Source organism: Magnolia sinica, chromosome 2 (assembly GCF_029962835.1).
Source record: "Magnolia sinica isolate HGM2019 chromosome 2, MsV1, whole genome shotgun sequence".
Lineage (NCBI taxonomy): Eukaryota > Viridiplantae > Streptophyta > Magnoliopsida > Magnoliales > Magnoliaceae > Magnolia > Magnolia sinica.
The window spans coordinates 137,574,178-137,842,282 of NC_080574.1; the positions used below are offsets into that span (position 1 = coordinate 137,574,178).

Here is a 268,105-nt window from a genome sequence, read left to right on the forward strand (position 1 = left end):
CAATGATTTACAGGTTGTGTTTGAATGCTAATTTAAGCTTGTAAACGTCTTTTGATTTTATACTGTAAATGAAGGTGAGCCAGTGGCTTAAGAACAGGAATACGTGGTCAAGCTGGAAATGACTTAAGGGACACATGACCCTGCTTAACAGAGGAAGAAGTTGCTGCCTTAAAGTAGCATGATTTTTTTAAAAAAAAACTTTAATTATATTTAATTTTCTTAAATTGTTAATTAATTCTTTAGTTATTAGACATGTTTATTTCATTTCATAAGACCCCAAATGGGAGGGTCCTTAGCTATGTTTAAGATTGATTATTGGAATAAATGGTCGTTTCTTATTTTTGAGATGCTGTTGAGTATGAATGGAATGTAGATATACGGTAGAGCTACTAGGTAGATGAATAATTGTATAATTGAATAAAATTAGTACACTTAGAGTACGTGTCAAGGCCGAAACTCGGGTCTGAGAGTGCACACTCTGTACTCGAATTTCGAGGCGTGACACAGTTAATATTCGGTTGCTTGATTTTTATCCTCGCCATTCATCTCGTCTCGCAACGCTACTAGCTTTTACATTTTTTTTGACATTTTGGGATATGTTTTAGACAATGATTTACATAGGTTTTGTAGTGTTATGGACTATGAAAACATATGTTATTACATGTTTTGGACAAGGATTTGCTGCTATATCTACAAAAGACTTCCAGTAGCAGTATGAACCCTTCTTCAGATATATTACATAGCAGTAATCTGTTTTGGATCTGTTAAAGAGGATAGATTTCTATAAACAGGTCATTCTTGCACTCATAAAAGACCTCACTAAACAGTTGGTTGCTTTGAATTGATTCAAAGCCTATAACCTTCATCGTCTCCGAGCCCACTGGAAATCATGGAAATGACAATAGCCATGGGCTGAAGCTACTCAAACCCCACTTCGGGTTCTGTTTTGATGGGCGCCGGAGCTTTGAACGGACCTCCTTCCCCTCCTAGGTCATACTCTGAAACGATGGAGGTCTGAACAGATCTCCTTTCCCTCAAAGTTCTTCGAATTCACTTGGTTAATATTAAGAACAACAACTTGTATCCAACAGGTACAACAAATATAAAATTTTGGTTGATTAATAAAATACCACCCACATTTAAACCACCGACCGATTAGAAGAGAGTGCGATCTTTCGGCATCTTCTTGTGTCGAGTATTAGAACACAGGGAAAAACCCTGAATGATGATCCTTGAGAGTGATCACAGAGCTGTAACTTTACGAGTTATTAGTTATTCAAACCCAGTAGCACGCATGATTAAAGTTGGATGAACAACGTGGATGAAAGATGTACAAAAATTGGGGTTGAGAACACATTGACCGTGACCGTTGGTCATTGTGAGCAATGGTCAACAATCTCACTGTTTTTGGAATTGCAATGCAAATCAAACAGCATTTGTAATTGTATTAGAGGTGAGGTGGTGGACACCGTAATATCCTTATCGATTTGACATGTCTATTACACCAGTGAACCAAACACACTACTAGCAACTTTATTTCTAGTATACCGTATTTTTGTATTAAACAAACATGTGGCAACAGTCAATTGTAGTAGTACCAATCATTACAATTACATGTAATAAGCTATTATTACTTCTTTACATCCAAATAAAATGTAATTTGGAAAACCAAATAGGCCCTAAAGTAGCTTCTCCTACCCCAAAATCATATATGGTATTTCAAGTAACTAATTTTGGTCTGGAAGATATTCTTGTTAAATGAATAAAAAAAGAAATGAAAAAAAAAAGAGTTTTTTTAATATGCTTATGTGTACACATTTATATAAATATGTATTAGAGAAAAATGTAGGTAGGGTAAGGTTCTCCATGAAAAAAAAAAAAAAGTGCAGTCTGTTATGACATTACGGCTATAAAGGCTACGGTTATAATCCGTAGTAACTTACCCCCCGAACGGATCACAACCAATTCTACCTCGCTGGCTGTTTTTTTTTTTTTCCCGGTTGTAATCCCCACCGCTTTTTGTAGGCCCCATTATGAAGTATGTGTTATATCCAAACCGTCCATCTATTTTTTGAACTCATATTGAGGATTGAGACAAAAAATAAGTTAGATCTAGCACTCAAGTGGACCACACTATAAAAGGCAGTGGAGGATTGAATGTCTACCATTGAAACCCTTTTAGGGGTCACAGAAGTTTTGGATCATTATGAAATTTGTTTTTCCTCTTCATTCGGGTCTTTGTGACCTTATGAATAGATTGGATGGTGAATAAATGTTATGGTGGGCCTAGAAAATTTTTAACAATGAAAATCGATTTTCTCTCGCGCTCTGTGGTGTGGTACAGTTGATCTTTGGATATGATTTTTATTTTTTTAATAATGCTCCGAAATGATCTCGAAATATGGATGAACATTGTGGATATAATAGATATATAACTGTGGGGCCACGTAACTTTGATCTCTTTTGAGCCGTTCGTACAACTCGGAGTTGGAGGAGCGTCAGCGCTCGTCTTCCAGGCGATCCGCTTCTGGAAGGAAAAGCAGGGGCCGAGAAATGCTATCCGTACAGCTGTGGCTTATTCTTGGGAGTTAAAAGCAAGTAGATTTAAAAAGGTTGGTGAGCCATATATGGGTCGTACAGTAGGAAATTTCTCTTGATATTTAGGCAGGGTGTGATGGTGATGGACGATAGGCGAGCACTTAGAAGTTGAACTCCTGGCATAGAAATAATTAATTTGAACTGTCCAAATTATTATTTTCAGTCTAGATGGATGACTGAACAAAATTTAAACTTAATTCGACATCAAATTGTACGATTAGTGGACACTTATTGGACGGTTAAAATTGAAAGATTCAATACTTCTATTTCAACGAAGAAGTGTCCACGAATAAGAGGTTCAATCAATTCTGAGTTTCGTATTGAAATTAAAGAAAGTGGGTTCCACTATTTATTCCGTTTAATTTGAGTTAACAAATGAGAAGTGTACAATTTCTGAGTGCATGCGTATCAAGCGTCATACTCTTTCTGAGTATCATATAATTCAGACAAAATGGGGTGCGCATCTTTGCACCGTGCGCACAATAGACTTTCCGCCTCGCCCTTCAACTCCCATCAGTCGTTGAGCTCCACATATCAGCCATGGTGGTAGAAAAATGGCGTATTTGGGGAGATTTCTGCTGCCGATTAGGGTTTCTTTCTCCTCCCTGTCTCCTCGAAATTCAACTCTCTCTCCTTGCAGAAATCCTCGTAAGATCTCTCTCTCTCTCTCTCTCTCTCTCTCTCTCTCTCTCTCTCTCTCTCTCTCCCGCACTAGTTTGTTCTCGCTTTCCGCCATTTCTCGCATTGGAATCGTTGGTTCATTTTATCGCGATTGATTGAAGATAGGTAAACGGATTAGTGTTCTATGCCAGTAATTGATTCGTTTGCTTCATTTCCTGTAATTTCTGATCTTTATTTTTTATTCTTGAAATTCAGGGCTTTGTTAACGAGACTAGGGTTTTGATTTTTTTTTATTTATTTATTATTTTTTTTTAAATCTGAGATTAAGGGTTTTGAGTATATAATTTCTTGGTCATGTCAGCCAAGCGTGAAAAACTGAGAATTTGCATCAAGGAATGCTAATTGCGCTCGACTTGCACTTGGAGACAAGGCACATGTGTGCAAGTTGGGAGCTGCTTGTCAGGCCATCCCGACAATGTGGATGCCATGTCTGAGAAGCTAGGCAAATATGATCATCAGGTGGGCCACACCTGTACAAAGTAAACGAATGGTTAAGAGAAATTGGCCAATGGTTCCAATTCTATGGGCATGCGTGGCCCACTTGACAATCATATTTCCCCGATTTTGGACTCATGTATCCTACACTACGATGATCATCAGAAGAATGGATGCCATCTTGCACATGCATCACTCGTTTCCACTTTTCAGGCCAGTGCATTTGAGCGAGTGCAATTGGCATTTCTCATCTGTATCATATATTGAGAAGGGGAATAATAATTAGGTTTCTAAATTGTTGGTGACATGGACTTAAGTAGTGGTTCCAGAGTGCGACTCACCCCAGGACCAAAACCAGTACGACACACCCCCATTTGGTCTGGCACAGTCTGGCTTGGTCCCCGGTCCAGTATCAGTGTGGCAACTCATTTCGTTTCCAACCAAAACGGATAAGACTCAAACAATACCAAGTCATACTGGATGATCTTTCAAACCATACATGGTCAGCTTCCCGAACCTGCTTCCCAGTAGAATTCAAGCCACATGTATCAGGTCAGTGGTCGGGTTAGGACCCCACCGTGGATGGTTGATGCTGTGGACAAAACCCCAATCAAGATATCTCATGCCCATCCAACTGCTGGCCTGCAAATGAATGGTCTGAAAATGAAATATAGCCAATGTCCATTTGCATTGAGAAAGAGTCCATTGATCTAGATGGCTGGGTGATGTAGGGGGAATCTTGGTGTGTCTCCAAGGATGCATTGTATTTTCACACAAGGGCTGGGTGGCCCATGAGGTAGGGTCTGTGAGATGTAGAATGGCCATGAGCTGGAGCCCACCGTGGGACCATGTGATGGAGGTAAATTTCCATTCACTGGCCCATGGTGGTCCTTGCCAGATGAATGATTTGTGGGTGTGCACCACCAATACACAATGCTGCACAGAACGACAATGCTGCCAGTAATTGTTGAATACCTGATAATTAGTGTAGAGATCAGAATAGTTTCAAGGGTATTAGGATTTGCATGTAGGTTTCCCCTGTAAGTAATATATTGCACAAAAATATATTCATATCCTTGGTTGGTTTTCTTATATGCATGTTAGCATGTTTATGTTTTATAATCCAACTGTTCATAGCGGTACCTTTATTTTTTTCATTGGTGTGTACATCATCATCATCATCATCATCTAAGCCTTATCCCAACCAATTGGGGTCATCTACACAAATCCTATTATGGCACTCTATCACAAACCATATCCTTGGTTGAACCATGTCCTCAGGTCTTTTCTTACTACCTCTACCCACGTTCTTTTGGGCTTCCCCCTTGCCCTTTTAGAGCCTTCAACTTCATCCAACTCACTACTCCTAACTGGTGCAGTTCTTAGTCTCCATTGCAAATGGCCCAACCGTGTAAGTCCACTTTCGTTCATCTTATTACCCATTGTTGCTACTCCTAAGTTCCTTCGAATGCATTCATCTCTAATCATATCCTTCCTTGTCTTGCCACTCATCAATTTCAACATCCTTATTTTAGCTATGCCCGTCCTATTAAGAGATAGAGAATTTTATATATATATATATATATATATATATATATATATATATATATATATATATATATATAACGTAGGAAAACCTACAGAAACCCTAAGCTAAAAATACAACAATAAACCAGCCCCGGCTGAGACCCCAAAACTGACAACTCCTTCACAATGCCTAATCCCGAAACAGCAGATCAACTCTATTGAAAACCCTTGCGCCCGCAATGCTTTTATTGCGGAAACATCGATCGTTTCTTTCTCCCATGAAGATGCTATTCCTTAACTGCCCAACATTCTGTCCCATAAAGCATGAGTGGTCTTATAGCAATCCTATAACATTTCCCACTCAATTTGATACACACCTCATCCATTATCAATAAAGAAATGTACATTTCTGCTGATTTTTTATGGCACATGGATGCCTTTCTTTCTTTTATACTTTTGTATGTTCGATCCTTTACGAGACTCGGTACATGCAATGTGGTTTTTCGCATAACATGATTAGGATTGTCCATAAACATTTTGCGGTCACTAAAATATCTTTGTTTGAACCAAGGATGTGACATTAATACATCAGTCTTACACTTAAATTTCAAGTTCAAACTGGGTGGATTGTGGATATTTTCCCTACCTATTTCAAGTACATGAGCAGTGCAGCTACCAGTCATACTTGACATCTCAACATTGGCACATGCAGCTTTTTCTAATTTATATATTATTTAATAATTAATATGTTCCATGTGCCCCTTAATCTGCAGTTACAGGGAAATATGCCCAGTTAAAGACATGGATGAGGGCCCTTGAACCTGCAGTACAAACCCATGTATCAAAATGCCAGTTGAATCTAAATATGCAAAGAAAGTGGATAAATAATCTGAGCTCCTCAGGCAAGTCTTTGGATCTTTTCTCCTTGTTAGTTGTTGAAGTTGTATGGAAGGCACTTTCTATATCATGCTTTATGAACTTTAGATTTGCAATATCAGTCCAACAAACTGCTTAACTGTTGTGTATTATTCAGCCCTGCCTGTATTTTCCAATTAATTCATTAGGAAGCGCATCTACAATTCTTTATTTCAATCTGTTCCCAAGTACTACCTATATCGTCAGCTAGGCTTACTGTTTTTCTCTCCATAAGAGGAGATGAGATGATATACAATTAATATGGTCATAAGTTCCCAAGTATGTTGTCATCCAGCAGGCCTTACCTTGAACGGGCCATACCCCGACACACTGATCTTACGGTCCTTTTTTATCTCTGACAATCCTGACCAATTCTTTTGGAGGACTGTCAGGGAAAGGAAATAGAGCTTTATGAAAGAAGCCAACCAAAGTTCCTTTGACATCCTCTATTTTCTAAAAGATCCTCCAATCCTAGCGTTAGGATTATTCAATCGGTTAGAATTTTGGATATGCTCCACAAAGGAAGGGCCTACTTGATGATTAGTTTGAATCTCCTAACATTTGCACTTGTATGAAAAGTAATTCACTAATATTTTGAGCGAAAGAAAGTAATGAACCTTCTCGGTTTCATTATATTTCTGTGGAAATGTTTTGATTTTCATATGAAGCAGGAAATAGATGTAAGTAAATTGCTTAGGTAGTTACTCTGGACGATCACTATCTCCACTGCCATGAGATAACTACAAAGAGCTCAGCTTTCCCATTAATCTCATAGATCATATTCATTTTCATTATTCTTGCATTTTCTTGTTTCTACTTTGGCTGTTGTCAATGCTACTCAGCCTACCAATTTCCATTTATGCGACTTCTATAAAGATCCTTGCTTTGCCTAACACCTGCATGTATGAATTAAAATGCCAAAAGTTTCCTATATCTAGTAATTAATTAAGGTAAACCTTTATTGAGAATTTACTCTAACTGACAGTTGCAATGTAAGTGTCCCTCCAGGAAGAAAGATGGGTGCAGGAAGTATAGTTGGATTATCAGTTTTGATTGGATCGACAGAACTTTACCCAACTATTGCTTACGCCATGGATGGTGAGAGGGATAAACCTACCAATAAAACTACGTTCTAACTCTCATTAACCAAATTTCCGATCTAGATGTCTTTGAAGAGGAATTATGGGGTCCTCGACCCAAGATATGCACACTATACTTAGGTTTTCAGTTTGTGAGTGTGGCCCATGTTTCAGCAATCTGGACTGTTGGTCTTTTTAGCCCCAACATGGGCGGACCATGCCCTGAAACTCTCCTTGATCTAACATTTCTAACCTTTCAATTTCTGGTTTGCAAATAGATAAGTAAGAAGAGAAAACACAAAATTAGTCCACATTCAACTGCAAAATGCCCAAGACATCCGATTTGAGAGATTTTTTGGGGAATGAAGGCTGAACAGACCAACTATCTGGATCCTTGAACCATGTGTCTCGTACAAACTGAAAGCTTGACTATACTCTGCATATCCTTGGGTCAAGGATCCTATACTTTGTCATCTTTGGAACCCGCATACTTCGAGAATTCTTTAATTTTTTGAATTTCAATGATGTAGAAAATGAGATTTTAGCAGAAGAGCATCGCGCAGATTTTTGGGATGCTTCAGGCTGCTTGGAAGACGAGGATCCACACACCTTCTGGCCATGGGCGAGGAAATGCTGGTTGCCTGCTTTACTGGTTCTGACAGTGGTGATGGGTTGGGAACATCCTCTTACTCTGGCCATTAAAGTAGCCCTTTTTCTCTTCAGCACAAAACCCAGCCCCCTCTCAGTTTATCTTTTTATTGAGCAGGTCAGTTGGAAAGCTTCCCAAGTCATTTTCCAAACAAATACTGATTTAGAGGTTTGTTAGCCCCTAACTCACACCCTCCACCTGCACCTTTTCATGTGGCACGAGCACACATACAATATCTAAGCCATGCATATGGTGGGAGCTGGCATGGAGATGACCTGGCGTAAAAATTAGGGAGCTGAGCACAGAACAAAAACAGGGGACGGTTTAAAAGAACTTGCTGTTGGTCTCAGTGTACATGTATGGCACTCCTGATATGTGGACCTGGCTGATTTTGGTTGCCAGGTCATGTGCAGACTGCAGCCCACCTTGTGGATGCATCATGTCCCACACGTGCCATGTGGAAAGGTATGTGGGGGGCTAGCAAACCTCAGCTGATTTAACTGCTGTAAGCGATACATGGAACTTCACTAAGCCTATTGTAGTGTGGGTTTCGGCCCAGTGTGAAATACAATAGCTTTACCTATTATGATGCATGTTTTCCTTTTCATTTGATCAGCTCTTGTAACTTGTAGTTATTGATGGTTCTGAATCTAAAATGCATATAAATCTTAATGCGGGGGCATTTTCACACCAGGCTCGAGTGGGGTGGCATGTGGGGGGCACACTCGGGGTGGGTGACCCGCATTACCCATGGATTTGGGGCCCGTGTGAGGCGAGTGGCTCGTGTTGGGTGGAACCTATGGATTTGGGGCCCACGAGGAGGGTTCGGCCGAGGGCCTGGGCTATTATGAGATAAAGGGATTAATTCGCCATGTTCTATCAGTTCGAGCTTTTAGAGCAAGTGGTTAATTGTCCTGCATCAAATCTGCTGGGCAAGAGAGAATTAACATCATCAGTAACATCGAGGGACAAACATGACGTCTGTTCCTTGCCCTACTTCATTACCTACATGTATGATTCCAAGGAGGAGTTATGGGATTGTTGGGCTGAAGATATGCACGGTTGAGTTTGTACTGTATCTGTCACCACCAATACAGGGTTGTATTGCCTCATATCACCCCTGTATTGGGCTATTTTGGACTGATACAGCTGTATCGTTCATGGGCAATACTGGTACGTATTGGGCAATAGGTACTGGTTGCAGACGATACGTCAAACCATGGATCCTTGGATCAAGGATCGGACGAAGAAATTGCTATTTATCTGCTGAATTTTTTGTCACTTCCGATGAGCATACGTGTGTGTTCCATAGTAACTATTCTTTTCCTTCCATCTGCTGTTCTCGATATAGAAATTTGTTTTCAGTTCTTTGTTTGCCTATCCCTATCCACATGCTTCCCTGAGCAAGTATAATGGGTAAGTGAACAATATCATCGCCTGAGTTGAGACCTTTTTCTTTGGCTGAATTGGTCTTCAAAGTCGAAATCCTACATTTGTTTCTCACCAGGGCAGTTTACTGAAGATTTGTGTGACATTTATCTTTACCATGCTCTTAATGTCCTCTAATTTCAAAATCTTCACAGCTGCGCCATCGATCGATGCGTCAGGACCCAGGACTGTACAAATTAAAGGTCAGTATTGCCCTCAATTAGTGTTAGAATGTGTTTGCCAAATCCATTCTGCAGTAAGGAGTATAGCAAAAGTTTTCAAAGATCTCAATCATTTTTTCTATTCATTTTTCACTGCATTGCTTTTAATTGACTTATGTAATAGACATAGCGCATTTGGGAGTTTTGTGCTCTTATTAACTTTCATTATAAATCCTGACAATGTGACATTCAAAACTCATGCTAGGGCATTACTTGATGACCTTTGATCTAACTGAAGAGGCCCCTTGATAGAGCGGAATGATGGAACACAAGATTCGTGTTGCTGACCTCAGTTGGGATAAGGCTTAGATGATGATGAATTTTTTGTCGCTGTATTTTTTGTTATCCCCCCCCCCCCTCTCTCTCTTCCAAACTAGTCGGTGTCTGAGCCGTTACCTCTCTCTCTATCTCTTCCAAACTAGCCAGTGTCTAAGCCATTGCTTGAAATTTCAAGGCATTTCAATATTGAGAAATGCTATTTTGCAGCTCGTGTAATGGAAGTTCTGTGCAGCTCCTTCCTCACAGGTACACATCGCAAACGGGCACAGTGATTGAGATCGTTGATCTTGTGGGCTTCGGTTGATGTGCTATTAGCCCGAAAATTGTAGTGATTGGATAGCTTGGACCATCCACTTGTGAGTTTTTTTCTGGTAGAATGTGGATGGTCGCTCCAACTATTCCTTGTGCAGGCCGGTGATTGGAAGGCGACTGCAGTCCTGTCCCCTTGCTTTTGTGACATGGGCACCCCCCGGTGGCCCATCAGCTCAACAGTCCCTACCATCACTAACCTTTGCCATGCGTTCCATGAGGGAGCTTCAAAATAGCATTTCTCCTCAACTTGCCGTATGTTTTTCCGCCCCCACTGGTTATTAGGGCCATAGTTCGAGAACCCATAAACCCAACTCGATGTTCCACCAGGTCAGGTGGACTCAAAGACTCAACCCGACTCAATTTTTAATAAATTATAATTAAAAGTATCAGGTGTGCCCATAGATAAAGTAGGTTGATTTAGTACCAGTAATATAAAATCGAAGTATTTGTATCAAACCATTGTTGCTGCACTGGTTATGTCTTCCCTAGGTGTCTGGTTGTGGGTTTGGTTCCTGCCCGCAACCTTTTTATTTTTTATTAATAGCGCTGACTAAGTGAGTGACTGGAAGTTGTGTTGAATCGACCGAATGTTCAAGTCGGCTTGGCAAGTCTTCCCAGGTCAGGTTCAATTCACACCCAGAACTAAGTTTCCAATCTACTTGGCTCGAACTCACCAACTCAACTTGGCAATCTACTTGGCTCGAACTCACTGACTCGAGTTGATTCTGCTGAGTTTTGAGTTGAGTCAGCGGGTTTTAGAACTATGATCAGGGTTAGTATTGGGAACATCAGTTGTATTTTCACACCTTAGAGGGTTTTTTTTTTTTTTACACACTCACACCCACACACACCACAATGGATACTCGAACTCATGACCTCTGTGTTGAAACCCTTGTGAGTCTACTACTGATAGAGCTGTACACGAGCAGAGTAAAAGCTCGGTTACTCGCTTGACTCGACTCGACTCGACTCGGCATGAGTTTGAGCCGAGCACGAGCATGAGTTTGATACTCGTTTTGATTACGAGTAGAGTACAAGCTAGGCAATACTCGACTCGGTACTTGACTCGATATTCGACTCGTGTGCTCGACTCGGTACTCGACTTGTACTGTGTGGTGTTGATTTATTATTATTAGTTTTTTGTATAATTGTTAATATATGTTAAAATTGTTAATATATGTTAATACAACTAATATATGTTAAATTTGTTGCTCGAAAACCCTACTCGAATTGGGCTCAAATTCGGACTCGGACTCAGACTCGACTCGGCTTGATTTCTGCTCATACTTGGCTCGTACTTGGACGAGTAGAGCACGAGCAGGGAATCCATGCTCGATGCCCGAGCAGAGCCGAGTACGAGTAGGACTCAGGCAGTGTGAGCCGAGCATGAGCTGGGCAATACTCGGCTCGGCTCGACTCGTGTACAGCTCTAACTACTGAGCCATGCATAGGGACCCATTCATACTTTGGAGTTTAGTGATAATTGGAGACTGCTTCTTACTTGAATTGTTGCATCTATTTCTGAAGGCATTCTATGCAAAGAAAGTCGAAGTTGAAGACTACAAGCTTCTATGCTTAGCCAGAGTGGAATTAAGAGACAAGAAGATCACTTTGATGGGGATTCTGGGGAGCTGGTGGGTTCTTCAGTCATCACCGAGTCCCAGTCCTGGAGTCATCTCTTTCTTTGGGCAGTGAGATCTTAAGAACAGACGAGAAATCAAGGCAACTGATCTGTAATGTTCTTCTTCTTATTCTTTTGGAAAATTAGCAACCAACCCAACAGGGTAATTTTCATGTTCGGTCACAGAATTGTAAATGCAGAGGAAGCTCCCATAGGTTTATACCCTGAGACTGAAAACCCCAGCATACCATAGAATCTATTGACCTGAGCTTTTGTCTCAGTTGCACAAACCTTACCCAGGAGATGGTCCTGCTTTGAATCGCCCTTCACAGTTCATACTGGCGATACCGCTCCGGGGCCACGTGTACTTTTAATATGGATCATCAGTCCTCTATAAACCAGTCCTTTTCTCATGCGCATGTGCCCCACCTGATGAGTAGAGTGGGCCAGTTTTCTGGTCAGGTAATGTTCAAGACGATCCACCTGATGAATGGCCCGGCCCAGATCTTGTACACGTGCCACATGTGATATTGTGAGACTTGGGTTCCGATGGCCTACTCTCACAGACTTCATAGCCTGGAAGTCGGCCTGGCCAGTGTTCAGTATGCTTTGGGCTGCGGCTCAAGGTGTGTGGATGGGCTTGGGCATGACCTGAGAACTAATCAGGCCCAGCCTGTCTTTGGATAGATGTAAACGTCTAACATGGCAGCCCCGCCCATTTAACACTGTTGTAATGAGTCCTTTCTAGTGCTGGAACTTGGGTTTGGGTTGACTCAAACCCAACTGATTCAACCTGAGTTGAGATTCGGTTATCAGGGTCCTCTGGTTGGGATAGGGTTGGAATAGCTCCAGCCCAATTTGAAATCAGCTTGGCTTTGGGTTGGGTCGGTTTAGGGTTGAGCATAGAAGAATCCAGGTTGGCTTCAGGTTGGGCACCTTGGGTTGGAATTCGGGTCGGGTCAAGTTGTGCATTGGGTCATCATTAGGTCAGCTTGGGTTGGCCCTCAACCTGACCAACCTGCCCCATTGCACCCCTAGCTCTTTGCTTGCAACCTTGGCTGCACTTGGTCCTGATTTTATGTAGTGGACTGGTATGCGCTAGGCTTGGGCATTCCCAGGCCCTCCTGGCCTCTCCCACCCATGGGGCTCATCCTTGCTGATTGGAGCCGTTCATATGTTGGGCCACAATATGCAAGACCAATGGTGCAAAATTCACTACGGTCCAGCAACCCTAACTGGCTTGTAGTTGTTCTTTGGTTCATTGAACATGAACTGGTGGCCTGTTTGTTTTAACTGTGTTTTGCGGGCCACTTGCTGGCCTTTCTAGCGAACCATGTTGATCTCCAAGAATGGAGTCCAGGTGGGGGTGGGCCTCACCATTTTGCCCTTCTATTTCCACGTGTTTGGGGCTCTTCTGTTTTTTTTAGGTCCATCAAAACATGTGATCGAAAAATATCCTGAGGACCTGCCACAAACGCAGACATTTTTAGGGCGTAATTAATGGACTGGCTTGATTTCTGGGTCAGGTCATCTACATGGCTGTGGGCGCCTGATGAATGGCTCAGATTGAGTTCAGCCTGCTCCGGCCACCCATTTTCAGCACTAATTGGGACCGGAAGAAGTCCTTACAGTCTAGCTCCGGTAAGACCACATGCACGTTACCCCAAACACTAATCATAACTTGGACCCTGTCAACACATGATGCTTGTGAAATGACCCCATCCGGAACTCAGCCAAGTGGATTCTACTCAGCAAGATTTCTGACTGACTCACCAGGAAACTTGCTCACATGATGTCAATGATCACATTCTGACTAATCAAGTGACTCAGTTCAAATCATCAAGTCTCTCCGAATGGGGATGGAATCAGACCCACAGCCTTGTTTTAGAAGTATGGTTAGAGACTTTTAGAGCCGACGAGGTCAGATCAAGTAACCGAGTCTTCCCGAGAGGGAATCAAGTCAGAACCATGACAAATTTCCTACAGACTCAGCTTGAAATCTCACTGAGTCGAGTTAGCGAGTCAAGTCATTGGGTTTTAAGAGTATGGTAAGTACAGTATTGTACCCATGAAGAAAATGAGGATTTATATTATATAGAGACAGATGAGAAGGAACTCAGTGAAGTGAAGGGGACAGACCCTGGATGATGGAAACAGGCCTTCTGTTTTTTTGTTTTTTTTTTTTTCTCCCATATCAATTCCATGCATAAATTCAGCAAGAGTCTTCTTATTTCTTAACACATTCCTTCCCTTAAAAAACCTAACGCATGGGGCTGCTGGCCAGTGCCAGGTTGTTGCTTGCAAACTGGCTCAAGAGAGAATTCCAACTTCTCAGTGGTGATTTAGCTCCTGGTGTCTGCGAGAACCCGTCTTCACACACCATATAGTCTGTCAAGGCGGCCGAGAGGTTGATCTTCAGGTCTGCTATGGACCGGCCCTTGAGGTTCCTGGTTGACTTCGAGAGGTTGCTGAGGGCGTCTTTGTAGACCTCGCCACACACTTTGAGGTTCGCCTGCTGCATTGGGTCGCGGGCTGAGGCTGCCATGAGTTTATCAGCCAGGGCCCGAGCCTGCTTGGTCTTGACAATCGTGACCATGATGGCCTGCTTGGCCACCCCTGCAACGGTGACTGGACGGTTCCTCGTCGTGGACCTGGCTAAGGACATGCAGAGGGCCGGGTAGTCAGTTCGTGTGCACACTGCAGCAAGCATCAGGTTGGTGCCCTTATGGGGCCTGGATAGGTGGCTGTAGGCTGCCCCGGCCCTGCTAGCGATGAGTGCCATGGAGGCCGTCAATAAGACCAATGTGACAGAAAGTGAGAATGTGATTGATTGACGGTGGGCCATGGCTGGTTTTGGGTCGGATGAACCTACCGTCTGTCTCTCTCTTGCTATCTGTTCCTTGGCCTATCTGATTACAAATGAATAAGAGACTTTTAAGAGGAGGGAGTTTTGGGGTTTTAAATAAATTTCGGAAATTATGTGGACTGACCATTTCTGAATGTAGGGTTAGATTGATGTCAGCCACTCACCAGCAACGTCCTGTAATCGTTACGACGGTTGGTTTGTGAGGCTGGCCTTGAGTATAGAGAGAGGTTCGGTTAAGCTCCTAAAACTACTCTCTCAATGGTATTCCTAGTCTGTGGTCTGAGGCCCACCATGTTGTATGTATGAAATCCACTCCGCCTATCCGGTTATATCCTCAATGTTAGGGTTTAAGTCCAAAAATCAGGTAGACCCACAGCTCAGATGGGCCACACCACATGGAACAATGGGTATGGGACGCCAACCATAGGATTGTGGTGTGGGACAACCATTCTGTGTATCTTTCATCAAAACCGTTAATCAGGTGTCACTCATCAGGATGAAGATGATATGCAAAATCAGCCTGATAAAAAACTCAGTCTGGACATGCCTTGTGAACTTGGCGGTTTTGGGGGGGCAATTTTACATTGTTACTGTTGGAATGGCCTATGTTTTTGTTGTATCCCCTCTGTCCATCCACGTCGCCACCTAATTTTAGTACATGAGCCCAAACATGGGGGGGATACAAAACTCAAGTGGGCCACACCACAGGAAACAGTCTGGATTAAATGGTAGCCGTTGAAACCCTCTTGGGGTCACAGAAGTTCTAGATCGGACTGGTATATATGTTTTCCCTTTTCTCCCTCCTAAAACTTCTCTCTGCCTTTCTCTGCTAAAACCATTCTCTTAAGTGCCAATGGAACACATGGGGGAGATCTAGACCGTTCACCAAGTGGGCCCTGCTGTTAATATATGTAGGACCAAAAATCAGGCCTGTCGATTCATACGGAGGACAGCTCGTGTACGTTTAATGTGGACCGAGTTGGCCCACCCGTCAAGAGAATGGGTGGCCCACATCCATCCATGTTAGTCATTGCATGTCTATTCTCTCAAGGGCTAGATTCCCATGTCAGTTTAGCATCATTTTAATATACGGTATCTCACCCTTACATTGAGACTGACACACAGCTATCCAGGCCATCCAATTTGCGGGACACATCGTGGATGGACCAAATCTCTAAAATCACACTAATCAAGCAATAATAACCGTCCAATTAATGGCTGCCATATGGATGGTTAAAACCAAAATAGTGACTGCTCGAGATTATATTGTGTTATTTTAAGATCCAGTCCATTCATCAGGTGGGTCTCAATGTTAACCTACATTGGCCCAAAATCAGGTCTGCCCATTAATAAGATGGGCCCCACGCGAATGTGGCCCTGGCCAAGCACATTCAAAATTTTGAACAGGGCAAGCCTGGTCTATTGACAGACCGATGAATTCGTGTTTGGCCCACCTAATGCTGGTAGGCCTCACTTCGGGACATGATACACAGTTTAGCCACCCAATCAATGGACTGGATACGTCCCTCACATTAGCCATCCAATTTTATTCCCTCAATCAAATTATTCAGTTCTAGATTTCAATTTTGTTTGGTAGGGCCCATCTCAAGCCATTCACATGGGGTTGGGATTGGCTCGGGCCTGGCCCGTTTATTCGATCGCAAATCTGACCCAACGATCCATTACATTCTGATTGAACCACGCTACTTAAAATTCATTTACTTAAACGGTCCACATTTTATGATATGTAGGATGTGCGGACCTGATCCATTGCCACAGATCAGCTGGTCAACCAGGACCTGCAAGTGGACGGCTGACTAAAAAAAGAAAAGAAAAGAAAACCAACCAACCAAACATTCCATTAATTGGATGGTTTGGATTGTCGGAATCAGTTGGATATTTGCATTGCCTACCATCCACACTGAGGCCCACCGTATGAATAGTTCTCATTACTGTTATAAAATAGACGGCTGTGATGAAATATAAAGCCTAAGAACATGGATTTTTGTGGGGGAAGAGATCCAATAAAACGACAGTCTCATGCCGCACATGTACTTTAGATATGTACCATTCAACAGCTGGGACTTAAGAAGAGACCATCAGTCCGAGAAACTGAGGCTGAGGGGTTTTTTGGTCTTTAATCCCTTGAGTAAATTCATTTTTACCCATATTTTAGAATTTTAGAATTATTTATTAATTTATAATAATATTTATTTAATACATTATTTTCCACTAGATTTTTTCTAATAATAATAAGAAAAACATCAAAATCTGAAAATCTTTGGAGAAATTCCTATGCTAATAAATTTCCCAGATTGAGATTTGATTTTACAGACAGAGATATAATTCTTAGGACATCCCATCATTATAATGGAAAAAAATAAAATAAAATAAAAAAGATAAACACAATAAGTGGGCCCCACACGGACAAGTGAATTTTATCTCTACTTTTTACATGCAGGTGAATGACTTTTTATACTTAGGCGAATAAATTGTAGAACAATTTCATTTTACAGGTACTTACATAGGAAATGAACTTATTCTTTTATTTAGACAATGACATTGTCACAAGTGGCTGGTTTTCCTTTAAAATTTGTATAACAAGCTTATTGTACAACCATATTCTAAAAGTGTAGTGTCTAACTTTAGAGAAGGGCTGCCTCTTCATGAAAGTGGGACTCCCCAATAATAAAGGCAATCTAAACCGATCATCACATGGGTTATCATGTGAATATGAAGTTTTTAGGGTTGTTCATTGTTTTATATGATGTGGTGCGCCTGTTGGTTGGATAGGCTTGATTTTTTGGGCATCCCATTATTATAGTGAGACTCAACGATGTATTGGTTGGATGACATACACACTGAAGGTGGGCTCAACACAAGCTACACTTGAATGATTTAATAACTTTTTCATGTAATTGAATATCAACTCTAAATAAAGCTTATTCGACAATGTTTTTATAGAGGAACCTCTTGTCACAATCGTAAAATATGACATTGTATTAAAGGTTCTTAGATTCGCGATTAATGACATACCATATGTGCACATGAACGAAAGTGCTCTTGCATAAACCCCTTGAAAACCATTGGGATTCTTGTAAAGATGTGGTCCTTGATAGGATAGAATGATAGAATGAGATTCGTATAGCTGACCCCAATCAATTTTGACAAAACTCAGATGATAATAATGACTGGCCTTAACTAAGGGAGAGGCATTATAGTGACTATCAAAGCAATTCACATAAAACATGTTTATTTAGCTTGATCGAAACATAAACCAAGATAAAACAATCAAACATTATTTTAGTGGATTTGGATCTAATTTTGGCAAGAAACGCTTGTATTCCACTTATTTTGGTACGGGACACAGTGGCCCACCAACTACAACTCTGCAATGAATTTTTCAATGTCTATTGTGCCGCCTTCGCAAAATCCGAAAGAAACTGAAATGAGGGAGTTTGTCATGTGTCGTTGGACAACAAATAAATTAATGATTGGTTCGTGCAGGCGACTAGACGCATTTATCACCTCAAATGGCCCATTAAGCTGATTGATTAGGTTCCTTTATTATTTTAATTATGTGATGCTTTCTTAGCACAGTATCATAAATCATTATGTGGGTTCTATTTTTTCAAATGAGTATGATTTTACTAATTAAAAAGCAAATGCCCACATTCAAACAAAGTATAAGAATATATTCCTAGTGAAAGAAAATAAAAGAGAGGAATGAAAGACACCCACACCCCGAGTCAGGCAAACTCAAGAACCCAGTAGGGATGTGTCGACTATCGAGAAGCTTCGAAGGAGCTACGCAAGGAAGCCAACGTGGCGTAGCCTTGTTTGAGCAAGATCTGATCCTCAGTCCATAAGGAGCCTTGAATGTGGACCGTTGTTTCATTTCTCTCCACGGCTGTCTACTTGTATGACACGAACTGAAAGGTTAGGATTTTGCTATGGGCCCAGATTGTTTATGTGCGGTTCATCATCGTGGATCAAAAAGATTAATGGTTTGGATTCATGAACCATTAGGTCCACTTATACAGAATGAAAAATCTAAGTATAGCATGAATGACCACTTTCAAGGGTAATGGAAGCTTATAAAAGAAAATACAAGAGAGGAGAGTTTACAGCCAAAAGTCATCAAATGGGACAACTAGAACATGGAAGAATAAGTAGGGCCCACTCATGATGTGCATGGAGAATCCAAACTCTTCTCATGGGCACCATACATCTCAAGAATCATGCCTCCAACCTATGTATTCACTTTTTATGGCCACCTAATGTCTTTTGAGTTGGGGTGGATCCCTTAACCTTAGTGGACACACCTAATGATTTTGTGACATATACCCAACATGGTAGACCTTATATTCCATTTAGGAGTTCCCATGGTGGGCGTCTGCTCCCCATTTTCCTTTAAATTTTTGCAAGTTGATCATGTATGATGGAATCATTGAATATTTGACTTTTTCCAACTACGTGTGGTGTCCGGCAATTGGGAGAAAATAAATAATTGATAGAGAAATTCTTTAGCAGTTGGTAATTTTAAATGTATCTATATCAATGAAGTAGGTGACTCATAGTTTTGATAAATTATTTCTTCATGCAAAAGAAACTTAGAATTATTTTGGGAGTGTGTATTTGATATGCATCAACAATTGTAAGAGAATTCATGTGAATTGAAATTATCGGTGGCATTGTGCAGTAAATAATTAAAATTCATTAAAATTTATACAAATGTGTTTAACAACTTATATTTAGAATGTATTGGTAGAGAGAAAGTGAGAGAGAACTATAATTTATAAATTAGTGGTAATTAGAATACATTTGAAGAGAAATTATATAATCTTCTTGTGATTTCAAAAAATGAGCTTTTGGAATTACCAATTCATATCGAATATGTGGAAGCGGGTCATGTGTTACCTAAGTAACATCTTAGTGGGTGTTACCCTTATGGTGTGGGACCCACCATGATGAATTTGTTGTATATCCACTTCAACAATAGGTATGACATGACATTGTATTATAAATTCTTAAATTCATGACCCATGATATGACATGTGCACATGAACAACCATGCTCCGGCATAAACACCTTAAAATTCATTGGGATTCAAGTAAGGATGTCGTCCTTGATAAAATGGAATGGTAGGACAGGCTTCGTGTAGCTAACCCAATAAGTTATTCATGTAGAGCGGGTTGCGGACAGTTACATGGCCAAGATGGATCAGAAAAGGCCCGGTCGACGACAGAAGTGATCCAGACCATCGAACCTTAAATAGGGCGTATCTTGCAATCCGGAATGAGTTATCTGACGTAAAATATATGATTTTGGAGTAGAACGAGCTACTGAAGGTAACCAACCCCGCTATGCCGGGTTGCGCAGCCCAGAATTGCGAAAAACCCCTGGATCGACGGTCGTTTTCCTGTTTTAATTTCGTTTTTACTATAAATAGTAAGTTTTATTTTGATTATAACTCTTCATCCGTCGGGCTTTAGGAGTTGTGCCCAACGTGAAAAGAGCTTAGAATAATTAGGAGAACGGTTTGGTGAAGCCAAATAGGACACTTACTATTTTTGGCCAAAAACCTTGCGCACTAGTAGACATCATGACCGTCTATAAATAGTAAGTTTACTATTTATAGTAAGTCGCGAATTCTAGGAGTTTGAGTTGTAGTTTGATTTTAATTTCTTTCCCATTGCTTGGTACCCCTATTTAAAGGGAACTCGTTTTTAGTAATCAATTAATCAATTTCGAATTTATTAGAATTTATGTTTATTTTCTGCTTTCTTTCCTCGTGGATTCGAGAAGTCTCTGTGAGGAGTCCAGAGAAGCTCCGTGGATTCGAAGTAGTTAACCTCATCACGTTCATCTCTGCGTCAATTATGATAAGGCTCAGATGAAGATGAAATAATCAAACATTATTTTAGTGGATTCAAATCTATTCCGGGCAAGAAACGCTTGTATTCCTCTTCTTTTGGGATGGGAGACAAGTGGCCCACCAATGACAAATCCACAACGGATTTTTCAATGTCTATTGTACTGCCTTCGCAAAATCCAAAAGAAATAAAAATGAGAGTTTGTCATGTTTTGTTGCATGACAAATTAATTGATGATCTATCGTCGGTGGACCACCGGCATGTTAAGATGAGTACGATTTGACTACATACAAAAAGGTAAATGCCCATTATCAAATAATCAAAGTAAAAGAATACATTGGTAGTGAATGATAGTGAAAGAAGGAGATGAAAACCAACCCACAAATCGGACCAAGAAAACTCAAGAAGCTAGTTGGGCTGCACCAAGAAATTTTGAAAGAGCTAGGCAAGGAAACCAACATGCCATAGCCAAAGTCTACAAGGAGCCTTGAATGTGGACCTTGTTTAATTTCTCTCCACAAACGTCCACTTGCATGACAATAACTGAAAGGTTAGGATTTTGTTATGGACACAGATTTTTAGTGTGCGGTTCATCGTGGTTGATTCAAAAGACTAATGGTTTGGATTCATGAACCATTAGGTCCACTTATACAAACTGAAAAAGCTAACTATAGGATGCATATAAAAGAAAATACAAGAGGAGAGTTTGCAGCCAAAAGACCTCTAATGGGACAATTAGATAGTGGGAGAATGAATAGGGCCCACCCATTATGTGTATGTAGAATCCAAACCATTCATTTGGTGATACTCCTCATGATGAGCACCATCCATCTCGAGAATCAATCCACCACCACCAACGTACAATCTTGCCATAATCCCAATGGACACCTGATTATTATGTGACATATACCCAACATGGTGGACCCTACACTCCATTTAGGAGTTTCAATGGTGGGTGTTTCCTCCCCATTGTCATTTGAATTTTTGCAACTTAATCATGTATGATGGAATCATCAAATATTTGACCTTTTCTAACTCCATCTACAACTCAATGGACGTATGGTAAATTTACCAAAAAAAAATTTGTGCGCAAATGCGATGGCCAACAATAAATAGAAAGAAAAGGATTGATGGAGAAATTCTTAAGCATTCTATATTCTCATTTGTGTCGTATCAATGAAATAGGTGACTTATAGTTTATTTGGGTTCCAATCCTTGCCCGAGTGGTAGACTCTGAGGAGTTTCAACAGAGGTCTTGGGTTTGAAACCCATAGGTGGTGAAATCCTACTATAGCATGCGTGGGTGTGTAGCAGGTGCGTGTGTTAAAAAAAAAAAAAAAAAAACAAGAAGAAGAAGAAGGTGACTTATAATTTCGTTGAATCATTTCTTTAAAGTAAATTAGAGATGGTTTGAAAGTCTGTATTAATTTGATATGCACTAGCAATTACCATATAATTCATATGAACTAGATTTAGTAGTTATATTTGGCAAACATATAATTAAAATATATTTAAATCCATATAAATATATTTGGCAACCTATAATCAAAATCTATTAAAATTCATATAAATGTGTTTAGTATCCCATATTTGAGTGGAAAGAAAGAATGAAGGAACTATGATTCACATATTGTTAGTAATCAGAATACATGCAAAATAAAATCATATGTTTATGTTGTGATTTAAAAAATGGATGCTTTTTATACACCAATTCATATTAAATACACTCTTCGAAATGCACCAATTAATCTTTTAAACAAACACCCTGTTCAAAATCTCACTTATAAGATTTCACTAAAAAGATCGCGCACTTAGTCATTATATATTGGATCAACACATGATATCATAAAAATAAATAATAATAATAATAATAATACAAATTTGTGACTCCTACTTAGGATTAGGAATGGATTAGAAAAAGTATCTAAATGGCTTAAATTTAGGAGTGGCCCACCGGAGTACCCTATCTTATACCAAATACACTTGGACTTAAGTGTGATGATTGGATGTGTGACTTTCCATTGATCGTTCACTAAACCAAACTTGATTTGATTGGATTATCCTGACCGCATGATAAATGAACCTTTCTTCGTTGAATACAGGCCGTTGATTGGTTTATCTTTTAGTGTACGTCTGTAGTCCACTGGTTAAAGGGAAGAATGTAAATTTTCAATTGTTTTTTTTCATATGGGCTAATTCTATATATGAACCGATCGGATAAGATCCGTTCCCTGTCCACCAGGTATACAGAATGACATCGAGATATATGGATGCAGATTCGGTGGATCCATGACTGTGAAGCCCACCATGATGTATGCGTTTTATATCCACACCGTCCATCCGTTTTTACAGCTCATTTTATGGCATGATCCAGAAAACGAAGCAAATTCAAATCTCAGGTGGACCGCACCACAGGAAAGGTGATTGAACGCTCACCATTTGAGATGGAAAAACGGATGGACATGGTAAATAAAAAACAAATACATCAAGGTGAGCCCCAGTCATGGATCTACCGAGTTCAGTGGTCCTCGGATCCACCGAATCCATGTCCGAGCTTCAAGCCCGGTAAGAAGCATTGGGTTGGGTGAGAACCGAAATTGTTATTCCTGTCAAATTTCTAGATTTTGAATTTTGGCCTTGACATCTCTCGTTGAATTCCCAGACATGTTTAAACCTGATGCTTTGATATTACTTTATTGGAGTTAACCAGCTCTTATCTTACACCACTATAATGTAATTCTAAGAAACTTTTAAACGAACTTGTCTTTCATCCTCGGACAATATACCGCTAAGGGCCCGTTTGGCCGGGTGGATTGGGAGGGATTGAATGGTATTAGGGTGGATGGCATGGATTTCTAGGCAATGATGGTGTTGTCAGTGAATTATCTGGAGATCCATGGGATTGCTATATCCCTGGATTGCTATATCCAATCTGTTTGGCGCACCCGGCCAATCCTGAGATTAAACCTTCTCATCCCTTCCAATCCCTCGAACCAAACACGTCCTTGGCAAATTTGAAAGGATTAGGTTGGATTGGATGGGATTTAAAGGTAATGATGGTGTTGTCAGTGGATTGTCTTAAGATCCATGGGATTGGGATCCGATCACCGACTCTGTTTGGCACGCCAGGCCAATCCCAGGATTTTACTTTCAATCCCTTCCAATACCATCCAAGCCCTTCCAATCCGACCGGCCAAACGGGCCCTAAGTTTTTACGTGACTAGTACAAAGAGAAAGGGAGAAAGGGGGCCTCCCCCCCGAACACAACGGGAAGCCCTGAAATGGGGGAACCTTTAGTTAAGATTGAGAATTTAACCGAGAAAAAACATAATTTTATCCAAGACCTCCACCTAAATCCAAACCTCATTCAAGTGAAAATATAGTCGAAATCCCCCGCCTACGTGATCATAACTTCTCACGACTGAAAACGAAAGGCAAAAAAATGAGATCGTCGAACGTATATCCTCGACAATGCCCATGCATAAAACAACTAAGTATGTGGGGCCCACCATGTTGTCTATGTAAAATCCGCTCCGTCTATCATGTTTATCCTTTATATTAGTACTTAATGCCAAACAATGAGCTAGATCCACAACCCAGATGAGACACACCACATGAAACAATGGGAATGGAATGCCAACCATAGGTTCGAATGTGGGGACACCATGACATTAATCTTTCATCGAAACCGTTGATCAGATACACCAAAAAAGGATGTCCTGTTACAAGAATCATGTAGGCCACGCCATGTGCACGGTTGTGGTAGCAAATTTACTTTTTCCCTCTGTTGTAGCCCATATGAGTTTTAATACGGATAATATTCTGTATTTGCGGGTAAAATAATGTTTCTCACCTGATTGACGGAGAGGATTCAATATATAAAACATGGTGGACCCCACAGAGGTCGGGTGTCCGGTAGCCCTTGCTTTTGACTTTGCTACCTTGAATATAAAGCGTGGTCTGACACTTCATCCTGTGGATCGTCCATGCTTCACACGACTGTGACAGGCCCTGCGAGTGTACTTGTGTGATCGTTGGGCCATGGAATTCTTCACGTGGGTCCTACCTGATGAATTGGTATATGAGTACGATTTGCATGCATCTGTCGCGATCTTCTCGCCACCCGCTGGGCCCACATGCTGAGATTGTCCAATGATCTGAACCGTCCAAATTCTAGTTACTACGACAGATAAGCTATTAGCTCATAATCTCGCTTCACTAATGATTCTAGCCTTTGAATTTTTGGATCCATTGAAAATTTTATTTTCATCATTTTAAATTCGTCTGCAGACGATGACGGTCACAATCATCCATTCAAGGTAGCCCTTACACCATGGGTCCACAACAGGAACGGCTCCGATCACTAGAACATTCAGCATGTGGGCGGTGGGCCCCATTAGGCGGTGATACGTGCTGCATCTGAGGCCGGGTGGCGACAGAGGCAAAACGAGCACGCGCGCGCGGTGTCCGCAGCCGTGCATCAAAAGTCGCCGTTGAGCTCACACGCGCGAGTAGATATCATATGGCTTTCTCATTTTTCAAGGGCCGTAATTCAATGTGGGCCCCTCCCTCGTGTGAGGGGTCGAACACTATCTAGGGGCGGACGGTACACGTGTCAGAGATCTGGGCCCATTCATGGATTGGTATTCTCATTTATTCAAGGGTTGTGAATCAATGAAGAGCCCTTCAGAACGCTATCGGAGATGTGAGCCAAGGTAAACGTTTCAGAGATCCTGGCCGTTCATAGCATCCCATGGACCAAAAATAATGTTGGTTCCTCAGGCCAGCAAACTGGCTTGAGAACAATAGTCAGTTGGATTTTAAAAAATAATCCAACGGTCCAAGTTCAACGTACGTGGGTACCCCACTAGATGGCTGTACTGCCCTGATTTTTGGTAGGTTTGGACGTGTGTATCCACCCTGATATATCACACGTGTTGTCCCCTCGTTGGGGATCGCATCACGACCCTTCATTTCGCACGGGTGCATCTCGTGCTAAAACACATGCGCTCAAGTGGAACACGTGTGAAAATCCATGGAGTTCCTCAGCCCTTAATCTTTCCAGTCAGTTTATCCGGTGGACCCCACTAAATATGCGTGTATGAGTATGGACACGTGCAAGGAGATGTGAACGGCCGCTTCAGAGGCCCGCCGAGATTTCTACACCGAACGACGTAATAACTACGAAGACCCGATCGCATGGGTTCGATCATTTTGATCCCAACACATGGATCCATGTGACATATTTATCAAGATCGTTATCATTCATCAGGTGGACCACACATTTATACAGTCCTTAGAAAAAATATTACATCGTTATGATTATTAGATATAAACGGCTGATCCTGTTTATCTAAAATTACTTTTTATATATTGATTATTTGATGTGTAAAACATTATTAATTTATTATAAAAGAAAATTTAATGCATTTTCCACTTAATGAACGGATCTGATATTTTATGAATGTATCTACCCGGCACGTGCATGGAGAGGAAAACCTGTAATCTCACGCGCGAATGCAGTTAAAATGCATGAATGCAACGTAGAAGAGAAACAAAGCAACACGCTTCACGAGGAAAGATTCTCGGATCTTGAAATAAATATTTGGTTTGAATATTCCTTCGACGATTACTAAAATGCCCTCCGGGCTTTAAAACGCCACCTAACCACCTCTTTTAAATGGTGGTGGCTCATCTGTTACACAGGTGGCATGCATTTTTATTCAATCTAGACCGTTCAAATAGTGGAAGAAAATATAGAGTACATGGATGTGTAAAAAAAATGATACCAGACAAGGAATCACAATCATTGGTTTGGATATCAAATGGATTTATGAATTCCACTTTCATTGGGTGAAATAAGATGGTTGAAATCATCTGATCAGTGTGATGTTTGCTCTATGCTCAATCTTTACTGGCCACCCGCAATTTGGACGGTTCAGATTGAATGAGATTTGGTCAGTGGAGTAGCCATCACCGTTTAAAAAAATAGTTGTGAACAATCACCACAGTCCTTCATAGTTTCACGCTAGATACGTGGCGTGATACCATGAGATGCAGATGCGTGACAGGTCAAACAAGATGCAGATGCATGACCTTCCAAGATACCTAGATGTCATCAGCATCATCTAAACCGTTCATCAGGTGGTACTCACTGTGGGTCCAATGCAACATGGAAATCTCTATGATCCAAATCATCCATCTGATTACCTACAAACAAAAGATTAGATTCAATGGTCAAAATCACCTGTCTCCACTGTTAGAATTGCTGGATCAATGTTATTTTGGGGTTATAACATCTCCTTAGTGGACCCACTAGATGAATGGTTTAGATCAAGCTGATTTAATCTTGATAAGCCACATCGCAACCCTTTGTAACTCCACACGTCTGCTAGCCTCCATAGTCCATACATGCCACGGTGGCACAACGATGCGAGATCCAGGCCATCCATCAGGTAGGTCCGTACTTGAACTGGCTAAAAAAATCAGGTGGGCACAATGTTAAAACAGGTGCTTGTCTCGGAAAAACTGGATCAAGTTGTTTACAGCCGTCCATTTGTTTGGTATACTTTAGCTGACCAGAAGAGTGGGCCCAGCTTGATCTTGTGCCAGGGCATCTATTTTGCAGATGGACGAGTTCGGCAGCACCGTTTAAAAGAAACAAAATTCCAATTAAATTGAAATAAATGAAATGACAGACAATTACTACGATACAAAGTCAATGCGTGTGGGCGGAGATACCAAAACTAAGGGATGCAAAAATCAACCATATTCATTTATGGAGGGGACTGCAGTTAATTTGCTATTTATCAATGGCTACAAATTTTTTAATGGTGTGGCCCACCTGATGAGTAGATGGGGCTGATGTTTGTAATAGGTGATCCTGATTGTATAGCCAACCTAATTGGAAGGGTTGGATTTCAGATGCACTTAAAAAGGTTGAAGTTATATGCTTGGTGGACCCTACATTTTAGTCCAGCTGGTTGGATTTTAGACCTCTCCATATGTAGAGATGCTCATGTGCATCAAATTAGACTGATTGATAGAGAAATATCACAAACATATCATGTGAAAAGGTTCTATAAGGTCGACCTCATGGGAACTTCCCATGAGGTCGAGCTGTGTAGGACCCACCATGATGTTTGTTGAAAATCAACAATGTGCATTTGATGGGTCTCCTTTAGGTCATGGGATATGCCAAAATTCATCTATACACGGAACTCAGGTGGGCCATGCCTAAAACATATAAAAGCACCTGTTGGGGCCTACCTGAGTTTTGGATGCAGCTGAAACTTGTTCTGACCCCTCATCCAGGTGGGACACACACAATGGATGGACTGGATTTGTGAAACACATCTCAATGCGCCTAATAAATGATTATGAATGCTTTAATGTGAGGGTAACCCCTCTCAACTGTGGTATGTGGTGCGCCCACCCAAGTCATGGATTGACTTGATTTTTAATCCCATGGCCCACCATGGAGTGGTGCATGCTGATGGGATAAATGTTCAATACACATCAAGGTGGGGCCCACACAACTCGACCTCATGAGAAGTTCCCAGGAGGTCGACCTCGTAGTACCATTTCCCAAATTTCATGATATTTATTGCATCCAAATGCACTCTTAAAATATCAGAGTTTTCTTTCTCAATTTTCAAAATTTTGGAAGAAGAAAAATCCAATTTTCTAATTTTCCAACTCAAGTCCTGCAAGTCGATAATAGAAGCTGCTAATTATCGTAGACAACCTATCATGCGTGGTAGATCTGACCCATTAAAAAGGAGGCCCTGCCATGAAGATCATTTATCTCAAAGATCAGACGGATTGCTCTTATGCAGGGCCAAATCACTAGCCGTTCATTTATTTCAATAATCGCATGACCTGATTTTTTTCGCCAGGTGATCTTCATGGTGGGGCCCATCATTTGCATGGCTCTGATGTCATGCAAGAGTGCCACATTAATTGGAAAGAGGGTTGCGTACTAAATTAGCATACAGCTGGGTGCAGGTGGTTAGCTCTCACAGGGAAAGAAAAAACAGAAAAAGAAAACCTTTGATACTCTGGCACAATGTGATGGATGATACACAGGCACTAAGAAATTGCACAGAGAGTACCATGAAGAAAGAGTAAATTGATATCTATACCCACAATATCGATCCATTCTCCCTTCTTTTGGGCTTTTGGTAATACAATAGAACAACTTAGTACTATGATATTGCCAAAAGTAGAAAGAGTGGGGCACGGTTATCAATCCGACGTGGACGGTAATGGTCAACCTCAAAAAATAAGAGATTAGAATTATGGGTGTTTGGCGCCATCTTTCGGTTAAAAAATTAATAATAAAGAAAAGGGGAAATAAATTCAAGAAAGGGATGTTTTGGACATTTACAGGTTAGCAAGCAATTAAGAAAAGGGAGTTGTTTGATACTCTGGTAGAAAATGACACTTGATACACACAGGAACGCGTTAACTCGAATTAAACTGACTCAAAGTCACAGACCCAAAATCTGATCAGTTGGACAATCCTGACCTTTGGTTCGTGGACACTTGTTTGTCGAAGTAGGAGGATTGGATATCTTTTTTCATTTTCAACCGTCCAATAAATGTCCACCAATCCCATAGTCAGAAAATCAAATAAGCTTAATTTTTTAGTTCATGATACATCTAAACTTGGACCCATGATTTGGAAGTTTTAGTTCGAATTACTTATATGAAGCTGATGGAATTTCAAAGTGCCTGTGTATCATCTATCACAGTTAGACAGAGTATCAAAGCCTTCCTCTTTGAAAAGTCTTAAAGCATTTCCTTTTGTCTCGGAACTGATGAGAGTTCCCAAAGTCAATACCCTCAACACCCACTTGGTCTTGATATTTCCCATCGTACCAGCCCATCATCTTTGAATTCTATAAAATCATTTTCCCATTCCAAATACATTCCCTCAAAGAGAATTTGCAAAGCATGCATTAAAAGAACAAAGGGGTGGAGTTGCTCTCTCTCTCTCTCTCTCTCTCTCTCTCACACACACACACACACACACACACTCCAAAGAGCTATAGACATCCAGATACAAGAAAAACCACCAAAGAGCTATAGACACCCAAATACAAGAAAAACCACATCAAATCTGTCTATTGTGCTTTTTATTTCAGTTATCCCTCCCTCCCTCCCTCCCTCTAAATTCCAAAAACACATCCAGACACCAGGCAAAACAGACCAAAATCAGCCCATGGAATTTTCCTATTTCAGTTACTTCTCTCATACATGTATATAGACATGGAATTGAGCTTTGAAGATACTCACTTCCATAGACAGATTACATAGAAAACCCAAAACAGCTATAATCTATCAGTAGTTATGGAGGATCTTCAAGTTCTCATGGATAGCTTACAGAAATAAAAGAGCAAACCCACCAACCCAAATGAGCTAGAATTCTATCACCAGCTATAGGAGAACTTCAAATTCATAGACAGCTTAAACAAACAGCTCATAAAAGAGAAGACCCACAAAGCGAAACATGGAAATCTCTGGTCGGGAAGAATCAGTGCCTTCGAATTTTGCACTTCCAGTGGACTCCGAGCACAAGGCCACGGAATTCAGATTGTTTTCGGTGGCAGCCCCGCACATGAGGGCCTTTCACCTCTCATGGCTCTCCTTCTTCGCCTGCTTCGTATCTACCTTCGCAGCACCGCCCCTCCTCCCCATAATCCGCGACAATCTCAATCTCTCCACCACTGACATCGGCAATGCTGGGATCGCGTCGGTCTCCGGTGCAGTCTTCGCGCGGGTCGCCATGGGCACCGCCTGCGACCTCATGGGCCCACGCCTCGCATCAGCATTGCTGTCCATCCTCACTGCCCCCGCCGTGTATGCCACTGCTACCGCCAACTCCGCCGCTGCATTCCTCCTCGTCCGCTTCTTCACTGGCTTCTCGCTTGCCTTGTTTGTCTCGACCCAGTTCTGGATGAGCTCCATGTTCTCCGCCCCTGTCGTTGGCATTGCCAATGGCTTCTCCGGTGGGTGGGGCAACCTCGGTGGTGGGGCCACCCAGCTCATCATGCCCCTCGTCTACTCCCTCATCTGCCACCTCGGCGCGACCTCTTTCACCGCCTGGCGAATTGCATTCTTCATCCCCGCAACGTTCCAAGTCCTGACTGCATTCGCCGTATTGGCTTTCGGCCAAGACCTCCCAGATGGAAATTTCAGCCGATTGCACGAGTCGGGCAATAAGCCGAAAGACCAATTCTCAAAGGTTTTCTACCGTGGAATCACAAACTACAGAGGGTGGATCCTGGCCTTGACATATGGGTTTTGTTTTGGGGTGGAACTGACAATCGATAACATAATTGCAGAGTATTTTTATGATAGATTCAATCTGAAACTCCACACAGCTGGGATTATAGCAGCTAGCTTCGGATTAGCGAACATAATTTCTAGGCCGGGAGGTGGGATTTTATCAGATGTGATGGGGAAGAGGTTTGGGATGAGGGGGAGGCTGTGGAGTTTGTGGGTGGTGCAGTCCTTGGGTGGGTTGTTCTGCATTTTGCTCGGGCAGGTCGGATCATTAGGTGCTTCCATTGGTGTCATGATCGCCTTCTCTCTGTTTGTTCAAGCTGCATGCGGGCTGACGTTTGGTATTGTTCCTTTCGTCTCCAGAAGGTGCTCTCTCTCTCTCTCTCTCTCTCTCTCTCTCTCTCAATTCACATTGAAATTTCACAAAAGCTGCGGCACAATTGAGCTAAAATTCGGGCTGATCAAATATCCTAACCACTCCTTCAGCGGACCAAAAGTTTGGGCATCAGTCATTTGTTTCCTGAAACCTAGTGATTAGGATCATCTTTTTTTTTTCTTTTTTTTTTTTTGAGAATTAATTGAAGCATATGAAAGGGAAAACAAGAAGGGGAAAAGCCCACTGAGATGGCAGGCCAAACGTCCTCTAAAAAAGGGAAAAATTACAACTCGACAGATTAACCACACTACAAGCCCATTCGATGATAAATTGATGCACTCCCTTAACTATGAAATCCACCGAATTGGAAACATCTCTAAGACACCTACTATTTCTTTCTTCCTAAACTGCCCACCAAACTGCTAAAAGAGACATTCTCCAAACCAGAGAAATCTGTTTACCCAGGGAGACTCCATGCCAGGCAGAGAGAAGACAATCCGTAGAATGAGAAAAAGTCCAGGAGACCGCAAAAGAAGAAAGCAGGACTGACCATACCTGATGGAAGAAAGGACAATGAATGAATAGATGGTCTATCATTTCTTCATTTGCCATACAACAGAGATAAATATTGAAGATTATCATTCCCCTTTTTCTTAGATTGTCAACTGTAAGGACTTTCCTCTTCCCCACTAACCACCCGAAAACTGCAATCTTGGGAGGCACTTTATATTTCCACACTTTAGTTGTCATCACCTCGTCAGTTATAACTGCTTTCCTGCCAATACAGAGATATAGGGATTTCACTGAAAATAACCCCCTTTTGTCGGGTCTCCAAACGAGCCTATCATTATGAAGAATATCTGGTTTACACTTACCAATACAATCAAGTAAGGCAACAAATTCTCCAATTTCCCAGTCATGAAAGTTCCTTCTGCATGGGGGATACCAGACAACGTCATTACCATGGATTGAGAAGCAATCAGCAACCGCAATGGATGGGTTGGGAGCCAGGCGATATAATGAGGGGAAATCATCTTTCAAAACCGAAGAACCTGCCCAGATATCCTTACAAAATCGGGTTTTATCTCCTTTGCCTATAGAATGACCGATACTCCTACGAACTTCCTTATTAGAACATAACACACCTCTCCATAGAGCAGAGGCTCTATAGGAAGAAGAATCCTTAAATCACCAACCTTCAGACGTGTGCCCGTATTTGCATTTGATCAGAATATTCCATAGAGACCCATTTTCTGTCCCAAGTCTCCACCACCAATTGCCTAGCAGGGCCCGATTCATAACTTTGAGGTTTCTAACTCCAGCTCCTCCTTATTGATATTGCTGACAAACCTCTTTCCAATCGATCAAATGAAATTTCTTCTTTTCCTCCATCCCTTGCCAAAGAAAGCCGCGTCTTAGTCCTTCCAAGATACCGAGAATCTTAGCCGGACATTTGAATAGAGACATAAAATATAGGGGAAGATTAGAGAGTGGCGCTTTAATCAAAGTAAGACGACCTCCTAAAGATAAATATCTGCATTTCCACCTGGCTAAATATGATTCAAACCTATCGATTACTTTATCTCATAAAACCAATGGAGGTTTACCTACGCATAAAGGGAGCCCAACAAAGGTGGTCGGAAGAGATCCCAACGCACAGTCGAAAAAATCAGCAAAAACTCTGGATTCAGCTTCATCCAGATTGACGCCAAACATACGTGACTTTCTCAGATTCACTTTAAGGCCCGAAACTGCTTCGAAACAACGGATAGTAGTACGGAGATTGCTGACTTTGTTCAGATTTGCCTCACAAAAAAAGAAGAGTATCGTCTGCGAACTGAATTTGAGATATAGTGGAGTCCATGCCTTTCACCTTGAAGCCACTGATAATGACTTCTGCCTGGCCTTTGCTCAACATACTTGAAAGGGCCTCTCCCACTATAAGGAATAAGAAGGGGGATAACGGATCTCCCTGCTGCAAACCCCTAGAACTCTGAAAGAAACCTTTGGGGGACCCGTTTATACGAATCAAGAAGAACACTAACCCGATACATTCCTTCATCCAAGATACCCATTTGATCTCAAAACTCATCCTTTGAAGCATATATTGAAGAAAATTCCAATCGACGTGATCGTAAACCTTCTCTAGATCAAGTTTGCATAAGAAGCCCTTGGATCCAGATTTATGACTTGGGTCTAGACATTCGAAAGCAATGAGGGCATTGTCAATGATTTGCCTAACCAGGATAAACGCACTTTGATTATAAGATATAATCTTGCTTAAGACCCCCTTCAACTGATAAGCTAGAACTTTGGCCAGAATTTTGTAAGGCCCATCGAGGAGACTGCTTGGTCTGAAGTCATGCAAGGAGTCTGCTCCATGAATTTTAGGGATAAGCACAATAAAGGATGCCCCCATCGATCTAGACAACCTACCTTTATCATGAAATTCCTTGACAAAGGCCATTAAGTGTCCCTGAATAATTTCGCAAAAATGCTGAAAAAACAGAATCGGAAAACCATCAGGACCGAGGGCTTTGTCTCCTCCCAACACCTGCACCGCATCCTTAACCTCTTCTATTGTAAACTCAGATTTAAGGAATGAAGCTTCCAAGTCAGAGATATGATTGAAGGAGAGGACGTCTAGATTTGGTCTGCACCAGTCTTCTGCCTGAAGGAGATTTCTAAAAAAAGAAATAGCCTCCTCTGATATAAGATGTTTGTCTTCGGTACGCACTCCATTCACCAACAGACTGTTGATCTTGTTCTTTCTGGCTCGAGCGCTGGCTAGACTATGAAAATATTTGGTATTTTTGTCCCCTTCCTTTATCCGTTTACTTCTAGATTTCTGCCTCCACGATATCTCGTCTTCGATCACCCTGGTTGAGTAATCCTGGACTAGCTTAGATCTTCTGGACCAAATTGCACTATCAATCAGACTGTCTTCTATCGCAGAATCTATGGCCATGACCATGACCATTCATGGTGGGACCCGCCAGACAAACAGTTCAGTTCTTGTACACATAAAAGTGTAAAACATCGCTTTGGACAAGATAGAAAAACAAGTTATAACCCAGTTCCCCATTAGGACCTAGTATGGGACACCCCAATCAAAAAATAACTTCGCAGACAAGGATATACATTGCTAACTTCTCCATATACAGGAATGTCTACAGTAAAATAAGGAGGAATTTAAGAGTTTATTGATGTGTGAGGGACATGGTTCAGTCATCCAGACCATTGATCTTATGGGCCCCGGTGCTAGTATGGGACACCCCAATCAAAAGATCCTGACCTTTCAATCAGCAACCTACAAATAAACAGTTTTTTTTTTTTTTTTGAAAGATGAGAATTTCATTAGAAAAGACAGAGATAATACAAGGAGGGGAAGACCCCCAAAGAAGAAAAACCAAAAGAAAAGAGAGACGGAAAGAAAAAGAAAAAAGACCTAAACTGAACCTGGAAAGAAAGACCAAGAACAAAACTAAAGGGCCCAATCCCTAAGAAAAACCAAAACTCAGGAGAAAACTCCCGCCATGGATACACTTCTGCAAATAAACAGTTGCAACAAAAGTATGGCAAGTCAGTCCACATTCAGCATAAGATGGGCCAAAGATGCAAGGCTGGAGATCTTAAACAGTAGGACCCACCAGATCATCAATCTGGATCGCAAACCATCGGTCTACCATGTGCAGATCCTGGCATCAGCAAGCTATGCATTTGCCGAGGGAGAAGACCCTATAATTCTTCTAAAACAAAACAGAGCGAGATGATCTCTGAACCAATACATTCCATGTGATCTTGTTTCTCTGACAGTAATTTCTAAAACTTTTGCAGGTCATTAGGAGTGGTTTCTGGAATGACAGGAGGCGGAGGGAACGTGGGTGCGGTTTTGACACAGCTGATATTCTTCAAGGGCTCCAGATACTCGAAGCAAACTGGGATCACTCTCATGGGTGTCATGATCATATCCTGCACCCTCCCTTTATGGTTGATCTACTTCCCGCAGTGGGGTGGGATGCTCTGCGGCCCATCGACTAAGGACAATGCCACAGAAGAAGAGTACTACATATCGGAATGGAACGCAAAGGAGAAGGAGAAAGGCTGCCATCTCGCAAGCTTGAAATTCGCAGATAACTGTAAGAGCGAAAGAGGTCGACGGGTGACTTCCATGCCCTCACCTCCTACAAACGGAACACCAGGAGGCGTATGAATCCTAACAAGGATTTGGGATTCCTGAAAAGGGAAAAAATATAAAAAAATGTAGCGTGTTTAATATGCAAGTGTTTTGTCAATAGGTGTATGAGGTTGCACTAGGACTGTTCTAAGTTACTACTTGGTATTAGGTTGTATGGAGAAGGCTAAGGCAATGAAATAAGCTTTTGAGCACTGGTTTTTATGATGTTGTGTATCCTCAGCTCCTGTGTGTTCTTGTCTATTGAGAAAAGAGGAATTATATGATTCTTGACTTGAGGATATGTATGGTTTAGAGGGGTTTCAGTTTGTGCAATTGGTACCCATGGTTCAGTGATCTAGACCATTTGACGTGTTAGGTCATAGTTACTGGAACTCATTTCCCTTCACTAATACCAACATTTTGCCCCCCTAGTTTCATGCTTCTAGCTAAATGCTATAACAATTGTTGTAAAATGAATGTTTTAGGCATCCATTTCTCACATCTATTCCTGCATCAGTTTCTCATTCTGGCAACTATGGTTGGGCATACCATGGATAGACCATGCCCCAGAAATCTCCTCCATGGCATAATCCTGACCCTTCAATTTTGTGGCTTGCAAAAGACAGTCAAGAAGGGATGCATCAATGGTCTTCATTAAACTGGAAAAAAAAAAGCCCATGATTTGTGGCTAGGATCTCCCAATCTAGGAAAATTGGGACGTGGTCCATCTGCCAATGATCTGGATCACTAAGCCATGGGCCCAACTTCTACAAACTGAAAGCAATAAGTATAACATGCATATCATCAATCGAGGATAATGCATTCCCTATTTGAGAAGAAAGTGTATCATCCCCACCCCAAGAATGCTAGTGTCTGTTTCAACTTTCAACAACTGAGGCCCATGGTTCTATGATTCACACTGTTGATTTAATGAGGGCCATGGGGATGGACCACACCCAAAAAAGTTACCAATGAGGCCTTCATTCAGTGACCTACAAATAGATGGCTAAGAAACAGAAAGATCCAAATGAACAAAATAAAGGCCAAAGGTGGGCCCTAGAAATCACCTGTCTAGATAACAAAATCATGCCCACTTTTGTGCATATTGAAAACCCAAGGATACTATACATATTTTCAAGTTGAGGATCATATAATTCCTCTTTCGGAATGTAATTCTATATGAATTCAAATCTACAGTAATGACTACAAAGTTCAAATGTAATCGAAGTTCTAGCATTCACTGTAAATTGTCTACAGATTTCAGCACCTTTCCTGTGTATTTTGCAGGAGATATGGAAACCTCCTTCCACTGAAAAATTAGAAAAAGAGAAGAAGAAACTGCCTGCAGTTTAAAGTTTTGTTGGAAAGAAACCTTCCTTGCCTCATAAAGTGATATGCAAGGATCTTGCCTTAAAAAGAAAGGAAGAAACCTCTGCCTTTTCTTTGGATAAAGCCACATGCTAGTAGGTGGCAAATGGGTTGAGTTGGCCCAGCCTTAGTCCAGTCTTCTTCGAGCTAGGTTTGGGCTCAGCCTCGAGACCTGTGGGATGGACAGGGGCCTGAGTCTTAAGCCCAATAAATTGGGCTGGACCTGACCTAAAATCTTTTCTAAAGGCCCAGCAAAATCCTAGGCCTGAATTATTTGGTGGGCTGAGAGTATTTGGATGGTTGACCCAGACCAATTACAGGCTGGGGTGGGTCCTTAGTTCATGGACTGGACTTACCACTTGGACATGTTCTGGCCTGGCTCCACCAGCCCATATGCCACCCTATATACAAGGAAAGGCTTCTGCCATAACAAAAGAGAAAAGAAAGAATTTGCTTCTTCTTTTTTTATGGAAGGGAAACATTAGTCTTTTTCCTCAAGAAACTCATATATCATCAACCAAAAAGGATAAATAAACATAAAAGAAATAAAATGAAAATGTAATTAACAATGTGGTTTCTTTTTTAAATTAAAAAAACCACTAACTTGGACATACGCATGCATGTCAGTTTCAGAGATGGACAAGAGGTGTCAGGCACTAGAATCCTCAAAAACCCAACACACCAGCATGTCTGTATTAATCATATTGGAAATTTGTCGCTACAAAAATTTATAAGAAATATAGAGCCATGATCAAGTGCAAATTCTTCACACCTTATTAGAGTGTAAACATCTATTCAAGGCCCAAGTGAGCCCACCCATGATCAACAACAACTGTTAGACAGTAGTTGTCCATTGTAGATAGCACGTGGTTGATTGAGTGACCACGGCCATTCAAATAAGGTCCTGCAAAATGGATGGTAAGATCTCTTTCAACATTGATGTTTCATGCCCTTAATTCTACAATGTGAATCCAATCATGCTTATTTTGGGGTCATGTGCAATCTAGAGTGGTTCCTCCTAATCCAACAGTCTTTTCTGATCATAGGAGGGACTTGGACTTCATCTAGAAATTCATGCCTTATTAAGGCAGATCATAGCTCAAGATAGAGCTGCATAATTAGAATTATATAAGTAGGCTAGAAATACTTCTGAAGTACAAGAATAGAATATGAATAGGATTTTTCATGCCAAGAGTCGATGCATGTCCAACATGATAATTTTTTAGAAACAGGAATTATCATGATTGATTGGAAGAAGTTACGCCACAGGCCAACTAATCAAGCAGAGCACATTAGAGGTACCCAATCAGTGACTTATGAAAACCCTAATTAACTCTAATAAAGCTCGTCTCCCTGAAAAGAAAGACATTGTAACCTCGCCTTCTCTAATTACACCGACTATACCAATGGGTATTGGATTCCCATGCAAGCTACTATTGCCACATAGTTGCACTGTCCCATCTGGAAGCTTCTTCCATCTCTTGATATAGGCATCTTGATCCATAATTGGTAACTAAAAACCAAAGATATCTAGAAAACAACACAAAACAAGAGAAGGCTAAATGAGAACTAAAGAAGGGTGCCGATCCAGTGCCTTTGGAGGCATAAGAACGAGAGGTACTGTGCCTCCACATCGTTGGAACTTGGAACCATTCATTTACTCCAATTATGGATGGGATATCAAATATACACTGTTTTGACACGCCTAACCTCTTAATCAGAGACGAACAAATGGGCACTAAAAAAAAGTTCAGCAACGGCTTAATTCCAGTGAAGAAATGTTCATTTAATAGATGGATAGGATAGTCCAATCAAAGCAATCTTTGCATGGCGAATCAGTGGTTGGGTCCATGGGATGCAAGGTTCGGATCATCATACATGTGCCATTTCTACAGTACAGAAGAATCATGAAAAATCCAATCCAATAATTGTGTGAAAAAGATTGATAACATTCTATGCCTAAGACCATTTACCTAGTGGTGATAATGGGTGCAGCATGTTGTAAGATACCACTTTAATTGGTAGCAAACAGCTATATTGACTTTCAATCTGTTCACAAATTGGCCTGGATGCCAAAAGATATAAATACAATCGAAAGAATAAAGAAACATAAAGAAGAATAACAAGCATTAGAAATACACAGCAAAATATGGGAGTTGTCAAATAGTTTTCGGCAAAAGACTTACATCTGTGAACGTTTTCAAGGATGAAATTCTTCTATTGCCACTCTATAGTCTTACCTCTTCCTACTCTTGTTTGCTGTTCCATTAGTTTCTCCGTCTAGGCGAGAATGAGCAGAGGTCTTCTTTCCTCAAACTGTATCAGAGAAAATCCCATCCTTCAAAATTTTATCAGATTTTTCTTGGGTCTGACTGCCGCTAGAGCTCCTCTCCTCAACAATCGGAGTCATCCATGTCTCCCCTCACATGATGCTTTCTAGAGTTTTAGTGGACACAATAATCAACCGAAGAACCTCATGATCATTGGGCCCATGTGGGCCAAAATAACTCAAAAGAAAATACCCGTTTTATCATCTTAAGGGGAATGCTGACAATGATGAAAATGCATCTCTGACCAGTATTAACTCATCCCAATCCAAGTTTTATATCAACCAAAATACGTCACTTAGGTTTGTGAAGCAATGTTTTGTAATCATTTCAATTGTCTTTTTGGATAAATATAAGATGGCAATGATATCACACCCGCAGGACCTCTTTTGCTCAATGTCAGATTCGGCAATGCTGTTGCACTCGACTTTCTGTTCCAACAATAAACAATGAATGCAAGACACAAAAACAGTGCAAACAGAAAAGTGGGTGAAAAGACAACCTCCATACTGATCATGCTAAAACTGCTAGCTAACATTTCTGTTCTGCCCAACCAAAAATCTCCACCTTCAACTAGCGCAGCTCCTAACGTCCAAGAAACATCCCCAGGACCGAAAATTATCTCTGCATCATTCAGACACAAACCATCCTCAATGAGTGAAGCCAAATACAGAACGCGGAAACATGATTGCTCCATGTAAAATCGTGTCCCATAGGTTCTTTCCATGTCATTCCATGATCTTGAACACAATTGCTGGCCTCTTTCCATAAGTTCTGTAATATTGGCTTTAGGATTCAAATTCAGCATGTTGTAGACAGCAAAAAATCCTGATAAAGCGTGAAAGCGAGCAGTTGGACGGGACGAGTTTGTCGAGCTGAGTGAATTGGCACCTGCAAGAGAGTAAGCTGGGAGTTAAAAATATAATGGAACTTTTGGAAGCATATCAAATGATGCCATCATGAAAGAAATGCAGAGAAAACTGTAATTTCTTAGAGGCAGAAGAAAGTCAAATTCTGGCCCAGAGCTGCATTCACTCTCAATCTCAAGCCCGGCCAACCCCTGACTTTAGAAGACACCACTGTGACACAGGACAACTATCCATTTGCTCTAAAAGCTCAAACTGATAGAGAGTGGTGAATCAATCCATTTATCTCATAGCTCGGGCCCCACATCCTGCCTCACACGGGCCGCCCATCCCGAGTATGCCCCTCCTGTATTAAACATCCCCAGTGCAGTGAGGAATCCCGAAGACGAGACCTCCTGCTCTGATACCACTTTGACGCGGGACAACTAACCACTTGTTCCAAAAGCTCGAACTGATAGAGCGTGGCGAATCAATCCATTCATCTCATAGCCCAGGCCCCACATTTCTTGGGTTAGGTCCTCAACCGAACCCCCTCGTGAGCCCCATATCACGTGGGTTCCGCCTCACACAGGCCACCTACCCCGAGTATGCCCTTGAATCCTACAGGACACTCCACTTGAGCCCAGTGTGAAAATGCCCTTGCATTACACTGCCCATTTGATAATTGGCCCTCTAACCTTCTCTTTTAGAGCTTCCAAGGACACATTAATAATTTTGGTGTTTTCTAACTAAACAAGTACTAACTTCCTTTCTTTAAGACTATTACAAAATATTCAGTTGCTAGACAATAAGGAAGAGGTAGGAGAATCATCGGATGATGAAAAAGTGTGGCGAGAGGTATATAAAGCAAAGTATAATGCAAGACTACGAGAGGAAGAAATTAAGTGGAGACAATGTTCACGGGCCCTATGGTTGAAAGAAGGAGACAAAAATACGAATTTTTTTCATGCTATGGCGAGTGCTCAAGCTAGAGTTAATAAGATTAAATCCTTAGTAGTGGAGGGAATTATAATAGAAGGGAGAGCAAAGGTTTGTGATTCTATAGGTAATTTCTATAAACGTCTTTTGACAAAGGAAGACTGGAAGCCCCCTTCACTTTATAATATTTTCTTCAACTCCATGTCTTTGCAAGTGGTGGAATCATTGGAAAGAGACTGATGAAGAAATAGAAAAAGTAGTTCCAGAATTGGGAGGCGACAAAGTGCCTAGGCTTGACGACTTTCCAATGGCGTTTTACCAAAAATTTTGGCAATTTGTAAAGCATGACGTTTTCGCTTTCATCAAGGAAATTTATCATTCAAGTCGCATAGCTTCAGAATTGGGGGCTACGTTTATAGTTCTAATTCCAAAGAAAAAGGGAGTCGAAAGTTTAAGAGATTTCAAACCTATCAGTTTGTTGGGGGGTCTGTATAAAATTTTGGCAAAACTATTAGCCTCAAGATTTCAAGCAATCATTGGACAAGTCATTTCCTTGTCTCAAGGAGCCTTTGTGGAAGGAAGACAAACAGCGGACATGGCATTGGTGGCTCATGAATGTATCGATTCATATAATATGAGAAGATTGAAAGTTTGTAAGTTAGATATAGAAAAAGCTTATGATTATGTTGATTGGGATTTTATGGACTACCTATTGGGAAGGATAGGTTGTGGCTAGAGATGAAGATCTTGGATAAAGGAATGTGTTAGTTCAGCTAAGTTTTTAGTATTGATCAATGGTTCCTCAAAAGGCGTTTTTTTCAGCGTCCAGAGGTTTGAGACAAGGAGATCCCCTATCTCCATATTTGTTTCTAGTAGTAATGGAGGCACTCAGTCAAATGATAGACGGAGGGGGGCAGAGGTGAACTAGTGAAGAGATTTGGGGTGGACAATTCAAAATTTCAAATCACACATTTTCAGTTTGTTGACGATTAGCTTTTATTATGCGAGGTAGATGATCTAAAGGTGTCAAATCTTCGATCGATTATAATCAGTTTTGAGGTGGTATCGGGGCTCGAAGTCAATCTCAGTAAAAGCGAAATATTGGGGCCAGGCATTTCAAAGGAAGAGTTAAGGCAGTTTGTGAGAATATTTGGATGCAGGGCGAGATCTTTTCCAACCACATACCTTGGTCTTCCGTTATGTATAGGAAAACTGGCAAAACAACTTTGGGACACAATGGAGGAGATGATGCAGGACGTGAAAATTAAATATGATATGCGAGATTTCAGGCTTAAGATCACATTAGTTCAGAAACAATTACACAAATTCCATATCCCACATGAAAGTCTAAACATTCAATTAAGGGGAATCTATGCAGGTCCAGGCCTACACATGAGAGGGCTGGATCAATAAAAATTATGAACCAAACGATACTCAAAGATAAGAAATAATCATCCACACATGCATAGTAATCAGTCTCTAATCCAAGGGATTCAGAAATTCCAATTCGGGGAACTCTAGGGTAAGAAAAGGGGCATAAAATTGGAGATTTGAGTAATTTAGGGTTAGGTTTAGGGATTTTGGGTGGAAGCGGAGTGAAAGAGATGAGAGAGACGAACCAAAGAAGTACCGCACGCGTGGACAACAATAATGGCTCAGATGCATGTGCGTGTGATCCCGGCCGCACGTGTGTGGGGCCTACTATTCAGAAAAAGGCCACCTTGGCCCTGGTCGGCCAGGGATGGACTCTAAAATCTCCAAATCTCAGCTCGATCCGATGTACAGTTTGTGCGTGGTGCTCTGCCGAAGTTTCAGCCCTCCTGTAGGGCCAGACTCTGAAATTCTGATGTGGGGAGGAGAATTGCTGCAATAGATAATTGATTCGAAGTGTAGATGATGGGGTGAGATGAGAAGAAGAGATGGTAGAAGATGGGTAGTAGAGATGGCGATGAATGGAGGCGAATCGGGATAGATGTGGCTTCGCACCACGGTAGTTAACCCTTCGATGAAGGGAGGGCTTCGCACCCAATTAAGCTTCATAACTCAGAGAGTAGGAAAACGCAAAATTTTTATTAATCTTCAATCGAATCAAAAGAACTACAAAGGGTGCCTATTTATAAGAAAACCCCATACCCCAAAACTCGCGTCATGTGCGCAACCTATTACTTGGCGATGAAGTAAACTAAAATAAAAATCAAACAAAGAAATTTAAAGCGTTCATGATGTTCTAAATAATAACAATAAGCAAAACCTAAAATATGAAATCAATCCGACTAATGGGCCCCGATCATGAGATCCCATGATGAGCTTTACTTAATTATCGGGCCCACTCCAAGGAACCAAAACTCCGTCTTCTAGCTAGGGGGCCCTCTCTGGACGTCATCATCGATCCAGATCGACGGTGGGGCCCTCCTTCTTTGTGCGTACGTGCGTAGGGGCGGCGCGCATGCGCATGTACACGTGATGTCCCCATCAGGAAAGGTTTTAAAGAAAATTATCACAATGGAAGAGTAGATATCTTTCAATGGGGGGAAGGCTGACCTTGATTTAGGCGACGATGTCAAATCTTCTTATCTATTTCATGTCATGTTGATGCAGAAGATAAGAGGAAATTTCATCTCATCAAATGGGAGGAAGTATGTAAACCTTGGGATTTTTTTTTGGGGGGGGGGGGGGGGGGCGGATATTACGAAATCTAGAGCTTGTGAATTTAGCATTGGTTGGTAAATGGGTTTGGAGCGGAGGAAGTTTCCATACGGGGAGAGGTAATAGCTAGGAAATATGGGTTGGATGAAAGGGGCATGTGGATAAGGTCATCATCTTTGTACAAGGCATCATATTTATGAAGAGCGATGGCATCGATAAAATGCAGGGTGTGGGTAGTGTAGGCTTTCACTTGGGGGATGGGAATACCATTATGTTTTGGGATGATATTTGGGTGGGGGAGCAAAAATTGAGCGAAATGTTTCCCCATTTAGCAAGGGTTACTCTAAAGTCAGATTTGAGGGCAGATAGGTCATAGATGTTATTCAATACATGGAGAAATTATCTCTACAGCACCGCCATGTCGCGGGAATCTGGTTGATTCGAAATAGAAGAATTTATTCGGTTGATCGATTTATTCACTTAAATATCCCCAATGCCGGCTGAAGCGAACCAAATGATATGACTTAAGGACAAGTCAGGTAAGTTCTTGGTTAAATCTTTTTACAAGCATATAAGCGATGCCAACATCAATGAGGTCTTTTGCCTAACATCTTTTGTTTGGCGGTACAGTGCCCCTCCAAAGATGGCGGTGCACGCCTGGGTGGTGGGAAGAAAGAGGGTGTTAACAGTGGACAATCTTCATAAAAGAGGGATGATCGTTCCGAATGTTTGTTTAATGTGTTATCAAGATAAGGAATCGGTAGATCATCTCTTCATACATTGTCCATTTGCACTAAGATTTTGGGATTGTTTCCTTGGTTTGTTTGGGGTTACTTGGTTGTCGCCAAGCTCTATCGACCAATTCTTGTTGGCGTGGCATGGTGGAGGCAATGGGAACAGAAGGAAAAAAGTGTGGCATTTATGTTTAGTTGTGGGGGGAGGTGTTAGAGATTTTCAAAAGGGCTAAATCGTTTGTAATGGATTGGGCGATTATATCCAAAATTATTTCCCAATTCCCAATTGGTTGGGTTGAGTTGTAATTTTACTTTTCTAGTTCTTAGTTCTTGTATATTCGGCTTCGGCCTTCTTTGAATAAATTTATCATCTTTCAAAAAAAAAAAACCTACTTTAACTGTTTTGACTCATAGATATCAGTAACAAATAACAAAAAAGAAAAACATATCTTAGCCCTCTCATTTTTGTTTCTTTATCATGAAATGATAATCAAATGAGGTGCATACCAGGCATGAAATGCTGCATATGCTTCCTACAGGCACCCAAATCATGAAAATAAGAAGCCAATTCAATGATCACATTGACTAAGCCCAGCCACTTTAAAGAAAAAATCCAATACATGCAACGCACATGAGCAGTTCCTCTACTCTTGTAAACTTAGATAACCACCACTCAAAATGCAACTTCAAATGTCTCCAGCTGGATGGTGCAGCTGATTATGATGCCTACTCTCGCTGTGTACAAACCCAAGTTCGAGACTCCGTGGCTTCTGATGAGGTGAGACCTCGAAGGCTATAAAGAAATGGCACTTCAAAGGCTGATTAATTTACTATTCTTGTGAGTATGTGTTTCTTTAAATACTGGCTATTTTAAGAAATGAGGTTGTATAGGGGATGTATATGAACTAACACAAATAGGCACTAGGAAACAAGCAAACAATTAATGCCAGTTGGACAGAAGATGAAAATGGGAAGAAGTACAAACTTCAGAATCCATGTCGGGTTGAACAAATCAAAGCTGGATCTTGAAATAGCCAATACCTATTGATATGCCCATCTTTCTTGAGCAACTAACAAGTAAAGGTTTCTGGCCAAAGTGCTGGTGTCAAGTCTATCAGGCCATGCCTATTAGAAATCTGCTTTTGCTCAGGATGGGACCAGCTGCCAGCCCTACTAATATCCCCAATCTAGCAGGGCATCAGAGGTTGTTTACAATTCCAAATGCAAAATAAAATTTTTTTTAAAAAAAAGAAAAAAAGAAAAAAAAAAAGGGTACATTTCTGTACAATTCCAAAGCCCAAAACAAATCTCAGAGTTCTCGGCAGCCTCATAAGAATTTCAGTGGATTTTGAATATGACAAGATCTCTGGAGAGCATTTAAACATAACGAGATCAGAAAATGCAGAAGAATGAGGTAACTCACTTCTAGAAGAAGAGTGTGCTTCACAGTCCATATCTGCAGACAGCTGCCACCAATCAGAACGGCTTGAGTTGATTGCAGTAGCCCTTGCAATATCCTGGCATCGTTCCCAATCAGGATCACCAACTAGATAAAATGTTGAAGGCTGATGATTCTGTATTGTACCGCTCACATTGAGTGGATTGGTGGCACTCAACCAAATATGGCAGCCGTAGCAAGTATAGTTTTGTATAAATCCCGAATAGAGACAAGGATGTCTGAGTTCATAGGCAGCATCAGAACTATCGCCACCCATGTGCTCTTCACTAAGAATGACAATTGACCGATCAAACGCAGCATTCAGACCAAATGCTGGCAACGAGTATGCTAAGAGCTGGTGCCCAAGTGAACCAATTTCCGATTCAAAGAAATGCTGATTTTTTCTTGATTCGCCTACGTCCATAACCACTTGAAAAGAAGAACCCCCCAAATCAAGAACTCCTAAAGTGGGCCCCACTGAAGAATTTCCCAACCTCCCCATCTTATAGTTAAGAGCAACCCATCCGTGGTAAGCCTCTTCTTTGCCAGTTAGTACCCTGATCCAATTTCTTCTGTATACAAACCGGTGTTTCTTCAAAACAGCTTCTGCATTCCTCAATACCCAATCAGCATCTTCGCTCGCCAACCTCCGTAATCCAGCAGTGGCTAAAAGAAAGATGGGAGTTTCTTCATGCCTTTGAGAAGGTACCTGATGCTCTGCCCAAAGGAGCAATGGCTCCAATGCGGCGCTTAGACCCGAAGAATTGTGAAGAAATTTATCGAGACCAGGCTCCGTTTGTATGCAGTGGTACCGGCAAGCATCAAGTCCAAGAGGGCTCTTGGTTGAATTGTCAGGAAAAGAGTGCAGCATAATTGGCAGGTCCCCATCATTCGTGCTGTTTTGTAACCATTCATACACATTCACTCGTGTACCAGTGCTTCCGCAATCCAAAACCACCGTGTAGTATGATGATTTGGATATAAAAGTTCTTGTTGATCTAAATGAATGATGGATACGAATCACAATCAGCACAGAAACTATTAGGAAGATGATAATCTTCAGGCAGTGCTGATTTTGGTGGGTGCCCATGGATAGCAATCTAATATTAGCGAGAGTTCTCAATTGCACTAACAGATAACAAACATGAACAATTTCAGAAACCAACAGACTTCTACGTCATCTCGAACCTGTGACTCCTCTCAAGTAGATTCAGTATTTCTTCCGAGATTATTACTCTGCCAAAATGGAGATACCTTGGGAAAGAAGCAAGACTACAAAATCTCAGGGTTGATATCATGAATGTGGTCTTCCCATGTTTTGGAGAAATATTAGAGCTGTATTCTTTCAACACCAAACAAACTACCTGACATATTAGCATCCTGATCCGAGAAACGCAGGTCCTTTCCCATCATGGGTCTGCATTAGCCAATCATGGAATGTGCATCAACAACTAAAGGAACTCGAAACATTTTACATAAAAAATAATAATCAGTAATGGTTAACCAATGATTGCTTTGCATTCAAACTCAAGAACCTGTGACATTGATAAGATTGAAGTTTAACATAGAACAGAGTCGATAGGATGATGAAACAGCCAGATATTTCATAAATAAGAACATGTTCTGAATGGGGAAGCTGAAAAACTTTACACAACAAACAATGCTCGAGTTATATTGCCTGGATGCAGGTACGTATCAGACTCACAAACTAAGGGTACATTCACAATCAGATTTTTCAGCAGAACAGATGATCATCTGTCCGCCAAGCATTTGGTGAACCTTGGGTGAGTGTGGGTGTGGGTGGGTATGTGTGTAATTCATTACTGTTGAGAATACAAATTCAACCTTTTTTGTGTGGTGTCTTATGCTTATTGTCAGGTGAGTTTAGTCCCACATCAGATACTCGTGTGAAAGTGGGTTGTAACTTCAATATATATAAAGGGGCTGAAGTCATCTAGTCTAGATTGGTAGACTGTGTAGGCAAGGTAGCACCTGGTGCCTTGGGGGCTTTAATCTAGTAAGAGTGCCCCAACTATTCTCTTCATATAAATCTCTTTTTTTTTTTCTTTTTAAAATTAATCTTGTTAGTTTGTTTAACATGGTACTACAGCCAGTTAGATCTTGTTGATTATTTATTTGGTTTGTTATTTCTTTTCATTTTCATCCATCGAATCAATCTGCAGGGCCACCGGAGATGTCTTCATACTCGTTCACATCTTCGGCGTCCTCAATTTTGCCTCTACCACACCCTCCATTCTCATCTTGCTATGTCATTCAATCAGCCCTCAACCTGCTACCACCAGTGAGAAGCCCACCGTCGTATAAACATGGTCATTGTGGTGTTAGAGAAGCCCATTTTCGTGATGTACCATTGTCCAAGTGGGAGCCAGTGCCCACCACCATTTTGACACCATTTTTGCTGCAGTTCATCCTGCCTCACTTTTTCATTGCCGCCATTCACTGGCAGTGTGGCGCTAGTGGAGCTTCATGAGGTTCTTTTGGGAATTGTGAGGTTTGATTGCTAGATGCACAAGAATATTCATGGCAATGCTCAATCCAGACTGAAATGGAGGATTTCAACCAGAACTGAACCTTTCCTTTTCCATTTATAATTTATTCCTTCATTAGGCCCTTGTTATCTATTTCACTGACCTTTGTGCATTATTACACTTGTATCTTCACATGTAGTCCCCCCACCAACCGTTGTCAATGCAGTCCACTCACCCGTTGCACAGTATTGCACTTGTGTCTTTGAGAGGATTTTGCATATGAATGACGGTTTGGTGGCTTGATGGTTGTTGTTCGGCTATGACCTACTATTTCAAGAGAAGATTTAATAGACATCAAAAGCTCCATCTAAAAACATGCTGCAATTGGAGATTTTAAACCCAGCATGTTGACCCAAAGGGGAGTGTTAAGAATACAAACTCAACCTTCTGTTGTGTGGTGCTGATGTTTATTGCCAGTGTAAATTTAGTCACACATCAGATACTTGTTGTGTGAGACTGGGTTGTAATTTCTATATACATAAAAGGGGCTCAAGTCATCTAGTCTATAGTGGGGTGTGTGTGTGTGTGTAGGAGCTCAAAGTCATCAAGTCTCGAGTGGCAGACTGTGTAAATAATATAGCACCTTCTGCACCTGGAGGCTCTAATCTATTAAGAGTGCCCGAACCCATCTCTTAATATAAATCTCATGTTTTCTCTTTATTTAGTTTATTCAACAATTACATTCGGGAAACATTCCAGATATTTATCTGGGAGAAAATGCTTCTGCTCACTTGATTATTTCAGGATATCTACACGCAGCTTAGGGCAAAAGTGGAATAGCAGCTCTTGAAACTGAATCTTCACATCTTACATGAATGCTTAAAACATTAAAATCATGACATGGCAAAATGCAGAAGCCATTGAATTCACATGAACCGGAAATATATATAATGGAATGAGGTAAGCATTGAATAAACCAGCATATTATTACAAGAAACACCTTAAAAATTCATATGCATTGCTTAATTAAATACATGAGAAAAATATCCCAAATTGCCATCAAAACCGCTAATTGCTAACTGAAGACCACCAGAAAAAACTCAGATAAACAGAACTTTATGTTACTTTGAGAATTCCCAAACCTAAAACAAGGCTCTACTGTAGAAAATGAAGATGAAATTACAAAACATTGAATTCAAAACTTCCAATGCATTGAATGCAAAACTTAACTTTCATGTAGCGTTTGGATGTACAATTTACTTGGATTGTGATAGCTAAGTTGCACCAAGAGAGATGTACAAAGTTAGATTCATTACGCTTGCTTTGAAGATGATTAACTACTTCCAATTTAAGTTAGATTGCTGAAACCACTATAAGACAATGAAGCTTATGGGTTAGACAGTGGTGTGTGCTTTCCTCAACTTGCTATATTGTGTCAATTGATCCAACATATAGGGGGCATGCATGTCCATCAATCCAAATCATTCAAAGCATGCAGCCCATTATTGATGGAGCAAAGCTTGAAAATCACATTGACTGGATGAACACGACTATCTAATAGGTGGTCCTCAGGCATCTAAGTGGACAGGTCGAAAAGGGGTCAAAATCCAATGGCTGAAATCAGATTGACGTGACTTTTGGGCGATGCTAGGTCCACAATCGAGATTGTACAAAGCATGTGGCCCATTGTTGATGGAGCAAAGCCCAAAAATCACAATGACAGGATGAACGGAATTGTCCAATTGGTGGCCATCGGAATCCATTGGCCGGAATCAGATCAGTGTTTCAATGGAGCAAAGCCCAAAAATTACCATGATTGGATCAACAAAACTGACCCATTGATTGCCATCAAGTGGACAAAATCCAATGGCTGAAATCTGATCAGTATGGCTTTTTAGGCAACACTGTCTGCAGTGGGCATGCATGTCAATCCAGATCGTCCAAAGCTTGTGGCCCGTGGTTGATAGAGCAAAACCCAGAAAACCAATTAGAGTTCGAAATTCAATGGCTGAAATCAGCTCAGTGTGACTTCAGGCCACCCTATCCGCAGTCGGGCATATGCATCAATCCAGACCATCCAAATCATGCCCACTGCAATCGAGTAAACCATGAAAATTCACGATGGATGGATGAAAACAACTATCTGGATTCTGGCGGCTGTCGAGTGGACTGATGAATAAAAAATGGTCAGCGGTTGAAATCCAATGGCCGAATCAGATCGTGTGATTTTCGGGCGGCATTCTCTCAGCAGTGGGGCCCACATTTCGGACGACCCAGATCGGTGGGTGCATTCCTCGGGTGTGTGGTGGCGAGCTGCCACCACTCCCTCAACGGCGACAAACGCACGCAGTAGTCTGGCCCATTAGATAAACATCGTGACTACGCATTAACTACAACTTTTGCTGCAGCACAATTATCGCAATCTAATTCAATTGTAATTTGTACATCCAAACATGGCCACATTCTAATCTGAAAACAGTAGAATTAAAGAAAACGCAGTCTTCTAAAAGCTTCATATAACCAGAAAATCGAAGATTTGCAATTTATATTAATCGCAATTCAAAAGAATTGCAGATCGAGTCGATTTTTTTCAAAATGAAGAAAAAATACAAAGAAAATGACGGAAATAGACATACCTCTGCCGATCTTCTACGGAGTAGAAATGGCGAGCTCGTTTTCTAGTGAGAAGGAAGTTATATGATACACGACCCACGTTTTCGTTATACGCGGGTCTTCAATTCTGACAAGCGGGGCCTACCATTCAATAATCTTGTCCATTGACCTGATGCGTCCCACCGTGGATGTGCCGTGCCGGAAAAATGTCTTAGTTTGGTCGATCAGGGCCACTAATCTGGGGAAGTTTTTCAATTGAACGGGGACCATTTCTGCATTTTGCATCCATAACCGTCCATTTGTCGGCCATGAATTGTACGGTTACAGCTGTACTATCGAGGATATTTTTGGCGTGGGGTCCATCCAGGTGGGGATAAATAGATTTCCCGTCTAGATTTCGCGATGATGGGTCCCAGTTGTCAGTATTGTCGGATTGGCTACTCCCCCTGCCACCTGCCAATGACTGGTGGTCGGTGCTCTGTGGGACCCACCATGATGTATGTGTTTAATCCATACCGTTCATATATTTTTATTGATCATTTTATGTTATTAGACTAAAAATGAGGTATATCCAAATCTCCATTGGATCACATTACAGGAAACAGTGTCAAATGAACGTCGACAGTTAAAAACATTTTGGGGGCATGAAAGTTTTGGATCAAGATGGTATTTTGTTTTTTCCCTTCATCTGGGTCTGTATTATCTAATCAACAGATTGGATGTTAAATAAACAGTATGGTGGGCCTTAGGAGGATTTCAATGGTGGATATCCAATTATTATTGTTTTCATGTGGTGTGGTCTACATGAGATTTATATCCTTATCATTTTTGGTATCAAACCTAAAATGATCTGTAAAAATGTATGAACGGCATGGATGAAACATATACATCATGGTGGGGCTCACAGAGCACCGACCACCAGCCACCGGGCTGGTGGCAGTGGACTAGCCAGTCTGTTTACGAAAACCGCCTACATTCCGGGACGCCGATTGGATCCGGACTCGTGAGTGAGTAGCCAGACTGTCTACTGAAGTGACGTCGAGAAGTTCTGTGGGCCCCACAATGATGTATGTATTGTATATCCACGCCGTCCATACATTTGGAGAGATCATTCTAGGGCATGGTCCAGAGAATGAGGCAGATCCAAGGCTGGGGTGGACCCCACCACAGAAAACAGTGGGGAGAGTGACTCCCACCATTGAAACATTCCCAAGGTCCACCATGATGTTTATTTGAGATCCAACCTGTTCATGTGTTGACGCAGACATGAAATAAGGGAAAAAAAAAATTTAGCCTGATCGAAAACTTCTGTGGCTCTTAAAACTTTTTAATGGTGGGCGTCACTCGCCTCACTCTTTTCTGTGGTGTGGTCCTCTAAAGCTTTGGATCTACTCATTCTTTGTATCTCCTCATAACATGATCTATAAAAATGGATGGACGGTGTGGATACAAAACATACATCATGGTGGGGCCCACAGAACTTGGTGACGTCACCTCAGTAGCTAGTCTGGCTACTAACTTAACCTGCAAGCTAATCCGCGTCCTATATTCCGCGGCGAGGGGACGCGGATTGGCTACCACCCCGCCCGTACGGACGCTGATTTCCTCCTAAAGCCTTTCGCAGGAAGTTGCTGCCTAGGATGCCAGGTGGGTCGCATTGATGTTTTTGAGAAATCCAGTCCGTCTATACGTTTTTTCGGATCATTTTAATAAATGAGACCAAAATTCGGTGTGGTCCAAAACTCAGGGGCCATACGAGAGGGAAAACGGAGGAAAGAGCTGCCTACCGTTGAAACGTTTCTGGGATACGCCTTGATTTTTATATGCCATCCAAACCGTTTATAAGGTCATTCCCACTGGGATGAAGTGAAAACACAAAACATTAGCCTGATACGGAAATTTCGTGGCCGTACAAATGTTTAAACGGTGGTCACTGAATCCTCACTTTTTCCACTCGTATGGCCACCTTTAGTTTTGGATCCAGCTGATTTTTCTTATTTTGTCTAAAATGATCCGGAAAAACGGACGGACGGAGTTGATTTCTCACAAACATCACGGGCCCACGGTCAGTGACTCGCCCACTGAGCTGTTACTCCGGACTCACTACAGGGTAGCTCAATCTGATGGCTCACCACGCGATGATCCAGACCGATCATCTAGAAAGGCCCCTTGTGGAAGACTACTGAGCTCATCATCCATATGAAGGGACTTAAAATAGTCCCAGCAAGCAGTTTCTAACTCACATTCGGATGAACGGCGATGATTTTCGATCAATGAGATTTTTCCTATGTTTACCGTAAGATTTAGGAACTTCCGGATGAACGGTCTGGATTATCTCGTGGTGGGACAGAAGGGACGACAGGACACTGATAGGCGTGGAGATCGCAGTCCTTTTCTCCCAGAAATCAACGAACGGAACCGTGCCATGTAGCAAGACAGTTCCTCAAATTTCTGAAATTATCGTGACATTTGATCGCGATGTGATAAGATGGTTGGCCTCGTGTGTGTGACCCACGGGATTGACGGCCAGGATCTCCATCGTGTAAGGAGAGAACAAATTTCCTGTCCATGCTCGATGGATGGAAGGCCCTCTCTCTAGCCAGATGTCCTCGGCTTGGCCCCTGAGCTTGCCTTGGTGGACCCAAGTTTCATCTGTCCGGGCAGTTTATCTGATGGGCCCACCATGTATTGACCATGTACGTGAAAGCTCACCGACGGATGATCAATGGCTAAGAATGAGTTGTTACAACTATCCTCTATCCAGGTTCAACCCCTGGATGGCTGGGATCATCCGATCCCAGAGATTTTGGGTCATGTTCCGCTCCTAGGGGCCCATCCGGACTGATCATTTGGATGGCCCACTTATACCCGTCTTGATGAGTGCGTGTCGTAGGCAAGGATCACACCACCCATTCTTTCTTAAGTTTTACATCTCAACCGCAAATAGGGCTCTTGCATATCCAATGGTTCAGCAATTGGACAATCTTGACCATTGGATCAATGTCTTGCAAGCAGAAAAGTGAACAGGAACACGTAGGCATACACAGTTTGCTCGTATTGGTCAGGTGGCGAGGACCATTTCATTGGTTTGATCTTAGGCCACGTGGATGGGTCCATTGGATGGATGGCCTGGGTCAGAGCACACTTTGCCACGTGTGTGGGGCGTATGACTCACGACAGGCGGAAAAGTGGCTTGCTTCTTTGGAGGAATCATGTGATATTCGTTACGGTGTCATCTGGCCATGATTCCGTACAGATGGGATGCACTGATGTTGATCTAGTCCGTTGAATTAATGGATCCCTCCACGAGCTGGCTATGTTCCAATTTTCCCAATTTATACGATCGCATCCATCCATTCTGGGCGTTTTACGTGATGGGGACATTTTTTATTAATGATTTGGTTGCAAGACACTGATTCAAGATACATGCTTGTCAGGCCCACCAGATGAACGGTAAAGATAGTCAAACCATGAGGCCCACCTGCACAACCACGCTCGCTTTCTGACGAAGAACAGTAGAAAAAGTGAAATGCTTGATGCCTGGCAACTTGAAAATTGCTTGTTACTCCATCGACAACAGGTGGGGCGACCTTTATGTGATCCTGACCATTCATCAAGTGGGTCCCGTCCTGGATGCATCACTGGGCACTTTAATCACCAAAGCATGTCAGTGCCGCTCATTACACTCCATGCGTAGGTTAGAACCGACTGTCCTCTTCTCCATCACCCACCCAAAATGAAGAGGACTTCACGTACGGGAAGAACCCTCTTCAACGCCTGTTGTACGCAGCGGGTACAACAACCGAGCTTATTGGGCCAACAGTGTTGTATTTGTAACATCTAATCTGTCCATCAGATGAGCCCCTTGACAATAGTTTCCGGGACCAGAAATTAACCTGATCAAACTCTCAAGTGGGCCACACCACAGGGAACAATGGGAAGGAAGGCCAGCCATAAGTTGTGGGTCCACCCCCCACGGAGTAGTTGTCATAGTGTAGACACCCCAACGTGGGTGAAGCAGACGTCAACTGTTCATCAGCCAACGAATACCCAGCGTCGCAAATCTCCGCCTCCAGATTTTGATAGATTTCTAGCATATTCTGCGTTTGAAAATCCCACCAAGTGTCTGCAGCCGTTCATTGGCCAACAGTCTCCAAACATATATAAACGGCATCCCCTCCCCGTCCTGCACATTGCCTTCTCAGCAAATCATTTTTTTAATTTCTTTTTAATGCATTTGCTTATTTATTTCGTATTACGTTCGGTTGCCCAATACCCACGCTCTGCAAAGTAAGACTGTAATTTTGTCATGCCTCCTTCGTATTTATTTTATTATATTTGTCTATCCATTGTTTTTCAACTTTATGATGCCAGGATAGGAACACACATATCCATACCATAGCTCAACTGGCAAACTGAGTGGAGATACCTCGTTTCAACGCTTGAGGTCTTGGCATCGATCCCTAGCGGGGGTCGCTAACATGGAGTGTACGTACACACATAACAAGCTAAACCGAAAAAATAAAAAACAAAAGAACAAGCAAGGGCAGGATCTGTTAACCTTTTTGCAAGTACATCTCTTATGGAGTCAAGCGAAGCATGGCCGTACAACTAACTATTCTTGTAAATATATGACGTATGTGAATATTGCACATCCCCTAAAAGTACTTGTGAATATATGACATATGTGAAAACGGCACGTCCCTTTAAAGTAGGGACCGAACGTAAGTCATTCAGGTCACAGTAAATCATTAGGCCAGGGATTTTCACGATTCCTCGACCCAAGGCAAGTCCATGGATTCTAGCCAACCATGGGCACACTATAACCTAATCAGCTAATGGCAACTGTAGTCTTTTAAATACAACATTTCCAAGGCTCCCTTGGAAAACTGATCATATATAACATGACGTCGCCACCCTAAAAAGGATCAACTACATACAATGAAAACACTCTGCTAGTGAAAGGCAATCTTCAACCGCGTTGTAATTAGTAGCGCACTCACATCGGGAGAGAGCATTTACAGATACTCAAAAGGCTATGGGCCCATGTAGCCCAGGTGTTACACCCGTATAATAGGTGTTGTAGAGGATTCTGTCCAAGCTATGAAAGCGTAGACTACCATGTGCCTCTTTTGCCGTTTACTAAATGGTGGTGAAAAAATTAATAACTATCCAAGCCCTAAAAAATATTAGGACCCACTATGGATGAATCATGTATAACAATCCATTAGTCATGCAAATTTGTCATCAATTTATGAATGGAAATTTCCTACACTTTTTTTAAGTGATCAATTTATTAATGAAAACAACAAATGCCTTTCCGACTACTAATCAAGATACAACAAGACTAATCTCCTAATTAATTAGGATCCCCACTCTTTACTGGCACAAATGCCTTTCTGACTACTAATCACATGGGCTTTCCTTTATTCCTAAAATATTCCTTGTTCCTCTCCAACTAGATAGGCTATAGAGAAGCCAATAAAGCCAAGCACCGACCTCTCTTATCTTTGGAAAAAAGCCCCCGACATGCCAAGACAATCAGAAAGCTTCTAACATATTTGGGACAACACAACAAACATCAAACGCCTTCAAGATGCAACCCTACACCCCTACAACAAAAGGGCTTTGAAGGAATAAGTGGATAACATATTCCTCTGCTAATATACAAAGCAGGCAGATGTTTAACAACATCATCCATTTCTTTCAGATCTTATTTATGATGAATATCATGTTTCTACCCATCAACCATGTGAAAAAAACCATCTTCAGATGGGATGTATTAAGACCATATAAAGATTGTAAAGTGCATGAGATAGTGTTTTCCAACTTTCGAATCGCCTCAAATAATGATTGAACTATAAATCCATTTGACTTATCTCGACGCCAAAACTATCCATCATTCGCATTCAGGTCTAAGCAAATACCTTCTAACATCGACAACGGTCCAACTAAATCTTCAAATTCAACATTAGAGCGCTTGCACCTAAGAGAAGAGATCCACACTCCACCCACCCCTTGTCTGGTATAGCAATATGGAACACTAATATTTTGGTTAGGACATAGTGATGTAGAGCGGGTCGTGGGCAGTTTCATGGCCAAGATGGATCAGAAAAGGCCCGGTCGACGACAGAAGTGATCCGGACCATCGGACCTTAGATTGGGTGTATCTTGCAATTCGGAATGAGTTACCCGACGTAAAATATATGATTTTGGGGTAGAACGAGCTACTTTAGCCAACCAACGCACTACACGGGGTTGCGCAGCCCATAATTGCGAAAAACCCTTTGATTGATGGTCGTTTCCCTGTTTTAATTTCGTTTTTACTATAAATAGTAAGTTTTAGTGTGATTATAACTCTTCATCCGTTGGGCTTTAGGAGTTGCGTCCAACATGAAAAGAGCTTATAATAATTAGGAGAACGGTTTGGTGAAGCCAAATAGGACACTTACTAATTTTGGCCAAAAACCTTGCACACTAGTAGACATCACGACCGTCTATAAATAGTAAGTTTACTATTTATAGTAAGTCGCGAATTCTAGGAGTTTTAGTTGTAGTTTGATTCTAATTTCTTTCCCATTGCTTGGTACCCCTATTTAAAGGGTTGTGAACTCATTTTTATGCATTCATTAATCAATTTTGAATTTATTAGAAGTTATTTCTATTTTCTGCTTTCTTTCCTCATGGATTCGAGAAGTCTCTGTGAGGAGTCCAGAGAAGTTTCGTGGATTCAGAATAGTTATCCTCTTGAGGAAGACGGTGCTCGACCTCACGTCCTCCCCTACGTCACATAGCCTCGCGAGGTGAGGGAAAATGTATCTAATAGATAAGTCCCCTAACCAAATATTATCCCAAAACAACACATTGATCGCACTGTACAAAGAAAAACCAATCACGGAAGGACTTTATTAGCCATACAAGTAATATTTTTCCAGCTGAAGGAAGCACATGTATACTGATAATGCCTTAATCCATTTACCCGAGTCAACAACTCCATACTTTCCCCCGATAACCTTTCTCCACAAACTCTCTTACTAGACCACATCTTACAACAACTGTTACAAAGAGTCCTACAATAAAAATGTTCAATAGAGCCAGTGTGTATGTCTTTGTAGCATCTGTTTCGTCTATCCGTTGCACCCCCTCATTTTAGGATGCTGGCCTAAAAACTATAAAAGATTCAAAGCTCAACTAAGCTAAACCATAAGAAATATGATAGATTGGAAACCCATCATTAAAACCCTTTTGAAGTCATAGAAGTTTGGATCATTTTGGTTTTTTTTTTGTGTTTTTTCTTCATTATTATGAGAAGTCACCTTATGCGCAAGTTGAATCACATGTAAATATCAAGATACGTACTCCTGTAAGGTATTAATTGTGGGAGTTTTCATCCCTATTGTTTCTATTACCTGTTTGTGCCAGACTTTAAGTCTTTGTGAATATTTTCCGCACATAGCGCCACCATAGTGTGCCTCACTCTAGTTTAAAAATTTGTTATACGTGGTTCTTGATGGTGGAAAATATTAATTTGTTCGGAATCACTTGATTTTTTTTAGCTATATAATACATTTCATAAGGTTGATGGAATGATACATTTGAATGTTCCGAACATCTAAGAGTCGCCGCTAGTTAAAATAATGCTCACATTAAAAAGAAATAACATCATACTTAGGCATCGATGAAAAACTTTATCACGTTAATCTTGTATTTATTCCACAGAACAATTAATGATATCATTCATGATGAAGGCCTAAGGATTGAGCATTAGTGTGAAACCTGGTATATCATTACAACTTTATTTGGCTAGGATTGTAATATGCTAGTGGTTCTCACAACATGATGTTTGTTAAATGCTAGCAATGTTATGATACTCGATTCTATGAACAAGTATTATTAATCACAGCTACTTTGATAGAACACACAAATAATTCTTTTAACTACGCAACTAATTCTTCAAACTAATCCGTACAAACGAGGATCATACCCAATCCATTATCTCAAATGAAAATTCTTGATGCACGTAGACAGAGATGAGTAACCCAAGCTAGCTTGGTCATTTCATCTTAATTGTCTAATCGATTATGTGTCAATTAAACACGAGGTCAAGTGTGTGATTGAGGGCTTGTATTTAGATTTCGTGTACAATTTATGATGCTCGAGTGTGCCAAGGTTATACTAAACTCAATGATTGATTGAATGTCGATGTCTCCCGCGTTAAGTCAAATTGATAAGAGATTGGATGCATGATCCAATTATCCTCTCAACAATTAATTATGATAACCGACCAAGCAATTTGTGAAATGACAGGGGTTATTGTTTTTTTTTTATTATTATAAATTCTTCTTGCGTTGTTTAAGAACTTGTTCTCTCACCAATAAATGCAAAAAAATTCTCAAAACAATAAAGATGAACAAATAAATAAAATAACTTCTAAAAAAATCATTATTTAAATATGTGGCATATTACAGTTGACAAAATACCGAAAATAACCTAAATAAATAAACAAATGAGCGATAAATATCTGATCCGTCTATAGGAATAGATGATCAAGATCAATAGGATGTGACCAGATAGGTGTGATCATCTAAGTATGTTGATCGGAATCCAACAGCTTAGGGTTGTTGGCATTTAATCTAATCTTACAGTATTGCAGCGGCGGACACTGGACTATATCGATTTATGTTAAAGCTAGGTCATATTATGTCAAAAATAAAAGTAAAGATAGACAAAACATAAACTGTAAAAGTAGATATATGTGTTTGGCGTGGGACTTTGAGCTTTTATGTTCGTTATCCTTTTATAAGCTTGTTAGAGGTGGCCGCCTTACGCAGTTTTTAACATCTCGAAGGATTTGGATGATTGACTGTGGAAATCTCTTTGATTATTCTACGTTAGCGTGGCCTATTCCGTATGGCCACGTGTACAAGGGAGATACCCTCGCCTCTTCTAATTATGCATTGGCTAAAGTCTTCCGTTACTAAAGTCTCACATAATAAGGTTGTTGGAGTCCTTACATCACTTAGCTTTTACATTTATAAAAAGTGCTTTTAATATAACTATAACATTTAATGTTAGATAAAGATATGTTTTGATAGGATCTTGACATTTAATACCGTTAAAGAAATATTTGCTTTAATAGAACTCTAATTTTTTTTTTATAGAGTACTTTTGATAAAACCATAGCATTTAATGCTCTCATGTGCACGTTTCTAACTCGTCGTCTTGAACTTGATTTATGCCACATATGGCCTGCCTACCACATGACACTTTATGAACCTTTTCGATCTGGTCACATAAGGCTCGTGTGAACAATATTCTTGGTATGCGAGTAGGATTTCGCCCGTCATGTAGCGTGTTGTGTTGACACGTGGCATCATTTCATTGGTCCACGCAAGTATGCAGAAAATAGGTGTAAACACCATAGACTTTTAATATCCCAACGAGCTCAATGCCTATAAATTTATCCATAACCTTCAGTTACAACAGGAGTTTCAGGCCTAAGTGACTTATGTAATAGATCAATACATACTTCATCATTATTTAAATAGTATATAAATCATGATTCAATTTTCACTTTACTTAGTAATAATACATATATGCATGAACACAAGTGAATGATATTATCAATATTTGTACATTAAACCTAATATAATAGATTGATACATAGTCGTTGTGACATAATTAAGATTGTGTATACAAAAATAAGAGAAAAAAATGGACCACTTTTAACAATACACTATGAGCTATCAAATGAAATGTGTTAATATGCAAACAAGCTGATAACAACGTTCGTATGGATATTGGGATTTTGTGTTGTGGTTTTTTTTATTATATGTATTCCAAAAAATTAAGGTATAAACTGCCCACACTTAACTTTTCATGCACTTTAACTATGATATAATAACTAATAACCTACTTATGTTTATGGTGAGATTTGCATATATCAAGTCAGCTCCATCATATTTAATCATAGCCCTAGTGAATTATGAATATAACATTCTAATTAGATTGGACTGAAATATGACCCATGTGATAATTGAATTGAGTTGGATGACCCAACTAAGCTTTTTGATTCAACATATCAACTGCTTCTATCTCTTTCTATTGTTTTACTAGTCTACATGCAACTTACAGTCATATAAAACTAACTGTAATTTTATCAACTATATGTCCCGCGTGTAGAGATGGACAAGCAAAATCGTTAATATGCTTAATGAAGATGTTGTTGGGTGAGAATCCAAAGGTCGTGATGAACAAAAGATCTAACATTCAAAATTGAAAGTTTCATTTTTTAATAATCATAATCATGTGATTAGAATCATTTGTTAATATGATATTCAGACATGGACAATAGCTCCCAACATATGACACTTTCAACCATCTAAACATCTTTGCATGTAAGATCCATGGGGCTCAGTGTAAGGTGGAAGACCGTGAGTCACGCTATTCGTGGTTCCATGCATGCTGGAAGAGGGATTGGTCTAATTCATTGTGGAATACGGATAGAGATTCCAACCCGACGTGAATGGATGAACAATATTTCATTAGTACCAAAGTCTTTATAGAATAAGCTTATCTACCGATGATCGTGTGGGCCTACTACAAGGTGTTTATGACATCCAAACTATTTAAAAGAGACAATTCGATGACAAGCCTTGGATCATTCACTTGTGTAATCTCGATAGATATACTGCAATGTCACAAAACCAATACAATCCCAAGGGTAACAAGGCACCCACAGAAAAATGGGCGAATGCGAGAGCTTGAAACCCCTTCTTCTTTGTTAGGGTTCCAAGCAATGGGCTTTACAAGGGGTCACTCGAATGCCTGTAAAGTCCTTGAGTTGTAAAAGAATGATATGTGATTTGATTATAAGGGCTGTTTAGATGCATATATTTGCATGTAAAGGTTTTATAGGCTGCAAACAGATTACAACTTTTAGCTATAATTTGAAACATAACTTTTTTCGGGTAAAGTCTTTATAACTAAAAAGACATTATACATGTTAGAATATAATAGTTAATATACACTCATGATATATGGGCCCTCCATAATGTGTATGGTACATCCAATCTATCAATTGTGTACTTCCTTTTATGCTCTCACGTGGCCCTAAAAAAAAAGAAGCTCGTCCATTATCAAAAGGACTACCACATGAGGGAAAGATGGGACGTCTACTATTAAAAACTTCTAGATTGCATTTGTAGCCCATTATGATGGTTGGAAGACATCCCATTCATTTAATGTGTGCATGCTTTAATGCTCTCTTAAGGCCCTAAAAATAATCAAGTATTTCTCACGTGATTTGCAAATTGTGAATGGTTCACCACCCAAACTCTATGATATGAATACCTACTTTATTCATTGAAAATACTTTATAGGCTAGGTAGGCACACAATTTGTTTACTTGTAAATATATTACTACTTAAAAGCCGAACGTAATAACACGTAGATTGTTTACACCTGAAACTTTTTAAGGTGTAATGTGTTCGCAACTAAAAAAATTACAAGAACTTCTTGGGAAAGTCTTTTGGAGGAAGTTCCAACGTAAGGATGTGAGATGTTTATGAGAAATCTACAACATTCATCCATGTTTTGAGCTTATTTTAGGACATGCTACCAAAATTGAAATGGATCAACTCAAGTGTCACTCTAAGGGGACAAATGTACAAAGAAATTCCTACTAAAACATGTATAGGCTCCACCTTGATGTTTATATGCCATCCAAACAAACTGTGTATAAGGCCAATCCCACCGGGATGTAAAAAAAGAAGAAGAAAAAGTCCTCAAACAAAACTTTTATGACCATAAGATTGTTTCAACGGTGCTCACTAAATCCCAACTATTTACTTTTGTGTGGTCCACTTGAGCTTTGAATCCACCTCATATTTGGACTCATGTCTAAATAATTTCTAAAAACGGATTGACGGGTGGATTTCTCACAAACATCTCAGTGGGCTCCACCCCGCATCCGAGCCCATGAGATTTTGTAGCCATTGGATGACGGATGATCAATTATCCGCCATGGATGGGATATCGACGAGGAATCACAATCACATCACACGACGAGGCATAAGCCTCAAAATCTGACTGCATTTCTACAATTCTAGGACCCACATGCACATATCCAGGCCTAGAAGCTTAGCCCGCACTATTCATCTTCTCCAACTTCTGTCTTTGTTTCACCCCTAAGTAACGGTGGCTGTCTAGCTCCGCACAGCTCGTGGAGCTGCCATTGCAATAGTAGAGAAAAGCAGGGCAAGAGCTTTCCAACCCCACTCGAGGCTAGCCCCTTCCCACCCACAGGATCGAGCGAGATTGCTTCTTCCGCGCTTAAGACGGATGGCTTAAGCAAATTACCCTTGGTCCGATAAGATTCTTCTTTTTGATGATTGACCTAATAGAGAAGAGAGATGAGGGTGGATTCTCCCATGATCGATAGTCCTTTTGAAGCTTTGATGCCAAATGTTATTAATTTTTCTTCCGATCGAAATCCCGTTCATCAAGCATGAGGGATAGGAACATACCTCAATCGACCATACATCCTCGTGCCCTTTTTGCAGCATTGGCCATTTCCTTTCAAGAAAACATGTCATACAAAAACCTACATCTCTTATAGTAAGATATCCCTTCAATACTTTGAGTATGCCATATTTAAATAAATTTGAGCCATGCTCCATTATTACTATCATTTGTGATCTTGTTAGATTTTGTTTATATCATTCATTGATTTCGTTGTTTATCTCTTTCAACGAATTGTCTTCCTGTTCTTATCTTTCCAACTACCCATGTTTTTATGCCAAATTGAGCTTGTCATTTTGATGATCGATTGTTCTTATTTTTGGGTTTTTATTTTCTCAAATTAAGTCATTACACATGAATATGTTAAGATGGTACATTATCTCTTAGTCGCTGCTATCTATATTTTTAGCTTTGATTTTGGACATTTGCAAATCATATGGACTACCTCTCTCATTCATCTCATCCATTTTTCAAAAGTTTTTTACTTCATTGGCTATTTAGAGATAATCTGGTTATATTATTTTTTATTTTTAGAGAGGTAATGTTGGCACTGCTATTTTACTTAGGTCAGATGATCTAGAGCTCCATTGATATATATTTTTCTGGCACTTCGTTATGTTCCCAGTGTTGGATTTTACTACTATTTGCCGAAGCTTGACATAGGCATTTATTTTTCTCTGTCTATCAATAAATGCATACCTTTCCTTCAAACTCAAACAATCCTCATGTATCACATTGAGTTTGAGAGGGTTGTTAGGATGGAGATATGGTAAAATATCATTTCAGATAATTAGAATTGGTCTCTCTTTAATTTCATACTTATTCATATACATATAATCTACATGGATGTACCCTGTATATGTTTTTTTTTTTTTTTTTTAAATTTTAAATTTATTTTTTTGGAATGAATATAACAAATTTTCATATGGTTTACTCTCTCCTATTAACAATATGCATCTTGTGCATGTGGAATTCACACTGCACATTAGTCGTGCTATCAAGTGATCATCTTTTCTTTAATCTGTGATGCCGAATCGGCGGAACCTCTGATTGCATTTTTTTTCTTCTCGAGCCATGTGTTTGTCGTGCCTTATCCCACAACATGGACAACATTACTCATTTATTGCCATTCTATCGCGGTTAACAGCTTTAATGACAATTGGTGCTTGATAGAGACAATATATGTTAGTATAAGCCTGCATGCCAGTCGCTCTTTGTTGTTAAAACAATATAAATTATCCTATCATATATTAATTACCCTATGCACCCTAACATTGTAGGCCTACTTGAGATATAGACATTGTACTAAGTATCCTACATTGAGTAAACCATTTGGATAGTCATGATTGTCGTGCAACTATGCCATAAACCAGATGGACCCACCGTCGATAGTTGAATCATCGATTTAGATGGTCTAGCTTGCAAATGTAAAAGTCACGGGCATGTGTCTGAAAGCGAGTGGTTGACATCATTGATTTGGATGGTATGGGCCATCATACAATTGTGCCATGTGTACAATTGAAACTAAGTGGCCCACCATAACAATTGTTAAATTGTCCCTCTCATCCTTCTACTTAGCGGCACTCTTTCCATTAAAGCCCGTAAGTTTAGCAATATCTTGGATAGCATGGCCGTTATGGGCTATTTATGTTTTTTAGATGATGATCTTTGCATGCAGCTTATCATTTATGACTGAGGGATCTTGATTTGTAATCGATACATCCATCCAATCCCAACTATTTAAGCCCTGATTATGCATGTCACTATCGAGCCACTTGATTGCATCGGTATGTGTTTGTTGGGTGCTCTCCAAGTTCTCTCAACCTTCTATCTTTTTTGATAAGAGTAAGCTCCAACATGCAAATGCAATGTTTGATTGAAATTAAAGCCCATCACCACCCTTGATAAATTGGGCCATCCCATTTGTCCTAGATCAATTACACCTCTTTTAAATATGCTCGATGGCTGTCACCTCCAAAGCCAACACAATGCCCATAAAACTGAGCATATTTTGGTATTGATTGTCATCCACCTTATTAAGGGCTTGTTTGGTTTGTGTGATTAAATGGTATGTAGTTGTATTGGATGAGATTAATACCATCATTGCACAATGATTGTATGTCTGGAAATACCATGGTATTTGGGTAGTCCCTGTGTTGGATAAAATTCTTGCTATTGGAAAAACCAAAATTCCGTTTGGTGGACCATGGAATCGTAATCAACGGACCAAATTCACAACGGATGTTGGTCACTTGTACACGTATAGGAGTTTAGGCGTGATTTTACATTCTTTCTAGTGGTGTGACCTACTCAGGCTTTTGATTGTAATGATTTTTTAAGTTTAGGCTTCACTTGACCCACATAGTGGGTGCCACACTGCGGTGGGCCCCACTAAGCTCAGGTGTGGTATCACATCAGTGTGGGGTATTCTTATCAACATTTTAAAATGACCAAACGTACAAATAAAATACATTAAAATTACCTAAATATCCTTATCTTTGTTTCTGGCTATTTTTCACATAATTTGAAAACTGATTAGGCCGTACTTGACAAGTGTAGCCCATCGACAGGCCCAATTAAGAGGGCTAAACCCAGCCCAATAGCCCATTGACACCCTACCTGTTCGGTCGAACATCATACAACACATCGTCCTATAAAGGCGACCCAAGCCCGAACTCGTACCCTCGTATTTCCTCAGCCCAACCTGTGCACCATTTATCTCTCTCTTTGCAAATCCCCTTTCCCTTCTTGGGTATATAAGAGAGAGATTCTCATTCTCGATTTCTTCCATCACCTTCAATTGCTGTTCGGATCTCTCTCTTTCTCGCTTTCGTCTCTTTTTCTCTTCCCAGGGTTTCAAGAAACCAAGGAAAAGTCATCAGCTTCCCAGGCAAGTCCTTATTCAAGTTTAGGGTTTGTTTTGATGATTCTAGGATTTTGAGCGATCGATTATGATGCTGGATTTTTATATCATTATTCTTCTTTTTTCCATTTTTTAATGTTGATCCCTGTTGTCGATATTTCTGCTTGAGCACGTATGATTTTCTTTGAAATCTTGGGTTTGATTTATTTATGGTTTGCGATCCTTTCTTACTATCTGTTTCGAGATTCACCCTTGTCTGAATCAGATTTTGTGCTTTTTTTTTTTTTCTTTCTTTCTTTTTTTCGTCGGAATTCTTTCTCTATAGTACAATGGATCATGGAGTTTTATGCTGTTTAGTTATTGGAAAAGAGAAAATGACAAGCTTTGATGTATGGGCAGAGAACGTGGTATTGAAACGAGGATTGGATTAGGGATCTTGCTAAGTCTGTGGAAAGGACTAGAATTGAAGTATAGGATTTTCATGCGCTGGTTGTGGAGTCAGCTGATGGGAAATTTCATGTTAGATTTACCACACGTCTGTTGTAACCATCGTTATTTAAATTTTATGCAATTCTGTACTTAAATTAACCACGCCAGAAGTATTCGATGCATGTTGTTGTATCTATTTCTAATTGATCTTAAAATGCATGTACGTCTTATTTCATGTGCTTGCACATGTTTCATTCAATTAGAAGTGACATTTATTTTTTATTTTATAAACCAACCAACATATTATTGTAGAAACAGAGGAAACCAAAGGCAGATTGCATATTTCCATGGGCCAGGAGTCTTGAGGCCCACTTAATGGCATTACTTGAATCCCTTTGATGATCAAATGATCGGAATGTGAGGGCGAGACTAAGCTCAAGCCTTCCCAAAAAGCTGAGGTTTCCACATTATTTGTTCTCACAACATCACATACTGAAGAATACCTGTAGTTGCTGTCTGTAATTACCCCCAAAGATGGTGGGGCACGGATTTCCCATCAAACAACCATCGAAATTAAGTTTTAACTCAGGGGATGAGGCTCATATGAGCTTTTAACTTTAATGGCACCATCATCATCTATCAAATCTTTTCCAATTATGTGAGAAATCCATCTATTGGGGTCTAAATGACACCCACAAACAGTTGGATAATTTTTAGGAAAATTTACGGAAAACTACCTACTTAACATGGAATTGACATTATGGCACCTTTTGTCAAAATGTTTTTCAATATGCTACCTCATTAATCTAAGCAATTATCATTAGAGTGCCTTCTGTTAGATTTCTTAACCATGGCTCGGGTTGGCTGTGTGAGCAAAGGGGTCGGCTGCTCTAGTGGGCCCCACTGTGATGTTTATGTGAGATCCACCCCAACCACTAGATGCGTCACCCCCCGTTAGGCTGAGGGCCCAAAACTCAGCTCCATCCGTGATTCAGGTAGACCACATGATTGGAAATAGTGTGTCACTCATCCTCTAAATTGTTTCCCTTGGCGTGGCCCACTTGAATCATGGATGGGCCTATTTTTTGGGCCCCAAGCCTAAATTTTGGTGTGGCATCTAATGGTTGAGTAGATTTCATATGATTATCATGGCAGGCCTTGTAAAAATCAAGAGTGGATGTCTCTCTCCCAACTATTACCTTTGGTTTAGCTCACCTGAATCACAAGTCAGCTTATTTTTTGGCCTTGGGCCTAATGGTCGGATTGGATCTCACATACACATCACAATGGGCCTTATAAAAAAAATAAAAAATCAAGGCTTGGTGTCCCATGAAATTCCCTTTTGTTTTTTAATATATCATCAGAAATATTTGTCTTTATTTTTTTGGGATTGGGAGAGGAACTCCGCCCTTCATTTTTTATGGGGTCCATTGAGATGTGTATGTGAAATCCACTCCGACCATTAGATATGTAATCCCTTGTTAGGAGGTCCGAGGCAAAAAGATTAGGCTAGCCTATGATTCAAGTGTGGCACACCAAAGGAAACAATTGGGAGAGAGATGTCCACCCTTAATTTTTATAGGGTCCACCGGGATGATTATATGAAATCCATTCCAACTATTAGATGCCACCCCAAAATTTAGTCTTGGGGCCCAAAAATCAGGCCCATTCGTTATTCATGTGAGCCACACCAAGGGAAGCCATTTAGAGGGTGAACGTTGCCCTGTACACTGTTTCCAATCGCGTCCACCTAAATCACCGATGGAGCTGAGATTTGAGCCTTGGGCTAATAAGGGGTGATGCACTTGGTGGTTGGGGTGGATTTCACATAAACTTCATAGTGGGGTCCTCTTGAGCTGCCGACCCCTTTGTTTGCATCGGCCGACCCGAACCGCCGCTAATAAATCTAATGTATTGATGAATCATGTATGTATGCATGGATGGATGGATGAATCAGGTATGCCGTATGCATGCATGGATGGTTGGTTGGACGGATGAGTGGATGGAGGGTTGTATATTATTTTAGCATCTCTTGAAGTTGAAGTATCATTGAAAAATTCCACCATTTTCCCCACATTTCTCTAACGTTTCCCCAAGTCAGCGTTACATGCTTTGAGACCCCCATTAAAGAGAAACTTATTATGTATGCGTCTTTTTTGCAACTATTTGATTCCTAAATATTCAAAAATTTGTATTTTAGCATCTTCAGAAGTTTCATTGAGAAATTTCATCATTTCCTTGTGTTTTCCCAAATGTTTCCCTCAGTCAGTGATATGTTTCCAGGTATCGATACACATTTCCATATCCCCAGCCAGTGATACATGTAATGATACTGATACTATGAACAGTGATCCCGGTATATGGAAGTACCTGGGACCTCCACGCATGTTGGGGTTTTGTGTGAGGTGCTCATGATTGATGACTTGAGCAGTAGGAAGATGATAATTCTGAATTATTGCATTTTATGCTCAAAGGATGCTGAAATGCTGGATCATATATTCATGCACTGCCTGCTTGTGTTGGACAATTGGTGGAAATTCTTCAGGCTGTTTGGAGTGGAGTGAGTCATGCCATTTAAATTGGAGACCATCAAGCTTGGCACATTGGTGGGAAGGAATGCAAGAGGTCTTCTTTATGGCCTCTTATTCTCTTGGTATAGGTTTCTTCATAGCTGAGCCCAATTAGCTGGGATAAGGCGTAGATTATGATGATTATATCAGGTGGTTTGGCTTGAACGTTATAGTAGGAGATTTCGGGATAAGTTGTTCTTGTCAGCGTGCAGTTGGTCGTTGAGTGGGCTTGAAGCCTAGAATGCACTAGGATTCTGCAGATAGTCCCTTCAAGTTATTCGAGGGCTCTTTGGGAGTTTCTTCTTTGTTTTAATGGGATGATGTCTTGTCATCTGCTTTGTATTGAACTCATTCCCTCTCTATAAAATTGTTGGTTGCCTCTCTAAAAAATGTTGAACCTGGGCATTTTATGCAGTTTCAGTTTTGATGTGAAATTGTCATTGTCTGCTGCAGAAGTTGCCTTTCCCCATTTCTCGATTGACATTTGACAGTGATTCAGGGAGATATTATCGAATTGCTAGTGAGAACATTGTTCATGCATTTATATTATTGAGATTTTTTTTTTTTTTTTTGGTTTTGTTTTGTTTTCCCTTTAGTTATTTTAAAATAAATTATTGTTGACTCTTAAGTGTTTTTATTAGCTGGATGCTATTTGCAATGGAGTCTGAACTCCAATTTGTTGTTGAGAATGATCGACTTACTTGATTGGCCTATCCATGTTATTGAACTAAATGTTTGGTTTTAATGCCTTTGTTTGCTGGCTGCCATCTGTCACCGGATACTTTTACAATTTATTTGGTCTTAAAACAGGACCTATCGAACTGATTGAATGACCCTGTGGCCACTCCAATTGAACCATGGCTTCAAGCATGTTGACAGGAGAGCGGAGGTATCATGTCATCTTTCTGTACCTTTTACCATTGCCATTATTGTGTCAGCTACTTATTTTCTTTTCTGTGAGAAATAATGCCCCAGTGGAGAGCACGATCCATCTTACCATCTCCATGGTTTCATCAGTTTTGATTTTTAGATTAAATGTTTCCCAGCAATCGTGCTTGATACTGAACTCTGCTCATTGGCATACCTCATGCCCTTGTGATGGATGCTAATGCTGCATCAATGTTTATGTTTTCCCAATATGACGAGTATATAAGCATACTGTATTGGTTCATGATAATTGGGAAGCATTACTTTGTTTTTCATGTTCATTTTCTGCAAATGTTTAATGCATGTTGAATCATTTATATGATGTAGTTGGAAAGCTATAGCAGGTGTCCATGTCTCATATTTAGACCACCCAGTAGCTTGCTGCGTCATTGTTGCAAAAGCATGTTGTTTTTCTTGTAAACTATATTCAATCCATATCCATAAAAATCTATATTCAATCCATCTTTATTAGAGAGGCATACAAATTGTTCTAAACGTCATATCAAATTAATATTTTCTGGAATTATATGAAAATGCATTCCTTTTTAAATGCTATGGTGAAATCTCTCTCTCTCTCTCTCTCATACATTCATATCATTTATTTAATTGTATTCATAAAAATCACATAATCGTGGCTCTTTGCCTTGTCTTATTTTGTTGATGTTGTTGCAGGTGGGTTTCTGCACGAAGAGGAGGCATGACTGTTTTGGGAAAAGTTGCTGTTCCAAAACCTGTTAATTTACCCAGTCAAAGGTATTCTCTTTTCTGCCAAATTATTTCTAGTGTCATGTTCTGAACAGCTTGTTTGTTTGTGTTGTCAATCAACTGAAACCTTTTGCTGTGCTATTTCTAGGTTGGAGAACCATGGTTTGGACCCTAATGTGGAAATTGTACCAAAGTGAGTTTATTCTTCATCACCCCGAGTTCTATGTTTTTCAATCTTTTTTGTCCTTTTCATAAACAGAAAATTTGTTCATAATTATATATGGGGAATGCTGACATGCCTGCCTTCACTGACATGTTAGCATTGTGCTCAAAAGATTTTAAATGACATGTGGTACAATCCAATCCTAGCTCTAGGGTGTCCATTCATTTCACATCACTATTGGTAGGCCATGAGGCACGATGCAAAAATCAAAATAAAAAAAAGTGGGGAGGTCAAGATAAGTACAAAAAAATTAGCTTGGACATTATCTTGAAACATCTATTTGCTAGTCCCCGCCATGGTTGCTAATGATTTCAGGCAAGCACTTTGGACATATGATGCTAACCATCCTGTCTACGGCTCATAAAAATGGATGGTTGTAATAAAATATTCACATTCAAAGGGTTAGAATCACTGAATCGGTGTGTTTTTCGCATTATGACCTGCCACTAGTGGTATGGAATTGATTGGACATTCCAGGTCAATGATTGGACTGCCCCATGTGTCATTTGAAGTCTTTGGGCTCAATGCTAACCTGCCCATGAGTGGGCATGTTATATGCATACACACAGACACATAAACATGCACATGCAGAAGGAAAGCTGGGACAAGGCTATGATGAGTGGTGTGAAATGGAAGAATGCATGCATGCATGGGTAAACAGCTGGGACAACACACTTTGATAAGGATGTTGATGATGATGGGGGCATTGACTGCTGAATAATCTAATGATTTCTACTTTTGATTGTATAAGACTTTGTACTACTGTGTAACAAAGAATAGATAGGATGGCTGTATTTAGCAGACTGTTTGGGTGTATATAGTTGTCTCCTTCCACACATCCTTGTCAATTTGGAAATTGTTATCGTGTATTCTGGTCCAGTAACCTCTTTTTGCGCTCAAAATTCTAATAGATGCAGTGACGTGGCTTCTGGTGTGTATGTAGGGGTACATTAAGCTGGGGCAGCCGTCCATCTTCAACACTGAATGCTTGGAGTTCCTCAGCACTGTCACCTCATACCAATGGAACTGCAGGTTCGCTTAATGGTCGTCCTTCATCTGGCGGAAGTGGAACTCGGCCATCAACAGCCGGTAGTGATAGATCTCACGAACCTGCAGCTAATGCATGGGGTCCAAATTCAAGGCCATCATCAGCATCTGGGATGTCTGCAACAAATCAGACATCGGTTGCTTCACTGCGCCCTCGAAGTGCTGAAACAAGACCAGGTAGCTCTCAGCTATCCCGATTCGCTGAATCCGTGGCTGAAAATTCAGGTGCATGGGGAGGACCAGGAACTGCTGAGAGATTGGTATATTGCTCTTATTCTGCTAACCTCACTTTGTATTTTTAACTACAAAATGAACAACTTAATAATGTTGTATCCAAAGTTCTCCTATTTGTTTACTTTTGTCCAGTTCCTCAAATAATTATCGTTTTGCTTTCGTTTTTCTCTATTCATACTGGTTTCACTTGCTTCTTTTGTTTTATCTTTTCGTTTTACTGGCTTCTTTTAGCTTCCGCTATTATACTTTGCAGGGAACTGCATCCTCCAGGATCAGTGACTTCACTCTGAGTTCTGGAGATTTTCCGACACTTGGCTCTGAAAAGAGTTCAGAGTTGCCTTCACGACAAGGTGCTTATGTTCACACTTAACTTCAATTGTCTACTGTTTAATTTAGCCTTGCATTGTTCGGCGAACTTAGAGTTTCTCATATTCTTATTTAGCTTTTGGTCCTACTTTTGCATTCACAAAACATGTATTAGTTCTTGCCCTGTTAACTTTGCAGCAGGCTTTGATCCCCTGATATTCATAAGTTTAACACTTGAAACCTGTAAAGATCATGGATTCTCTCTGAGAGGGCTAGAAAAAGGTTATTCAAAGACTTTAACATATGAAATCTGCAGAAGATTGTGGAGTCTCTCTCTCTCTCTCTCTCTCTCTCTCTCTCTCTGTGTGTGTGTGTGTGTGTGTTTGAAAGATAAGGATTTATTCAAGCCAAAAAGGCGAAAAGGAAAAACAAAGCAACAAGAAAAGAAAAAAAGGGAAAAGGCAAATACAACCCAACATGCAATTAAGATTCCTAGTCTTTAATACAACGAAAAACCCTTTCGATAACCCTTAGAGAAGAACATCTGTTGTTTCGGAAGCAACGGTTGTTCCTCTTGCCCCAGATGGACTAGATAACCATGGGGAGCACAACTTGCCAACTGGAATTTCTTGTGCCTCTCGGACCTCCCAAATGCCAAGAATGAAAGAGGTCTGCAATTGAGATAGGCATCACCCGGGAGACGCCAAAGAAGAGGATAATGTTTTTCTGGACTTCTCTTGTGAAGGGTCAATGAATGAGGAGATGGTCTACTGATTCCGCATCCGAATAGCAAAGGAGGCAGATGTTGGCGAGAATCATAGCTCTCTTGTGAAGATTATCCACTGTCATAGTCTTGTTTCTTCCAGCGAGCCACGTGAAAGCCGCTACAGCGCCATAAGTCCAGACTGCTCTAGTGTGGTTATAGAGATGCTGGACCGTGGGATGAGAGATTAGGTAGAAGAATCATTTTACTGAAAAAAACTCTAGATTTAGCATGATGCCTCATCGGTGTATCTGTCATGGTTGTGTTTGGTTAGAGCCCCTACAGTTGTGAAAGGAGACACATCGGGTCTTCAACCTTGGCATCCGAGAGATTTCTTTGGAAAGGAGTTCAAGACTCCCTCGTCCCTTGAGGGCGAAAAGCAGCAAGCGATTGAGATATTAGTAGAGGGGGATAGCCTAGTCAGATTGGGGAATTCAGATTTTTTTTTTTTTTTGAAAGATAAGAAATATTATTAAAAAACAAGGCTGAGAGGGAGGTCCTCTCAAAGACGGAGAAAGACAACAAGGAGGAGGAGAAAAACAAAAGCAGGGAAAGAGAAGGCAGTGTTCAAAATATCGGTATCGCGCAATGTATCGCAACCTTGGGATATAGATATGTATCGGTTATCGCATGGGATATATCGTTTGTATCGCGTAATTTATCACACTTTTTGGGAAACATGGGGAAACATTGGGAAATTGGTTGAATTTTTCAATGAAATTTCAAGGATTATTAAAAAAGACCTTAATACACTTTTAAATCCTAAAATCTCAAAAAAGAAGTGCACATGATGGGTTTCCTTTGTATAGGATTCTAAGCTATGCATTGTTCGATTGAACCAAGGCAACTATATTCAAATATGGTGCATAACATTTATAAATGTATCAAGACATGTATGAAAACACATCCAATGCATTTAAAAGCAAAAGATATAGTAGAATTTAAAAAACATACCTATCAATGATGTGATTGGTTATTGCCTAGACCTACATAGAGTTACGCGGTGGCTTGTAATCATCGTCTCCATCTCGATGGGGCTGTGAAGAATATTGCTCCACAAATCGATAGTATTGTTTTCGGGTAATAGTTGAATGATACCAATTAAGATACTCTCTGACATAATGTTGGTACTCATCCTCTCCGAACTGAGCTAATGCGGCCTTTCATGGGTATTGTGTAATAGTCACAGTCTGTGGCTGATATTAATTTGGGATGGGCATAGATGGAGCTACTGGGTATCCATACTGCCCTTCATATCCATACTGTTGCTCATATACCTGCCCGTATGCGGAAGTGTAGTCCCGACCGTTGTAAAAAAATGATGATCCATAGCTGATGGAGTCACTCCCCGCATATCTACTAGCTTCATATCCATACCCATACTGTGGCATAGAACTCAAGCTACTCTCCTGTGTCTTTGATCCATATCCATGCTGTGGTTTGTAACTCGAGCTCCTCTCCCTCGTCTGTGAACTGGAACTAGAGCCACCTCGCTTCCCACGAACGCTTGTGTCCCTCGTGCATTTGCCAGTAACTCCTCAAAATCAGAAAACTTTTGTGTCTGTTTTTTCTTTTGTAACCTCTGGCGATCGTATTTCTTATTGTATATAAGATGAGGCCATGGTCTTCCTAGACGAGAACCATGGTCAGGGTCCTGTGTGGCATGATCGAAATCCCTCCCCAGTGAAAATGGCTAAGAGTCCTTTGAGACTGACTCACACCCTCGCCGCTGCTATCATCACCATCATCACTACTGTCGCTAGAGTCACCATCACCTACATCACTGTTATCAGACTTATCGCCATCACTGGATCCACCCGTCGATTCATTCTCTATGTCGGTGTCGGACAGTGTCTCCCCACCACGTGTCCCGCGTAATAGTGATTGCCGTAGATTGCCCACCAGACTCCTCGTCAATGGGTCGAATGCCTCATAAGGAGATCTTTGTTGTTCCACATGTGCATCAACATTGATCCCTTGTCTTGCTGCCTCCTCCACAACATCCGGCTTCGATCGCCTATTGAAGTATTCAAGTCATCTGACCTAACCCACTGGTAAATTGGGTCCTCGTCTTCATCCTAAATAAATGTATTGTCCAACCACCATCAAGTCGAGTGGGTCCTCCTATGCTTTTCTTTTTCATTCGGATTAGAGCAGCTTCTCTCGTAGCTTCATATTGTAGTGGCAAACAATAGGGTTTGAAGCCGTTCGTACCTCAGTCTATTGAGCTTATTTGCATGAATAATGGAAAATGTGCTCCAAGTTTCTTTCACAGGGTGAGGATGAAACCGTCTGCGCGAGCACATATACAACCAACTATTATAAAACCTCGCAGGCAGTCCCGTACACGGCCTGCTAATCGTATGTGAATTTTAAATATATTTCATTACTTTCAAATTTTGTAAAATAATATAAAAACTAACTCTAAATGTAGCAACTCACATGGCATAATGGTGGTCCTCGACTTCTTCGCAGCCTGGTGCCCGAACATTCTAGTTGCATCACGGAATTTAACAATCTGTTGATGACATATAACAACCAATGGTAAATATGGAATCATTAAGATGCAGATATGGAAAATGTAAGTGTAGAATATATTTACCTCAGAATTGAATGTGCCTTTCCCCTCACAGTTGAGGAATAAGTGCCTGTACACTTCATGTACATCCCTCTTCAGTTCATTGTTAGCGTAGAGTTTCTTACTGTAGTGCCCTTTGTGCCAACAGATGGAATCAACTAGGACCCGATCTAAGGACTAGAGTTAGTTTCTTTGAGAAAAATAAGGCAGGCTTTGAACTGCTTGCTAACATCTTTAATCGGGGTATTTTTAAGGGGACACGCAAGCCCAACATTTCAACTAAAAATCTTCATTCGATAACTAATCTAACACCACACTCTTTTGTTACGCATCTAGGGATGGCTTCAACCATACATGTTTGATCAACCCCCAGGTTTATTAGTTCCCAGCAACCCTTTGACGACGGGGATCTTTTGAGAATCCAACTCCATATGTAGACCTCTTGCTTCCATCAGCTGAAGTAAAGCAATGTGATCCTCATCTCCCTTCCTAAAGACTACCCCAAGAACATGACCCACATGAGATATGGCATCACAGATCCATTTCTTACCTTCGACAATTGCGACCAAACCATCCAGAACCTTCAGGGAGAGACTCCGAGAATGATTCAGATAGGGGGATGTCTTAAGGAGAGGAATATCCAAGGTCTTATCCATATGTGCAAAATCATCGAAAGTAGGAGGTTGGGGAAGGAAGTCATCGAAAGGAATAATGTTGCATGTGGGTTCAATAAGGAAAACCCCTCGATGAGCGAGAGGATTATCAAAGTTCGTGTGATGGAGGGATGAAACATGAGGGGCCTTTCCCTCTAGATCATCTGAAAGATGGGCCATACCTTCAACACCAACATCGAAGCGTCGATAAATTAGATGGACACATGTAAGGATTCGAATCGTCTCCTTTGGCTACGTAAGAACATTCGAGACGCACATCAACAGTGACATAAAGGCCTCTGATGTCAGGAGGAAACATGATAGGATTGGAGTCGTCTCCTTTAGCGGTGTCTGCAAAATCGAAATGCTCTCCAGTTGCGTCTTTAATGCCCCTAATGTTGATTCGCTAGCAGGGAAGGGAGGGTAGGAGAGGCGTTGAGCAAGCATCAGATTTCAGAGCCAATGTTGGAAAGTTGTCCAGATGGCAAACATGTGTTTGGAGCAGAGGGCTCGAGCGTGGAAGTGCTTTCTCAATAATCTATGCGTGGAAGTGCATTGGCGGAGTTTGGTTTGAGTCAAGCTTTTAGATCCAAACAGGGTGAGCCTCCTCGGTTGATGGTGTGGGAAGGGGAATGCTCGATGACTTATCTCCCAATGAGGAGTTCAGGGTGGTTCCCTCCACCTCATCCTCGAAGGATTTTGTGGCACTTCTTGCTTTGGCGAGGAGAGGAGGAAGAGGGGGTGAAGCTCCGGGAGATGGGCCGGCGTTGACAAACGGAACCCCTCGAGGTCCTTTCCTTGACTTGGATGCCTCCTTGTTAATCTCTGAAGACCCATAGTGGCCTCTTTGAACTCAATTTCCTTTGCCATTGAACTTTGCTCTGTTCATGCCTTCAACGAGGTTAGCGATTTCCTCTTCGTTGTTCATCCTGGCAAAGGCAAATCCCCGAATTACCATAAACCTATTCTTCGTGGGGATAATTACTTCTCTTACTATTTTTAAGTCTCTGAAAACCTTGTGGAAATTGATGTCCATTCATTCCTTTGGAAATCTGTCCACAAAGATGGTTGGCAAGTTCCCTAAGAGGGTCGAACTATTTAGGAAACCCTTTTCCTATCTTTGATCATTCTCCCTTTGCCTGCCGGAATCCAAACTTTGCCTTCCCTATGATGGGGGCATCATGCACACACGCACACGCACGCCACCCCCCCTACGCACGTACGCACGAAGGAGGGCCCCACCGTCGATCTGGATTGATGACGACATTCAGGGAGGGCCCCCTAGCTAGAAGACTGAGTTTTGGTTCCTTGGAGTGGGCCCGATAATCAAGTAATGCCCATCTTGGGATCTCATGATTGGGGCCCACTAGTTGGATTAAGTTCATAATTTAGGTTTTGATTATTTATGTTATTTAGAATATCATGAACGCTTTAGATTTTTTTGGTTAGTTTTTGTTTTAGTTTACTTCATCGTCAAGTAATAGGTTGTGCACATGGCGCGAGTTTTGGGGTATAGGGTTTTCCCTATAAATAGGCACCCCTTGTAGTTCTTTTGATTCATTGTAGTTTAATAAAAATTCCTGCAAGTTTTTTTCTACTCTTTGAGCTTTTGAGTTGTGGAAAAATTCAAGTGGGTGCGAAGCCCTCCCTTTTCGAAGGGCTAACTACCGTGGTGCGAAGCCACATTTATCCCATCTGCCCCTACCCTCTTCCATCAATATATCTCACCTTCTACAGCCATCCTCGCCTCGAATCCATCAGTTTTGCAGCGGATCTTCTCCCTACAGCCAGTCTCCAGAATCTGGCCTTGTAGGAGGGTTGAAACTTTGGCGGAGCACCGCGCACAGCCCGTAGCTCGGATCGCCTTAAAACTTTGGAGTTTGGAGCCCACCCCTGCGTGACCAGGGCTAAGGAAACGGTTTCCAGGTGTGGGAGCCGCTCGCACGTGCGCCAGGCCCTGGCCTGCTGTCCGCTCGCGGGAATTGTCTCCCTGTTCAGGTTTTCTCTTATTTTCCCATTTTCATAAACCCTAACCCTAGATTGCATTACCCTTACTTTATTTGACTTTTTTTTCACCCTAGGGTTCCTTGAGTTAAAATTAGTGAATCCCTTGGATTAGGGATTGATTACTGTGCATGTGTGGATGATTATTTCTTATCTTTGAGTATCGTTTGGTTCATAATTTTTATTGATCCAGCACTAACATGTGTAGGCCTGGACCCGCATAGATTCCCCTTAATTAAATGTTTGGACTTTCATGTGAGATATGAAATTTGTCTAATTGTTCTGAACTAGCGTGATCTTAAGCCTGAAATCTCGCACGTCATATTTGAATTTCACGTTCTGCATCACCCTATCTCCGTCATTGTTGGTATTTAGGTGCTCGCGAGAGTTGATGACGCTTTTGCCTCTTTTTTTTTCGGTGATTGAACCCCTGCGTGTTTCTTTTGTTGTGTGCTCTGTTTCGATGGTCTCCTTGGTTGGACTAGGTCTTCCATTGCGACCTTTGCTTCCCTCCAGCTGCAGAAGTGGTTTTGGGAAAGGGAATGGGCAGAGCGTCAAGAGCTCTCACGGGTTAGAGAGATGGTAGTGTTGCGATTGAGAGGGCTTCCTGGGGATCTTATTGAGACGCGACCCCTTGAGCAGCAATTACTTCCCTTGGATCGCCTTCTCTCTTGATCGGAGTCTCTAGAGTGAGGCGATTCATTCCCTTCGTTCCTGTGTGGAGTTTGTCTTTTGAAGGCTATAAAAATAAATGACAAGTTATTAAGCCAAGCAACTCTTGACATAGAGAATTTATTTCTTTGGAATGCGAGAACTTGTATTTATCACTGAACGAGGGGGTGTTTCAATTCCAAGTACATGCTCATTCTCACAGTTTATCACATTTTCTGGCTGGAGGATTGGATCTCTCCCATTGATGAAGATGCCCTCATTATATTTACCATTCAAAAAAAAGTTACCCATTTAACCAAATCACAATGTTTAGCTAACTGCAAACCTTATTGTTCACACACATTCTGTTACGGTGTTACCTGAATGGAACACAGAGACTTTGTTCACACACCCAAGTTTGTTGCCACTTCGCGTCATGCTTTGTGCAACTATAGGAGTAGCATATTGTTGATTTGTTGTGGCTCTTGATAGAGTGGAATGGGTGGAACAGGATTCATGTAGCCAACCTCAATTAATTTGGATAGGGCTTAGATGATGATATCATTGATTTCTTGTAAGTTGTAACTACTTTTACTGAGCTATCCAATATCTGCTTTAAGTTCAAATTACTGTTTGAGCGGACAGTTTGCTAACATCTTAACACTCAGTTATCTGTTTATTTAATCTTCAAAAATAAAATAAAATTTTATTTGTTGATTTTGTTGCATGACATGACTTTGTGGTATGCCTATGGAGATAATTCCTCTATATTGATATTTTTCTTACTGTTTGAGCAAGACTTTCTGCCAGATCATAGTTCTCATGGACGTCCTGGTTCAGCTTCTAGTGGAGTAACTGCTCAAAAGGAGAGGCCAGCAACTTCTCCAACTGGTGAGTACATCATTGCTCAACTCTCATTTTGCTCAAAAGATTGGCATATTTTCATCTCAACTCAAAGGTCCAGTTTGTAGGATTTTAGCCATTTTTGTTTGTTTCTTTTGTTAATAGAAGTCACATTCTTCTGCTTTATATGTTAGAAGGTGGATCTGTAGATGCAAGTGAAGAGAAGGGAAATGTAAATACTTGGAAAAGGGATACCTCACCATACCACGGAGGTGGGACCCCACCAAGCATGGAGAAGTGGCAAAGGGATCCTCAACAGGCACAACCATACCACAATCAGAACATGTCACCCCACCATTTTGACCCTTGGCATGGTACTCCAATCCGAAATCCTGCCGAGGGTGTATGGTATAGAGGGGGACCTCCAGGTGGCCCATATGGACCAACGGGCCCTCCGGGTAGCTATCCTCTTGAACCATTTGGTTATTATCACTCTCAGCTTCCAGCTAGATCGATGCCCAACTCACAGGCAGGTCCATTTACCTATTGTTAAGTCATTTAATTGGCACATTTTTATCTTTTATCTGTTGATTTCTTAGAACTGCATGTGCTAATTTAGACTTGCTTTTAGATTCTAGTTATTTGCATTCTTGACTGACAATTTAATTATTCATATGCATGACTGATTATTAAGACCTGAATGTATTAGATCCCTGACTGTCCAATTTTGATTATTCTCATTCTCAGATTCCAGCCAGACCGGTACCTAACTCGCAGGTAGGTCCAAGGCCAGGAGGTGGTCCAAGTGGGTACCACCCAAAACCCGGAGACACATATCGCCCTTGCATGCCTGACTCGTACAATGTTCCTAGTTACCCTGTGATTCCAGTTAGACCTGGAATGTACCCTGGTTCAGTGCCTTATGATGGTTATTATGGTCCTCCCCGTATGAGTTTCTGTAATCCCAACGAAAGAGATTACCCTGCTATTGGGACGGGGCCTCCTAATGTTTACAGATACCCAAACCAGAATGTCCATCCTGACCCTGGCAATTTTCATGCTAGGCCTGGTGGATATGGTCCTAGCCCAGCAATGTCCAAGGAACAAATGGAACCTTGTCATGCTCCCGATGCTCATCGAGGGCCATACAAGGTTCTCTTGAAGCCACATGATGGCTGGGGAGAGAATGACACTGAAGAGAAGAGGGAGCACTCTGTGACTACCAGCGTGCCACATTCTGAAAGAGGGAACCTTCAGAGAGCACCTATGAGAGAGACTGACTGGGGGGCAGATAGTAGAAAGGATGAACAGATGGATTTCTCGAAGTCAGCACTAGGTGAAGAAGCTTCTTCTCAACCCATCAACAATCTGAGAGGATTTTCTTCAGTTCCTGCTGCTGGAAACCCCTCTGACAGTAGAAGCAAGGCGAATGCAGTTGATGAAAGTTTGCTGAAGAAACCTGAGACTGTAGCTAATCCAGCAGAAGGCCCACAACAGTTTCCCGCTATCAAGAAAGATGCTGCTCTGATTGACAAAATTGAGGGTTTAAACACAAAAGCCCGGATTTCCGATGGCAGGAATGAAGCTGGACCTGTTTCTTCTCAAAAGGAGAAGACGAGACGGTTCAGGACTGTGAATGTTAAAGCTGATCATTCCACTCATGAGTCTGGCAGCAACGCTGTCTCCAAGGATAAGCCTTCCACTGGTGGCATGCTCAATACTTCCTCTAAGAATGTGGTGGATGATTCAACGGGAGACATGGGGCTGGAAGCAACTGTTGGTGGAAGAGATGTGTCCGGGCCAGTAGAACCTCAGGCTTCTGCAGTCTGTATGTTAGATTGTTTGAGGCTTGGAGAAATGGCTCATTCTCAGATTCAGACAAGAGTGCATGGTATGCAAGGTAGAGCAGATAATAGAGGTAAAGGAAGGTTTAATAATCAGGAGGGTGAGGAGTGGAGAAAGAAGCCTCCTGGAGCAGAATCATCTGTTATAGTTACTGCAACAAATGCCAATGCTCATCTTGACACACGTGTGCAAGATCGCCATGCTTCTCAAGAGTTTCCTGAGAAGCAAGAATCAAACCCTCTGGATAAGGCAGGAGCAGACCCATACACAACATCCTCGGTCGATTCAGCTGATTACAAAGCACAGGTGTGTACTTCTTCTGTTTTGTCTTTTGTTGTATGTAGACATGCTTTACTGGTAGTTTGAAACTGTTCTAATGTAGTTTTGCTTAGGGAAAACTACAGCTGTACATATGTAATTCTCCATTATTTATTGTTAATCACCTCCATGTGTTTAAATTACTCAAATATAGTTGCTTTTGAAGCCTTTTTTCCTTTTTCTTTTTCTTTTTCTGGACCAAAATGCCCACCAATCCATTTAATACAGTTTTTCTTAAAAGGATGCTACCTCCAGAAGCCCCCTTTTTAACGGGCTAAACAAGAAGGCCCCACATGTTCCTGAAATGGCACACGTTTGATTTGGGACATTCACTGTGCAGGTGCGCGCATCCAGTTGGCTGAATTTGTATGTTGCATCCAGTTCCCTTTCTTTTTTTTGGAAAGATATGTTGCATTCACATCGTTGGTCAATCTTTTCTAACAATCTCTTATTTTTCTCATGCCCTAATGACCTGCCTAATGAGTTGATCAAATAGATGGAGAGTCTACATTCATTGATTGTGCTATTGTGCATGCGTTTTACCAGTGATGAATTAAAACTGGTTTATTGCACATGAAATCTGAAAACTTCTTTTCTTCTTTTGAAATGAAAAGATGCATTAACGTTGCCTGTAGGAAAAAAAGAAGATGATGTTCTACCCTTGGTTGCTACTTGCTAGGCCTTACAAATAAATGGAGCCATCCACCAGTGACACTTTGGCTAATGCTGAGTTGCTCCTATCCGCAGCTTAAGATCCTTAGCCTAGGCATACCTGAGTCCCAGATCTTTTCTGCGACAAGGCATAGTAAAATCTGGTATCACAGGATAAGCCAGGCACATCATGGGTAAGTTACAGCAGGCCCCTCCTCCTTGCTGTTAGTTAGTTTCTCAATTACAAAAGAATTAATACCACAAATAGCTCCCATTGAAAAAATCATAGATTAGAAAACAGAGGTGATGAAGAGGTAACCGGCACTGATGTGGGATAGTCTTACCATCCATAGTTTGGATATCTAGCAAGTTTCTATTCTGCCGAAATTGCATGTTGGCAGTTTGTTGTTAGGGGTTCTAATAGAAGTTGGGGCCCCGCGTCCTTCCCATAGTTTAGCAAAACTCCATTTAAAAATATGTATTTTTGAACTCCTATAATTGATTAAACGTTTAAAAATCTGTATAATTTGGAAAATAGGCTCCCAAAAAAAAGATTATTATTATTTTAATGAAACCGAATTAAACACAATTTTTTTTTTCAAGAAAAGACTTTTTATTCAAAAAAGAAAATTACTTTTTTTCTTTTTTTCAAGAAGACTTTTTATTCAAAAAATTACTTGAAAAGGAAGGATTCGAGAGAGGCAAAGAACACCATTTGACTTCTATATACATTATTGTTCATGCATATAGAAATTCTAATTATTTTAACTGAATTTTCTACTCTAACCTTTTTATATGTAATACATAGACACAATCTCTCAAAAAAATAAAATATAGACACATATATCCTTCACACACACACACAGAGGGAGGGAGGGAGGGAACCGGTACCATAGGGCCTCACAACATGTCGTCCTCCAAGGAACGTCATGCTGCCTTCGGAAGGGTCGTGACGGGACCACTGAATCTGCTTTCTCTAGCACTAATTTCATTGCCAAGTCAGATAGTAGTATACTGATCTATAAAGTATTAAAAAATGGAAGTTCAGTGAATTGACAATTTGGCATTTTGGACTAGAAAAGATGATCCACCACCCAGGTGTACAGAAAATCTTTTTTGGAGAGCATGGAAACTTAGATGTGTTATTTATATTAATATTAATGCGGATGAGTAAATATCACATAATTGTGATTGCACTAGTGTAATTTCCTCCTTTCCCTCATTTTTGTCAGCGTGCTAAAATGAAAGAGTTGGCAATACAACGTGCAAAACAACTCCTGAAGGAGGAAGAAGAACGGATCAGAGAGCAGAGAGCGAAGGCTTTGGCAAAGTTGGAAGAGTTGAACAGGCGAACATTGGCAGAAAATCCTACTCAGAAGCTCGAGAAAAATGCCGTCCAGCATAAACCGGAAGAAATACAGGTGCCTGCAACACCAAAAACCGACACTGGCATCTGTGGTGAGTCACCGGGCCACGTGTCTGGTTTGAACTCAGATGCAGCAATTCAGGCCAGCAAGAATGCCATGAAGCCCAAAGAGTCAGCTGAATCACCTGTGAACAACGAAGCTTCTTCAAGCTGTGCTCCCCAAGTAACAGCGGTTGCAATTGACCCATCTGTGCTGCTGTCACAGGATGCCAATGCTAAAGAGATTGCATCTGAAAAAACTACTTCCCAACTTTCTGATAATGGTGCTCAGAAGCCGAAGCAAAGGGGCTACAAAAGAAGGCAGAACCATGTACAGGAGAAGCATTTGCCTGACAAGACGTTCGCCACTGGATTTGCTAAAGTTCAAGGAAATGTGATTGTCAATGCAAATGCATCAAGTGCCGAATCTAGCTGGCCCAGTAACACCAATACCAACGATGACCATCCTCAGCAGCAGCACAAGAAGAAAAATAACAGGATTGCCAAGAACAAGCACAAGCCCGATGAGCCTTTGCCGCTTACTGATTTTCCATCTTCCGCCCCAACAGGAGGGTATCCTGCAAAAGCTTCCATCCAAAGCGGAAAGCCGATGTCTCCAGAAACTGTAGTGGTTGGCAGCTTAGTCCAGGCAGAAGCTTTGAGTGAGGTTGTGAAGGGCCGGGATTCTCAGGATGAAGAGGTGGTATCTGCAGAGCAAGGGTGGTTGCGACCAATTGAAGAAACCCATGGAAGAGCAGACAACCACTGGAAGCCTCAGCCTCACAAGAGGGTATCCAGAAATGCACAGAAGTTCCACGGAAACGAGGGTGCTACCATCTGGGCGCCTGTGCGTTCTGCGAACAAGGGCGAGCCATTGGAAGAATCTGGTGAGAACATTAACGCTGACAGCAGTCATTCCTCTGGCAAAAATGGCCATGGAGTGCAGAGTAATTCGATGAAAGGTAAGAGAGCTGAAATGGAGAGGTATGTCCCGAAGCCTGTAGCCAAGGAGTGGTCACAGCAGGAAAACTCTCAACTGCCCTTGGCTTCCTCAGCTCAAGCTATAGCTGATGTGGGGATGGTGAAAACAGAGCATGGTTCTCAGAGCACCAAAAGCAGTGGACTGGATTCCTTGGTGGTTGGGAAAGCAGGACACACAGCTGAGGCCAAGAATGTGGAAGTTAAGCATATCAAGAATGGAAAAACGCATGCATCGTGGCGTCAACGGGGTCCGGTTGAGTCTTCTGTGGTTTTACAGTCTCCCCATGAATGGCTATCTTCCCCTTATGATGCAAGCAGGACCGTCCAGAAGCCCACTGACCAGCAACAAATCTCAAAGATCAATGTACATGGGCTGAAAGAACAGGAAAAATATTCTGATGGCTGGAATATAGATCCAGTGCCAACTGGACCGGTCGCTGCACCAGTTGTTGTGAAGGATCATGGAGGTGCAGGCAGAGGTAAGAGGCAGCAGTCAAGGGTGCAGAGAAGCACAGGGTACATTCACAGCTCCGGTGATACCAAGGATACAGACGTTGAGCTGGTCGGTAAATCTGATAATCAGCCACTCACCTTTGGATCGGTTGAGGTGGATGGGAGAAGCAATTTGAGAAACGAAAGCCAAGGCATCAGCGAACATGTGCTGTCTCATTGGCAGCCCAAATCGCAAGTGTATTCAACTCACAATCGACAGGGAAGGGGCAGCAGTGGTGGTCAAAGACTTGCAGTCCAAGCGAGTAAAAGTCGTGAAAAGGAGTTTCTGCATCTTCCCCCGCAAATTAACAAGGATATCAATGCCCAGGTGCAGCCGCATCAATCTGATGCTCAAAAGGCTAATGTAGAAATGAATAACCCACACCATCAAGAAGTAAAGCGAGAGATGAAAGGCCCAGATTCATCCAAAGAGCATGCCAGCTTCCCAAACCGAGGCCCGCCCCATTCTCCTGAAGCAGCTACTGAGAATGTAGATGCTCACTATGAGCAGCCTGTTTCTACGGGGATCCGCCGACAGGGACAGCACAGTGGACGTTTTAACAGAGGGCAGGAAGCACCTTATGATGGCAGTCGGAGCGGCCCGCTGGGGCAAGATGCTAACAAGCAACAACTACCCACAAACGGAGACAGGCGGAAGCACAGTTCACACTATGAATACCAGCCAGTCGGGTCCTATAATAAGCGCGACAACTCGTTCCGTCAGGAAGAATTGCGGGATGGTTCACATGGTACAGGCTCAAGGTACAGAGAACAGGGCCAGAATCACCCAAGGCGTGGGGGCCACTTCTATGGGCGCAATAGTGGTCCGTGTTGATGCCGCTTATGCCACTGGGGATTGAAAGCCCACAAACTGCATTTTCTTGTTTGGAAACTGTTAGCTCAGGCCTGCCCATCCAAAGGTACATTGTTTCATCTGATATAGGTATTGTGGACCTTTAAATTCATCTCTCTCTCTCTCTCTCTCTCTCTCTCTCTCTAACTGGTTTTCGTGACAGCGAGTGGAGTTTGATTGACATGGGCCTGCATGAGCAACGGCTACAGGTATGGATGTTCTTGACTTTGATGTTTATAAAGTGTCCGGTTTGAACAGCTTTGTTTCTTTACCAAAGTATTTTAATGTACCAGAACCTTTGGCAGTCTTTCCAAGACGCCTATATAGTGGCTACTCATGTGGTACCCCCTAAAAAGAGAGGATCCGTGGGAAAAGGTAAAGAAAGAAAAGATCTGTTTCCTATATCTGTGAAGGATATACACTGAATGACCATTATGTCTCTCTAATTGGAAGAAAAACAAGGGAGTGGCTAGAGTTGCCCTCCTCCCTCCTTTGCAATGCTGGCTTTACTTGAGTTCATCATGAAAGACGTTTTTTCTGTCCTATAAACTCCAACATTCTCCGCTTCTCATTTCCTCGTCTTGCTGTTTCATCTGTGATCACATGCATGGTGGTTCTGATGTGCCCATTCTGTACAAATGGGGTCTGTGTTCCTGGGATTTGGGACCTCAGCCTCATCGTTTTCACGTCCCTGTGAACTAATTACCAGCGATGGCCCAAAAAACGCTCTGATAGGATGAAAAAAAATGCTATTATAGGATGATCCGGACCGTCCCATCTGCAGGGTTTTGCATTTGGTGCCTGTGGATTAGCCACGGGAATTCGCTGTTGAATACCCCACACCCATACGAGGTAGGACTGTCCATCCATCTAGTGGGTCCTACTAGCTGATGGTCATTGTTCAATCGCTGCAATGGGCAGTCCTAGCTTGTGGTTGCAATGGGTCTGGCTGGGGCTTAGTTGGAGTTGGCCCAGGCTCAGTTCCATCATATGCAATGGGTTTGGATTGTTCAAACAGGAGCCCGATCCAACAAATATTTAATGACACTCGCACATCACGTCGGTTGTGTAATTTTTGGATTAAGACACAATCTCTCAGGAAGAGAGATCATATCCGTTGATCTTGTTACATCACAAGATTCAAAGCAGCAATCGGGGTGCGAATTTCCTACAGCTAGGGGAGTCGGTGCAACAAAAAGCTCTGTGGGTTCGATCGTGATGTGTGTGTGACATCGGCTCCGTCCATCATCAGAGCCACCTCATTTTAGGACGTGATCGCTAAAATAAGCTTTCCTGGGCTATATAGGAAATTCACATCTCCAATCATCGCCTTCTTTCTAGATTAAAAGGGGCTTTTGGAACTTTATTCATGTAAAGTGGTTTTATATTTTCTTGAACATCCTAAGACTACTCGCACGACGGCACGAGTATGATAGAATGCCACATTCAGACACGTGACCGTGGGGCCCAACTTGATGTAAGTGTTGTGTATCCACATCGTTTAGCCAGCTCAATTTAGGGCACGGGCCCAAAAATGAAGACAATCCAAATCTCAGGTGGGCCACACCACGGTAAATGGTGTTGACCCAACATTTAAAAGGTTTTGGATCAAGCTAATATTTGTGTTTTCCCTGTCAACAGGTTGGATGGAAAATAAATTTTACAGTGGGCCTTGGGAAGGTTTTAATGGTAAGCGTTCATTCGGCACTGTTTCCTGTTGTGTGGTCCACCTGAGATTTTGATCGGCTTCGTATTTTATTGTATTCTTAAAATGAGCTGTGTAAAACGGATGGACGGCATAGATGTACACCATATACATCAAGGTGGCCCTGCGGTCAGTGTTTCCCTAGCCTCACTAAATCCAGGCCCTCTTATGATGTGGATTTTGACTACAAAAAGCAAGGGAAAAATGGAAGTAAAAACAATAAAAAAATCGATCAACGGATCACATTCAACATACAAATGTACCCGACCTGATTCGTAGACAGACCTGATTTTTGGGCCGAGTCACATGCCCCATGAAGGAAATCCCTGATCTTGAACGCGTATGCCTCCCTTCGACGTATGTCTGGGAGTACGGTTCTGATCTTACCTCTTCTCAATGGTGGGGATTGAACTCTGAAGAGGCACACACTAGAAATTTACTAGTGTTCTGGTGCACCCATTTCTTACAACTGAGGCTCATGGTTTATTGAACCAGACCTTTGATCTTATGGGTCCACCTGCAGATATGATATAAAAATCTTTAACATTGAAAGATAGTGGCCGTCAAATATTTGTTCTTGCTTGTGGACATTGCTGACCGTCTAATTAGAGAAAACCGATGGAAGACTAGATAATCTCTAATTTTGGAATACCCTATCCATATAGGTCCCATATGATGAACGGCCTGGATTACCAAACAACGGCCTCATGAGTAAAACTGGTGCATCATATATACACATGATGTATGGGCAGAGTGATGGATGATAAGCAGGAACAGATAAATTGTACACGTGTCATACCAGCAATTCAAATTGAACCGTAAAAACAACAGGCAACGGTCTAGATGTCCCGTGAACCGAATAGTGCACTTATTTATCTAAGTATATGATAGGTTGTGCATTTATTGGACGGTTGAGTTGAAAAGATCTCAACGTTCCCATTTAATCAAACAAGTGTCCACGAATCAATGATCATACTTTTCCAAGCAATCTGAATTTCAGGTTGTGACTTTGTTAAATTGAATTCAACGGTTTAATTTTATTTAATTTTAATCCAAATATACAATTTATGCGAACCTGCACATCGAGCATCACACGCTGACAGAGTGTCGAACATCTCGCTGTAAGAAAACGTATAATTGCAAACAACACCCCCCTGATCTGGATAATTGCAATTACTTCCCCTGACATAGAGATGGTAGGGGAATCTGCGCCAAATGACAAAAAAAACAAAAGCCTGAGTTTTTTCACGCGTTTGGGCCCACCGTTATGTTTAAATGCGACGCGGATCACGGATTACCGTCCAGGCAGATCTGTAGAGGAGCCCACCGTGATTTATCTGTTTATCCACTCCGTTCATCCATCTTATAAGATCATTTTAAGATATGAACCCAATAATGAGGTAGATCCAACTTTCAAGTGGAACACACCACATATGAGCTTTGCATTTAATACTTTAATCATTTAATGCAACCCAGACTTACCCTTTTGCGTAGTCTACTCGAGGGTTGGATCTACCACATTTTTGAGCTCATGCTTTTAAATGATCTTAAAAGAGGATAAACAGATACATCACAGTGGTCACCTCCACAGATATGAGTGGACGGTAATCCTTCCACGTGGATGCTAAAACTAGGCTATTTTAGTGTACGTGGGCCAAACCTACCCAAAAACCTCCAAATTTTAGAGGTGGGCCACCAAATTGTCGAACCAGCAATTTTTTTTTTTTGGGTTTCCACTTTCACGGTGAGTGATCACGTTGAACGGCTGGATGATACATACGCCTTATCACTGGCCCCACGCCTCAAAATAGTTACCTTGAGAAAAGGAGAGATGGTACCCGTCAGCCGTGGGGGAATTGCAATAATCGAAAGAAAAAGGGAGGTAGCTACAATTTTCATAAACTTGAGGGCTGGTGTTTACAATTGTCCCTACCGAAAATTATTTGCTTTTCTCACCCGCCTTCTTTCTTCATTCTATCCATATTCTCTATACCTGTCTCTCAAACCTAATATTTCAACGAGGCCCTTTTCTTCTCTTTTGAAAACCCTAATATTTCTGAACCTGCACTTTTTTCTTCTTCTCATTCCAATAGAAGAAGAGACAGCTCTTTTAAAAAAAAAAAAAAAAATTTTAAAATTTTTTTTCTGTGGAAGGGCAACAAATGATTGCAGTTTTTCAGGTATATCTATGTACATATCTGTACCTATTTTTATTTTTAAGCATTTCTTGATTGAAATTTCCTTATTTTTGGTTGAAATCGTTGCATTACTTGTATGTTTAGAATCAGGCGTTATTATTATTATTATTATTATTTGGCATTTGGAGGGTTCTTTCCATTTGAAGTGTTGGGGCTTTGGTTATTCTGTCTGATGTTTGGATATTTGAAATTTTCCTTTCTGAATTGGGTTTTTGGTTTTTAATTGCGAGGTGTTGGTGATTTGGGTATTCTTTGTTTTGGTCATTTTGGGGAAAGTTAGAAGATTTGGAGATGTGGGTTTTCTTCACTTTGTTTGAATTTTGTTGGAGTTATTAGGAGGTTTTAGGATGTGGGTTTTCTATGATTTGTTTGAATTTTTGGGTGATTTGGAGACGTGGGATTCTACAGTTTGAAGGAATCTCTGGACTTAATTGGGATTTGGGGGTGGATTTTAGTGATTTGCTATTGTAGGCTTAGTTCAATTTATTTGGTTTATTGGGAGGTTTTTTTTTTGGTGACATTGGATTATTTATTTATTTATTATTATTATTATTGTTTTTTCAGGCGGAAGAGAGAAATGGTGATGTGAGTTTTCTTCAATTTGTTTGAAATTTTAGTTAGTTATATATATTTATTTTTATTTATATTTGAGAGACAGTTATCGAGATGTATTGATTCTTTTTTCTTTCTTTTCGTTTTCTTAGCTTTGGGAAAATTGAATGATTTGGTGATGCCGGCTTTCTTCAAGTTATTTGAATTTTTGAAAGTTACAGGTTTGGTTTTGATTTTCTTTACAATTAGTTTACTGGTATTCTTTATTTTTTTCCACGAACTAAGTTGTTTGGTTTTCTTCATTATGCTTGTTTTTGGAAAATTGAAGTTGAGAGGTTTTGTGATGTTGTGTTTTTAATTCCAATTTGATTCGGGCTAAGTTAGCGTCCGGTCATTTGGTTGTTCTTTAGCGTCTGGTCATTTGGTTGTTTCTTCATTTCCTATGATTATGGGCAAATGAGGATATGTGGTACTTTTTTCATCCAATTTGATTTTTAGGACAATTGAGGGATTTGTTATCTAGATTCTCTTATTTTCTTATTTTTGGTGAAATAAGCAATTTTTTTATTTGGACTGCCTGCGACATTAGGCTTAATAGCTTATTGATTGCTTTCATTTATCTTTTTGAGTAAAATCATCCATTCATCAAAAAAGAAAAAAGAAAAAATAAGCTTATTGATTGTTGCTTGAATAGTCCTTTGCAACAATACAGCATGTTTAGTTGATCAATCTGTTTATCTTAAGGCTTGTTGTTTGGATAGTTGGTAAGATGAGCGATCAGCTATGTTGTATTTTGAATTCATTTTGTGATTTGTTTTTTGAGTTGATTTTTTTTTTTTTTTGGTTGTGTAAAAGTGATGTATTCACTCTGCCTGCGGAATATTTGCATCATTAGGGTTTGTTGAGTGGGTGAATGGGGGCCTGAAGTGGAGACAATGGCATTGATAGCCCACCACACGCAGGTAAGAAATATGATTTTTTCCTTGTTCCATTAGAAGATGGGTCAGATTGCAAATTTAGTTCGTTCTACATGCTTGCTTTGTTTATGTGGAATGTTATACTTGAATGCAAATTGGATTCTAAGTGGCTGTTTGGATCGGTGGAATCCTCTGGAAAACCATAGAAATGAAATTACTTTCCACAGCGAAGACAGATTAATATGTGAAGTTAGTTTCCATTTGCACGGTTTTCCTAGAAAAATGGTGATTTTCTTTTCCTAAAAAAAACCTGTTAAATCTAGAATCCTAGATTCCTCTTTATGTGAGAGACAACTCTTGCTTTTGACCATTGACCTTTTAACATTTCATGGAAATCCCGATACATGTGGTTGTAGGTGATTGCATGTATCTGTAGGGAATAGTCTCACCTCAAAAGGGGCAGGGACACCCTATGGCTTAAAAAAAAAAAACATTTCATGGGAATCACGTTGGCTAAAACAAACAGGTTAATGTGGTTATATTTGCCAACACATTTCCCTTTCCTTTGATGCAACAGTTTTATTTATTTATTATTATTTGAAAGTTAACACTACCAGGGATTGAACCCTGGAGCACTCACACAACGTTTGGTTTTCCATATACACATTTTGGTTTCCACCAATCCAAACAGGCCCGACACTTAGATTTCAATCTTCATGATTTATGTCATGACTACTAATTATAGTCATTCTTTTTCATATAATTGTTTCTTTAGGAGAGGTTGAGACTTTATTGAAAGAAGCCAAAAATATTACAAAAGAGTGAGGGGATCTTCAATCGACAATGACGGGATTGTAACAATTCTCTCCAATCTAACAACTACATCATTTCCTTCCCTAAGAATATGAATGAAACCGAGAGAGCCCTGCTCAATTTCCTTATTCCTCCAACCGATGCTCTATTCTCCGTAGCTATCCTTCCTCTGAGGATGCCCGGTTGATGGCATTCGACGAATCACACTTGATTATTGCGTGGGGCATATCATCCAGTTGAGTTCTTTCATTCCCAAACATAAGGCCCTTCCACCTCATTGGAATCTGTGATCCTAATCAGGATTGTAGAGACGAGGGTTTGGCCGAGGACCTAACCCATGGACTTGGGGCTTGGGCTATGAGATAAAAGGATTAATTCGCCATGCTCTAACAGTTCGAACTTTTAGTGTAAGTGGTTAATTGCACTACATCAAATTGGTATCAGAGCGAGAGGTCTGTGTTTGAGACTCCTCACCAGGGGTGATTAATGCAGGGGCATTTTCACACTGGGCTCGAGTGGGGTTGCCTGTGGGATGTAGGGGCACACTCGGGGTGGGTGGCCCGCAGAACCCATGGATTTAGAGCCCGTGTGAGGTTGGTGGCTCGTGTTAGGCGGAACACATGGATTTGGGGCTAACGAGGAGGGTTCAGCCGAGGACCTAACCCATGGACTTGGGGCCTGGGCTATGAGATAAAGGGATTAATTCGCCATGCTCTAACAGTTTGAGCTTTAAGAGCAAGTGGTTAATTGTCCTACATCATCCGAGCTGGACTGGGGTTCAATTTAGAGCTGCCATTGTAGTTAAACTTATACCTATGGGAAGGAAATTGGGCCACGTGAGAGGCAAACTACTCGTGTCCTCCATGAACCTCTAACCAACCTCTTTTGAGGTCACACAAGAAACTGCACCCAATTTCTTGTACACCAAGGCCTACGAAATAATTCTTCCTTGCTCTTTTTCAGCCACTTGGACCACCCTTTCTGACTTGATTCTGTAAGTCCTTTTGTTTCTCTCCTTCCCAATTGACCACCAGACTGTTGGAAGAGACACGTGCCAAAAAATTGTTCATTCGGTTGTTTTGAAGCCAAAGTTACAGTTGTAGGAGTCCAATGAGGAGGGCACTGTCCAATACACACCCCATAGATTATGAGTGCAACACCAAAATTCCTGAGTGAACGGGCAATGGACCCAGAGATGGCTAATAGACTCCCTTGCTTGCAAACACAAGAAACATCCATTCACAATTATTCTTTTCTTGTTTCAAAGGTAATCGAAGTCAGAAATTTGTCAACCCAATAGAATCAAGCAATTCTTAGGGGACGCTTCTTCATCCATAGTAGAGCTGTTGGACTTTTATAGTCCTCTAAAGCAATGATGTTCATGTAGAGGATCGAGTAGAAAACAAACTTAGAGATTCCCATTTCCATATTCTTTTGTCTATTCTTGAGCGGAATGGAAATTCCTTCTCGAATGGAGAGGAATTGTGGATAAATTTGATATCCTTGTTCCATAGGGTTTCTTCTGAAACAGGGGTTCCAATTCACTTGTTCTCCCTCCCAAGTAAAACAATGATTCAGAATTATTGGTATTTTTCAGGATCCTTTGGGGTTTGTGGAAGGAAACAGGAGAATATATGAGAAACATTGTACCCTTGCCACAATCAAGGGAAGAATCTCTCTCATGATCATTAGCTGGGCATAAATTTTGTCAGAAATTTAGAGGCCTCTCTATGGACGATCTCTCAGGTGATTGGGGAAATTTCTAATGTTTTTGGTTAAGGGGATCCCAGGGGAGTTTCTTTTTGGAGTTCTTGCTCACTTTCTTTTTATCTATTTTGCTTCCTGTTTTGGCCGAGTGATGAGAGGGTCACCTGTGCCAAGTAGTCTGTATTTGCTGTTTGTTTCATTTGAATAAATTTGTAACCTTTAGAAAAAAAGATCCATCGATATTCCGTTTGCTCTGGTCAGACTAAGCAGAAGATTAGCACACAAGTAGATTCTAGACCCTTTCCCAATTTTATATCTGATTTCTTCCACTTGGATTTATAAACATGTAAACAATATTTGGTACTGAGAACAGATTTATAAACATGTAAACAATATTTGGATTTTGTGTGTGGGGGTGGGTGAGGGTGTATGTGCATGCACGTGCTGTGTGCCAAGGATTGTTGGTTTGCTTTTGTGGATATCCCAGTGCCAAGAATTCTTCTTCTTCTTCAGAGGCCTAATGCTTGATAAATACTGTTCACCATAAACTTCAGCAGTCCTTTTGTGATGCTTCTGTTGTGTGAGGGTTGTAAAAGGCCTTTGAATCACCAAGACACGGATAAGGTTCCTCAATTGTTTGAGAATTGACTAGAATACTCATATGGAAGTCTTTGAAATGGAGCTTACAATTGGGTTTGCTTCTAATGGATCTTCTTCACCGCTCTAACACAGAACGAAACTAACATAAACATCTGAACAAGCCCTCATATTCCTTCCACTTGGTTCTAGATTCTTCCATCATTTTATATGGGGGATGGCTGGTTGAATAGGTGTGTCCTGTTTTGCCAATCATTCATATCGAAGATCCTATCTTCAATAAGTGAACAAGCCCTCATATTCCTTCCACTTGGATCTAGATTCTTCCATCATTTTATATGGTGGCAGCTGGTTGAATAGGCATGTCTTGTTTTGCCAATCATTCCTATTGAAGATCCTATCTTCAACAAGTGAACAAGCCCTCATGTTCCTTCCACTTGGATCTAAATTCTTCCAGCATTTTATATCTTATCGTAACTACTTCTAGGTAGATGACCTCGTTGATCCTTGATTCTGTCCTTTCTAGATTCCCCGGACATGCATGGCAACACTCATCCACTGCTCATATTGTCTTCTAACAGTCCAGCACTCATCCTCCGCTTAGGTGAATACTGAACAGGTGTTTATGTTTTCGAAGGATACTGAATAGGTGTTTATTGATTATTGATTTTGTCTGTGGTCTTTCAGGGTCCTTATGCAGCCTTTCCCGTGAGGCCTCAACCAAGAGTTGTGGTGAAATTGAAACCTTTTGTATCATTTCAGTTGGTTGGAAGAACAGATAGGTCTATTTTGTTGAAGCGACGTTTCCGTTTGAGGTGAGTGAATGGACTCATTTATATTTGTTTTGTTTGTTATTTTTTCTTGTCCAGCCTATGGTTGATTGAATTCATGAAAGAATGCCGGTTTGTTGTTATTTGTTAGAATTTGGTGTAGATTGATTTTACCCATCAATTTCATACCACATTATATAGAATCATGATATTCTCCAAAATATTTGGTTCTAGTTTTCCCGAAGCTATCTGGTCCTCCATTAGGATCCATTTTCAATGAGAGATGGCATGAAGCTTATTTATTTTATATTTCTTCCGATATTTATCAAACTACAAACTTCTGATAAATTTATGGGCGATTCTCTCTCTCTCTTCCCTTTTATTTTGTCCTTCATTTGTGTGTTCGGTGGAGTGTGCGAAAGCCATTAAGCTGCTATGTAAAACTTCCTATCATTTGAAGGGAACGTGTATGTGTTTTCATGTTTTGTGAAAATTAGCAGAGATTGGATGAGCTGCTGTGGAAATCATGGCTGCTGTTTACTTCTAGAAATGATGGATACCATCCCCATTTCTAAGGATGCTTTTTTCTTCAAATTTCATGGTTGTACATAGTTCTAACCTTTTTCAGGCATTTGATGTTTAAACTATTTTCTAAATGGAGGTATTATACAATGCTTGGGTAAAATATTTGTACGGTACAATTTAGTTTTTCATGTTTCTTGTGGTCATGGTTCAATGATCCAGACCATTGATATTATGGACCCCTTCCATGACGACCCTCGCGCAAAAAGAGAGGGAGGAGGCCATCCACAGGTTGGATTAGATCACTGAACCATGAGAGAAGGGATTATCCAATGGGGCCATCCACAGGCTGTACAGAAGGCAGGCTCACTGTACAAAAATTTTGCTCAAGCATTGTATAATTCCCCCTTTTAAATGCTTGGAACTCATGAAAGCTTGCTTATTGGGGCTTTCCCAGTATTGAACATTAGTTGCATTGCGCATGTTCTCAAATGTCCTCACATAGCATTCTTGTTTTGCATATATAAATGTTGGTACGTTACTTGTTTCCACAGCATTGGAGGCCAGCCCAGCCTTTCTCAAAAGGGGAGGCCTTTCAGAATCTCATCGTTTAAAGGCAGTGCCCGGAATGATGAATCTGAAGGCAGCACCAGTGGCTCCAAGTTCTCCAAGAACTCTGTACAACTTTCCTATGTGCCACAGGAGACGGAAGAAACTATGATGGAATCTCCAGACGGACAAAATGTTCCCCTCTCCTATACATCAGAAGAGAGGGAAGAAACCATAGCAGGATCTCCAGCGATACAAAGACTATTCAAGAAATGGCTTATCTTGTTGCGAACGCAAACAGCTAGCCAGGCAACAGATGAGATTTTGAAGGAAAGCCCTCCCATGAGTGAAATCTCAGAAACCCAGCATGGGACTCCGCAACAACGAGGAGCAGGTGAGCTGCTGAAGGCTTCATTGGGCTACTTTCTGGGAATGGATGCGGCGATAAAGTTCCCCCTACTGATATTGTAAGTCTAGCATCTGCCTTTGATAGTTCCTCAGTTCTATTCATTTCTGCGCATGATTGACTTGAATAGGGACCGGAGGACCACTGTTGGAATTAAATAACGAAAACTGTTGCCTAAATTGCATAGGTATGGGGCCAGGTAACATTCAGTAGCTGAGCCCCCCATGGGGGATGACTTGCACCAGATCCAATGTTAGTTTTGCACCATTTAAAAATTGGTGGTGACTCTTCAAACATACAAATTGCATGGTTCTAAGGCAATCCAGATCCGTTCAAATCTCCAAAACAGTTTTTAACATACCATAGAAGAAAAGTTGCACTGAGAAGACTATTAGCTATCTGATTTTCCTTTTAAATTTGGACCACTAGCTATGTTACTTTTAACCATCCACCTGGTGGCCATAAATGGATGGTTATGATTTTTTTTTTTTTTTTGAAAGTTAGAATGGTTATGATTAATTCATTAGATTGATTTTAGATGTATGCTCCATCCACAATTTAGATGGTCTGGATAGCTGTTCCTCGATGCCACATATGAGAGGATGAGTCACCAATGTCTTTTAGTGGTGCGCAAAAATAAAAAAGAAAAAAGAGAAAAAAGAGGGAGTCTAGCTTCTCCAGTCACTCCATGCACTCCATATACCTATGTGTGCACGCTTGGGCCATTTGATAAAAGGTAATTGATATATACACCCACTCCGATCAACTTGCACACTTCCATTTTCCATTTCTGTGAAATAGTACACCTTTGCACCACTATATTTCCCAAAGTTGAAAATGGTGCATGCAAATAAATATCAGGGTGGGCATAAAGAGTGGCTCCCTTGAGTAAAATACCTGTATTTTTTTCAAAAGAACGAAAAAATAAATAAATAAAAGGAAAATGCTGAAACTTTGCTGAAACTTTGTCATCTAATCAGCTTGCTGTCTTTGCAGCATACCCTGGTACTTGGCAATCAATGTGGTGTACGGGCTGGAGGTCTCAAAGGAGCTGATGCCTCTGTGGGTCTTTGGGCCCCTGATTGTTGCTCTCTACATCAAACTGGTTCAGGGGCTTTGTTCCCTTTACATTTTCAGCTTCAAGCAGGCAATTGGACTGGTAAAGAACCTCCCCACTTACTATACATTGATCTATAAGTACATAGCTGAAGGAGAACTCAAAGCGCAGCTCCAGGCCCGTTTATGGCAACCCATCGCGAAAATCCGAAACTTGGACTACAAAGAACTATCGAAGCGAAAGCTGAAAGAATTAGAAGAGTGGGCCGTGGAGAAATACCTTGATTATGTCGAATCAATATGGCCATATTATTGTAGAACAATCAGGTTCCTGAAGAAAGCAAATCTCATTTAGATGAGATTGTTCCGGGAGTCCCAAGGAAAAAAGAACTCTTTTTGACGACCACGAATGGATGGTTACTCTTTCAAGAATCAATGATTTTTAGGAATCCGAGCTTTTGGGTGGATCAGAAATCTAATGTTCTACTCGATCAGTTGATGCCCTGAGAAATTAAGGATTGGGGATGTGATTGTCAGTTGGGATCTGTAATTTTACGGCAATTCTTTTTTTGAATCATGCTGCATATTGTTTTGTTTTTGACTTAATTGTATTTCAAGCCTTTTATTGTGTGTTTCTTTATCTTCTAATGGCATAAAGGGTCTGCTTGGCATGTTCGACATAGCTGTGTGCATAGCATGCTAAGGCGTCAGTTGGGATCTGTAATTCAAATGGCCCCATCTTTATGCTAACAGTAGCTATGATGCCTGCCAAACAGGCCCAATTGTTAATGCGTTAGTGATTTCTTGAGAGAGATTATTTCATCTGCTTCAAGGAAGTGTTGGGCTTTTCTTTCATCAAGATAAACCTGTGATTTGGTGGATTTAAATAAATAGATGAGACTTTAGGTTGTTTTGGATTCCAGCTATCTTTCAATATTTCATTAAATCTCAAGTGATATGCAGATGATGCCAGGGAAAGCCGAGGGGTTGCTCATCAGACCTTACACTCATAAAATATGAGAATGAGATGTTTCTTGAATATCTGGACCGTTTTTATATTTGATTCTAGCAGTCGGTGTGTTTGTGTCAGTCCAATGCTCAAACTGTATATTGATGCCAAGCCCTTCAAAATAGTTAAACAGGCCAACTGTGGAACTCAATGTTCGCTGAGTTTGTCCGGAAATTAGATCAGTCAAACAATCCCAACCTCTGATTTGTGCACACTTGTTATTGAATTAAGACCATTAGATTTTATTTTATTTTTTCCATTTTTAACTGTCCAATAAATGTCCACAGATGATCCAATAAGTGTAAATTTTAATTTATGATACAACTAAACTTGTATGCCCATATTGGACATTTTGATTTGTTCAACCATATGCATCATATCCAATTTCTAAGTAATTTAGGAGTGCCTGCATATCATCCATCATACTACCAGAGTATGTAAGTTTCTTCTTTTAAGATCTCTTCTAGAGTATCAAGTTTCTCTTAAGATTAGGCATTTTAAAAATAGGGCAGTGTTTCCTCAACCTTGCACAAGGCATAGTCATATGACAGCGGCAATCCACAAAATCACTCATCCAACCATGGATGGAGTATAAATGTAAATGGACTATTTGCTATTTGGTTTTTAACAATACATTTGATAGCCATAAGCAACATGGTTAGGATTGCTTGAAAAGTATCATTTTAGAAATGTGCTCCACCTAGCATTAAGAGTCATAAGCCCTTAAGTCACCACGAGTCTTTTAATCATGATTAGGCTGTGCCAATGTGCATCTAGCCAATAAACAATGGGGCTCGATGCAGCAAGGGCAGCCCAATAGTCTCAGGATGAATACTGCCCAAATCGCAGCCATTAACTTCTCTAACAGCATTCAAGGCTGTAAAAATGAAAATCCTCAACCGATCTCATCTTGCAGATTGGATGGTAACCATTTTCATACCTCTTTCTTTTGGGGACAAACCCAGCAAAAATTTCCAGTTTGCAACCAGCCAGGAAAACCAGAAATCAGATTTTCCCAGTGGCAATAAAATTACAATCTTCCCAAAATGGCTTGGAAAGGGAAATATTTTACATTTTCCAAACCCTCCCGCGCCTACTATTATACACCCCTGTGCACCCAAATCCTTACATGTTGACACCCACATGCGAGCAATGCCATCCACATCCTCTTCTCCAACAAAATCTGCAGCCACCCAATCACTGCAGCTTCGGGTTTTGGATCACCTGTGCCAGTGTAAAGGTGGGGCCCAATGGCCTGTTCCCCAACAAGTGATTTACTAAACATGACCTCTTGAAGGAGCCTCATCCGACATCTGTGATTTCATCCGAAAACAACAAACAATCATCAAGGTCCGCAAAGAAGCCTGGATCGTACTGATCTGGAATATATTCGAAGTATTTTCTTGTTGGAGAAAAGTCATGCACGCCAGAGCCAGGAAAATCCTCGTTCCCAGTTGCAAGAATGAAGGGCGGTAGATTGAGATTCCAGGTGGTATCTGTTGAAGCTGTTACAGGAGATGGAGGAGCTAGTTTGCTAGCAGGGGAAGGCTCTATGTTTGGTTCTTTAGTTCTTGGGAGCTTGGATTTTGGAGACTTGAGTGAATCAGAGGAGGCCTTGTGCTTCCCTAGCAACTGTGGTTTTGAACCGGATCGGGATCTAACAATGTCACAGGTGGGAAAAGCTGATGATGCCCAGCCCATGCCTTCACCTTCAAAACAAGCCTTTGATGCCATCCTGCAAGTTGGAAGAAAGGTAAGGAATTCTGGGATGTAGGACTTGGGGAGGAAGTTCCAAGCAGAATGTATCTGATTATTTCAGAATCACTGATTTGAGATGGATTAATTGGCAGAACAATTCAAGGGTCAAGGTTTAGAAATTTGCAGATATTATCTCCAATTATTAATTATAGAGAAATGCTCCTCTGTTCTCAGAGCACTGTATATTATAGTGCTCCTAGTTGCATTGAGACATATAGTCCAATTCATTGATCTCGACTGTTCCTCAGGTAATACATTTCATGGGCTACCGTGGAAACATCACACTGATCTGATAAATAATAGCTATTCGATCAATGGTCTAAAACATGGATGATCATGACTATTTACACAAAAATAGTCCAATCAACAATTTGATCCATCTATTTTTTAGGGACCATCGTGGATTGCTTATGTGTCTAAAGAATCGCTTTTTTCGGCAATTGTAGCCATCTATCCATAGCCTGCAAAAAGATTGCTACAGAAAATAAGGCCAAATCAAGGATGGATTAGATCATCTGATCAGTGTGGTTTTTGCATGGCAGCCCATGAAATGTGTTCTGAACAGTTCAGATTGTTCAATTGGACTGTCCAAGTGAACCCGTGCAACCAGGAACACTATAACTTAAGGAAATCGATTTTGCATATGTGACGATTTCCATTGTTTGCGAAAGACGAGGACTTCAATCGATTTCCTTTTACTCAGATTTCCTAAATAAATGGTCAATTTCTTTCTACCTCTCAGACCAAGAGAATAGGAAACCTTCTCCTTTTCCACAGGTTTCCTCATATGTGATGTTTTTCTTTCCTCAGCTACTTTTTATTCCACCAACCCAAACATGCCCTAAATTACAAACATTTACCAGATATCCAATGAGCACACTTTCAAAAAGGTCACATGTATGGTTTGCATACCTGAAACGATTTTCAGCAACATTGCGAGAAGATTCTGGTAGCATACTTCCTCCCAGTGGTTCAACCACCGACTGTAGTGGACCTGAGCTAGATACTGTCAGACTAATGGTCGATGGAAGAGGGATTCCCGGGTCACGTTGGTTGTTCTGAAACTCCAATGTTATTTCCATTCGTTCTGCCATGGCTAGAGCTTCTAGCTGGGTGGGCTGAAGCAACGGCTCCTCTCGGAGTTCTCTGTAATAAGCATCGTTGAGTGCAGCCGCTACTAACTTACTCTTCTGGCCAAAAATTGCCAAGTTCCTCTTTTCCTGTTCGCTTCTAGATTTTGCGGGGTTCTCATTTGCAGCAGAGAAAAACTTTCTGTTAGAATAAACACCATTACGGGAAAATGACGTGATTTGACGTTGGTCAACACGGGATTTCGCTCTCCACACCGAAGAGAGTATGGCTGTAAAGTGCTTCTGTAGAAGCAGTTCATTATCAGGCTGTTCACTTGCCACATCAAGTAGTGTCCGAATATGATCCTGCCAGTGAAGACATGTCTCAGTAAGCTCTTTCTACCACATGAATACATGCACGTGTTCTTCAGAGCATTTATGTACGAGGAAGTAGTGGTGCAATTCAGGTGGACTAGGGTCAACCCAAGCCCAACCTCCAACCAGACGAGACTGAATTCCAACCCAAAGTGCCCAACCTAAATCAACCCGAAGTTCTCTATACTTGACCCAACCTGACCTGACCCAAGTACACATTATTATCTCAATCCGAATTGAATTTGCTCAACCCTAATCCAACTCGAATTCAAATCAGGTTTGGCATTTTCCAACCCGAACCCAACAGGTCAACCTTGACAACCTGACCCAAGCTGACCCGAACTCGGGTTGGGTAAATTGAATTCGGGTTGACCTGAATCCAAGTTACAGCCCTACAAGTAACTACCCGCAGTAGACTTAGGCTTTCAGTTTGTACAAGCGGACCATGGTTGACTGATCCATACCGTTGACCTGTTTATGACTAACAATAGATGGACTACACACCAAAAACTTACATCATATTGCAAGCCTAGCCTTTCAATTTTTGAAGGATAATAGAGGGTTAAGAAAAAGATACCGCAATGGTCCACATTCAACTGTAAACTGGCTCAAGATTGGGGCTATTTTTAGGGCACGATCCATCTCCAGTGGGTTTTTCCAGACCAATGGTGATGCAAGACAATTAACCATTTGATCTAAAAGCTCGAACTGTTAGAGTATGGCGAATTAATCCCTTTATCTCATAGCCCATGCCCCACATCTCATGGGTTAGGACCTCGGCCGAACCCCCTTCGTGGGCCCCAAATCACATGGGCTGCCCACCCCGAGTGTGTCCCCGCATCCCACGGGCTACCCCACTCTAGCCCGGTGTGAAATGCGCATTACTCACCCCTGGTAAGGAGTCTCGAACACGAAACCTCCCCCGTGGGCCCCAAATCGCATGGGTTACCCACCCCGAGTGTGCCCCTACATCCAACAGGCGACCCCACTCGAGCCCAGTTTGAAAATGCCCCTGCATTAATCACCCCCGGTGAGGAGTTTCGAACACGAGACCTCCTGCTCTGATACCAATTTGATGCAGGACAATTAACCATTTGCTCTAAAAGCTCGAACTGTTAGAGTATGGCGAATTAATCCCTTTATCTCATAGCCCAGGCCCCACATCTCATGGGTTAGGACCTCGGCCAAACCCCCTTCGTGGGCCCCAAATCACATGGGCTGCCCAAATCAAATGGTCTAAGATTGCTTGCCAAACTGAAACCTCAACTGAATTGTGCTGATCCTCAGGTTGAGGATATTATAATTCCTTGCATCTAAATTGTTCATATGCAAAAATAAATTCAACTGTTCAAAAGAACTGAATATAGAGAGCTCTACCTCTGTCACTTTAAGGAGAGCCTTTCCAGAACCAGCAGAACCAGTCTTCTCATTGTGAGGGTGGTCTGTCGTTGTTGACGAAACACATTTCACAAACAGCTCCCTGTACCTCTCACAACAATGGGCAGGGTGGCGGAACCTCCCTCTGTAAAGCCCACCAGCAGGCATATCATAAAGCACGTCACTTGCCAAGCTCCAGTTTGCACTGTACTCATGCACAACAGCACACAATATGGCATCCTCCTGCGGTGACCAAGAATCTGGTGAAGGAATACAATCTTTTGACCAAATGTTTCCCTTCTTCTTCAACTTCTCAGGTTTGATCAGCAAAACGCGTTTGACCGGCATGGCTGCTATAGAGATCTTCCCTCCCATCTTGCTCTTGCTAGCTGGTTTGAGTTCAAGATCAATCACTACCTCACCAGATTTTAATCCTTTGGATCCCGCATTCTGCTTATCTGAAGTGCCGGAATCAACCATAGGTTTTTTGTCGTGAGCCTTCTTGGGTTTCTTTGAAGTTTTCCTTGAGATATTTTCTTCCTCTTCAGGTGCTGCTAGAGACTTCTTACACTTCTTCTTAAGAGGTGGTGAATGTGGTGCAGTGTCTGGAGAGTGAGCCTCAGGACTGATAACCTTGTCTTCAGTGAAAATGGGTTCTACTTCAATTGATGGTTCCTCAAGAAACGATTCTGATTCTGATGCTAGAGCTCCTTTCTTTAAAGATTTGAATTTCGTCTTCTTCGTCTTCTTTTTCGTCTTACGTTTATGCTCAATGGTAACAGTTTCGTTTCCATCATCATCTGCATCTTCAATCTCTTTAGCTTCAGCTTCTTGTTCCTCCATCAACTGCAAAGTATTTCATTACACTGTCATATAAAGCTCTACCAGCATTGGAGATTCCTATTGAAACACTGATAACAGCACAAAATTGCATTGGCAAACCTGACGCTGAGCTAAGGCTTCAACTTGCTGCCGGTATGCCTCAGTTGCAAAATCAGCATTCCATCCTGCAAGTGGCAGACCATTCATGAGTTTAAAACATGCTTGTATTGTAATTTGTAAATAAGCCTCAATACAAAATGAAATGGCATAGATGCTAAAATCACTAATAAGAATTCATTCAAGACCAGATCACAAAGAGAACTTAAGTTTGGCAATGAGCCACGCCTAGGACTTAATTTCAGGCCCAATAAATAAATGGGAGAACCCTGAGCTCATGTTTGGAAAACATTCTTATTTATTTATTTTTATTTTTTTGATACATTAAGGCTCAGGCCACAAGCCCATTCAGCCAGTTCCAGGTAGGGGTGGCAATGGGCTGGGCCAGGCTAGGCTCGGACTCAGCCCGACACTTAAACCCTGAGGCCCAAGCTTGTCACTGGCCTAGCACAGTAGGGCCAAGCCCAACCCAACCTGAAAACTGATGAAATCCCTATTTCCCACTTGAGTGTTCCTAATTTATCTATTAATAAAGTGGGCCACACATGCACAAAGAACTAGATATTTTTTAGAGGAATGAAACCAACAATCTACACTCAAGATGGATGGATTGCCTAACCAAGGACTGGAGTGACATATTCATGGGACATAACTCATGTACATATAAATTTGGGTCGGGCCGAGCTGCATTGGCTAAAATTACTTGAGCCCAAGTCTGATCCGAAAATTGATGGGGTCATGCATGTGATGCCAAGCCCAGCCCATGGGCCAAGCTAGCAGGTCCAAGCCTGGCTCATAGCTGGGTTGGGTTCGTCAGGTTGGGCGGGCTACCTGGCCCTTTGCCACGCCTTGTTGCAGACCAGTCCCAGGCCACAATTTCAGGACACTGATTTAATAATACATTGCACTGTCACAATTGACTGCATATAAACCAAATGGCAAAGAGCAGGTTTGAGATCACTGACACATCCTAGAAGGTACTTACTTTCATATAATAAAGGTTCCTCGTCTTCATCGATCTCAGCTTCTAAATCTTCCTTGAATTTCTCAATACGATCCAGTTCCCATTCTGCTTCCTCAAATGTCACTTGGGATTCTATTGCAGATTTGTCTATTATTGGGTCCCACAGTTCCAGGAATTGCATCGCGTACCTATCAATTGGCCGGAGTTGATTTTCAAAAGACGAACTTGCTTGTCCTGCAGCAGCTGCTGCTGCCGCCATCTGCTTGACATCAGCCAGCATGTCGACATCTTCCTCTCTCATGGCCAAAGTAAGAGCTCTTTCTTCATTCGAGTTACCCCCATTCAAGGTGCTATCAGTGTCCTTACTTACAATGGCAGTCGAGCTAGTGTTCACTTCACTAATCTTTTCATCAGGCTTTATATCATCTTCATTTACAAGATCCTCATCTTCTAATCTCCCAATGGCCTCTTCAGTGAACTCCTGATTGTCCACAGCCTCTTCCTGTTCGACTTTCTTCAAGGCCATATAATCGGCTTCATCTTCTGCATATTTTAAAGCAGCTTCAACATCTGCATTTGATAAATGATCCTCCACCCTGCTGTCAGAAATTTCAATCCCAGTTGATCGTCCTTTTTGCAGATTTTCAATAGGAAGTGTTCCATGACCTGAGAACAATTCCATTGGATCAAGCTTTTTAAAGAATTCAGTGTTGTAACCACCGCTCTGTATGACCAAGTCATCAAGTGCCCGCTTCTGATTTGCTTTCTTCAGTATATTCTCTTCAATTGTACTCTCACTAATTAGTCGATAAATATGCACTTCTCGGGTTTGCCCTATTCTGTGGCACCTATCTTGTGCTTGGTTGTCCATTGCTGGATTCCAGTCACTGTCATAAAAAATGACTGTATCAGCCCCAACCAAGTTAATACCAACACCACCACTCCGAGTTGATAAAATAAAAAGAAAAAATTTCGGGTTTGTATTAAACCGCTGCATCAACGTCTGCCTCTCCTCTGGTTGAGTAGAACCATCTAAACGCATATACGTGTAACCATACAAGTTAATGAATGCCTCAAGGGTATCAAGCATCTTTGTCATCTGAGTGAATATCAATGCCCTGTGGCCTTCCGATTTCAAACGCCTCAGAAGGACAGCAAGCTCCTGAAGCTTACCACAATCGAACTGTATGAGTCGCCTGTCAGGAAAATACACTTGCCGCCTGACAATGGCAAGTCTAATGGGTGAAAGAAGAGGAGCGAAGACCTCTGTGCATTTTTCCTTAAAAGCTGGGTGCATAAAAACGGGGGCTCCTGTTTTACTGCACCAACAAAAAGGTGGAGGGGCTCGTGCTGCTGGAATCGAAAACATAAATGATTCAATCAGGTTAAGCAGCGTTTCAAAGCGGTCCATCGGAGACAGGACAATATCACCAAGCTTCGATGAGAAGTCCATGTAGCAGGAAGGATTACTTTTCTGCTGATGAATATCGAAAACAGGATGCTTAATGGTAACCAGCTCATTCAGATTTGTACCATAAACGGGCTTCTTTCGGCACCGTAATGTATTCCACCATGCAATGGATGCTATCCTTTCTCTTATCTGCTTCACTCTCTCTTCGCGAAGTGCCTTTTGAATCTCTTCAAAAATGTTGGTCCCACGCGTTTTCCTTACACAGTCATGAGTCCTATAACTAGGTCCCACTTTCTCATGAGTCTCTGGATCAAGAACCTCCTCAATTAAACTTGATGGGGTACCAATGGCTAGTAACTCATCACTCTCCCAAGAAGTCATGCTGCTTTCATGATGAGTAAATAGAAATGATAAACCTGTCAGGTCAACTGTAGAGAATGGATCAGAAGCAAGGATTGTACAAACAGAAGAACTCAGTTGATGGTCAATCCCGCCCATGTCAAATGAGCTTATGATCGGACGGCCTTCGAAAAGATCTGGATGATTGCAAACCTTACGGAGCTGCATTATAACACTAATCATCCCGAAAAAATTTGCGCTTGCCAATGTCGCTTGTGTTTCAGAGCTGGCAATAAAATCTTCATACAAGTTCCGCTGCCTTCTTGAGAGCCTACAATATATTACATGTTCGTACTTCTTTGGGAGTTGCTTCTCCACATCCCTTTTCAACCGGCGGAGTATGAAAGGACGGAGCACATTGTGCAAGCGATCGACAACTTCCTTGTTTACCTTTTCCTGTCCTTCCACCATCCCAGAAATGGGATTACTGAACCAATCCTTGAATTCCTGATGTGATTGGAATATGTGCGGCATTAAGAAATGCATCAGAGACCAAAGCTCCATGAGGTCATTCTGCAGAGGCGTCCCTGTCAATAAAATTCGCCGCTTTGAGTTGAAGTTTAACAGAGTTTGCCACCTCTGGGATTTCCAGTTCTTTATCAAATGGGCTTCATCCAAAATCAGGTATTTCCACTTCTTCCGCTTGAATGCTTTTGCGTCCTGAATAACAAGCCTGTAAGTTGTGATACATACATGGAAGGAGTTGGCCTTTAACCAACCCTGCCTTTTAAACTTCCGCTCTTTTGCGCTTCCAAAGTAGGTCAGAATTTTAAAAGCTGGGCACCATTTAAGAAACTCAGTTTCCCAGTTGAGCATAACACTTGTTGGGACAACTATGAGGTGCGGTCCCCATATTCCCTTTTCACATGCAAGGTGTGCTAGAAGAGCAATTGTCATTATTGTCTTCCCCAGGCCCATTTCATCAGCTAGAATTCCATTGAGTCTCTTCTCATACATTGTGACAAGCCAATCCAAACCAATATGTTGGTACTCACGGAGAGGGTACTTGAGAAGGAATGGAAACTTTGTACGCACTTTGGTTGTTGAGAACGTGTTACCAGTAGGTTGTGCTGATCTGGCAGCAGCAGCTGCATCAGCTATTATACTTTCACTCTCCTTTCCTTCAGATTTTTTATCGGGTTTCACTTCCATTTCCTTTGTAACAAGATGTACTTCCTTGATGTCACCCAATTCGGCTTTTTCAGCTGCACTTTCATGCACAGAAACACTACGGCTTTTCAGTCCAATGTCCTGATCTGCTGAATGATCGTCCTCAGAAGCTGGGGATGCACATTCCTGGGTGTCTTCATCAGTGAAGCCATCCTAAAAAATAGAACCGGATTACTGAAGAATAACAAAAAGCAAGTAAGTCAGCTACATATAAAAGCACCCTTCCTACCTTTTTATACCTTGCAAGCAGCTCTTCTACAGGCATCTCGCTCTCCTGTTGCAGTAACTTGATCTGCAAAACCCCAGCTGGATTCAGAGAAGCTAAAATAAAAGCAATGGACAAGTTGGTTCAACTGCGAAAAAAGTTAAGTTTCAGGCAAAATGGTCGAATGAGTTGAAACCCATTACCAGACCACATTCATGCAAATGTGTTTCAAGTACCATAGAAAATGACAGCTCAGCAGTTTAGATTGATTGGGATCCATAGCCAATTACTTTGTGAAACTACATGGTAAAAAACTGTAAATAATACCATTAGAATGAGGACTATGCAGCTATTGGCATATTTCTACATGTGGGGGCTATCTCTACACCCACCCTTTCTGATAACCAAAAGTAGGAAAAAAAGTGTTAATCAGAGATGGGTGGAAGTAATAGATTCCCTTATATACATATTACAGTTGGCCCCAATGCCGAGGACAACTGGGTCAAAAGGTGACATCTTTACTCTTTTGCCGGGGCAGTATCTGTATATGATTAGGCAGACTCCATTGCAGGGTAAGAAAACTTCATCAATTGAAGGCAGCACCCTTTTTGGATAAATAACAAAATCTTTCACTTGACCATGGCAACACAGATTCAAAATGGTGTTTAATCATGTTTATAGGGAAACAAATGCTATTGCCAACCCACTAGCGTTTCGAAGCCCACTATTGGTATTAGTTTTTTTTTTTTTTTTGAAAGATGGTATTCGTAATATATAACCATTGTCTTAATAGAATTTTGTAGTCTTTTATCTGTTCTAGTAAATAACTTTCGGTTGTTGCCAATCAGGAAAAAAAAACATTTGCGAAAGAAAAGAAAAAGGAAAAGAAAAGTAAAGAAGATTGAGAATGTCATATAAATAGTAGGCGTATTTAGGAGTGTATGTTTTAGACAGCATCAAATAAATACTAGCTGTCATTTTGTTTGCATCATAAGTATACCATGATTGAGAAAGACATAGTATATGATCCTTGTTCTTGGATTTCATTCTAGTATATAACTTCCAAAGTTGGAAGAAAACTAATCGCTGCTTATTTGCAGGCTGCACTCCTACATCGGTAACCATATCAAGTCTTGAATAAACTATCTTTTTGTATTGAATTATAAATCAATTTATGTGAGTTAAAACTTCTAAATTGTGCTGAACAATTTTATTTTATTTTTTAAAAAGAAAGGGAAAAAAAAAAAAAAAAGAAGATAAAGAAAAAGAAAGCGACCTACAAGAAATTGACTTGGAAGGCATCTTTACCTCATCCATGGGGTCATTTGCTTCTTCCTTTGACAGCTCCTCCTCCTCAGACAAGGTCGTCTCATCATCCTGCATGTTTGAAGTCATGACAAGAGAAGCCATAGAAATAAACTGGAGCTTAGCAAAATCAGAAACAAACCATAAGCTCTTTGATTCTATGTAAGACTACCCATCTACATGAGTATATAATATTCTTCTCAGGAAAACATCTAAAGAGTATTACGGAAAAGATAAAGTTGTGTGGACAACCTCAGAACTTAAAGATTGGTGTGTGTGTGTGTGTGTGTGTGTGTGTGTGATACGCACGCGCACAAGCATTCCACAGCACCGTAGCTCGTTCTCCCAGTGATAATTGGTAATATAGTATCAAAAGAGCCTACTTTGTCGAATGAGGGTTCCTATTGCATGTAACTAACAATCAGCTAGAATTCTGAAGATCTGAATGACACTCTGAGATTGTCCCACCAAGGTAAGCATGAAAATGTCTTTGCCACAGATGTTTCATTTTCAGAAGGCAACACAACTGTAAATCAATATGTCATCACGTCCGAGTATTCTAGTAGATGTAGCAAATTTACCAGACCAGAACCCAGGCTATGGAAGAAGAGTGCCTTCTTAGAGAAAAAAGAGAAATAAGCTCCCCCTTTTCTAAGGGATTCTATTGATATCTCTAAATGGAGACTTTCTGGAGGCAGCTATCTGATAGACAGGGTCTGCTCAGGGCAACAGGACACTTATTTCTCCTACTGTGTAACCAGCTCACTATGCTGAGAAATTTGGTAGCGGCAGGCATCTGAGGTCTACAAAAAACTCACATCTCTCCTACATATTCTGGTACTCCAAATGAGGAAGAAAGCAAGGCTGCATAAAACCAATTTCATGGGGGCAAAATGTATATTAACAGAAAAGAAAAGAACAATATCAGCATTTTTACTGAAAAGGATATCTTTTTTTTAAAAAGGTCCCCAGAGAATATCATTATGACATTCCAGCCATTTCAAAGTATCCTTGTAATATTCACAATATTTAATCCCATAACTAAAAACCACATCCAGTATCATGGCTCACACATAATGTGGAACGAAATTGAATAAGACAGAATTGGGTGGCTATGAACTAACCCATAAACAAGATATGGACCTATGGATGAATTTTGGTGCTATATGTACCTTTTCTTCTCCAGTACCAAGGACATAATCCCCATCATTCTGCAAAAAAATTAACCTAATGAATTAGTAAGCAACTTCACATGAGTATATCTAGAGAGGATGCTGTCAAAATTTGATCTTCCAACAGCACAATGAAATAAATGATAGCACAAGCTCAGTTTTTGTTTTTTGTTTTTTGAATGGTTACTGATTTTATTGAAAATCCGCAGCAAAGGCAGGAAAGAATACAAAAACAGAAAAGAAAGAAAGAAACAGAAAAGTACAATCCCAAGCTCAGCTAAATATGCAAAGACATGATAAGAGGAAAATAAGAAGTGTAGCATGGCCTTCCAAACATGTGCTTTATATGTAGGAAGAAGTCTGACCATCTTCTACTCATTCACTTTCTTTGGCAAGAGATATTTGGTCCTTGTCCCTTGACCGATTTGGGGTCTACTGGACTTTATTCAAGTCCATTGGTGAACTGATGTTGGATTGTCATTGTAGTCCATTCAAGGGCTGACTGAAGATCGTGTCAAAGATTGCTGTCTTTGGCATTCTATGGGGTGTGTGGACGGTGAGGAATAGTAATAAAAGATTCTTTGAGTACAAAGCCATTTCGGTAGAGCCCTTAAAAAGAAGATTGACAATCACAATCATTAATTGGGTGTAATAGATAAAAGAGTTCTAGTGGTGTTTCATCTGTGGATCTGTTGAGGGACTGGTCTTGGGTGAGGTACTGATAGTTGTCTTGGTTGAGGGGCTATGGGTGCCGTATGCTGCTTTCCCTTCTTCTTCTTCTTTTGAAATCTTTGATTTACGATGGCCTGGTTGTGGAATGACGAGAAGGTCATTTGCTGCTTTCCCATCTCTGTTTGCATTTTCAAGGTTTTTAAAATTTTTATTTTATAACAGAAGTGTCTTCTTTTTTATCTTAATAGAAGTCCCACCCAATAGACAAAAACCCAGCTACAGAAATGCAACCTCACATCTCACAGGATTGAGCAAAATATTTATCCACTTTGAGCACAAATCTGAAAACAAACAACCAAAACATACTGGGATATTAAGGGCCCACTCAATGTTAGTGGCTTTGATTTTGACAAATACGCCAAATCTCAAAACAAATGGCTAAAGGGGAAGTCTCCACATCATCTTAACCTTTCCATTAAGGGACCACTACCCCAACACATACAACCATTCGTTCATACAAAGATGCCAAATCTTTGTTTTTTGTTTTTGTTTTTCTTTCTTTTTGAAGGTATTGACAATTTATATATATATAAAAGCACAGAAGGATCAAATTTACAAAGTAAATTACATCCCAGCTAAGAGCAACCAAAAACAAGAAACCCAACCTATTACATTCATCTTAAGACTCTTATATACATCTGCCTCCAAGCCACCCTTGTTTTGGAAGCACCAACCATTTCTCTCCCCCCAAATAGCCCATAAAATAGCTATCGTAACTAATTTTCGCACCAAAACCTCCTTTTTGCTTGTGCCACACCCAGGCCATGCTAGTAAAAGACCCATAATAGACCCCGGCATCACCTATGATATGCCAAAGAAAGCTATGAATCTTTCCTACACCTTCCATACGAAAGGGCAATGGATAAATACGTGATCCACCGTCTCCTAGATATCGCACAACAATTGGGGATTACTAGTGATCTCTTCTGGAGATTATCAATAGTATCTTGTTCCTACCCACCAACCGAGTAAATGCCGCTACTTTGCGAAGGATGCCAGAAGACCAGACAAAAGACAAGAGTCCACTTCCATCACCCGAATAGGGTTGTCCCAGTAAGTCATAAAAGGAGCGCACAAAAATCGCCTTGATTTTTCCAAGAACCGCACTATAAAATCCTTCTCACCCGAAGACCTCTTGAGACATTGAAGCCACTCCAATAGATGCACAAATTGTTCCACTTCCTCATTTGACAAGTTCCTTCAGCAAGGGGTAGACCACATCGAAGAGTCACCAATGAGCCTGAAACAATGGTCAATGGTCACCTCTAGATTCACCATTGCTCTTGGTAGAGCTCGAAAAGCTTATAAAAGCGTGCATTGCCCAATCTGCAAATCCTTCCAAAATCGAATCCTTTTCCCTTGACCCCAAGAAAAACGAATCCCTTAAACGTATTCATCAAGGACGTGACTTGCCTCCAGAACTCGAACGCCTTGTAAAGCGATGATTCCTACACCCACCATCCCCCTTCATAGATACCGTATATACTTACAATTATTGCTTTCCAGAATCTTCCTTCCTCCAACCTAAGCCTCCACAACCTTTTACTAGAAGAGCTTCTTTTTTTTTTTGGGTTAGCTTGTTAGTACGCACCCATGTCAGTACACACACTCCATGTTAGCCACCCCCGCTAGGGATCGATACCAAGACCTTTTACTAGAAGAGCTTGATTCATTTGTTTTGGTTTCTTACGCCAACTCCCCCCTCCCTATATAGTTTACATGCCTCCTTCCAATTTAAGAGATGGAATGTACACTTCACCTTGCCACCCTGCACAGGAAGTTCCTTCTCAACCTCTCTAAACTTTCTACCACCGATGCCAAACACTTAAAAAGCAGCGTAAATATATTAGTAGATTCGACGTAGCTTCTTTTAGAAAACATCAATTTACCCCCTAACAATAGATGTCTACTTTTCCACCTAAATAGCTTCCTTTCGACCCTTACAATAACCTTGTTCCACAAATGTTTGGTTGGCTTACCCAAAAACAAAGGGAACCTACGATACATTGATGGAAGAGATCGGACCGTGCACGCTACGACCTCCACCAATGTCGCCACCTTTTCACTAGAAGGGTATACACCAAATAATTCACTTTCGAAAATATTAACTCTTAGACCCGAGACCAAGGTGTGCCAAAACGGTGTATCGGTTGTTAGGTAATGATATCGGCAAACCCCGATATGTGTTACGAGGTTGTAATGATGTGACCCTAGAAAACTTAGTTGTAACAGTTGTTACTGAGGTTGTAATGGACGTTATGAGCGCAATGGTTGAATCCACCCATGCCGGTCGAAAAACAACCATTTTTTAAATAAAAACCCTTCCAAATATCGAGTTTTCCACTTTTCTTCCCAATTCTCCACCTTAATTCAATTTCAACCCACATTGTGCACAAAACAAGATTAAAAAGTATTCATTTAAGGTTTTTGAAGGGATAAAAGCTTCGAAGGCCATTTTGGGGGAAATAAAAAATAAAGGTAAGTGGTTCATTTATTTATTTTTAATGTCCTTATATGAGAATGGGATATTTATGAGAACATTCTTCTTAAATACAGTTTTACCGTAAAATGCTTTTAAATCTAATATTTACCAAATCATGCTTTCTACTTTATAGCTAAGAGAGGTATTTTGAAGGGCTAAATCTCATGTCCTAGAGTGGGTTAAGCATTAAAGCTCATTTCTAATTTTTCGGAATACTGGTGGGATTTGTAAATTTGTTTTGGTTTCACACTTGTAAATTTGTAGCTTCAGCCTTTTAGGAATATAATTGTCAACGTTAAAAAGAATACTTTATAGCCAAGGGTGAAAAAACATTTTTACCCCATCCATTTTCATCCATCTTCTCACGTGGAGACCGGTTGCAACCGGTTGCAAATGGGCCGAGTACGTAACTGGCCCCCATAAAATCCCTAAAATCACATCTCCTCATTCTTTGAGCATATTTCTCTGCTCTCTTTCTCTTTCTTAAAAGTGCCACCATTGTTGTTGCCTCGACCGCCACTTCGAAGGGCCATTGTTGGCATTTTCTCCACCGCTGAAAAAGAAAAAAGTAAAAAAAGAAAAGCTAGTACCACTATTCATATGCAGTAAGATTTTTATTATTTATTATTTATTTTCTCCCAAATTTAGGGAGGTTCTTATTGTTGCAATGTTCCTTCTCCGCCAAAGGCAAGCTCTGTGGATTCTGCAGTAGCCCTAGGTGCAAGCAAGCTCTCTTTAAAATCATTTTGGGCCACTTATTAAAGGGCTAGGAGTTTTCCTCTCTTAGACTTTGTTCCATAGACCATCCACAACAGGACCATCATCTCAATGGTTTGGATCACTAATCAATGCACACCCATCCATGTAAACTGAAAGCCTGAACTTTATTGTACAAACACTGGCAGTGGCAGACCATTTCATAATTCATCGTAATGGAAATCCAATGAATGAGGCATCTAAAGCGGGTCCCACCATACCAACGTTGGATCACTAAACAATGGGATGGGATCGACTTGTACAGACTGGAGAAACTGAGGAAATTGTGCACGGGCATGGTTTGGAGTTACATAATACCTCTTTCTCTTTGGCCGTTAATTTGTGTTGAGAATGAACTTAGCTTTCTAGATTATTTTGATGTTGGTTTTGGTAGGTTTTATTTGAATTTTCGATGGGCCAAAATAGGCCCACTTATGATCACGGTGGACCATTAGACAATCATGTTAGCTTCTTGAGTAGATAGAAGAATTTGATTGCTCCGAACACAAAATCACATGTACTTCTAAATGCATCGACTTTTCCACTCTAGCACGTGTAGCTTATCTGAGCTATTCATTGGGTGGGACCTAGTGTGATGGTGATCTGGCCCAGAAATATAGGCCAAAAAACTATCAGTTAGGCACGCATGTGACTGTCCATTATTTTATGAATGTCTGGCCTACCTGGCTATTGACTAGTCTCATTTTCTGGCCAGATCTTCCAAACAATGGGCCCATATGATACATGGCTAGGATGTTCTGCACAAGTGAGGGGTAGTACACGTGGCTACCTGTATAGGTGTTGTGTATGTGTGCGGTGGGGGCATCGCGAAGACCAGTAAGAAAATCTGGTGCTTATGTCTGCATGCGGGAATCTGGTCAATATGGCCAGAAAAGAATCGGTGATGCTTCAAGAACAGTACTAGCAGCTCTACGGAGGTCTACAAGCTAGTGGTTGGTATTGTTCAGGATTGGGGGGCTGCCCCACAATGTTATCTTAGCTCTTCCTTCGCTTATCCACTTGTAATATAGTTTCGGTTTTCTCTTTTCTGGTTTTGTATTTTTTTGGCCTACAGCCTTTTCGAATAATATTACCGTTTCTCATTAAAAAAAAACAAGCTTATTTTTTCTTTCTCTATTTATTTATTTCTTTTTGTGTTAGGTGTGACAATCCCACTACATTGTCTTGTCCTATTGGCAATAATTTGACAAACCCACATGAAGAAGAGCCCATCGATGACAACAAACTCGGTACTCTATCTACATTCTTAGATGACTTGCATACATCTGATGAAGAGCCCATCAACAATGTGAGTGAAGTTCAAGAGGAGAATGTGGGTTAGGCACTGGTAAATGTTAATCACACGCCTATCCCAAATCTTGAAAACAATGATTTCTGCTGCTATCGATACCTACCCAATTAACCAAATTAATCGATCGAGCCCAATTAACCAAAAGCTGAGGAACAATCAACCAAAACGGTTGAGCCGGCAAGGTACTTAACAGGGCATGCAGAGAAGGATGGCTAGCAGGGGTACCAAACCAAAGCAACTGATCCGAGGTTGGGTGGGAATAGGAAGGAAGAGAGCGATCAATACAGCATCACATGATTATCCAAAATCTTGAAAACAATTTTGTGATGGAAACAAAGTATCTTGGAGATGAAATTATGGTTGTATCATCTCGAGAAGTGTGGAAAGGGAGGACATTTCCGAACAAGGATTCTTTCAGGAAGACACTAAAACGATTTTCCATATACTCGAACCTGGAGCTGAAGCCACTTCAAACAAGTCCAACAGCCGTCACAACTCACAACCAAATGCGCCCAAAGCAATTGTCCTTTAAAAAAAAAAAGAAGAAAAAGTAACAGATATTCCTTGGCGCATACATGCATCTCTTACAGGTATTAGTCAGACATTTGCAGTCAAGACATATAATCCAACTCACTGTTACACAAGACCTAGCATAGGGCGTGGCCATGGGCAAGCAACCAGTAGAATTGTAGCAAAATTTATAAAAGAAATGCTTCAGGCACATTTAAGTTACACGTCATAAGAGATCACTATAGATTTAAATGAAATTGGGGTATTAATTAGCTACAAAAAAGCATGGAGAGCAAGAGAGATAGCTCTCAATTACATCAGAGGCTCATTTAAAAAATCATTTAACATCCTTCCTGATTATTGTGCAGAGTTACTAAGGATTAACCTTATCACACATTTGCATGTGGAAGACAATGGGTCATTTCACAGATTCTTTTGGGCATTTGGTTCATTTATTAGAAGTTCAAGTCATCTTTGAGATCGTTGATTTCTGCGTGGAAAGTACCCGCTAAAATGCACCCTGGGTTTCCAAAATAATTGTCCAAAACTGCCCAAAACCCCGTAGCTAAGATCTTTACAAGAATTTTGTACAGAACGCCAATCAAACTAATAGGGTGGAAGTTGCACAAGCATTCAGCCCCTTTAGTCTTCGGTATAAGACCTATGAATGACACCCCTAACTCCGACAAGACACGATCCCTCCTAGAATTTGACAAGAAAGCTAAGAAGGTCGCCATTAACTAGTTCCAAAAAGGTCTGGAAAAAGCCAAAGGAAAATCATTTAGTGCTGGAGCACTGTCCCCACCCAAAAAATTCGTAGCCGCCTTGACCTCTTCCACAAAAATGGCTTCTCAAGACCTCGGCTTCAAACGACGAGAATAGGTTGAGAGACAAGTGGTCTAACCAAGGCATCTCCCAACCCCTCATCTGCCAACAAATTTTCATAGAATTGCACAATGGTCTTGCAAAACTAGTTTTATCTTTTACCTTCCTGCCATCCACCATTACGCTATGTATCCCGTTGTTTCTGGCGAGCACTTGCAATACCATGGAAAAATTGTGTTCTTGACCCCCTTCCTTCAGCCACGTTGCGGGAAGCATGGCCTTCATTTAATCTCTTCTTCCAATAGCCGATTCATATACTCCTAAGGTAACTTAACCCTCAAAGCCCTTTGCCGAAAATTCACCACTCCCCTCCTTCGCATCAGTGGCTTGAATGTCATAAAAGATGGCTTCAATTTCTGCTTCCCCTTCCCTGAAACTTCTCTTTTCCAATCTATAATCTTCCCTTTGAGGAGTTTTAGCTTCTTGTATGATTTGAACCCTGCAAAGCCTTCCACTCGGAAAGAGCACCACCATTCTCTCACAAGGTCCGCAAAACCCACAACTTTAAGCCACATCAACTCGAAACTAAAGGTCTTAGGGCCTCAATTGTCCTCATCAAATTTTATAAATAAAATTATCATGCAAAACCACATCTAATAGAAGTTTTTTTTTTTTTTAAGTTGTATAATGCTATTCAAAATGCAACATTTTGATGCATCAATCAGTTACAGATTATATTTTTCCATCAATCAGTAATATCAATGAGACTTGCTTAGCCAAAACACATTTTCAATAAAGCTCGTATACACGCCGCAATGCCAGCATGGCATGGTAGGTCCAAGATCCAATCCATCTATCAGAAACGGCACTACTATACTGAAACCCTAGCCCAAGAGTCAGGCTGTTCCATTGGTAAGGAGGGCCACAGTTTTAAAAACAAATGTACAACTTTGAAAAACTTGGTTGAAGTTTTCTAACCCATCAATCTATTTCCAACGTTGGTTCTCAAATGTTGAGTGGACCAGATTCCAACATTTACATGGTCAGGACCAACGTGAAAGATGGATTGGTTCTCGCACCTGTGCCATGCTGGCACATGGGTGGCGTGTAGATGAGCTATATTGCATGCATGTGTGCACTTAGCAAAGCTCTAAAATCACATCTTTTTCAATTAATTAACAATGTGATGTTTTGGACAACCTCTCATAAATTTATAGCCAAATTTTCAAATTGTTACTTAAAAATCACTGTAATCGAGGATGGCCAACTGCAGTATCCCATGAAAGATCAACGACAGAATAGAGAGTTCTCCAAATTATGCCAAAACATACACAAAAGGAAAGGATGCCCTCACCAGCTCATCACGAAAATCAAGTGGCTCATATTCTTCATCAGATGTCCAGCAACCCTTTGAATGAAGTTTGGATTGATATGTCTTAGCTACTGAAATATGCTTCTCTGACTTGAAGACTTCACCATTATTTTCTCCCTGATATGAAAAATAAAACATAATCAGATGATTCAGGGAAGTTTCTGCATTTTGCCAATTTTCATGGAAATGATGTGCAACTTACAAGGTGCTGAGTGGAAGCAGGGGCTGCGTTATTTGCATCAATCTCCCCACCAACAGGTTGATGGTCTTCCCACAATGACAGAAGACTATTTGTATACAACCGCTTCTCAAGAAGCTTGGGCGTTAACGAGCCATTTACTTGGTTCCCATCATCTGACAGTTCACTAAACGAATCAGAACCAGCCAATTCTCTCACTACTGCTTCCATCATCTTCAAGACATTATTTCCACTTACTTTGTTCTTACCCTTAGTCAGATATTTTCTGTTCTTGACTGATTCAGCTGCATCTTCATCACTTTCTGGGCTTCCTTCCCTGCTAACTGAGACTGATTACATTGATCACAATTAAGGGGGAGAAAAGGCACAAGATCAATGCCATATGTAGTATTTTAGAAAGTAAAACCCAACTCACACATTTTTTAAAGTTTACCTTTGTTCGTAGCGTATCGCTTGAGAAGTTCCTCAAGTGGTAGATCTACTTCATCTTGCAGAGCTGCCAATTCTTCTCTCCGTTCTTCCTCCGTTATAAGAGCTTCATCCTCTTCAATGGTATGTTCATCGTCTTCCTGCAACAGCATAGTAACATAAAGAGACCATTTTCTCATGCAGCAAGCAACACATGCAAAGATGTCAGAGGAGTGGAACCTTAGCTCCTAGATTTCACTCTATTCTAAGGTATAAGTATCACTAAATGAGCTTCACAAGTAAATAGCAAACTACAATTTTCCAGCCCAACCGAAAATTAGATAAGGGTAAAAAAATTTTATGAGGTTGTCATTATGAAACTCAGCTTCTTAGGCAAGAGTCCCATGTCCAGTGTTCGAAATATCAGTATCGTGTTACGTATCGCACCCTTGGGATACAAATACGTATCGGTTATCGCATAGGATATATCGGTTGTATCGCGTAATGTATCGCTGTTGTTGGAAACATGGGGAAACATTGGAAATTGGTCGAATTTTTCAATGAAATTTCAGTGATTGTTAAAAAAGACATCGATACACTTACAAATCAAAACATTACAAAAAAACAAGTGTACATAATAAGTTTTCTTTGTATGGGGTCCTAATCTATGCGCTGTCTAACTGAATTAATGCAAGTATATTCAAAGTTTACTCATATAATTTATAAATGTACGAAGACGTGGAAACACAAGCAATATATTCAAAGCAAAAGAAGAATCACTAGATCGATCAGGTTACATACATGCTTGATTTTATGTTTTGACATAAAGATTGCAATCGATTGGCGAGAAATTGGGAAAATTTTGATTTTTTTCAATTTTCCACAACTCGGTCATTCTCCTCCAAATCTCGAAATCGAAGCTCCCAATCCATGATTTTTCATGCAAAACATGAAAACAATTTGACATTGATTTAACATTATTTACAGAAAAAAAAAAATCGAAAATAAAATATGCTCACCGGATATTATCGTTTGATGAGGCCTATCCAAAGGTTCAGATTGTAGTCGGGCCCATATCAAGCCCATCCATGGGTCCAAATATCATATCAGGGCTATGCAATTTGATATTGGTGATCTCAACCACATCATGAATCCAGATTGATCCAATTGATGATCGGAGCAGGTCAAGGGCCTTGATGACAGATTTGGACTGACACAAGGACCTGATTGGACATTAAAACACACAGACCCAATCAGATCTCTTTGATTGATGACTGATTGGGATGTGGGGCACACAATCCCTACCGTACATACGTATCGCTTTATACATCAACCATACAGCCTCTTTGGAGGGTTTGAACAGATCATACAGCCCAAACAACATTGTGTGATTCTTATATCTAAAGTTCTAGTTCGATTTGAGCTCTTTAATTGAGATTCCTTATTTGATTCTGGTTGTGTTTTTTAAACAGCAAAAAACCTTTATTAACTGAACAAAAAGAGATACAACCAAGACCCACAGAGATGAATTACATCAAGGGAGGCCAATCTCCCATCAGGCGAGCCCCACAGCTCAAGAAACAATTTTTCCTTTTGACCTAGCTGAAACTGCTTCACTAGACTCAGATCTACTGTTGAAAGTCCATTTGCTCCTTTCTCTCCATAAGGAACATAATCCAGCCAAAAGAAAAATGTGACAGAGAACATTTTTCTTCTTTCTAAGACTTCCCTCATTCCATGCAAAAAGGAAAATCCCAATCGAAATAGACATCATCAATTGCATTATGAAGGGATAAGGAACTATCTCCAAACCTTCAAAGCCATTTCACAGTGAATGAAAAGATGATCAATTGATTGTAGATTTTAAACATAGACGGCAAAAATTCTTGATGATCATTTTATATCCCCCAGATTAACTACAATCAGAATTTTGTTTTTCATGATAAGTCATCCAATGCCACCACTCTGGGAGTGCCTCGAGCACTGTGCTCTTAAGAAGACTTCTGGAGACTAAAAGAGCACCACCTGTGATCAAGCTGTAATAGGATTTGACTGAGAACAATCCGGATGAAGAATACCCGCAATGCCAACTCAGTTCTAGAGAGGGATAGAGGAAGCTTCTGCTATAGGGAGCCAGAGCACAAACATCCAACATCTCTTCCCTCAGATTCTGTGAAATGGCAAGGACCAAACCATACCTCCATGTGTCGAAACAAAGAACCAGCTGGTCATATCTCCTCAGCAAATTACTTCCAGACCACATCTTCCCAGACTTTGGCTCTAGCTCCATCTCCCACAAAGAATGTAATCCTGCTGGAAAAGTCTTCCCTTCCCGACCATTTGACACTGCTTTCCATATACCAAAAGCCCTATGTTGTGAAGATGGAAGAGTGAACCCCCCCTCCATTGATAACCCTATATCACAGGAAATGATTTGCTTCCAAAGGCTATTATTATCTAAGCTAAACTTCCATAGCCATTTCCCAAGTAAAGCATGATTCATGGCCAAAAGATTTCTTATACCCAAGCCCCATTCTTGTTGAGACTGAGAAACCCCCTTCCATCCCACTAGGTGAATTTTTTTTCTTTCTTCTTTGCCTTGCCAAAGGAAAACTTTGAAGCCTCTCTATGCAATCAATGACCTCAATCAGGCATTTGTAGAGAGATAAAATAGATCAACAAGTTGGATAGAGCAGCTTTTATGAGGGCTATTTGCCCCCTAAAGGCATGGCTTTAGGGGGCAGTAACTTCCACTCCACCCTTTCCACCGCCATATCCTAAAGGCATGGCTTATCCACTCATAAAGGCCGAGATAAGACGATGGCAGTTTTCCTTTGTGGTTCAATTCCACATGTTCATCCTTCATTCTATTTTCTACTGCAAGTGAAGATATTATCAATTTATCACAATACTTGGGGTGTCCAACCATCTACAAGTGTGGTACATATTCAATCTAGTTCAATTCTTTATTTTCGCTGCATTAATGTGCTTCTAATAACTCCATGTCTGGGTCACAGGACCCATATTTTGGGTTTCAGGAAGTGAAAATGTTGTATCCCAATGCACATCACAGGTCCTAGGTTACCACTTTACAAGTCAGGAAATTTTTGTAAGAACTTGACAGTAAGTGGCTTTAGCATCAACCCTGCTCATATGCATAAAGTCTTCAAAGCAATTAATACTTAGGAGCTGTCACTGAATCTCCAACTTCAAATAATAATAATAATAATAATAATAATAATGATAATAATAATAAAAGGAGCATAACTCCATGTCTGGGTCACAGGACCCATATTTTGGGTTTCAGGAAGTGAACATGTTGTATCCCAATGCACATCGCAGGTCCTAGGTTGTCACTTTTTAAGTCAGGAAAAATTTGTAAGAACTAGACTATAAGTGGCCTTAGCATCTTCGACATTTCCTGGTCCTTTTCCTAAATCCACTGATTCTGTCTTCGCGGCATGGCATGGAGTCCCCCTGGATAAGAACAGAGCTGCGGTGTGGTGAATCTCTCTCCTGGCTGCTTGGTGGGCCATCTGGGAAGAAAGAAACTGGCGCTGCTTCAGAGATGAGTCCCATTCCGTCATCCATGTGATAAATAGAATTCAGCATCTCCTCTCTGAATGGGCTTGTCACTCTACAAACATCAGCCATATCCCTCTTCTCGGCGGCACTCAGATTGGCAGGGTGTAGATGTTTTTGTGGAGTGTTTAGTTCCTTTTGTCTGTGTCTTGGCTGGGCCTTTGTCTGTTTTTTCTTTTTGCATTTCTGTTTTTTTTCTTCTTTCTGCTTTTTTCTGTTCAGGGAGCTCTCAGTTCGCTATCTCAGCGGTCTGTATCTTTCTTTTTCGTTTAATGAATTTTTCGTTACCTTTCAAAAAAAAAAAAAGTGGCCTTAGCATCAACCCTGCTCATATGCATCAAGTTTTCAAATTGATTACTCAGGAGCTGTAACTGAATCTCCAACTTCAAATAAAAAAAGGAGTAGGTTATAGATTCATCGGACGGGGTGTGTGCGTCAAAAGATGCAGGAGCAAATATCGACGCCGATCCCGAATAGACATGGATAAAGGCCTAAAAGATCAATCGACGGCGATCCCGAATAGAGTTGCGACGAGTAACAGTAATGCGAAAACATTCTCAGATGGGGTGTGTGCGTCGAAAGATGCAGGAGCAGTTATCGGAGAAGAGAGCGAGTGGAACGTCGTAACTAGAAAATCAAAGAAATATATTCCCAACAGGGCTGGAGGACACGACCCAGCAAGCTTTCCAACCCTATTTGTAAAAGGCTTCCCAGATGGGTGGGCTCCAATTAATTTCACCAGAGTATTCGGCAGAGCAGGCTCTGTCATGGATGCGGTTCGACCTAGAGACAAAACTAATGGAGGTTATAGGGATTTCGCCCTAGTCAGAATGAGATCGGAATCAGAACTTGGTAAAGCCATTCATCTCTTGCATGGTGAAAGCTACAGAGGAACCAAGATGCTTGTTCAGAGAGCGAGATACGGACCAGAAAGGAAACGGAAAATCACCAAGTCAGGTATTCAAAAGCCGAGCAGTATGTCGCAGAGGTTTCTTACCACCTCCCGATTTCATCAACAGGGCTTCGTGTCGTACAAGGAAGCCCTCCTCAATCGTAAGAACAGCGGTTACTCCTCTGTAGAAGCCAGCAAAAATGTTGGACAAACCAGATCGGAAGAAATTTCAAATGCAAATAATGTGATTCATATTAATCAAGGTTTTTTCGATCGCTCATCAAAATTCCTTGAAGACTCGGTTGTCGCGATTACTATGGAAGGGGCTACAATCGAAGAGGTCAAATTCTGGATTAATGAAGTTTGTAGAATTCCGGTAGATAAGCTCTCCATCAAACCAATCGGCCTCAATGCTCTTTGGATTCAGAAACCTCAAGATGCCAATCTTAATCTTTTGATTATGGCGGGGGTGCTGTTTAACGACAGACCAATCTCTGAAATCCAGCATTGGAACACATTTTCGGCTTTCGGGAATGAAGAAATATGGGTTCTGATATGGTCAGTCCCTCTCGAACTTTGGAACGAAGATTTCTTTCGTAAGGCGGCATCACCTCTGGGAAATCTTATCGAGATTGATCCTGAGACCATCAACGGTGAAGAGATGGGGGTCATTAGGGCGAGAGTTAGCAAAAGAAAGGGTGAGTCATTGCAAGAGTTCATTAAGGGGGAGGTCGCAGGCAAGAATTTGTTCATGCCGATCCAACAGGAAGTGAAAGACTCCTCCACTGCTCGATGGGGGAATATCTGGAGAGCCAGATCCCCAAAATCTCAGCATACATCCCATATAGAGACCGGAGCTATAGCAGGAGTTCAGCCCCAGTGTTTAGTTGGACCAACAGTATTGCATGCTCACAGAAGGCACGGCTCCGGAGGAGTACCAAACCCGTCGTTATCCATGTGCCGCGACCTAAACAAATGTAGTGTTCCCGAAGCTTCCTCCGACCGTCTTCGTTAGATTCGAGTCACGTCTCCTGTCCCCAGTGCCACGCGTCCCTCCCCAGAGCATCCCATCCCTAACTTCGACACGCGGATGGGGGAGATTCATCCCACCTCGAAAACCCAAACTCCTCTCCTTCATATCGCATCTTCTCACGATATGTATTGCATCCCCTTTTTGCTAGATGGTCCAAAGGGGAATATCCCGATATATCGAATTCATCCCGAGTAATTGCCAGTGAGTCTCCCTTCTACTCTCCCTAACCCTCTTAACCAGTACTCTTTCACCCCATCACACATCCCCTACCTTCACTCCTGCTGCTGCGGTCCCCATCGTCTCCTCCTCTAGTTTCGATAAGCACATAGTTCCCTTCAGCTCATCCTTAGTTGATTCAGCCTCTCTCGATCCTATTCAGCTGAGTATAAAACCGTTTTCCGACTCTGACCGAGACTCTTCTCATTCAGAGGGACCCTCCATCCCGTCATGCTCGTCCCCTATTTCGTCATTCTCCAGCGTGGAGCTCTCAGACATGGCCCTTGCCCCTCTATTTCAGGAAGAAAACAAAGCCGAAGTCATTGTTGCTGAACCATTACAGATCCGGGTGGGTAGTCCTCTAATTACGGGCTCGAACACATTCCTCAGTCCAGATATGGCAATTCAAAGGAATAGGATGATCGATATCATTCAAAAGAAACGGTGGATCAGCTATGGGCCATGTCAGTAGATCAATTGAGTTATCATTCGGGGATCACCCGGAAGACTTTGTGGCATTGTTCCAATGTATAGAATCAAGTGGAGGACCTCTGGTTGGGTCATCCCCTCTGAGAAAACCTTCTATCAAGGCTTGTGGAAATAAAGGTTCTCGGTCTCCTCACACAAGCTCCTCTCCCCCCAGAGAGTTAAGGTTGCGCGGTGCTAAAGGAAGGATGCGGGGAAGATCTGTTTCCTAAATGAAAGTCCTTTCCTGTAATGTCAAAGATTTGGGATCCAGACAGAAGAGGATCCTCATCAGAGATACTTGCGATAAAAGTAAAGCAGATGTTATTTGTTTCCAAGAAACAAAGATTCCCAACTTCTTTGATAAATTGATGGGCTCTATTTGGAAGCCAGCAGATGTTAAGTGGGTGGGCCTCAATGCTTCCGGAAGCGCAGGAGGTATTCTTGTTGCTTGGAGATCCTCCAAATGGTCCATTCAGGATAACCGTCTTGGAGAATTCTCGGTTTCGATAGTTCTTAAAGAGGTTAGTTCTGATTTCTCGTCTCATAGTACCTCAGTTTATGACCCTAATAGAGAAGATAGAAGAAACGCATTTTGGCAGGATCTTAATGCAGCTAGACAAATCTTCTCCAGGCCGTGGTGTATAGGGGGTGATTTCAACATCACCCGATGGGCAGAAGAAAGATCGGAAAGGGCTCATGTTTCTGCAGCTATGAGGAAGTTTTCTTCATGGATCAACGACCAGTCTCTCCTGGACCTGCCCCTCGTTGGTTCCAGATTCACCTGGTCCAATGAAGGATCAAACCCCTCCTAAGCAAGACTGGACAGATTTCTGGTTTCCCCAGATTGGATCGAATCATTCCCTTCGGTTTCCCAATCCACTCTCCCCAAACCCACATCCGATCACTGTCCTCTAATCCTATCCATCGACATCGATAATTGGGGCCCCAAACCTTTCAGATTCAATATGTCATGGCTGCAAATCGAGGGGTTCAAGCAGCTAATTCAAGATTGGTGGTCAGAATTTAAAATCGAAGGCTTTGCTGGTTTCAGAATTTGCAAAAAGCTGAGACTCTCAAATCCAAGATCAAGGACTGGAAATCGGTAGACCTTCACCAAAGAAATTCAGAGACCAGAAACATTCTTACAGAAATTCAAGCTCTCAATCTATTTGCTGAATCCAACCCGTTATCTCAGGAGCAAAGGGTTAGAAGTTTCCAACTGCACCATAAGTATTCGAATAGGATTCTCGAGGAAGAAATTGTATGGAGATAGAAATCAAGATGCAAATGGCTTAAAGAAGGTGATAAGAACAAAAGGTATTTCCATGCTATAGCGTCGGCCTGTGCCAGGCATAATAAAATCTCTTCCTTAATCGTTGATGGGGCCCATACAGAGGACAAAGAAAAAAATTGCAGAAGCTGCAATTAGTTACTTCAACAAGCTGTATCAAAAAGAAGATTGGAACAGGCCCAAGCTTGATAATCTAAAATTCAACCAAATTTCAGATGAGGAAGCCGTTTCCTTAGAAGCAGATTTTTCGTATGACGAAGTTAAAGGTGCGCTTGACTCAATGCAAGGAGACAAGGCTCTTGGTCCAGACGGGTTCCCAATCAGCTTTTTTCATTCCTTCTGGGAAATCCTCAAGGGAGATATTATGGATTTCATTTCGGAATTTCATGATAGAGGCCGTTTATCCAAAAACCTTGGTGCCTCCTTCATTGCCTTAATTCCTAAATGGGCGGGAGCTAATTCGATGTCGGACTTTAGGCCCATCAGTCTGCTTCGCAGCCCATACAAGATATTGGCTAAAGTTCTTGCAATCCGTCTTAAAGCAGTTATTGGCAGAGTAATTTCAAATAATCAAAATGCTTTCATCCCTGACAGGCAAATCATCGACAGTGCTCCCATCGCCCTAGAATGCTTAGATTCCTGTCACAAATTAGGTTCAAAGGGTCTCATTTGTAAAATCGACATTGAAAAAGCTTATGACCACGTTGGTTGGAGTTTCTTATCTTACATGATGGGTCGAATGGGTTTTGGCGACAGATGGATAGGATGGATGGGGGAATGCATCATTTCAGCCTCCTTCTCCATCCTTTTAAATGGCTCCCCAAAAGGATTCTTCAGTGGATCCAGAGGACTGCAGCAGGGAGACCCTCTCTCCCCCTTCCTATTCCTAATCGTAGGCGAGGCACTCTCAAAAATGCTATCTAAGGGCTAGGAAGAAAATCTGTTCAGGGGCTTCAAAGTGAAAGGTATGGACATGACAATTTCTCATATTCAGTTCGCAGACGACACGTTAATATTTTGTCAGGTAGAAGAAGGAGATGTTAACAGCTTGAGAACCATCATTTGTTGCTTTCAAGCGGTGTCGGGTCTCAAAATCAATTTAGCTAAATCTAAGATGTTCGGCGTCAATCTGATGGTGGAAGAAACTCAATACTCACACTGATACTCTTCACTGTCCGATAGGTAACCTACCCACTACCTTTGTAGGCCTTCCTCTTTGCATTCGTAACCCCCCCTTTACACCTCTGGGACAAAGTCATCAAAAGATTTGACTTCTATCTAGCCAGATGGAAGTGTCGATAACTCTCCCAGGGCGGGCGTCTTACTCTTATCAAGTTAGCTTTATCCAACCTCCCCATCTACTTTATGTCCTTATTTAAATGCCCAGGTGTTATCTTATCCTCCCTGGAAAAATCCAGAAGAGATTTCTTATGGCACGGTCAGGAGGACAGGAAATTTCATCTAGTAAAATGGGAGGAAGTTTGCAATCAGCAACATCAAGGAGGTACTGGGATCAGAAATCTGAAAATTATGAACGGGGCCCTGCTCGGTAAATGGACGTGGAGATTGGCTTCAGATCGAGTTAGTTTGTGGAATAGAATCATCAAATGTAAGTACGGTACTTCAGCGGGTGGATGGTGGACAAACGACTCCTCGACTCATAGAGCATCTGCTGTGTGGAGAGGTATTCTGTCCTCAAAGCGACGTGTCCTAGCTGGGACTAGTATAGCAGTTGGTAAATGCGATAAAACTCGTTTCTGGGAAGATCTTTGGGTGGGAGATTCCCTCCTCAATGACGAATTTTCTAATCTGTATAGGTTGCCTCCAAACCGCTCCATTCTAGTGGCTGACGTCATCTCAAATATAGGGGAGGTCCAGTCCTGGAGCATCAATTGCAGAAGAAACCTAAACGACTGGGAAATTGAGGAATTTGCGGCTCTTCTAAGTCACATGGCCAACTGTGAGCCTGATCAATCTCGTGAAGATTCCTTAGTTTGGAGGCGTGACCAGTCAAACCAATTCTCAGTTAAATCCCTCTACGATTTAATTATAACTGATTCCTCAGTTAAGAATCAGGTCATGTTATGCAAAATTTGGAAACTCAAAGTCCCCCCTAAGATATCTGTGTTTGGTTGGTTAGTTGCGAAACAGAAAGTTCTGACAGTGGATAGCCTGAAGAAAAGGGGTATGATAATTCCCAATATATGCCTTTGCTGTATGTCTTCTGAAGAATCTGTAAACCACCTGTTCGTTCACTGCTCATTCTTCTCCCAAATATGGTTTGCAGTTCTCAGGCTCTTCAGCTTGTCCTCGTGCACTCCTTACTCTTCGGAAGACTTCTTCAAAGCTTCGTTAGGCGTCAATCTGGGTACCCAAAGGAATAAGATTTGGAAGATCTGTTTGGTGGTCGGTATGGGAAGAAAGAAATGGGCGATGTTTCAACAATATATCAAAGTCTCTGGATTTCTCTCTGCAGAGAGTGCAGCAAAATGTAGCAGACTGGGCCCATAATTTTCTTAATATTAAGGATTCTAATCTGTTTACTGTTGGAGGTTCTTATTTCCGCTAACTCAGCGGGAATACCTCCCTCCCTGTATTTCGTTTTGTTTTAATATATTTCTCGTTACTTAAATAAATAAATAGATTCATCACTTCCTACCCTTTCGCAGATCTAGTGGAACCAAGTTTGTACACAGACAATCTAAAACATAAGGTGAGAATGGTAAAAGAAAAACCTACATACCCAGATGACTGAAATTTATAAAATAATAATAATAAGATATAGCATAATAATGGACATTGCAGAAAAAACTCACTGATTCATCTTCAGATTGTATACCATAGTCCCCATCAATCTCCACATTGCCTGACTGAGATTCTGAATAAAAGATGTAAATTTTCAATGTGGAGTAGAACGAAACTCATCATCACCATCTAAGCCTTATCCCAACTAACTGGGGTCAGCAGAACAAAACTGAGAGATTTTACAAAGTAATCAGTTCACTACCAGGATGTTCTGTGCTTCCTGGAAGACCTCTTTCATTGCCTTCTCTGTTCAGATCGGCCTGATGTTCCGTAGTAGACTCTGAATGCAGTGTTTTGTGAGGAAATGGCATGTCTCCAAGATTTTCTGCTAGCATTGTAGAGTACCTGAACGAATGTCGTAGAAGGGTATAAAATGTTTCCTTCCAATGTTAAAGGTGGAGCAATGATAGAAACTATATGTTGTACACCATTCACGAAACATGTTATGGAGAACAATCTCCTACCTTTCAGTCTGACCTAAAAGAAAATCAAGCTGCTTATCAAGCGTCTGTTTCTTTCTTTCATCAAGCTCCAGCTGATGTTTGTACAGCACCTGAAATCACGTATTGCATGGGAAGGATGATACTTCAGAAGATCATGAAGGATTAATGAGAGGGAACACATAACCACCACTGAATCTCCAAACTTAACATGAATATGAACTTGCCAGCTTCTCTATCTTCATCCAGAACTTCTTCACATCCTTAGAAATATTGAGTGCAGTTTTTCTCAACCGCTGCTCTTCTTCCTGAATCCCAATAAAGAATAAGCATGATCAACTAATAAATCTAAGCCATTTTAAAGGTCACCAAATGGCCAAGGAAAAAGATGTCATGTCAGTAATATTTGTTTTTCATAAATGAGTTACTACATATATTATGAAGGCAATCCAGTCCAGTGCATATTGATACCACTGGTTTTCTTCTTCTCATATCAATTTTGTGCATGAATATTTTAGATTTTAATACGAGCAAACCTTGACTTTCTTTTCTCCCCTTGTGGCTTGGTCCAGCATGTTCTTGCTGGCTCTTATAGCGACCTTCTTTGCCAGAGCCAATTTCCATTTTCTCTCTGATTCAAAGTCCTGTCAACCAAAATTTTATCGAGTTAGATGAAAGAGAACGTAGCATCATGCATTAATCATATCTATATACCGTTTTTTGCTAAAATATAATTCATATAAAAATCCAAAAGAACAACAGGATGCAAATGATGACTGTTAAAAGGTGGCAAAGATTCATACCAAGTACCAAAGCATCAGATGCTACGAAGTGTAGTAGCTTACCTTCGATAACCAAATCATCTCCTCTAAAACATGATCCCAATGTGTTTTGGGACGAAGAGGTCCTCTAGGAGCATCAAGAGCCTATAAAACAAAATTGAAGTATAATCTAAGTAAAATACCAAGAACAGACCAGTGAGAAAACACCATCTGTATATCCAATGCCACATCCATCAGGTAAGCAAATATTGCAATTAACAATCATAGCAAAAGAAAGTTTCCAAAAGGAGAAGTTAATTGTGGAGTGTTAAGATATATCAAGAGCTGCAATAACTCAAATAAGCACCACCATATCCATACGCAAGCAAGAGGTGATAAAGTAACATTACTGTAAGATAACTTCAAAAACTAACCTTTTGTTTCTTAGCTCTTGTGTCATGATCAAGTTTAGGCCTAGGACCTTTTGAGGCCATGGTTTCATGTAAAAGCCTATATCATGATTCTGGAAATTTCAGAAAGAAAGACGGTTAATGAAAGGAAAAAGTTCAAGCAAGGCATGATGTGGAAGAAAGCAGGTAATAAATGAACAATTGCATGTGATGTACCTAGGCACGTCCTGAGAGAACGGATTACCATTGCATACCAATCAGACTCCTGGAAATGGCCTGAACTCAAAACACGGGAATTAGAATATCAAATTCAATATTTATGACTTAGAACAACTTAAATTCATAAAACAAATGACGGGACAATAGAGGATCAAAATCTCAACACTGAAGCAACAAATACACAAATGGGTCTCTGATGAACTCTACAGGTAAGATGATTTTTATTTTTTTATTTTGAGAAGAATGTCAGATCCTTTAAAATTGCAAAAAACTAGATCATCCCTCTCCAACCAGATAGAACACAAGGCAGCAAGGAGGGCAACCTTCCACTTAGCAGCTCCGAGATTATCGCCCCCACCAAAATGCCAAGACCAAAATAATCCACCAATAGAGCATGGCATCACCCAACTAACATTGGCAGCGCTGAGGAAATCAGACCAGATAATGTGAGAGAAAGAACAACTGGTCGACCGACTCTTCTACACTAAGAAAAAGAGGGAGTGCATTGGGCAAAAATGAGGGATCTCTTATGCAGGTTGTCAATGGTGAAACTATGCACCAAATAATGACTTAGGGAATGTATTTTCAACACTTTCTGCAGCTCAAGCACCAAGTACCTATGATACACACTAGACTGACGGGTACTTATTCTACAATATGAGGTTGTGCCTTTTTAAAAGCTCTTGCAAGAGCTTGTGAAAAAAAAAAAACTTCATTTAGATGGCCTTCGTGGTCACTTTAGGATCGACAAAACCAGTCATGGTCAAGGACCGTTGCTACAAGTCAGGTTTAAAGAAAAATGTTGGAATCGTCATTCGGTAGCATTAGGTGTGTCAGCTAAGCAAAGATAACAAGTAGAATACTAGTCTTTATACTCCATTACCAGCGCTAGATGCTCCATTGAAAGACATTGACACAGATTTCGTCATGTAATTACCTAAGACGAAACATAACTATGACTCTATTCACGTTGTGGTCAATAGGTGTTCAAAGATGACCCATTCCATCTCCTAAAAGAAGACATTGGATTCTTTACACACCAATATTTTCTTCCAAGAGGAGTTTCCAAGACGATTGTGCATGATTGTGATGTTAAGTTTTGGCAAACTTGATGATCTAAAATGGGAACTAAATTGAAGTTCTCAAAAGCTTATCACCCGCAAACAGATGAACAAACTGGCATTTTTAACCGTAGTTAAGGCTATCAGTGGGCCGGGTTCAGATCGAGCCAAGGTCAATCCAAGTCCGGCCCACATGGTAGGACTTAAGCCCAAACATAGCCTGGGCTCATGAAGTGCCAAAATGGACAAGCCCGTGCTCAACCGTAAAAGTTAATAACAGGCTCAGTCCAAGCTCAACCCTAGCCCATGTCCAAACCTTTTCACCACCTCTAGAATTCGAATAGTCATCTGGGAGAATATTAATTTCTATTTATAATCGTCTAAGAGAATGTTATTTGTTATTGAAAAAAGAATGGTCATTTAGGAGAATGTTAATTGCTATTAATATGTTGTCTAATCCATATTAGCCATTAAATATTTTAAAACATACAAAAAAAAAAGGTGAAACTTTGAATGTACCCTTGAAAACCATAAACGGGCTGCGTTAGGCTGGACTCAAGCCGGGCTGACAGATCTTTATACACAGCACAAGCCTGGATCAATGAATAAATGGGCTTCACTTTTAGGCTCAAGTCCGGCCCTTGGGCCATATATGCCAACCCAAGCCCAACTTGAAGCAGGCCAGCCCAACCAATTGACAACCCTAACCACAATCATGGAAATCTTATTGCATCAAATCATGGCATATGTTATCACAAGTTGAGATTGCCCGTAAAAGTTCTATGAACCACACCACAAGACTCTCCTTTCGAAAGTACGACTAGTATCAGGCCTTAACAACCTATCGATTTAGTCCCACTTCCTACTATGACTCATTGAACTCAGACGCCAAGGCTTTTTGCACAACATATTAACAAGATATATAAGGAAGTCGGACAAAAGATTACCACTGCTAATGAAAATTACAAGGAGCATGCAAATGTTCAATGGCGTTTAGCACAATTTCAAGAAAGGGATAGGGTCATGGTACGACTCAAACATGAGAGGTTTCCAATAGGTTATTACAGACCTTATAGTCTATCTTGGACATCATGAAAACAAGAGCATGGAAGAACAAGTTTCCAAATACCCGATGTCATTGTTGTCAAATAGCATAAGCGATTATATGCGACCCAATGGGGTTGTGCGTGTATGCGAACGCACAATCGTGTATGCCATCAAACAACCCCAAAAAAGTTTATATTTTTTATCATGTAAGTGATGGAATATTCGCATAAGCGATCACATAATTGCATAAGCAATCGCATATGCCATCGCATAATGCCCAATGTTCATAAAATTGCATATGCAGTAGATGCTCCCAAAATGGCATATGTGATCACATAAGTGCTTACGCAATCGCATATGACAACACTGCCCGAGGTACCACGCCAATTCAAGGAAATCATTGAACATGTGTTAGACAATCATATAGTTTGTACACCCCAAGGGGAGTATCAGAAGTTTCTTGTCAAATGGAGCAACCAACTAAAGTCCAACAACACATGGATCTCAGAAGACGATTTCAAGTGCTACAACTAAGAGCTCTATGATGAGTACATTGCCATTAACTCAGTGGAACCGAGTTTTTCAAAAGGGGGGGGGGGGTAATTGATGCAATCGCACTCCATTCCACACATGCATGCTCCACATATGTGCACAAGAAAAGGCCTAATTTCCTTTTTTAGATTGTTTCTAATTTCTTTTTTCCATATTTTAGAAAATATATCTCTATGTTGGGAAATAAGTATTATTAGATTTTCATGTATAAGGGTTTTCATACTTCAGAGATCTTGACTAGTAAGGAATTCTATTTTTAGATTCCTTAAATTATGCTAGAGATTTTCGCAAGGAGGAAACCTTGTAATCACTCATTATAAATAAGGCATAGGCCCTATGGAATAAGACATGGTTGAATGATATTTTCTCTGAGCAAATTCTCTCGTTTCTCCATAGTAGCGTGTTGGGAGAAGTTGTGATCCCTAGTATAAGACTAGAGATCTGTTAAGCTTCATCACAATGATTGCATCTTTTCTTGTTTGATTCGAACGTTCAATCCAGTATGTTGAACTTCCTTGCAATTAGTTTCTTCATTGTTCTAGTTACATTAGAAAGCATCCCAATCAAATAATGTCACATCCCAAGCTAAGATTTTCAAAATGTGAAGAATCTCAAACACCACAGCATTAACATACCTTTGTATGCACAAATTTGAATGAGACATCTTCCTTGTGTAGTGATTGATATCTCCTTTTTCCCATAGAAAGGTGAGGATGCATCTCATTGTTGAATTATCATCTACAAAAAGAAACCTATAAGATGCAAGTTCGCTCAAACTCAAACAGCTAGAACTACAACAAGAACAGAAACAGGCATGCCCGAGTTAGTCAGGACAGGTGCAATATCATCTCCATGACTAAAATAGTGAATAAACCAAGACCGCAAGAAGACACATTGCCAATGTGTCCACATACCAAAAATGAAAAATGGGTTCAGGCAGAACAATTGAACCATCCATCAGATGGTCCCTACCATATGTAAAAGATATGCAGGTTCAACCATCAGACAGGTCACTCCATACGGAAAACGGATGGCTAGAAGCATTCGGTGTGCATGTGTGGCCCACCTAATGATTGAAACACATGTTAATTTTCCATCAGCTGCTAAAACAATCACTAATACGAAAACCAACAAGAAAGAACGCTGACAGATGAAAATGCCGATGACAGGAATCAGAGGAAGAAAGAATCCGACGGTGACAACTCACACTTACGCAAAGAGTATGAAACTGAAGAAGAAGAATGAAATGAGTATGAAAGAAGGATAAAATTTCCTGCGAAATCTCAAAAAAAAAAAAAAAAAACTCAGACAAATGAAATCAAGAACAGAGATAATCTCATTTTCTTCGGAGAGAGATCTCATCGAATCGAACCAATGTACGGATTCGTTCAAAAGCGGCTCTCTCTCTCTCTCTCTCTCTCTCTCTCTCTCTCAACTCACCTCATCTTTGCTGCTGTTGTTGCAGAGAGTAACACCACAAATGGAGGGAAGATGGCGGGAATCCCGAGGTAGAAGATTGAAGAGAAATCTTCTGGGGGTATTTTAGGGACTGAAAATTACAGTCTCGGCGGGAGGTTTTGGGGACGAACAAGCTCTCTCGATTTCTCGATTTCTCGATTTCCACCGAAGAGAATGGCAACTCGCGAAAAGCGTTAGTGGTTTTCTAGAATACATCTCGACGTATTTCTATAGCATGCGTCGGGGACTATATCCGTTGGATCTTGGATCGCGTTCGGTGATCTAGACCGTTTAAAAGATGGAACTCACGATGCTGCCATTGAAATCTTCCGACTACAATATTTAAGTAATTTGATTGTTTTAAATTTTCCATCGAATACGAACCGTCCATTAGATCGTTGCTTTGTGGGCCGTAGATTAAAACAAATGTATAAGATCTCAAATTTTAAGATTTTTGAGGCAGCCAACTTCATCCTTCTATTTCGTCATATCAACGGTTTGGAATAGCGAAAACGGCCCTAGATCAACGGTACAGTCTCAACGTATCGTATATCTACAAGTCGGGTTGGATTCTACCAAACCTCTATGTGAAAACGAGGAAGCGTAGAATCCTCGACGACAACAACTTTGATACTCTGCTCGGGCGTGACGATGATGCGCAGGCACTTAAAACATTAGTTAGCAATTCAGATTAGACTATCCAAATTATTTGATTATTATCTGGCTACACAGATTAGTTTTTTTTTTTTTTTTTGGACGGTTGAAAATGAAAAATGTCCGACAGTGTGGGAATGCCGACGTATGCAATTTCTTAGTGGCTACGTATCAAGTGTCATAGGCTGCCGGAGTATCATAAAATTATATAAACAGCAATGAGTTAGATTACACACCGCTTTCTTTTCTGACAAGTGGGGCACATGGTTTGTTAATGCAGAACATTGGTCCGTTGTCCAACCGTGGATGCTCTTAGCATCAAAATCTTCTGGATGGGACCATCTTAACCATTCTGTTTTTTTAGCCCGTAGATAGACGGTTGAGGAGAGAAGTACAACAACGGTCCACTTCCAGCTTCACGGATTTATGGGGCATTCTATTTCCGAGGTGGATCGACAGGCCAATGATCTGGATTACGTAACTCGTGTACAAGCCATTCTTTTATTTATGTCCCTGAAACCTGTTTGATTGGGCAATCGGATCCCTTCAATTTGCAGCCTAGGAATAGATGGTTAAGATGAACATGGAAACGGTCCACGTTCAACTGAGAAAATTGCTTTAGTTTGATGGCTATGATCTGGAGAAGAGTCTGGGACATGGTCCATGAACGGCAATCCAGAGCAGAGCAATGGTTCTAGTTGATGAACCATGGGCCCCACCTTTCAGAACTGAAAGCCCGAGTAAGCTGCAAAAGACTGCGGTGGGGGATCTAAATGCTTCACGGCACTGATTTACAGGCGCCGAGGATCACTTGCAGATGTAACACATGTGGGCCACTTGAGGAATGGAAGCGGAGTGCATTTGGATATGAGTGGTTTAGCATGGGAGGAAATTTAAGTATTTTTGGTGTGTTTTTAAATACGAAACTTCTTGAAATGATTACAATCATTTATCAAATAAAATATATCTATGTTAATTTGAAATATTAAAGTTGAATCAGTAACCAAATTCAAATTTTTGTAAATATATTATAAAATTTTAGTGCATTCATATTTTAAATTCCAATGTATTATAATTTTAATTTGGATCCTAATGCATTTCAAATATAAGCTTGTAAATGAATCGCAAGTGTGTCCTATCTAAGTTTTGGATTAAGCTTGGTTTTGAAATTTTTCTTCACTTTGGTGGAGCTCATAGATGTAGTTGTAGAAAGAAGATGGATGGAGAGGATGTTACACAGTATCATATTAGGCTTATGGAACTGGAGTGCTTTATGCTTTTCGTCCAACAAGTGTTGTGGAGGACCCCTTCGTAACTTGCAGATTAATTATGCCAAGTGTTGTGTTTTATAAGAAAAATATAAATTAAAAATAATAATAATAATATTTATTTTTAAAAAGTAAATATATTATATGAAAACTTCTTGTGTACACATTGGTGCTGGTATGGTTTAGGCCCATATGAGCTACGGTGCATTTAGCGAGTGCACTAGGAGATCAAGCTTAAAGGTCCAGCTCAAGGTTAAAATCCAGGCCCATTTCTCAAGCAGGTCACGCTTGAACTGTGAACAACAACTTGAGTCCGGCCCCTCCTGGCTCACTAGGGTTTTTAAGGGCAATTCTATGATATAAAAAACCTCCCATCTCTCTTTCACGGAGCTTTTACTGGAATTCAAGATTTGGGAGCTGATTTCAACGTCGGAGTCTGACAAGAACTTGAACGACTTAGAAATTGAAGCTTCAACTTCAATCAAAGTTTGAAGGTTTCTGAGATTCTTCTGAAGATTATCATAGAAAGATTTTATATATATATATATATATATATATGAGTTTTTGTGCTCCATTTCTTCTTGAACTACTTTTATGCATTATAAAACAGAGGCCTTTCTTCTATCGATCTCTCTTTGATTCGGGCAAGGGCTCATGTTGGACTCAAGATCCGGCCTGACAAAATTAGTTGGATTGGACTATTTTGGCCCGCCATGACCCTGAGCTAGGCTTGGGCTTATATTGAGCAATGTGAGCCAAGTTTGGATAAAAGCTCACCTTATCTCTAATCTAGCTCAGTGATGCCCTTATTTGAAGGTATAAATTTTCGTGTTAAAATGCAAGTTTATAAATTCATTGTATCTAGAAGACAATTTGACATCTCCTTCTATTTTTTACTTGTTGGAACATTTAGAAAATGACAATAAATCTATCTTGAAATATAAGCTAAGCTAAGATTTTAACTTACAAATATGATATTTCCACCTCTAGTTTCTTTTTCTTTTTCTTCTGATCCCAACGTTTAGGTGGATGCAACTTTAGGGTAACCCTATAATTCAAGGCTAATGTAACATTCACTGTATCCACCAGATTTGCTAGCTCATGTTATGATGTGAGACAGGAAATGAGATGAATCCAAGACTCAAGTGGACCACGCCATATATAGCATTGGGGATATTAAAATGCCCACCATTGAAACCTTGCCAGGGGCCACTCTAATGTTCACACACCATCTAAACCGTCCATAACTTAATTCTCACCAGGAAGAAAGGAAAACACAAATGTGTGCTAGATGCAATACTTCTATAGCCCCAGGAGGGTTTCAATGGCTGTTCCTTGTGGTGTAGCCGATCCTGAGTTTTGGATCTGCCTTGGTTTCAAAACTAACGCATCTGTGTGGGACCCTTACCCACAAAGCTTTGTAAAAAGAAAAAACCATATAAGAAATAATCAAATACAACAGCATCATGCGGCCTTTTTCCTGTTACGGTATGATAATATCATATCCAACATATCCATGAGAAAGGTGGGCCACATCCTGGCCTGGGATTTGGGTTTTTTCTTCTTCTTCTTCTTCTTCTTTTTCTCTGGTTAGAGACGGTGGTCCGCCTGTAGTTTTTTTTTTTTTTTTTTGCATTCTTTTTTCAGCCTTTGGCCCTTTTGGAATTAATAATATTTTTGCTGAATCTTCCAAAAAATAACTGATATGAAAATCAGATCCGTCCACACACACACTGGGACACAATCATCAATGTACTGGTGTGGCCCACCCAACAAGCTGATCAGCCTGATATTCTTATCAAATCGGCCCCACCCATTATTCCCTGTTCCTAACTGTGATTCAATGGTTCCAGCCATCCGATAACTGCCCATCAAATTGGTCGGCTGAGATCATTTATGATGAAAGGCTTTGATCATGATTTGCTCTGTTCAGCTCTTTACCTCTAATTCCCCATTCTTCCCAAGAAAAATTTTGGACAGCAATTCTAGCCATTCCATCACGCCCATTACAATGGACAATCTTGATCATTTATGAAAATGGGCCTAACCACGGATCAACACGGCCCATATTATTGGTCCCACCTTTAATTTCCCATGCCTTGCTTGCATCACTCTGACTTGGTGATCCTACCTGTTTGATCAACAGCTAAGAAATGGAGGATCCAGATCACTCATGACAATAAATAAATAAATAAATAAATAAATAAAAATGGCAGATCTAGACCAATTAAATCTCACCATGAAACATTGGATGGAGCCCGAGATGGATGACCAGAACCGGGCATGGTCCAGAACTCATAGCAAACAGTTTATCCTGACCACCAATTGCTGGAATCCAAACGGGCAACTGGCCATGGAAAGGCAACAGCCCAGATCTAACAGCATAAAATCAATGGCCATGATCATCCATTCTGCGTGATAGTATATACACAAAGCCAATCCATGGTGGCAGTACCTATCAGGTGGACAGCTCTGATCATCTATCCACTGAAACATACAGTTAAAACACAACAGTGACATGTACAATCTACTTACAGCTTGTTTTATACATGGTAGAAATCACACCACCACCCAAACATCTGAGATTTGTTCTATACATGGAATTTCAAGATTAATCAGTCTAATTCGGCACAAAATATCATGAAATTTCATGATTCTGTAGATGCCATTATGAACAGGAAGCTGCAACAAATAGAACCCGCATAGAAGATCCATGCAAGTACAATCCAACCGTTGAATCCAAGATCTTCAGTACGCTTCTAACCTTCTTGATCGGCAACCATCCGTTTCAGACCCATCAACATCCACCCACACTTCATTTTTGCGCCCAATAATGCGGAAAGGGGAATCATATTGAGCAATCGAGTAAGCATTCTCACCTTCAGGTGTGGTTGAACCCGCCCATGGAGATCGGCTCAAGCTGATGGCGAGTTTCTCTGCCTCCTTGACAATGTTGCTGTCCCGAGCAAACCCGGAGAACTTCCTGACTGCAACACAGTGGCCCACCCATTTGCCTGGATGCAGGTCCAGTTCAGGGAGGGGGAGCGGCGGCACTGCCTGGAATTTCACAGGCAAGTAGAGCCGGACGGCGTAGGCCGATGAGTTCAACGGGCCCGCCCCTGGGACGATGCTTGTTAACACTGGAGCAGTCATTGCAATCCGGGAAGAATTGAGATTGGCGCCTTGGATGTACTGAAACAATCTGAGGATTACAACAGTAAGAAAGATTCATTCCTGAGTCCATTGCTCAGAGTAAATGATGAAGCTGCTGAAAGAGAGATGCCATCAAAAGCCTCATTCTGCCCGACCACATGATGATTCAGATTATTCATCTAGAAAGTCCCACCATAAATGATCTCACTCAGCAGGGGGAAGCCGTGTCCATACAAAGGTTGAGTTAGAAACAACGGTCAGGAAAAGCAGTTTCTAACTCGCCTTTTGTAAGGATGTAGAGATCCTTCATCAGCAAGGCTCTTTCCCATGAGGAACATATCTGTCGTGACCGTCTACATAAATGGTATGGATCGTCACGTGGCAGGGCAGAAGGGGCACCGCCTTAGAATTCATATGAGTAAAATGGAAGAGTTTGAATTCAATGATTAGAAGTTGAATGGGTAATGCAGGGGCATTTTCACACCGGGCTCAAGTGGGGTCGCCTGTGGGATGCGGGGACACACTTGGGGTGGGTGAACCATGTGATTTGGGGCCCATAGGGGAGGTCTCGTGTTCGAGACTCCTCACCGGGGGTAATTAATACGCATTTCATACCGGGCTCGAGTGGGGTAACCCGTGGGATGGGGGGACACACTCGGGGTGGGCGGCCCATGTGATTTGGGACCCACGAGGGGGGTTTGGCCGAGGTCCTAACCCATGAGATGTGGGGCCTAGGCTATGAGATAGAGGGATTAATTCGTCATACTTTAACAATTCGAGCTTTTAGAGCAAGTGGTTAATTGTCCTGCATCAAATTGGTATCAGAGCGGGAGGTCTTGTGTTCGAGACTCCTCATCGGTGTAGCTTACGGTGGTACCAGTAACACCAGAAAGCGCCCCTTGTATAAATTATAAGGTTGATAGTCAATGTTAAACTTATGCCACAATTTGAACTGCACTAACTATTTTGCGATTAAACTTATGAGCATCTGGTTTCATGCCTGGGAGGTCTACCATTGAAGCTATTTTGCTACTTAGACAATTGATGGAGACATATAGGGAAAGGAGGGATCTCCATATGGTTTTTGTATACTTGGAGAAAGCATACGAAATGATCTATAAATTATAAGGTTGATAGTCAATGTTAAACTTATGCCACAATTTGAACTGCACTAACTATTTTGCGATTAAACTTATGAGCATCTGGTTTCATGCCTGGGAGGTCTACCATTGAAGCTATTTTGCTACTTAGACAATTGATGGAGACATATAGGGAAAGGAGGGATCTCCATATGGTTTTTGTATACTTGGAGAAAGCATACGAAATGATCTCTAGAATTAATCTGGTGGGTGTTGAAAAAGAAAGGAGTCCTAAGAGTATATTGACATTGTTAAGGATAAAATTGGTATCAGAGCGGGAGGTCTTGTGTTCGAGACTCCTCATCGGTGTAGCTTACGGTGGTACCAGTAACACCAGAAAGCGCCCCTTGTATAAATTATAAGGTTGATAGTCAATGTTAAACTTATGCCACAATTTGAACTGCACTAACTATTTTGCGATTAAACTTATGAGCATCTGGTTTCATGCCTGGGAGGTCTACCATTGAAGCTATTTTGCTACTTAGACAATTGATGGAGACATATAGGGAAAGGAGGGATCTCCATATGGTTTTTGTATACTTGGAGAAAGCATACGAAATGATCTCTAGAATTAATCTGGTGGGTGTTGAAAAAGAAAGGAGTCCTAAGAGTATATTGACATTGTTAAGGATATGTATGAGGGATCAGTAACAAATGTGATAACCACTAATGGCGAGACAAGTGAGTTCTCAATTGCCGTACGCGTACGCCAGGGGTTGGCATTGAGTCCATACCTTTTCACATAGGTTACAAAAGAGTTAACAAGGCATTTGCAAGAAGAGACCCTGGAGCACATGTTGTTTGCAGATGGCATAGTTTTGATTGACAAGACGATGGAGGGTGTAAACACGAAGCTAAATTTATGGAGGGATGCTTTAAATCTGAATGATTAAAAAATAATTGGACTAAAACAAAGTATATGGAGGGCAATTATAGTAATAATAGGAGTGAAAACAATAAATTAGTTAAGATTGCTCACCAAGAAGTTTCTTAAAATGACCACTTTTGACACCTTGGGTCAATAATTCATGAGAGTGGAGAGATTGAAAAGGATGTAGCCCATAGAATTGAAGATGGGTGGAAGAAATGGTGATGTGCCTCTGGAGTTTTATGTGACTGTCGTGTAGCACTCAAGCTGAATGGAAATTTTATATGGTCGATATAATGTTAAGAACCTAACCAATATGCCAAAAGGCCCAGGATTGATGGATTGCGTCAAGTTAGGCAATTGAACCCTTAAGATTGTAACATTCCACCACGCTCCGTGGTCGACATCCATGGCAACCTACTCTGTGGCGACATTCACTCAAGCCTCTTTTCCAAGTAGCCATTTCAACGCATGGCAGTTGCACTCTGGTTGTTCAAGTAGCCCTGTCCACTCACAGCAGTTGCCCAAGTAACCCTCTTCATGCTGTGACAACTTTCACTCGGGTCCAGGTTGCCCTTTCCACAAGGGTGTTCGTGACTTGAACACTAGACGTGGTATTGACTCTGATACCAATTGTTAAGAACCTAACCAATATGCCAAAAGCCCCGGGACAGATGGAAAGCATCAAATCAGGCTATTAAACCCTTAGGATCATAACATATAAGACCCGCCATGCTTTACGGGACAAAATTTTAGGCATTTAAACAACAGGTTCATGGGATGTGTAGCTAAAATGAGGATGTTGAGATGGATGATGGCAAGATGAAGAAGGATGGAATTAGAAATGAATGCAATCAAAAGAACTTAGGAGTGGTGCCAATAGGTAATAAGATGGGGGGAAGTAGACTTAGATGGTTTGTTCATGTACCATGGCCCACAAAGACCAATAATTGCACTGGTTAGGAGTGAGTTGGTATAAGTTGAAGGCTCTAAAAAGGCAAGGGGGAGGCCCAAAAGGAGGTGGATGGAGGTAGTAAAAAAAAGACTTAATGACTAATGGTCTAATTGAAGATCTGGCCCTTGATAGTGGAATGGCGGAACAAGATTCATGTAGTTTACCCCCAATTAATTGGAATAAAGGTTAGATGATGACTTCCTTAAATGCATAGATCCGAGATTTCATCAAGGAGAACATGTTCTTTTGCGATGGCCACGTTTCATCAAGAAGACCTTATTGCAATACACCGTGTGAAAATACGTCACAGTTATCGAGAGAATTGACGGGATATGATGTTATACAAAGATGGCTAGAATGCCCCTGGAATATTACAAGATGAATAAAGAATCACTCTGTACCTAAAATGCAAAATGCCACCGAAAGAGATGTTTCTAATAATTCTTAAACCTCAAAAAGAGTTAAATAAAAAGAAGGCCAAATGTACCCATTAAGGCATGCAAATCTGATAATTACTTACATATAATAAGGCTTATTGATCCCATGCATGTACAATGCATTCCCTATACACGCTAACAATTGCAAAAACGTAGCAGACGTGCAATATCCAAGCAGCCCATCAGGTGGGTCCCGCCTCCTAAATGTCATTGCCTAAAAAATAAGACTAGTCCACTTGTAAGGTGGGTCACAGTGCACCCATGGCAGCATTGGAGGGGCTGGATTATATGTCCGCATGGGATTAGAAAACATATACATATAATTAAGCCATTGCATTCATTCAATTTTCTTTACAAATCATAGTTAAAAGCTTATTTTAGATCATCCCAGTTTCACAAATCCACATGATTCATCATAAGCCTCTCCAATCAAATGGAGTAGAGATGCATCACAAGAACCAAGTAACTTGCTTCAACAAATACCCATTTCCACTGTGATTTCTCATCACCATCTAGGCCTTATCCCCAACTAACTAGGGTCGGCTACATGAATCTCATTCTGCATTCCACTCTATCAAGGACCATATCCTCAGTTAAACCATAAGTCATCAAATCTTTTCTACATTTCTTATTGCATCCTCCCACATCCTTTTGGGCCTTAACCTTGAAACAACTCACTCCTACCGAGGCAATTCTTGCCTTCTTAGTCTCCATTGCACATGGCCAAAACATTGAAGTCTACTTTCCCTCATCTTAGTATCTATTGGTGCTACTCCTATTTTCCATCAAATGCAATCATTTCTAATTCTATGCTCCCTCATCTTGTCATCCATTTCAAAGAACTCCAAAACATCTCAAACTATTCCTGATTTCCAATAAAACACACACATACACAAAACATCTCATATTGTTCCTGATTTCCAATAAATAATATATACACTTCAATGGAAAATCAACATTGCATATAACAGGACTAAAGTTGAATCGCCAACATTTTCAGAAGTAAAGAAAACATAGCATCTTATAAAACACCTATAATAACCTAAAGAAAAGTGTCATATCTTCAACATCCCCGGATGACTTGCACTAATTCATCATTTAAATAACACAGACACCACACTTGCACGGACGCACATGGCCTCAAAAGACCACATGTTCCATAGTAAAAGTGACGTAAGTTCTCCCAGTTTACAGAAAGAAATAACATATTTCATCTTATAAAATCACAATAATTTGAGGGGAAAAAAGTTCTGCAAATCTTCAACTTCTCCATATGGGTAACTCACATTAATTCCCATATTTCGATAAAATATTCACACAATATCCTAAAAACATGACAATCCATAGAAAAATTCAAGCAGATTACCACCATTACTGTATAAGAAAGAAGCATAGTTCACCTTAAAGGAAACCCACAATAACCCAAAGTATTAAAAAAACAAAAACAAAAGAAAAGAAAAGGACATAAGAAAAAAAAAAAAAAAAAAAAACACTGCACGTTTTCCACTTCCCCATACAGGTAAGTTGTCATTCATTCCTGAAATTGGATACCAATGAAGCAGACACCAAAAACCCCCAAAAACCCAACATTCAGTTCACAAATTTCAAATTAATCTCTATCATTTTGTGTTAAAAGAATAGCATAACTCATCTTATAAAAGAAACATAATAACCCAAAAGAAAAGCCTTCAAATTCCCCATACAGATATCCAAGTCCTGAATTTCAGTAAGGCATACATGAAATATCCTGAAAACCCAACATTTCTTAGCAAAACTCAAGCAAAATTCCCATTGTTTCCAGTTTTTTTTTTTAAAAATAAAAATAAAATAGCACAATCAATCTTATAAAAGACTCAAAACCTGCAAATCTTCAACTTCTCCACATGGGTTCTCCTATTCACTTCCTAATTTCAATAAGACATACACAAAGTACCCTGAAAACCCAGTACTCCTTAGTAAAATCCCAGCGAATTCCAGCCACTTCTATATGAAAAATGAAGAAAAGCAGCATAAATCATCTCACAAGAAACTCAAAATAACCCAAAAAAAAGAAAAAAGAAAAGGGGAGACATGTCTCAAAACTTCCCGTAGGTGTAACTTCCACTAATGTGCGCACCTTCAAAGCACACAGAGAACAACCGAGAGTCAGTGACCACATCTACCACCATTTAAATACGAGAAATACTTTGACACTCTGATAGAGTGTGATGGATGAAACATAGGCTGATAGGCACTTAGAAATCACTTAAAGATCATATATGTGTCATATCAAAATTTAAATTAAACTGTCCAAATTATACATACCAGTTTCGACGCATTATGAACAAAAAATTATGCTTATTTGATTATCTGACTTTCAGATTAGTGAGCACTCATTGGACAGTTAGAAGTGAAAATTACCCAATGATCTTATTTCAAGAAACACGTGTCCAAAAATCAGAGGCTTGGATTGTTTAACAAATTTGATTTTTGGACTGTAAGTTAGTGACTGGAAGTTCCACAATTTCGCTACTTTAGTGGGCACTTATTGGATGTTTAGAAATGAAAAATATCCAACTATCTTCTTTTAAGAAACAAGTGTCCAAAAATCAGAGGCTAGGATTGTCCAACCAATTTGATTTTTGGACCATAACTGAGCGACTGACCGTAGGTTCCACAATTTAGCCAGTTTTAACCTGAATTAATATTTACCACGTGTACCATTCCAAGTGCCTGCATATGAAGCGTCATACGCAACCAGATTATCAAATAACTCCCCTTTAAATACAGTTGGTGGGAACCCAGCTATAAATTCAAAATGAAAATTTTTGAAAGCACATATCAATTGCGCATCAACATTCCACCAACCACTAATTGATGTTGTAAAATACACGTGCGCGCTGGCTCTCGGTGCACACTGTGCGCAACTTATCCCTAATCGAATTTCCTCATTTCAATAAAAACCAACACAAACCCAACAGTCCTTATAGAAATTCGAGCGAATTCCGAAAATTTCCGCATAAAAAAGCAGAATAATTCACCTTAGAAAAGAAAAACCCATAAAACTATATCTAAGATTCGTTGGAAGAATTTATATACCTGTGGAAGCCTTCTCTGGTGGCCTTATGAAAGGAAATTCCGCGAACAGAAGCCGTCATCCACGAAGATTCTCTGTAGTATCGGATCTCGAAATCGGATTCTGAATGGAGGACTGTGAATTGAGGAGATTCGATTCCATCAGTAGATGAGAAGAAAGAGAAGAGGAAAAGGAGAGAAAAGAAAGCGACTGAGAGCTTCTTCTCCATCTCAGACGAGCGTCTGAAATTCCAGTTGAAATCCGGGTTTTTATGGAGCTGTGGACTGTGGAGCAACTAAAATTACGTTTTTATCCCTATTTTGGAAATTACCGTAATGCCCTTCAAAGTTGGAATATGCGTGCTGTCCTAGGGCCGTGCCCAGTGATCTAGACCGTTCGTGTAATGAGCCCCCAACATGAACGGCAGAGCTATCGGATGAACGGCCTGGATCACCAGGACAAAGCCCCGTCTGTGAAAACTCAACACACGAGCATGCTGGGCATATCCTCCGCTCAAGGACGGATAAAGCTGCTCATACGCGTCGCGCGTGTGAAATTTTTACATACAGAGCTCTGTTTTCCATCACCATGCCACTCGTTTATAACATCGGAGCCATTGGTGATTTAGACCACTGATTGATGGCCCTACTGCCCATGGGAATTCTTCAAAAGGGGAATCATCTCATACCTTCGGACGTTAGAGCTACATCGGACCCACCCGTGATGAGTATGCGGAATCCATACCACGCATCTGGCGAGTATCCTCATGGACACTGTATTCCTAACAATCAACCCTGTCAAAAACTGAGATGGGACACACCACAGCAAGAAAATCAATTCCTAAAACCTATATATTCACCATTTTGTGGTCCATCTAAAATTTTCTATGGCTTGAGTTTTGGCATTCCCATCATCCTTGTGGAGCCCATGATGAATGGATCGGATGAGATATACACAACATAATGGACCCCACATTCCATATTAAACTTTCTACGGTTGGTGTTTGCTCCCTCCCCAATATCCCTTACTGTTTCCTTCTTTGTGGCCCACCTAAGTTATGGATCACGATGGATTTTGGGATTTAGGCAAAACAACAGGAAGTGCATCTAATGGACAGGTTGGATTGAACTCACACATCAAGCCGGCCCCACACAGCTAGAATCGTATGGAAATTACCATAGGTTAGAACATGTGATAATTGCTCCTCTAAAACTCCCCTGGTTTGTTAGGGTTTCAGTTTGCAAAGATGGGCCATAGTTCAGTGATCCAAACCGTTGATGTGATGGCCCCAGCACGCATCAAAAGGTATCATAGGTTGGAACATCTTACTAACATAGCCATCAAATCTTTTGGCTGTTGATCATTGTGCTTTCTTTCTTAACACTTTCTTGTTCACCAATTGAAGGGCTAGGATCTTCCCATTTAAGAAATTGTTGATGCATCGGCCATCTGCCATTGGGACCTTCATATCAATGGTTCTGATTTGCTCACTTTTAGGGATCGTTTGGGAGCATGAACCAGTTTGAATCAAGGGTAAGTGGTGTGTATTGGAAGAATGTATTTAATGTGAATTAAAATACAGTATAGTAAAACCATGAGATTCATGTGATTCCAGTCACAGTCATTTCTCTCATTCTCTCTTGTCCAAATACAAGCTGCCAAAAATAATTTGATAATTTCAATTGTTGAATTGTAGCATTTCAGTAAATTCCAATTATAGGCCACCAAATACACCTAATTCCAAAGTTCATGATAATCATTGCTGATGCATACCAATACATATCAAATACAAGCTACCATACAACCCCTTTGTAGTTTGGATTGGGATTGCTACTCATCTGTAACTTCTATTGTTTCTTATCTATTCCGATGCCCCCACTTGGATGGCCGGGATTGTCGAATTGTATGTGGTTCATGAACTTTCACCAGCCAGGGTCCACTGTTGTAGGGCATTAAAAGAGGACTGGTATGGTAGCCCTAGACCACCTCTGGACCAACCCCAAACACTACCATATATCTAGCATGTGTATGGCATCAGAACCATTAACCTTTGCAAGCCACAACTTGTCAACCACAGACCAGACGGTTAGGATCATCAAAAGAGGGCAGTTCTTGTGCTGTGGCCTATCCATAATATGCCCACCAAGTTGTGTGTGACGCTATCCAAACCATGCATCAAGTGTCCCCATCATGATTAGAGCTGGGCGCGGGATGACTCGACTCAGCAAACTTGACTTGTCTGACTGGTTCAAATCCAACTCAATCTTAACCGAGTCAGTGAGTCGATCCGAATCCAGTTAACTTCATCCAATTCGAACTCAAACCGAGTCAAGTTGAGTCACCCAGTAACCCAACTCGACTCAACCCAAAATACAACTTGGTACTGACTCGACTCACACACACACACTATGTTATGAGTTGATGGAGAGGTTGCAATTTTGGCAGGTGAATCTAGGTTTTGAATTGTGATTTCAGCCCATGGATATGTGGTGCACCTTACCCAACTTGGTGCTGACTCGACCCAACTTGGTACAAGTGAGCGGGTCGGACTAGGTCCCGATTAGTCCAGGCCAAACCTGGACTCTGATCAGATCAGACATTCTGGACTTGGTACTGAGTCGGGCCAAGTTTGGGTCAGGCCTATTTCGAGTCGCCCAGCTCTAATCCTGATATTAAAAAAACAATGGGCTACCACCCAAGAAACCTCCAAATTCAAGTGGCCCACATGATGGTCTGATTGACCTGAATTTCAGGACATCCATGCTCACGTGGTGGGCCACCCTATGGGCAGGTTAAACACCATCCACACACCACATCAGGGCCCACGCACAACCCTTATCAAATGCCTCAAGATAGAAACATGGTATTCCAACTTCACCCTGTTGTAGCAGGGCCAGCAGCTCCGACAGACGGTGCTAGATGCCCCAACCTTAGGTCCGCCACAAAATATGGGCCAGGAATCATTTGTCGATATGAAAGATAGAAAACGTAATCCCACCTGTGCTGCTTTATTTATAATGAGAAATGCTGCAGCTCCTAGCTGCATCAGTTTAATTGGATAGTCCAATCGATTGATCTGAACCGTCTATTATGTCCACAGCACATTAATTTATACAAAAAGACCAATAGTAGTGGAAGTGCAATTTTGACGGCCCAGATTCGTCGCCACATACCAATTCTATGAAACCAAGTGGACCAATTGGCTTGTTCAGTTGCTTCCATGATTGTAAGGACCTATGGGCCATGTTTACAGCCACAGTGCTCACTCCACGTGTCACTAGGGCATGTGTGAGATACAAGCCGCCCAATGTGCGGGATCTCCATGCACATGCCTTAGAAAAAAAAATGGTTGCCAGCTCATCAGGTGGGCCACATGGAGAAATCTATGGTTACATAACCACCTGTGCTTTGATACGGCTTTGATGCAGGATAATTAACCACTTTCTCTAAAAGCTTGAATTGGTAGGGCACGGCGAACCAATCACTTCATCTTATAGCGCAGGCCCCATATCTTATGGGTTAGGTTGAAACCCTTCATAGGCCCCACTTCACATGAGCCACACACCTCATATGAGCCACCCACCCCGAATGTGCCCCTGAATCTCACAAACCACCCCACTCAGCCGGGTGGAAAAATGTACTTGCATTACATTGAGTCCAGATGCATAAGCCTCCAATTGCTTTTCTCAAAAATCATTCATGAAAACATACACGAAGCTTCAGTGAGTGCTAAGTGGACAAGAACCTGTCTGTCATGTTTTCTGATTTGTGTTTCTTTTCTGATTCAGGTTGGTCTAATCCCTTTCATCTAAAAGCCTACAAGAGCCGTCAAATCAGGTGTGGCCCACCACAACACAACAGATTGTTTTTCATCTACTGATGCTAATTAATGGAACCACCCAAACTATAAAAGTTGTCTTTTTGCTGCTTTCCACCACATCAACATGGGAAGCCATTCAAAACTAGCAGTTTGATCTAAATAAGCTACTGTCTAGCAATGCAAATTTCCCTTGTTCCAATGATCTTTGGATAACCAAAGCAACATCGGTTCAAGAGGAGAAAAAGAACGCTCTTGATTTTCACTTCTAAGAAAGGAATTCTCTTAGAAGTTGATGCGGAATTAGAGACTGTGTATTGTGTGTGAGTGATTGTAGGTTCAATCCCCAGTGGTGTTACCTTCATTTCAAAAGAACCAAAAAATACAAGACGATTCATTCACTTACAGATTCAATACCTTCAGCTTCTTTTCCTTGAGGAACGCATCCCATTCGATTGGTTTGCAAGTCGCTCCCCCGTATGCAACGTACTTTGGTAGCTTTCTGCCATATGTGAGAAACATTCCGCCATTGGCGCCTTGCAAGGTGGGAGTTGTCCACAATGAAGATGTTGTCTGTCAGGTGACGTTGCTTGCCGTTATGGCCAGAGAGACCTTTTCGTTCGTTCTGGATATAAAACTTGCAATAACTAGTAAAAATGAAATTGGGCCTTTTCTGATGGTTCAGATCACCTTCGCTTCCAATTGGGCCTTTTCTGATCCATATTGGTCATGAAAATAGACGGGCCATAATGATCCAATGGTCAGATCTTGTGATCCGACGACCAGGAACGGCTGAAATTAATGGTCAACGGCAGAAACGTTTTTCAAATGTTCCAAACATTGATAGTCACCCACCAATGGTCCACTACTTGGTGCCTATATAAATTGGACCATTCTTGTCCGAAATCAATCATCTTAACACCATCTCTCCCATCAGATACACTAGATTTCCTTTTTAAAATATTGGGGACATTTCTACTATCTAATTCTACAAAAACAGATTTATTGCATTAAACTGTTCGATAGCCAACCCATCATGATTACTGTACACTGGATCTAGACAGGCTTGTCTTATGCTGAAAGTAATTTGCCTGTGACCCACCAGCGATTAATAAAGAGGCGAATCATGCTTTAAGAACAGCGTATCATTCATAATTCAGCTTCAAGAAACGAATTTCATATTTTATTTTATTTTTTCAGTGCATCCAACGTATTGTTTTCTAACAGGCAAGGCACCACAAACTGTGGTGTCATTGCCCTGTAGATGATCAGTTCTCTACTCGAAATATATTGAGTGCTACAAGAGTATTTTTGCCTGAAGAAAATGAGGCCAGTCATGTTTGGCACGTGTTCGTGCATTGATCACTGGTCCAAATCATTCATCTGGTGGGCACCACCACATATCAGGCATAGCTCAAAAATCACTACAATTGATGTTCTGTAACCATCAGATTTAACAACTTAATCATGTTGAACATGGGACTGCATTATGCTTCTACAATCAATGGTCCAAAATTAGCCATCAGATTTAAAAATTTGTTGAATGTGGACTACATCATGCCTTCTTTAAAACCGTCCATTTGCAGGCCACTGATCAGAAAATTTTCGTTCAGGCCACTGCGACTAAACAATCATGCATCTAGCTACATATGGGGCCCACTGCGGAGCGTGCGTGTCAACCAACCGTCCAGACTGGTCACTGGTCACCCCACCATGAAAATGGGACACCCCAAAAATCAGACAGATCAAACCATCAGGTGGACCACCGTGTGAATTTGGAATTTCTGGGTGGTTGTCCACTCTTTCCTATGGTGTGACCCACATCATCATTGGATCCGCATGATTTTCAAGGCATTCCATTTTTATAGTGGGGCAACCCTGCTAGACTGGTTGGATGCCATACATACACCATGGTAGGCCCCATACGCAGCCAGTTGCACGTTCTCTTCAACTACAACTAGTTGCAATTGAGATATTCCCCCACAATTGATACTTCCACCTCCAGAATTTGTCAGTTTCACTCCACAACCGTAATCGAATCAGTGCAGAAATTAATATATGTACTTCAATTGTGTTGGGTTGGACCGACTACATGAGTTGTATCCAGGTTTTAAATAGGTGTATTGAGCATCATATCATTCACCATTGGAAGTTGGAACCGCCCTATATTGCTCCAGTCCCCTATTGATCCTGTTCTGAGCTGTTATAACCCATAAAAAACCATATGTGAAGTTTTATTAAGCAAGCTTAATATGCTTGAAGGGACCCTCCTTCATCTTCTTCTTTTTTTTTTTTTAACACACACACATACCACCCGCACACTCACACTGTAGCAGGATTGCACCACCTATGGATACTCGAACCCTTGACCGGGTGTTGAAACTCCTGAGAGTCTAACACCGGAGTAAGAGTAAGGATCCACTTGGACCTATATGATTATTCAATATTCCCCTCATTGTTAATCTTTCATATTTCATCTGTGCTATGCTATCTTATTGAGACTCTAGGGCCTGTTTGATTGGTCATAATTACAAATAATCAATGGGTTACCTACTCAAGGCTTAGTGGTAGGCTTACAAGAATTTCAACACTAAGGAAATAGGTTTGAGTACCCATTTGTGGTGTGTGTGGGTGTGAGAGGTACGGGTGTACACGAACCGAGTTAGCTCGGTTATTTCACTCGACTTGACTCAAAAAAGCTTGATTCGACTCGGTTTGAAGATGAGTTTAAGTCGAGTCGAGCTGATTTTTTGAGCTCGAAAAAAATTTCGAACTGAGTTCGAGCTTGATCGAGCTCAATTGGAGTCAATCAAACCCCAACTCGAATTGAACTAGTTCGGTGACTCGGTTACTTTGATATTGATGTTGCTTACCAAGTGTTTAATGAAATGACTTAGCGAAGTGTCGGCTAGTGGCAAGGAAGGTATGTATATGAAACAAATACCATTTTCCCTTGATTTTGATGTTGTTTATAAGGTGTTTGATGAAATACTTGCTGCTATTTTGCATACAATGAGAAACTAAAAGTGCCCTTCAGGTGTTTATGAAAATGCCGCAGAGGCTCAATTTTGGCTCGAACTCGGCTCGAATTGGCCGGAGCTGTTAATCGAACCGAGCCAAGCTGGCCAGTTAGGCTCGAAGACCGAGCCGAGCCAAGTTCGAGCTGGGGTCAGCTAGTGGCCTAGCTGAGGCCGGCTTGAGTCGGTTCGGTGTAAACCCCTTGTGAGAGGTGTGTATGTTAACAAAATTATAAATAAGTAATAATTATTTATCATTGTATTTTCTGAAAATATATGATATTACATGACAAAACTTTGTGGGCCTTACTGTGATCTATAAATTTCATCCACACCATCCATTCATTTTGCTAGTTAGATCTAAAGCTCAAATGACCCATAATGGGAATAGTCATGTACACCACTGAATCAACTATTTTCTGTGGTGTGCTTTACTTGATCTTAAGATCTACCTCATTTTTTATCCTTAAAATGATTTAAAAAAAACGAATGACTCATGACACATACATCATGGTGGGGCCCACAAAGTTTTGCTTTAAAAAGAAGTTTAACTCATATTACCCCTATTTATCTCCAATCAAACATGCCATATACTTTGAGATTACTAATGTAAATGTGTAATTCCTTGTATTTAATGTCTAGTTGAGTAAAGATACCATCGAAAACCAGCTAAGCTGGGTTAGAAAACATCGGTCTAGTGAAATGGGAAGAATGTGCATGCATGCACTCACATGCACATTTCAACCTTAGCCTCTAAGAAATTCATCATGGGGAGCAAGTACCGTGGACCATATTCATCAACGGTTGTTATTGACTCATGCAATTATTGAGATGTTGATGGAAACTTCAATTTCCACGTTAGCATCATTTTAGCTGCCGATGCTTTCTTCCTTCAACAATACCAACCCTGACAATCACGTGTTCGATACATGTCTTGACCTTCAATCTAACGGAAGAAGCATTCTCATTTTGGAAGTTACTTAAATCGATATTCTACCAGACTATGATGGATCCAATTCACGTTCACAAGTATGTGAATGTATGGCAATTACCATACTTTCCGGCTGTGTGGGGCCCACCTATAATGTGCATGTGTAATCTAAACCGTGCATCTTGTGCGACTCATCATATTCACAGTGAGTGGCAGAAATAGAAGTTTGTTCAAATGCATCCTCACCTATGGCAATTTAGCCTTTGAGTCTGAACCTTTTTTTAATGTTCTAAGCAATATATATTGTATATATTATAAGTATATATCCACTTATAAGATGGACGACTAATAAATAAAATCTCTTAAATTGGATTATTTTAACCATTTAAAATTTAAGTATTTTTCTTTGAAAATAAACAATAGGGCCCACCTTGATGTATGTGTCTTATGCTCATATTCATTTTGCCCGCTCATTTTACGAGAAAGCTGTGATTGAATGCCCACTGTTCAAAACTATTTAGTGGGGGCTACAAAACTTTTTGGATTGAGTTACTATTTAAGTTTTCTCTTTATCTAGTTTTGTGACACCTCTAAATATGTTAGACGGCAAATAACAATAGTCCTTGGAAAGTTTTTTAATAGAGGCATTCAACCACCATTGTTTTTCTGTGTAGTTCACCTGAGATTTGGATTCATCTCAATTTGGGCTCATGCCTTAAAATAGTGATTTAAAATGGATAGAGGAGGAGAAAGAGCATGTATTATGGTGGGGTCCTTACTAATACACTTAAATTATGTAGTATATTTACAAGAGTTTAAATTTAACCACTAAATAAATTTTAATACATCCCTAATTAGTATGCGTATGTGAGATTTGACATAATAATTGTAATAAGCCCATTGAAATATATAGCTACAAAAAGTAATGAAATTCTAAGTCCTGAAAAGGCCATAAGCATAAGATCATAATTGAGTGACTAACTAATTTATTTTTTTTCACCATTGACTGACATGGCCGGTGTTTAATTTTAATAATGCAATTGATAATATATTTGTTTCAAAATATCATTAGTGGGCCACATATTAAATAGATTAGTAGTCTAGTAACACATGTTACACATGCGACTGTTAGGCCTTTAAAACTGAGTAAAAAAAGGAGGAGAGAAAATTGGTCATCAAAGCAAATGGGAAGAATTACAAAACTCATTAAAAATAAGGATTAAAATACCCTCAAATCCCTCCAAATCCATGGTGTCTAACGACGTACAGCCTCTTTTGGCAAGGGAAATGTTTATATGTAATTTGCAATTGACAAATGAGTCATTGAAAGGGGGAGCGGATTGCATGGTGTGGCGGTGTGTTGACATTACTAAGCTCTGTGGCCCCATTATGATGTATGTATTATATCCACACTGTCCAACCATTTTAAGAGATTATTTTAATGCATGGTCTAAAAAATGATGCAGATCCAAAGTTCAAGTAAACCATACTATATAAAAGCAATGGAGATTGAACTCTTATTATTGAAAATGTCTTGGGAGTCAAAGAAGTTTTGGATCAAGCCGATATTTTTGTTTTCCCTTAATCTATGTTTTTGTGACCTTATGACTGAGTTGGATGGCAAATAAACATCATGGTGGGCTCTAAGAAGGTTTCAGTAGTGGGTGTCACCATCTCCACTGCTTTCTATAGTGTGGTCTATTTGAGCCTTGGATTTGTCTCATTTTTTACCTCATCCCTTAAAATGATCTCGCAAAATGGATGGATGGTGTGAATATGACACATACATAACTATGAGGCTCATATAACTTGGTGGCATCAACATTGAGATCAGTCGGCTTCAGTATCAATCTAATGGTTGGGGGGAGAAAATCATCACTGTAGATGCTACCTTTTATCCAGCATCTTTTATGAACAGTGAAAAACTTACCTCTCCAACTTAGACCTTGTATGTACGGACAGGGCATTTGAAGACCAAAATACTCCTATCCGCACGTGCAATGCCGTGGAAAGCAGGGATATTTTTGTTACGAAATGCTCTGTCCGTACATGTAAGGTCTAAGTTGAGAAGTTTTGGATTTCATAAAAGACGCTGGATAAAAGGTAGCGTTTGCAGTGGTAATTTTCTCTATTTGGGGCATCCAATCATTATGGTTGGGTTCAATCAGTGCCCGTTGGACGGCATATTAACGACACGATAGGTCCCACACAGATGCTGCTGCCTCATTAATGCCTTTAACACTGGCAATTTTGATGCTCCTTGGCCTGTAGCTCGCTGCCTAGAAGTTGCACGTTGCTGCTCGCCAGTTTCCAGGTGTAGCATCTCCACCGTACATACAAGACTCCGTCTGTACAGTCGATACCAGAGACGAACGAGGAATCCATTTCTTTATTATACCTAAAATGATCTTTCAAGACGGATGGACGGCTTAGATATAACACATGTATCACGGTGGGCCCCACACAGCCCCTGATAGGGCCGTCCCTCTCCAGGGGGCGCGGATTAGATTCTGAAGTGACGTCATCAAACTATATGGACCCCACCATAATGCATGTGGTGTATCCATACCGTCCAACCATTTGGAGAGATCGTTTTATGGTATGAGAAAAAATGAGATAGATCTTAAGTTCAAGTGGACCCCACCATAGAAAACAGTGGGGACAATGACATCCACCGTTCAAAGTTCTTATGGGCCACAGAAGTTTTCGATCAAGCTTATATTTTTTTTTTCACTTCATCTATCTCTATGTTAACTCATGAATAGATTGGATCAAAAACATACATCATGGTGGGCCCTATAAATGTTTCAACGGTGGGTGTGACTGATCCCATGGTTTTCTGTGGTGGGTCCACTTGAACTTTAGATCTATCTCATTCTTTTTCTCGTGCCATAAAACGATCTCTACAAATGGTTGGACGGTGTGGATACAACACATGCATCATGGTGGGGTCCACGCAGCTTGGTGACGTCACTTCAGTAGCGATTTGGCTACTGACGTTGTCAGTATCCAATCCGCGTTCGGTTGCTGAAACTTGACCGTCCATGCGACAGGAAAAAAATAAAAATAAAAATCATAGCTGTTGATTTATGACCTTTAAACGGACTGTCAATATAAAACCGTTAAATGGTCCACGAAATAGATGGGCCCGCCCAAAAAGTTTCTAGATTGGACTATCATGACCTTTCTATTTTGTGGCCTATAAATAATTTGTCCAATTAATGGTGGTTATTGAATATAAATCCAGTATATTTTTGGGGCATGGACCACCAACGGCGGGACGAAACAGACCAACGGACCGGATTACCAACCATGGCCCCACCTATCAGCAATCTAGACGCGAGTATACACTCCAAAGCCCCCGATTATCGTCTCACCTCGTTTTGCCGAGCAATTACTTGCCACGTGTCCGGCATCTTTACAGTGTACATGGTTTTCAGTTCTGACAAGTTTAACTTATGATTTGATAATCCATACCATCGGTATGCTATGGCCCGCCATGGATTTATTATGATTTAAAAACATAGTAGATGGGGAAATCTTAACCGTTGGATTTGTGGCCTACTAATAGACGGTTAAGAAGAGAAAATACAGCAATGGTTCACATTCAATGGAAATAGGTAATGGAATTTCTAATTAGGGATGATTTTGTATTTTATTCGATCCACGGTGGGATCCAAACATACCAATGGTCCGGATTCCCGAACCATGGCCCTGGCTGTGAGAATTGAAAAAACACGTGTATACCGTGCAAAGACGCTGGCCGCGAACGATCTAATTCATTTGATACTCAGGTCGAGCGTGGTGGATGATAATCAGGCAGTTAGAAATTACTGAGAAATTGTATACTTGGCATGCAAATAATTCCAAATACACCGTCCAAACTATGGGCAACATCTTATATTCATCAAGAATAAAGGTTACTTTATTTAATCGTCTATTTATTAGATTTATGCACATATATTGATCGGTCAAAAATGAAAACCATCCAACGGTCGTATTTCAAAGAAATTAAGTGTCCACGAATTAGAGGATAGGATTTTCCCAAAAGATCTCATTTTTAGAATTTAACTTAATAGAGTGGTTTCCACTGTTTAATCGGTTTAACTTGAGTTAATATATTCCACGTGTAGCATTTGAAGTGCCTGCGTATCAAGCGTCTTAGACAACCACAGTATCATATAACTCCTCCCCCTTTATAAAAGGGAAGCGGATTGCGTACTGAGCAAACTATGTGGGGCCCAACTTGATTTATGTATTTTATCCACTCTGTCCATCCATTTTACCAGATAATTTTAGATCTTGATGCCGAAAATGTAGCATATACAAATCTCAAGTTGACCACACCACATGAAACAGTGTGAATTGAATGTCTACCGTTGAAAAAATTACTGGCCGCCACAGAATTTTTGGATCAAGCTGATATTTGTTTTTTACCTTAATCCATGTATATGTGATCTTAAGAACAGGTTAGATGACAAACAAACATCACTGTGGGCGCTAGGAACTTTTTCAACGGTGGAAATCATTATTCCCACCGTTTTAGATGGTGTGGACCACTTGAGAACTTGATACGCTTCAATTCTGGTTTTAACCCTTAAATTAGCTTAAAAAATGGATGGACGGTGTGGATAAACTAAATGAATTCACGGTAGGCCAACAAGAGTTTGCTCAGTACGCAATCCAACTGACCCAAAGAGATGGCATTTCCGTTATTTCATGATAGACCATGGCTGCTCTCTCAAGTCCGCAGCCTACTTATAGATCCGACGACTGCGATCCTTTACCGCAGGAGCACGCCATTTCTCAAACCTCTTAACTGACTTCAGTCTCACTCTCGGAAAATATCACGGGAATCTTGAAATTTCTTCATTTCAGATCACGTCAGGCTCATCTCTTCCTCCAATCGACTCAGTTTTCTCGCTTTTTCTGCGATTTCAGCTGCAATCCGTGAAGGAGACGTGGATTCCTTGTCATTTCTGGACGGAAATCGGGTAATTTCATCAGTACCTTGATTTCCGTTCAGATATACGGCCAGAAAGCAGAGATCGAGAGCTCAGCTCCTTTTATTTTTTGTGGATTTTCTTCCAGAGTTTAAGCATTTTGGTAGAACGATCGGGAAAGAAGGCGAAGATCTGTCAATGAAAGCTCTCCCTGCTAAATTTCGTTGCAATTTGAAGGTTTTCGTATGAAATTCCACTTACATTTGCATTTAGTTTGTGCTTCTGTTAAGAGGATCTGAAGTCCTCTTCTTGATGGAATTGATTGAAAATCGTGGATTTAGGGACATTCGAGAAGTTTTCAGATCTTGTCATCTCGAGTAATAGAATCTGAACCGTTGGTTTTCAAGATGTTTTTGCTGTGAATGGTCGGGGTCTTTTGACCAAGTCGAATAGTGATGACGAAACGGAGGAGCATTCAACATAAGTCTTTCACACGATGGAGGAGGAAGATTTTAGCTGTGGTTCTGCTTGGGTTTTGTTTTGGGAGTTTGGTATTGATGCAGACTCAATATAACCGGATTAAGGCGTTGGCATCATTGGTGTCGTCTCCTCGATTTGTTCAGAAGCCTAAGATCGCGTTTCTTTTTATAGCCCGGAATCGAATTCCTTTGGACATGGTGTGGGATGCCTTCTTTCAGGTAATTCCTTTCTTTCATTTTGTGATATTTTGAGATGTTCTTGCTCATTGGAGGCTCTCGTTTTTTTTTTTTTGTTTTTTTTTTATTTTAATAATTTGATTTGCTTAAACTAAAATAGAGTCTATGTGCAATTTTCTGGCAATATGTGTGTGGTATGAACCGTAGTGTATATTGGCTTTTGTTTTAGCGGGGGAGGGGCCGGTGCTACTACCAGAGGTTGAGCAATCAACCGAGGGTTGTTTAGATGCCAATATGGTATTTGTTATGAGGCTGTGTTTGGATTTATGGCTGTGGTTGACATAGTGAAGTTGCAACAGAGAGGAACCGAAACAATCCCAGCATCTTTGCCAATCAGTGATGTTAGTTTTCATCCAGTATTATTTCAATGGTTTTTAATTCAAGTCAGACTTAAAATGGATGTAATTTCAATTTGGACTGGTTATTCACTCCCAACAATGTGAGGCAATTTGATATTTCACTTTGTTGGTAATTCACTCTCAACAATAGTTTTCTTGCTGGTTGTTCCCTTTCTTTTTGGCTGTTTGGCCCAAATAATAATGCTTCTTCTTTCAAAAAAAAAAAGCGGTCTGCCTCAATGCCATTGTGCCTTGTTTGGTCTCTGGAAGCACTAGAGTGAGAGGTTAAGTAAGTTTGTTTGTCGTGACAGTGTAGGATTTCCTGGTCTCAGTTTTCATGGTTTAACTGATTGTATATTATTTTTAGTTGATGCTCTCTCTCTCTCTCTCTCTCTCTCTCTCACACACACACACACACACACACACACACACACACTTGTTGCATCAATGGATGCAAATAAGTGGTTTGACTGGTAAATTATTGTGAACAAATAAAAACGTTTCTTTTGTCTTACTCCATATTTTTATTGAAGAAGCTGGGGTCTCTTTTGCAGGGAGAAAAGGAAAATAGGTTTTCGATTTTTGTTCATTCAAGGCCTGGATTTCTGCTCAACAAGGCAACGACAAGATCCGCTTTCTTTTATGATCATCAACTCAATGACAGTATACAGGTTTTGTGTTCTTTCCACTGGCATGAATGATTCTTAGGAAATAAGTCAAGGCACTATGATGTTCATAGAGATATGTACAAGGTTTTGTATAAGATAACACTGTCCAACTACTATTGAAACAAATTATGTAATGAAACCATTCATCTATTAATGCACGAGGTGACTAGAGCTATTGGTAACTGAAATTTCGTATGCTATTTATTTTCTAGACTTGAGAGGTTTATTAAATGATTTTAGTATATTCTAGACGAAAGCTCGAAGACTTAATAAACCATCTAAGACGTGCTTTTTGGAATTTTAAGGAAAGGATGTCATCACAAGAAATGGTGAATTTAGGATTGAGTTGTAATAGAAGGTTTGGTTGAATTGTATCACAATAAATAATTTAAGACATGTTTTTGGGAATTGTAAAGAAAGGGTGTCATCTCAAGAAATGGTGAATTTATGTTTGAGTTGTAATAGAAGGTTTGATTGAGTCGTATCGCAAGAAATGGTGTTATCATAGATAAAATACTGACTTGATAGCCTCCCACTCATTTTTTTACCCATTTTACTCATACCCATATCTACCTTGAATAATCCTTAACCACCCCCCCTCTGAGTGTACTTGATTGACCCTTGCAAGCTGTGTTAATTTAGCTAAGGAATTTAGGTTGCTAAACAGTCATGTTGAATTAATCTGTTTATTACTAGTTAGGAAGAAACATAAATTGTTTCCACACATCATCATTCTTGGCTTGTTAATTTCTAGCTTTTTTGTGTTTTTTCCAGGTAGATTGGGGAGAGTCAAGCATGATTCAAGCAGAGCGTATTTTGCTCAAGAATGCACTTAGAGATCCTTTCATTGAGCGATTTGTTTTTCTATCAGACAGGTGAGTATTGATTTGAGTAGTGGCTGTGAAGAACCATCTTGTGTATGCGCCAATTCATGATTCTCTTCTTCTGTACTTCAGTTTTTCTTTCTTTTTTTTTGGACATAGTTGGCAGTAAGTATGCATTTGATCGAGAGACTATTGTTGTCAATCCTTGTTCACTAACCAAGCAAAGGCCATGTTTGATTGAATTTGAATTTGATGTGTGTGTGTATATATATATATATATATATATAGGAATGCCCACCTGCACATCTTCTTACGTGAGCACCCGTGCGCACCTTTGCACATGTGTCATGGGCACATAATCTAAATGGTCCATGTGATGCGGCACCCCTTGAAACCTCACAAATCCAACTTTCAGCTCGGTACAAAACTCTCGTGGCCCATGGTAAAAGGAAATTGTTTCCTCCCTTGATTTGCATTTATCTTTGCTATGGCCCACTAGAGTTTTGGATCAGGCTGAAAATTGGGCCCATAGAGTTTCAAGGGGTGCCGTATCACATGGACCGTTCAAATTTTATGCCCACGACACGTTTGCAAAGGTGTGTATGGGTGCTCATGTGAGAAGGTGTGCAGGTGAGCATTCCTCTCTCTCTCTCTCTCTATATATATATATATATATTTTTTTTTTTTTTTGTAGGACCAGTTTCAGGTGCATCACAGGCAGGTAGGACAGAGACATGCATATGAGGTCGATCTCATGGGAACTTCCCAGGTAGGATAGAGACATGCCTGTGGATCTACCTGATTCTTGGACTAGAGCATCAATATAGTGGTGCCTTTCTAATGGATGGATTGGATCTTGGACCTACGATGGAAAACATGTGGTGTGTACATGAATTATATTGCACACGTGCCTGGGCTTAGCGAATCTCATATCCGGAGAAGCCGGACTGACGCGATTTTCCTATAATCCCTGCTTGCAGCGCTGTGGGGCCCACCTCAATGACTGTGTGACCTCTGTCCATCCTTTTCACCATATCATGTTAGGGTATGACTCAAAAAATGAGGTAGATCCAAGACTTAAGTGGGCCACACCACATGAAACAGTGGGGATTCAATACTCACCATTGAAACCTTTGCAGGAAAATTGTTTTTCTTATGCATGTTTACCAAACATGCACTTTTTCATGGCCTTTCAAAAAAAAAAAAAATGCACCTTTTCACATTAGCAATTCTCAAGAATTGTTTCTTAAGAATCAATTCTGTAGTTGCTAGAGGCAACACTAAACAGGCCCTAATGCAAGGATATATTTGTTAATATAATCTGCATAAAATAGATGTTTTAACTGAAAATTGCAAAATGATGGTTGCTCTCTCTCTCTCTCTCTCTCTCTCTCTCTCTCTCTCTCTCTCTCTCTCTCTCTCTCTCTAATGCAGACATATTTTGTTAATTATCATTACTTATGGGAACTGCTGGGTTCCCTTTTAGTGTTCTTCTATTTTCTCAATTTTGTCCAATTTTGGTTCCTAATGCACTCCAATATTCCATTATATTCTATTTTCTAATTTAGTAATTCCCAGTTCCAATTAAATGCAAGCATGCTTCATCAACTTAAGAATCAATTCTGCAGTTGCTAGAGGCAACACTAAACAGGCCTTAAGGCAAGGATATATTAGTTAATATAATATGCATAAAATAGATGTTTTAACTGAAAATTGCAAAATGATGGTTGCTTGTTTTGATGCAGACATATTTTATTAATTATCATGACTAATGGGAACTGCTGAGTTCCCTTTTAATGTTCTTCTCTTTTCTCATTTTTGTCCAATTTTGGTTCCTACTGCATTCTAGTATTCCATTGTTTTCTATTTTCTAATTTAGTAATTCCCAGTTCCAATTAAATGTAGGAGTGCTTCATCTGTTATTGACATTTTCATTTTGAACTTAGTTCTATATGGTCGACTGGCTCATGTTCTTGTTATTTTATGTCCTGGCAGCTGCATACCTTTATATAACTTCAGCTACACATATGAATATATCATGTCCACATCAACCAGTTTTGTAGACAGGTTAGTTGATTCTTTTTGGTTATATATGCATACAAATTTTGATTTTCCTTTCTCACCTGAATTAATATTTTTCTTTTAAACTTGTTATAGTTACTTTATTCTTTTAACCTTATCAGAACTTTGAGCTCTTCCTCAAGGAAGAATTTTGCATGCCATCTCCAAGTTGAATATCAGTTGTGAAATCTGAAGAGAAAAATTACAATGATTAGTAAAATCAGTTGTGTTTGTCATTCCTTTGAATTTCAGATGTTCCAATTGAGCAACTGTACGGTTCTACCAAATTGATGAATTCCCATGCTTTGGCCCACTCAAGTTTAGATCTGCTTTGTTTTTTAGCTGACGTTCTAACATGGCCTGGCACAGAAGATGGTATGGAGTGGATATCACAACAAGCATCATGGTGGGCCCCACAGAGCATTTGTTGCACGGTCTACATAATCCTACGCTTCAGTGTGGGATACACACAAAGAGGAGGGAAGGTTGGAGAGGGCTTCACACAAAATTGTCCAGTGTTGCTCTTGTTATATGCACTATAGAATACTATTAATTTGAAACAAAGAAGACTGAATAGCATTCTTCACTTAAAGAAAAGAGCTCCAAATGGCTCAATCTATAGAAAGAAGCAGCTATTCTTGAGGATGAAGTTATGAGGCTTCCCGGTTAACAGCTGCATCACATGTCACTGATAGAGCAACGTTGATAGCTAAATATTTACTTGTTTGGTTACTTAATCTTTCATTATTAGCATTAAAAACCTTGGCAGTTAAATCATCCTACGATTTTATTTTTTTCTTTTGAGGGACAAATTCCATTGTACAACTAAAATTGCTCAAACTACATTGTTCACATCACATTTGTTGTCATTTTCACCAATTTTCCTGCAAGGATTGATTGCATGCATTTTATGCAAGTCTTCAGTCCTGGAACATTGCATATTTCTTGGCGTGTTCTCTATGCTCGTAACACATTATCTTCGATCCTCATCTTTAATCATTTAATGTTTGTGATAATACTGTCTTATGAGTTGTGCAATGTGAATTTTTTTTTTGGATCTGTGGAATGGTCAGTAGGTTCTAATAGCATCTGGTCATCTAATGCTGGAAGCAGCTTTGCGGATACAAAAGAGGGTCGCTATAATCCAAAAATGCATCCAGTTATCCCTGTTGATAAGTGGAGAAAAGGGTCTCAGGTAAATAGTCACTGCTGCAAGAATTCAAATGCCATCTGATTGTGTCAAAAAGTCGCTTTGTTCTAGACTGTGTACTATATTACTGGGGCATGCATTGGTCTGACTATCTTTTGTTTTTCTACATAGTGGGCTGTTTTAATTAGAAAGCATGCCATTGTCATGGTGAAAGATAATACAGTCTACCCAAGGTTTCGGCAGCATTGCAAGGTAATACAGTTTTAAATTCTGTCAATATCCATTGATGAGTCATGGAGAATGTAGTGTTCTTATTGTTGTTAGATATGTTAGATCTAGATAAGCATTGGAGGGCGTTTACCTTTTTTTTTTTTTTTGGAAACACAGCATTTCGACGCAATTGTTTAATGATCAAGCCTGCTATCCATGCTGCATGACGATCATGTTTTTAACATATTTGATTATTTTGCTGAACTACCAATCGGCTATATAGTTGTACAGACACAAATGCGTGTGTGCATGCATGTTTGCTTCTCTCTCTGCACATGCATGTGCGTATGTGAAATGTGCAAAAGTTCGACGGCTCCCTGCCAGCTGACATTAACCCTCTGCCCTGGCTTGGGACCGGCTGGTACATTACTTTGAGGTGGAGTTTCCAATTGTGTCCTGGATAGTCAACAAAAACCACATTGTATACACACATATATTGATAAACAAAGCTAAATATTCATTGTGAAACAAGATGCACGAAAGAGATGCAAATAAAGATCGATAGAAAAAAAAGGAAATTTAGTTACAACTAGGGGTAGCATTCCAAGCCACTATAATGTTCATGCAGACATTTCAGTTGAGTAATCATCAACAATCTGGTTAGCCTCTCAATTAATGGAAGCAAGAAGAAACGTAATATATCTTTCAATAGAGTTTTCGCAGTTTTGAATTCAAGTATCTTCCTATGATGTTTTTGTCATATCTACTTCTCCGTGCTTGTCTAGGCCCCAGGACTTAACTATTGTGACTTCACCTGTTTATCTGATACTTTTATTTATTTATTTATTTATTTATTTTTATTTTAAACAAATGATGCAGAGGCGGTCACTACCAGAGTTTTGGCGGGATCATCCTCTTGTAAGTTCTCGTCTCCACTTCAGTACCTAATCAAGTAGTGAAATATCATAGTGGTCTGTGAGTCATTGTGACTGTATTATGGCATAAATCCATACAAGAGAGAGGTGAATGGTATTGAAGGAAAATATAAGCCCTTACGAATGTTCAGTTTAAGCTCTAGTATTTAAGTGTGACCTTTAATATTTGCTACAAAGTACTATTTTTTAAAAGAGATTGCTACAAAGTACTATATAAGTGTGATCCTTAATATTTGCAACAAAGTTGGTGTTCATAAAAGTTTTTTTTTTTTCAGAAGTGTATTGTTGCCTTTATATTTTATTTTACTTTTGAATAACCAGCATCATCGTCAGCGTAGCCTTGTCCTAGGTTTTTGATAAAGTATAGTAATTCAAATATGTGTACAATCACGCTCAAATGGTTCTCTAGATTCCCAAGTGTCTGACAATACTATCTGTGTAATTTGGCGTTTTTGAGGAGATCTGAAGCTAAAAGATACTGTCCCTATGGTGTATTCTACTGAAAAATGTCAAAGGCGGAAGAATCAATGAGGAATTAAACATGTATTCTGTCCATCCATATACCCTTCATTAGTTTACTAAGGAGGCTGTGATATACTTCAGCCTTTTTTATCCCAACTTTTCTTCTTCTTTTCTACATTTGGTCATATGGTTGTAGAAAGTTGCACACTATTGTGTTCCAAAAAGCAGAAAAAGTTGCATCTATAAAAAATGGCGGGGGTGTAAATATCAATTCCTTTTGTTGCCATTGTCATAATTATCAGCATTATACTGGTGATTAATTTGGGTTTAAGCATTCAACTGTTTACTGAAGCAAGCAACATATTTTCCTTGTGCCATTCTTCTGCAGCCTGCAGATGCATCCAAGGAGCATAACTGTATACCAGATGAACATTATGTTCAGACATTACTGGCAGTGAGTCAATTTTCAATCTTGGAGTATTGACTATTTAACTGATTTGATGAGTGTGTCGGTATTGGTTGCTTGGAATGTGGATTGCATTGTGTCATTTAGATATATTACATTTTTACATTGGATTAGAAACAGAGTATTTTGTTTAGGAAAATTTATTAGAATCTCTGATATTTTGTTGAGGGCTTAAACTTTAGAATCTCTGATATTTTGTTGAGGCTTAACCCGCCCTGATTTTAAGATCATTTCTGAGAATTGACTGAAACGATCCTAAACAGGATACCCTTGCACAAAGGTCTATTTTTTTTTTCTTTCTATTTTGAAGATCTTTTAAGCCTCCAAATCTCGATGTCATTTCAAGGGCACTTGTGTCAGTTTGCTTTATCTGCTGTGGCCTGTGAGTAGTTGGTATGAATATCTCCTTATTTGTGGATTTCACTTCTTCCAACTTTTTGACATTCAAGATGCTTCTATAGTTTTCGGATGACTGACTTTTTTGTATGGTTGTAACTTCTCATAGAAATGGCCAAAAATCACTAGGCAATTGGATTTTCTGAACCATGATTTACCGAGCCAAAAAGAAACGAGGCATTGTATTATCCTCCACTTGAGGATGTGTATAGCGTCATGGGGCCTTGAGTCCTTACAAGTGGGGTTTACTGTTGGTGATCCAGGCCATTCATATGATGGACCCTTTTATGGATGCACCTGCCTTGGATATATCATTGATGTGATAATCCTAAGATTTAAGGAAAGCAATAGCGGTGGTCTCTATTCAACAATGAAAAGGCCAAAGATTGGAAGGCTATTCCAGTCTGAGATATTCTTTTGGGGCTTGGCGTACCACCCCGGTGCCCATCGGTTTAATGGTCTGGATCATTGAACCGTGGGCCCTGTTTGTAAGAAGTCAAGGTCAGAATCATATACTTGAAAGAAGTGCATACAGAAGGATATGTGGCTTCAATAGAAATTTAATTCCCTGAAGCATGGCTGACACAGCCGCATTTGTCATATTTTACCCAAATCTCATAAAGCACTCGGAAGCTTGGCCCTCTTAATGAAGGAAAACCTCTGGCAACTCTACTATTATATCATGAAGTTTCTAAACCAACTCCTTTCTATGTTTCATCATCCAGCTTAAAGGACTCGAAGGTGAAATCACTCGAAGAACACTTACACATACTTCATGGGACGCTTCATCCTCCAAAGACCGCGAAAGACGCGGATGGCATCCCGTGACATACAAGCTTTCTGATGCTACTCCTGCACTCATCCAATCTATAAAGGTATGTATAAGTCAAGTTCCTACTGAAATTCCTTCCAAGAATCTTCTCTGTAACAAGAGCACATCTTTTTCTGCAAGAAAATTGCTGCATCAGACACTGACCTAATTAATAACAATAATAATAATAATAAAGCTGCACCAGACATGACAGCCCTATGATTGACATGGGTCCAAGACCTTTCTGTAAATGCCTCTTCAGTAAATGATTGACTCAGTCCAGGAATATGCAATTTCTGGTCTAAAATCTGATGCAACACGGTGATGCGTATTGCACCTTTTGGTCCTTGACGATAATGCGTTCATGTATGTGGATATGCCGCCAAATTGGAAATTTTCGCTATGTTACAGACAATAGGTTGTGCATATTGTTCGATACATATCATTTCACGAGCCCACTCCAATACTGAGATTTTGAATGGTGATGCAGATCTGACAGCTCCTAAGGAATGGTATGACCATTGAGCTAAGACATGCACAGTATCATTGACCCTCGAGTTTGTACAAGTGGGACCGTGGCTTGTTGGTCCAGCTCATTGATACGATCGGACCAAACATCTATTATGGGGTTCACCAACAAGCCTCCCTGGCCACTGCCAACTGGGGAGTCCTCCATCCCTGATGGAGGTATCAGATCGGTGGTCTGGGTCAGCAAGCCATTGGCTGCACTTGTTGAGGGTTGAGGATACTGTGTTTCATTGGCTTGAGGTTCATATGGATCATTAGCTCCTTGAGCTACATTGAGGGCATTTAATGCAACATTTGTATCCTCCCACTTGCCTTCAATAACTATAGACCGCATGTCCGAGGAGAGATACTACCACTACATTCATGCTCACCAAATTGATTGATACGTCAACTGATCTGTCTTCCAGACATTCCATCATCTTATGGCCTGTTCGAACTGGATGGCTCTCATCAAATTGGACAGGATAACACCTAACCATTTTGTTTTAAGAAAGAATCTGAAAAGGCTCCTGTTCAAAGCTGTCTCAGCCGCTGCACTGGGTGTTCTGGACAAACCCAATGACCTTTGTTTTCGGGATTCCATTCCTTTTGGATTAAACACACACTCACACTGGATAAGCAGGGATTTCCCATGTGTACACAAGCACTTAAATAGCGTCTCACTGGTGTTTCTATGTGCAGGACATAGATAATGTGTATTACGAGACAGAGTACAGAAGAGAATGGTGCAGCAGCAAAGGAAAACCATCCCGTTGCTTTCTTTTCGCAAGGAAATTCACCCGGCCTGCTGCCCTTCGGCTTCTTAACATGGTAAACATGCGTCTTTGGCTGCACTCATTCTCTTCAGATTTTTGCTAATCCTGCAGGCATGCCTACACGCAGGCACATGCATGCATGTGTGCAACAGCTACTCATCAGGCAGATGCCACCCTGTAGATGACCTCTGGTCAAAACATTATGCCTGCCCCTATGTGATGACCTCTTTCCCTTTTCATTTACCACTCAATTTATGGCACACGCTGGGCCCATCTGATGAGTGGACAAACCTGATATTTTGTTCCATCATCCACAAGGTGGAACTCGTCTTATGAACCGCTTGCATGTGCACACGGCATGCACAAGGCGTGTGTAGTGTGCTGTGGCATTAACAAATGTCTCTCTCTCTCTCTCTCTCTCTCTCTCCATTCATTCACAAGTGCTTGCTGTTGGCAGTCTTTATTAGGAGCTTAACAAGGATTGTCGTCGGCTGTCTGTGTTAGTATGCCTAAGAAGAAGGATTGTCTTAGATCTGCTGCTATCCGATTACCATGAGGTATGTATATTGTGGTAAGCGTTCATATCATTGTAAGAGTAAAATCAGTTGGGGAGATGAGGATGATAAAATGTAAGATTAAAATAAAAGTACAGGAGGATGAATGTAAAAATGTCACGTATGTTGTAAGATAGTGTAGGTTAATAATGTCCACGTTTTTTTAATGCAAAGTAGTTCTCACAAGTTCTTGCTACCTCTTTGATTGGTAAGATGTATAGCTAACAAGGCTGACTCTAGCTCATCATGCAATGAACCCGCCTAGATTTGTTGACGGGTTGACAGAAATGTGGTTGTGGTCAAACTCGACCGTCTCTTTTCAAAAAGATATAAATGGAGGTAGTGAGATTCAAACCCTAGACCTTTGGAAAGGAAGTTGACACTCCAAACCATCTGGTTTGTTGTTACTATGGTATCTGTTTCTTATTACTTATCTGAAAATACCTGTTTGAAATATTTATTATTCATTTAAGGCCTGTTTGCCAAACATGGAAAGTAAGGGAAAGGAAATGATGTTTCTCATGAAACTTACTTATCATTGTTTGTTAAGTTTTCTTTGTGGGAAATTGTGGAAAACATAATTTCCCACTTTTTATCTTTGCTGAAAAATAAATAAATTTAATTTTCCACCCCTAAGAAATTCATTTTCCCACGGAGGAAGGACAATTGGTTTCTCAAGGATTAAAGCTCAAATACGCCACCATATATATTCAATCACCTCCCATGCGGCACACGTGCCGCAATGTGCCAAATGAGACATTGTCCATCTTCAATCATGCTGCACGTGCCACTATGCCACATGTGCCACCATCTATCTTATATTGTGTCCCACTTGTAAAGAGCCTCCAATGTGCTAATGTGCCACAGGTGTCACCGTCCATCTTCCCTTATGCCCTGCCTCACATGTGCTAGTGTCCAAATGTAACATAAATCATCTTGTACCCCACACGTGCAAAGCACTCCGCATGCACTAATGTGCTACATATGCCATTGTCCATTTTCAATCCTCCAAATATGACATGTGTCAATGTGCACAAAGAGCTGTCATCTAGCTAATTTAGCACCCACATGTCAAATGTGCCAATGGGTGTCTTGTGCCACACCTCGCATGTATCATGCCTGCTACAATTCAGCTTCAAGTACTCGTATATGTTGTGTATGCCACATGTGTGACTTTTCATCTTTAAGCATCCCACATGTGCCACGTGCTAAGCTAGCATGTGCTAATGACTACCTAAAATTTTTTGTTTTTCCAAACAGCAAACTTGAAAATAAATTCTAAATTTTTTCAAAAATTTTGTTGAAAAACAAGCAAGAAAAACAATATTTCTTTTACCACAGTTTCTTGGAAATAAGGTTTACCAAGAAACACTATTTACTTTCTCATGCTTTTTGCCCTTGAGAATTTTTAGTTATATAGAGTGAAATATCTAGTTGATATGAGTCTGAGTCTTTGAGTCAACCCAAACCCAGCTGAATAAGTTTTCGGGTTTCTGAACTATGGTCGATCCAAAGCTTAAGTGGGCCACACCACAGGGAATAGTTGGGATGGGGATGCCACCAATTAACCTCCCTGGGGCCCACTGTAATATTTATATGCCATCCAATCTGTTGATAAGGCCTGTTCCACCGGGACAAAAGGGAAAACCAAAGAACAGCCTCATCTGAAACTTTGTAGGCCCAAGAAGGTTTCGATGTCAGGTGTACCCTTATTTTTTGGGGTCACGTCCTAACACGAGCTGGTGGGAAGGACCGAGTGAAAGACATGTAGTTGGATGCTTGTCAGTTGTTGTGTTGTCGCCAGTGCACAGTATAAGTAGTCTGCCAATAATAGGTGTGTGTAAAGCTGTCCAAGGTTAAGCATATATCCGCCATATATAAATCGCCAATAGCTTTGGACATTATTGCCCTTGCAATAAGTCTTCTCAACATTGGCTAAGAGAAGGTAAATTCGTTATAAAAATGTGGCTCCCTTAGCAGGGAACGGTTAAGATTTCACCTGCTTCCATTTTCACTTCTTGAGGGACTTAAGCCTTTGAATTTGGGTCATCTTCCAATGATCCAAGCTTTCTACAGGAGAAAGGAAACAAATCAAACCTTTGATGATGTGGCTCAATGGCTTTTAACATGAATGGTCACCATGACCTTGTACAATCCAATGGGTTGAAATATTCAATCCAAGAGTGTTCTCGAGCATCCCCATCCAGGGGGTTTATTATCAAATAAATGGGATGGGTCCATTGAATGAAACCTCCGGTGTCTTTTAATGCATGTGACCCTCAAGTACTTGTCCTCTTCCCAGCGTGGGACCCCCACAAAACATCTCATTAAGGACGATATGCAACAAAAGCTATGTAGGACCTACCGTGATGATTGTGTGACATTCATTCATTACATTTGATGTGTAGGCTCATTTTAAGATGTTAGCCCAAAAAATTAGGTTGATGGGGGACTTGAATGGGTCACAACAAGAAAAACAGTGAGAACGGTCTCCCACATTTCCCTTCCTTCTCTGTGTCACTTCCATGTAGCTTCAACCTTTCCTGCCTTTCATTCATTTTTCTCTTCTCCTTGGAATCTATTTCTTTTATCTATCTTCTCCTTGCTCTGCATGCGTTGCACTTGCTCCACCCCTTGTCAGCATAAGAGGCATGTTGGAGTACATCCTGATGAATTGTTGGGGATAGGCCGGCACTTTGTTGGGGAGCGGATTAGCAGTTACCTTAGTGGGTGTTACCCTAATCGTGTAGGGCCACCTTGATGTATTTGTTGTATATCCATGTCGTCCATCTGTTTTTCTATTTTATTTTAGAATGCGATCCTGAACTATAAGAAGATCCAAATCTCAGGTGGACCATACTAGTAGAAACAGTGATGAATGACCATTAAAAACTTTTTGTGGGCCACAAAAGTTTTGGATCAAGCTGATCTTTGTATTTAACCTTCATCCAGGTTTTCTTGACATTATGAACATGTTGGATGGCAAATGAATTACAAATACCTTACGATGGGCCCTTTGGAATTTTTAATGGTGAGGCATTCAATCACCACTGTTTCCTGTGGTGTGGTCCATCTAAGATTTGCATCTGCTTAGTTTTTGTGACCAGGAGAAACGGATGGACAGCGTGGATATATGACACATCATCGAGGTGGGCCCCAAGGTAAGGGTAATCCCCACTAGGCTATTAGTCGGGTAAGACCTAATCCGCTCCCTTATTGGATCTGTGGTCATATTTCAATGATACAAACCGTTTAGATGATACTTGTACATATAATGCAATATATATTGCTATCATCCATGAACCATGCAGCTAAATGCAACTAAGATGCAATTTAGCAAAATACCATTACATACAATTGAATCGAAATACCAAAGGAGAACTTGAAATTACAATTGAATTGAAATACCAACTGGAGCACTTGAAAGACCATATACTGGTTTCTATTCCAAGTAGGAACTAGAATTGCTACCTGAAAAGTGGGGCAAGACTCCCATCACTTACTAGTTAGGATCATGGGATCAACGTGATTCTTGAGAGTTGCCTGCGAGCAAATGTGGGGCCATGGATGGATGGTCTGAATGTTACCTTAAGTGTAACCGATGCATATTGTCTTTTTCCTTGCCATTTATTTGATGGTTACGATTGTCCAATCAAATTGATTGTCGTGAGGCACAGTAATCAAAGGCGGGGCTTACTTGATCAAATCTCTGAATTGATGACTTAACCTTTTCTAGTAGGATTGATTTAGACTATCCATTTTCTTGGCCATTGATTTAATGGATACAATTGTCCGATCAACGCGAGTGTTATGGTAATCAAAGGTCACCTCACTGATAGATGGTTCATATTGATGATCAAACCCTATGAAGAGTAACTGGTTTGGTTCTTTTGCGCTTGACGGGTTGGTTGGGACTGTCATATTAGATTGTTTTTCGGCAAGGGAAATCATAGGTGGGGGCTCTGCATTAAGGATCATCCAGATCAATATCAAACCCTTTTCTAGCACAATCAATGGAGACCATTCCCTTACTCAAACCACTGATCAAATGGTTAGGATTGTTCCATCAAATTTATTCTTGAGAGTGCAATCAATCAAAGATGGGTTCAATATTATTAATGATCTAGGATAATGCTTAGGTTTTCTAGTATAATTTTTGTAGATTGCTTCCTTCTTTTTTTTGGCCTTTCAGAAGACAGAACTGACCAACCAAAGTGATTCTTGAGAGGCTTGGGCAATCAAAGGTAGGTATATGATCCACAGTGTATATGGATGACTGGATATTTTCTAGTACATAAATCTTGACTGTGCATTTTGAGACCATCGATGGGATGGTTACAATCCTAAAAACTATCTGAGGTTGAGAAATAAATTCGATAAGCCAAATTTCATTTGAAGTGGACCTGCCAAAGACCAGCTTGGAAACCAGATTCCAATTTGGTAACAAGCTCGCCAAACAAACTAGATAAATCCGCAATCTACTTTTTCAGTAGTGGTTGTGAAAATGAAATTTGAAACTCATATATAGTTTGATGGAAATGTGCCACCAACTGCTACCGACGCCTTTGGACTTCAAATTACAATTACATGACTTTTAAGTTGGATTTGGAAGGAATATAATTTCAATTTGAGGGCCACTTCTGCTCTTTGTATACTAGGGAACATCATTATTGTCTGAGGTTGACACAGCACCATCTCTTTTGGCTGAAAGACAAAATAACACCCTCCCTAATGCATTTTCCCAAATAACACCTTTTATTTTCCAAATATGGTCAAAAACCACCCTGCCATTAACTTTTGTATGGAAAAGCTAGTCATAGTTAGATTAGCAAAATATCTTTAGAAAATGACAATATTATCCCTCTCCCAAATCTCTAGAACCCCAATACTAACCTTAACCTGTCCTCGCCTTTCTCCCAAACTCTAAGCCCAACCCTATCCTACCCTCTCCCAAACCCTAACCTGAAACCAAACTAGGGGCAAGAAGGTCTTTTTCATGGTCAACAGTCAATTGTAATGGCAGTGACATGGTTCGTAACGTTTCGTTGAAGGATGTTAACTGCATTATAATGGCAATGACATGGTTCACGACATTTCGTTGAAGGATGTTACCCACAAGGTGGTTTTTGACTGAGAATGGAAAACAGGAAAGGATAATTCGGGAATATGCAAAAGGGTGGGTGTTATTTGTCTTTTGGCCAAAAAGGAGGGTGGTATATGTCAAACCGTCATTTTTTTTTATCACCTCCACTTGATTAATCCGGATGTTTGCAATTTAGTTCACTAGTGCATCCAAACACATCAAAATTTGACAGTAGGAAGCTTCCAAAGTTGTAACTCACGAATTTAGGGATATAGCATCCAAAACATTATTAAGAAAAAAGGGGCAAATGGCATTATCAGTATGCAAGCATATTTCTTGTGTTTGGGTAGGTTGGTTGCACCAAAATTTTATGAAATTTCAGATATGTCTTGAATTGGTGAAATTTCATGATATTTGGTGCAACCAAATGCAGGCAAGAAAAGAAAAGGAAAGGAAAGGAAAGGAAAAAGAAAAAGGAAAAGTAAAAGAAAAGAAAAGAAAAGAAAAGAGCTTGGATTTCGTCTCCTTTACAAGGATCTGATAACTAGAATGTTGTACAACTGGATGAGAGGGGTATTCCTTCATACTACACATACCCATTGTCATCACAGCTCAACTCTTGCAAACCTTTACAAAAGTGGATAGATTATTATAGCATGAACTTAGTAATAAATACCTCAATGTTCTCTTGCCTTCAACAATGCTTTTTGTTGTGAAAGAATGCTTGCCTCAAAGAAATCCTAAAATCAAATGAGAATAGATCTATAGTTAGTGTGCCTGATGAGCCGACAAGATGGGGTTGATCCTAGAAATGAATTGGTGCAAAAATTTCTCTTCAAGAAGCATTAACAAAAAACCCAGTAAATATCTTGCTATATTCGGACAGAATCTGGCCAAAGAGGCCATGAAATAAGTAATAGAGAACGACTCTAGTATAAATTATGGATAAGCAAAAACTTCCCTACACATCAATATCAAAAAACAAATGTCTCATGTCCCTTGTATATCCTGCCAACACTAATCCTTCATTCATGTCATTCAACAATAGATAAATCTCCGTGATCCGAGGATGTGAAGTATCTCCTGCAATGAATTCATGAACTGTACCATTTATTTCAATCGAACTACACCCAGGAATCTTCACTATGCCCTTGCCTTTCATCATCTCCCTCATCTCCATAGCACTCTCCCATCTCTCTGTTGCACCATATATGTTAGACAAAAGCACGTAAGAGCTTGTGTCGTGGGGCTCCAAATCAATTAGGTGTTTTGCTGCCTGCTCCCCAATCTCGATGTTGCCATGGTTTCTAGACGCACTAAGGAGGGCCCTCCAAATAACATCATTTGGTCTCATGGGCATGTCCAACACTAGTTCTTTTGCCTCTTCCAAATGGCCCGCACGGCTGAGAAGGTCAACCATACAACCATAGTGCTGAATCTTGGGTGTTATCCTATATTTAAGCCTCATAAGCTTGAAGCAACGGCGACCCTCACATACTAAACCTGCATGACTACACGCACTTAAAACACCTATGAAAGTTATATCATCAGGTTCTATCACCAGGCGTTGCATTTCCTCAAACAAGCAAAGAGCTTGCTCAGCACATCCATGCAATGCAAGCCCAGATATCATTGAATTCCAATGATCTATGGTTTTATGAGTGATGCCATTGAAGACTCCAAGAGCAATATCCACATGTCCGCACTTGGAGTACATGTCTATGAGGGCAACTCCAATCGTGCTGTCCAAAGAAAAATTGTTCCTATTGATGTAGGTATGAATCCATCTACCTTGAACAAAAAGGCCCAAGTCGGCTATTGCAGAAAGAACAATTGCCAGAGTAGAGGCATCAGGATTCTCTCCAACCATCTGCATGCGGTGAAAGAGATTAATGGCTTCCTTAGAATAGCCATTCTGATTGTAGCCAGCAATCATCACATTCCAAGTGATGACATCCCTATAGGGCATAGCTTCAAACAACTCCTGCGCATCTTTCATGCACCCAAGTCTAACGTACCCATCAATCAGAATATTCCAAGAGAACATATCCCGAAATTGCATTTCATCAAACCATTCGCGTGCATCTTCTATTCTCCCACATTTAACATAAGCATAAAGCATAACATTCCACGAGGTCATGTTCTTCTGGGGCATCAGCTCAAACAGCATGAGCGCAGCTTTAATATCGCCGCACTTGGCATATCCATCGATCATAGAGTTCCAAGTGATCAAGCTCTTATGAGGCATTTTCTCGAACAAGCAATGAGCAATTCCCATATTGCCATGCTTTACGTACGCATCAATCATTGTAGTCCAGGTAACTGCATCCCTCAGTGACATCTCATCAAATAACTCCCTCACCACTCTCACATTCCCACATTTAGTGTACCCACAAATCATACTATTCCACGACACGACATCCCTAGCAGGCATTGCGTCAAACAACGTCCGTGCATCATCAACCCGCCCACATTTTGAAAGCCCATCAATCATGACATTCCAAGAGAACAAATCCCGACCTGGCATTCGATCAAACAGCTGGCAGGCAGCTTCAACATTCGCATCTTTCACATATCCATCGATCATATTATTCCAACAGAAGACGTTCTTATATGGCACCGAATCGAACGAAGCCCGCGCAGCATCGATTCTCTGACATTTTGCATACATATAAATGACAGAACACTCCACAAACACGTCCACCTGGTATGGGCTCTTCAAAATCCGACCGTGGATTTGCTCCCCTTCAGTAATCGCGGCCACGTTAGCACACGCTTTCAGCACGAAAGGGAATGTGAATTTGTCAGGCAAGACCCCATTTTTCGACATCCTGCAGTACACATGTATGGCTTCCCAAGGGTCAGATCTCTGCTCATAACCTCTAATAACAGAATTCCACAAGAAGGAGTTGGGTTCTTGGGCATGATTCAAAAGTAGGGGGGCGTGTTGTAAATTTTCCGGGCTTGAATGTAAACAAAAGGAGGCTGTTTTGGTCAGAGCGAGAGAATCTTTGAAAAGCCCAACAACGATCATCTGCGAAAGAAGGCAGTTGAATTCCGTTAGGGTTTTGCATTTGGGTAGCAGAGATAGGCATTTTGAAATCGAGTTTCGCGCCAGATTTCTAGTGCAATGGCATCTTTGCATACAGACCGTCTGTTTTGGGGACGCGGATTAGCTACTGAACTCGACAGCAGCAAGTCTCGCTACTGAAGTGACGTCACCACGTTCTATGGGACCCACCATGATATATGTGTTGTATCCACACCGTCCATACATTTGGAGAGATCATTTAAGGCATGATACAAAGAATGAGGCAGATCCAAAGCTCAAGTGGACCCACAACAGAAAACAGTGTGGATTAAACGCTTACCATTAAAAACTTCTTTGGGCCAGAGAAGTTTTCTATCAAGCTGATATTTGTGTTTTCCCTTGTTCCATGTCTGTGTTAACTTATAAACAGCTTGGATCTCAAATAAGCATTATGGTGGGCCCTAAGAAGTTTTCAACGGTAGGCATCATTGTCTCATTGTTTTATGGTGGGATCCACTTGAAATTTGGATCTGCCTCATTCTTTGGCTCATACCATAAAATGATCTCTCCAAATGGATAGACGGTGTGGATATAACACATACATCATGGTGGGGGCCCAAAGAATGTGGTGACGTCACTTCAGTCTCTAAGCTCAGTAGCTAACTCGCGTCCCTGCTTTAGAGTCGTCTGGCACCTTCAATTTGAAATTCCGAACTTTAATTATTTATTGTCTATTTCTGAGTTCCTTGGCTCCTTTGATTTGAAATCCAACTTAAAATAAGTTTGGACTTTTAACTAACTATCAGCTGGGTGGCAGGCGTTGACAAATAACCCCTGAGCCAAGTGGGTCACAGACACTTTCACGGCAAAGATGGACCAAAGAAGGCTCAATCAGAGGCAGAAATGATCCCGATCGTTAGAACCCTAAATCAGTCCTATTTGGCAAATTAGGATGAGTTTTTTGACATATTATATATGATTTTGCGTAGAGAACCTACTTAAGCCAACCAACCCACTATGCCAGGTTTCCCACGCTGGATTCGCGAGATTCCATCAGATCAACGGGCAAAGCCGAACTTCTGACTAAGTTTTCTATGGAGGCATTGCTTGTGCTTTTGGGCATCTTGCATGCAGACCATCTGTTTTAGAGTTGTTTGGCAACTTTGATTTGGAATCTAATTTGAGATTCCTCTATACTTTAAACTGACTACCAGTTGGGTGGGAACGGGCAAATCACCTCGGCCAGCTCTTTGAGCCAAGCCCAGATTCTAACTAGGTTTAGATGGTGGCTCTTGGGTTTTTGGGCATCTTGAATATAGACCATTTGTTTTGAAAGTCGTTTAGCACTTTCCATTTAGAATCTAACTTGAGAATCTTTTGGACTTCAAATTGGCTATCAGCTGAGGCAATGAGTAAATTGCCCCAAAAAGCTCCATGAACCAAGTCCAAATTCTAACTATGTTTGGATAGTAGCCCTTTCTTGGGCTTTTGGGCATCTTGCATGTAGACCATATGATTTGGAGTCGTTTAGCACCTTCGATTTGGAATTTAACTTAAGAATCCTTTGGGCTTTAAACTAGCTATCAATTGGGTGGGACAAATCACCCCAACTAGCTCAATAAGTCAAGCCCAGATTTGACGCGGGGAAGGATGTGAGGTCGAGCGCTGTCTTCCTCAAGGGATAACTGTTCCAAATCTATGGAACTTCTCTAGGCTCTTCATAAATACTTTTCAAATTTTTTTTAAAAAAACAAGTAAAATAAAAATAAATTCTATAAAATTCCTAATTTGATTGATGAATGAAATAAATGAGTCCACAACCCTTTAAATAGGGATATTAAGCTATCGGAGAATTTTTGGAATCAAACTACAACTAAAATTCTTAGAAATCGTGACTTACTATATATAGACGATCGTGATGTTTATTAGTGCACATGGTTTTCGGCTAAAAATAGTGTCCTATTTGGCTGAACTATAATGTTCTCCTAATTATTATAAGCACTTTTCATGTTGGGCGCAACTCCTAAAGCCCAACGAATGAAGAGTTATACTCAAACTAAAACTTACTATAAATAGTAAAAACGTAGATAAAACGGGATTTCAACTGTCGATCTGACGGTATTTTGCAAATTTGGTGTGGGTAATCCAGCACGGGTTGGGTGGCTAAAGTAGCTCGTCCTACCCTAAAATCATATATGGTACGTCCAACAACTTATTCTAGTTTGTGAGATATGTCCATTTTGAGTTCTGACGGTCAGATCACTTCCGCTTGCAATCAGGCCTCTTTTGGTCCATCTTGGCTATGAAACTGTCCGCGACCCGCTCTACATCAAGATTCTAACTAGGTTAAGATGGTAGGCTTTGCTTAAGCTTTTGAGCATCTTGCATGTAGATCATATGTTTAGAAGTTGTATGGCTCCTTTAATTTGGAATCTAACTCAAGAATCCTCAGGACTTTAAATTGGCCATCAGCTGGGTGGCAACAAGCACCCTAGATTTCGACTACATACAGATGGTAGGCCTTGCTTCGGGTTTTGGGCATCTTACACATAGACCATCTATTTTCGAATCGTTAGGCACTTTCGAATTAGAATCTAACTTAAAAATCCTGAGGATTTTTAACTGGCCATCAGCTGGGTGGCAGCGGGCAAATCACCCCAATCAGTTCTATAAGCCAAGAGTAGATTCGTTCACATGGTAGGCCTTGCTCCGGCCTTTGGGCCGGGACATATCATTTTCATGGTTGAATTAACTTGATTTTTTGGGCATCCAATTTTCACAGTTGGACAACCCTGACGATTAGTTTTTGCTTTTCCACACGCATGCACACGCTCACGCCGTAGTGGGATTTCACCCCGCCTATGGGCACTCGAACCCTTGACCAGGTGTTGAAACTCCCGAGAGTCTGCCACCGGAGCAAGAGTAAGGACCAGTTGGACGATTAGTTATGTGTGAACATTTCTCTTTTCTAAAAGTCTATTTCTTTGTGAATGCATGGCCCACCTGATCAACGGATAAACCATGATTAAATCATCCAAATAGGCCCTGGGATGTGGTGGGCCCGGAAATGGTTTAGGACTGAATTTTGGAGCTAGTCGGGCCGGACCAACTGGGTCAGACCTATTCAAAATATTTGCCTGGCCCATTGGCAGCCAAACATCCAAAGCCCAATCTGTTTGGACTATGAGGTAATAAAAAAAGAAAGAAAAAGAAAAACCACCTGAAAGTGGGCATAGATTACATTTGACCCGCCAGTACTCACGTGGCTACCCATCAGTGTTGTGGGCCCTACCATGATGTCTGTGTTTTATCCACGCACTCCATCCATTTTGCCATGAGCATGAATTTTGATCTTCTGCTTGCCTTAAATGTTTATTGCATTGTAATTTGGCCACATTATCATAGATTTCATTTAATGCGGTAGGGTTGACAATGTTAGTGATGATGTGGACCAATTGCAATGCAGGAAAACGGAAAAAGCTTGTTTGTGGCAAACAAAAAATTTAGATTCTTAGAGCATCAGCTCAAAAATAATAAAAGATCCAAATCTCAAGTGGACTACACGGAAAAAAAGTAGCAGCAGCGTTCCCACCATTAAAAAATTACTAAGGCCCATTGTAATGTTTATTTACCATTCAACTTGTTGATTAAGTCACATGGACCCCAGATGAAAGGAAAACACAAATATCAACTTGATCCAAAACTTTTGTGTCCCCGAAGTAGTTTTAATGGCGGGCATTTAATCACCACTGTTTCCTTTGGTTTGGTCCACTTAAGATTTAGATCTATTCCTTTCTTTAGCTCATGCACTAAAATGATTTAGAAAATAGATAAAATACATACATCATGGTGGAGCCCACAGAGCACCTATCAATAGCGACATCAATGCTGACAGGGTCAGCATGCGCTGGGAGTACGACAGCGACAACTTATCCTTCAAAGTGGGTGAGAACCCTAACTGTGGGGCCCACTGTGATGATGTATGTGACTAAATTCTCACTGTCCATCCATATTGAAAGTCCATTTTAAGGCACAAAAGGAAGTAGATTCAAATCTCAGATAGACAATAGTATAAAAAGCTGTGATAATTGACCATTAAAAACTTTTTGTGGGCTCAAAAGCTTTGGATTAAACTGATATTTGTGCCTTCTCTTCGTCCCGTCATTGTGACCTTATCAACAGGTTGGATGGCAAATAAACATTCCCGTGTAATCCATAATGTTTTTAACGTTGAGGATTCAACATGAGTGTCAATAGGCTGGGCTGCATCTGCAATTGGACGCACATTGTTAGCAACCTTGGTGGTGTGTTCACATGGCAACGTTATGTCGGCCCCTGATGTATGTGTTATATGGACACTGTCCATCCATTTTGTGAGATTATTTTAAGACGTGTGGCAAAAAATGAAACAGATCCAAAGCTCAAGTGGACCATACTACAAAGCAGGGGACAATGACAACCACTGAAGTCTTCTTAGGGCCCATGTTTGTTTTCCATCTAACTTGATCATAAGGTCTCACATATCAAGAGGGAAATCAATAACTATCAGCTTATCCAAAACTTCTGTAGCCCTAATAGGTTCTCAGTGGTAGGTGTTCAATCCCCACTACTTTCCGTGGTGTGATCCATTTAGACGTTGAATCAACCGCAATTTTTGGTCATGCATTAAAATAATCTAAAAAAATGAATGAACGGTGTGAATGTAACACATACATCATGGTGGGGCTGATAGAACTTTGCCATGGCAATACACCACCGAGGTCACGCATGTTGAAACTTGTGGTTTTTGAAAAATTCAAAAATATTTACAAATATTGGGATATGATTTTTAGAAAATGAAAAGTAAGGTGTGTGCTTTTGTCCCATATCAGAAATAAAAAGAGAAAAAGCATAATTTATATATGGAGGTATGTATGGTATTCTTACTTGGAGCTTTGGAGATTGAGACATTCGGGTTGTGTGTTTCAGTGCATTGCACTTTGCACGAGCGCGTGTGTTAGGGCTAGGGCTTAGGTGTGGGCATGGACAGTGTAGCTGTAGCGACGCACTTTGCACTTCGCATGTGCACCTAGCAGCCTTAAAAGGAACAACGATTCGAAAACCGACAAGTTATGATGATCCAATGATTAGTTCTTTCGACCTGACGACCAGAAACGGCTTAAATTAATTATTAACGGTCAGAAATGTTTTTCAAACGTTTTGAACTATTAATGGCCACTTAGCAACGGTCTACTCCCTAGTGCCTATATAAACTGAATCATTATAGTCCAAAATCTAATCACCTCCAACAGATCTCTTCTCATCTATCAGATCCTCCATATAACATCATAGAATACTGTAAACACGTCTTGTGTTTATATCTGCAAGAATATCCGCTGCATTGAATTGTACGTAAGTGGACTTTTCATATCCAAATTAACTTGTCTTATTCTGGAATCAATTCACCTGTCACCCATCAACAATTGATAAGGAGGTGAATCCATTTTAAGGTCAGCATAAGTTTCACGCATGATGAAATGATAATAATTAACTTTATTTTATTTCTTATTTTTCGGTATTTCCAACGCAATTTTCCAGCAAGACAATCCGCAGCCCCTGAAAAGTTGCATGAAAAAGGCATCCTATTGAACAACAGGTATCTCCTAGCCTGGAAAGGGGCGTATCCACCGTTGAAATCTAACCAGGTCCCACTTGTACTAGCTCGAAGCATCTTAATACCATAACTTTTGATCACACGCGTGAAGAACTATGAACATTTACGCACAATCACATACGCTGGATTTGTGAGATTCCATCGGATGGACGGTCAAGGCCCAACTTCTGACTAGGTTTTCTATGGAGGCGTTGCTTGGGCTTTTGAGCATCTTGCATGTAGACCATCTGTTTTAGAGTTATTTGGCAACTTTGATTTGGAATCTAATTTGAGAATCCTTTGTACTTTAAACTGATTATCAGTTGGGTGGCAACGGGCAAATCACCTCGGCCAGCTCTTTGAGCCAAGCCCAGATTCTAACTAGGTTTAGATGATAGCTCTTGGGTTTTTGGGCATCTTGCATATAGACCATTTGTTTTGAAAGTCATTTAGCACCTTCGATTTAGAATCTAACTTAAGAATCTTTAAGACTTTAAATTGGCTATCAGCTGAGTGGCAATGAGCAAGTTGCCCCAACCAGCTCCATGAACCAAGTCCAAATTCTAACTAGGTTGATAGTAGCCCTTTCTTGGGCTTTTGCGCATCTTGCATGTGGACCATATGTTTCGGAGTCATTTCGCACCTTCGATTTGGAATCTTACTTAAGAATCCTTAGAGCTTTAAACTAGCTATCAATTGGGTGGGGGCAAATCACCCCAACTAGCTCAATGAGTCGGGCCTAGATTTGACGTAGGGAAGGATGTGAGATCGAGCACTGTCTTCCTCAAGGGGATAATTGTTCTGAATCCAGAAAACTTCTTTGGACTTCTCACTGAGACTTCTTGAATCCACGAAAAAAAAAACAAGCAAAATAGAAATAAATTCTATAAAATTAATAATTTGATTGATGAATGAAACAAACGAGTTCACAACCCTTTAAATAGAGATATTAAGTCACATGAGAAGTTTCGAAATCAAATTATAACTAAAACTCCTATAAATCGTGACTTATTATAAATAGTAAACTTATTATTTATAGACGTTTGTGATGTCTACTACTGCGTATGGTTTTTGGCCAAAAATATTAATTGTCCTATTTGGCTAAACCATAATGTTCTCCTAATTATTCTAAAGCACTTTCATGTTGGGCTCAACTACTAAACCCCAACGGATGAAGAGTTATATTCAAATTAAAACTTACTATAAATAGTAAAAACGAAAATAAAATGGGATTTTAACCATCGATCTAATGGTATTTGGGGTGGCTAAAGTAGCTCTTCCTACCCCAAAGTCACATATGGTATGTCCGATTGCTCATTCCGGTTTGCTAGATACATCCATTTTCAGTTATGGGAGTTGGGATCACTTCTGCTTGCGATCAGGCCTCTTCTGGTCCATCTTGGCTATGAAACTGTCCATGACCCGCTCTACATCATGATTCTAACTAGGTTAAGATGGTAGGCTTTGCTTAAGCTTCTAAGCATCTCGCATGTAGATCACATGTTTAGAAGTTGTTTGGCTCCTTTAATTTGGAATCTAACTTAAGAATCCTCAGGACTTTAAATTGGCTATCAGTTGGGTGGCAACAAGCAAATTGCCCAACCAGCTATGAGCCAACCCTAGATTTTGACCACATTCAGATGGTAGGTCTTGCTTGGGCTTTTGGGCATCTTAAACATAGACCATCCGTTAGGCACTTTCGATTTGGAACCTAACTTAAAAATCCTGAGGATTTTAAACTGGCCATCAGCTGGGTGGCAGCAGGCAAATCAACCCAATCAGTTCTATGAGCTAAGCCTAGATTCTAACTAGGTTCACATGGTAGCAGGCCTTGCTTCGGCCTTTGGGCATCTTGTATGCAAATGGTTGGTTTTAGGTTCATTCCTCACTTTAGATTTAGAAATCTTGAAAAATAAATAAGTAAATCTTCATATTGGGACATCTCATTTTCATGTTTGAATTGACTTGATTTTTTGGACATCCCATTTTCATAGTGGTGCAACCCTATTGGACAAGTGATATGTGGTGTAAACATAATGGTGGCTCTGCACATCAATTAGTTGTGTGTGAACATTTTTCTTTTCTAGAAGTCTTTTTCTTTCTGAATGCATGGCCCACCGGATCAACGGATAAACCATCATTAAGTCATCCAAATAGGCCCTGTGATGTGGTGGGCCAGGAAATGGTTTATTACTGAATTTTGAGCTAGTTGGGCTGGACCAACTGGGTCAGACCTATTCACAATATTTGCCCAGCCCATTGCCCGCCCAACATCCAATGCCCAGTCTGTATGGACTTTGAAGTAATAAAAAAAGAAAGAAAAAAGAAAACCCCTTAAAAGTGGACATGGATTACATTTGACTCGCCAATACCGACGTGGCTACCAATAGTGTTGTGGGCCCTACCATGATGTATGTGTTTTACCTACGTTGTTCATCCATTTTGCCATATCATTTTGAGCATGAATTTGGATCTTCTGCTTACTTTAAACAGAAAAAAAGTTGTGTGTTGCGTTATAATTGGGCCACATCGTTATAGATTTCATTTAACGCGGCACTGCGGACAATGTCACTGACGATGCAAGAAAATAGAAAAAATTTGTTTGTGACAAGCAGAAAATCTAAATAATTAGAGCATCAGCTCAAAAATAAAGCGGATCCAAATCTCAAGTGGACTACATGGAAAAAAAAAAAAGAAGAAGCAGCGATTGAACGCCCACCATTAAAAAATTACTAAGGCCCATTGTAATGTTTATTTACCATTCAACTTGTTGATTAAGTCACATGGACCCCCGGATGAAAGGAAAACACAAATATCAACTTGATCCAAAACTTTTGTGTCCCCGAAGTAGTTTTAATGGCGGACGTTTAATCACCACTGTTTCCTTTGGTTTGGTCCACTTAAGATTTAGATCTATCCCTTTTTTTAGCTCATACACTTAAATGATTTCGAAAATAGATAAAATACATACACCATGGTGGAGCCCACAAAGCACCTATCAATAGCGACATCAATGCTGACAGCGTCAGCATGCGCTGGGAGCGCGACAGCGACAACTTATCCTTCAAAGTGGGTGAGAACCCTAACTGTGGGGCCCACTGTGATGATGTATGCGACTAAATTCTCACTGTCCATCCATATTGAAAGCCCATTTTAAGGCATAAAAGGAAGTAGATTCAACTCTCAGATAGACAATAGTATAAAAAACTGTGATAATTGACCATTAAAAACTTTTTGTGAGCTCAAAAGCTTTGGATTAAACTGATATTTGTGCCTTCTCTTCATCTCGTCTTTGTGACCTTATCAACAGGTTGGATGGAAAATAAACATTCTGGTGTAATCCATAATGTTTTTAACGTTGAGGATTCAACATGAGTGTCAATAGGCCGGGCTCGCCTGCAATTGGACGCACATTGTTACCAACCTTGGTGGTGTGTTCACATGGCAAAGTTCTGTTGGCTCCTGATGTATGTGTTATATGGACACTGTTCATCCATTTTGCGAGATTATTTTAAGACGTGAAACAGATCCAAAGCTTAAGTGGACCATGCTACTAAGCAGGGGACAATGACAACCACTGAAGTCTTCTTAGGGCCCAATGATGTTTGTTTTCCATCTAACTTGTTCATAAGGTCTCACATATCAAGAGGGAAATCAATTACTATCAGCTTATGCAAAACTTCTGTAGCCCTAATAGGTTCTCAGTGGTAGGTGTTCAATCCCCACTACTTCCCGTGGTGTGATCCATTTAGACGTTGAATCAACCTCAATTTTTGGTCATGCATTAAGATAATCTAAAAAAATGAATGAATGGTGTGGATGCATGGTGGGGCCGACGGAACTTTGCCATGGCAATACACCACCAAGGTCACGGATGTTGAAACTCATGGTTTTTAAAAAATTCAAAAATATTTGCAAATATCGGGATACGCTTTTTAGAAAATGAAAAGCGCGGCATATGATTTCGTCCCATGTCAGAAATAAAAAGAGAAAAATTATAGTTTATATGTGGATGTATGTATGGTATTCTTAATTGGAGCTTTGGAGATTGAGACATTCGAGTTGTGTTCCAGTGCATTGCACTTTGCAAGAGCATGCATGTTGGGGGTGGGGCTCAGGTGTGGAGGTGGACAGTGTGGTTGTAGCGGCGCTAGTTAGCGCACTTTACACTTCATACATGCACCTAGCGGCCTTAAAAACCACAACGGTTTGAAAACAGACGGGTTATGATGAGCCAACGGTTAGATCTTTCGATCCGACAACCAGAAATGGCTTAAATTAATTATCAACGATCAGAAATGTTTTTCAAACTTTCTGAACTATTGATGACCTCCTCGCAACAATCTTATCCCTGATGCCTATATAAATTGGACCATTATGGTCCAAAACCTAATCAATTCCAACAAATCTCACCTCATCTTCATATCCTCCTGATAACATCATAGGATAGTGTAAACACGTCTTTTGTTTAAATTTATGAGAATATCCGCTGCATTGAATTGTTCCTAAGTGGACCCTTCGTATCCAAATTCACTTATCTTATTCTGGAATCAATTCACTTGTCACCCATCAACAATCGATAACGGGGTGAATCCATGTTAAGGTCAGCATAAATTTCACGCGTAATGAAATGATAATAACTAACTTTATTTTATTTTTTATTTGTTTTGTATTTCCAGCCCATTTTCCCAGCAAGCCAATCCGCGTCCCTTAAAAAGTTGCATGAAAAGGCATCCAATTGAACAACAGGTATCTCTTAGCCTGGAAAGGGGCGTATCCACCGTTGAAGATCTAACCAGGTCCCACCTTGAACTAGCTCGAGGCATCTTAATGCGATAACTTTTGGTCACACGCGTGAAGAACTATGAACATCTACGCACAATCACATGCGCTAATATGGTAACCATCTAGATGGATGGTTGCTCTGCCAGGAGTCCACAAAGACAATCACAATATGGGGCCCACACGGCGAACATGCACTTGCTAGAAAGCCAGGCCGGTTCACTCATCAAGTGGGCCACTGCTATGTGAGAAAAATGGACGGCTATTAAAATATTTGATAAACTGTTATTTCCAAATTTCAATGTGCATGGATGGGCAGCCTGATGTATGGGCCAGATCATCTTCACAATCGGCCTAGCCTGATGAACGGCCAGAATCTCAAGCATGTGTGCCGCGAGTTGCTTCTAACTCAGGCAAATAATCTATTTGATACTAGCAAATCATATGAGCGGAACTTTAGCATAAAGGCAATGCGTTGTTTCTCACCGTACACGTGGCAAAGAGATATGGAGATCGGGACCGTTGTTTTCGTGAATCACCGCATGGAAAGGCCATACCCTGAAAAACAAGGACGCAGATTGGGTACTACCCCAGCCTGTCCCTATCTCGGAACAGGCCGGGGCTCTGAGGGGCCACCGTGATATATGGACTTCATCCACACCGTCCATCCGTTTTTTCATATCATTTTATGGCATAAGCCCAAAAACGAGGTAGATCCAAGGCTCAAGGGGTTAGGTGATCTTATCAGGCGTTTATACTTATACAAGCCCATCACCCAGCCCATATGGTTTTGGGCCTCAAAAGTCATTCAAGCCCAGATCATATTGTCCACAAATCCAGTCCATATTGGGCTGGGCCTAGGTCATCTTGGCCCACTTCCACCCCTACATGTGCTACTCTCCTTCCTTTTTCGTACCATTCGATTTGTCAGGTGGGCCATAGACAGAGATGTTTTTCTTCCCCTAAACAATCTAGGACGAAAAACCGCCTTTCTATATTTAAATCCAAATAACTTGTGCATTTCGAATGTTCGAGAAATGCGGGCCTCCACTACCCAAAATGATAGTGGAATGATAACCGGTCCGGCCCGCTATCATTGCAACCTCTTTTGGGACACTTCTGTGGACAGCAGCATATAACACATCCCACCAATAGCGTTTATGGCATACGACAAAGGCACCACCCCACAAAATGCGTGGGCTCTACCGGTGTTAACCGGCCTGTCGGTTTTGGGTCCCAGACCATCAGTAAGGGTGCTAACCGGTTGGGTTCTGCCCTTTAAACGAGGTCCAAGGATCGTGTATGGGCCTGCCACGAAAACTGATTAACAAATGGTCAGCTCGAGTTGATTGTGTTGAAGGGTTGGTCTTGGGCCCAATATTAAAGGAATGATACTAAATGGGCCTAGACCAGCTCGACCTTTTGATCCTTATCCGGCCAAACCTGACCCATTGTAGGCTGTATCCATATCCAACACATGGACAGATGGTCATCTTAACCGAAAACAAATATTCGGACTATCTCCACCGTTTATTTTAAGTACTTGGGCCTCATCCAGGCCCAGTCCAATTCCGGACGAGTTTATTCATCTATTAACCATGGGCCCATCACATAAGAACATGGGTCCGGGTCCGGGTCCGGGTCCGGCCCATTTTCTATTAGCAACAGCTTAGTTCCCATGAGCATCCATCATGATGATGCACATGATGATGTATTGGGATCTGATACGGAGCTAACATCATGATGATGTATGAGGAAGTGTCATGTGAGATGGAACAATGTCAGGAATCATGATGATGGGCTGACGTGGCACACATCTTGGGAGTGGATCAGAACATTCTTCTTGTACCACAAGCATGCATGTATGTATGTATGTATGGGTGAGTGTCATCCACATGTGAAGGAATATAGTCAGCGACACATCTCTCTTTGGTTCAGCATCTTTGTAGACTCTTTTGGTAGACACCCAACTTTCACAATGGCTAACAAAAGCTGGCCATTGGACACAATCATAGCTTACAATCATCATTCCCATGCATTGCGGGGAGTGATCACATGCGTTCGAATGCATGGTACGTGGGACAGATCGTAATGCGTGAGTGCCATCCAACCCGTCCATTAGAAACGCCACACAATTTTAGGCTCGGATCTCAAAATTCATCCCGATTCATAACTCAGGTGGGCCACACAAAAGTGAATAAATGGGGACGCTCCCTATAGAAAATTGCATATGGAATGTGGGGTCCACCGTGATGTGTGTATATCATCCAACTCATCCATCAGGGACACACAAAATCAAGCCATTCTGGAATTTAGATGGGCCAGAACAAGTGAATATATAGAATCTAGAGATGAGTATACATTGCTCCCTTCCTCTTGATGTATCCCAATTATGTTTTTCATGGGGATAATCATTGTTATGTACGGTGAAAATGAGGAGACGCACCAGATGCACGGTTTGGATTCGACGTACACATCACATCTGGGCCACAAACAGCTCTACGGCAGAACACATGTTATCATCTCCCCGGAATTGTATAACACGTGGCACGCATCTTTGCACACTACATACAGATTTTCAAAGATGACAACTGGGGACATGATTCTGTAATCCAGACCGTTAGTTGTGTCCCATAGTGGATTGACTATGCTCCCAAAAATCTCGTTGATAAAGGGCAATCTTCACCTTTTGACATTTGCCCTACAGATGGTCGGTTAAGAACAAAAATAAAATAGCAGTCCACATTCATATGATAAGGGTCCCAATATGGGTGGTTGTGATCTTCTAATCTAGAATATTCTTGGGGTATTCTTCTTGCGTGTATACATTGTTCTCCATTTGGTGGGCCCGCACTAGAATCCCTTGGGCCAGGCTATATAGTTCTAGAACATTATGTCGGCAATTTCTCGGGATATTTTCAGAACTTCATGTTATTCTCACGATATTAGTGTCCATTATCATGCCCAAAAAATAAAATATTTGTAATTGTTTTACCTGAATTTAAAAATAAGTTTAAATTAGTAAATGCATAGATATAAAATTAATTAATTTAGGTCATGTTTGGTTCACCCAATATCATGATATTTTATTGTTAATCAGTGTAATATGGTGTATTTGGTGTAGCCAAACGCACCCTCTACTTATAAAAAAGGATATTTGGTATAAACAATCCAAACCTAGCTTAATTTTTTTGCATTAAAATCGTGATGATTATACGATAAAATCATGAAAATTATAAAACGGCAGAGATTATGAAAATATCGCGAAATTATCACGATAATATCATTTGGTCAATTTTCCGTGGATCACCATACTGTAAAATTCTCGGTGCATGAACCAAAATCAGGCCGGGCTCACCGGACCCGAGCCCAATTGATCGAAATCAACCGGGTCTGGGGCCGACCATGTCCCTATCTATGATTTTGGGATTTCATGGATCAGATTCAACGTGTCAATTTCATGATCATGCTGGTATACTTGTAATGTTATTATCAAGGTCCTGATATGGCCCACCTCAGTGGGCCCTGGAAGAGACCCGGCCCAATCCACCAGGGGTAGATTCTAGGCCCAGGCCTGACTTGGGGTGGGCCCCACGTGTTAGACTCTATGGGGGTTGACATCACCAGTCAATTCCCTGCACGTGGGGTCCACATCATCATCTCTCACGTGCTTTAGTTTGTGGACTGGGTTGTTTTGCCGGCTTTGTGTGTCGCCCCATTGCAGCCAACACGTAGATATGGTGAATAATCAGAACCGTCAGTTTTCTTGGTGTTATTCTAGATGAGCCACGCTGAGAGAATTACACATAACGGATAATTACAACCATCGATATCAAATAACTGAATGTAAACCGTCGGAAAAAAAAATATTCGATGGGTCAAGTCCAACTTCACAAATCCATGGCTGAGATCGTCCTCTATGGGAGATTATTCAAAAATTAGCCGTTCCAAATAGTGCTCATAAAATGGACGGTCCTGATCATCTCTCCATCTTGAGAGAGAGAGAGAGAGAGTAAAAAACAACTAACCAATGTGAATTGGAGCATGCCCCACTAGGTGGGCCACACCCACTCAAACCGTGCTCATGTGTGTTTGTTAAATCACCATCCAAACAGCACCTACTACCATTCATTTCATGATTCTATTCTCTTCTTTTCATGTGTATGCGTGTGTGCTTGTGGTGGGCTTCTCCTCCTTTTCTCCCACTACTCCACTCGCATCGATTCCAATGGCAGAGATGCTTTTTCATGTTCCTTTTCAAAAGATATATGCACTTTGCTAAAGATACATACCCTTTCATTCCCTCTCCTTTTCTCTTTATTATTCAACTCTTTGTTTATCTATATATGGACACACCATGTTTTCATTGATCATGGCATACTTGTATATCAATCCCAACCATCCAATATTTGGGTCCCACCCTGGATGGTTTCTATCACAAAATTCGCACTAATTGGATAATCCTAACCACATTTGTGCATTGAATTTGGATACTCGACCATTTGATGGCAAAATCAAACCGTTAAGATCTTCAGATCAACGTGGTTGTTGGGTAGGAACCATCAATAATTTGATCCAAAGTTTGGACGGTTGGGATACACTTATGCCCTATGTTAGATGGATAAATGCACGAGTATCATCCATTATACTCTACCAGAGTATTGTAGTTCTTATTATGTATCAACGAAACTTAACCGTTTAAATTGCGTATCCCACTACAAACAGATCATCACCACAAAATCACATCAATCGAACGATCTGAAACTCGGATTACTGGAACTAGGACAAATGCATGAGTATTATACATAATAGTCTGCCAGAGTATTGTAATTCTTATCGTGTATCAATTAAGCTCAGCCGTCCAAATTGCGTGTCCTGCTTGGAGCAGGTCATCACCAGAAAATCACATCGACTAAAGAATCTCAAACTCTGATTATTGAATACTTGTTTATCTAATCTTGACCGTTTACTGCTTTTATTTAAACCCGACTTGTTGATCTGAGTATCAACCATCACACTCCGCCAGAGTATCAAAGTTTTTATCTTTCCATTGAACTACATTTCTTTATTTAAATCAGGTCGCACCTTCGAATCCATTTCTCAAAGGGAGATTGGCCAACAACTCTCGGTACCCACCAAGGCCGACTGTCGGTACGCACATATCTCCCACCGAACGATAATGGTGGGCGGGAATCTCAACACTCATTTCATGATGGGCATTTCAAAATTCGCATTTTGAAGTACTCGCAAGATTCACAACAACCATCTTTCAACGGCCAGGATAATGTGCGCACCAAGTTAGAGTGCGCACCGAGTACTCCAATTTTCGAGATACTATAATTAGTCATCATGAGAGTTAGAAATTATATTAATTTTTCTATTTTTAAAGAAAAGACAAGTGATACAACGGGCCAAATGTATGAAAACCTTTCAATGCATCTAGTTTTATTTGGACTCATTGGCATCCAAATCAACAATCTACACCGTCCATTAGATTTAGGCCAGTATCGATCCACCATTGTCCAAAAATCAGAGTAACAAGATGGTCGTAAAAAGCCATTATGGGTGAATATTCAACGGTCAATCTTATCCATCTATTTTCATATGCCTTCAGCTTTACGGTTTCGATCATCTAATCTGTATGATTTTTTCGAGTCAGAGTGGGATGGATCTAATGGACAGTCCAAATAGATGATGTGTACAACACAAAGCCCAAATGCAACGAGGTGCATTGAAAACTTTCCATACACTTACCTAAGTCAAAAAAAAAAAATGTAAAATCCAACATGATGAGACCTTCATGTGGTGTGAACAACATCCAATTCCTTTTTTCCTTGTGCCCCTTGTCCTTTTAAGGGTTCCAAGGAAAGAGAGTACTAAAAAGCTAACGGTTGGATGTTCTCATGGGGCTGCTAATGATGATGAGAAATGGGTCTTGGTCAAAAGGGCCCACTTCTCACTGTGGGAATGTTAATGAGTGGTCAATGGACCCAAATCACCCGACATTATCCATAAAGTAGCTAGCAAAATTCCCACGCGCACGTAGGAGCTATATCCATCCACATGCAGGCATTAAGTGCCGAAATGGAACACGTGTGGGAGATCTGAGCTTTTCATCTGGTCGAAAATCATGATAAGATGTTATGCTAATGCCTCGAGAGTGTGGGTCACAACTCATTTGTTTTGCATGCATGATTAAAAGCCTGAGCTGAACCGGGTTGGACTCACTGAGTCAGAAATGACTCGTGGTATGGAACTGGATTGGGTCCTACCAAGTCTACTGGATTAATCAGGTCTAGAGTTCGTTGGGATGATTTATATTCAAGTCCACAAAAGAAAATGCTTGTAGTATGTTTTTTAAATAATAAAAATCAACGCATGCTGTGCACTTGGAGTCCACTCCATCGTGCCCACTAGTTCATTCCTTTTCTCGGCGGATCATTGCACCCTTTTTCTTAACTGGTCCATATGGTAGATTCATGCACCAAGATAAGGGTTTGAGGAGCTGGTGTGCCAACATCTTAAAAAATTAAAGATATTTACTTGGACATAGTCAAAATTTATGAGACTCACTGGAGTAAACTTGTCGTATGAGTCTTGACTCGTTGGTCGATCTAATTAAGTTTGAGCTCTTAGTTTCCAACAATGGATAAAAGATATATATATATATATATATATATATATATATATATATATATATATATATATATATATAGATGGTGGGCTGTATCTTATTTAAGATAATATGCAAATAAACTTGTTAAGAACTTAACCAATAAGCCAAAAGCCTCAAGATTGAATCAAGCTAGGCTTTTTAAACTATTTGGATATTAACATTCTACTATGTTCTGCAGCTGACGTTGACGGCGGCCCACTCTATGAAGATATTCATTCTAGCGGAGTGGATTAGGTGTCACCTGACTAATGCCTTAGTGGGTCGTGGGGCCTACCTTGATGATGTGTTCTATATTCATGTTGTCCATCCATTTTTTTAGGCCATTTTATTAAGACATGCTCCCTAAAATTAATAGACACAAACTTAAGTGGACCACACCACAGGAAACGGTGGTGATTGAGTGCCTCACCGTTAAAAATTCCAAGTAGATACAAATCTTAGCTGGACCCATTGTAAGGTTTCTGTAATGTTTATTTCCCATCCAACCTGTCAATGGTCATTCATATCGTTTGGTATGGCCGACCTTAGCTTTGGATTTTTTAAAGTTTTGGGATCAAATCCTAAAATGAGATTTAAAAAAAGATGGACAACATGAATATACAACAAATACATCAAGGTGGGCCTCACACAGTTGAGGTAACACATAACCACTAATCCACTCCCCCTCTTTTCCAAGGGATGGAGGTTGAACTCTGATTATTCAGGTAGCCCTTTCCTCTTGATGGATACAATCTTTAAATTACTGAGATTGTAAGAAAACCTAAATCCAACCCATGGCCCATTATTCAAATCCGGATCTGGCTATGCCCATTAACCCTAAAATCATAGGGTATTGTCCATTTTCAATTACATGGTTAGATGGTTTGGATGTGCCTGTCAGCTTAGATGATGTTGAGATGTCAAAAGGGTCATACATGCATGCATTGTTCCCATCTACAAGTGCTGATAATATGAATGCGGGCCTTCTCATGCCACCTACCCCATTTAGTAGCTAGGTTACAATATCTTCAAAGGTATTTGGTCATTTTTTCAATCTTGAAATGGACATAGGTACTTCATACCATGCTTAGTGGTCCACCAAAACCATGGTATCTTTATTTGGTCATTTTCAAAACTTGAAAGGGACATATAAATTTCAAACCATGTTTAGTGGTCCACCAAAACCACTCTATCTTTATACATTGAAACCTCATCTTATGTGTAGTGGTCCACCAAAGACATTTGTATCTTTCCCCAACTGAGAATGTTCTAAAATCCATCGTCAGTTTCCACCTTCATCCCAGGGTAGAAAAAGAAAGGAGAGTTTTATGACACTTGATACACAGGCACTCAGCAATTGTACACGTGGACCAACTAAATTGTGGAACCCACTGTAGATAAATCACAGCCCTTAATTGATCGAACCATCCTAACCTTTTATTTGTGGACACTTGTTTGTTGGAATAGAAGAATTTGATAGTATTCATTTTTTAACCGTCCAATAAGTGTCCACCAATCTGATGGTCAGATGAGAAAGAAAGGATAGGTTTTTGTGCATGATACATCTAAACCGGGACCCACAAATCAGTTTAATTTCACTTTCTTCGGTGCGATGTATCCATTTTCTAAGTAATTTCTATGCGCATGCGTTCAACAATCACATTAATATAGAAGCTGATTCACTGCATATCAAGGCGGAGAATTTTAGTGTTCCATAGATCTTATACCGTACACGCGGCACATTGTTATGAGGATCTAAACCATTCATCACGTGGGGTGAGCCATTGATTGGATACTGATCAAAAATTAATTTAACTGGACTGTGGAGACCATCTAATAAATGGACCTTTTCATTGAACGTGAAACGTTGCTGGACTTTGTCTTCTTCATTGTTCATTTGAGTGGGTTAGGAGATAGGACTCACCATGGTTATTGCCAAGACTCTATTTCACGTATAAAACTAACGGTTTGGAACTAGCTTGTGTGGCCACGGGTACAACAATGTCACGGTGGCACTTACATTTGTACATGAGTCGACTCGGCTCCGCCACTAGCTAACCCCAGCTCAAACTCGGCTCAGCTCGGTCCTTGAGACTAACTGGTCAGCTCAGTTTAGTTCAGTCAGCAACTCGTGCCAGTCCGAATTGATTTTAAGCCCATGCAACATTTTCTCAAACACATGAAGTGCACCCTCAATTCATAACAATAAGCAAAACAACAGCAATAGCTTACAGGTATTTCATCAAGCACTTGTAATGTTTTTTTTTTTTGTATTAATTTGTTTCGTACCCATATTTTCCTCGTCACTAGTTGATTCCGCGGAGAATGTATACACCTGAAACAACACTTCGTTGAGTCATTTCATCAAACACTTGGTGAGCAATGTCAATATCAAAACAACTAGGTCACTGAATTGGTACGATCTGAGTCAATCCGAGTTAGAACAAACTCAAACTTTGCTTGAAATTTTTTCGAGCTCCAAAAATCAGCTCGACCTGTAATGAACTCAATTACAAACCGAGTTGAATTGAAAATTTTCTAGTCGCGCGAGTTAACATGTACAGCTCTCGTGGGAACTGTTACCGTGTAAGAGGTTGTCATGGGCTGGACTCGTGCATGCCTGAGCCCGACTAGGCCCATTTTCCACCCTACACGTACACAAGCACGTGATTGGATCACATACATGGGAGTACACCACATGTGTGACTGAGCGCGGCAAATCATCTAAACTAAACCACATATACCAGTGTAGCACGTGGGCCTAAGATCCAACTCGTCCATCAGGTGGACCCCATCATTCTAACGATCTGATCAGCTCAGCAGGTGGTGCATATGTGATGGCGTGTGCATGGACTGCCAGATACACGTGCGTGGGCATTAACGAACCTCCGCTCCACGTCGTTACCTGAAACCCTGCAATTCAAAGCTTGTTAATCTCGTTTTGGGGCCCAGTTCCCTGTTCGGATTTTGATTTGTAGATGTGGGTCCATGGTTAGTCTATCCAATCCATTGATCTGGTGGCCCCCATCATGGATGGACCATTCCCAAAATATTCTCTTAATTGATCAATTCTAAATGGCAAAAAAAAAAGCCTGAACAAACCACGTTCAATTGAGGAAAGGCCAAAGATTCGATGGCTAGGATCTTTCAACTTAGGGATTTTGGGGGAATGTTCTATTCATAATGAGGGTTGTCAGATCAATGGCTTAGATAGACCAAATATGGGCCGCACGTCTACAAATCAAGGGACACGGATGACGACGTACCGAGTCCATTTGTATAAACGGATGGACGGCGTGGATAAGATGCTCTCGGCGCCACAGGGTTTACTCACCACGCAATCCGCGTCCCAAACGAAGTTCCCAACAACGAGCTTGCCTCCCTGCTTTTTTCCCTGCATGTTAAAACACGTCCACGTGTCTCAACTTAATACGTCAAATGCGTCACACGTGTACACGTATAAGCACACGTGCAAATAAGCAATTTTCCATTCAGAGAACTAATGATTTCTAATTCTCCAGGTTCAAACCGACCTTTCTTTCCGCGGAAACTCCGTGCACGCCTGCGCACGAATTCATACGCGCAGGCGTGCCGTCGCGAGTGCGTGTACGCAATATTCGTTTCCAATGGTTTCACTTGTACATTATCCAATTTCTGCAGGTGGTACTAACCAGGCCATGCCTTATTGATCCAAACAGTTAATATCATGGGCCCCATCTTGGATGGGACCCACTTCAAAACTTCCCCATGATTGGTCGAATCCTAGCCCTTCAATAGCTGTTCAAGTAATAAACGGTTAAGAGAGAAAATGCAGCGCTGACTTGTTCACATTCAGTCAACAAAATGGCCAAATATAGTACATGGGTCTCCGTGGGGCCCGTTTAAATCAACGGTCTGAATCATGGAACCGTGGACCCTTCTTAAACAAGCTGAAAATCCAAAGGTACGGTGCAACCTTTTGGCCGAAGCGTATGATAATACGTCTTTCTCCCAATCCCAATATCCCACGCACTAGTGCATTACTGCCAACGATTCATGTGTGTAGGTCATCCAATCTACCCAAATGATGGGTCCCACCATGAAGATCGTCGATTGCAAAAGTCAGCACCATCAATTCTCATGCGGACAATATTGTTCTTTGTATGGGATCGATGGTTGTACAATATTTATATTGTGTGGCCCATTTAATGAGTGGATCATTTTTATTTTCGTTAAATATATTCTCAATAGTGATACCAAACTTTCAAATCGATTGGATTATATTAAAGATTAAAATTTCGGTACTAAAACTGAAAACAAACATAAACTTATGGTCCAACCCGTTGTATACGAGCAATATTTTTAAGTAATTGTTTTGCAGTTCACTTCATGGAGAGCGGCCCTTTTAAACTGTGGAGGTCTTGCATGCAACGCGTTGGACAATATGTTACCGTTAAATTAGTGTTTAAGTACGAACATGTCAAGTATAAAACATCCTACCCGTCAAAAGGTTTTCCCCACCTAACCTATGTATACCACACAAAAAATAATGGACGACCACTAAGCAGATCCAAAATGTACCCATTCTGATTATTTAACGGCCCTAATCTGCACTACCTAATCTTAGTGGTGGAACTAAAGTGTTGGACAGGTTAGATGCCGAACACCACATGACACGTCGATAATATGATAGTTGTACCGTCACTCATCTGTACAACTACTTGTAGGTGAGACCTCCTTTACATGTATGTTGCCCCCTCCAAAAGCAACCATGGCAGCCTTGTAGCAGTGCTTTTCGAATACCACAGTTCCTTGCATAGCAAGTTCATCCCACTAAAGGCTGTATATGGCCCACCAGGTGTATATGGGAAGCAGATTAGGTGCCACGACGGTGCGGCCCCGGCCTCACCCACGACGGTGCAGCCCACACCGAGGGGCCCACCTTAATGTATGTATTCTAAATCCGTGCTGTCCATCCGTTTTGCAAGATCATTTTAAGGCAGAAGCCTAAAAATGGAAGGGATTACATTACACGTGTGCCATACCATGGGAAATATTGGTGATTAACCATTAAAAACTTCTTGTGGGTCACAAAAGTGTTGGATCAAGCTGATATTTGGTTTTGACCTTCATCCATGTATTTGTGACATTATCAACAGTTTGGATGGCTAATAAACAATACCAGAACATTATGGTGCCCCTGGGAAGTTTTTAATGGTGGTGCCTTCCATCACCATTTTTCATATATTATAGTCCACCTGAGATTTGTATTACGTAATTTTTGGGCTCGAGACCTAAAACAATCTAGCAAAACGAATGGATGGTGTGGATGAAGAATACATACTTGAAGGTGGGCCCCATGGTGAGGACCACATCATCCTGGCCTTAGGCCGAGGATTTCATCTGCTCCTGTGCATATAATGCGTCCAACCTGTCAAACAGGGTCGCCCACATAAAAGTCGTGTGCACAAAAAATGAGGCGGGTTAAAATGCAATGCTGGCCCAGCGTGAGTTCGGAGGTTTTGGACGGATGACCTTTATTTTCTTACGGTGTGGCCCACCTAATGATTATATAAACCTGTACAAGATGAATGGTGTATATACAATAAAGTAGGGCCATTATAAAAATAGTGATAACTATTAAAAAGAAAAACTTATGCATGATGGTTGAATTGGCCTGATTTTTGCGCCATTTGACTTTATTGTAGACTATTTAGATGTAATACACACCAATGGGCCCCACATGTAGGAAGTATATAGGGGTGTACACAAACCGAGCTAGCTCGGGTAGCTCACTCGACTCAACTCAAAAAAGCTTGATTCAACTCGGTTGGAAATTGAGTTCAAGCTGCGTCGAGCTAATTTTTTGAGCTTGGCTCAGATCGAATCCAGCTCGAATTGAACCAGTTCAGTGACTCGATTACTTTAACATTGATGTTGCTTACCAAGTGTTTGATAAAATGACTCAATGAAGTGTGGTTGGTGACAAGAAAGTTAAGTACATGAAACAAACACCATTTTTTTTCTTGGTTTTTCTTGATTTTTATACTGCTTAAAAGGTGTTTGATAAAATACCTGTAAAACTCTTGCCTCTGTTTCACATACGAAGGAATTTTAAAGATGTAGTTCAACTGTTTATGAAAATGCTGCAATGGTGAACTCGGCTCAAATTGGCCTAAGCTGTTGACTGAACCGAGCCGAGTTGACCACTCAAGCTCAAGGACCGAGCTGAGCCGAGTTCAAGCTGAAGTAAGCTAGGGGCCGAGTTGACCACTCAAGCTCGAGGACTAAGCTGAGCCGAGTTCAAGCTAAGTTCAGGTAGCGGCCAAGCCGAGGGCAGCTTGATTGGATTTGACTTAATGTACACCCCTAGATGTATAAGTTTACCGTACAATGAGTTGCATAAGAACCAGCTTTATTCCATCTATACCATACTTCAGCACAACACATTCTCACATGATTTATGATACCAAGAGATTAAGAAGACACTTAAGATAATCTTTTCTGGTTATGTGTAGAGTACATTTAAAATATATATATATATTTAATGAAAAGTATTCATTTTTATGCATTTCCATAGATGAAGGGTTTAGAATCTATTCTCCAATCCAACTTTGCAAAGATAAGGTTGATGTGGCCCACCACACGTTGTTTTTCTATTGTGACACGTAGGGTCCTTCATTCGGCAATCAAGACCATTAATCTGTTGCGTCTCATCATGGATGGACCACACCTAAAAAAGCACCTTAACCAGACAATCTAACCTTTACATTCATCAACTGCAGATAGACGGCTAAGAATAAAAATATAACAACGATCCACATTCAACTGAAAATGGCCTCAATGTTAGTCTCTAAGGCATTCAAATATAAGAGATTTTTTGGGCAATTCTCATCTATGGCTGGACTCCGAAGATCCAAGATCTGGATTACAGAATCGTGGGCCGTGCTTATTAGAACTGAAAACACGTGTGCACCGTTCAAAAATGTGAGGCCACGTATTGTTTGATTTCTATCCGTTGAGATATCCTAATCCATTGGCTACTGTTTGGATGGAGAGTAACCTTGGTGGGCCAATATTCCAAAATACTTTCCTTTCAAATGTCAGAGAGGGAAGTGGCCAGCACGTTGGTCAGCCCTAAAAAGAGAAGCATGACATGGGCCCCACTAATAGTTTACTGAGGTTTTGCCAGCCCCAACATGCAACCCTCTTACATATATCACACGTGCCAACTTGGCAAGTGTGCAGGACATCTGAACCGTGCATAAGGTAGTCCCCAACATGGAGATGATCATGCGCGAAAATAAGGATGGCCCACTCATCTGGAAGGCCATTCTCGCACAAATAAAATGGACGGCTTAAAAGAACTTGCCAATGGCCATGATCAATGTCCACATGCCAAGTCATCTTGATGAAGGGGTCCGCATTATCCAACGGCTTAGATGTCCCACACAAGTGTCAAGTTGGCACGTGTGATGCATGTGAAGGGTGATTTCGTTTAGTGGTGCGTGGGACTTGCAAGTGTTTGTACTTTGTACCAGGCTCGGCGTTAGCTGGAAAAGCGTGAGAGTTGTTTCAAGACTCGTAGGAGCCCAGTTCTAGTCGTCCGAGTCGACTCAGACTCAGTAGGACCCAGTATGGTTTAAGAGCATGATCTCCCGTACTAGTCACCCCTGACTCAGACAGGCGAATCTTGAATCGACTGGATGAGTCGAATAATTGTTTCTTAGTGTGGTCTTCGTTGTGGTCGTTGTTGTGGTTATTAGGCTGATAGGGATTCCTGTGAGAAATCCACTCCGTCCATCAGTTGTTCAAGATCATAATAGAATATGAGCCCAAAAATCAGGTAGATCAAAAACTCATAGGGACCACGCCACATGAAACACCTAGGATTGAACGCCTACCATTAGAAACTTCTTGGGGGCCACGTAAGTTTTGGATCAGGATGAAACGTTTACCTCTATTTTATCCCATTGTTAATAACCTTACGAAGGGTTTGGATCACATATAAAGGTCACGGTCCACTCCACGAAGGTTTTAACGATAGACGTTCCCATTTTCACCGTTTCTTATTGTGTGGCCCACTTTAGTTTTGGATCCACCATATTTTTGAAATCCTATCATATTGTGATCCTAAAAAACGGATGGACGGAGTGGATTTCTCACACGCATCTCTGTGGGCCCCACAATGGTGAGAACTGGCGCCCCTGTTGTTGTTGGCCTTGGGCCAGGATTTTGGACTTTCTAGCCAGACCTGTAGGCCAGGCTCGAGCTTGTCATGTAAGGTCCAATCGATTTTCGAGCATAGCTTAGACTCAGCTCCACACACTAGCCTGACTGGGCCCGGCCCACTTCTTGTGCTTTTGTGTTCTATCCTATAAAATTGCCATTGGGTAATGCATGCACCTTACATGTAAATACATCCATTGGATTTCATTTATCTAGATATCTATTTCTTTGGGCATGGGTGGCCCATTAAATCAACGGATGGATTACATACATTCAACATGGGAACTAACAGTAGACAACTGAATAGAGATGTGATCAAATTTCACACCAGGCTAGGTCAAGCAAGGACCCACCCAATTTTTTTTGGGCCCGGGCTTACCATGGGCTCTGCCCTAGGACTTTCAAGCGTCCGGCCGGTCACAAGCCGAGCCAAGGTCCATTCAAGTCCGGCTCGCAAATTAAAACCTAAACCTGAGCCTAGCTCGTATCGAATGTGCCCGACCGAGCTCGCCAGGTCACACTCTTTAGAGTCACGTATGTGTGGTGGCCACAAAATTACGTCAATTGGATTAAAAAAAAACCGAGTCCCAGGCCTACAAGAGAATGAAATAGGTATGGTATATAATTAGGGTTGTACATGAACCAAGTTAGCTTGGTTAGCTTGCTCAACTCGACTTGAAAAAACTTAGTTCAACTCGGTTTGAAACTGAGTTCGAGTTGAGTTGAGCTGATTTTTTGAGCTCGAAAAAATTTCGAACCGACTTCAAGCTTACCTGAGCTCGACTCGACTCGGATCGAACACTAGCTTGAATTGAATTCAGATCGAACCAGTTCAGTGACTCGATTACTTTGATATTAATGTTGCTTACCAAGTGTTTGATGAAATGACTCAACAAAGTGTCAGCTGATGGCAATGAAGGTATGTATATGAAACAAATACTTTTTTTCTTAATTTTGATGTTGCCTACAAGGTGTTTGGAGAAATACTTGTAAAACTATTGTTTCTTTACATACAGTGAGCCTTTGAAGGTGCAGTTCATGTGTTTATCAAAATGTTGCATCGGCGAACTTGACTCGAATTGGTCCAAGCTGGCTGAATTGAGCTGAGCTGGCCAATCAAGCTCGAGGACTGAGCCGAGCCGAGTTCAAGTTAGGGTCAACCAGTGGTTGAGCCGAGCCGAGCTATCGGTTCAACTCGTGTACACCTCTATATATAATGCATTTATGTGATATATTATGAAAATTCCATTGAAAATGAGTCCGTTCCAGCTCAACCCAATGGGCTTCTAGATACAACCAAGCCCGGCCCAAAATACAGTGGGCCAGTGGGCCCATTTAACTTTCTTAACTGCAGGTGAGTGATTGGAAAAATAAATAAGAATTTGGTTTTTTGTTTTTTAATATTTTTGTGGATGGATTTGTATTTGATATATTAAGGGTGCGTTTGGTTGCATCAAATATTATTGAAAAATTCAGTGATCATTTGAATACAAGCTACTTATGCATGCGCATCTATATATGCATTTATATATATGAATCCACGCAAGCAGGCGTCTAAAGCGCTCAGCTTTTGAAATGAAATAGGAAAAGCAAACCAACTAAAACAAAAGGGTAAAAAAAGAAAAAGAAAGAAAAGAAGCATGGTTCCATGATGGAAATAGTACTATGTGTCCTCGTTCCGAAATGCACATCTGATGAGATCTGGACCGATAATCACCAGGGTCCTACGGAGGACTGTTGATTCAAAATGGGCGATTGCAGGTCCACCTTGATATATGTTACTTACATCTACGCCATCCATCCATTTTGCAAGCTTATTTTAGTTCATGGTCCAAAAAATGAAGAAGATCCAAATCTCAGTGGTGATTGAATACCCACCATTGATAACTTCTTGGTGACTACCAGAATGTTTATTTTCCATCCAACCTGTTGATAAGGTTGAAAAAACCTGGATGAATGGATCAAACAAATATCAGCTTGATCAAAAACTCTATGGCCCACAAGAAGTTTTTAATGATTAATAACCACTGTTTCCTATAGTGTGGTGCACCTGAGATGTAGATCTGCTTCATTTTTGGGATCATAACACAAAAATGATCCATCAAAACAGATGGACAGTATGGATGTAAGGAACATACATTATGGTGGGCCCCACAGTCAGGGATGCACTGAATCCGTGCCCATGCAAAGTGTAAAATTAGAGCACGGCTCAAACCTGGCTCAAAGTGATCACCATACCATAGCCGTTGATTTAAGATTAGTATGAATGTGATCAAATACCAAACAATAATAACAACCATAACCACAACCACAACCACAACATCACCAACAATATAAAAATATATATTTATATAAAATACAATTTTAAAAAAACCAAAAGCTATATATACGTATTTTAAAAAAGGAAAGTGGGATACTTTTCTTTTGGTGCAGCTGACACAAGAATATATAGGGAAGTGAGAAAGAGAACTCAAGCAAGGAATTTAGAATACTAGAATACCAAAGAAAAGAATAACCGAAATGAGAAGCATGTAGTCCTATAAAATATTTTTAGATAGAAAGCTAAAGCTGCAAACCATTGTATTGGAGACTGTAATCCTTTCTTTTACTAAGCCCATGAATTTGACAAAAACTAGGCTTCTTTCAGCAAAATTCACTCTTTGTATAGGCCCCACATGGTACTTTGCCTACTAAATAAAACCATCCACTTGGGCCTTATCACCTCTGAGAAGAGAGGTGGGCTACGCTTCAGACCATCTCAACCGCTAGAAAACAGACAAATTGGGAAATTTTGATGGGTCCGATTGTCGATCGCAGAAAATCAACGGATTGGATGTGTAGAATCATCCAAAATTGTGCCTGTGGCCTGTTCATGGTGAGGCCCATCTATTGAATGGTTCAGATCACTGTACAAGTGGCTAAATTAAGGGTTCTCCCAAGGTGTACCCTCCCTTTTTGGGGTAAATAAAACCAACCATTTGGGGCTTTTTTAATTGAGAGAGAGAGAGAGAGAGAGAGAGAGATTTGAAGCTTTGGAAATGGTGAGAAGGTGAACTGAATCTATGTTGAATAGCTTCTTCTATTGGGTGGCTTTGTTTGGGAGTGGAGATGGATGTTGCAGGACAAAAACAAGGAATCTCTGCTCTCTTGTTCATCACACAACAACAACAAGACAACCACATCAATGCATACAACAAATACAAACAGCTCTAGAACAAAAAACACACCAAAATTCTTCAAACATGGCCTCTAGCTCTTCCAAGATCTCCTCAATCATTCCCATCTTTGTTGGGTTTCTCCTTGTTGTTTCTATTAGTCCTGTTTCGTCGGCAATTGCTTCGGAATCTGTCGATCCATTACCATCAAATCAGACCTTCTGGACGGGCCGCCAATTGCAGAAGATGAAGTGGGTCAGAGACCATCTAAAGAAGATCAATAAGCCTCCACTCAAAACAATTCAGGCATTTTCTAAACTCAACTTCTGTTTGTAAAAATCTTTTTTTTTTTTTCTTTTTTTTTTTTTTGTGAATTTTTGGATCTGACGAGCTTTTTCTTCTTCAATGCAGAGTCCTGATGGTGATCTGATTGATTGTGTTCTATCTAATCAACAACCAGCTTTCGATCATCCGAAATTGAAAGGACAGATGCCAATGGTAGTTGAAATTTCAAAGATGGATTTTAGATTTTCTCATTAAGTCTAAAAAGCCCAATGCCAGTTGAAATTACAAAGATGAAAATTTTCTCTCTTGGGATTTTCGAAGCTTGGATTTTTGAGAAATGCAACTAATTTCAAGAGTCTGAAAAAAACATTCTTTGAGATTTTGAAATTACAAAGATGAAAATTTTCTTTCTTGGGATTTTGAATGATTGGGTTTTCGGACATATGAAGATGATTTTAAGAGTCTAAAAGCTTCAATTGGTATTTGAAATGACAGAGATGAAAATTTTCTTTCTTGGGTTCTTGAAAATCTTGATTTTGGAGCTACTCAACTGATTTTAAGATGCAATTTTTCTCTGTTGGGTCAATGAAAAATTGAAATTTGGAGATGTGCAGCTGATTTCCATTGTCTAAAATCATAATGCTAATTGAAATTTAGAGACATTTTAAGAGTCTCAAAGCTTCAATCAGTATTTGAAATGACAAAGAGCTAAATTTTCTTTCTTGGCTTCTTGAAAATCTTGATTTTGGAGCTACTCAACTGATTTTAAGATACAAATTTTCTCTGTTGGGTTAACGAAAAATTGAAATTTGTAGATGTGCCAGCGATTTCCATTGTCTAAAATCATAATGCTAATTGAAATTTAGAGTCTCAAGGGTCTTTAAATGTTGATTGAAAGCTCTTCTTCTTTCAGGATCCACCAGAGAGGCCAAAAGGCCACGACGGGACGGATTCAATGCCCGAAAGCTTCCAATGGTGGAGAATTTCAGGAGAATCTTGTCCCGAAGGAACGATTCCGATCAGAAGAACATCAGAGATTGATGTTCTTAGAGCGAGTTCAGTTGGGAGGTTTGGAAGAAAACCAGTACGACGAGCAGTAAGACGCGATTCGTCAAGCAGTAGCCATGAGGTTTGTGTGTACAGAAAAATGAAAGATACCCAATTGAGTTTTCTATCAGTTCTAGTAGAATTTCCCAAAAAGAAAATTTCACACCTTTTGGAAGATGAAGAAAACTTCTGTAGGTTTTTTTTTTTTTTTTAAATGCAGTTTTCAATGAATATGATCAGACAACATAGAAAACAAAGAAAAGATCTCGATTTTCCTTTTCCTTTTCTTTGAAATGAGAAGTTTGATTGATGGGTATTCTGCATTTCCTCTAAAAATCATTGATTTTATTCAGTTACTATGAGTCCATGACAGATTTCAATAACATCAGGTACGAATTTTTAAATAATAATAATAATAATAATAATAATAATAATAATAATTCCGTCAAACCTCTATTTCATTCCATCTTTTTTTTTTCTACAACAATAGCTTCAATTGATTCTTTAAAAAATGGATTTTTAATTCATGAATACTATGAAATTTCTTCAAAACCCATCAATCAATATTGCAGACATGATCATACTAAAATCAATGACTTCAAATGCTTCAAAATCCTCTCCATGTTGTTGAATTATACTATATATCTTAGTTCAATTCCTTCTTTTTTTCAAGTACCAAAATATACTAGTATTAGATTTTCAAGAATACCAAAACACCTTGTAATTTATAAATAAATAAATAAATAAAACTCTGTAATTTATCATTTTTTTTCATGAGCACGACTTCAGTGCGCACAGGGCTCACCGAGACATGCACCAGTTACCACCCACCATTCAAAGATGGTGGGCGGGAATCTAGCAGCATTTCAAAATTCAATTCTTGAAAGACCATGTTGAAATGCATGTTGAGATTCAGACCTGCCATTTACAGATGGTTGGAGAAATGAGCGCACCAGTTCTCTGTGCGCACTTAGCCCACCCAATCTCTCGGTTCCATCCTAACAAATTCATTTATTAACGTATTTATGCATTTCAGCATGCAGTTGGGTATGTGACGGGAGATCAGTACTATGGCGCAAAGGCAAGCTTAAACGTGTGGGCCCCACGTGTGAATAATCCCAATGAATTCAGCTTATCACAGATGTGGGTCATCTCAGGATCGTTCGGCAATGATCTCAACACCATTGAAGCTGGATGGCAGGCACGTATTTTTTATTTTTTTTAGTGGGTTTTGGCAAAAACAATTTCTGTACACGCACTTCTACACGCAGACACGTGTGCCAACCTGACAGGTATGTGGGACATCGGAGCCATCTATCTGGCGTGATACTACCTTGCAGCCCACGTGGTAAAAAACCTCAGGTTCTATCACTATCATATGTTCAACAATACAGAAAGCAATTCAAGTTCTTTTAGGTCGTCCATTGTTTTAGTACATGTGTGGCCTAACTGATGGATGAACAGACTGAAATTCTTAAGGATATTATATAAGTGGTAGGTCCCAGCAAACTAGTCGGTCAGATGTCCTGCTGCAAATGACAGTTTGGCAGATGCGGCTGCGTGTATTGAGGTGCATGTGGAGCTGGCAAACAGCTTCTAAGTAATTTTAGTGTGGTCCCGACCATCTGGGCCGTCGAAAATGGACGGCATGCTTGCAAACCATTGATTTTAAATCTTAGGGATTTTTCAAACCCATCTTTGTATGGATGGATGTTTTAATAAGTAGAATTTTCACATTCTTTTTTTATGGAGCCACTCTGATTGTTCAACCTAGTTCGCCGGAATGCCTGATCGCATGGAAGATTGGAAGGTGGAGATCCGTCCATCTAGTTGATCATATCCATAGACGGCTTTTTTTTGAAGATCTCATCAGATGGATGATCCTATCCATCGGTTTCTCCGGCTGAAGCCATCTTCATCTTGACCATTCATTTTCAATGTACTGGATAGAATCATCCGTTCGGCTTGTGAGGAATCATTGGAAAGACCCACTACTTGGAACGTACGGATCCACCACACCACCTTCCACGTGTCAGTCATCAGGCGTCGAACATCCCTTCCTGATCCAGCACGGCCTGAGGCAAAACCTCCTCATTTTCCAAACTGATTTTTGTTCGGAGAAATGATCTGCTGCTCAGTCGATCGATCTGAACCGTTCATTGGATCCAACATACATGTGGGCAACAGTATGAAAATAATACTGATCAGATGATCCACAGCAATTAGATGGTTGATTGAACTTAGTTTTTTAGTAAACGAACCTGATCTTCCATTTTATAGGCTACTGATCAGATGGTTAGAATCCGTCAAGTCAGCATATCTTTCTATGGTATGTCACAAAATAAGTGCTCAAACTCATGGACGGCCCTGATCGACCCATTTATTTTGGACACGTGGATAGTTTGATCAGCCGGCTTTCTGTGGGCCAGCATGAGATGCCACTAGCCGTCCAACCCATGAATTTTTTAAATTGTTCGAATTGATTGTTTTCTAAATAATTATTCATCTTTTTTTAAAAAAATTATTTATGCCATTTTCTTTTAATTTTCTTCAGGTCAGCCCAGAATTATATGGAGATAATTATGCTAGGTTCTTCACATATTGGACGGTAAGTATAATAAACAAATAAATAAGAAGCTTTGCCAAGTCCATGCACGTGCACAAGTCATGGCACACAGGTACCAGATCCAATCCATCAATCGTAAGGATCCGTCAGGCCCAAAAATCAAGTCTGTCCACTTATTAGGTGGGCCACATCTTATGAAACCAAAAAAAAAAAAAAAAAAGAATGTTTTAAGTTTTCTAAGTTTCTTACCTGATGGGTAGACCAGCTTGGTTTCTGGGAGAGAAAATCTACATGGTCACACCTACCTGATGAATGGCTAGGATATTGCACGTGTGCCATAGCAGCAGCACATGTGTGAGTGCAGACGGCTTCGCTTTTTGTTCTCTCTCTCTCTCTCTCTTTTTTAACACATGCAGGTGCAAACTATTTCACCATAATAGTCGTGCAAACGTTTTCTTTGTGGCCCAACTTTATATTTCGATGACATCCACTCCAACCATAATGCATACCTCCTATATTTAGCCATGATTCCAAAAAATCAGACTAGTTAGTGACTTAGATGGGCCACGCGAGTAAGAACAATTTAAAAGTAATGCCCATTATTACAAGGGTCCACCATGTTGTGTGCGTGGCTTTCAATCCATTGATATTAAACATCTGCCCCAGATGATGGCATACTTAAAAAACTAAGGCCATTTCAAGTGGTCCCAATGAAAATTAGGGGTGGGTATTCGCTCCCTACTATTCATTCTCATGTGGCCATTTCAGTCATTGAATTGGCCTTATTTTTGGGACAATGGCTAAACATAAGAGCGTGTGCAAGATGGTCAAAATGGATGTCATTAACACATCAAGGTGGGGCCCATGACAGTCATTTGTATGGGAAATAGATCATAGGTTATTTTTAGAGTAAAACTTTCATACTCTGGCTGAGTGCAATAGATGATACACAGGCACTTAAATATCACTTAGAAATTGTTTACATTCATTCAAGAAATTCAAATTAAACCCTCCAAACTATTGGGTGCTAGTTTAGACGTACTGTCAACCAAACATTAAGCTTATTTGATTATCTGACCATCAGACCGGTGGACATTTATTGGATGGTTAAAAAATACCCCATGGTCTTACTTCAACAAACATGCTCACAACCAAATTTTATTTTTTGAAATGTCAATTAGCGATATAGGTTCCATAATTTAGTTAGTATTTAGTTAAGATTTAATATATGCAGTGTGTACCATTTCCAAGTACCTGCATATCAAGTGCTGTGTGCGCCTGAGTATAAAATAACTGCCATATTTTTTATTTTTTAAATTAAAATAACAAAGGGATTACTTAAAAAATCTTTTCTTTTTCTTTTTCTTTTTTTTTTTTTGTAATTTTACAGTCAGATGCATATCGAGCGACCGGATGCTACAACCTCTTGTGCTCGGGGTTTGTCCAAACAAATAGCAGAATCGCTATCGGGGCGGCGATCAACCCAACATCGGTTTACAACGGCGGGCAATTCGACATCACTTTGTTGGTGTGGAAGGTAAATTTAAATTAATAACAAATGTAGGAATTTTCCCAAAAAAGCTCTAATTTTCTTACTTTCCTGAAATAAACCTTGACTAAATTTAAATCCTCAACGGTCCTCCAAATGTATGAACGAGTGAGGAAATTATCAAAATCCACTTAAATGTTCAAAAAACTCATAAAATTTAAGATAGCATCTTGGTAATTTCCCACCTATTCATGCAGTGACTCGAATCAGAACTCGTCCAAGTGAGGTATTTATTTGTTGGGCTACCAAAGCAAAAAATTACACCAATGGGATTATCTAATCCGTCCATTAGTTGGGCCTTGTTTTTTTTTATTATTATTATTATTATTGTTTATAACCATTCATTTTCCAAGCTATGGATAAGATATTCAGGATGACCTGAAAGAGGTTAATTATCCTTGAAAACCATACCGGATCCATGATTTATTCAAATTAGTGATTGGACCTACTTCACTATAAATGATCTTGTGACCATTTTAACTGCTACTGATTGGATAGTTAGAATCGTTTGATTGGTGGATATTTTTTTTAATATCCATTGTAATTTAATTGTGCCGGACCTACTGGACGGTTCAGATGGATTGATTGGATTACCAGTGTCCCAATCCAACTAGGAGCACTATAAGTGCTCTGAGAGAACTGGATCTTTTCTCAGTAAGAACATATACCTGCAAGAATAAATGTTAAGACCAAGGCAGAATCACCATCCATTTTCTATGGTCACGGTTGGATGGATGTGATCTACAATCGGGTACGAGTAGCTCCAATCCAATGAACGGTGGTGATTATAGCTGAGTCCACCTGAGCCCAGAAAGGAGTTAAACACATCACGTAAATATACTGCATGTTACGTACGTAAAAGTATTAGTTTGTTGCAAATAGAATAATACTTCTTACCCAAAATATATAATATTTGATCGTTGCAATTTCGGACCATGGTGGTCCATCATAGTGATGGCCCCTCAATTGGACGATCTAGATCGAAGGACTGATGTACCGGATGGTTAATAGAGATGGTTTACACATTCAGTTTCAGCATGTATCTTATACATACTATATGGTTAAAAATAGTAAATGTAATTTTAAGTAAATGATCATGTAGTGTTAAATGTCCTCTGTGGGGCCCATGAATGGTATGTTGGAGCTAGTGTTAAAATCTTTTGATATACAGTTCAAGTACACTTAGGTATATTCGTTAATTTTGTTATTCGAAGACATAACATTTTGCTTTGATACCAAGTTAAATAATTACTTAATCTAATAGCTCCAACTTTCAAATTATGATATGTCAATGTATACTGAGGGACTTAACACTCCAACAAGACGATGAGCTAAAATAATATATTTTTCTGTGCCATTGAAATATTGGCCATGAGCCAAATACAACCTAAGTGAACATGAGTAACATTTGAATGGTGCAATTCAGGATCCAAAACATGGACATTGGTGGCTGGAATTTGGGTCGGGTCTATTGGTCGGGTACTGGCCGTCGTTCTTGTTCAGCCACTTAGCGAACCGGGCTAGCATGGTGCAATTCGGAGGCGAAATAGTGAACACTCAACCGTCGGGATTCCACACATCGACGCAGATGGGCAGTGGCCACTTCGCCGGGGAAGGGTTCCGGAGAGCGTCGTATTTTCGGAATTTGCAAGTTGTCGATTGGGATAATAACTTGCTTCCGGCGTCCAATTTCCAAGTAACGGCCGATCATTCAAATTGCTACGATATTCGGCCGGGGAGAAATGGTGTTTGGGGGAATTATTTTTACTATGGTGGGCCAGGAAGGAATGTGAGATGTCCATGAGAGATATTTAATTGGGGTGGAGAAAATCATCATACCTTTTTTTTTTTTTTTTTGGCTGAATGGATCATGATTAAAACACTCAGTGGCGCGGATCAACTCATTCTGCCTTGAATCGACTCATGACTCAAATTGGCCTTCCGAGTCCGAGTTGACTCGTCCGAGTCACACCCAACTCAGGTGAGTCTTAAAACCATAGCATGGATGTTTGGGTTCAGGTCATTTTTAGATATTTTTTTTTCTCTTTAAAGCCCATTTTTTCTTCTTCTGTTTTTTCCTTTTTTGGGCATTTTTTTTTTTTTCTTCTAACAGGTGATTGATTAATTTATACCAACTCTGGGGACATCTAGTGTAAATTTGGAAAAGCAATAGTGAATATACTGTGGTTTGTATTTTTCTAATTTGTTTTTATTTACACCACGTTTGGTTGCACCAACTATCATGATATTTCATGATTTATTAGTCTGAGCTGTTGCAAAAGATCATGAAATTTCATGATATTTGTTGAAGCAAACACAGCCTTATTTATTGTATTTGTTGAAGTTAATGAGCAATTGAATGCGTTTGGTTACCTAAAAAATTTAAATAATAACAATTAATGAATGCTAACAGACTCCTGTAATAGTTCACCACCATTTAAAACAAGTGTGGTATATCTTGGACCATATAAGGGTCTGTTTGGGCAGTGGGATTAGAAGGGATTGGGTGGGATGGGATTCATATGATCCTGTGCCAATTCCACTCCATGTTTGGGAAGAATGGGAAAGCTTAGAATTACATTAAATGGAATTGCATTGGGTCCTGTGCCAATTTCACTCAATGTTTAGCAAGTTGTGTAGGTCCCACCATGATGTATGGGCTATATCCACACCGTCCACCCATTTATCGAGATTATTTTAAAGCATGGGCCAAAAAATCAGGTAAATCTAAAGCTCAAGTGGACCCCACCATAGAAAGCAACAGGGATTGACTACTTACCATTGAAAACTTCTTTGGGGTCACATAAGTTTTAGATCTACCTCATTTTTAGGCCCATGCCATAAAATGAGGTTACAAAACAAATGAACGGTTTAGATATAACACATGTGTGTTATTCTCTATAATTTCAAATGATGGTGGGTATGTTCATTCAATATACCAGTGTGTTACCAACAAAGCACGGCATTAATTTTATCACGTGGTATTAGGGGACAATCCCTGCCATGGGTAAAAATTATGTTTTTTGAATCCCATCCCACCTAATCCCTTCTAAATCCCACTGCCCAAACAGACCCTAAATGGCATATAATTGAAGGAATCCAGACCACCAAAACCACTAATCTGGTCTTGGATTTACAATAACCAATGTTTTAAAACCCAAATAAATTTGGACTGCTCATTGTTTTAATTTCTATAACCATCCATATGATAGTCCAATTGGACCACTAGGATTGCACGACAGGAAATAGTGGCCGTATAATGATGTTCACCTTTGAAATCTTCCTAGGGCCCACAGGGATGCTTATTTGTCATCCAACCCGTTCACAAGGTCACAAATATCTGGATGAACTGAATACAAAAATACCAGCTGGACCCAAAATTGAGAAATATCCAAAGTTGAAGTGGATCACACCATAGGAAATAGTGGGTATAATGATATGCACCATTGAAATCTTCCTAAGGCCCACAGATGTTTTTTTTTCATCCAACCCGTTCACAAGGTCACAAATATCTGGATGAAGTGAAAACAAAAATATCAGCTTGACCCAGAATTGAGAAATATCCAAAGTTGAAGTGGATCACACCATAGGAAACAGTGGGTATAATGATATGCACCATTGAAATATTCCTAAGGCCCACAGATGTTTATTTTTCATCCAACCTGTTCATAAGGTAACAAAGATCATGGATGAAGTGAAAATCTTCCAAAACTTCTGTCACTTCAAGGAAGTTTTCAATTGTGAGTGTTCAATCTTCACTATTTCTGGTGGTGTTGTCCAACTGAGCTTTGGATATGCTTCAATTTTGATTTAGTTTCCTAAAATAATCTATAAAAACGAATGGACGGCATGGATAAGACACATATGTCACAGTGGGCTCCACAGCGTCGTTACACCTCTTAGCTAGGGGAGTGTTGGGTTCGCCGCGCTGCACTTGCGTGGCACGCAATGAGCTGCATTGCTCGATTACATCTCTGCTTAGTGGCATACGATGCGTCGGGACTTTAGCCTTTGAATTGGGCCATCTTCCAAATATCCAAACCGTTTAAATGAAAAGTCTTACGTTGTTTGGTGGAAATCCAACAAACATAAGTTTTAATTTGGATCATTTCAAGCTTTGATAATTTGACTTTTTTTCTTTGAACATGAACCGTCACCGGTCACCATACATTTTCTAAAATTAATGGGTTGAAATGTTCAATCCACGATTATTATTTAAAAAAAATAATAAAAAATTTAGGTCATTCTCTACTAATCCTTATCAAATAAACGGTTTATTCCTTTGAGAATGCCACAAATCAAAAGGCTATATTCTTATTGCATTACGTCCGGATGTAAGCAAACGTCCAAAAGATGAATGAGCGTTTTTGGAGAGCGTGCAAATGTTCTCAACTATGACAAGTAGTGCCCAAGGTTCAGTAATCATATTTCCCCATTTTAAGGTGCATATCTCAAAAATCTCTCGTATCAAATATCTAGACTGCTAATCTTTGGGATTTTCAATTGAATGTGGACACTTGACGTGTTTCTCTTATTTATTTTAGAATATGTGTCTCTAAACTATTTTTGGACAGTGGTAGAGCTACGTCGGGAGTTAAGTATGTTAGTGTATTAATTTGTGCATTATATTTGCCAATCACGCGAATCCATGTATCTTGTAGTTGATTATCTATTAGAGACTAAAGACCAAAGGCACAAATGAACGTTGAACATTAAGGAGCAAAGAACGGGTATAAAAGGTGTCTTTGTGATCCTAATAATGACCCAAAATAACTCCAAAACTTTTAGATGATCTTATCCTTAATAAGTAAATTTTATTGATAATCTATTAACCTTAAAGGCTTATTTGGAATAACAGTTTTCATCGAGTTCTCAATTCCATTGAGCGATCCTCGATCAATCGAAGGTGCCCAGAAATAACTAGCACCAAATTGCCTATTTTTTGAAACTTTTTGATGCCATTGAACGAGCCTTCGATTTCATTGAACGTATTACTCAATCGATCAAATCGACCATTTTATGCTCATTTTTTTTTACTGTTTAAATTTAGTTCCTTTATATAGGGCATTCGATATTTGACTTTCTAATGAGTTTTTTGTGCAAATAAAGGATATGTATTTTTTCACTCATATCACATATTATGTACTTCCATACAAAGAGTTTCATACTAATTTTCTTATGATCATTCACTCTAATGAGTATTTCATGTTCATATTCGAAGATGGGGATGAACTTTCTCTCCTCTAGAGATTTGATTACACTATGCCTATAGTCAAATTTCTATCTAAACTCTTTATAAGACTCTTTTAGGTGAATCCCCTGAAATTTCAATTATCTCATTACTTAAAGAAGATTTTATCACCATCCCATCACCTTGGTCACTTCAAATAAAGCATCACATACAACGTTTTTTATGTTGGAGTTAAAGCACTGGCAAGCATCAACCTTAACGATTAATGGAGCAATTAAGAAATGGATTCAAGAACGGTAGAGCTTCAAAGAAGCAATTCAAGAGCGGTGCATAAAAAGAACTCAATTCGAAAGTGTCAGTTGATGAGTTCATACTCTTTTTACTTGTATAGAATTGAGTGAAAAAGTTTGTAACACAAACTCGATAAGTTCTTGTGTATGACTTGGGCTTTTATGTATAGCCAAATTCCCTAGCCACAGGTGAGTGCATGTTAATCTCAATGAGAGCCTCCAAAGAGAGCAAATGTAGGTTTTTGGACTCGGACTAAGGTTATTGGTTAGCTAATAGAAAACCAATTAAAGTATTTTGCGGAAGCGTCCGATGGGAGTATAAGCTAAGTCCTTATATAAGATTGTAAAGGTCAGAGGTGAATCTAATTTAAAACATTCAATAGTGAGATCCAATACATTCTAAAAAAGAATGCATTCATTGAAAATGGAGTATAGAAACTGAACCACTATACATGTTTGTATCTATAATTGTCTTTAGAGCACTTGTTTAATTATGTTTATGTGATTGACTAGTGAATTATATACATCCATGATTAGATTAATCCTATGATTTAATAGTTAACACATTTCCACGTACACATATACACTATCATATATATATACCAGTTGCCTAAATGACATATGTATTGTAGTTTATGTGATTAAACTTGTATGGACTTATAAATTTTAGAATTAATTAACTTAGTTTAAATTGAAATATTAATTTAAATAAGTAATTATGTATTTATAGACATAAATTTTATTTATTCCTAATTATTTCTTTTAGGGCTTAGCTAAAACCCACTAATGTTGTGCAAAGCTGCGATTATAAATGGAGGGCTCTCTGACCGTCCTTTTGCTGCAAGCTTTGACATATGGAACCCTCCCGAGTAGGACCATCAGATGAACGACCCCATTTCTAAAATACGTAAGACATCTACGGTTTTAAGTCAACGATCAAAGGATACTCAATGCTCAAAATAAGACAAAAACAATATTGTAGTTATTTTACACGGCCCAGGAGACGTACACGCAGAAGCACACATGCCAACATGGCCCACGTGTACAGGACCCGAGCTTTTATCATGTGGGCCCCACTATTAGATTCTTCTGGCTTAGAAATCAGCTGATTCCAGTCCTCAGGTGGGTCAACGTGTGTAAAGAAAACAAACGGACGGCCAAGCAGTTATTTTCAGCCGTCCATTTGTTTATCTACACATTCCCCTTCCTAAGGAGTTAAGTGGCCCGAATTTTAGGCCATGGGATCCGAAAAAGTGAGGCCCACTTGATGGAAATCTGAGATCTCATACACGTGCACCATATTGGCACGTGTGCCTTCATGTACATGGCCAGGGCTCCGCGCGTGTAGGTTGAGCAAACTTCATATAAGTCAAATTAAGAAAAACACAAGGGTGGTTATACGTCTCCCCCTTATCCTAATCTTTTATTAGGATTAGGAACACTCATTATCTACCCAAATTAAATAGAGGAATGTTCTGATACATCTCATGGACCTGAAAGTTACCGACCGTTGAGTCGCTCATGATCAATGTGTGATATTCATATTACATCCGATTCGTTGAAATAGATGAGCCCACTTTAAAGATCGTTAGATGTAAAAATCAGGCCAATCTACATATTAGGTGGGCCACACTTGTGTATTAAGTATATCCATTGGTTGACCTCTGTTTTCTACAGATTTCTACTGTATGGCTTATATGATGAATGTATTGGTCTGGTTTTTAAATCAAATGATAATCAAGGTGGGCCCAACAGTTTTAACGGCTCAGATGCCCTGTACAAATGACGTGTTCGGGTGTATGCGCTCAATGAAAGGTAACCTTGTAGTATGCGGAGATGGATGTGGACATCACTCAACGGATGTTCGAGATGATCACATCCAACCGGTGGGATGGTATACTGTCCAACAAATTGATAAGTTGGAGACCCGACTCTGTGGAGCCTACCATGATGTAGGTGTTTTATGCACACCGTTCATCTGTTTTGCCAAATAATTTTAGCCATGAACCGGAAAATGAGTAGATCAAAAGCTTTTAGTGGACCAAAAAAAAAAAGACTGTCGGATTGAACACCTACCATTAGGGGTGTACATCGAGTTGAACCGGGTCGAGCTGGCCTCAGGTCAACTCGGCTCGGCCACTAGCTGACCTCAACTCGAACTCGGCTTGGAGAATCCAGACTGATTGGCCAGCTCCGCTCAATTTGGTCAGCAGCTCGAGCTGAGTTCGTTATTTAGGCATTTTCACAAACACTTGAACTGCACTTTCAAAATCTCACTATATTTGAAATAGCAGCAATGGTTTTACAGGTATTTTATCAAACACCTTCTAAGCAATATAAAAATCAAGAAAAAAAAAAAGCTATGATTTCATCTGCATACCTTCCTTGCCACCAGCCATATTTCTTTGAGTCATTTCATCAAGTACTTGGTGAGCAACATCAATATCAAAGTAACCGAGTCACCGAACTAGTTCGATGTGAATTTGATTCGAGCTGGGTTCAATCTGAGTGAGTCAAGCTGGGGCCGCTCGAACTCATTTTCTAGTTCAAAAAATCAGCTCGACTCTGCTCGAACTTAGCTTTCAACCGAGTCGAATCACGCTTTTTCAAGCCAAGTTGAGCGAGCGTGTACACCCCTACCTGCCATGGAAAACTTCTTAGGGCTACAACAGTTTTGGATCAAGCTTACATTTCTGTTTTCCCTCATCTAGGTCTGTATGACCTAATGAGTATATGGGATGGCAAATAAACATTATGGTCGGCTCTAGTATGGTTTCAACCGTAGGTATTATTATCCTTGCTATTTCAGTTGGTGTGGCCCAGTTAAGCTTTGTATCCAAGTCATTTTTAGGCTCATGCCTTAAAATGATATGGCAAAACAGATGGACGGCGCCGATAAAACACATACATCATTGTGGGCCCCGCAGAGAAACCAGAGTCCTAAATCAACCTGATCCACTCAACAGGTGGGGCACAGTATAGAAAAATTGGATGAGGGCTGATGCATTTCCATACGCAATCTTTTAACTAAAATGGTGTGCAAGTAATACCCAAAACAAGGGTTGTGTTGTCCGATGCATATGATTAAGACAATTACCGGTCTCCCACCAACGCCTATCAGTCCATCACCATTTGTTTACCATTATGAAATAGAGGGTTATTTGATACTCCAGGAGAACGTGACGTTGATATACATGCAACTGAAAATCATACACGTGGTATCAATTAATTCAAATAAAAATCGTCCAGATTTTGGGAACTACTTTATACAGCTTATCTTCCAAAGTTCACAAAGATTGTACGATCCTTACTTCCGATTAATGAGCATTTGTTCGTCCAATTTAGACCGTTGCCTTTCTTTAATTTTGACCGTTCAGTGAGTGTCCACGAATCAAGCCGTTAATAAATGAAATCAGTGCAATTTTTGTTTTTCTATACATCTAAGTTGGGACGATACATGGACGGTATATTTTAAATTTCACAAAGGTGCCACCTTACGCCTGCGTATCAAGCGTCACACTCTGGCAGAGCATCAAAGTTTTTCCCATGATAAAATAACTTGCACATAGACTTTTGCATTAGACATGAGATGGTCGTCAGGTGGACCCCACCATAAATCATGCAGGTCAACCCATCAAGTGGGCCACTGTGTCTGAGCAGACGGACGACTGAAAATTATTTTCTAGCGATCCAAGTGTCTTGTCCTGTGGCTGACGTGTGAGTGGGTTGGCCTGAATTTTTTTGTCCGGGCATCTAGGCAGTTTGTCGCGACTGACTGACGGACGGCCTCGTTTTTATGACACGTATGGGAATATCCTTATATCCGTGACACGTGCAACACAGCACGTGGCACATGGGTATGATGATCCGAGCTATACATCACATCGTCTCTGTCATTTATTTGGCCAGTGAACGAAAACTGCCTTGATCAGACCATCCTAACCGTCTAACAAATAAACTCTTTTTCTCATTGAATAGAAAGTATCCTTTTACGCATCAAACGGCTAGAATCGTCCAAATAATGTGATTTTGGGTGAATGGTCCAGGCATATTGGATCTACTAAATGAATGGTTTGGATCTAATTCACGTGCACCACGCGTAGGGCAATGAAATTGAGGCACTGGATCAGCTCTCAATTTTATTTTATATATCTATGGAGAAGCGATCCAGTGCTCCCTAGTTGTATTGGAATGCTTGTACGTTCCCAATAATGGATCTGGGCTGTTCATTTGATCCAGCATACATTCCATGGCTGTCATGCAAAGTTAACACCAATAGAATGATTTTAATCGTTCAGTCCATAGCCTATAAATTGAATGGTCAAGACCATTTATGGAATATCCTATTGATATCTTGAGACATCTGGTTGCTGGTGACTATCTAAAGAAACACTTTTATCAAACAATCCTAACCATCCAATCTATGTCACTGAAAACGGACGGCTACGAAAAAGGGCCGCGGTTTGGCTGATGACCCCAACAATGGCCGGCTAGCTGATGTCAAAGCTCAGTGGGTCCCATCATGATGTATCTGTTTTATCCACGCCGTTCATCCATTTTTCCAGTTCACTTTAGAGAATGTGCCCAAAAATGAGTCAGATCCAAATCTCAGGTGGACCACACCACAGAAAACAGTGAGGATTGAACGTTTACCGTTGAAATATTTCTAGGGGCTATGTAAGTTTTGGATCGAGGTTTGTGTGATCTTATCAACAGGTACATTTGGCCTTAGAAAGTTTTTAATGATTGAAATTTAGTCAATACTTTTTCCTATTGTGTGGTCCACCTGAGATATTGATCTCCTTTATTTTTTGGCCCATACCATAAAATGATCTGGAAAAATGAATGGACGGCACCGATAAATCATGGTACGGCTCACAGAGCTCTGCCACCAGCTAGCTGGCTAGTATTGGGGTGGCTGGCCAAACCGCGTCCGAGAAAAAGGCCGAGCTACAGATTTCCTGTAGACGCAGTCAATAGGCGGCAGCTACTGGACGGTGCTCCGTGGGCCTCAGCATGTTGTATGTGATTAATCCACTTCATCCATCTATTGTTTCAGATCATTTTAGGCCATGAACAAAAAAATGAGGTATATCCAAATCTAATGTGGACCACGCCACAGGAAACAGTGTTGATTGAACGCAAACCATTAAATACTTTTTACTAGCTACAATGGTTTTGGATGAAGCTGATATTTGTTTTTTTCCATTCATTCATGTATGTGTGACATAATCAACAGTTTAGATGGGAAATAAATATTGCATTGGGCCTTAGAAAGTTTTTAATGATGGGGCACCACTATTTTCTTCTAGTGTGGTCCACTTGAGATTTGGATCTGGCGTATTTTTGGGATTACACAATAAAATAATCTAGAGAAATAGATGAACGGTGTGGATAAAACAAATAAATAATGGTGGAGCCCACAGAGCACTGTCCAGCACGTACCTCGTGGCAGCTTCAACAAGCAATCCACGTTCCAATTATATCCAAGAATCGTCATTCTATTATTGGTGTAAAATGACGTCACATCTCTCTCCATCATACGTCATCTGTCTCTTTATACATCTCTCCTACCTATGTGTGTGGTGAAGCTAGTTTCTTTAGGATTTTTAAATAGACTCGGATTCGGTGGTGACCTCATTACAGCTGAGTGCTTAAAAGAGACACGTCCATCCAACCATGCTAGCCATCCAATCTTATGTCACTGAAAACGGATGGCTATGATAAAAGGCCGAACATCAATGTATCGTCCTCCAGACAGTGCTATTATTGTTGTGCCCTGACATCACGTCTTGCACTATGAGACGTCATTTCTCCAAACAACTCTTTCACCACACGTGTGTGATGTGCGTAGAGAGTGAGTGCATCTTGAGTTCGCGAGGAGTTGAAATTCTCTCGTAGTATAAGAGTAGGAATTGAAATGTGCCTCATATTTCTTCTTATTTATTTTATTTAAGCAATAGGGATATTTTGATAGGAAGTATGAAAGTGTAAGCCCTTAAGATTTCACGGTATATATAATATGGAACCTTCACAAAGTTGAAGATAAACGGTTCAGATCCAGCAGCTCACCTATCCACTATTAAAATAGATGTGTCTAATCACCTCTCGGATTCTGCAGTATAGATGACACCGGAGTACTATCTATAGCTTAGATCGTCCCAAAGACAAACTAAACATACGAATTTCTATGTACCACTATTGCCTTATCCTATTTATAGGAAAGGATGAAAGTTTGGATGACACCAGGAATTATCTGATCTTATCCCTATCTCCCAATCTAAATCCAAATTCAAATTTAAATTTAAAATCCATCGATTAAAAAGGCCATAAGAGGTAAAGTCATGGGACCCATCCACTAGTGATTGCCCACCAATGGGCTCCACTGGCCTATTTCCAACATATTTAAATGTTAATTTAATTAAAATAAGTTACTTATGTCTCAAGTAACTTTTTCTTGATTTATGCTTATTAAACTAATGTGCCATTTGGATCTTAAGTTGCTTAACATAAGCTATGTCTTATGTTTTACTTATAAAAAAGATCTTATTTCTTTCATCTATGCTATGCCTTTGTTTTACGGCTTATGAAAATGTAGAAAAGTTAAAAATTTTAACTGAGGCGATTATGTACTTTTAAGTAAAAAAGTTACTTATAACTAATCATAAATTAAATTTATCGGAAATAAATTAATTATCTACCATTGTATCAAAGTAACTTATCTAGTGGTATTCAAATGGACTCTAAGTGATTAAGTGACTTTTAAATAAAAAAAGTTACACATGCGTCAATAGTAGACTCACGAGAGTTTTCAAACGAAGTCCTGAGTTCGAGTACCTATTGTGGTGAACTCCCACTTTGGTGTAAGCATGTGGGTGTGTACGAGAGTGTGCGTGCATGTGTAAAAAAATAAAACTTATTTAAAACTAAATTTATCAAAAATAAGTTATTTATCTATTACTGTAAGTTTTTTTTTAAAATAATTTATTTGGTGGCATCCAAACTGCCGAAGAGAAAGCTCCTTGTTGCCATTCCATTGACATGAGCATATCGTTAAACCATATAATTCTCAATCTCGTCTCTTACATGCATTAATTTTAGTTTGGTTTGGTTTGATTTGGTTTTCTAGATTTTTATTTTTTTAATCTTTCTTTTCTTGGTTTTGTGTTACTAGCATTGAATATTTGACGGTATGGCTGCCCAACAGTTATTTTGGAATAACTTATCAAGTGTCCATATGCAAATGGTAGATAATAACTCTAATTTGGTAGACCCATATCTCCAAAAGATATGTGGCAGGATTGTATACTGATAAGGGCACCCATATGATGCCACCATGATAGATGGCTTATATTTTGAAAATGAAACAAATGAGACAACCGTATCCGTTACTTTTTATATCGGTTTATCTACTGCATATTTGACTTTTTAATTGCCTTTTTTCTATCGCCACTTAAATGACCACAGATCAAATGAATAGGATTATCAATTAGGAGTGATTTATGAGACGAACCATCCATGCTGAAGCCTTGCATATGGGGAGACCTTATTACTTGTCCTGTAAAAAGATGGCTCTATCATATTTGTGTTCTTCATTCTACATCATCTCTCACTTACTGAGGGGCATAGACCCTCCTTAAAAGATTCTACAACTCAATAGACTTAATCAACCCTGAGTTGAGTCGTGACTCACCCCAGTTGGAGCTGAATCAGCCCAACTCACCGAAGTTGGGGGTTGAGTCGGGAAATGATTTATGATATCAAATCAGTCAAGGTCCAATCAAGCTGAGTTGACTCAGACAAGTCATATCAGACTTACCATCTTAAAACCATGGTTAGTACATCCAAATCATGGAATCCGGATATAGAACATATCTCTAACATCACCCTAGTCAAGTGAACCTCACCATGGTTCCAATCCTCGCCCGAGTGGTAGACTTCGAGGAGTTTCAACACAAGGTATTTGGTTCGTAACCCATAGGTGGTGAAATCCCACTACGGTGGTATGCGTGGTTGTAAGGCTAATCAGATGGATAGTCTTAAAGTAAAATAACGGTCCAAATTGGGATGGAAAAATCAGGTGATCAATATCATCTTTTCCATGCATTTTTTTCATTTATGATCCATCCATTGATGAGTTTGCTATTTGGACAGTGGATTGTTATATATACAACTATCTGATGTATAAAGCCACTCTCAATTTTCAAGTGATTCTAAGCTAACATAGGAGTTCATCCATACTTAAGATTTATCAAACATATATCTCCACCCTATACGACTAAAGGAGAAGATAAACAAGAGGGGCAAAAATCCTTGCATAATTTATTTTACAAATTGCTAAAACTATGCAGTATTTAATAAATGTAAGGTATTTAGGTAATTTGGATGTGGGTCCATGCTCTCCGCAAAGCATATCTATATTTTAGATAGAGAAACCTTTAACCACCTAGTAAACCATGATTTGATAGATGGTTGATCAAAACGATAAAATGATTTCATGATTTAATTAACCCAATGGTAAGCATTTAAAAATTGTTTAATGAAAAACATTTTATGTTCCGAATTCATCAAGCATCTATTCACTAAACAAAAGTGATATAGAATTAGTCACGAATGACTTTATGTAGCATGAGAATCAATAAAGTCAGGTTAGAAACCCGGACCTAGGGCAAAGAATACTTACGTAACTGTCAACAACCATAACTTTACAACTTGTTATTGGAATTGATATTATAAGATGTTGCTGAAAATTTATTGATTAATGAACAATTTCACAAAATAAAGTTATTTCAAAGCTTAAATTTTAGTTCGAAGTCAAATTGTATTATATGCAGTAAGTTTCGAATTTGCTCTTTTCAATCATTTTGGTTTTGAGAAGTAATGACATATATTTGGATTATGTAAGAAAGTTTGAGTCATTTTAGACATATTTACTATTTTGTAAAAGCTTGTTATTCCTAGTATGCTTAGGAGTCTAAAGAGCATTTGATGTAGAGCGGGTCACAGACAATTTCATTGCCAAGATGAATCAGAAAAGGCCCAATTGGCAATAGAAATGATCCGGACCATCAAAACTTTAAAATAAGCATATCTCTCAAATTGGAATGAATTATCGGACGTGCCATATAAGATTTTAGGGTAGGACGAGCTACTTTAGCTACCCAACTTGCTATGCTGGCTTGCCCATACAGAATTTGTGAGATTCCATCAAATCGACAGTCAAAATTCCCGTTTATTTTCGTTTTTACTAATTTTAATAAGTTTTGGTTTGATTGTAACTCTTCATTTGTTGGGCTTTAGGAGTTATGTCCAACATGAAAAGTGCTTAGAATAATTAGGAGAATCACATGGTTGAATCAAATCAGACACTTACTATTTTTGGCCAAAAACTGTGATGACTAGTAGGAATCACGACTGTCCATAAATTTAAGTTTACTATTTATAGTAAGTCATAATTTATAGGAGTTTTAGTTGTATTTTAATTCCAAAACTTCTTCTAATGTTTAGAATCCCGATTTAAAGGGTTGTAAGCTCATTTATTTCAATCATTAATCAATTTATGAATTTTTTTAAATTATTCTTTTTTTATTATTATTTTTCCTCGTGGATTTGAGGCATCTCTACGAGGAGTCCAGACAAGTTCCATAGATTTGGAATAATTATCCCCAAGAAGACGGTGCTTGACCTCAACACATCTTTTTCTGCGCCAGCATTGTAGAGAGAATAATTCATAATTACCAATATTATTTTATTTCCGGAGTTTTTCCTTATAAATTAAAGGTTATCATAAAGGTATAAAACAGTGATTTTCTCATTTTCTTTTATCCAATTTTCTCTTATTTTCTCCACACTCCTACTGTGAAATAGAAGTCAGGTTTCTTTTATGAATTTTATTTTCTCACCTACTTTTCTTGTTTTCTTAGAAGTTGGATATGAGCTGTTATCTAGCTATCATATGTCTATTCAGTTATGGTAGGTCATGACCTGCTGTATCATTTTCCCCGGGCCTGCTAAAACTAGTGCTAGTCATTTCATTCCATTGGCTGTAACTAATGCTAGTCCTTTCATTCCCTTGGCCGCACATGTAGTTTGGTTAGTGACCCCAGTATGCTAAATAACTGGTGTCAAAGCTCCGTGGGACCATCACAAGATATGTGTTTGATCCACACTGTCCATCATTTTGCCAGCTTATTTCAGAGCATCGGCCTAAAATTGAGATAGTTCCAAAGCTTAGGTGGACCACACCACAATAAACAGTGGGAATTGATTGAGGAAAACTTCTTAGGCCAATTGAAGTTTTGGATCAAGGTAATATTTTTATTTTCTTTTAAAGTTTTGGATGGCTAATAAAAATTACAATGAGTTTTAAGAAGTTTTTAACCATAAATGTTCAATTAACACTATTTTCCTATGGGATCGTCCACCTGAGATTTGAATCTGTTTCACTTTTGGGGCATGCCCTAAAATGAGCCGGCAAAATCGATGGACAATGTAGGTAAAACACATATATCATGGTAGGGACCATAGGGCTTTGACATCGGCTATTTGACTAGTGTTGGGGTCACTTGCTAGCCAAACCGTGTCCGAACCGAGTCGAGCTTGGCACAGATCAACTCAGCTCAGCCACTAGCTGACCTCGTCTTGAACTCGGCTCGGCTCGGTCCTCAAGCTTGACCGACCAGCTCGGCTCGGTTTAGTCAGCAGCTCGGCCCAGTTCGAGCCAGGATCGAGTTGAGTTTGCCTGTGTAGCATTTTCACAAACACATGAGCTACACCTTCAAATTCTCACTATATGTAAAACACCAGCACTAGTTTTAAAGCATTTCATCAAACACTTCATAGTCAACATCAAAATCAAGAAAAAATGGTATTTGTTTGATAAAACATACCTTGCCACTTGCCGACACTTCATTGAGTCATTTCATCAAACACTGGGTGAGCAACATCAATATCAAAGTAACCGAGTCACCGAACTGGTTCGATCTGAGTTCAATTTGAGTTGAGTTCGATCCGAGTCGAGCTCAAACAAGCTCGAACTCGACTCGAAATTTTTTCAAGCTCAAAAAATCAACTCGAGTCGGCGTGAACTTAGTTTCAAACTGAGTCAAATCAAGCTTTTTTGAATCGGGTCGAGCAAGCTAACTTGGTTCATGTACAGCCCTATCCATGCATGTACATTGAGCGTTTACCGTTCTCCCGAATCAGGGCTGAGTCGGCTCAACTCGTAGGAGTTGGGAGTGGCCTGTGGTGTTGAACCGGATGAAGTCAACACGTCTCAGTCAGACGCAAATTGCGTACTACCCCCGCCCGTCCCTAGCTCCGAATGGGCAGTTCTGTGGGTGGGCCCACCGTGATGTATCTATACATCCAAACCGTCTATCCCTTTTCTCAGATTATTTTAAGGCATGGAAACAAAAATGAGACAGATCCAACGATCAAATGTACTACACCAAATAATAAGCTTGGTTGCATCAAAATGCACAAAGCATTAAATGCAAGAGTCATCTATGGTGTGGTCCATTTGATCGTTGGATCTGCTCATTTTTGTTTCTATGCCTTAAAATAATCTGAGAAAAGGGATAGACGGTTTGGATGTACAGATAAATCACGGTGGGCCCGCCCACAGAACTGCCCGTTCGGAGCTAGGGACGGGCGGGGGTAGTACGCAATCCGCGTCCGTCCAAGTCAGGCCGCATCGAGTCCCAACTAGACGAGTTGACTCATCAAATCGCACCCGATTCTGTCGAGTTTAAAGCCATATGGCTGCAAACCTGATGAGTTGATCTGCCTGATTTTCGGCTCAGATCGTTTACACGTTTGGGACAACTTGATGATGTCAACAAAAGTGTCAGATTGGCACGTGTGCAGAGGTGCGCAGCTTTCAAGGCCGCTTCCTGCATGGCCCAGTGGAAGGGTTGTCAGCACGTGTACAATGTCGGCCGACGTGGCTTCTTAACATTGTTCTCCAAAGATCCATCCAATTATGAGCTTTTAATAGCCCTGCCAAACAAACTCGTGATGAGCAGTGATCCACGTGGACTGACAGTTGGCAGTTCACAATCACGCCACGTGGTAAAATTCTGATTTACTTTTTTATCTCCATGATGTGGGCCACTTCCATTGTTGCCATATGCATCAGAACGTCCATCCAGAGTATGGGGTCTTCTGAGAAAGTGCATGTTGTGGACAGTCGATCTGAACCGTCCATGACCTTCATCGTCCAAATTCATGGGATACCAATGGACAGAAGCAAATCCAACGTGGACAATGGTCCACATTTAACGAGAGAAGAATGTTCTATTTTCTACCGTTAGATATGACCATGGCCCTTGAATTATCACCTAGACAATTGTTTATGGAGAAATGAGCATGTGCTCCAGAACATACTATAAGTTACATAGGGACACTTGGACGGCCCCATAGATGGATCTGGACCGTCCATTAGACAAACGTTTCTTAAGATACCATGTGAAATCACACTGATTGGATGATCTATCCATAAGTTAACATTTTCTTTTGAATCATTAGCAAGGATGGCTCCGATGTTGTATTTTCCATCAATGATTCTGACCGTCCATTTTATAGCCTATTGAGCTGATTGTTAGAATGGTCAGGTAGGTGTGACTGTTACGTAGCAGGACATGAAATATGTGATGAACCTGATGGAAAGCCCTGATTGATCGATCAGACAGTCCAAGTGTCCCAACCAGGAGCACGGACGAGAATTTTCTACAACCCCGGGAGCCGGTGTACCAAAAGCATTGCGAGGCCAACCGAGATATTTGTGTGAAATCTACTCCGTCCATCCTTTGAAGAAGCTCATCCTAGTACAGGACCCCAAAAATGAGCCAGATCCAAAATTCAAGTGGACAACACCACAAGAAACTGTGGGGCTTGAATGCCCGCCATTAAAACCTCACTGGGGCCCACAGAAGTTTTGGATCAGGCCGATTTTCGGTTGTTTTTCCCTTAATCCTGGTGGGAATCACCATATGAACTGGTTGGGTGGATTATAAAAATCATGGTGGGCCCAGGAAGGTTTCAATGGTGAACGTTTCGGTCCCTAGTATTTCCAGTGGTGTGGTACACTTGAACTTGGTTACGTGGCTCATTTTTAAGCTCACATCTTAAAATGAGCCTGAGAACTGATGGACGGAGTGGATTTCACATGGCCATATCAAGGTGGCCCCACAGAGCTTTTGGCTTCACGGACAGTTGTGGGAAATTCGCCAGCTAGGGAAACGGCAGCAGCTACTAACTTGGGATCACACTTCAATGTTAGTTCAATACCGTTTTTAAAATGGATGTGGCGAGTACACATGACTTAGTTCTACAGGAATATAGTCCGTCCAAATCAGTGACCCAAAAGAAACACTAATCATCTAATTCTTCCCTTATGACTTGTTTGGATTCATAAAAAGATGAGAAAATAAATAATGTGGAGAAAATGAATAATGTTTCTTGAGAAATCTTATTTCAGGAAATTGTGGAAAAGGAAATATTTTTTACATTTTTCGTTTTTCAACAAAATTTTTATAGAAACTTGAAATTTATTTTAAAATTTGTTATTTGATAATAAAAAATAAATCTTGAAATAATATGTTAAATACTCACTGGCATGTGACATATGTGAGGTGCTTAGATATGAATCGTGACACATGTGGCATACATGGTGTATGTGATAATGGAAATTGTACAACTATACACGTGGCACAAGACACAGATAAGAATGCGTTTATGCACATTGGCATCACTGGCGCTTGCCATATTTGGAAAATTAAAGATAAGATTGGCACGTGCCATGTTTTAAGAATTGAAGATGGTTAATGACATGTGTGGCACATCGTCACATGTAGAGTGCTTCATACATGGGGGGACACACATAAAATAAAATGAATGATGACACATGTCCGATTGAGTGGAGGTACACGTTTCAACACTTGAGGTCTTGGTATCGATCCCTAGCAGGGGTGGCTAATTTGGCGTGTGTGTATTGACATGGGTGCGTACTAACAAGCTAACCCAAAAAAAAATAAAATGATAACACATGTTGCACAATAGCACATGTGAGGTGTAAAAGAAGATGAATGATGGCATATGTGGCGCATTAGTATATTATGGAAGTATTACACATGTGGAGTATACTATAAGAAGTATTAAAGTACCATGTATGTATGGGTGGCATATGCGGGGCGATTGATCATAGATAGAGTCATATTTAGGTTTTAGTAGTTGAGATCGTGATTTTTCACAGAAAATAAAAAGACTTAATAACTAATGGAAATTAAGTTTATTGAGAAACGCTTTCCTTTTCCATACTTTCCATGAATCCAAACAAACCCTTAGCTTGGACCACTCACTATTTTCATCTTAACTATCCATTTGATATCCGTTAATTTAATGATTAGGATTACTTGACTGTGATTTTAGAGATATAATGCATCCACAATGGGCCCACAATATGGATGGTCCGGATAGCTCAATTCGGTTTATTATAGGGAATTGCAACCAGCAGGCTCGGCAAATGTAGTCTCCGGTCTGGCACAACACAGGTTAGATATGGACCTGTAATATAGACCCATCAGTGGGGCCCAGATATAGGTTTTCAAATTTTCTAGCTCATTGGGCTTGGCTTGAGATGGTAGGCCCAGTTATTAAGGGTCCGGGACTAGGCCTAGTGTTAGGCCCGATCAGGAAACGGAGATCCTGGCAGCCCGGATCCATTGCGGGTCACAGCACGTAAGGCACTCAAGCTCTGTGGGTCCCACCATGTTGCATATGTGAATCCACTACGACTATCAGGTAAGAACCCTTATTTGAACGGTACATACAAAATATCAGCCTTGTAAAAACTCGGATAGGGCACCTCAATGGGAACAATGCACGTATGCTCCTAAAACCACTAAGTTCACGCCGTGTGGCCCAGATGAGTTTTGGATCGTGCTGATTTTTGTTTTCTCACTTCATCCTGATGAGATACAACTGATTAGCGGGTTTGATGAAATATACACACCATGGTGACCTCACATGCATTAGAATCCCTTCGCCATCGTTCCCAGTGGTGTGGCCCACCTGAGTTGTTGATCTGGCTAATTTTTGTCCACCAGATCCTAGAATCGAGGATGGAACCTGATGGACCACACACATATTCAACATATGGGCCACACACGTATCATAGAATATGGACCATGTCTCCCTAACCATCCATCTCCCTTTCATGCACGTACAGCCTGCCTGATCAGTGGACGGGCCTGAATTTTGGGCCGATCGAATTTTCACGCCTAATGTTACTGATGAATGGTCAAGATCAGTGGATCTTGCATGTGAGAGCCACATTGGGATATGCAACAACCTGCAAGGCACATGCTCTGATTTTGGGCTACAGATGATCTGCAAGGCGGCCCACCATATTAACGGTATCAACCGCCCTATATTACAATGTGTACACGCCCACTATTTTTGGACAAGCGGGTCCTACAGATCAGTTATCCAGACCGTTGATCTGATTGATAGATCATGTCCAAAACCTCCCAGGTTGGAATATTGCCCAATATATCTTCGATTTTTTTTTTTTTTTTTCCCATCGATGATTGCAGACCATTGTTTTAATTCCCTTTATAAAATGGTTGCAGGATTGTTCAATCATGCTGATTTTTCAGGGAGGTTTCCCATCCACGGGATGGCCCATCATATCAACGGTCTCGACCGTAGTGTCAAGAGCCCTCTTTGTGGAACACTGCACATCTTCGGCTTGTAGAAATATACATCTTCTGCATGCAGCCCCTCTTTCCCGCCAATGTATCACTTCTTTAGGACATCCAAGCCATGCAGACGATCACCCAGAATAAAAATTAGACTGGGCCACACCAAAATCAAGATTGGCTTTAATCACGATTTTGTAGGATCCCCTACCCAAACAGGCCCTAAATTAACATGTAACCTACAACCAGTTGCAGTTGATCATTCAGGCTGGATTTTGGATGCACCAGTGAAGTGAATTGCAAATTGTTAATTTGCGCGCCGTTTGGATGCACCAAAATACCGTGAATTGCCGAGAGTAGATTAGGTACAGCACCGGGCCTCAACCAAGACGGTGCGGCCCTTGCCGTGGAACCTACCTTGATGTATGTGTTCTATATCCACGCCGTCCATTCATTTTTCCACGTCATTTTATGGCATTATCCAAAAAATGAAGCAGATCTAAAACTCAGGTGGACAACACCAATGGAAACAGTGGTGATTGAACAACTTACCATTAAAAACCTCCCAAGCCCTACCATAATGTTTATTTGCCATCTAACCTGTTAATAAGGTCACATAAACATGGATGAAGGAATATATATATATATATATAAGCTTGATCCAAAACTTGTGGCCCATTAATACATAATCACCACTGTTTTCTATGGTATAGTCCATCTGAGAACTGGATCTGCTACCTTCAAAGGATGTGAAAAAATGGATGGATATTACATACATCAAGGTGGGCCCCCCAGTCTTGTGTGAGGCCGGGCCGCGCCTAATCCGCTCCCTGAATTGACCCAAATTAGACTGATTGACTATGAAATTTCATCATGTTTTGCACCCAATGACACTGATTATTAATCATGACATTTTGGTGCAACCAACGCCAGCTTAACCAAAAGAGGAAATGACAAAAGATAATGATGTTTCAGAGTAGCCTTTAAAGTTGCAGTTTTGCAAATGCTAAGGAAATTACATTTTGCTAAATTGCAATTCAATTTGATAGTGCATCCAAACACACCATCAATTAGCCAATAATTATAAGGGTTCAGAGTTTCAACTCCATTCACTTCAGATGCCAAATGAGAAGTGCTATCCATGCACCAACAAAAATCTTTTCCTCTAATATCACAGCTCGAGGTTTGCTTGAATGCATCCCAATGTATTACAATATGATATGTTGGGGCTTTGTTGGAATTGGGTTCTTTTCAATAACTCAAAACCGTTTGCATGTCTAAATAATTCAACCCTTTGATTTCAAAAGGTTATGGGGACCTTCCATTTTCAAAGGGCCTAATTTCAAATCTTTAAAATAATTCATTTCAAAGATTTTATTTGTTGCCTCTCTATCAAACAATGTGAGATTCAACGTATCGTCGGGATGCATTCAAGCAAACATTTTCCAGCTTTTAGGACAACTACAGCCACCAGTGTTTTAGAAGCCAGACCTGACCACTGGTCTGTCTGCAACCTGAGCTTGCTGGTTTGGCCAGATTCAAACGGTTCAAACCGTCTGAACAAGATCGATCCGAAATGGCAGTTGGAGGTTCCCGCCGATGGTTTTAACAACAAATATCATCTTATAATTCAAGTACTGGAGCAATTTATATGGGGAGAGATTGATGAGGCAATTCACAGCACATATGCAGGATCCATGACCGCCATGAAATTTCCCTGGTTCAAAAGTCAAGGTCCACATCAGGTAGGCCACATTCAGGTGATGAATATTGACCATTGGTCATCTCATCTCTAACAGTCCGTTTTTCTCATGCACCTAATCCCACCAGAGAAATCAACAAAGCCTGATTTTTACTCCTCGGCCGCTCCTGATAAATGGACCCGACCTCACATACATGGCATGCTAGCATGTGGGATCTGAATAATCACTTACAAGCTCTCCTTGCATGAATCACCCAAGGAAAAAAAAAAGATTTCATCATAAAGTAGGGAATTAAGAAAGAATTCAATGGCACTAGCTATCAAGGTTTTAGGACTCGGACCAGCCCCGCCCAACTCGGCTGAGTCAACTTGGACTCGGTTGGACCCAGTCCTGTTGAACACCACAAGTAAGAATTGAGAATAGGGGTGACTCAACCAAATCACTCCCAACTCAACTGAGTCCAATCAACTCAGGACCAAACAAGTCTGTCTGGGTCGCCAAATCTTGAAAACAGGCTTACTAAAAAATAAAATAAAATAAAAAAGAAGAAGAAGAAGAAGAAGCTTGAAAATTGCAAGGAATTTACTCAATTGCAAAATCTTACAAATCCAGCTTGTAATCAGATTCAAAATCCAAAATAGAACAAAAACGTTTTCCCATTTTATTTTGGAAAAGGAGAAAAAAAGTCAATCCAAACACACCACATCCAGTAACTTCTTAGTTGCCTGACTCACCTCCACATTCTCCATCTTCAACCGGTGGCGCATTGATGCACTAGATCTACCAGCAGATGCGTAAGTCCGTATCAACGGTTCAAATGCCTCTACCCCAACGTCGCATTCAGCCTTATTAAGAATCGCAAGGAACTCCTCGGCACCATCAACGTCCTTTCCTCGCTCAAAATGGCCCATCACCGCCTGAACAACCTCGGTTGGTGGGGCCCACTTCCCCCCATCCCCTCTCCCTGTCGATATTGCATTAGAGATGCACTCTACTGCCAATTTCACCTCCCCTTTCTTCAAATGATAATCCATGAAAACCTCCCACGTTTTGACATTGGGCTTCGCTCCTTGCCTCTGTGCACCCTCCTTGATCAGTTCTGCCTCTTCTAGCTGGCCTGCTTTCAAATACGTTCCGATCATAACATTTGCGACCCGGATGTCATAATTTGAGCACATAGCTTCCCATTCTCGGAAACATTTCTCCGCACCTGGTAAATCATTCAAACTCACCAACACCTGAACCATATTCAAATAGCTCACATTCGCCATCTTCGGAATCGCCAGCTTCAAAGACCGCCAGACTCTATAAACTTCAACTAGATTCCCTGTCCGACCATACAACGTTATCAGAAACTGGTATGCCATGAGATCGCGGCTGACATTCCTCTTCTCCAGCTCTTTAAGGGCCACTTCTGCCTTCTCAAACATGCCTGCATCGACGTAAATTGATGCTAGATTACTGTACGTCGTCCAATCTCCCACAACCCGCCCATCCCTCTTCATTTCATCGATGACTCGCTCCACCCCGGCAATGTCGTTGACTGCAGCGAGGCCCCTCATCCAGACGTTGTATGTGTAGCAATCCGGCATGACATTGTCAGCCTTCATTTCCTGTATGACAGCCGGGATCTTCTCAGGCTGGTTGGTTTTGGTGTAGAGGGTCATCAAGCTGTTGTAGGCCATGGAGGTTGAAGAGAACCTCAATTCCTTCATCTTCTCCATGAGGGCTTCTGCCTTTTCGGTCATTAGCTCCTTGCAATAGCAGTTGAGGAGCGCTCCGTAAGGTAGGTGGTTCTTCGCTGGCTCAGGGAGTTCCATGAAGTACTTTTCAGCGGCAGGGATGCCCCTGGCTTTGGCAACAAGATCGAGATGGATTGCATGGTCACTCGGCGTCGGGTTCATGCCCCTTCGGGCCATTGTTTCCGAGAGCTGCAGCAAGAAAAATCATGTCAAAAAAAGAAGAAGAGACAGTTCTTGTGAGGAACCTCCATTAGCGATTCATCCCATAATAAAGTAGATGAGAGCATAGTTCTAAAACTTGGTCACTTGTCTCAAAACTCAGCCAAATTTTTTTATCATGTCATCTTTATTTAAACTGAACTTTCTTATCATGTCATCTTTATTTAAACTGAACTTTCGCAATTCAAATCACTTGTCCATCCAAATGCTGCCTTATAGCAATAAACCACATCAGGATGTTAACAGTTCAGTTGTGTTTCATCTGCAGGGAATGGTCTCGCCTTAAAGGGGTGGGGACACCCTGTGATCATCTAAAAAAAAAAAACAGTTCAATTGTGTTTGATTTATTGACTTGTAATGTGCTGATGACGATTCAAGAAAGCAGGACCAGGAGCTGGCCATCAATATATTGATGCAGCTGGCTGCCTGTGCGGGTTGATCATTCTTCACATGCCTCCCATACCACAGCTAAAACTCTTCGACAACAAAATTTCGGCAGACACCAATGAAAATGCAATCCTCTGGTGTCTGCTTCTCATTCTATTATCTTCTATTTCATGGTTTGAAAACCTGAGAATTCAACTCAAAAGGTAAATAGGCTCAACTTGACTTGAAGGCTCAGCCAAAAAACTCGACTTGAAAGCCAATGCCCAATAATTAGTATTATAAAATGCATTATTAACTTTAAAGAAAAAACTAGAAAAATCTTGGAAGAAAAAAGACTTTATTCGACTTAATCCGAACTGGTTGAGTTTTAAGATTCGAATTCAGAAAGAGAGATGCGAGTGAGTTTTTCATTGATTTGACTCGAAATCCAATCTTAGTCTAGTCAATGGATTGGGTTTCGAGTTAAACTGGAAAAGTTCAAAAACTATACTAGATTTATTCTGAGGTGGGGTGCACCTCAAAGAGAAGTAAAAGTGTAAAAGCCAAAGAACTAAAGCAAAATATATGAATCCAAAATGAAACGAAACAAGTGCAAGGCCCTGCGCATCAAGATGTACCACAACAAGAGAGGTGGCATGACGTTCTTTCAAAGATAAGTAGGAAGAATAGTGCAAGTGCTCCCAGACAATTTGAAGACAACCTTAAGCTAGATCTGCTTCATGCCCAGGGTCATGCAAAAAGATAGCAAAGCAATGTCTGAACCAGCTACTCAATGTTTGAAGTATCATCGGGAACTGGTCTGTATCACCCGATATATGTTGGAATTGTCCATGAACAATATGGCTGCATCAGCCAGTATCAGTCCGAAACAGCCCAATACAGGGCAATAAGGAGCCATATCAGTGTGAATAATATGATACACGATATACGGATCTTAAACCTTGCAGCTACTGGGCCTATCAATTTCTGCACTAGATTCATTGAAGTTAAGCCTCCTAACCTATGAGAGGGGAGGAATACAATGGTCTGAAAACCACTCCCTCCAGAAAACAATCCACAACCGCTCCCATTTCCAACAAGAAAGAAAACAATGAATTGAGAAATCCAATACCATGTCACCAAGCGTAACTAACAAGAAAAATCTGGGATCGTGTTGCTTTATGAATGCGAGAGGAGTTCAGAAGTAAGAAAATGAAAGACAAATGTGCACTCCTCAAATACATCCTTGCTGCTAACACCATTATACCATGCACAGAAGGATACAGAACATGGACACAGGAAGCAGGAATGCAATTCCACTTTTCCAAATTCAGTAATCAGGACGAGTACTCAGATAAGGTTATCCTATCTGATACACCGACTTCAAGGGAATGGTGCATAAAATGCACGTATCCATTTGAAGAGCAACATCAATATCAGTACCTTATAGTGCCATTATTTCAAACTAGAAGGGCATCGCACATGCATTAGAGTAGGGGAGAGACAAAAAAGGAGAGAGAGAGAGAGAGAGAGAGAGAGAGAGAGAGAGAGAGGCAGGGGGAAAAGGTGTGGCTACACGCAGAAAGAGAGAAGAGTGGACAACTCATACCTACTTTTTCTGATTATGTGGCCCACTCAAGTTTTAAATTTGCCTGGATTTTGTGTTGGCATCGTAACATATGCCAGTGCAACAGATTATTTTTTTGTTTGAGGTAACAGTAACTTTATTAGAAAAGAAAGGGAAAACAAAAACAAAAAGGGGAAGCTAATCCGCTGAGGTAGCAGACCAACTAAGAACCCAAAAAAGACAAATTACAATCCTTTAGCTTTTCAACGGAAGAAGCCCATTCTGCTATGAAATGAATCACCCTTTGCACGATACACTCGACTGTGTTAGAAGTGCCATTAAAACATATTCTGTTCCTTTCTTCCCACACGGCCCACCAAACTGCCAGGAGAGACATTCTCCAAAGCTTGGATCTTTGCTTTCCACACCTCGAGCAGTACCAGGCCTGTAGAAGATTGCGGCCTGAATCTGGAAAAGTCCAGGACATCTGAAAGCGAGATAGGATATGAGTCCAGATCTTATTTGTAAATGTACAGTGAATAAAAAGATGATCCACCGTTTCTTCATCTGCCATACAGCACAAACAGATATTTGTGATGCACATTCCCCTTTTTCTCAAGTTATCCACTATGAGGACCTTGTTCTTGCCCACCAACCAGCCAAAAGCCGCTATCTTGGGGGGAATGTGAAATTTCCAAACATGGGGAGACAATGCCTCTTCCACTGATGGGGGATAGCTGGAAAGGGAACTGTAAAGGGACTTAACCGAGAATTGTCCTGATTTGTCAGGATGCCAAAAGAGCCTATCAGCGCTACGTTGATCCAGTTTACTGCTTTGGATGTGATTTAGAAGCACTACGTATTCTTCGATCACCCTATCTCGAAGATTTCTTCCACACCCCGGGTTCCACACCACTACTCCCCCAATAACTGAGTAGCAAATGTCCACTAAGATGGCCTTATCAGCATCAGGGGCAAGGCTATAGATATGTGGAAATGCAACTCTAAGGGCTTCATCTCCCACCCAGATGTCGTCCCAGAACCGGGTGCGTTTTCCATTCCCAATTGCAATGCGAGTACCTTTAAGAACCTCCTTTTTAATAGATAGAATTCCTTTCCAAAGAGCCGAAGCTTTGCAATTAGAAGAGTCCTTTGTCCACAGCCCCCCTCTGAATAGCCATACTTGTTTTTTACTAGATTATTCCAAAGAGAGCCGCTTTCGGTCCCAAGTCTCCACATCCATTTGCCTAAGAGAGCCCGATTCATGGTTTTGAGGTCTTTTATACCTGCCCCTCCTTGTTCTTTTGCTTACAAACATCCTTCCAACTAACCAGATGAAATTTTCTCTTGTCTTCCTTCCCATGCCACAGGAAATCCCATCTAAGTCTTTATAGATTTGCCAGGATTGACGTCGGACATTTGAAAAGAGACATGAAATTGAGAGGAAGATTCGACAATGCTGCCTTGATAAGGGATAACCGGCCGCCCAAAGATAGGTATCTACATTTTCATCTAGCAAGATATGCCCCAAATCTGTTGATAACCTTATCCCATAGGAACTTTGGGGGCTTTCCTATGCACAAAGGGAGACCCACAAAGGTGGTTGGTAGGCGGCCTGCCGAGCACCGAAAGAAATCTACATAATTATTTATCTCTTCTTCCTCCATGTTTACCCCAAACAACTTTGACTTGGCCATGTTAACTCTCTAAACCCAAAACTGCTTCAAAGCACCTAATGATAGTCCGCGGGTTACTCACTTTGGCCTGATCTGCTTCACAGAACAAAAGGGTGTCATCCACAAACTGAATGTGAGATATCGGGCTAGCCATCCCTTCCACTCTCAGCCCACTAAAAATGCCTTCTGCCTGACCCTTACTCAGCATTCTAGAAAAAGCCTCCCCTACTAGTAGGAAGAGGAAAGGGGATAGGGGGTCACCTTGACGCAATCCCGTAGAGCTTTTGAAAAAACCTTTTGAGGATCCATTAATTAGAAGAGAAAAGAACACCGATCCCACACATTCCCCTATCCATCTATCTCAAAAACCCATCTGAAAAAGCATATACTGAAGAAAACCCCAGCCTACGTGATCGTATGCCTTTTCAATGTCCAGCTTACATAGAATACCCTTAGAATTGGATCTGTGACTGGAATCCAAGCATTCAAGAGCAATAAGGGCATTGTCCACTATTTGTCGTCCGGGAATAAAAGCACTTTGATTTTCAGAAATGACAGCACCGATCACCCCTTTTAAACGTAGATGCCAAACCTTGGCCAGAATTTTATATGGACCTCCAAGTAAACTGATCGGCCGAAAATCCTTCAAAGAGTTCACACCCAGGATCTTTGGGATGAGCGCAACAAAAGATGCCCCAAGATATTTTGAGAGTCGCCCTCTATCGTGGAATTTGTTTACAAAAACCATAATATCCCCTTTTAACATATCCCAGAATGTTTTGGAAAAAGAGAATTGGGAAACCATCTGGCCCAGGGGCCTTGCCCCCTCCCAAAGCATCCACCGCCCCTTTCACCTCGATAAGCGTGAAAGGGGATTCAATTGCACATGCATCTTCTTTGGACAACTTCTCTATGTGAAGATGATCCAGCTTTGGTCTCTCCCAGTCTTCTCCCTAAGCAAATTGTTGAAATATCGAACAACCTCTTCCGAAATTCTGTCCTTATCTTCTAATCGAACCCCATCAACCACTATGCTGCTGATTTTGTTGACTCTGGCACGCGCACTTGTTACACAATGGAAAATTTTAGTATTTTTATCTCCTTCTCTAATCTAGATTGGAATTAGTTTCCTCTTCTCTTTTGCGAAGCTCTTGCATTTTCCATCTCTTGAGCTTTTCTTTCAAAAGTCTCAATTTGTTGCAAAGCTTGAATCCAGCATAGCCTTCCACTCTGAAGCCTACCCACCAGTCTATTATCTTCTGATGAAATCCTTCTATCTTCAGCCAAGATATTTCGAACCTGAATGGTTTAGGACCCTAGTTCTGGTTGTCAACTGCAAGAATGAGGGGGCTATGATCCGACGCAGGATTCGGAAGGGTGGATTGCGAGACAAGCGGAAACATTTCCAACCAGTCAGACGATACCAGAAATTTGTCCAACCTCCACATGATTGGATTTTCCCTCCCATTAGACTAGGTGAATCTCGCACCAAGCAGGGGAAGGTCAACCGGTTCCTGGTCTTCGATCCATGGCGAGAAACGACACATACCAGCAGTAGCCCTGCCTCCTTGGGACCTTTCGTATGCATGACGCATGATGTTGTAATCTCCACCTATACACCATAGCCCACTAAATCTCTGTCTGGAAATATCCAGTTCCTCCCAAAACTCGAATATGCTGGCTTCCTGATTGGGGCCATGAATTGAAGTAATAAGACGAGAAATCAGTTGAGATCTCTTTCAGGATAACCGAAACTGAGAAAGCGCCACTCCAGCTATCTACTAGAGACCAGAAAGAGGACTTCCACGCCACTAGAATACCACCTGATAGACCCATGGCATCTGGAGCGACCCACCTAACATCTTTTACACTCCAAAGAGTGCCCATCAGCTTCTCGTTGAAGTTTTGCACCTTGGTTTCCTAAAGACATATCACCTCTGCTTTACTTCTACCACAGATATCCTTAATCAATCATCTCTTCTGCTTTGATCCCGCACCTCTGATATTCCAGGTTAAGACTTTTATTTAGGAACTAAGCTCCCCCGTAGGACATGAGTCTCGCCTGTACAATTGATCCGAGTGATAGAAGAGGGGCTAAGTATGAGACTTTGAAGTTTCTTGTTGCTTTTGGACCTTAAGGGTGGTTTCCTAGGAGTTCTTGTCCGTTGCAACGGTCGGCCGCGTTCCTCGATGCAATGGAACAAAACTAAATAATCTTCTGGGTGATCGCCGAAAGAAACTCCTATGGATCTACCTAGGGGTGCACACGGTTCGGTTCGGTTCGGTTCTGAGGTGAAACCGGAACCGAACCATTCCTTACAGTTCTAGGATTTTCGGAACCGGAATCAGACCGTGAAAACCGATTCGGTTCCACGGCTCTGGGCTTTTTATAATCCAGCCTAATTGCATGTTCTATTTTATAATTTAGCCCATGTCCATTCGCGTTGTGATCCATTTGATGAATGGTTTAGATATTGTATATGGTGTGAAAAAATATATTTATGAAAACAATCAAAAGGTGCATTGAAAACCATAAATCATGAGTCAAATATATAACCAAAATATATTATAAACTCACGGTTCCACGGTTCGGTTCCACAGATAGAATCCACAGTTCAGATTCAAGGTTTGGATCCACGGTTCGGATCACGGTTCGGTTCGGTTCTACATACCCCCAAACCGGAACCGAACCGAACTAAACGGTTCTTTAATTTTTGGAACCGGAACCGGAACCGATGCACTCTAGAACCGGACCAAACCGGACCGTTTGGTCGGTTCCGGTCCAGTTCCACGGTTCTACCGGTTCGATGTGCACCCCTAGATCTACCAACATGGCCCATAGCATCTCTTATCCATTTCTTCTTTTGAATTGTTTCGATCAACTTAGCCCTTTGATCTGCTTTATTCCTTCGCTCCCTGAGATCGCCTCCCTTATCTTCTGATGGTCTGCCCACCCTAACCTACAAGGGTTCCGCTTCTATAACTCCTTTACCCATCAAAGTATCCCATATCGGTATCGGTTGGCGTAACGGTGCTCTCCGATACCGAAACCGATACGGGGGTGTAACGGCGATACGGGGGCGTAACGGTGCAATTTTTTTCCAAAAAAATTTGAAAAAATATGGATTAAATCCAGAATATTCTAAGCATTCCAAATATGCATTCATTTATAAATTGGAACATGTTTATGGTGGTATAACGGTCTACTCTTTGGTGAGAAGTTGTATCGGACTGTCTAATGAATTTATGAACTAGATAACTTGAATTTGACTACAAAATTCATATATTTAATTTTCTAAATATATAATTTATATACTTAACAATTTGATATCATTTCTCCCAATAATTCTTTAAAAAAATGAAATTAAATTTATGTAGATGGCGTTGCCAATTTGGGGCTAACTTGGAGGACCAATACATGCCCCAAATCAGCCTCAAATTCATGCAATTTATTGGCATTATCCCACTTATGAATTGGTGGACATTTATTGGATAATGAATCATGAAAAAAATCAAAAGGGCCTATTTTAAAAAATAAGCATTCACAAATTAACAATTATAACTATTCAAACAATTTGATTTTAGCATTGTGAGTTAGCAACTATAGTTCATAATTTAATTGGTAAATTTTAAGTTAATACATGTCTCGTATACAATTTTTTAAGGGCCCGAATTAGGCGGGACTCGGATTGTGAAGTGTAGCACACGAGTGTCAAAAAATTTTGGGCCCCACCGTGATGAATGTGTTATATCAACATCATCCATCCATTTTGCCAAATAATTTTAGGGCATGAGCCCAAAAATGAGGTAGATCCAAAGCTCAGGTGGACCGCACCATAAGAAACAACAATAATTAAACGTCCACCATTAAAAATTTATTGGGGGCTACAAAAGTTTTAGATCAAGCTGACATGTGTGTTTTCCCTTCATCCACGTCAATGTGACCCAATTAACAAGTTAGATGGAAAATAAACATTATAGCGGACCGTGTAACAAAACAGTGCACGTGCACTATTCAGCGTGCACCGCAGAACACAAAAATAAAAATAAAAAATAAAAAGAAAAAAAGAGTGCGTCCATTCCGTTTTCGATGCTGGAAATGAAAAAGAAGAGGAAGAGAGAGAGAGAGAGAGAGAGAGAGAGAGAGAGAGATAGAGAGAGAAGAAGAAGAAGAAGAAGCGCCGCAGCAGGGCCGCAGCTCATACACGTAGTCCATTCCATTTTCGATGCCGAAAATGAAAAAGAAGAGAGAGAGGGAAACCGAAAAGAAAAGAGGGAAAGAAGAGGGAGGGAGGGAGAGAGAGAGAGAGAGAGAGAGAGAGAGAGAGAGAGAGAAGAAGAAGAAGAAGAAGAAGAAAAGAATGAAAATGTATGTTTTTTTTCCTTTTTTTTTTTTTCCTTTTTGCCCGTAACAGCCGTTTTTTTTTTTTTTTTAAGATAACTGCAAATTTATTGAAAAGAGAAAAGCAAAACAAGAAAGAAAAGAAACAAACAAAGGAGCAGACTGCTAAGCTAGCAGCAAGCTCCTAACCACCTAGAAACGACAAATCAACCCCTTTTAAAGCATTCACATTGATAGCCCATTTGATCACCCATTTTTTAGCCTTTGCCCCAACTGCCCTAGCTAAGGAAGATCGATCATTAAAACACCTTTCATTCCTTTCCACACAGACTGCCCACCAGATGGCAAGGATAGCCATATGCCAGATTATTGTATTAGATTTTCCAAGCTTAAACCCATGCCAATCAGACAACATCTTCACAACTGATTCAGGAGCACACCAACTGACTGAAAACTAATGACAAAAATCATTGAGAATAGCGGTGATGAAGGGGCAGTGAACAAGTAAATGATTAACTGATTCGGCTTGGCGCATACAACATAAGCAAATATTGATGAGCTACATGCCTCTCTTCATTAGATTGTCTATAGTTAAAATTCTACTTCGAATCGCCAGCCACCCAAAGCAGAGATACTTAGGACGAGGGCAAATATTTGCCCGTAACAGCCGTTACGGCGACAAAATCGGGGGGGTGCTCGTTTCGACCCCGTTTCGAGTAACGGATATGAAACACCCTGCCCATACCTTCCTGGAAGAGACCTGTTAGGACCTGTTCTGACATAGGATTTGTAGGTGACGAAGGTTAAGACGACGAGGATTTGGGCAAAACCATGTTCTCGGATGTCCGGGAGAGGAAGTCGATCGCAGAGTCGGAGCAGTCATCTCCCTCTAGCAATAGAGGAAAAGAATTGCCTTCGATCGAAGGAAAACATGAGTCCAGATGGTTAGATAACTGAAAATTATTAGCACGTGAGGGCCTACCTAACACGAGCGGGGATGACTTCCATATCGACCATAGATCGAGAGGGCGGTGATGATCTCTCACCCGACTCTCACCCATCTCGAGGAGGGACGAGGGTTCCAAACCTGAAAGGATCGAAACTAAACGACAATTAGAATTAGGATCCGAGCTAAAAGAAAGGTTTGGGTGCAGCGCTGGCTGGCTCGGGTGCTTTGGAGCCTCCACTACATGTCTGATAGGAACGTCCGAAGCAGGATGACGATCCCAAGCCTCCCGTTCGAGATCGTCATAGGCCCCGAGGCTGCCATCTATATGAGTCTCCTCAACTCTCACGCCAGAAGCCTGCTCCGATGTTACAGGGCTATAACTCCTCAGCAGGCACTCGGTCAACATGGGCATCGTGCCCGAACGCGTGTTCATCTAGACACGTGTCTTTCGATCCTAAGACGATCTATCATCATCCCTACAAACTCCCGCTGGAGCTTGACATGTAACTCTAATATGGAATGGTGCTCCGGGAGAGAATGAAGATGGTGCTCCCTCGACCATCTCCATGGCTTCCCCAAGACTCGCAGGAGAGGGCGAGGGGTCCTTAATCCTCCAAAGGTCTCCCCATCAAGGGATACGGTCGTCTTTTGCCTCCCTTTGGACCGGCAAATAGATCTTCCTATCATCGACCATAACCTAGATAAAAGGGGGGATTGACTCGCCCTTCCTCCGCCTGACCATGGCCCTAATCACTCCCATCTCCTCCCCTGTCTTTGTTTTTGAATCTATTTCTATCAACTGGCCCACTCGAGAGATTGTTACTTGGAAGAAGTCGTCATTCCATGGTTCCAGAGGTACCGACCAAATCAGTATCCACACATCTTCCATCCCAAATTGTGAGAACTCATCCCACCTCTGAATCGTGGCGATTGGTCTGCCTTTGTGGATTGTTGCCGCCATGATCATAATATCGAGATTCGCCCCTGGTCTCGATTCTATCCATAGTTCATTGAATCCGATAGGTTTTATATTGTAGGTCTCCGGCGGGAATCTATAGCATTCATCCAGCCAGCTCCTAACTTGAGCGATCGATGCTCCTAGAATGGTGGTTGCGACCACCAACTCCTGAAGAGATTGTTTTGAGTGGATGTGACATAATCATCACAGCGGGCCCCACAGAGCCTTTGTCGTATAGGTTCTCCAATCTATGTCGTCCGTGCGGGCAACAGGCGAAGGAAACGAGACATGGAACAAGCTAATTGCAGTTGCATGAAAGAAATGAAATGACAAAGATGAACACATCATATTTACCTTTTAAAATCAAAAGTTTATGCTCCTCCCTAGGACTAATTTCAGGGGGTAAAATTGACCAAAAGCTACCTGCATTATATAGTAGAGATGTATTTTCAAATCAGATCTTTGCACCATCAAAATCAGTAAGTCAATTCCATATCCTTGGTGAGGCAAACTCTGTTCACAATAGTAGCAAACCTTTTCTCTAGCTTTTCTTCATCACTTTTTAATGTTTTTTTCTCACCCATTGGGAATGTGCCACATTTTTTTCGAATGGTGGAATTTGCCACAATTTTGAAAATTGTGGTAACAAATCCACTGCCACATACATCATATCAATATATCTTTCCAAAATTGTGGGGGTCATTACAGATGGAGCATAGCCCAAAACCCCACCCTCACTGATTGGACAATCTTAAAGAGGCAATATTCAATCCTCCATTTCTAAGCCAATAGTCAAAGGGATAGGGTTGTCCAATTGCGAAGTATCTCGGAAGTCATAAGTCATGGCCACTCGACCCCACTAAAAAGAGAATTTAGTGAAATCCGTGACTTCAAGAGAAATCCTATCGTTCTACTATGAACTGTGCACTTCAAGGATAACCAACAGATATGCGCACAATAATCAGCAGCATTGATCAGATTGGACATCATTTGGCTAGCCCATGCCAAAAATCAAGGGCATTGCTCTAAAGGGATGTAATTTGGTTTTTTTAGGTGAGTAATCTTCTCGCTATCTCAGCGGGTTGATTCTCCCTGTTTTTGTAATCTGTTTCTCATCAATATAGAAATCATTATCTTTCAAAAAAAATAAACAATTTGATACATCTATTTGTTAGTGCCAATCCATTTAGTGCCAATCATGGATTGCTTAAATTCCAAAGAATGATTTTTATCAGGCGATCATAGCCATCCGATCCATGGCTTGGAAAAGGGACGGATATATAAAATAAGACCATATCAAGAATGATCAGCCATACGATTTTATTTTATATCTGAAGTAGCCCACGAAATGTGTTATGGACTTAGCAGACGGTTCAGATCGATCGATTGGACTGCCGAAGTGCACCAATGCAACTAGGATCACTGTAACTTACAGTGCTCAGAGAGAGCTGGAGCTGGAGCTGGAGCCGGATGTTTGTGCATCTCCGTTCAAGCTTTCAGCTCTTACAAGTGGGACCATATTCAGCAATCGAACCGTCGATCATAACGGTTAGAATTCCTTTCAATAGTCTATAGCAGCTAGGACCGTCCAATCTAAGCGATCTTTTCCTGCATGGGCCATCCATGGTGAGTCCCACCGTATCAACGGTTTAGATTACCGATCAATGGCCCCATTTGTACAGAATCTTGTATCTATTACCTTCAATGCTGTGGAAAATCGCTTGTGCTGCCGAAGCTTCCGTACAGAGACTCCGACCTCCCATTTCTGGGCTTTTTTGGGGCCTTTGAGGAAGCGATTCAGCTCCCTTCGAACAATCTCTTCCGTACTCCCCTCTTTGAAGAGCGTCTTGTGCAGCGGCTCTTCCAAATACTTCTTTGATCGTCTCAGCAGCGGTTGCGAAGAGCGGGAAACCGGAGTGGTTAACTGCGCCATCCTCCTCCCTGTCTTCCCGACTAGGGCATCTTTTGCTAGAGCGCGCTGCGTTTGGAATGTATTTTTAGCGGATTGGCTACTCCCTGCCACCAGCCAATGGCTAGTGGTCGGTGCTCTGTGGGCCCATCATGATGTATGTATTTCATCCATGCCGTCCATCTATTTTTTAGATCATTTTATTATATAATGGCAAAAATGAGGCATATCCTACTCTCAAGTGGATCACATTACAGGAAACAGTATTGAATGAACGTAGACCATTAAAAACTTTTTGGGGGCCCAAGCTGATCTTTGTTTTTTCCCTTCAACTGGGTCCCTATGACCTAATAAACAGATTGGATGTCAAATAAACAGTACATTGGGCCTGAGAAGGATTTTAATGGTGGATGTCCAATCACTATTGTTTTCATGTGGTGTGCTCCACCTGAGAGTTATATACCTCTCATTTTCTATATAAACCTTAAAATGATCTTTAAAAACGGATGACCGGAGTGAATGAAACACACACATCATGGTGGGGCCCACGTAGCGCCGACCACCTGCCACCCGGCTGGCGGCAAGGGGAGTGACTGTGGGGCCCACCTTGATGTGCATTGTGTATCCACGCAGTCCATCCATTTTTTACAGCTCATTTTAAGGAATTAGCCCGAAAATGAAGCAGATCCAAACATCTAATGGACCACACCATAGGGAATAATGGTAATTGAATGCCCACCATTAAAAACTTCTTGTGGGCCACTAAAGTTTTGGATCAAGATGACATTTGTGTTTTATCGTCATTAAGGTATGTGTGACCTTATTGGCAGGTTCGAAGGCAAATAAACATTAATGTGGACGTTACGAAGTTTCTAACGGTGGTTGTTTGCTTACCCCATTGTTTCCTGTGAAGTGGTCCACCTTATATTTATATTTGCTTCATTTTTGGGCTCATGCCCTTAAATGATCTGAAAAAAAATGGATAGAGGGCGCGGATATGTGACAAGTGGTCCCATAAAGGTCCACATGATTTTTTTATTTGACGGGTGGAACCCTGATGGTGGATGACCCACGCCCAAGGTGAGCCCGGCATGATGGGCAACCCACATTGAAAGTGGGGCCTACGTGATCGGCAGTCCACATAAAAAAGTGAGCTGTGCATGATGGGCAATTAATAATGGTGGGCCGTAAATGATGGATAATCCATATCAAGATAGGCTCCACATGATAGACAGTCTTCATCAAGGTAGGCCCCACATGATGGATAGTCCACATCAAAGGCTAGCCCTAATGATGAGTAGCTCATATCTAAGGTAGGCCCTCAATGATGGATGGCCAACATCAAAGGTGGGGCCCACATGGGATGGTCCACATCAAAGGTATGCTCCACATGATGGTTGGTGGATATTGAAGGTGGATCCCCATTATGGATAACAACATTGACTACGGACCCCATGTGAAGGATGACCAACATCAAAGGTCGGCCCTCCATAATGAATGATGCACATTGATAGTCAGGCCTTGATGATGAGTGGCCCAAATCCAAGGTAGGATTGTGTGATGGACAACCCACGTCAAAGGTGGGGCCCACGCAATGAGTGGTCCACATCAAAGGTTCGGCCCCACATGATGGATGGTGGATGTGAGGGGGACCAAGTAAACCCTAAAGACAATTATTTTTGATGTTGGAAACTACACATGCATTTTTACTTGCTGATTGATAAGTATGTTGATTGCCAAACATACTTATTAGCTAAAGAAGTAGAAACCAATATAATTTACATATGACATAAGTAGCTTATCTGAATTAATCAACTTGCTATCCAAATGCCCCTAGAAGTCAAGAAGATCCAAAACCCACATGGGTCATACCATGTGAAACTATGGGGATTGATTGACTACCATTGAAAACTTTATGGATGCTACGAAAGTCTTGTATTAGGATGATATTTGTGCTTACAAATTGTTTGAGCGATAATAAGTTCACATGGGATATAAATGTCGTCATCGTTGGCTCGAAGAAGGTTTCAATAGTGAATATTCTGTTCTCACTGTTTTCATTTCATGTGGTTCACATCTGTTTTGGCGTTGTCTGGTTTTTAGATTTATATTCTATTGTGGTCTTGCAAAATTGATGGGCGGAGTTAATTTATCATAGGCAACTTTGTGGGCTTTGCATTACTTCGAGACCATTGGAACTTTCAAGACGGGCAATCCGGCTGGCCACACTATGTGCGTGATTGACAAGTCACCGCCATTTTTTAATTGGTGCAAAGGCAACATGAGGATGCAGCCCACTGCCAAGTAAACTTGAAAATGGGGTGGGTGAGCTTATGGCCCGAACTTGTGCTTAGAGAAGCCAGTGAGCTCGTGTGATAAGCCCTAGCCAGGTTGCACTTTGGGTCAAGCTAAGGTGAACCACTTGGTAGGCATCTTATTCTTACTCGACCCACTAGAGCTCGAGATGAGTTGAAGGTAAGAATTACAAATGCATTCATTTGATGAGTCAAGTCTAGCCAAAATGATCCTGACTTAGCTCTCTTCTTTTTTTTTCATGATTGGATTAAATATCATATAAACTAGATTGAAAAGAAAAAACATAACAGCAAATTGCTTGATCATGCGTGCATATGCTACACTAACACGAGCACCCGGACTGAAAAAGCTATACACATTAGTGATATGGCACGTTTCTTAGTGTGCATGACACATTTGTTAGTGTTGCGTGCTTTGAAAACAATGTCCTAATTTTTAGTGTTAATTTAATGATCCTGACTATGGATCAGGGTGACCAACAATCATATGTGGGCATGTTATTAATGGTATAACTAGCATGTTTTGGAACATGCATGCATTAGGGTTGGAGGATAGGAATTCCATTAGTTGTCCTCAGGAACTTGAGATCGGATACATTTGTTACTTATCAAGGGAGGACTAGGTTTCGTAGATCACAGCACCCTGTTACTTCCACCTAATGAATTGTAGGACAAATTTGTGGTTGTTATGGTTCTTATATTGTCATTCCATGCAAGGAAATTAATGACGAATCGATATTAAATATTTTCGCTATTGGGTTTGATGACGAATTGGTGGACCTGTACCCTGCCCTACATAAAAATGTAAGCTCTTCATAGGAATGGGCTCACGATGTTAGACTAGTCGAACACTATCGAAGGGGGGTCAATTCAAGTCTTTAGACGTGACACTCTATCGTGCTGAGAACGCGATTAACTTGTGTCTGAGCTCTAATTTTGACTAATCCTTATACTTAATGATATATTGGGAATTCAAGATCATGATGTAATATGCTTTGACCTAATTCATGAAGTCAATTGCAACGGCTCAAACACGAGTGTTGTTGGGTTCATAGATCGAGATGCAATTGGGGTCTATACGGTATAGCAAAGAATCCATCAGTTTCACGTGGATACTTTTACAGTCAAGATTCAATAGATCGGACCATCCATAAATTGAATATTTTTCCAGTGCTAGTACCAAATGTTTCAAATGGTTTTATGAGTGCTTTCAACAATTGATATTTTGTTTTAGTATTTAAATTATTCTCATCACACTTAATGATAGTTTCGACAATTGAGATGTTGTGATTTGCCACTCTATTTGCATGAAAATTTGGATAGAAGATGATGACCATGTTGAATAGGAGGATCGGGTAAATTTAGGTACATGGGTTGATGAGGTTATAGACTTTAGATATAGTAGAACATGCCAAAGTATACATGGTGCTAAAGCATAATACTGATATCTCTTCCTGAAATATAAATTCCTCATAAATAAAATCACATCCCAGATGAGAGAGGACGTAGAGAAAGATAGAGTCTTTGATATCCAAGCACTCCACATGTGTGAGCCCACTGTGCACTGCCGTTCACGTCTTATAGAGAAAAAAATGCTAGAAGAAAAGATGAGAGAATCATTTCTACCATCCCTTCCCACGTTCGCACATCCACATGTGTGAGCCCACTGTGCACTGCCATAACTCTGATCCAGGACACTGTTAGCGTTCATAATCTCATCCGAGATAGGTCTAGAAATGAAGAAGTTACTTTGAAGATATGACATTAACAATTAAACAATATTTGACAATGGCGATGAAAATATATATCTAGATCTAAACAGCGATCGTTATGGATTAATTAATTAATACGAACTTTTGCACGTGAGAGAGAAGGCAGTTTGTAAGGCATGAAAGGCGAGGGATGAGTGACCATAAAAGTGATTTACTTGATAGTCAAGTGGATTATGACACCTAATATGATATATTAGGATGTTAGTTGTTAAATTTAGACCACTTTCAATGACAAAAGATAGAGGTGGGCATTGAGTCAAGTCGAACTAGTTTGGGTCCAACTCGACTCGATCCAATTTTTCAAGAACCTGACCCGAACTCGATTTGATCCAGGACCGAGTCCAGCAGGGCTGAATTGATCCGATCCGAATCCTTACTGGCTTGACCCAAACCAAGTTCGACTCGGTTTAGGAAACCGAATTGAGTCGGATCGAGTTGAGTATAAGGAGAGAGAGGGAGAGAAAGGAGGAGAGAAAGAAAGAGATGTGGGAAACCGGGAGAGAAAGAAGGGAAAAAAGGAGGAGAGAAGGAAAGAGAGGAGAAAAATCAAGAGAGAAAGAGGGAGAGAAAGGAGGAGAGATGGGTGGGTGCAGCATCTCCTTCGGGTAGAGGAGGGGTTAGGGTTCGTTCGGAATTCAGATCGGATCGGTCCAGATTGACCACGATCCAAACTCAATCCGATGTATGATCAAATTTGAGTGGTCCTACTTGATCCTCACCGATCCAGGCCTTCGGATTGGTTCGGATTGGGTCGGATTCTGCCAGCTCTAACAAAAGCTATCCATACAATGGGTCAAACTTTGGTTGGAGTGCACCCAATGTACCTCCCAGATTGAAGTATCTTGACTATTCGAAGACTATAGAGACCATTCAAATTCAAGAGAAAATGGTTAAATGATCAAAAGGGTAAAATATTTCAACACAAGATTTTATTTTATAAATTTACTATGTTCAAGAAATCTATTATATAAACAGTCAATGTCATTAAAAGATGAGCCTAAATGCTAAGTCCTTACTCATGGCTTAGTGGTAGACTCACAAAAGTTTCAAAACTAAGATTATAGGTTAGAGTACCCACTGTGGTGTGTGTGGGTGTGAGTGAAAAAAAGGAAAAAAGAAAGAAGAAAAAAAAAAAGAGCCTAAATCCAAAGGCTATAGCGAGACACTAGGATACATTTCAGCAAAACTCATTTTTTGTAGCGAGTGTAAACTACGCATAGCTAAGGCTGCATGCATATGGCCTACATTAAAATTTTAAAGCGGGAAAATGCCTACATCCCTATCCTTAGTGGAGCACAGGTGGATTGAATGGGAGTCAGACAGCTTAAGCGGGATTGAAGCGTCAAATCCCACTGCGACCGTACGCCAGCTATTTGGGCGGCAGATGGATAGGAAGGAGAGGGTTTTCGATGGATATTTCGCTGGATTTCCAGAATCCGATGGGATCGTGCCCGTCCTGCGCTGGAATACTTCTCGAGCCCATCCCAGTCTCTCCCCAGTCCAGTGTACGGACTGAGGGATGGGATTGGAGATGGAGCAGTCATGACGGGAGGCGTGGCGCGTGTCCTGGTTTTTACTCGAAATCTTCCTATAAGTAAGTTGCTTGTAGATCGCGATGGCCATTTGCATCCGCCACCGTTCCCATCGCGATCTCACGGATTGTCTGAGGCCTGAGGTAGATCTCCTTCCTTGCTAGCCTATTGAAACGTCATGAAAATGCTTGGACTTGTTCATGCATGTTGTTTTACCACTGTATTTGTTGTCATTTCTGAGAGGCTGAGTAGGGTTTCTTCATGACATTGATATACGCCTGTTATCACAGGGCGATGGCCCTCCCAATTGCATGTGTGTTGTCTGCTTGGATGCCATGCCTTCCGATTTCTGTATTTTAGGGGTGCATGTTGGATTTTACTATCCGACTTCATTTATACTTGGTATATGTACTCTGCATCCGCTTCAATCCTGTCGTTGGAGTATGGCCGTTCGGGTTTTTTGATATTTTCTATAACGGCTTCGATTATTTGGGGTTTTTGGAAAAAAGGGGTTTCTTATGAAAATGGGGCTTTTGGGTTATGTGAAAATTGTTCTTCATTCAGTATATGGGTTTTCTGCGTATTGTTGTTCATGGATTTTATATACTCGTACGAGAATGAAAGGCTTATAAGGTATGTGTCGATTCTCTGGATTGTAAAGGGAGTGGGTTTTTCCGAATATATCTGTAGCTTAGATGATGGTTACTGTTTGCATCCTGTGAAGAGGTATCCACCCTTTGGAAATGGTGCATACCTAGATGACTGCTGTAATGAAATTTGTTTATTGCTGATATATTGGTATGGATTTCCAAATGACTATCTTTGTTTACAACGAGTTTAATAAATTCATTGCTTCATGCATAATACATGGTCATAACAAATTGACTCCATTTAAATGGATGACCATGATCTGATTGCACTGGAAGGAGGAATATATTTGTTGTTCGTCTGTATGTTACTTGGGCATATACCATGGACTTGAAGCTGGCAAGCAATTACTTCATGTTTTCAATGAGATTTCAACCTATACCGTTTGTGGTTGTAGTATGAACCATTGTTAATGCTAATGAATCATGCTATCATCTTGAAATTGTTGGTTTGTTGGCCTCTATGGATCTCTGGGATGGGTTAAGCCATGAAATCTTAGGCATTGCAAATGGAATATCCATTACTTGTACTGCTATTACTTGGATGACAAATATGAAATCTGTTGTTTTCAAATGTAATATCTTTTCATGATGATATTCTGTTCTTTTGGCTAAACATTGTCCAGGACCTGTCAAGGTTGTCAGGTCACTTGGCTTCCAAATACATATGTGCAGTTGGAAACCATCTTTATACTTCAACTACATTGAGTATATATGCCTAACGTTATTAAGCTTTTTGTGAAAATCTCTTGGGACCACTGCAGCATGGTTGCAGTGAATTGAAGGTCACTGATCTCTTCAATTTGTTTTCAGACAGATCTCAGGTATGGTCACTATCATCTATATTTATTTATTGTTTTCAAAGTGTCAGATAACCTACGATTTTCTCAAAACTTGCTTTGATTTTTTTTATTATATTTGTCTCTACTACCTTGCTGAGTTATTTGGGTGATAAATGTGGCTTGGCAACTGGAATCTCCTTCCTAGTAATCTCCTAATTTAGATGCCAGTTTCAAGACCTTTGGTTTGCAAATTGAATCGCTTTATTAGGCTCGGTGCATGGTGGATGACACTTGTGAAATCTTAATCTATGCAAATGGAATCTATTGCATAGTATTGGTTATACTTGGTTGCCAATTCTGTATATCTGTCATTGCAAATGGATTCTCCTTACTAGTCATATCCTTGTTGAATGCAAGTTTTGAAATCTTGGGATTATTACTTCCATCTCCTAATTTATTCAAACCTTGGTGCAACTTGGATGCTACTCGTGAAATCTCTATGGCCGTGCAAATGGAACATCCATTACTTAAAGTGGTCTTACTTGGATGCTAGTTACGAAATCTGTTGTTTTCAAATGGAATCTCTTTTCATAGTCTAAAGAAACTCTCAGTCCGCGCCTGAAGAATCTGTGACTTTTTTTTCTGAAATTTGCAATGCCAATAGAACTCTTATAATGCTACCTCTGCTCACATATCTACATGTGTGTCTATGTACTCCCACATTGGAAGTCTTTTGCTACTTTGGCAGATTATGCTCATCCATTACATGCATGATGCTTCTTTAGACCATGTATACACGAAATAAAAATAATACCATCAAAATAGTACGACACCCACAGATGGATCATATCCTTACAATCATATTCAGCCGCTGATAAATGCCGACACGCAACTTGTGTATTTTATATTCAATTTTTCTACCTTCCAGTCACAATACGCCTTTAGTTAAATTTATCTTTTGCTACATTTCTGGAATAGGACCTACTGTTTGAACAATTTGGATTTTGGTGCATTCATCTCACGTGAAAAATGGCTACGTGCCTGTGTTTGGATGGCACATAGCTGCCAGAGTATGAATGGATTTGATTTTCAGATAATCGGTACTCAGCTGATCACACATTGCCTGCTTTTTTTATTTTCATCTTGTGTTTTATGGCTCTTAGAAAAAGCCAAAGATTCTCTTCTCTTGAATTTCCACCTGTCAATCTCATTTTATGTTCTTGATTTCTGATCTGTGAGTCCAGATTGCTGGCATTTCAATCTCATTTGTAGAAAAATCACCTGGATTATCTGGCTTTCTGATCTTGCTAAGTAGGGTCTCTTCAATAAGCTCTACTGCATGTATGAATGTTTGGAGATTACCCCAAAGGATGCAACTTTTAGTTGAAAGAGTTTATTATTATTATTATTTTTTATTTTTTCCTTTTGGGGTGTCAGTCCTCTAAGATTTTAAAAAGGGTGCGTCTTAATATTGTATAGAGGTTACAATATATATATATATATATATATATATATATATTGAGTTGGGTTTCTTCAGTAGGAACTAGTGCTGGCAGATGGTGGGGGAGATTTCACTTAATAGAAGCTGCTTTAAGGTGTTTTGAGATGCTATTTGGGGCGGTCAATGAGGATTTTGAAATGAGTTCTTCTTAGATATTTCGACCGTTGCGTTTTTTCGGTTGTTGTTTGATTTCCAAGAGAGAGGAGACATGGATGATACGATGGAGGAAAGAATATCTGTTTCATTGATTTGTAGGTTATTTTCTCAGCGTTAATGGTAGAAAGCGGCCAGCATATAGCTGATCCCACATGAGTATAGTAGGGCCCACATGATAAACAATGAGAATGTGACTGTTTGCTTATTTGGTTCTCCATATATGATATAATATTTATTTAATTCACTTATCTTTTGACCAAATGACAGGTAAATATTGGAATTTGTTGCAGTACCAACATAGTCTGTCAACATAGTCCGGTAACGTCCTTTTATCGTCTTCTTCTACAAATTGATAACAGAGGATATGTTGACTTTGATAAGCATATGTTGGTTCATACATGTTTAGGACCGAAACTAAATGCTCTTTGGTAATAATTGCATTATGGTAATTTCCCAGCTTGAAAAACACTTCCCCATAATCATTCCAGATGAATGCTTACGCTGTTGTGTCCCTGAGTTGAAAACTTTCTTCTAATCATCCATACCCAAATACAACAATATGATTTAAACCATCTGGTTAGTGTGGAATAGAGACATCTATCAATAGATCATGCCTTTTTTTGGCTTCGGTTGGACCACATGATGCTGGTTGCCAGTCCTTGACATCTGCCAAACAAGCTTTTAGTCTACACTGAGGACCGTTGATCTGATGGCCACATCGCGTGGACAGTTTAAATGCTAAAATCACATTGATTGGATAACTTGTGACCATCTAAGCTGTCACGGGGTTCTTCATGTATAGAACCTCAGTCATACTTGTGAGCTAGATAAATCTTGAATGGCTAGCAGAGTAGAAGTTGACCTATCATTTACGAATATATCCACATGGTGGCCCACCTAATCATCCACGGTCCCACCTATTCTAATTCCCAACACAAGTCAGGCACCAGCTTCCTATGGGAAGGGCCAGGCTTAAGTTTTGCAAAATTTTCTATGGGTTTATGATCTTTAAGGGTTGGGCTTAGGGGTGAAATATTATGTTGAATGTCATAGTTGGCTCAGCCGTGCTTGTGAGCTAGATAAATCTTGAATGGCTAGCAGAGTAGAAGTTGACCTATTATTTACGAATATATCCACGTGTGATTGAACTTCGATTAAAATTTTCGTAGGGCCTATAGTAATGTTTATTTTCCATCCAAAGAATGTATAAGGTCAATCAAACCTGGATACAGGCGAAATACAAAGATAGGCTTCATCTAAATCCCTTTGTAGCCCGCAATTAATATTTAATGGTCATTCATCATCTGGATCTGCTTTTTTTTTTTTTCTTTTGGGAGTTATCTTGTTAGTACACACCCATGTCAGTACACACACTCCATGTTAGCCACCCCCCTAGGGATCGATACCAAGACCCCAAGTGTTGAAATGATGTATCTCCACTCAGTAATGATCTGCTTAACTTATGAGATCATTTCATAGAATCAAACGCACTTGAAGACTATTATATTTATATATAGATAAGCATTATTGCCACTGTTGGTGTCACACCATGGAGGTCTAAGTAGTCATATACTATATATATATATATATATATATATATATATTTATATATATATCTATATATATCTATAGATATATACCTTCGTCCAACATTTATATTTGTACCCACTGTTATTTGCAATGTATATTTATGAGAAATACACACGTGATAATGTAGGTTATCAGTTGACGATAAATTCTTCAGATGAGGAATTTTCGGATAGTATAATTGTGTTTCAAGCGGTGGCAGCTTGCGTATAGGCTGTTGGGAATATTGTCATACGTACATGTTCAAGCAATTGGCGCGTCATGCGGATGATGAGTGAGCAAGGTTCATCAATTCTATTATTCGGACTAGCGACAGAGATTGTATAAATCAGCTTAGGATGAATCGAGAATCATTTTTTGAACTATGTACATTGCTACGCGAGAAGACATGACTCTGTGATATGCGTAATGTTAGTCGTGAAGAACAAGTAATTATTTTTGTTCACACGTTGGGGCACAATGTTCGTAATCGGGTCATAGGTCACAGATTTATTCGATCGGGTGAGATAGTTAGTCGGCACTTTCACCATGTGCTAGAGGCAATTATATCAATGTACCCTAATTTCGTTAAACCGGCTGGCATAGAGACGCCATCAGAGTTCCAAACAAATCTAAATTGGTCTGCTTACTTTCAGGTATATTTGCAATAGGTGTATTTTCTAAGTCTGTATTTTTTACTTCCCTCCAATATACGGTCGCTTCATGGTTGTTGATTTTTCACATTTAGGATTGCGTCGGTGCAATTGATGGTACACACATTCTAGTGCATGTGTTGGCGGTTGACCACGCAAGCTTCCGCAATTGCAAAGGGGTGCTCTCCCAAAATGTACTGGCAACATGTACTTTCGATATGAAATTTACATATGTGTTGGCCGGTTGGGAGGGTTCTGCTTCAGATACAAGAGTGCTACACAATGCATTGGCCCGATCAGATGATCCCTTGCTTGTGTCAAACGGTACTGTATATCTGTTATGAAAGTGTCAATCTAATTGTTAACTATGACTGTATCTAGTTTTAGTCTTAATATAACCTTGATTCGAATATATAGGAAAATATTATGTTCTTAACGCTGGATACGCTCATTCACCTGGATTTATGACTCCATACCGGGGCATTCGGTATCACTTACAAGAATATCGAACCGAGAGAGGTCCTGCGAACATGAAGGAGCTGTTTAATTACCGACATGCACAATTGCGCAATGTAATCGAGTAATCTTTCAGTTTATTGAAAGACAGATTTCTCATCTTGAAGAGTGTTACGTAGTACGAATTTCAAACACAAGTCGAGATTGTGATTACCTGCTTTGTCCTACACAATTATATACATGGCCAAAATGAGTCTCCACAGGAGAGTGATTTTCCTGGTATATCTGGTGCCGATGTGGAGGGTATCCCAACGCCACAAGAGCTATCAAATAACGACGAGCGGTAATGGTTACTTCGAGTAACGTAGCGTGAAAAAGATACTTGGAATTGAATGCGCGATGACATTGCAGCCAGAATGTGGGAGATGCTCAGAAGAATAATAGGAATAGATAACGATAATTTCTATTTAATTTTCATACATCAGTTGGTGATGCTATATTTAAGGTTTATTTAACTTCGAAAAATAGGAATTATGGTCACCGAGTTACACACTTGGTGATTTGTTGGATACTTATAAGGACCAGTGACTTTATGTTATATAAGTTTATCTTAATATTTACTGTTTTAACGATTATAGTTGCCATTTGCCAAAAAATCATACATACTTCATATTCAGGTGAAATGACAGACTCCTTTAACGAAACATCCACACTGACCCAGTCACCGGTAAAAACACTGCCGGTAGCCACCCGATGTTCACCACGTGCTAAAACTATGAAATATCTCGCGGAGCCTTCATCTAGAGGGCCGAAGATCAAATAGACAAGTGCTATGGACCAGATATTGTTTGACACATTCCTTGAACAGGTCACACTAGGCCATAAGGCTGATAACGGATTCAAGCGGGAGATGTACCAGATTGCAGTCGACGAAGTTACAAAGCACACTGAGGTAATTATCACATGGCAAAATTGTCCAATCGGTTGAGATATTACAAGCGAGAGTATATTATAGTGAAGGACATGCTGGCAGCGATTGACTTTGGTTAGGACTCTGAGAGGATGGTTGTGACAGCCCCTGATGAAGTTTGGGAGCAATATCTTAGGGTACGTTTTACTGGTTTTGAATTTTCTATCCTCCATCTCTATGTAATATTTACCCATTATTACATCTGTCTTATTCTTCTGGCAGTCTTACCCAAATGCTGTAAGACTCCGCGGTAAACGAATCGACAGGATGGATGACCTCGCAGTGATATGTAGATCCGACTAGGCCACGGGCCGCTACGTACGAGGCAGCAGGAGTATGGGCGCGTCGGCATCTTCTTCTCGTCTGCAGCGAGACCATAATGAAGCATGGAATTCTGTTGATGATGATATGGATGATACGATAGATCTATCAGAGGATTACGTAACAGACTCCACAGAGACCATTCCATTACCATCGGACAATCCTGCAATGGGACATCACGGGTCTTATGACACTCCCACTCGCACTCCTGATTCTGATGATACTCAGGATGGATAGTAACAAGGAAATGATCTCACCCGCCTTGTCCATGTGATGTACTCGGGGCTTCATTAAATACCATTGCCGAGTCAATGATGAAATTTGGGCTTGACAAATAGGTTAATCGTACTAACAAAGTACTTGATGTGCTCGAGGAGGTGAAAGGCCTGACCACCAAAGAATTTATCAATGTTAGTGAGATCCTGAGTAAGGACAAGTTGCTGGCGTCGTTCTTTGTTAGTCTTCGACCTGAGCATCGAGTAGAGTGATTAAAGGAAATACTCCATGATCACTTCGGTGATGGAGGTGTTGGTTCTGTCTGACAGGTGTGGTCAATGGGTTTGTTATGCTGGTTTCTATTCTCGTGGCATGTAATAACTTATATTGTTGTGACGTTTGTTTTCATATACTCTCCGTTTTAAAAATATATATATTTTTTGGATTTTTATGTGCTAGTATATATGCCTAATGTATACCATGATGACTGTTGTTTTTATGACTAAATATGTTTTGAATGCAATTTGGTTTATCTATTTGTTAGCTTGCTTTACGCAGATTGGCTTAGTCAGTTTATATAATGCAGGAAGGGTATGTACATACAATTTTGATATTCAAAAAATAGGATTAGTATTGCTTATTTGAATTACGGATGTTCATATTTTGATATATCACAAAAATAATCCATGCATGCCATTGCAGATGGGTAAAAAAAAGTTCTACGTTGTCCTTGTCGGACGATACCCTGAGATATATCTCACTTGGGATGAGGCACGAGTAGAAGTTGAGGGATACAGTGGCGATAGACACCGTGCGTTTCAGAACTGGAAGGAGGCTGTAGCATGCTGGGATAGTTTTTTCCGTAAGACATGTGAGCCATCCAGACCAGTGTCAACGTCTCCGTGTTTTCAGGTTGTCACTGCATCTGCTAAGATCGAGATCCAACACGCTACGACTTCGTCTACCCATTAGTCGACCCAGACGAGACAGGAGGTGGTAGAGAGGGGGACATCAACTGATAATCTTGCTCGATCGGATAGTGAGAAAGTCGTTGCGATTTTTGTGGGCCTGGTGGTTCTTTTTTTTTTTTTTTTTTGCATTGCTTATTATTATTAAATTTTAAATATGGCGGCTGTAACTTTGAATACTTTTTGCAATTGATGTTTATGGTTTTTGTGGATGATAGCTGTGTGATGGTTTGTTATAGTATAGTCTGCGTGTAGTATTTTGTATTTTCTTTGTGCCATTGATATCTCTTTACATCTCTAGTTTTAATTTGACATGGATCTCCTAATTATTTCGAATAACCATATGAACGGAATGGATGGAACACATCCATGAATGTGTGGCCCATAGTGAAATCAGAAGTTAAAATTTTTCAACCGTTGTCCATTTTGAACAATGATGGATAATACACAAGTACTTAGAAAATGCATTCTAATAGGTACGAATAGTCAAATTAATCCATCTAAATTATGATTTCTAGTCTAAATGCAGCGTGAACAAAAAATTAAACTATTTTTTTTTATCTGACCATCTTTGTGGTGGACATTTATTGGACGGTTAAAATTTAAAAATATCCATCAGCTCTGTTTCGAAAAAAAATGTCCAAAACTACAATGTCAGAATTTTCCCCGCAATATGATTTTGGGACCGTCACCTTTTAACAGTGGGCTCCTCAATTTAGTGTGTTTAACTTGAGCTCACGCATACCACGTATACAGTTTCCAAGTGCCCGCACATCAAGCGTGCTGCGCGCCTGAGCATCATTTAACTCCACCCATTTAAACAGCCATTGAAAAAGAAAGTTCCTAACATGTCCAGGGTTGGATTCTCCTTTTGCATTGGACAATGGTGGGCCCACCAGACGCCCAACATACAACGTGTCAAAAACAAATAACAAGAAGAACAAGAAAAATCAAAGGCACCCGTAGACCGTCCAAACACTCTGGCCGTTGGATTGCATGCAATCCCATGTCCGGCCAAACACGCCTTCGCATCTACAATGTGGAATCGTTGGCCCGTTCAAACGGGCAAACTTGACGGGCGCTGGACCGTCACTTCAATTGGATAGGAGACAATCCATTGACATTTAATAAATTGCCTCATTTTTTGTGCACTCCAACTGAATGCTGTGTATTCCACCCTAATATGCCTACATCCCTATCCTTAGTGGAGCACATCATACCTACATAATTGATGGGCGTTGTTCCGCGACCACAAACATCAAATAACCCAAACGCTTTTACCCTTTTCTCAAATACTTTTGAAGTCATTTCAAAATCCAATGGTCTCGATGGCAATACACATTGCCCCGGGGCTATTCATGTTATTCTTAGGAAAGATGCAAATCAACCAACCATTGTCATCATATATGACTTCATATATGTTTTAAGTCCTGTGATATAAATGCAGAGGTTTAAGATTTGGCTCTCAATCAGGAAATGAATTCAATATAGTTAGGTCATTTTCGGTTGAACTATATTGAATTCATTTAAAATTCTAGTTGGGTGGCTGAGCCTTGAAAAGGCTCGTTACACAATGAAAGTGACATTTTGAACTTAAACCCACTTCATTATATCCAAGTTAAGATCTATGACTATGTTATGTGATTAGGGACAGCTCATCATGTCAACCCAGCCCATTTAAAAATGAATATGGCTGCTTTGCATGCCCCAAGCTGGGATGATTGGTTCATGTCATAACTGACATTGTCAATATTGCCGCGTAAAATGGAGGTAATGATGGTCTGACCCAATCACATCACAAGCGCGAAATTGCTGATTGCGGCAAGTAAAGGATTTGGGCTCTTTAAAAGCATAGACACGTCTACTCACACCATGAGAAGTTTGATAATTTGGTAGCTGGCAGTAATGTTTGATATACATGCATTTAAAACTATGGTGGACCTAGGAAGTTTTGAACGATGGGTGTTCAATGACCATTTTTTCTCGTGGTGTGGTACACCTGAGATTTGGGTCTGCTTCATTTTTAGGCCCATGCCATAAAACGAGTTGGCAAAATGGATGAAGGGTGTATATATACAAGGCATACTTTGAGGTGGGCCCATGGTCAGGTTCATGCCCATAAATAAAGATAAGGTTCTTAACAAATAAATGTCTATTAATCAAAGTTTGGACATTTCGAAGGACGCTGTAACCATGCGTCATGCATGATTCCCTAATTTGGATATTTGGATCGAGTCAATTAACGGTACAAGTGGCATCTATGAGAAGAGTTATCGGTTGGCACGCACGCACAGAGTAGTTATTTCTCTCGCACGTGTTTCAAGATGTTACGTGTGGCGTAATTAACCTTTTCATTGCGAATGGCCACCTGGTTTCCGTGTCTCTCAAGGATAGAAGCAGATTGCATGGTATGCCACACACCACCTTTGTGGGTCCCACCACGATGTGTGTTATATCTGCACCGTCCATAGATTTTTAGAAATCCTTTATTGCATGGTTCTAAAATGAGGTAGATCCAAACCTCAAGTGGACCACACCATATAAAGAAGTGGGGATTGGACGCCTACAATTGAAAACTTCTTAAGGGCTAAAGAAGTTATGGATATTTGTGTTTTACCGTCTTTGTGGCGGTATGTACATGTTGAATGGCAAATAAGCACCATGGTGGGCCCTACTAATGTTTCAATGGTGCGCGTTATTGTACCCACTGCCTTTTCTGATACGGTCCACATTATCTCCGGACATGCGTCATTTTTGGGACTATCCCCTGAAATGATCACACAAAATATACGGACAGCGTGGATATAACAAATACGTCCTTGTGGGGTCGACAGAACACGTTAACGCACAACCGGCGTCAGTGGTGTGTGGCACACCACGCAGCCTTCTTACCTCGAGGACACAATGAGAGGGTGGATTAGGTGAGGCACGGATATGCGTGTACATAGAGTTAAACCGGCGAGCTCAACTCTGCCAGGCAACTAGCTGACCTCAACTCGAACTTGGCTCGGCTAAGTCCTTGAGCTTGACTGGCCACCTCGGCTCAGTTTGGTCAGCAACTCAGGCTGGCTCAGGCTGAGTTCAAACCAAGATCAAGCTGAGTTTGTCATTAAGACATTTTCACAAACACTTAAACTTGGACTGCAACTTCAAAGTCCTATTGTGCATAAAATGGAAGTAATGGTTTTAGAGTTATGTTATCAAACACCTTCTATGCAACATAAAAACCAAGAAAAAAAGGATATTTGTTTTATGTACATACCTTCATTGCCATCGGCCACACTTGATTGAGTCATTTTCATCAAACACTTGGTGAGCAACATCAATAGCCAAATAACCGAGCCACCTAACTAGTTTGATCCAAGTTCGATTTAAGCTAATTTAATCCGGGTCGTGCAGCTAAAATATTCAACTCAACCCGGCTCAAACTCAACTTCAAATCAAGTCAAATCAAGCTTTTTCGAGTCGAGTCGAGCAAGCTAACTGACGTAGCTCCATTCGCCTACAGCCCTAGGCACGGATCATAGCTTGCCAGCTCAGTGGATGAGGCCTCGACTGTGAGCCTCACCTATATATATATATATCCACGCCGCCCATCCGTTCCCATGTCATTTGTGGGAACTTCCCCAAAAATTAAGGTGATCCAAATATCGGGTGGACCACATGGTAGGAATTGAATTTTCACTATTAATAACTTATCCTGAGCCACTGAAGTTTTTGATCAAGCTGATATTCTTAGTATCCTTCCATCCCAGGTATGTGTAATTTATCAAAACGTTGGATGGCAAATAAACACGACAGCGGGCCCTAAGAAGTTTTTAATGATGGCTGTTCGATCACTACTGTTTCATAAGGCGTGGTCCACAAGAGATTTAGATATGAATCGTTTTTGGTATTATGCTTTTAAATGAGCTTCAAAAATGGATGGACGGCGTGGATATACAAGATATACATCGGTGGGCCCACAGTCAGGACCTCGCCCATTCGGCTGTTACTACTGCTTCACCTGACCCGCGCCTCACGAAAGATCTTTAATTATACGATACAATGGCCTGGGCTTTTAAAAAGTATACACGCATGGTAAAATATGAAACATTTGGACCATTTTTCATGAATCCATACCGTGGAATGTTTTTATCCACATTTTAATGGCTATTAAGAAAG

The 268,105-nt window shown here is 40.6% G+C and overlaps 12 protein-coding genes and 1 long non-coding RNA gene across 29 annotated transcripts; 6 read left to right on the forward strand and 7 right to left on the reverse strand.

Moving 5' to 3' along the window:
• The first annotated feature begins 3,089 nt into the window (after positions 1 to 3,089).
• LOC131237872 (uncharacterized) lies at positions 3,090 to 12,042 on the forward strand. Of its 5 annotated transcripts, XR_009167451.1 has the most exons (8): positions 3,090 to 3,246; positions 6,015 to 6,147; positions 7,169 to 7,254; positions 7,766 to 8,001; positions 9,076 to 9,195; positions 9,468 to 9,515; positions 9,739 to 9,825; positions 11,652 to 11,790. XR_009167451.1 is itself a non-coding variant. In XM_058235907.1 (7 exons), exons 1-7 carry the CDS (start codon positions 3,153 to 3,155, stop codon positions 11,817 to 11,819), a joined length of 879 nt encoding a protein of 292 aa, XP_058091890.1. In that variant the 5' UTR covers positions 3,091 to 3,152; the 3' UTR covers positions 11,820 to 12,042. The 5 variants fall into 5 exon arrangements, 4 of the variants coding, with proteins under 4 accessions (XP_058091890.1, XP_058091889.1, XP_058091891.1 ...); XM_058235907.1 differs by lacking the exons at positions 9,076 to 9,195; positions 9,739 to 9,825 and adding an exon at positions 8,287 to 8,349 and having other exon boundaries at positions 3,091 to 3,246; positions 7,766 to 8,052; positions 11,652 to 12,042; XM_058235906.1 differs by lacking the exon at positions 9,739 to 9,825 and having other exon boundaries at positions 3,091 to 3,246; positions 11,652 to 12,042.
• Positions 12,043 to 14,005: 1,963 nt separating this feature from the next.
• On the reverse strand, positions 14,006 to 14,590 carry LOC131228175 (21 kDa protein-like). The gene has a single exon (XM_058224030.1). It carries the CDS (start codon positions 14,588 to 14,590, stop codon positions 14,006 to 14,008), a length of 585 nt encoding a protein of 194 aa, XP_058080013.1.
• A 14,880-nt stretch (positions 14,591 to 29,470) lies between these two features.
• On the forward strand, positions 29,471 to 35,552 carry LOC131237876 (high affinity nitrate transporter 2.5-like). Its single transcript, XM_058235917.1, has 2 exons — positions 29,471 to 31,143; positions 34,991 to 35,552. The coding sequence occupies exons 1-2, from the start codon at positions 30,002 to 30,004 to the stop codon at positions 35,364 to 35,366; spliced, it is 1,518 nt and encodes a 505-aa protein (XP_058091900.1). The 5' UTR covers positions 29,471 to 30,001; the 3' UTR covers positions 35,367 to 35,552.
• A 3,145-nt stretch (positions 35,553 to 38,697) lies between these two features.
• On the reverse strand, positions 38,698 to 50,728 carry LOC131237875 (probable apyrase 7). The gene is made up of 2 exons (XM_058235915.1): positions 45,613 to 50,728; positions 38,698 to 39,916 (listed from the first exon to the last, which is right to left on the reverse strand). The coding sequence occupies exons 1-2, from the start codon at positions 46,715 to 46,717 to the stop codon at positions 39,351 to 39,353; spliced, it is 1,671 nt and encodes a 556-aa protein (XP_058091898.1). The 5' UTR covers positions 46,718 to 50,728; the 3' UTR covers positions 38,698 to 39,350.
• A 12,085-nt stretch (positions 50,729 to 62,813) lies between these two features.
• Positions 62,814 to 87,053, forward strand: LOC131237874 (protein MODIFIER OF SNC1 1-like). Of its 5 annotated transcripts, none has more exons than XR_009167452.1 (11): positions 62,815 to 63,347; positions 69,924 to 70,002; positions 70,713 to 70,793; positions 70,894 to 70,938; positions 71,912 to 72,275; positions 72,503 to 72,599; positions 80,003 to 80,095; positions 80,242 to 80,576; positions 80,795 to 82,198; positions 84,094 to 86,659; positions 86,756 to 87,053. XR_009167452.1 is itself a non-coding variant. In XM_058235911.1 (11 exons), exons 3-11 carry the CDS (start codon positions 69,971 to 69,973, stop codon positions 86,572 to 86,574), a joined length of 4,932 nt encoding a protein of 1,643 aa, XP_058091894.1. In that variant the 5' UTR covers positions 62,815 to 63,347; positions 69,567 to 69,633; positions 69,924 to 69,970; the 3' UTR covers positions 86,575 to 87,053. The 5 variants fall into 5 exon arrangements, 4 of the variants coding, with proteins under 4 accessions (XP_058091895.1, XP_058091897.1, XP_058091894.1 ...); XM_058235911.1 differs by adding an exon at positions 69,567 to 69,633 and having other exon boundaries at positions 84,094 to 87,053; XM_058235912.1 differs by having other exon boundaries at positions 62,814 to 63,347; positions 80,245 to 80,576; positions 84,094 to 87,053.
• A 3,368-nt stretch (positions 87,054 to 90,421) lies between these two features.
• LOC131237879 (uncharacterized) lies at positions 90,422 to 99,018 on the forward strand. Of its 3 annotated transcripts, none has more exons than XM_058235924.1 (5): positions 90,422 to 90,477; positions 91,943 to 92,009; positions 95,769 to 95,896; positions 96,928 to 97,389; positions 98,325 to 99,018. In XM_058235924.1, exons 2-5 carry the CDS (start codon positions 91,983 to 91,985, stop codon positions 98,737 to 98,739), a joined length of 1,032 nt encoding a protein of 343 aa, XP_058091907.1. In that variant the 5' UTR covers positions 90,422 to 90,477; positions 91,943 to 91,982; the 3' UTR covers positions 98,740 to 99,018. The 3 variants fall into 3 exon arrangements, with proteins under 3 accessions (XP_058091907.1, XP_058091906.1, XP_058091909.1); XM_058235923.1 differs by lacking the exon at positions 90,422 to 90,477 and adding an exon at positions 91,062 to 91,080; XM_058235926.1 differs by lacking the exon at positions 90,422 to 90,477 and adding an exon at positions 91,250 to 91,268.
• A 1,255-nt stretch (positions 99,019 to 100,273) lies between these two features.
• Positions 100,274 to 137,095, reverse strand: LOC131237877 (protein PHOTOPERIOD-INDEPENDENT EARLY FLOWERING 1-like). 5 transcript variants are annotated; one of them, XM_058235920.1, is made up of 23 exons: positions 136,352 to 137,095; positions 135,884 to 135,977; positions 135,547 to 135,649; positions 132,249 to 132,308; positions 132,057 to 132,145; positions 131,707 to 131,787; positions 131,398 to 131,505; positions 131,089 to 131,169; positions 130,886 to 130,974; positions 130,624 to 130,766; positions 130,433 to 130,494; positions 120,160 to 120,295; positions 119,975 to 120,055; positions 119,730 to 119,881; positions 119,510 to 119,644; positions 111,539 to 111,577; positions 110,370 to 110,438; positions 109,086 to 109,148; positions 105,898 to 109,009; positions 104,916 to 104,980; positions 103,974 to 104,819; positions 102,064 to 102,587; positions 100,274 to 101,128 (listed from the first exon to the last, which is right to left on the reverse strand). In XM_058235920.1, the coding sequence occupies exons 5-23, from the start codon at positions 132,114 to 132,116 to the stop codon at positions 100,696 to 100,698; spliced, it is 6,279 nt and encodes a 2,092-aa protein (XP_058091903.1). In that variant the 5' UTR covers positions 132,117 to 132,145; positions 132,249 to 132,308; positions 135,547 to 135,649; positions 135,884 to 135,977; positions 136,352 to 137,095; the 3' UTR covers positions 100,274 to 100,695. The 5 variants fall into 5 exon arrangements, with proteins under 5 accessions (XP_058091903.1, XP_058091901.1, XP_058091902.1 ...); XM_058235918.1 differs by having other exon boundaries at positions 135,826 to 135,977; XM_058235919.1 differs by lacking the exon at positions 135,884 to 135,977.
• A 3,580-nt stretch (positions 137,096 to 140,675) lies between these two features.
• Positions 140,676 to 148,150, reverse strand: LOC131237880 (uncharacterized). The gene is made up of 2 exons (XM_058235927.1): positions 147,922 to 148,150; positions 140,676 to 141,493 (listed from the first exon to the last, which is right to left on the reverse strand). The coding sequence occupies exons 1-2, from the start codon at positions 148,125 to 148,127 to the stop codon at positions 141,040 to 141,042; spliced, it is 660 nt and encodes a 219-aa protein (XP_058091910.1). The 5' UTR covers positions 148,128 to 148,150; the 3' UTR covers positions 140,676 to 141,039.
• A 12,287-nt stretch (positions 148,151 to 160,437) lies between these two features.
• LOC131237881 (glycosyltransferase BC10) lies at positions 160,438 to 171,676 on the forward strand. 3 transcript variants are annotated; one of them, XM_058235930.1, is made up of 13 exons: positions 160,438 to 160,657; positions 160,755 to 160,843; positions 160,948 to 161,304; positions 162,215 to 162,331; positions 163,103 to 163,203; positions 165,148 to 165,219; positions 166,327 to 166,408; positions 166,535 to 166,615; positions 167,453 to 167,491; positions 168,359 to 168,424; positions 169,558 to 169,707; positions 170,853 to 170,981; positions 171,384 to 171,676. In XM_058235930.1, exons 3-13 carry the CDS (start codon positions 161,062 to 161,064, stop codon positions 171,399 to 171,401), a joined length of 1,098 nt encoding a protein of 365 aa, XP_058091913.1. In that variant the 5' UTR covers positions 160,438 to 160,657; positions 160,755 to 160,843; positions 160,948 to 161,061; the 3' UTR covers positions 171,402 to 171,676. The 3 variants fall into 3 exon arrangements, with proteins under 3 accessions (XP_058091913.1, XP_058091912.1, XP_058091911.1); XM_058235929.1 differs by having other exon boundaries at positions 160,438 to 160,790; XM_058235928.1 differs by having other exon boundaries at positions 160,755 to 161,304.
• A 5,848-nt stretch (positions 171,677 to 177,524) lies between these two features.
• Positions 177,525 to 179,597, reverse strand: LOC131228182 (pentatricopeptide repeat-containing protein At2g45350, chloroplastic-like). Its single transcript, XM_058224042.1, has one exon. The coding sequence runs from the start codon at positions 179,595 to 179,597 to the stop codon at positions 177,525 to 177,527; it is 2,073 nt and encodes a 690-aa protein (XP_058080025.1).
• Positions 179,598 to 207,481: 27,884 nt separating this feature from the next.
• On the forward strand, positions 207,482 to 215,668 carry LOC131237882 (protein neprosin-like). Its single transcript, XM_058235931.1, has 7 exons — positions 207,482 to 208,332; positions 208,438 to 208,524; positions 209,225 to 209,440; positions 210,395 to 210,559; positions 211,913 to 211,966; positions 213,315 to 213,461; positions 214,900 to 215,668. Exons 1-7 carry the CDS (start codon positions 207,934 to 207,936, stop codon positions 215,275 to 215,277), a joined length of 1,446 nt encoding a protein of 481 aa, XP_058091914.1. The 5' UTR covers positions 207,482 to 207,933; the 3' UTR covers positions 215,278 to 215,668.
• Positions 215,669 to 236,917: 21,249 nt separating this feature from the next.
• LOC131237883 (large ribosomal subunit protein mL101 (rPPR4)) lies at positions 236,918 to 250,169 on the reverse strand. Its single transcript, XM_058235932.1, has 2 exons — positions 249,877 to 250,169; positions 236,918 to 238,289 (listed from the first exon to the last, which is right to left on the reverse strand). Exons 1-2 carry the CDS (start codon positions 250,108 to 250,110, stop codon positions 237,045 to 237,047), a joined length of 1,479 nt encoding a protein of 492 aa, XP_058091915.1. The 5' UTR covers positions 250,111 to 250,169; the 3' UTR covers positions 236,918 to 237,044.
• On the reverse strand, positions 240,381 to 244,910 carry LOC131237884 (uncharacterized). The gene is made up of 2 exons (XR_009167453.1): positions 244,756 to 244,910; positions 240,381 to 244,182 (listed from the first exon to the last, which is right to left on the reverse strand). It is a non-coding gene; the product is annotated as an uncharacterized LOC131237884 (long non-coding RNA).
• Positions 250,170 to 268,105: the final 17,936 nt, after the last annotated feature.

Coding starts and splice junctions, on each gene's coding strand:
- LOC131237877 (XM_058235919.1), bottom strand. CDS start 132,116: ATGGCCTCAAAAGGTCCTAGGCCTAAACTTGATCATGACACAAGAGCT. Junction 130,495..130,623: donor AGGAAGCACAGAACATCCTG/GTAGTGAACTGA, acceptor TCTTTTATTCAG/AATCTCAGTCAGGCAATGTG. Junction 119,645..119,729: donor CTGCTTCCACTCAGCACCTT/GTAAGTTGCACA, acceptor TTTTCATATCAG/GGAGAAAATAATGGTGAAGT.
- LOC131237880 (XM_058235927.1), bottom strand. CDS start 148,127: ATGGAGAAGAAGCTCTCAGTCGCTTTCTTTTCTCTCCTTTTCCTCTTC. Junction 141,494..147,921: donor ACCAGAGAAGGCTTCCACAG/GTATATAAATTC, acceptor TGTAATCCTCAG/ATTGTTTCAGTACATCCAAG.
- LOC131237882 (XM_058235931.1), top strand. CDS start 207,934: ATGTTGAATAGCTTCTTCTATTGGGTGGCTTTGTTTGGGAGTGGAGAT. Junction 209,441..210,394: donor CGTCAAGCAGTAGCCATGAG/GTTTGTGTGTAC, acceptor TATGCATTTCAG/CATGCAGTTGGGTATGTGAC. Junction 211,967..213,314: donor GGTTCTTCACATATTGGACG/GTAAGTATAATA, acceptor GTAATTTTACAG/TCAGATGCATATCGAGCGAC.
- LOC131237874 (XM_058235911.1), top strand. CDS start 69,971: ATGGCTTCAAGCATGTTGACAGGAGAGCGGAG. Junction 70,794..70,893: donor GTTAATTTACCCAGTCAAAG/GTATTCTCTTTT, acceptor TGCTATTTCTAG/GTTGGAGAACCATGGTTTGG. Junction 80,096..80,241: donor GCCAGCAACTTCTCCAACTG/GTGAGTACATCA, acceptor TTTATATGTTAG/AAGGTGGATCTGTAGATGCA.
- LOC131237879 (XM_058235924.1), top strand. CDS start 91,983: ATGGCATTGATAGCCCACCACACGCAG. Junction 92,010..95,768: donor TGATAGCCCACCACACGCAG/GTAAGAAATATG, acceptor GTGGTCTTTCAG/GGTCCTTATGCAGCCTTTCC. Junction 97,390..98,324: donor AAGTTCCCCCTACTGATATT/GTAAGTCTAGCA, acceptor CTGTCTTTGCAG/CATACCCTGGTACTTGGCAA.
- LOC131237876 (XM_058235917.1), top strand. CDS start 30,002: ATGGAAATCTCTGGTCGGGAAGAATCAGTGCCTTCGAATTTTGCACTT. Junction 31,144..34,990: donor GTTCCTTTCGTCTCCAGAAG/GTGCTCTCTCTC, acceptor AAACTTTTGCAG/GTCATTAGGAGTGGTTTCTG.
- LOC131237875 (XM_058235915.1), bottom strand. CDS start 46,717: ATGGGCACCCACCAAAATCAGCACTGCCTGAAGATTATCATCTTCCTA. Junction 39,917..45,612: donor AGCACACTCTTCTTCTAGAA/GTGAGTTACCTC, acceptor ACTCTCTTGCAG/GTGCCAATTCACTCAGCTCG.
- LOC131237883 (XM_058235932.1), bottom strand. CDS start 250,110: ATGGCGCAGTTAACCACTCCGGTTTCCCGCTCTTCGCAACCGCTGCTG. Junction 238,290..249,876: donor GATTTTCCACAGCATTGAAG/GTAATAGATACA, acceptor TTCTTGCTGCAG/CTCTCGGAAACAATGGCCCG.
- LOC131228175 (XM_058224030.1), bottom strand. CDS start 14,590: ATGGCCCACCGTCAATCAATCACATTCTCACTTTCTGTCACATTGGTC.
- LOC131228182 (XM_058224042.1), bottom strand. CDS start 179,597: ATGATCGTTGTTGGGCTTTTCAAAGATTCTCTCGCTCTGACCAAAACA.
- LOC131237881 (XM_058235929.1), top strand. CDS start 161,062: ATGACGAAACGGAGGAGCATTCAACATAAGTCTTTCACACGATGGAGG. Junction 161,305..162,214: donor TGTGGGATGCCTTCTTTCAG/GTAATTCCTTTC, acceptor TCTCTTTTGCAG/GGAGAAAAGGAAAATAGGTT. Junction 163,204..165,147: donor TTTGTTTTTCTATCAGACAG/GTGAGTATTGAT, acceptor ATGTCCTGGCAG/CTGCATACCTTTATATAACT.
- LOC131237872 (XM_058235906.1), top strand. CDS start 3,153: ATGGCGTATTTGGGGAGATTTCTGCTGCCGATTAGGGTTTCTTTCTCC. Junction 3,247..6,014: donor CTCTCCTTGCAGAAATCCTC/GTAAGATCTCTC, acceptor CTTAATCTGCAG/TTACAGGGAAATATGCCCAG. Junction 7,255..7,765: donor TATTGCTTACGCCATGGATG/GTGAGAGGGATA, acceptor TCAATGATGTAG/AAAATGAGATTTTAGCAGAA.